The 288,358-nt window shown below is 39.8% G+C and overlaps 3 protein-coding genes across 5 annotated transcripts; 2 read left to right on the top strand and 1 right to left on the bottom strand.

The window, feature by feature from the left end:
- Positions 1 to 90,428: 90,428 nt before the first annotated feature.
- LOC309839358 (uncharacterized protein) lies at positions 90,429 to 90,620 on the top strand (the record flags this gene model as incomplete). Its single annotated transcript, XM_082681104.1, has 1 exon — positions 90,429 to 90,620. The coding sequence occupies one exon, from the start codon at positions 90,429 to 90,431 to the stop codon at positions 90,606 to 90,608; it is 180 nt and encodes a 59-aa protein (XP_082537230.1). The 3' UTR covers positions 90,609 to 90,620.
- Positions 90,621 to 90,703: 83 nt separating this feature from the next.
- On the top strand, positions 90,704 to 285,941 carry ARHGEF9 (Cdc42 guanine nucleotide exchange factor 9). 3 transcript variants are annotated; one of them, XM_082681102.1, is made up of 10 exons: positions 90,704 to 90,829; positions 119,409 to 119,588; positions 189,269 to 189,460; positions 204,567 to 204,746; positions 222,632 to 222,864; positions 227,992 to 228,121; positions 243,814 to 243,945; positions 261,451 to 261,694; positions 268,034 to 268,102; positions 285,693 to 285,941. In XM_082681102.1, the coding sequence occupies exons 2-10, from the start codon at positions 119,463 to 119,465 to the stop codon at positions 285,872 to 285,874; spliced, it is 1,488 nt and encodes a 495-aa protein (XP_082537228.1). In that variant the 5' UTR covers positions 90,704 to 90,829; positions 119,409 to 119,462; the 3' UTR covers positions 285,875 to 285,941. The 3 variants fall into 3 exon arrangements, with proteins under 3 accessions (XP_082537228.1, XP_082537227.1, XP_082537229.1); XM_082681101.1 differs by having other exon boundaries at positions 90,709 to 90,840; XM_082681103.1 differs by lacking the exons at positions 268,034 to 268,102; positions 285,693 to 285,941 and adding an exon at positions 244,377 to 244,411 and having other exon boundaries at positions 90,709 to 90,840; positions 261,451 to 261,484.
- Positions 165,526 to 167,083, bottom strand: LOC309839355 (transmembrane 7 superfamily member 3-like; the record flags this gene model as incomplete). The annotated part of the gene is given in 2 exon segments (XM_082681097.1): positions 165,526 to 166,993; positions 166,995 to 167,083. Coding segments are annotated over 2 exon segments (1,557 nt in total).
- Positions 285,942 to 288,358: the final 2,417 nt, after the last annotated feature.

Here is a 288,358-nt window from a genome sequence, read left to right as displayed (position 1 = left end):
ACTGGTGGAACTGGAAGGGTGAGCAGAGTGCCCTATCTCCTAGGCGGAACATCCTGGGCTCACTGCCAGTGGAGTCCAGAAGAAGAAGAGGGGAGAGGCAGGAGAAAGTATGGAGTGAGAATTCTGGGAAATCACCTTGAAGGAAGAGGTTGGCCTCTGGTGCTGCTGCTCTTTGTAGAAGGGAAGGAGAGCATTCTCAGCCTTGCTAAAAATCACACCCTTTCTGCCTGGAGATTACCTAGTGACTCACTGGTAAGTTCAGACTCTTAATGCAAAGATTGGTTTATCTATTTATTTCTGTCAATTTTAGATTGCCATTGTGTTTCAAGGACCAAAGTGGGCTACTAATTGAGCATAGGTGATCCAGAAAGTCTTTGACAGCCCTTAAGAGGTCATCTTCATCCCCCACCCTTCCTAGGAGACCCCTCCAATTTCCTCCCCTCCAGTTCTGTTTCCCTTTTTAACCAACCTTCACTACTGGGCAATCTTTCTTAGAGTTAACTCAAACCCTTCCTAATGAAGTATTAAACCCATTTTCTCTTTTCCTTTCCTTTGTGGAGAGGAAGAACACCTTCAAGCTATAATAAATAACCCAAAGACTTAGTATTCTAGTTCAGACATCACTTATGTCCCAGGTAAATGATTGTACCTATCTCTCTGCCTCATCTCTCATCCCTCACATCATCATCATCTAGTCCTTGGCCAGATTAACCTTCACAAGGCACAGCACTGCTCATGTTAGAGAAGCTGTAGAACATTATGGTCAGAGTGTGGACTCTGGAAGCCAGACTGCCTGCTTAAGCAACTATCCTGGTTTGGCTACTTCCTGCCTGTGTGACCTTAACTTCTCTCCCACTCAGTTTCCTCAGACGTAAAAGGATATATTATATTGTTGTGAGGGTTAAATGAATTGGTATATGTCAGACACTTAAAACAATATCTGGCACATAGTTTAGGCTTTGTTTAATGACATTTTTTCTGCCTGAACTAACCATTCCCTATAGTCTTCCATTTCTGTTTCTCGAAATTCTACCATGCTTCTAAGACCAGCTCAAATGCTACTTCTTCCCTGAACACTTTCTTGAGCTCCTCAATCAACTGCTTCCTTCTATATGTTCTAGAGAACTTTTGTTTGTATAGCTCTTATGACATCTCCACATGTTGTCATTGTTTACATGTGATATCTTAATGGTATGTCCTTAAGAGAAATTGCTTCACACACAACTGCCACTTAGTACAGTGCTCAATCAGTGGGGATGGTATTATTCTATATGCTTGGTGTTTAACCCAGTGGTTCAGTCCTGGCTGCACATTGGAATCAACTAAGAATCTTTATAAATTCCTGATGTCTGGTTCCCACAACTAGAGATTGGACGTCACTGGTCTGGGGTTGGGTCTGGGCATTTGGATTTTTAAAATCTTCTCAGGTGATACTGATGTAGAGCCTGGGCTGAGAATCCCTGGTTTAAATGGTTTAGCAACATGATTGATCTCATGTAAGCCTTACAACAACATTGGTGGGTTATACTGTAGACCGTAGACCATTGTTTTATTTTTTTAACATCTTTATTGGAGTATAATTGCATTACAATGTAGTGTTAATTTCTCCTATATAACAAAGTGAATGAGCTACATGTGTACATATATCCCCATATCCCCTCCCTCTTGCATCTCCCTCCCACCCTGCCTATCCCACCTCTCTAGGTGGTCAAAAAGCACTGAGCTGATCTCCCTGTGCTATGCGGCTGCCTCTCACTAGCTATCTGTTTTACATTTGGTAGTATATATATATCAATGCTACTCTATCACTTCTTACCACTTCTTACCAATGGTCACAGCTTACCATTCCCCCGTCCTGTGTGAGGACACAAGTCCATTATCTACGTCTGCATCTTTATTCCTGTCCTGCCCCTAAATTTCTCAGAGCCATTTTTTTTAGATTCCATGTATATGTGTTAGCATACAATATTTGCTTTTCTATTTCTGACTTACTTAGCTCTGTATGACAGACTCTAGGTCCATCCAACTCACTACAAATAACTCAATTTCGTTTCTTTTTATGGCTGAGAAATATTCCATTGTATATATGTGCCACATCTTCTTTATCTATTCATCTGTAGATGGACACTTAGGCTGCTTCCATGTCCTGGCTATTGTAAATAGTGCTGCAATGAACATTGTGGTACATGACCCTTTTTGAATTATGGTTTACTCAGAGTATATGCCCAGTAGTGGGATTACTGGGTATTATGGAAGTTCTATTTTTAGGTTTTTAAGGAACCTCCATACTGTTCTCCATAGTGGCTGCATCAATTTACATTCCCACCAACAGTGCAAGAGGGTTCCCTTTTCTCCTCAACCACTCCAGCATTTATTGCTTGTAGATTTCTGGATGATGGCCATTCCGACTGGTGTGAAGTGTTACCTCATTGTAGTTTTGATTTGCATTTCTCTAATAATTACTGATGTTGAGCATTCTTTCATGTGTTTGTTGGTATTCTGTATATCTTCTTTGGAGAAATGTCTATTTAGGTCTTCTGCCCAGTTTTGGATTGTGTTGTTTGTTTTGTTGATATTGAGTTAGATGAGGTGATTGTAAATTTTGGAGGTTAATCCTTTGTCAGTTGTTTCATTTGCAAATACTTTCTTTAATTCTGAGGGTTGTCTTTCCATCTTGTTTATGGTTTCCTTTCTTGTGCAAAAGCTTTTAAGTTTCATTAGGTCCCATTTGTTTATTTTTGTTTTTATTTCCATTTCTCAAGGAGGTAGATCAAAAAGGATCTTGCTGTGATTTATGTCATAGAGTGTTCTGCCTATGTTTTCCTCTAAGAGTTTTATAGTGTCTGCTCTTCCATTTAGGTCTTTAATCCACTTTGAGTTTATTCTTCTGTATGTTGTCAGGGAGTGTTCTAATTTCATTCTTTTACATGTAGCTGTCCAATTTTCCAAACACCACTTTTGAAGAGTCTGTGTTTTCTCCATTGTATATTCTTGCCTCCTTTGTAAAAAATAAGGTGACCATATGTGCATAGGTTTATCTCTGGGATTTCTATCCTGTTCCATTGATCTATATTTCTGTTTTTGTGCCAGTACCATACTGTCTTGATTACTGTAGCTTTGTAGTATAGTCTGAAGTCAGGGAGCCTGATTCCTCCAGCTCCATTTTTCTTTCTCAAGATTGCTTTGGCTATTCAGGGTTTTTTGTGTTTCCATACAAATTGTGAAATTTTTTGTTCTACTTCAGTGAAAAATGTCATTGGTAGTTTGATAGGGATTGCAATGAATCTCTAGAATCCTTTGGGTAGTATAGTCATTTTCCCAATGTTGATTCTTCCAATCCAAGAACATTGTATATCTCTCCATCTATTTGTATCATCTTTAATTTCTTTCATCAGTGTCTTATAGTTTTCTATCTACAGGTCTTTTGTCTCCCTAGGTAGGTTTATTCCTAGGTATTTTACTCTTTTTGTTGCAATGTTAAATGGGAGTGTTTCCTTAATTTATCTTTCAGATTTTTCATCATTAGTGTATAAGAATGCAAGAGATCTCTGTGCATTAATTTTGTATCCTGCAACTTTATCAAATTCATTGATTAGCTCTAGCAGTTTTCTGGTGGCATCTTTAGTATTCTCTATGTATAGTATCATGTCAGGTGTAAACAGTGACAACTTTACATCTTCTTTTCTGATTTGGATTCCTTTTATTTCTTTTTCTTCTCTGATTGCCATGGTTAAAACTTCCAAAAATATGTTGATTAATAGTGGTGAGAGTGGATAACCTTTTCTTCTTCCTGATCTTAGAGGAAATGCTTTAAGTTTTTCACCACTGAGAATGATGAAGGCTGCAGTTTTGTCATATATGGCCTTTATTATGTTGAGGTAAGTTCCCTCTATGCCTACTTTCTGGAGGGTTTTTTTTTTTTATCATAAATGGGTGTTGAATTTTGTTGAAAACTTTTTCTTCTTCTATTGAGATGATAAAGTTATGTGGGTTTTTTTTTTGTTGTTGTTTGTTTTTTTGTGGTACGCGGGCCTCTCACTGTGGTGGCCTCTCCCATTGCGGAGCACAGGCTCTGGACACACAGGCTCAGTGGCCAGGGCTCACGGGCCCAGCTGCTCTGCAGCATGTGGGATCTTCCCGGACCTGGGCACGAACCCGTGTCCCCTGCATGGGCAGGCAGACTCTCAACCACTGCACAACCAGGGAAGCCCAAAGTTTTTTATCCTTCAATTTGTTAATATGGTGTATCAAACTGATTGACCCATGTATATTGAAGAATCCTTGCATTCCTGGCATAAACCACACTTGATCATGGTGTGTGATCCTTTTAATGTGCTGTTGGATTCTGTTTGCTAGTATTTTTTTGAGGAGTTACATCTACTTTCTTCAGTGGTATTGGCCTGTAGTTTTCTTTTCTGTGACATTTTGTCTAGTTTTCATATCAGGGTGATGGTGGCCTCATAGAATGTGTTTGGGAGTGTTCCTCCCTCTGCTATATTTTGGAAGAGTTTGAAAAGCATAGGTGTTAGCTCTTCTCTAAATGTTTGATAGAATTCTTCTGTGAAGCCATCTAGTCCTGGCCTTTTGTTTGTTGGAATATTTTTAATCACAATCTCAATTTTAATACTTGTGATTGATCTGTTTATATTTCTATTTCTTCCTTGTTTAGTCTCAGAAGGTTGTGCTCTTCTAAGAATTTGTCCATTTCTTCCAGATAGTCCACTCTTTGGCCTATAGTTGCTTGTAGTAATCTCTCATGATTCTTTGTATTTCTGCAGTGTCAGTTGTTACTTCTTTTTCATTTCTAATTCTGCTGATTTGAGTCTTCTCCCTTGTTTTCTTGATGAATCTGACTAATGGTTTATCAATTTTGTTTATCTTCTCAAGGAACCAGCTTTTAGTTTTATTGATCTTTGTTATTGTTTCCATTATTTCTTTTTCATTTATTCCTGGTCTGATCTTTATGATTTCTTACCTTCTGCTAACTTTGAGTTCTTTTTGTTCTTCTTTCCCTAATTGCTTTAGGTGTAAGCTTAGGTTGTTTATTTGAGATGTTTCTTGTTTCTCAAGGTAGGATTGTATTGCTATAAAGTTCCCTCTTAGAACTGCTTTTGCTTCATCCCATAGGTTTTGGATTGTCATGTTTTCACTGTCATTTGTTTCTACGTATTTTTTGATTTTCTCTTTGATTTCCTCTGTGATCTCTTGGTTATTTAGTAGTGTATTTTTTAGCCTCCATGTGTTTGTATTTTTTCAGGTTTTTTCCTGTCATTGATATCTAGTCTCATAGCATTGTGGTCGGAAAAGATACTTGATAAGATTTCCAGTTTCTTAAACTTACCAAGGCTTGATTTGTGACCCAGTATATGATGTATCCTGGAGATTGTTCCCTGAGCAATTGAGAAGAAAGTGTGTTCTGTTGTTTTTGGATGGAATGTCCTATAAATATCAACTAAGTCCATCTGGTCTCATATTTCATTTAAAGGTTCTGTTTCCTTATTATTTTCATTTTTAATGATCTGTCCACTAGTGAAAGTGGGGCATTAAATTCCCCTGCTATGATTGTGTTACTGTCGATTTCCCCTTTTATGGCTGTTAGCATTTGCCTTAAGTATTGAGGTGCTCCTATGTTAGGTGCATAAGTATTTACAATTGTTATATTTTCTTCTTGGATTGATCCCTTGATCATTATGCAGTGTCCTTCTTTGTTTCTTGTAATAGTCTTTATTTTAAACTCTTTTTGTCTTTTATGAGAATTGCTACTCCAGCTTTCTTTTGATTTCCATTTGCATGGAATATCTTTTTCCATCCCCTCCTTTTCAGTCTGTATGTGTCCCTAGGTCTGAAGTGTGTCTCTTGTAGACAGCATATATATGAATATCACTTTTGTATCCATTCAGCCAGTCTATGTCTTTTGGTTGGAGCTTTTAATCCATTTACATTTAAGGTTATTATCGATATGTATGTTCTTATTATCATTTTCTTAATTGTTTTGGGTTTATTATTGTAGGTATTTTCCTTCTCTTGTGTGTACTTCCTAGAGAAGCTCCTTTAGCATTTGTTGTAAAGCTGGTTTGGTGGTGCTGAAGTGTCCTAAGTTTTGTTTGTCTGTAAAAGTTTTAATTTCTCCATCATATCTGAATGAGATCCTTGCTGGGTGGAGTAATCTTGGTTGTAGGTTTTACCCTTTCATCACTTTAAATATGTCCTGACACTCTTTTCTAGCTTTCAGAATTTCTGTTGAAATATCAGCTCTTAATCTTATGGGGATACCCTTGTATATTATTTGTTGCTTTTTCCTTGCTGCTTCTAATATTTTTTCTTTGTTTTTATTTTTTGATAGTTATATCAATATGTGTCTTGATGTGTTTCTCCTTGGATTTATCCTGTATAGGACTCTCAGTGCTTCCTGGACTTGATTGACTATTTCCTTTCCCATGTTAGGGAAGTTTTCAACTATAATCTCTTCGAATATTTTCTCAGTCCCTCTCTTTTTCTCTTCTTTTTCTGGGACCCCTATAATTCACGTGTTGGTGCATTTAATTTTGTCCCAGAGGTCTCTGAGACTGTCCTCAATTATTTTCATACTTTTTTTTTTATTCTGGTCTGCAGTAGTTATTTCCACTATTCTATCTTCCAGGTCACTTATCCGTTCTTCTGACTCAGTTATTCTGCTATTGATACCTTCTAGAGAATTTTTAATTTCATTTATTGTGTTGTTAATGATTGTTTGTTTGCTCTTTAGTTTTCTAGGTCCTTTTTAAACGTTTCTTGTAATTTCTTCATTCTATTTCCAAGATTTTATGTCATCTTTACTATCATTATTCTGATTTTTTTTCAGGTAGACTGCCTATTTCCTCTTCATTTGTTAGGTCTGGTGGGTTTTTAACCTTGCTCCTTTATCTGCTGCATATTTCTCTGTTTTCTCATTTTTTTTTTAACACTGTGTTTGGGGGTCACCTTTTGGCAGGCTGCAGGTTCGTAATTCCTGTTGTTTTTGGTATCTGCCCCCAGTGGATGAGGTTGATTCAGTGGCTTGTGTAGGCTTCCTTGTGGATGGGACTGGTACCTGTGTTCTGGTGGTTGGAGCTGGATCTTTTCTTTCTGGTGGGCAGTGCTGCATCTGTTGGTGTGGTTTGGTGTGTCTGTGAACTTAGTATGATTTTAGGCAGCCTCTCTGCTAATGGGTGTGGTTGTTTTCCTGTCTTGCTAGTTGTTTGTCATGGGACCTCCAGCACTGTGCTTGCTGGTTGTGGATGGAGCTGGGGTTTAGTGTTGAGATGGAGATCTCTGGTAGACCTCTCACCAGTTGATATTATGTGGGACCAGGAGGTCTTTGGTGGTCCAATGTCCTGAATTCAGCTCTCCCATATCAGAGGCTCCAGTCTGACACCAGGCCAGAGCACCAAGGCACTGTCAGCCACATGGCCCAGAAGAAAAGGGAGAAAAAAAGAAAGGAAAAAAATTAATAATAATTTTTAAAACTTATTAAAATAAAAAAAGCAAATAATAATAATAATATAAAAAGAAGAGAGCAACCAAACCAATATACAAATCCATCAATGATAACAAGTGCTGAAAACTATACTAAAATAAACATAAAAATCAGAAACAAGTCAGTCACAGACAGCAAACCCCTAGTCTACAGTTGCTCCCAAAAACTACCGCCAAAATTTTGTGATGATTCGTTTTCTATTCAGGTATTCCACAGATACAGGGTACATCAAGTTGATTGTGGGGATTTAATCTGCTGCTCCTGAGGCTGCATGGAGAAATTTCCCTTTCTCTTCTTTGTTTGTACAGCTCGTGGGGTTCAGCTTTGGTTTTGGCCCCACGTCTGCATGTAGGTTGCCCTCAGGTATCTGTTCCTGCCCAGACAGGATGGGGTTAAAGCAGCAGCTGATTAGGATCTCTTGCTCCTTCAGGCCAGGGGAGGGAGGGGAATGGTTGTTATAACTGGAATGCAGGTTGAGTCTGTGGTGGCAGATTCTGGTGTCCATTGCAACAGCCTGAGGCAAACTATGTGTTCTCCCAGGGAATTTGTCCCTGTGTCACAGGATCCTGGCAGTGGCTTGATGCACAGGCTCCTGGCGGCATGTGGATAGTGTCCTATGCTTTCACACCAGGTTCCTGGTGGCTGCTGCAGCAGCTTTAGCATTTCATGCCCATCCCTGGGGTCCAAGCTGATAGCTGCAGCTCATGCCTGTCTCTGCAGTTTGTTTAAGTGGTGCTCTGCCTTCTGTGTGCAGACAGGGAAGGAATCCCTTCTCCTCATACACCCTGAAACAATGGTCTCTTGCCTCTTAGGCAGGTCAAGACTTTTCCCCAAACTCCCTCCTGGCTAGTTGTGATGCACTAGCCCCCTTCAGGCTGTGTTCATGCAGCCAACCCCAGTCCTCTCCCTGGATGTGACCTCTGAAACCTGAGCCTCAGGTCCCAGCTGCCACACCCCCAGCAGGTGAGCAGACAAGTCTCTCAGGCTTGTGAGTGCTGGTCGACACCGATCTTCTGTACAGGAATCTCTCCACTTTGCCCTCTGCACCCCTGTTGCTGTGCTCTCTTCCGTGGATCCGAAGCTTCCCCCCAACCCAGCCCCTGTCTCCACCAGTGAAGGGGCATCCTAGTGTGTGGAAACTTTTCCTCCTTCACTGCTCCTTCCCAGAGGTGCAGGTCCCATCCCTATTCTTTTGTCTCTGACTTTTCTTTTTTCTTTTGCCCTACCCAGGTATTTGGGGAGTTTCTTGCCTTTTGGGAAGTCTGAGGTCTTCTGTCAGCGTTCAATAGATGTTCTGTAAGAGTTGTTCCACATGTAGATGTATTTCTGATGTATTTGTGGAGAGGAAGGTGATCTCCACGTCTTACTCCTCTGCCATCTTGAAGGTCCCCCTAGACCATTGTTAATGCTGTTTTCTAAATGAATAAACTGAGGCTCAAAGAAGTTAAAATGAGTAGTCAAAGGACGCAGAGACCTTAAGTGGCAGAGTGGAGAAGTGCAGACAAATTTTCTAACTCAAAGTCCAGTTCTGTGTCCTTCAGACCATATTGGTTGCTCCTCATGGTCAGGAACTGTGTCTTTAAGGTCATAAATATTTCTTCAAGGACAGAAGCATATCCTCAAGGTCATAGTTTGTGTTTTATTCTCCTGAGTACTCTAAGCATTGGTATGGATCATTACCTTGCATTGGGAAACATGAAGAATGAAATGTTCCAATCACTCATGTGACAAGAAAGAAAGGAGGAGTTAGGGTAGGTTGTCATATGTGAGGGATGCTGAGGCAGACATTTTAAAGAAAGGCAGGGAGGCAGGTATTAGCAGTCTTCTGGCTCCCAAGCCAGTACTCTTTATAAGAAGGAAAGAAAGAGAGAGAGGGAAAGAAAGGAAGGAAGAAAGATAGATTGATCTAATGCTTAAATGATGGAACTATAATATATTGATAAGGAAAACAAGGATATTTGACAATGTCCCGCACATTGGAGATTTCTGTCAAAAAGTCAGCCAGGCCTTACTTCAGCAGAGTCTTCTTTGAAGGAGATCTAGACTGGAGGGGCTGTGGGCCCTCTAGTACCTGGAAAAAATTGTGAGTATAAGCTAGGAAGTCATTGCAAGTTGAAATAACTTGCCTATATCCACACAAGACTCAAACTATAGATGGGGAATGAAAAAGGAAAAGAGGAAATGGTCAAGAGATGTTGGAACTGGAGATAAAGTGGAAGTCAGGGCACAGGAAGAGCATATGCTCTCTGTGTACAGCAAAGAGTGTATGTTATCATCCCAGGTTAGTAGGGCAAATGCATAGGAGAAATGAGAGAGTGAAGAGGAGAGGTGAGGCCAGGGAAAGAGGGGATGGGAGGGGAGGGGTGGGGGAGGGGCAAAAGACAAAAGTAGTCCTGGGAAGGGGATTGATACAGCAATCTTGGAATGCTTGATTCTTCTCACAGTATGAACAGAAACTTAACTGTACCAAAGCTTGATGAAGATGACCCTTACCACCATCCAATTTCTTTTCTTCCAAGTTCACCAAGAAGCCTCAATAAGATGGAAAGGGTAAGTATTCTTAGCCACTTTACAGGCACTGTGGGGTTAAGTGACTTCTGTGAAGTCATAAAGTGAGTTTGTTGCTCAGCGGGGACTAGAACTCCCATTTCCTGCTTCTCAATTCCGTTCCTTTTTTGTTAAACCACTAGACTCAAAGAGCCCTCCAACCCCCTCCATTTCACTTGATCTTAGAATCAACCATTATAGTTTCCTTTGGGGTGCCTTGAAGGCACTTTTTAGGTCTTTACTACCCTAAGAAAATGTAAATGATCCCTCAGAGAGATCAACCCTTAAATGTACCAGCAGAATAGGGAGAATGACAGAGACATTTTTCACATTTTTTCTAAGGAGCCATATCCCAAGCATCAGGCTTTTCTATACCCGGGCATATACTTTCATTCCCTGGGGTCAGTTTGAGAGAGTAACCATCCTTCGGAGAGATTCTAATAGTGGAATTTTGGACACCATAACAAGTTGTTGGTGGTGGTGCGGGTGAAATTTAGGAGAATCAGTTTCATCTATCACCCCTTGTAGGATGCTTTCTGCTCCAGCTCTGTACATGGTCAGCTTCAACTGAATACAGGGTGGTGATTATCAATTTGATTATTTTTGATTTTAGCCTAGTTCCTTTTAATTCCCAAGGCCTGACTGATTTGAACACCTGCATCACACACACACATACACATATATACATTGCCATCCTTTCATCCTTTGTATGTGAATTTCTCAACCATTGGCCTTCTTTCTGGATAGTTATTAAGATCCATCAGGCCTCCACATGGTGTAGAGAGACGGGAGGTAATGGCTTTCTACTTGAAAACCAATTTCAAGTTGCGTGCCATGAGCGTGTGTTGGTGAGTGTCCACCCATGGCAAGTTCCTAAAGCATGGAATGTTATGTACTAATTTCCTGTATCTAATTTTCTCAGAAGCGAAGTGACCATACCAAGAATGACAATGCCCATCTATATATAATACAAGGAACAGGACTCCCTTTTCCTATCTCCCTTACCCAACGGTGATTGTATGGTGGAGTACAGGGTTGGTAAATATGCCACCCATGCTCAGTCTATGCCCAAACCAGACAGCAGTAATCAGTTATGGCCCCTCTTTCCCAATGAGCCTTAATGCAGTCTTCCTCAGCAAGTTCTCCAGGCAGCTATCATCCAACTGATCAGAGACTGTATCAGACAAGAAACCCATTTGATATCCTCAAAGTGAGGGAAAGGGTAAGGCTTTAGAATCATAAAGGCCTGTGTTCTCCTTCCACTTCTGCCACTTATAAGCTCTGTAGTCTTTGGCAGGTCATTTCTCTTCTCAGAGCCTCAGTTTCCTTATCTGTGAAATAGGGAAATTAGGATGGTCATGAAAATTCACAGTGATAAAACACTTGGCACATAGTGGATGTCCAATACCTGTTATCACTGAGTTCCAGAATCTTACAATTAACATGTCTGTCTTTTGGGCTTCTATTTAAAAGATGGCAGGGGCACTTGAGGACTTCTCAGCAGCTAGTGGAGCAAATGTCCCAAAAAGGAGATGCAGATCCCTCAAAGAAAAACCTTACTGATCTTAGCATTTTTCTAGTCAGACCTTGGCAAGGAGATCTTGTTTCCCTTGACGCTGGGCATCCACACTCCTCATGTCCAATTTGTTCTTTCCTCAGAATTTCCTAGCTCACTATTTTGTTTCCTTGGAACCTAATAAAGGCTTCAAGAGATTTAATTGGAACCAAAAATCACTTCATTGAGAGCCACTCTCCTGCTTTCCTCCTACCTCTTGGAGTGCTCTATCATAGGTTCCTTTGCTGACTCTTCTCACTTTGTCTAGCCATTACCTATAGGGGTTCTTAAGGCTTCCATCCAGGGTTGGCTTCTCAGACCAAGTGCTCTCTTTGGTCATTCTCAGCCACTCCTAGGAATTTAACTCCTAGTTGCCTAGTTTTCTAGGGCTGCCATAAAAAAGCATCATGATTTGGTAGCTTAAACAACAGAAATTTGTCTTACTTTTCTGGAACCTAGAAGTCCGAAATCAAGGTGTCAACAGGGTTGGTTCCTTCTGAGAGCTATAGGGAAAATCTGTTTCATGCTGTTTTCCTAGCTTTTAGTTGTTTGCTATAAATATTTGGCATTCCTTGGGTTTTGCTACATTACCCCAATCTTAGCCTTCATCTATATATGGCATTCTCCCTGTGTGTGTGTAAGTCCAAGTTTTCCCTTTAATATAAGGACACCAGTCATATTGGTGTAGGGGCCTATCCTACTCCAGTATGACCTAATGTTAATTAATTAAATGTACAGTGACCCTGTTTCCAAATAAGTGTATATTCTTAGGCATTGTGGTTTAGGACTTTGATATATCAATTTTGGGGGGGCACAATTCAACCCATGACACCCATCATCTGATGAGTTCCTCCAAAGACCATCAGTACAACTGTGTCTACTGATATTCAGACCTGTATATCAGCTGCCTGATGTACTAGTCAATCTACATGTCCCTTGGGCATCTCCAACTCAATCATGACGCTTTCCCTGCTACCACCACTAGGATCTCACCTGAACTTGGCTCTCCTCCTGAGTGATTTCTGCTTTTAGCTCTACCATCCTCCCAGTCGTGTAGCTGTAAAATCTCAGTCTTCTCTGACTCCTCCCTCTTTCTTCCCCTCCCTCTGTAATCATTTGCCAGGTCTTGATTCTAGTTTTATAATATCTTAATTATGTCTTGCCCTGCTTCTTCTTTGTCCTATTTGAAAGCTAGTATTTCTTTTCACTTGGACAGCCTCCCAGCTGTTCTCCCTGCCTCCCATCTCACCTCCCTCTGGTCCATTCTCTCTGGCATACGAGTCACTGTCTTTAAGCACAGTTCTTCCAGTGGCTCCATTTATCATCAGCAGATGCTTTCCCATTTCTGAGCCTTTCCTCTACTGAACCTTCTCCATGAAATGCCCTTCCCTTACATTCGCCTATTTAGACTTTTGCCTGAAAGGCCACACACTTTCCACAAAGGCATCACATGTGACCCCTTTCCCTTGGGCTCTTAATTCTCCACAAGCACTTAACATATTCTACCCTACCCTGTCTCAGAGCTATATAGTTAATGTATTATCTCCATTATTACTCTCCCCCCATACACTAGTACAATGTAATTGTGTTAAGGCAAGATATGAGTCTTCCTCATCATGGTATTCTACATGTCTGGCTCACAGCAGGTGCGCAATTGGTTGAGTGATTTGAAAAACCTTGAAGCTTGCTGCCCTTGTCTCTTTGTGCACTGCTGTATATTGCAGCATAAAACCCAGCCCTCTCAGGTTAAGAAAAAACCTAAACTGGGTCAGTTTATAGACTAGGAATATCAGCTGCTTAGAGCTTACCAACCAACCTCTGCAGCAAGCACCTTCCAGTGAGCTGATAGGGAAGCAGGGACAAAGAGGGATTGGAGGGGCTCCCCCCACCTAGCAGCAGCTGCTCAGCAGTAGGTTGGGGGAGGCTCAGAGAGCAACAAGGCCAAATATACAGGTCAAAACCTGATTTATACAGGAAAAATAATGTGTGGTGACCTTAATGGCAAGGAGGCTTATCATCTGAAACCTACAGTGGCAAAGAGCCCAGAGGCTCTCCAGTGTTAATCTTGAATCTTCATTTGATGTTCCTTTGAAATGAAATATATATATAAATGACATAAATGAAATATATATACATAAATGAAATGTATGTATATATACATACATTTATGTATATATGTATATACATACATTTATGTATGTATACATACATAAATGAAATATATATATATATATATATTTATGCTCTAAGCTGTTACTTGGTATACAAAAGTAATCATTTTTACATCCTATGTTACTAAACCTGTACACAAAGACTTTTCTTCTGCCCACTTCCCAGCAGTAGAGCTGAAGACATCAGAAATGAGAACTGGCTTACACAAGGTCATGTGGCAAGGAGCAGCCCAGGCTTAAAATCAGAAGCTGTCTTTGCCATTTTTTCTCCTTGCAAGAGTCCAAGGATGGGGCGATGCACCACTGGAAATGAGCTCTCCAAAGGACTAGAGGGGGCAGATGCCCATAAGCAGAATCTGAGACCTAGACAACCTAAGAGTACCATTGCAGCAAATGCCAAGGGAAAGGAATTGCCCACAGCTTAAAAGCATGGGCCCTGGAGTATGCATGACACAAACAAGTGACCAAATACATGTTGTTAAGTAGTCTTAGGGACACAGAGACAGAAGTATTTTGTTGAATAAATGAATGATGTGATTATAAGAACTGCAATAGTTCTTCACTTCTTAGGTAATGGGTAAGAGTGTGGATGCCAGGCCAACTTGCTTTCATTCAAATCTTGATTCTACCACTTGATTTTACTACATATTAACCTTCTGACCATGGGCAAATCACTTAAGTTCTCCAAGCCAGAAAACTTAAACCTTAGTTTCTTTAGTTTCCTCACTTAGAAAATGGCATCCATTATTCACAAATGTTTATTGAACATATACTAGTCAGGTACTGTTTTAGGTGCTTGGGATACAGCAATGAATACAACAGATAGAAATCCCTGACCTTGTGGAGTTGACATTCTAGTTAGGGGGATAGTTACAAACGGTAGTCCTCACTTCCTAGGGTTGCAGGGAGGGGTAAATAAGAGAAGGCACAAAAAATGCTAGGCACAGAGCTTATACCTAACGAATGTCTCAAGTTAAACTATGTCTTGGCAAAATGGAGAGATTAGATGTATTAGAGTAATACAAATGTTGCCTACCTGCCTGACTGCCCCTCCACTTAGCTCCAGCCCTATTCAGAATGGAATACTGTCCTGACAGACATCCAAGATCAGAGGAAGGTAGAGGAGGTGGTATTTAAATTGACCTTTAAAATGAGTGGGAGAATAAAGAGGTGTAAAGGCCATCACAGGCCAGGCCAAGGTCTTTGGACTTTGGTAAAAGTGTGGAGATACTGACAGTTTAGGAGTAAAAATGACCACAGGCTAGGGAAACTTTGACTGAGTGAAGGGTAAGAGGTCTTTATCTTTAGCTCTCTGAGATTGGAGATGGGTGACAGAGCTTCAGTTCTATGATATGGTGGTGGTCTGTGTGCATTTGCATGTGTGTGTACAAATTAACCAGAATTTCAGCAAGTCCCTTTGAGGGGAAAAATACAGTGTTAATCTTGGCAAATTACACGAAAGGTGTTATTGTTCTGAGGTGGAGTTTACAGAGGCCTACTGAGGCTGCAGTCAAGCCAACAAAATATAGAGGCAGAGGAGCTCCAGGCAACTGGAAGGGCAACTGGACCAAGGACAATGCTGTCCAAGAGCGATGCTGGCTAAGGTGATTCAGTAACTTGAGTTCAAGTCCACTATCCCTCAACTCCATTCCCTCTGGACTTGTAGCACCTTCTTCCCCCCTGAAAGCCAGCAAGAGCCCTGACTGCGCCAGGTTCTCCAGCCCTTATTTCAGTGGAATAGAATCAGGCATGATTTCCAGATCTTTTGCCCCTCTGTGGAGGGTAGTTAAAGGACAGTACATTTGGTACCCTAAGCCTGGACTTATCATTTGCTATAGTATTGATATGGACCCCATATAAGACTGACTTTTTTTCTTTCTGTGACAAGATTGCTGGTTTTCACCCTGCTATGAAACATAACAGTAAAGTGTGTGGGATCTGGAATCAAACTGCTTTTGTTTGAAGCCTGTTTCTGTTACTTCCAAGCAGTGTGATCTTGGGCAATATAGTTAATTTCTCTGATCCTCAGTATCCCTTTTTGTAAATTGGGGATGATAATACTTACCTCACAGGTTTGCTGTGAGGATTCAATAACTTCCTTCAGGTAAAGCTACTAGAATTTTGCCTAGCTCATAGGAAGTGTTATTTAAGTTATAAGCTAATATCTTGCTGTAGTCATTGACCCTTGGGGGAGGCTCTGTTTCCTCATGTGTGCAATACAATAATGCTTGCCCTGTATAGATCCTGAAGTCATGGACAAAATGGATGAGAAAGCATTTTACTAAGAGAAGTAATACAGGATGCAGTGTACTGGCAAGAGGGTATATTATCTGGGGTATGTTTCAACAGAGTTCTGGCTGTAACTGTAATGCAAATTGTGGAAATTAATGTGTGGATATGATTGTGACCTTCATGTAGTAACTTAGATAGCTGAGATTATTTCTGGAGGGTGACACCAACCTGTATTCTGATTGACGTTAGGTGGTCTCTCTCATACACACACCTTTAATTTCCTAGACAGTGAAATATTTCACAGTTCCATGTTACTTTTGACTATTACAACTTAGCACTTATACTTAGTTAGATTATACCTAATATTTAAGAACATCAGAGATAATTTAATTCAGTCAGTCTTATTAAAGGAATGATACATAATTTACTGATTAAAAAAATAATATTGTGATAGTTAATCTTTAATCTTATGTTAGAGTTTTGGGATTTCCATGCAAAATCAAAAAATGGCCATGTAAAATATCAGGAATGTGAATAGAGCCCAGTCAGGTCAATTTCCTCATCTGAAACCTGGAATTGATAATCCCTTCCCTAGTTGGCTGGCAGGACAATGGTATAACTCAAATGTGATAATGAATGTCAGAGAGTAAAAATTATAAAGTAATATATACATGTGAGTTATAAAAACAGTAATATTAACGGTAATGATCATCTATTGATTATCTACCTTCGGCTAGGTGCTTTTAATAAAAATGGAGGGGGGGTCGGGGACCTTCAAGATGGCAGAGGAGTAAGACATGGAGATCACCTTCCTCTCCACAAATACATCAGAAATACATCTACATGTGGAACAACTCCTACAGAACATCTACTGAATGCTGGCAGAAGACCTCAGACTTCCCAAAAGGTAAGAAACTCCCCACGTACCTGTGTAGAGCAAAAGAAAAAAGAGACAAAAGAATAGGGATGGGACTTATACCTCTTGGAGGGAGCTGTGAAAGAGGAAAAGTTTCCACACACTAGGAAACCCCTTCACTGGCAGGGACTGGGGGTGGCCATGGGAGGGGGTAGCTTCAGACCTCGGAGGAGAGCACGGCAACAGGGGCTCAGAGGGCAAAGTGGAGAGATTCCAGCACAGAGAATCGGTGCCTACCAGCACTCACCAATCTGAGAGGTTTGTCTGCTCACCTGCCAGGACAGGTGAGGGCCGGGAGCTGAGGCTCAGGCTTCAGAGGTCAGATTCCAGGGAGAAGACTGGGGTTCGCTGTGTGAAAACATCCTGAAGGGGGCTAGTGTGCCACAGCTAGCCGGGAGGGAGCCTGGGAAAAGCCTGGAACTGCCTATGAGGCAAGAGACCATTGTCTCGGGGTGTGCAAAGAGAGGGGATACAGAGCACCGCCTAAACGAGCACCAGAGATGGGTGCGAGCCACGGCTATCAGCACGGGCACCAGAGATGGGCACGAAATGCTAAGGCTGCTGCTGCAGCCTTATCAAGGCCTGTGTGCAAACACAGGTCACTATCCACACCTCCCCTCCCAAGAGTCTATGCAGCCCGCCACTGCCAGGGTCTTGTGATCCAGGGACAACTTTCCCGGGAGAACACATGGTGCACCTCAGACTGTTGCAACATCACTCTGAGCTCTGCCACTGCAGGCTCGGCTCACATTCAGTATCCCTCCCTCCCCCTGGCCTGAGTGAGCCAGAGCACCCTAATCAGCTGCTACTTTAACCCCATCTTGTCTGGGGGAGGAAGAGACACCCTCAGGTGACCTACATGCAGAGGTGGGACAAAATCCAAAGCCGAACTGCATGAGCTGTGTGAACACAGAATAGAAAGGACAGTTTCTCCCAGCAGCCTCAGGAGCAGTGGATTAAATCTCCACAAAAATCTTGATGTACCCTGCACCTGTGGAATACCTGAAGAGACAACGAATCATCCCAAAATTGAGGTGGTGGACTTTGGAAACAACTGTAGGCTTGGGGTTTGCTTTCTGCATGTAATTTGTTTCTGGTTTTATGTTTATTTTAGTTTATTGTTTAGAGCTTATTGTCAGTGATAGATTTGTTTATTGATTTGGTTGTTCTCTTCCTTTATATATATATATATGTATATATATATGTATATATATATGTATATATGTATATATATGTATATATATATATATTTTTCCTTTTTCACTTTTTGTAATTGTGTATGTGTATGCTTCTTTGTCTGATTTGTCTGTATAGCTTCACTTTTACCATTTGTCCTAGGGTTCAGTCTGCCCATTTTTGTTTTTAATAGATTTTAGGGTTTGTTATCAATGGTGGATTTGTTTGTATGTTTAGCTGCTCTCTTCTTCCTTATTTTTTATTACTTTTAAATTTTTTATTTTTAATAATATTTTAATGTTTTATTTTAATAATTTTATTTACTTCATTTTACTGTTTTCTTTCTATGTATCTTTCTTTCCTTCTTTCTTTCTTTTTTCTCCCTTTCCTTCTGTGCTGTGTTGCTGACAGGGTCTTGGTGCTCTGGCTGGGAGTCAGGCCTGAGCCTCTAAGATGGGAGAGGTGACTTCAGGCCACTGGTCCACGAGAGACCTCCTGGCTCCATGTAACATCAAATGGCAAGAGATCTCGCAGAGACCTCCATCTCAAAATAAGACCCAGCTCCACTCAACAATGAGCAAGCTACAGTGATGGACAACCTAGGCCAAACACGTAGCTAGACAGGAACACAAGCCAAATGATTAGCAGAGAGGCTGCCTAAACATACTAAGTTCACAAACACACCAAAACACACCACCAGACACGGTCCCACCCACAAGAAAGATAAGATCAAGCCTCATCAACCAGAAAACGGGCAACAGTCCCAACCACCAGAAAGCCTACACAACCCACTGTAGAAACCTTACCCACTGGGGGCAGACACCAAAAAGAAACTAAAGAGCAAAGAAACAATGATGAACAGCACAATAAATGAAATTAAAATTTCTCTAAAAGGAATCAATAGGAGAATAACTGAGGCAGAACAGATAAGTGACCTGGAAGATAAAATAGTGGAAATAAACTTCCACAGAACAGAATAAAGAAAAAAGAATAAAAAGAATTGAGGACAGTCTCAAAGACCTCTGGGACAACTTTAAATGCACCAACATTCGAATTATAGGGATCCCAGAAGAAGAAGAGAAACAGAAAGGGACTGAGAAAATATTTGACGAGATTATAGTTGAGAACTACCCTAATATGGGAAAGGAAATAATCAAGTCCAGGAAGACCAGAGAGTCCATAAAAGGATAAATCCAAGAAGAACAACAGGTCAAGACATATATTAATCAAACTATCAAAAATTAAAAACAAAGAAAAATTATTAAAAGTAGCAGGGCAAAAACAACAAATACCACAAAAGGTAATCCCCATAAGGTTAAAGTGATTTTTTAAAGTGATGAAGGGGAAAAACCTACAACTAAGATTACTCTACCCAGCAAGGATCTCATTCACATTTAATGGAGAAATTAAAAACTTTACAGACCAGCAAAAGCTGAGAGAATTCAGCACCACCAAACCAGCTTTACAACAAACGCTAAAGGAACTCTTCTAGGCAGGAAAAACAAGAGAAGGAAAAGACCTACAATAACAAACACAAAACAATTAAGAAAATGGTAATAGGAACATAATATTGATTATTACCTTAAATGTAAATGGCTTAAATGCTCCAACCAAAAGACATAGAATGGCTGAGTGGAAACAGAAACAAGACCTGCAGATATGCTGTCGACAAGAGACCCACTTCAGCCCTAGGGACACATACAGACTAAAAGTGAGGGGATGGAAAAATATATTCCATGCAAATGGAAATAAGAAGAAAGCTGGAATAGCAATTCTCATATCAGACAAAATAAACTTAAAAACAAAGAGTATTACAAGAGACAAAGAAGAACACTACATAATGAGCAAGGGATCAAACCAAGAAGAAGATATAACAATTGTAAATATTTATGCACTCAACATAGCAGCACCACAATACATAAGGCAAATACAAACAGCCATAAAACGGGAAATCAACAGTAACACAACCATAGTAGGGGACTTTAACACCACACTTTCACCAATTGGACAGATCATTTAAAATGAAAATAAATAAGAAAACACAAGCTTTAAATGATACATTAAACAAGATGGACTTAATTGATATTTATAGGACATTCGATCCAAAAACAACAGAATACACTTTCTTCTCAAGTGCTCATGGAACATTCCCCAGGATAGATCATATCTTGGGTCACAAATCAAGACTTGGTAAATTTAAGAAAATTGAAATTGCATCAAGTACCTTTTCCAACAACAACACTGAGACTAGATATCAATTACAGGAAAAAAATCTGTAAAAAAAAAAAAAACACATGGAGGCTAAACAATACATTACTTAGTAAGCAAGAGATCATTGAAGAAATCAAAGAGGAAATCAACAAATACCTAGAAACAAATGACAATAAAAACACGATGACCCAAAACCTATGGGACGCAATGAAAGAAGTTCTAAGAGGGAACATTATAGCAATACAATCCTACCTCAAGAAACAAGAAACATCTCAAATAAACAACCTAAACGTACACCTACAACAATTAGAGAAAGAAGAACAAAATACCCCCAAAGCTAGCAGAAGGAAAGAAATCATAAAGATCAGATCAGAAAGTAATGAAAAAGAAATGAAGGAAATGATAGCAAAGATCAATAAAACTAAAAGCTGGTTTTCTGAGAAGATAAACAAAATTGATAAACCATTAGCCAGACTCATCAAGAAAAAAAGGGAGAAAACTCAAATCAGTAGAATAAGAAATGAAAAAGGAGAAGGTACAACAAACACTGCAGAAATACAAAGGATCATGAGAGATTACTACAAGCAACTATATGCCAATAAAATGGACAACGTGGAAGAAACAGACAAAGTCTTAGAAATGCACAACCTTCCAAGGCTCAACCAGGAAGAAATAGAAAATATAAACAGACCAATCACAAGCACTGAAATTGAAACTGTGATTAAAAATCTTCCAACAAACAAAAGCCGAGAACCAGATGGCTTCACCAGCGAATTCTATCAAATATCTAGAGAAGAGCTAAGACCTATCCCTCTCAAACTCTTCCAAAATATAACTGAGGGAGGAAAACTCCCAAACCCATTCTACAAGGCCAGCATCACCCTGATACCAAAACCAGACAAAGATGTCACAAAGAAAGAAAACTAAAGGCCAATATCACTCATGAACATAGATGCAAATATCCTCAACCAAATACTAACAAACAGAATCCAACAGCACATTGAAAGGATCACAAAACATGATCAAGTGGGGTTTATCCCAGGAATGCAAAGATTCTTCAATATATGCAAATCAATCAATGTGACACACCATATTAAAAAATTGAAGGAGAAAAACCATATGATCATCTCAATAGATGCACAGAAAGCTTTTGACAAAATTCAACACCCATTTATGATAAAAACCCTCCAGAAGGTAGGCATCGATGGAACTTACCTCAACATAAAAAAGGCCATATATGAAAAACCCACAGCCAACATTGTACCAATAGTGAAAAATAGAAACCGTTTCCACTAAGATCAGGAACAAGAAAGGTTGCTGACTCTCACCATTATTATTCAACATAGATTTGGGAGTTATAGTGACAGCAATCAGAGAAGGAAAACAAATAAAAGGAATCCAAATGAAAAAGATGAAGTAAAGCTGTCACTGTTTGCAGATGACATGATACTATACATAGAGAATCGTGAAGATGCTAGAAGAAAACTACTAGAGCTATTCAATGAATTGGGGAAAGTAGCAGGATACAAAATTAATGCACAGAAATCGCTTGCATTTCTATACACTAATGATGAAAAATCTGAAAGAACAATTAAGGAAACACTACCATTTACCATTGCAACAAAAAGAATAAAATATCTAGGAACAAACCTACCTAAAGAGACAAAAGAACTGTATGCAAAAATTATAAGACACTGATGAAAGAAATTAAAGATGATACAAATAGATGGACAGAAATACCATGTTCTTGGATTGGAAGAATCAACATTGGGAAAATGACTCTACTACCCAAAGCAATCTACAGATTCAATGCAATCCCTATTAAGCTACCAATGGCATTTTTCACAGAACTAGAACAAAATATTTCACAATTTGTATGCTAACACAAAAGACCCTAAATAACTAAAGCAATCTTGAGAACGAAAAATGGAGCTGGAGGAATCAGGCTCCCTGACTTCAGACTATACTACAAAGCTACAGTAATCAAGACAATATGGTACTGGCACAAAAACAGAAAAATAGATCAATGGAACAGGATAGAAAGCCCAGAGATAAACCCACACACATATGGTCACCTTATCTTTGATAAAGGAGGCAAGAATATACAGTGGAAAAAAGACAGCCTCTTCAATAAGTGATGCTGGGAAAACTGGACAGGTACATGTGAAAGTATGAAATTAGAACACTCCCTAACACCTTACAGAATAATAAACTCAAAATGGATGAAAGAGCTATATGTAAGGCCTGACACTATCAAACTCTTTAAGGAAAACAGGCAAAACACTCTATGACATAAATCACAGCAAGATCCTTTTTGACCCACCTTCTAGAGAAATGGAAATAAAAACAAAAATAAACAAATGGGACCTAATGAAAGTTTAAAGATTTGCACAACAAAGGAAACCATAACCAAGATCAAAAGACAACCCGCATGGGCTTCCGTGGAGGGGCAGTGGTTGAGAGTCCACCTGCTGATGCAAGGGACACAGGTTCGGGCCCCAGTCTAGGAAGATATCATATGCCGCGTAGCGGCTGGGCCCGTGAGCCATGGCCACTGAGCCTGCACGTCCGGAGCCTGTGCTCCGCAACGGGAGAGGCCACAACAGTTAGAGGCCCGCTTACCACAAAAAAAAAAAAAAAAAAAGACAACCTTCAGAATGGGAGAAAATATTTGCAAATGAGGCAACTGACAAAGGATTAATCTCCAAAATTTACAAGCTGCTCATGCAGCTCAATAACAAAAAAAACAAACAACACAATCCAAAAATGGGCAGAAGACCTAAAGAGACATTTCTCCAAAGAAGATATACAGATTGCCAACAAACACTTGAAAGAATGCTCAACATGGGCTTCCCTGGTGGTACAGTGGTTGAGAGTCCACCTGCCAATTCAGGGGACACGGGTTCGTGCCCCTGTCCAGGAAGATCCCACAGGCCACAGAGCATCTAGGCCCTTGAGCCATGGCCACTGAGCCTGCACGTCCGGAGCCTGTGCTCCACAACAGGAGAGGCCAAAACAGTGAGAAGCCTGTGTACCGTTTAAAAAAAAAAAAAAGAATGCTAAACATCATTAATCATTACAGAAATGCAAATTAAAACTACAATGAGATATCATCTCACACCGGTCAGAATGGCCATTAAAAAAAAATCTAGAAACACTAAGTGCTGGAGAGGGTGTGGAGAAAAGAGAACACTCTTGCACTGTTGGTGGGAATGTACATTGATACAGCCACTATGGAGAACAATATGGAGGTTTCTTAGAAAGCTAAAAAGAGAACTACCATACCACCCAGCAATCCTACTACTGGGCATATGTCCTGAGAAAACCGTAATTCAAAATTGTCATGTACTAAAATGTTCATTACAGCACTATTTACAATAGCCAGGACATGGAAGCAACCTAAGTGTCCATCAACACATGAATGGATAAAGAAGATGTGGCACATATATACAATGGAATATTACTCAGCCATAAAAGGAAACAAAATTGAGTTATTTGTAGTGAGGTGGATGGACCTAGAGTCTGTCATACACAGTGAAGTAAGTCAGAAAGAGAAAAACAAATACAGTTAACACATATATATGGAACCTAAAAAAATAAAAAAACTGGTAATGAAAAACCTAGGGGCAAGACGGGAATAACGACACAGAACTACTAGGGAATGGACTTGAGGATATGCGGAGGGGAAAATGTAAGCTGGGACAAAGTGAGACAGTGGCATAGACATATATAGTCTACCAAGCATAAAATAGATAGCTAGTGGGAAGCAGCTGCATAGCACAGGTAGATCAGCTCCGTGCTTTGTGACCACCTAGAGCGGTAGGACAGGGAGAGTGGGAGGGAGGGAGATGCAAGAGGGGAGAGATATGGGGAGATATATATATATACATATATATATATATATATATCTGATTCACTTTGTTATAAAGCAGAAACGAACACACCATTGTAAAGCAATTATACTCCAGTAAAGATGTTAAAAAAATTACAAAGAAAGAAAATATATGAAGAGCATCAAGGGAAAAGCAGCAAATAATATACAAGTGTATCCCTATAAGGTTAACAGCTGATCTTTCAGCAGAAACCTTGCAAACCAGAAGGGAGTGGCAGGACGTATTTAAAGTGATGAAGGGGTAAAATCTACAACCAAGATTACTCTACCCAGCAAGGATATCATTCAGATTTGATGGAGAAATTAAAATCTTTACAGACCAGCAAAAGCTAAGAGAATTCAGCACCACCAAACCCATTACAACAAATGGTAATGGAACTTCTGTAGGCAGGAAAGACAAGAGAAGGAAAAGAACTTCAATAACAAACCCAAAGCAATTAGGAAAATGGCACTGGGAACATACATATCTATATCTACCTTAAATATTACACATAGACTGTTTTACTGAATACAAAAACAAGATCTATATACATGCTGTCTAAAAGAGACCCACTTCAGACCTAGGAACACGTACTCACTGAAAGTGAGGGGATGGAAAAAGATATTCCAGGCAAATGGAAATCAAAAGAAAGCTGGAGTAGCAATTCTCATAAAAGACAACAGATTTTAAAATAAAGACTATTACAAGAAACAAAGAAGGACACTACAAAATGATAAAGGGATCAGACCTAGAAGAAGATATAACAATTGTAAAGATGTATGCACCCAACATAGGAGCACCTCAATACATAAGGCAAATGCTAACAGCCATAAAAGGGGAAATCAACAGTAATACAATCATAGTAGCGGACTTTAACACCACACTTTCACCAATGGATAGATCATCCAAAATGAAAATTAGTAAGGAAACACAAGCTATAAATGATACATTAAACGGGATGGATTTAATTGATATTTATAGGACATTCCATCCAAACACAACAGAATACACTTTCGTCTCAAGTGCTCATGGAACATTCTCCAGGATAGATAATACGTTGGGTCACAAATTAAGCCTTGGTTAATTTTGAAAAGTTGAATTTGTATCAAGTATGTTTTCTGACCATGCTATGAGACTAGATTCAATGTCAGGGGAAAAAAAAGTGTAAAAAATACAAACACATGGAGTCTAAATAATACACTACTAAATAACCAAGAGATCACTGAAGAAATCAAAGAGGAAATCAGAAAATACCTAGAAACAAATGACAATGGAAACACTACGACCCAAAACCTATGGGATGCAGCAAAAGCAGTTCAAAGACAGAAGTTTTTAGCAATAAAATTCTACCTCAAGAAACAAGAAACATCTCGAATAAAGAACCTAATCTTACACCTAAAGCAACAGAGAAAGAAGAAAAAAGAACACTCAAAGTTAGCGGAAGGAATCATAAAAATCAGATGAGAAATAAATGAAAAAGTAGTGAAAGAAATGATAGCAAAGATCAATAAAACTAAAAAATGGTTCTTTGAGAAGATAAAATTGATATACCATTAGCCAGACTCATCAAGAAACAAGGAAGAAGTCTCAAAGCAATAGAATTAGAAATGAAAAAGGAGAAGTAAGAACTGAAACTCCAGAAGTACAAAGGATCATGAGAGATTACTACAAGCAATTATATACCAATAAAATGGACAACCTGGAAGAAATGGACAAATTCTTAGAAAAGCACAACCTTCTGAGACTGAAACAGGAAGAAATAGAAAATATAAACAGACCAATCACAAGCACTGAAATTGAAACTGTGATTTAAAATCTTACAGCAAAAAAAGCCCAGGACCAGATGGCTTCACAGGAGAATTCTGTCAAACATTTAGAAAAGAGATAACACCTATCCTTCTCAAACTCTTCCAAAATATAGCAGACGGAGGACACGCCCAAACTGATTCTAAGAGGCTACCATCACCCTGATACCAAAACCAGACAAAGATGACACAAAGAAAGAAAACTACAGGCCAGTATCACTGATGAACATAGATGCAAAAATCCTCAACAAGATACTAGCAAACAGAATCCAACAGCATATTAAAAGGATCATACACCATGATCAAGTGGGGTTTATCCCAGGAATGCAAGGATTCTTCAGTATACACAAGTCAATCAGTTTGATACACCATATTAACAAATTGAAGGATAAAACCTTATCATCTCAATAGATGCAGAAAAAGCTTTTTGACAAAATTCAACACCCATTTATGATAAAAAGCCTCCAGAAAGTAAGCATAGAGGGAATTTACTGCAACATAATAAAGGCCATATATGACAGACCCACAGCCAACATCATTCTCAAAGGTGAAAAACTGAAATCATTTCACTATGATCAGGAGAAAACAAGGTTGCCCACTCTCACCAATATTATTCAACATAGTTTTGGAAGTTTTAGCCACAGCAATCAGAGAAGAAAGAGAAATAAAAGGAACCCACATTGGAAAAGAAGTAAAACCATCACTCTTTGCAGACGACATGATACTATACATAGAGAATCCTAAAGATGCTACCAGAAAACTATGAGAGCTAATCAGTGACTTTGGTAAAGTAGCAGGATACAAAATAAATACACACAAATCTCTTACATTCCCATACACTAATCATGAAAAATCTGAAAGAGAAATTAAGGAAACACTCCCAATTACCATTGCAACAAAACAATAAAATACCTAGTAATAAACCTACCTAAAGAGACCAAAGACCTGTATACAGAAAACTATAAGACACTGATGAAAGAAATTAAAAATTATACAAATAGATTGAGAGATATACTATGTCTTGGATTGGAAGAATCAACATTGTGAAAATGACTATACTACCCAAAGCAATCTACAGTTTCATTGCAATCCCTATCAACCTAACAATGGCATTTTTCACAGAACTAGAACAAAATATTGCACAATTTGTATGGAAACACAAAAGACCCGAAGAGCCAAAGCAATCTTGAGAAGGAAAAATGGAGCTTGAGTAATCAGGCTCCCTGACCTCAGACTATACTACAAAGCTACAGTAATCAAGACAGTATGGTACTGGCACAGAAACAGAAATATAGATCAATGGAACAGGATAGAAACCCAGAGATAAACCCATGAACATATGGTCTCCTTCTATTTGATAAAGGAGGCAAGAATATACAGTGGAGAAAAGACAGCCTCTTCAATAAGTGGTGCTTGGACAACTGGACAGCTACATGTAAAAGAATGAAATTGGAACATTTCCTAACACCATACACAAAAATAAACTCCAAATGTATTAGTGACCTAAATGTAAGGTGAGACACTTTAAATCTCTTAGAGGAAAACACAGGCAGAACACTCTATGACAAAAATCACAGCAAGATCCTTTTTGACCCACCTCCTAGAGAAATGGAAATAAAAACAAAAATAAACAAATGGGACCTAATGAAACTTCAGAGCTTTTGCACAGCAAAGGAAACCATAAACAAGACGAAAAGACAACCCTAAGAATGGGAGAAAATATTTGCAAATGGAGCAACTGGCAAAGGATTAATCTCCAAAATTTACAAGCAGCTCATGCAGCTCAATATCAAAAAAAACAAACAACCCAATCCAAAAATGGGCAGAAGACTTAAATAGGGATTTCTCCTAAGAAGATATACAGATTGCCAACAAATACATGAAAGGATGCTCAACATCACTAATCATTAGAGAAATGCAAATCAAAACTACAATTTGGTGTCAACTCACCCCGATCAGCATGGACATCATCGAAAAATCTAGAATCAATAAGTGCTGGATAGGTTGTGGAGAAAAAGGAACCCTCTTGCACTGTTGGTGGGAATATAAATTGATAAAGCCACTATGGAGAACCATATGGAGGTTCCTTAAAAAACTACAAATAGAACTACCATATGAGCCAGCCATCCCAATACTGGGCATATACCCTGAGAAAACCATAATTCAAAGAGTCATGGGGATATTGGCTCGGTGCTTTGTGACAGCCTGGAGGGGTGGGATAGGGAGGGTGGGAGGGAGGGAGACGCAAGAGGGAAGACATATGGGAACATATGTTTATGTATGACTGATTCACTTTGTTATAAAGCAGAAACTAACACATCATTGTCAAGCAATTATACCCCAATAAAGAAGTTAAAAAAAAAAAAAAAGAGTCATGAACCACAATGTTCATTGCAGCTCTATTTACAATAGCCAGGACATGGAAGCAACCTAAGTGTCCATCGACAAGTGAATAGATAAAGAAGATGTGGCACATATATACAATGGAATATTACTCAACCGTAAAATAAATGAACTTGAGTTATTTGTAGTGAGGTGGATGGACCTAGAGACTGTCATACAGAGTGTAGTAAGTCAGAAAGGGAAAACAAATACTGTATGCTAACACATATATACAGAATCTAAAAAAGAAAAATATGGTTCTGAAGAATCTAGGGGCAGGACAGGAATAAAGATGCAGACATAGAGAATGGACTTGAGGAAACGGGCAGTGGAAAGGGTAAGCTGGGACGAAGTGAGAGAGTGGCATGGACATATATACACTACCAAATGTAAAATAGATAGCTAGTGGGAAGCAGCTGCATAGCACAGGGAGATCAGCTCAGTGCTTTGTGTCCCCCTAGAGGGTTTGGAATCGGAGGGTTGGAGGGAGACTCAAGAGTGAGGAGATATTAGGATATATGTTTATGGACAGCTGATTCACTTTGTTATAAAGCAGAAAGTAGCACACCATTTTAAAGCAATTATAATCCAATAAAGATGTTTAGAAAAGTTAAAGATAATAACAATTGATAAAATAAATATTAGCACAACAGGAAAAGAGAGCTTTGGTTATAAAATGAAGTTAGCTAATATTTAATAAGCTCATGATTTCCTAAGGTGTGCCGGGCTCTTTATGAAAGTTATTAGATTTAATAAATGTGTTAAAACTAAAACCAAAAACAAACAGAAAATAATGTTAGACAATACTAATTGTAGTGTTACTCCATGCCAGTTGCTATTTTACAAAATTTACGTGAATTAATTTCCACAACAGCCCTTGTGAGTAATTACTGGCATCATCATCACCATCCTTGTGGTATAGGGATGACACTGATGTACAAATCGGTGAAATCATTTGTTCTAGGCCACATAGCTGATAAGTGGCAGATCTGGGATTTGAACCCAGGTAGTTTGTTTGTGGAATATATGCTTATAACCACTATACTACATGCCTTTAGAGTCTTTTCAGAGTTACATTGGGTAGTATTGTTTTTTGTTTTTTGCAGTACACGGGCCTCTCACTGTGGTGGCCTCTCCCATTGCAGAGCACAGGCTCCGGACGTGCAGGCTCAGCGGCCATGGTTCATGGGTCCAGCTGCTCCACGGCATGTGGGATCTCCCAGGACCAGAGCACGAAGCCGTGTCCCTTGCATCGGCAGGCGGACCCTCAACCACTGCACCACCAGGGAAGCCCGGGTAGTATTGTTTTTTAATGACAGTTAATCCAGCTTGAAAAGCTCTCCCACTTGCCAAGTAGTGACAAATTAAAAAAAAAAAAAGCAAAAACATATACACATAAACAAAGCATGATGGCTAAATGAAATGAGTTGAGTCCATAAGAGTCTTTAATCTATGAGCATGCTAAACAAGAGCAAATAAAATCACTGACTCAGTAGAATTGGGCATATATGCCTCAGACAGCAACAATAGTGATAATAGCTAACATTTATTGAGTTTAATGTTTATTGAATTTATTAGATCATTTACTGTGGACCAAGGACTCTTCTAGATAATTTATACATATTAACTCATTTAATCCTCACAACTACCCTATGAGGTAGATATAATCTTTATCATCCCCATTTTACACATGACATAAATTGAGGCATAAGGAGGTTACATATTATGTCCACGGTTCTAAGGCTAATAAATGGTAGAGCAAGGATTTACAACCCAGGTAGTCTAGCTCCAGAATCCTTTGCACTCATCCCTCATACATTGCTCCCTACATACATTCACTTATATTCTTTTCTGAGGCTAAATCCTGGGTTGTTAAGTATACTAATTAACATTTATTGAGTGCCGATTCTGTGTCAAGCACTGTGACAAGACCAATTACAAACAAATTTATTTAATTTATTTAATCTTCACAATAATCCTGAGAATCTATTTTTTAATCTATTTTTTTAAATCTAATTTAAAAATGGGGACTATTTTTTAATCTCCATTTGACAAAAGGAAACAATTAGAAAGGATTATATGAGTTACTATACAGACAAAACCCTTAGAACTCTGCCTGGCCCATAAGGAGTGTCAAGAGTAGTGACCCAAAGTCATAAAGCTAGTAAGTACTGGAGTTGGCATTTGAACTCCTGTCTTTCCCCTACCCAAGCCTATCGCAACAATACCTTCTCAATGTGTACACCTTCATAGTCCCTCTAGATCTGCTCGCTGCACTACAACCAGAGTAAATTTTTTGAAATGTAAATTCAAGCAAATTCCTTTAATTGCTCCCCTTTGGTTTTTGGATAAAGCCCCTCTAGGAGGCCCAAGTGGCTACATCTGGGGGGAGGGAAGAGTGGTAGGTGAATGGCTTCTGAGAGGGTGGTAATAACTCCTGTAGGACCTTGGAGGCCATGTTAAGGAGTTTGGATTTTGTTTTGTCAGAAGCCACTGGAAGGGTTTGAGCTGGGCAATGAACCATGATTTAATTAATCATGGCTCTCTGATTTCTAGAAGGAGAATAGTTTCTAGAAGGAGAATAGTTTCCAGGGCCCATGGGAGCTGGGAGCCCAGTGAGCAGACTGCTGCAATATCCAGGCGGGAGAGGGTGTTGGTTTTGGCCAAGTGGTAAGAGTCTGGATATATTTAGAAGGTAAAACTGACAGACTTTGCTGACGGACTGGATAGGGGTGTGAGGTAAAGTGAACAAATATCACTGCTAATTTTTTGGCCCCATCAACTAGGTGATTGGTGGCACTGCTGGTTAACGAAATGGGTAAAATGGGGGCAGGGGAAGGGAATCAATGAAAATTGAGAATTTTTTGCTGGCTATGTTTGAAATGCATATAAAAGAAAGAAGCTGTGGGAATTCAGAACAGGAGAAAAACATTTTCAGATGAGGAGATCAGAGGAGACTTTCTGACAAAGGTGGCATATATGTTATGCTGGGCTTGGAAGAAGAGGTAGGATTGGGTCTATCGAGTTAGTGGAGGGAGAGGCCCTGGGAAGAGGTTAGGGCAGTGTTTCTTAAACTTCAGAATTTTTGCCTTTTACAGTCACAATTTTACTTACTATTTTACCTTAAAGTGACCCATTTTTGGGAAGTTTGATACTAAAAAAAAAGAGCTTTATACTGGTGCTTTAAATTGATTTTAGTTATCTGTTCCTAAATACACATTTAAAATAAGCATCTATTAAAGATCTTGTTGGTGTAATAATAACTAGCATTTGTTGAGTACTTACTACATGCTAGAAGCAATCCTAAGTGATGCAAATCAATACTTCTGGTTTGCTCTAACACTAATTGCTTATAAATCCCGTTCTAATTGCTTTACATGTACTAACTCACTTAACACTTGCGACATTTTTATGCTATAAGGGTACTGTCTTCCCTGTTTCACAGATGCGGAAGCCATAGCGCAGAGACGTTAGGAAACTTGCCCAGAGCTACACAAATAATGAATAGCAGAGCTGGGCTTTGAGCTCCAAGTCCATATTCTGAACCACTACCCTATTGGTTCTCACCCTTGGCTAGCTATGAGAATCACATGGGGAGGTATTTTTTCTAAATACATTTAGACCCCACCTGGACCAATTCAATCAGAATCTCTGGAATGGGGCTTCAGCACCATGTCTTTGGAAAGCTCCTGGACAATTCTCATATATAGCCGGGGGTGAGAACATCTGCCCTATGCAATAAGGCCTCCACCATGCATAATCACCCCTTAACTACAACACTCTGGGAAACATGAACTTAGGGCATTTGAGGCAGAGAAAAGCACTCGGACAAAAGCCTGAAGATGTTCATTAGCAGTTCAAAGAAATGCTTATGGCCTCCTTTAGATTCACAGAGGTCCAGGAGTTCATGCATCTGGTGGGGAAGCAGCAACTCACACAGGGGTGTACTTGGTAGAAGGTCACACAGTCCTCCAAGATGAGCTTGGATCACCTGGTTCCCAATTAACATGATGTCTGACCTTTTCACCAAATTTAATTTGCTGGCAGATTATTAACTTCCAGTTGCTGAAGTGTGTTGTGGCCTGAGAGGGGGAAGGAAGCTTAGCAACCAATTGCATGGCTTAGCAGCTAATTTCCACACTTTAGTTACAGCAGATGTGGGAGTCTGTCTGCAAAACTGCCACTGCTGGAGCTGGCTAGACAAGTCACAAACTACTCACTCAGCAGCTGCCAGTAGCAAATAAGGGGAAAGCACCTTGCCACTAACTCACTGGTCACGTATTTTTCACTCAGTTTCCCAACTGTAAAATAGGGGTAGATTGCATGGATCAAATGAAAAATGTCTTTGCTTTTTTAGCAAATAAAAACTTGGATTAAGAGTTATTTAGTTTTGTATTTATCACTTATAGAGCACTTACCATGTGTATTCATTTCCTATTGCTGCTGGACAAATTACCACAAACTTGATGGCTTAACACAACAAACATTAATTTTCTTAAAAGCTGTGGAAATAATGGTGTCAGTGATACTGTATTCCTTTCTGGAGGACTTAGGGGAGAATACATTTCCTGCTTTTTCCAGCTTCCAGAGACTGCTGGCATTCCTTAGCTCAAGGCTACAGTCCACCTTCAAAGCCAGCAATGGCTGGTCAAGTCTTTTTCACATCACATAACTCTGACACCTGCTCTTGTGCATCCATCTTTCACATTTAAGGATAATCCAGGATAATCTCCATATTTTAAAGTCACTGATAAGTGTCAACTAAAAAAAAAAAGCACACAACCTGAAAGTTGTGAGTTTCAGTTTTATTTGGAGACTATAGCACAGGAGACAGCCTTTCAGATAGCTCTGAGGAACGGCTCAGAAGAGGTAAGTGGGGAGATCAGTATCTATGTGATTTTGGTGAAGGGGGTATTTGCAACCAAGCACACAACTCAGTAGAAGTTTGTTTCTAGTCATAAGATATTAATGGTGTTAGTGCTTTTCTAAGTATGGGAAGATGTAAGACTTTGGGATCATGAAATTTTTTCTCCTGAAAATACCTAACTATATGAAGGCCTATTTTGCCAGTTTCCCCAGAGCACAGAGTGCCTCATTCTGAAATCCACCACGGACTCCTTCAAGGGTGTGTTAAAGGTTAGCAACTTCAGTGGCTAGTGACTTATTTCTTGTACAACTAGATGGCAAGTGACATATTTTTGTTGTCAGTGCCCCCTCATAGTCATAAATGGTTAGTTTGGGAGGCATGTCATGACCATTTTGTCCTACTGTGCTAGGAATGCTTATTCCTAGATCAGGCTAGAATTTTGTTGACAGGCCACTCAATGTGATAATACTGGACTAGACCCTATTAACAGTAGCCAGAAGTCTCTGCACCACCCTGTCTTAGTAGTCTGTTATGGTCCAGGAAATGATTCCCTCTTGTAGCTTCTTCCATATTTAGAGTTACACTATGACAGTTATTGATCTTATATACAACTATATATTTGGTAAATCATTTCAGGTCATCTAGTCATCATTTTATCAGAGGCTCAGTCACACATTTGGTAATGCAAAAAAGAAGGCATAGGCAGAATACAAGTAATATAGCTAGTTGCATTAGTAAAGTCATAAGTAAGAATTTAAGCCAAGAACTGCCATTACCCATGACCCAGTATATCCCCAGGTCATCTGACTTAGTCTGTTCCATATCAATCCTTATCTTTAAGGGAAATGATATTTTGGTATTGTTCCTAGAGCACCCAGCCAAATTTCATAGTGTTATTAGTCTGCTTATCCTTATAATGGTTTAATTGTTCCCATCATAAGGGGGATCCTTAAACTTAAACAATAATAGCCTGATATTAGCCATATAAATCCACCTCATAACAGAGGGAGGGTATATTCTTTGACAGGAATTTTGCTCATTGCTGTGATTGAGCTTGAGTAACTTTAAAAGAAAATTCATATTTGTCACCGTGGTCAGAGCAAGTATGATTGATTGGCCAACTGAGGGAGTCCATTCTAGTAATAACAATTATGGCCCAAATAGAGTGATAACTCATTTCTTCTAGAATAAATTTCCTAAGGGCCATCCAATTATGGCCTTGGAGAAGTCCACTAAGGTAACTGGATATAAGTAACTAACCATAAACCCAAGAATTGGTTGATATAAAATCTCTGCATAAGGAGAGGGGGAAGATGGCGGAAGAGTAAGACACGGAGATCACCTTCCTCCCCACAGATACAACAGAGATATATCTACACGTGGAACAAATCCTACAGAACACCCACTGAATGCTGGCAGAAGACCTCAGACCTCCCGAAAGGCAAGAAACTCCCCATGCACCTGGGTAGGGCAAAAGAAAAAAGAATAAACAAAGACAAAAGAATAGGGATGGGACCTGCTCCAGCGGGAGGGAGCTGTGAAGGAGGAAAGGTTTCCACATACTAGAAGCCCCTTCATGGGCGGAGACTGCAGGTGGCGGAGGGGGGAAGCTTCAGAGCCGCGGAGGAGAGCACAGCAGCAGGGGTGCAGAGGGCAAAGCGGAGAGATTCCCGCACAGAGGATCAGTGCCGACCGGCACTCACCAGCCCGAGAGGCTTGTCTGCTCACCCGCCAGGGTGGGCAGGGCCGGGAGCTGAGGCTCGGGCTTCAGTGGATTGCAGGGAGAGGACTGGTGGCGTGAACACAGCCTGAAGGGGTTAGTGCACAATGGCTAGCTGGGAGGGAGTCCGGGGAAAAGTCTGAATCTGCTGAACAGGCAAGAGACTTTTTCTTCCCTCTTCGTTTCTTGGTGCGCGAGGAGAGGGGATTAAGAGCGCTGCTTAAATGGGCTCCAGAGACGGCCGCGAGCCGTGGCTAATAGCGCAGACCCCAGAGATGGGCATGAGAAGCTAAGGCTGCTGCTGCTGCCACCAAGAAGCCTGTGTGCAAGCACAGGTCACTATCCACACATCCTCTCCCAGAAGCCTGTGCAGTCCACCACTGCCAGGGTCCCGTGATCCAGGGACAACTTCCACAGGAGAATGCATGGCGCGCCTCAGGCTGGTGCAATGTCCTGCTGGCCTCTGCCGCTGCAGGCTTGCCCCACACTCCGTGCCACTCCCTCGCCCTGGCCTGAGTGAGCCAGAGCCACATAATCAGCTGCTTCTTTAACCCCGTCCTCTCTTGGAGGGAACAGACACCAAGAGGCCACCTAAATGCAGAGGTGGGGCCAAATCCAAAGCTGAACCCCGGGAGCTGTGCCAACAAAGAAGAGAAAGGGAAACCTTCTCCCAGCAGCTTCAGGAGCAGTGGATTAAATCTCTACAATCAACTTGATGTACACTGCATCAGTGGAATACCTGAATAGACAACGAATCATCCCAAATTGAGGAGGTGGACTTTGAGAGCAAGATTTATTATGTTTTCCCCTTTTACTCTTTTTGTGAGTGTGTATGTGTATGCTTCTGTGTGAGATTTTGTCTGTATAGCTTTGCTTTTACCATTTGTCCTAGGGTTCTGTCTGTCCGTTTTTTGGGTTTTATTGCTTACTTAAAAAAAATTTTTTTTTCTTAATAATTATTTTTTATTTTAATAACTTTATTTTATTTTATCTTACTTTATTTTATTTTATCCTCTTTCTTTCTTTATTTATTTCTACTTTTTCTCCCTTTTATTCTGAGCCATGTGCATGAAAGGCTCTAGGGGCTGCAGCCAGGAGTCAGTGCTGTGCTTCTAAGGTGGGAGAGCCAACTTCAGGACACTGGTCCACAAGAGAACTCCCAGCTCCATGTAATATCAAACGACGAAAATCTCCCAGAGATCTCCATCTCAACACCAACACCCAGCTTCACTCGACCAGCAAGCTACAGTGCTGGACACCCTATGCCAAACAACTAGCAAGAGAGGAACAAAATGCCACCCATTAGCAGAGAGGCTGCCTAAAATCATAATAAGGCCACAGACACCCCAAAACACACCACCAGATGTGGACCTGCCCACCAGAAAGAGAAGATCAAGCCTCATCCACCAGAACACAGGCACTAGTCCCCTCCACCAGGAAACCTACACAACCCACTGACCCAACTTTAGCCACTGGGGACAGACACCAAAAACAACGGGAACTACGAACCTGCAACTTACAAAAAGGAGAATGCAAACACAGTAAGATAAGCAAAATGAGAAGACAGAAAAACATACAGCAGGTGAAGGAGCAAGATAAAAATCCACAAGACCTAAGGAATGAAGAAGAAATAGGCAGTCTACCTGAAAAAGAATTCAGAATAATGATAGTAAAGATGATCCAAAACCCTGGAAATAGAATAGAGTAAATTCAAGAAACATTTAACAAGGACCTAGAAGAACTAAAGAAGAAACAAGCAATGATGAACAACATAATAAATGAAATGAAAAATACTCTAGAAGGAAAAAATAGCAGAATAACTTAGGCAGAAGAACGGATAAGTGACCTGGAATACAAAGTAGTGGACATAACTACTGCAGAGCAGAATAAAGAAAAAAGAATTAAAAGAACTGAGGACAGTCTCAGAGACTTCGGGGACAACATTAAAAGCACCAACATACGAATTATATGGGTCCCAGAAAAAGAAGAGAAAAAGAAAGGGACTGAGAAAATATTTGAAGAGATTACAGTTGAAAACTTCCCTAATATGGGAAAGGAAATAGTTAATCAAGTCCAGGAAGCATAGAGAGTCCCATACAGGATAAATCCAAGGAGAAACATGCCAAGATAAATGTTATTCAAACTGTCAAAAATTAAATACAAAGAAAATATATTAAAAGCAGCAAGAGAAAAACAACAAATAACACAAAGCGAATCCCCATAAGTTTAACAGCTGATCTTTCAGCAGAAACTTTGCAAGACAGAAGGGAGTGGCATGATATATTTAAAGTGATGAAGAAGAAAAACCTACAGCCAAGATTACTCTACCCAGTAAGGTTCTCATTCAGATTTGATGGAAAAATTGAAACCTTTACAGAGAAGCAAAAGTTGAGAGAGTTCAGCTCCACCAAACCAGCTTTACAACAAATGCCAAAGGAAATTATCTAGGCAACAAACACAAGAGAAGGAAAAGACCTACGATAACAAACCAAAAACGATTAAGAAATTGGGAAAAGGAACATACACATCGATAATTACCTTAACCGTACCTGGATTAAATGCTCCCACCGAAAGACACAGACTGGCTGAGCAGATACAAAAACAAGACCTACATACACGCTGCCTAAAAGAAACCCACTTCAGACCTAGGGACACATACAGACTGAAAGTAAGGGGATGGAAAAAGATATTCCATGCAAATGGAAACCAAAAGAAAGCTGGAGTAGCAATTCTCATATCAGAAAAAATAGACTTTAAAATAAAGATTATTAGAAGAGACAAAGAAGGACACTACATAATGATCAAGGGATCGATCCAAGAAGAAGATATAAAAATTGTAAATATTTATGCACCCAACATAGGAGCACCTCAATACATAAGGCAAACACTAACAGCCATAAAAGGGGAAATCAACAGTAAAACATTTGTAGTAGGGGAATTTAACACCCCAGTTTCTCAAAAGGACAGATCATCCAAAATGAAAACAAATTAGGAAACACAAGCTTTAAATGATACTTTAAACAAGATGGACTTAATTGATATTTATAGGACATTCCATCTGAAAACAACAGAATACACATTTTTCTCAATTGTTTATGGAACATTCTCCAGGATAGATCATATCTTGAGTCACAAATCAAGCCTTGGTAAATTTAAGAAAATTGAAATTTTATCAAGTATCTTTTCCGACCACAATGCTATGAGACTAGATATCAATTACAAGAAAAGATCTGTAAAAAATACAAACACATGGAGGCTAAACAATACACTATTTAATAACAAACTGATCACTGAAGAAATCAAAGAGGAAATCAAAAACTACCTAGAAACAAATGACAATGAAGACACAATGACCCAAAACCTATGGAATGCAGCAAAAGCAGTTCGAAGAGTAAAGTTTATAGCAATACAATCCTACCTTAAGAAAGAGGAAACATCTCGAATAAACAACCTAAACTTGCACCTAAAGCAATTAGAGAAAGAAGAACAAAAAAACCCAAAGTTAGCAGAAGGAAAGAAATCATAAAGATCAGATCAGAAAAAAATGGAAAAGAAATGAAGGAAATGATAGCAAAGATCAATAAAACTAAAGGCTTGTTCTTTGAGAAGATAAATACAATTGATAAACCATTAGCCAGACTCATCAAGAAAAAAAGGAAGAAGACTCAAATCTATAGAATTAGAAATGAAAAAGTAACAACTGACACTGCAGAAATACAAAAGATCATGAGAGATTACTACAAGCAACTATATGCCAATAAAATGGACAACCTGGAAGAAATGGACAAATTCTTAGAAATGCACAACCTGCCAAGACAGAGTCAGGAACAAATAGAAAATATGAACAGACCAATCACAAGCACTGAAATTGAAACTGTGATTTAAAAACTTCCAACAAACAAAAGCCCAGGACCAGATGGCTTCACAGGCGAATTCTATCAAACATTTAGAGAACAGCTAACACCTATCCTTCTCAAACTCTTCGAAAATATAGCAGAGGGAGGAACACTCTCAAACTCCTTCTACGAGGCCACCATCACCCTGATACCAAAAATAGACAAGGATGTCACAAAAAAAGAGAACTACAGGCCAATATCACTGATGAACATAGATGCAAAAATCCTCAAGAAAATACTAGCAAACAGAATCCAATGGCACATGAAAAGGATCATACAACATGATCAAGTGGGGTTTATTCCAGGAATGCAAGGATTCTTCAATATACGCAAATCTATCAATATGATGAACCATATTAACAAATTGAAGGAGAAAAACCATATGATCATCTCAATAGATGCAGGGAAAGTTTTCGACAGAATTCAACACCCATTTATTATAATAACCCTGCAGAAAGTAGGCACAGAGGGAACTTTCCTCAACATAATAAAGGCCATATATGACATACCCACAGCCAACATCATCCTCAATGGTAAAACTGAAACCATTTCCACTGAGATCAGGAACAAGACAAAGTTGCCCACTCTCACCACTCTTATTCAACATAGTACTGGAAGTTTTACCCACAGCAAGTAGAGAAGAAAAGGAAATAAAAGGAATCCAAATCAGAAAAGAAGAAGTAAAGTTATTACTGTTTGCAGATGACATGATACTATACATAGAAAATCCTACAGATGCTACAAGAAAACTACCAGAGCTAATCAATGAATTTGGTAAAGTAGCAGGATACAAAATTAATGCAAAGAAATCACTTGCATTCCTATACACGAATGATGAAAAATTTGAAAGTGAAATAAATAAAACACTCCCATTTACCATTGCAACAAAAAGAATAAAATATCTAGGAATAAAGCTACCTAAGGAGGCAAAAGACCTGTATGCAGAAAATTATAAGACACTGTTGAAATAAATTAAAGATGATACAAATAGATGGAGAGATATACCATGTTACTGGATTGGAAGAATCAACATTGTGAAAATGACTCTACTACCCAAGGCAATCTACAGTTTCAATGCAATCCCTATCAAACTACCACTGGCATTTTTCACAGAGGTAGAACAAAAAATTTCATAATTTGTATGGAAACACAAAAGACCCCGAATAGCCAAAGCAATGTTGAGAACGAAAAATGGAGCTGGAGGAATCAGGCTCCCTGACTTCAGACTATACTACAAAGCTACAGTAATCAAGACAGTATGGTACTGGCACAAAAACAGAACGATAGATCAGTGGAACAGGATAGAAAGCCCACGCACATATGGAGACCTTATCTTTGATAAAGGAGGCAGGAATGTACATTGGAGAAAGGACAGCTTCTTCAATAAGTGGTGCTAGGAAAACTGGACCAGTACATGTAAAAATATGAGATTAGAACACTCCCTAACACCATACACAAAAATAAACTCAAAATGGATTAAAGATCTAAATGTAAGGCCAGAAACTATGAAACTATTAGAGGAAAACATAGGCAGAACACTCTATGCCATAAATCACAGCAAGATCCTTTTTGACCCAAATCCTAGAGAAATGGAAATAAAAACAAAAATAAACAAATGGGACCTAATGAAATGTACAAACTTTTACACAGCAAAGGAAACCATAAACAAGACCAAAAGACAACCCTCAGAATGGGAGAAAATATTTGCAAATGAAGCAACTGACGAAGGATTAATATCCAAAATTTACAAGCAGCTCATGCAGCTCAATGACAAAAAGAGAAACAACCCAATCCAAAAATGGGCAGAAGACCTAAATAGACATGTCTCCAAAGAATATGTACAGATTGCCAACAAACACATGAAAGAACGCTCAGCATCATTAATCATTAGAGAAATGCAAATCAAAACTCCAATGAGATATCATCTCACACCGGTCAGAATGGCCATCATCAAAATTCTAGATACAATAAATGCTGGAGAGAGTGTGGAGAAAAGGGAACACTCTTGCACTCCTGGTGGGAATGTGAATTGTTACAGCCACTATGGAGAACATTATGGTGGTTCCTTAAAAAACTACAAAGAGAACTACCATATGACCCACCAATCCCAGTACTGGGCATATACCCTGAGAAAACCATAATTCTAAAAGAGTCATGTACCAAAATGTTCATTGCAGCTCTGTTTACAATAGCCAGGAGATGGAAGCAACCTATGTGTCCATCATCGGGTGAATGGATAAAGAAGATGTGGCACATATACACAATGGAATATTACTCAGCCATAAAAAGAAATGAAATGGAGTTATTTGTAGTGAGATGGATGGACCTAGAGTCTGTCATACAGAGTGAAGTAAATCAGAAAGAGAAAGAAAAATACCATATGCTAACACATATATATGGAATTTAAGAAAAAAAAAGAAAAAATGTCATGAAAAACCTGGGTGTAGGACGGGAATGGAGACGTGGGCCTGCTGGGGAATGGACTTGGGGATATGGGGAGGAGGAGGGCTAAGCTGTGACAGGGCGGGAGGGTGGCATGGACATGTATACACTACAAAGTGTGGAATGGATAGCTAGTCGGAAGCAGCTGCATAGCACAGGGAGATCAGCTCAGTGCTTTGTGACCACCTAGAGGTGTGGGATGGCAGGGTAGGGGGGAGGGAGACGCAAGAGGGTAGAGATATGGGAACATATGTATACGTATAAGTGATTCGCTTTGTTGTGAAGCAGAAACTGGCACACCATTGTAAAGCAATTATACTCCAATAAAGATGTAAAAAAAAAAAAGACTACTTTGTTTGCAAAATATGTCTGGTTTCAGTAAACTTGGCCTGATTATTTACATTCATATTGTTGATCATACAATTTTTTTTTTTTTTTTTTAGTGGTATGTGGACCTCTCACTGTTGTGGCCTCTCCCGTTGCAGAGCACAGGCTCTGGACACGCAGGCTCAGCAGCCATGGTTCACGGGCCCAGCTGCTCCATGGCATGTGGTATCTTCCCAGACCGGGGCATGAACTCATGTCCCCTGCATCGGCAGGTGGACTCTCAACCACTGCGCCACCAGGGAAGCCCCATACAAGGTTTTTTAAAATTGGCTTTGCTGGAACTTTTTATAAGGAATCTCAGATTGAATCTTTAGAAGAGTTCTCAAAGCCAGGAAAGACACACCAAGGGCTTGCCATCAGATTCCACATGCAATGTCTATAGATTTGGGTGAATTCCTCTCTTCTTTAGATTCCCCAAATATCTTGAGATTCCTGTACCTGTCAGGATATGGTCTTCTTTATTCACCTGATAAGCCTGCTGGGAACCTAAGAGTTTCCAGTCGCTGGAGGGATCAGGTAGAGACAATAGATAAATGTTTCAATTCTGCTTACCAGTGTATAATTTACAAAATTTCTGTAAGTCATAATTAGCTTGAAGGGAAGTATTTCCTTATATCTGGAAAATGTAGATTAAAAGCCAGCAATATTTCTCAATGTTTATAAATGAGATTAGTCTCCAGGGACAATCTTTTTCAGACTTTGGAATCCTTTTTTTGTGCGATCTTTTTCAGATTTTGTAGTCAATGTTGTACAGACTTGATTAAAATAATTTGGAAATTGCTTTTTCTATGCTCTGAATCAGTTTAAAGAGCATTATAACTATCTGTTCATTAAGGATTTGGTAGCTTTATTTCTGAAAGTGTCTGGGCTTGATGATTTTGTGGGAAACAGATGGTGATGGGTTTTGAGCACAGCAGTCAGGGTCCTTGGCCATAATATGCTCTTTAGAGTAGGGAACCTGAGAGGCACATATTCATGCGAAACACTGGGGAAGTAAACAATAGAATTTTAAAAGCTTGTTTACTCAAATGGTTAGATTCTTGTTTATTTATACTTATTAATTTCTAGTTTAATTGCAGTGTACTTAGTTGCTTTTCCTGCTTTTTGGAATAATTTGAGAGTTTCTTTGTAGTCAAATGTGTGCTTAGTTGTAAATCCTCAGTGGGCACTGGGAAAGAATGAGTATTTTCTGTTTGCAAGTTCAATTGTTTGGTATGTAAATCTATAAATAAACTATATTTTTCCTATTTTCTTATATACTTACTTATATTTTACTTATTTGACCAGGAAGTCAAGAGAAGTCATTAAAGATCTCTAATATATTGTCTCTGTTAGTTTATCCTTGTAATTCTACAACTGTTCAATATATAAGATAAAGTTTCAAAACTAAAAAAAATAAATAAAAGCCAGCAATATTTCAGACAGAAATGATACCAATTATGAAGATATTCACCAGTTAACTCACTGTTGATGTGTTGTTAACAGTTTTATGAAGACATCAGGGTATCCATTAGAATTCTTTAATTTTTTTTTACATCTTTATTGGAGTTTACTTGCTTTACAATGTTGTGTTAGTTTCTGCTGTATAACAAAGTGAATCAGCTATACGTATACATATATCCCCATATCCCCTCCCCCTTGAGCCTCCCTCCCACCCTCCCTATCCCACCCCTCTAGGTGGTCACAAAGCACTGAGCTGATCTCCCTGTGCTATGCGGCTGCTTCCCACTAGCTATCTATTTTACATTTGGTAGTGTATATATATCCATGCTACTCTCTCACTTCGTACCAACTTCCCCTTTCCCCCACCCCCATCCTCAAGTCCATTCTCTATGTCTGCATCATTTTATTTCTTTTAGCAAAATTGTATTTTATTGCTATCAGAATGTACAATACTCACATCTCAGGGCACATTCTACAAATGCTAGATAAAATACTTTACATATTAATGCATTTAATTGATATTTAACACTCTAGTTTTTGTTTTCTGATAAAAATCAATCACAGGAGTCTGTGGGTATTAAACTTTGTAAGTCCTTTCATGTACAAATATTATTTTGGCCACATGAAAGATTGATACTTTGGGTAGATCTTGAACTATGGCTACAAAATCATTGATGCTTCCAAGGTTCTGCAATGCTTCCCCAATCTTCTTGTGATGAATATTAATGATAGGATATCTGAAACTTTTTCCTTCACAGAGAATTTAATCTTCCTCACTTGGTTCTCTCTTTTTTCTTTAACATCTTTATTGGAATATAATTGCTTTACAATGGTGTGTTAGTTTCTGCTGTATAACAAAGTGAATAAACTATACATATACATACATCCCCATTTCTCCTCCCTCTTGCATTTCCCTCCCACCCTCCCTATCCCACCCCTCTAGCTGAACACAAAACACCGAGCTGATCTCCCTGTGCCATGCAGCTGCTTCCCACTAGCTACCTATTTTACATATGGTAGTGAATATATATATCCATGCCACTCTTTAACTTCGTCCCAGCTTACACTTCCCTCTCCCTGTGTCCTCAAGTCCATTCTCTACATCTGCATCTTTATTCCTGTCCTGACCTAGGTTCTTCAGAAATTTCTTTTTTAGACTCCATATATATGTTACAATACTGCTTCTGTTTTATGTTTTGGTTTTTTGGCCTGTAGGCAAGTAGGATCTTAGCTCCCCCACCAGGATCAAACCTGCACCCTCTGCATTGGAAGGCAAAGTCTTAACCACTGGACCACCAGGGAAGTCTAGATTCCATATATATGTGCTATCATATGGTATTTGGTTTTCTCTTTCTGACTTACTTCACTCTGTATGATAGACTCTAGGTACATCCACCTCACTACAAATAACTCAGTTTCATATTTTCTTGTGGCTGAGTAATATTCCATTGTATATGTGCCACATCTTCTTTATCCATTCCTCTGTCAATGGACACTTAGGTTACTTCCATGTTCTGGCTATCGTAAATAGTGCTGCAATGAGCATTGTGGTAGATGTCTGTTTTCTCAGGGTATACTCCCAGAAGTGGGGTTGCTGGGTCAGATGGTAGTTCTACTTTTAGATTTCTAAGGAACCTCCATACTGCTCTCCATAGTGGTTGTATCAATTTACATTCCCAGCAACAGTGCAAGAGGGTTCCCTTTTCTCCACACCCCTTCCAGGATTTATGGTTTGTAGATTTTTTGATGATAGACATTCTGACGGGTGTGAGGTAATACCTCACTGTGGTTTTGATTTGCATTTCTCTAATGATTAGTGATGTTGAGCATCGTTTCATGTGTTGTTGGCAATCTGTTTATCTTCTTTGGACAAATGTCTATTTAGGTCTTCTGCCCATTTTTGGATTGGGTTGTTTGGTTTTTTTTGAAAATGAGCTGCATGAGTTGCTTGTATATTTTGGAGGTTAATCTTTTGTCAGTTGCTTCATTTGCAAATATTTTCTCCCATTCTGAAGGTTGTTGTTTTGCCTTGTTTATGCTTTCCTTTGTTGTGTAAAAGATTTTAAGTTTCATTAGGACCCACTTGTTTAATTTTGTTTTTATTTCCATTACTCTAGGTGGTAGATCAAAAAGAATCTTGCTGTGATCTATGTTATATGTCTTCCTCTAAGAGCTTTATAGTGTCTGGCCTTACATTTAGGTCTTTAACCATTTTGAGTTTATTTTTGTGTATGGTGTTAGGAAGTGTTCTTTTTTTTTTTTTTTTTTTTTTTTTTTTTTGCAGTATGCGGGCCTCTCACTGTTGTGGCCTCTCCTGTTGCAGAGCACAGGCTTTGGATGCACAGCCTCAGTGGCCATGGCTCACGGGCCCAGCCGCTCCGCGGCATGTGGGATCTTCCCAGACCGGGGCACCAACCCATTTCCCCTGCATCGGCAGGTGGACTCTCAACCACTGCACCACCAAGGAAGCCCAGGAAGTGTTCTAATTTCACTCTTTTACATGTACCTGTCCAGTATTCCCAGTACCACATTTTTTTTCATTATTTTATTTTATTTATTTTTGGCTGCATTGGGACTTCGTTGCTGCCCATGGGCTTTCTCCAGTTGTAGCGAGTTGGGGTTACTTTTCATTGTGGTGCATGACCTTCTCATTGTGGAGGCTTCTCTTGCTGTGGAGCATGGGCTCTAGGTAAGCAGGCTTCAGTAGTTGTGGCTTGTGGGCTCAGTAACTGTAGCTCACGGTCTCTAGATCTCAAGCTCAGTAGTTGTGGCACATGGGCTTAGTTGCTCCACAGCATGTGGGATCCTCCCAGACCAGGGTTCGAATCCATGTCCCCTGAATTGGCAGGTGGATTCTTAACCACTGCACCACAAGGGAAGTCCACAGAACCACTTATTGAAGAGGCTATCTTTTCTCCAATGTATATTCTTGCCTCCTTTGTCAAACATAAGGTGACCATATGTGCGTGGGTTTATCTCTGGGCTTTCTAACCTGTTCCAGTGATCTATATTTCTGTTTTTCTGCCACTACCATACTGTCTTGATTACTGTAGCTTTGTAGTATAGTCTGAAGTCAGGGAGCCTGGATGCTCCAGCTCTGTTTTTCTTTCCCAAGATTGCTTTGGCTATTAAGGTCTTTCTGTTTCCATTCAAATTGTAAAAATTTTTATTCTAGTTCTGTGAAAAATGCCCTTGGCAGTTTGATGGGGATTGCAATGAATCTGTAGATTGCTTTGGGTAGTATAGTCACAATGGTAAATAGTCACATTTCACAATGTAGATTGCTTTGGGTAAATAGTCACATTTCACAATATTGATTCTTCCAACCCAAGAACATAGTATATTTCTCTATCTGTTTGTGTCATCTTTGATTTATTTCATCAGTGTCTTATAGTTTTCTGCATACAGGTCTTTTACCGCATTAGGTATGTTTATTCCTAGATATTTTATTCTTTTTGTTGCAATGGTAAATGGGAGTGTTTCCATAATTTCTCTTTCAGATTTTTCATTGTTAGTGTACAGGAAGGCAAGATTTGTGTGCATTAATTTTGTATCCTGCTACTTCACCAAATTCATTGATTAGCCCTAGTAGTTTTCTAGTAGCATGTTTAGGATTCTCTATGTATGGTATCATGTCATCTGCAAACAGTGACAGTTTTACTTATTCTATTCTGATCTGGATTCCTTTTATTTCTTTTTCTTCTCTAATGGCCATGGCTAAAACTTACAAAACTACATTGAATAATAGTGGTGAGACTGGGAACCCCATGTCTTGTTCCTGATCTTGGAGGAAATGCTTTCTGTTTTTCACCATTGCAAATGATGTTGGCTGTGGGTTTGTCATATATGGCCTTTATTATGTTGAGGTAGGTTGCCCACGTTCTGGAGAGTTTTATCATAAATGGGTGTTGAATTTTGTCAAAAGCTTTTTCTGTCTATTGAGATTATCATATGGTTTTTATCCTTCAATTTGTTAATATGGTGTATAACAGTGATTGATTAGCATATATTGAAAAATCATGAGTTAAGTCTGATTGATCATGGTGTCTGATCCTTTTAATGTATTGTTGGATTCAGTTTGCTAGTATTTTGTTGAGGATTTCTGCATCTATGTTCATCAGTGATATTGGCCTGTAGTTTTCTTGTGTTGTCACATCTTTGTCTGGTTTTGGTATCAGGGTGATGGTGGCCTTGTAGAATGAGTTTGGGAGTGTTCCTCCCTCTGCTATATTTTGGAAGAGTGTGAGAAGGATAGGTGTTAGCTCGTCTCTAAATGTTTGATAGAATTTGCCTGTGATGCCATCTTGTCCTGTGCTTTTCTTGTTGGGAGATTTTTAATCACAGTTTCAATTTCAGTGCTTGTGATTGGTCTGTTTATATTTTCTATTTCTTCCTGATTCAGCCTCAGAAGGTTGTGCTTTTCTAAGAACTTGTCCATTTCTTCCAGGTTGTCCATTTTATTGGCATATAGTTGCTTGTAGTAATCTCTCATGATGCTTTGTATTTCTGCAGTGTCAGTGGTTACTTCTCCTTTTTCATTTCTAATTCTGTTGATTTGAGTCTTCTCCTTTTTTTTCTTTTGAGCCTGGGTAATGGTTTATCAAGTTTGTTTATCTTGTCAAAGAACCAGCTTTTAGATTTATTGTTCTTTGCTATTATTTCCTTCATTTTTTTACATTTATTTCTGATCTGATCTTTATGATTTACTACCTTCTGCTAATTTTGTGGGTTTTGTTGTTGTTCTTCTTTCTCTAATTGCTTTGCTTGTAAGGTTAGGTTGTTTGAGATTTTTCTTGTTTAGAGAGGTAGGATTCTATTGCTATAAACTTCCCTCTTAGAACTTCTTTTGCTGCATCCCACAGGTTTTAGGTCGTCATGTTTTCATTGCCATTTATTTCTAGGTACTTTTTGATTTCTGCTTTGATTTCTTCAGTGATCTCTTGGTTATTTAGTAGTGTATTGTTTAGCCTCCATGTGTTTGTATTTTTTCAGGTTTTTTCTTGTAATTAATATCTAGTCTCATAGCCTTGTGGTCAGAAAAGATAGTTGATATGATTTCAATTTTCTTAAATTTACCAAGCCTTGATTTGTGACACAAGGTATGATCTATCCTGGAGAATGTTCCATGAGCACTTGAGAAGAAAGTGTATTCTGTTGGTTTTGGATGGAATATCCTATAAATATCAATTAAGTACATCTGGTCTAATGTGTCATTTAAAGCTTGTGTTTCCTTTTCAATTTTCATTTTGGATGATCTGTCCATTGGTAAAAGTGGGTGGTAAATTCCCCCACTATTATTGTGTTACTGTTGATTTCCCCTTTTATGGCTGTTAGCATTTGCCTTATGTATTGAGGTGCTCCTATGTTGGTGCATAAATGTTTACAGTTGTTTTATCTACTTCTTGGATTGATCCCTTGATCATTATGTAGTGTCCTTCTTTGTCTATTGTAATAGTCTTTATTTTCAAGTCTGTTTTGTCTTATATGAGTACTGGTACTCCAGCTTTATTTCGTTTTCCATTTGCATGGAATAGCTTTTTCCATCCCGTCACTTTCCATCTGTACATTTCCCTATGTCTGAAGTGGGTCTCTTGTAGACAACATATATGTGGGTCTTGGTTTTGTATCCATTCAGCCAGTCTGTGTGTTTTGGTTGGAGCATTTACTCCATTTACATTTGAGGTTATTATCGATATGTATGTTCCTTTTACCATTTTCTTAGTTGTTTTTGGTCTGTTTTCATAGATCTTTTCCTTCTCTTGTCTTTCCTGCCTAGAGAAGTTCCTTTAGCATTTGTTGTAAAGTTGGTTTGGTTGTACTGAATTCTCTTAACTTTTGTTTATCTGTAAAGTTTTTAATGTCTCCATCAAGTCTGAATGAGATTCTTGCTGGGTAATCTTAGTTGTAGATTTTTCCCTTTCATCACTTTAAATATGTTCTGCCACTCTCTTCTGGCTTGCAGAGTTTCTGCTGAAAGATCAGCTGTTAACCTTATGGGGATTCCTTTGATGATTATTTGTTGGTTTTCCCTGGCTGCTTTTAATATTTTTTCATTGTATTTAATTTTTGACAGTTTGATTAATATGTGTTGGCATGTTTCTCCTTGGATTTATCCTGTATGGGACTCTCTGTACTTCCTAGACTTGGTTGACTATTTCCTTTCCCATATTAGGGAAGTTTTTAACTAGAATCTCTTCAAATATTTTCTCAGTCCCTTTCTTTTTCTCTTCTTTTTCTGGGACCCCTGTAATCCAAATGTTGGTGCATTTAATATTGTCCCAGAAGTCTCTGAGACTGTCCTCAATTCTTTTCATTTTTTTTTCTTTATTCTGCTCTGCATTAGTTATTTCCACTATAGTATCCTCCAGGTCACTTAACTGTTCTTCTGCCTCAGTTATTCTGCTATTGATTCCTTCTAGAGAATTTTTAATTTCATTTTCTGTGTTGTTCATCATTGTTTCCTCTTTAGTTCTTCTAGGTGGTTGTTAAATTTTTCTTTTATTTTCTCCATTCTATTTCCAAGATTTTGGATCATCTTTACTATCATTACTCTGAATTCTTTTTAGGTAGACTGCCTGTTTCCTCTTCATTTGTTAGGTCTGGTGGGTTTTTATCTTGCTCCTTCATCTGCTGTGTGTTTCTCTGTCTTCTCATTTTACTTATCTTACTGTGTTTGGGGTCTCCTTTTTGCAGCCTGTAGGTTCTTTTTTCCCATTGTTTTTGGTGTCTGCCCCCAGTGGTGTTCCGTAGGCTACCTGGTGGAGGATACTGGTGCCTGTGTACTGGTGCATGAGTCTGGATCCTGTCTTTCTGTTGTCCATGACCATGTCCGGTGGTGTGTTTTGAGGTGTCTGTGACCTTACTATGATTTAGGCAGCCTCTCCTCTAATGGGTGGGGTTGTTTTACTGCCTTGCTAGTTGTTTGGCATAGGGTGTCCAACACTGTAGCTTGCTGGTCGTTGAGTGGAACTGGATCTTAGCTTTGAGATGGAGATCTCTGGGAGAGCTTTCACCATTTGATATTACGTGGATCCAGGAGGTCTCTGATGGATCAAAGTCTTGAACGTGGCTCTCTCACCTCAGAGGCACAGACCTGACACCTGCCTGGAGTTCAAGACACTTTCAGCCACATGGCTCAGAATAAATGGGAGAAAAGAAAGAATAAAATAAAATAAATTTATTAAAATAAAGAATAAAAAATTATTAAAAATAAAAAAATTTAAAAGTATTAAAGAAAAGTTGAAAAAAGTGAAAGAAAGAAGAGAGCAACCAAACCAGAAAAGAAATCCACCAATGATAGCAAGCACTACAAACTATACTAAAAAAAGTGAAAAACAAAAAAATAGACAGACACAACCCTAAGAAAAATGGTAAAAGCAAAGCTATACAGACAAAGTCACACAAAGAAGCATACACATACACACTCACATAAAGAGAAAAAGGAGATATATATATATATATATATATATATATATATATATATATATATGTAAAAACAGGAAGAGAGCAACCAAATCAATAAGGAAATCTACCAATGATAAGAAACTCTAAATACTAAACTAAGATAAACATAAAGCCAGAAACAAATTAGATACAGAAAGCAAACCCCAAGTCTGTAGTTGCTACTAAAATCCACGGCTTCAATTTTGGGATGATTCATTGTCTATTCAGGTATTCCACAGATGCAGGGTACATCAAGTTGATTGTGGAGATTTAGTCCATTGCTCCTGAGGCTGCTGGGAGAAATTTCCCTTTCTCTTCTCTGTTCTCACAGCTCCTGGGGTTTAGCTTTGGATTTCACCCCACCTCTGTGTGTAGGTCACCTGAGGGCGTTTTTTCTTTGCTCAGACAGGACGGGGTTAAAGTAGCAGCTGATTAGGGGGCTCTGGCTCACTCAGGCCAGGAGGAGGGAAGAGTATATAATGTGGGGCGAGCTTCAGCTGGCAGAGGCTGACATGATGTTGCAACAGCCTGAGGTGCAACGTGTTTTCTCTGGGGGAAGTTGTCCCTGGATCACGGGACCCTGGCAGTGACAGGCTACACATACTACTGGGAGGGGAGGTGTGTATAGTGACCTGTGTTTGCACACAGGCTTCTTGGTAGCTGCAGCAGTAGCCTTAGCATTTCATGCCTGCCTCTGGTTTTCACGCTGATTGCAGCGGCTCACACCCATCTCTGGCACTTGTTTAGGTGGTGTTCTGGATCCTCTCTCCTCGTGCACTCTGAAACAATGGTCTCTTGCCTCTTAGGCAGTTGCAGACTTTTTCCCAAACTCCCTCTTGGCTATCTGTGGCGTACTAGCCCCCTTCAGGCTGTGTTCACACAGCCAACCCCAGTCCTCTCCCTGGGATCTGACCTCCAAAGCTGGAGCCTCACCTCCCAGGCCCCACCTGACCTTGGTCAGGTGAGCAGACAAGCCTCTCAGGCTGGTGAGTGCTGGTCGGCACTAATTCTCTGTGCGGGAATCTCTCTGCTTTGCCTTCTGCACCCCTGTTGTTGCTCTCTCCTTTGTGACTCTGAAGCTTCCCCCCACCGCTCCCCATCTCAGCCAGTGAAGGGGCTTCCTAGTGTGTGGAAACTTTTCCTCCTTCACAGCTCCCTCCCAGAGGTGCAGGTCTCATCCCTATTCTTTTGTCTCTGGTGTTTCTCTTTTCTTTTGCCATACCCAGGTATGTGGGGAGTTTCTTACCTTTTCGGAAGTCTGAGGTCTTATGCCAGCATTCAGTATGCATTCTGTAGGAGTTGTTCCACATGTAGATGTATTTCTGATGTATTTGTGGGGACGAAGGTGGTCTTCACGTCTTACTCCTCTGCCATTTTGAAGGTCTCCCCCCTGCCAGTTTTTTAAGGAGCTTTCCTGGAAGCTCCCATCCAAGAGCTTCCACTGTCCTCTTATTTGACAAATCTTAGCAAAAGAAGCTAGACAAATTCATACTCAAAAATAAGGGAAAATGGGTTTTTGGTAGGTAACTTGTCTCTATACCACAACTGTTAAGAGTGAAAAACAAGCCTGTTACAGTAGTCCATGGCTCTGCCTCCTCAGCCCATCTTCCTTCTGGGAACCCTGGGAAGGGAGCTTCTATCACTTGTTTGGGAGAATGCAGTGAGGTTTAAGAAGGGAGAAGTAAATCACAGGTGCCTATAGGAGCTTGGTTGGTAAGCTACATGGCTAACTACTAGAGCTGCTCTGCCCTCTGTATTAAATGTCTCATATAACACACAAAACACACAGGATTGCTGGCCAATCCAACGCAGTTCCATGTGCCTGTTGGACCAGAAACCTAATGTCACACTGCGTCTACATAGATCACTCAGGGAGCTGTTAACTGGGGAGCAAACCTTTCCCCTTCCCTAAAAACATGTACCACCATTACATCAGCTTGCCATGGGGCTAGCCTCCTCATTAACCCCTAAAAGAACACCTCTCAGCAGCACTTGACAAAGTTGACTATTTTTTATCATGGAAACTCTGTCTTTCTTGATTTCCAGGACACCACCCTCTTCTGGTTTCACTCCTACCTCACTGACTGCTCCTTCTCAGACTTGTCTGCTCTTTACTCCTCATTTCCCAAGGCTCTAAATTTTGGAAGGCTCAGTCCTTTGACCTCTTCTCTTCTCCATTTGTATTCCCTTCTTTGGTGAATTCCTCATCCAGGCTCATGGATTTAAATAACATTTGTACATTAATAACTCCAATCTTATATGTCCATCCTGGCCTCCCTGGACGTATCTAACTGCCTATTCAACATTTCCACTTGGATATCTAATAGGCATTTCAAACTTAATATGTCCCAAATTGATCTCTTGATATAAAACCCCATATCTGCTTCTCTTGTACTCTTCTCCACCACAGTTAATAGTAACGCCTAACTACTTTCTTCTAGATGCTCAGACCAAAATCCTTGATGACTCATTTTCTCTCACATCCCACATCCAATTTGTCAGGAAATCCTGTTAGTTCTACCTTCAAAATTCATGTAGAATCGATTACTTCTCCCTATTTCCCATGTTACCATGCTAGTCTAAACCACCATCGTCTCTCACTATTACTACATTATTCTTCTTACTGTTCTCTCTGTTTCCTCCCTTAACCACCTACAGTCAATTCTCTACACAGCAGCCAGTGTGAGCTTGTTAAAACTTAAGTCAAATCATGTCACATGTCACTCCTCTGCTCAACATTCTTCATTTGTCTCCCATCTCACTTAGAGTAAAAGCCTAATTCTCACAATAATCTATTAGACCGTACATGATCAGGCCCCCATTACCCCCATGACCTCATTTCCCACCATAGGCTCCCATTGCTTTCTCCACTCCAGTTACACTGCCCTTCCCTCTCCTATTCAGAACCACCAGGCATACTCCAGTCTTAGGCCTTGCTTGATGTTCCTTTCACCTGGAACACTCTGACCTCAGATGTCTGCATTGCTTTCTCACTCCAATCAGGTCTGGTTCACATGTCTTCTTAGTGAGATTGTCACTGGATATCCTTTAAAAAGTACATACTTGCTACTCCCATCCTCCTCTTTGCTTTTTTACCCCAACAGCAGTTTTAACCATCTGACATACCATAAATTTTATTTATTTATTTATCCTTGTTATCTGTCTCTCCTGCTAGAATATAAATTCCATGAAAGCAAGGATTTTTGACTGCTTCATTGACCAAAATATCCCCAATGCCAGGAACAGGAAGTGCCTAGCACATAGAAGGTACCAAATAAATATTCTTTGAATAAATAAGTGATAAGAATTCCTCTCCCCCACTGCATCCTTATATTTCTTTCCCTCTCCCCAAGAATATAATCCAGACCTACACATCCTGAGAAGACAAAGTAGCAGACTCACAGAAGAATCACACCCCAAAAGGAGAGAAAGAGTGATGGAAAATAAGCAAGTGGTCTTATGCCTACCTGTATTTCATTTGTCTGGCTGCCAAGGTTTCATGAGGCTCTTTCAATGTATGCTCTGGGCTTTGGGGACTAGGATATTTTCATTGCTCCTAACACAACTTTCCCCCCATCCTAGGCCCCCTTTTCCTCCTGTCCATCCTGGATATTAGACCCCAAACACCTTGCTTTGTGACAGGCTCAGATTCCTCACAGGAGCAAAGTGACAGGCACACCTGGCTATTGGTAGAGACTAAAGTTTGTGTGGGGCTATTCAGTGTACAAGTGTGGGTGTGTATGTGTGTATGTGTGTGTGTGTGTGTGTGTGTGTGTGTGTGTATTTGTATGTGTCTGACTATATATAGTCTGCATCATATCTGTCCCCACTATGTATGAGTGTCAGTTCATGTGGTCTACAATGGATCTGTCGAGGTCTTTCACCATCCTTATAGATCCTTACTACAATCTTTTCAACCCTACCCTCTACTTGCACCCCACAGTTAATCACCATCTTCAGAGCTAACATGTGCCAGGATCTGTGCTAAAGACTTCATGTGTAATCACTAGTTTACTCCTCACAGCTACTTTCTGATATAGGTACTATTAGTATTCTTGTTCTCCAGATGAGCAAACTGAGATCCAAATAGATAAAGTAACTAGCTCAAGTGTGTATCTTGCTTCCAGCCAATGTTGGTTTAGGAAAACATATTTCAAACTGTTCTGACTGGGACCCACATTAAAAATATATATATTCAACATCACAACTAACATACAAAATTGAAACAAACTTTTCATAGAATAATACCCTTATTATTTGCCCTGTAGTCTGACTTTTCTCTTCAGTTAAAAAAAAAAAAAAGGCTATTTGGGACACTCCTAATTGATTTTATTACCCAAATCATCCACTTTAGTTCATTAAAGCCTTGCAATCTACCCTTTGAAAATCAGTGCTTTAGAGTGGGTGTCCCCTTTCAAGGCTATTTGCATTTCTCAGAGACCTCCAAAATGTCTCCAGTTCCAAAGGGGTGTCATTCTATTCATGGAGTGTGAAGAATCAAGAGAAGCATTTGTCAGTGGGATATGGAGACACCCCTAGTATGCCTTAGAGTGCCCAGTGAAAGTTGGACCCCACATGGGTTCAGAATCTGCCTTTCTCTGAACCCATGCACATTTTTTATCCCATATCTGAACATCAATTCATTCAGCAAACATTTTCTGAGCCCTCAACACAAAGTGCTCTGCCAGAGGCTGTGGGGAAGCAAAATTATGTGGAGGAGACAAGCTAATAAACATCTAACTACGTAAAACAAGCAGTAGCAAGTGACAGAAAAAGGGTGCCAGTAAAATGTCGTGAGCATGCAGAGAAAGAGAGATGGATTTCAACTTGGGTTTAAGCTTCATAGAAGAGATGGCTTTTGGACCAGGCCTGGAAAGATGGCTAAGAGTTAGACAAGCAGAAGTAGGGGAAAGATTTCTCAGATGATATATTTTTTTCAAAAGTATGTGAGCTGGAAAATGTAGATATGTAGAGAGACTAAAGAGTATTTAGAAGAAGATTTAGGGCCAAGTTATAGAGAATTGTTAATATCTTGCTAAATAGTTTGAACTTCATCTTAAAAATGTTTCATCAGAGGAGGATCAAGTAATGCTTTAGAGTTCTAACTCTGGCAGCAGTGTGAGAATGGTTTGGAGGGCAGCAAAAATGGAGATATGTTGGCACTTAGGCAGCTGATATGATGGTCAGGAGAGAAATAAATGAAGGCCTGACCTGAAGCAGCTGTTATAAGTATGGGAAGGAGGGGATACAGAGGAAGTGCCGTAAGGGTAGAGGCAACAGGACTTGGCAACTAATTATATGTATGTATGTAGAGGTGAGGCCTTCTATCTTCTTTCCTGAATTGCCCTTCACCCCAGGGCTTCCACAGAAGCCTGATGAACTCTGTGAATCCACCTGTACCAGAAAGAGGAAGCATGGGTATGGGTGGGTGGCTCCTGCTGGGCAACAGGTGAGGAAAAGAGACAGTTCATCATAGGCAAGCCAGGAGGCCAGGCTGGATGGAGTCACCTCATCGTGTTGCCATAGCATTTCAGAAGATCATAGAATCTTAGAGCCAGAAAGGGACCTTAGGATCCTGCTGTGAGGCTGTCCTGCTGTGAGGAGGAGCCAGATGAGGATGGAGTCTAGCAAGGAAGGAGACTTTAGGAAAAGTTTTAACCTTGATCTTTTAAGCTCACCTCTTTTCCCTTCCTCCTCATTTTCTTTCTCCCCCTCCTCCTCCCTCTTCTTCTTCCCCTTTTCTCCTTCCTCCTCATCCACTACTGCTTCCTCCTCTTCCTTCTTTACCCTTCTTGTTCTCCCTCCATCACTTCCTCCTTTTACCTCTCCTCTTCATTCTCTTCCTTTCCTACTTATCCTCTTCATCTTCCTCCTCTTCTTTTTCTCCCCCTACTTCTCCATCCGTTTCTTCTCCCTCTGACCCTCCTCAGCACCTTCACTAACAAAACAAGTTTCCCTTGGAGTTCAGGAGTCAGAACTTGGAACCTGAGAGGTGACTCAAGTCATCCAGGTTGATGGGGGTGGGGGAGCAGGTTCTATTGAAAGAAACCTTACCTTCCATTAAATGGATACCTTGCTGGCTTTCTTTGTAATGCTTTTCCTGGTGAAGCACTCCTCTGGCTGGAAGAGTCTCTTCTTGCCCTTTTATCACCCCCGTGGAGAATGGTTTAGCAGGCCTGTTGAAGAGAACGTTTAGTAGTTTCCTCAAAGAAGCTCTCAGTGGGAACTGGGGCTGGAGGCCATGGCTCTTGCTTCTTTGCTCTTTCTATTGGCCTCTAACTTCTATAAGTGTGGTCCATGGGCCAGCAGTATCTGTATCACCTAGTAGTCTGTTAGAAATGCAGAACCTCATGTCACACCCCAGACCTAACTAAAACAGAATATTCATTTAGACCATCCATGAATATTAAAATTTGAAAAGCACTGCTCTGCATGGACTACATCCCTCCACAGACACAGCCATTCCTACAGCATACCAATATGAATTTGTCTGGAACTATGGAACCCTATTTGTCTGGAACCCTACCTGTTCTCAACATTTCTGACTATTAATTATGCATCCAAATATAGATGAAAATGTTTCCTATCCTTTTTTAGCAAGGAAAATTACCTCAATGACTCCAACATAGTGACAGGAGTTTGGTCTAGAGTGGTCTTTCCACACTTTAATGTGCATGTGAATCACTAAGAATTTTGTAAAAATGCTGGTGCTAAGTCAGTAGGTCTGAGGTAGACATGGGATCCTGCATTTCTAATAAGCTCCTAGGTGATGTTGATGCCACTGGTCTGAGGTCCACACTTTGAGTAGTATCAAGGGTATAGACGAGGTTAAAAATTTATCCAGTTGGATTTTTCTTCTCAAAGTCTAGGCCAGATTATATTTAGGTATATACCTATATACACCTTTCCTATTGCACTAACATCTTGCTTTAAATTCTACCCTGTGTTAGCTTATTTGGCATGACATCTATCATGTTTATCATTTCTTCCTCTCCTGACTTCACAACTCTCAGCTCCTTGGAAGCACAAGCCATCTGCCTCTGCTACTGACTGTCCCTTCTTTTTTACTTTCATCTCTTGATATTCTGGCCCTGCCTGCTTCTCTGACATCATCTCTCACCACTGTCTTATGCTTCACTACAGTCTGCCATGCTGACCTTTTTCTGCCCCTCACATATATCAGTCTCATTTCCAATTCTGGGCCTTTGCTTTTGTTGTCCCTTCCTGTTTAGAATGCTCTTCCCCCAGATCTTTGCATGGCTGGTTTCTTCTCATCATTCTGGTGTCAACTCAGATGTCACCTCCTCAGAAAGGCCTTTCTTGGCCACCTAGCTAAAACAGTGTCCTCCTTCCTCAGTTATCTTCTATTATATCACCCTGTTTATTACTTTCATAATAACTATTCAGTACCTAATATTACTTTATTGTTTTGGGGGTTCAATGTCTAAATATCTCCATTATAATATAAACTTCTTGAGAATAGAGACCCAGTCTGTGTTGTTAACTGCTGCATCCCCAGTATCTAGAACAGAACTTGCCACATAGTATGTGCTTTAAGCATAATTCTTGGCTGACAGAGTGTCTTTCTGGACATTCCTCCTTACTCATTGAAGACTTTAGCTCCTGAAACATCACTTGTCTTCATCGTTCTCTGGTCTGTCTAACCTCAACATTCCTGTAGATGGCCTATTCAATCCTGGCCTCACTTTCACCCTACCTCAGTCAGAAAACTCCTGTGATAACATCCTGCATCTTGTTATAGCAAGTAACTAAATGAATTGCCTCCAGAATCTCAATTTCAGGCATCTCCCCTCTGATCACTGTCCTGTTATTCCAGCTCACTTACTCTGGGGCCTCTACTCCAGCAATTCTTCCCCATCATCAAGATCTCCAATTCACTGACCCCACCAACCCATTAAGCTAACCCAATACTCATCACCCCTTCTCATGTCCTCTTTTCCCCTTCTGTCCAGCTTAGATTCCCTGGTCCATTATTGTGACCACTCCCTTGAAAATACTTTCAACGTTATTTCCCATTTCTTTTCCCATTGTGTGTTCCTGGAAAATCTACCCCAGATTTCACCCAACCAGCTATCTTTTCTATACCTGTGCTTGAGCAGCAAAAGAGACTGAGGAAAAGTCCCACAGTTGAGCTGATTGACTTTTCTTTACCACAAGACTCAATTGGGCACTCAACACTTCCAGAAAACACTAATACATATCCCTAATATGTTTGCTTTTTCACTTTCTTGTCTTAGAGAGAGTGGCTTTCAACTTTAGTCGCATATTAGAATCATCTAGGGATCTTATAAAAATACTGATGCCCAGGATATACCTCATTTCAATTAAGTCATAATCCCTGAAGGTGAGATCTAGATAGCAGTGTTTTTTAAAGCTCCCCTTGTGATTCCAGTGTGTAGCCAATGTTGAGAACCATTGCTCTTAGAGGACTATTTCATAGTTGCTCCTGTCTCCTATAACTTCCAATGATTCCTCCTTCCATATCCCTCTCTCAGCTTCATATCTTCTCTTCATTCACCAAATATACAGGCCCAGCAGCGCCTGCGCCCTCGCCCATTTTCTTTGTCTTCCTTCTTGCTAGAGTACAGGAAGTGGCTCTGTTCCTATCAAGAGCAAGTATCATCTCTTATGCTCTGGATCCTTCCCTATCATCTTCTTGAAGACTTTACTCCTGCAAGTAACCCTTCTGCTGCACCTGTGCTTCTCAGACTTTAATGTACATGCAAATCACCTGGGGATCTAGTTAAATACAGATTATGATTCAGTAGCTCTGAGATGGGGCCTGAGGTTCTGTGTTTGTAATGTGTCCAGATGATGATAATGCTGTTGGTCTGTGGACCATGCTTCAAGTAGCAAGGTCCTATATTATCAGCCTTTCCTTCTCTTTCCCATCATAATATAAGCATGCTCTTAAACTCTTGTTTAAACTGAAAAACAAGGACAACTTCCTTGACTTCATATACCTGTCCAAATGTTACCCTATTTCTTATTCCCTTCAGAGCAAAATTTTTCAAAGAGTTATCTATACTCTTTTCCACTTCTTTACCTTCATTAACTCTTTTTTTCCTTCGTTCACTCCTCAACTCACTCCAGTATGACTTCTGTTACCCTCGTGTTAATGAAACTACTCTTGTCAAGGCCAATGACTGTGTTACCAATACAATGGTCATATCTCTATCATCATCCATTCAATTTAGTGTCATTTCTCAAAACTTTTTTCACCTGAATGAGATTTCTTCTGGTTTTCTTTCTACCTTACTGACCACTACTTCTCAGTCTCCATTTTTGACTCCTCCCTCTCTACTCAACTTTAGTCTAATTGTCGGAAAGCCTCAAGACTCGGTCCAGGACACTTTTCTACCTACACTCTCTCTCTAGATAATCTCATCCCATCTACATGAGGATGACTCCAAAATGTATATCTCCTGGCAGATCTTCACTCCTGAGCTCTAGCCTTGTGTATCCACTTGTCTTTCTGACATCTCCTCTAATAATATGACTAAACTACAGCTCACACTTACTACATCCAGAATAGAAGTCTTGATTTCCTTCCCTCCTCAAATCTGTGTTTCTTCCAGTCTTCTCACATCAGCAAATGGTACTACCATCTACCCAGTTGTTCCAAGCCAAAAAACTAGAGTCATCCTTAATTCCTCCTTTCTTTCCCTCACACTCTACATACAACCCATCACCAAGTTCTGTTGTTTCTACCTCTAAAATATATCTCAAATATTTTTACCTCTGTTCATCATCTTCACAGCCTTTCCATCCCAAGTTATATCATTTCTCTCCTGGATGACTACAACAGCTTCAACCTCTTGTCCCTCTTTCAATTTGTTTATCATATAACAACCTGAGTGCTCTTTTACAAATGTAAATCAGACCAACTCATTCTCCTGCTTAAAACCCCTCAACTCCCTCCACTCTCTCCCTGTTGTTCTCAAAATAAAATACAAACACTCTACTATAATTTTCAAGGCTTTATATGACATGTTTCTACCAAATATATCTCCTACAACTCTTCTACCTTCTCTCTACCATTTCAGCCTCACTGGGCTTCCAATTCCTGGGACACTCTAAGCCTATTCAATCCTTCGGACTTTTGGACTTTCTGTTTTCTGTGCCTGGAATACTTCCCCCCTACCTCTTTACATGGTTGGCTCACTTTAAGCCTATAGGCCTCAACTTAAATGTCTTCTTGAAGAGGTCTTCTTTATCTAAATTCTCCCTTCCCCCACAGTTACTCTCTATTCTTTCACTTTCTTTCATAGAATTTATCACCATCTGTATTAGCATATTTATTTACCTCATTTACTTGTTTATTGGATAGAAGTGAAGGCATGGATGGTATCTGTCTTGTTCGTTATTATATAATCAGTGCTTAACACACTACGCCTGGCACATAGTACACACACATGTTTATTGAATTTACAAATGAGTAAATAAGAATAGGTAGTGATATATGTACCTAATATCATTTTTTCAAGACAACACAGGTTATAATCTGGATATTAGCATTAGGCTGTCAATACTAGCATTATAGTAGTTGTATACTTTTAATTTTTATCCTTTTTCACTGCTGCATTCCACTCTTGAGAATCAAAGGTCTGAGCCTCATTCCAGCTTAGCCGCTAAATTACTCTGTGACTTTGGGAATCCCATTTACTCCTGGGGGCTGTATGTTATTGTCTACAAAATGAGAATGTTGGAGGAGATAATCTTGAAGATCTTTGCCAACTTTGATATCCATTGATAAGTGATTGTTTAACACTATTAGGTAAATGACAATTAGTGTATTCATTGAATAATTGGGAAACCTGAGATACAGAGAAGCTGGGCCCTTGCCCCAGGTTACCCAACTGTAGTGAATTCAGTTTTTACTCAACTCTGCCCAAAGCCACAGCCACAGCAGATGGAGACCAGCTTGGGCTGGTGCCTCTGCCCTCAGAAGCCTGCTTCTGGGCTCCTTGAATCACAATGGACTCAAATAAAGAGAATGTACTAGGCTGGAGACATACCTAAGAGTGTCTCTCTCCTCATGCTGCTCATGGCTGAAAAAAGGACAGCATTTGGCACTTGTCCACTGAGAGCTGATGCCAGGCTAAATACCAGTTAGGCTTCTGAGAGATCACAAACCTTCAAGGGAGAGGTCTGGGGCACAGAGATTGTGGAAACCCTTTTTCCATATTTCTATTAACCTGTTCTGAACGCTTACTGGTTGCTAGGCCTTGTGCTAAGTGCTTTCTTTCCATAGACAAATTTATCAAATCTTCAAAACAATCTTGTGAAGTAGAACAATATTACTACCCCTATTTCACAGATAAGAAAACTATCAGGATGCAGGGCATTAAATGCCTGCCTGAGTAAGTACCAAAGTCAATAAAATTCAAGCAGTTCTGGCCCCAGATCTTATACTCTTACCTTCTACATTATAACACCTCTAACTGCTCATATGTTTTAGGCAAATAGGTACTCCAGACATAATGGATTCAATAGTGTCTATGCCTATGGGATCAACATCTGTTCTTCTATAAGAGTCTCTAGGCATATACATTAACACTGGAATGTTTGCCCTCAGATCCATTCTCCATTCTTCTCCTGCAAACTGAATTTCTTATGCTCCCTTGTTGTCTCACTTATTTTGTCCAATGGGAGACACCTGTGGGAGATTAGTGGCCAGGAGGAGGGAAGAAGCCAGGGTGTTTCCTTCACCTCCGGCTTCAGAGAGGTATATTCTGGAAGTGGCTATTTCTCGTCAATGACTCTAGCTTCTGTTGGACAATTCCTCCAATCATGGCATCTGCACCATCAGACCACCCACTCCATGCTTTTAGCTTCAATTTAGCACCAGTTTCTGGGTTCTGGCAACATTACCTTTTCCCATAAACCATCTATCTCTAGGAGTGGTAGCAGTTTTCTGTGGTTGCTAAATGCTGGCTTGCCTCACCATCCCCTATTTGGTTTCTTTGTTTTGGCAGTGTGATATGTTCCCTGTATTAAATGTTCTCTCTAAAAGATCTAGAGTGGGGGCTTCCCTGGTGGCGCAGTGGTTGAGAGTCCACCTGCCAATGCAGGGGATACGGGTTCGTGCCCCGGTCCGGGAGGCCCACGTCCCAAGAAAAAAAAAAAAGACCTAGAGTGGCTTCTGTTTTCTTGACTGGATCATGATTGATATAGACAACTTCTATAATCCCAGTGCTTCTCACTACCACATAAATTGGTTTATATGCTTCAGAGCATATGTCACAACCTTTAATTATCTTGTTTGTATACTTATTTTTTGTTTATCTCTTTTCCAATTTAAGTACATTTTAAAGTCCGTGAGAAACTTTGTCTTGTATCTTGAGTAGCTATCCCAATGCCTGGCACATAGGAGCTCAATAATATTGTTGAATGAATGTATCTATTAAAAGACAATCCAGGTTTTATTGGATATCACCTATGTGCCAGTCACTGTTGTAGGAGATAGCAAGGCTAGTAATTCATTGCCCCCAGTTTAAAAAAAAACAACTTATATTTCCACTTAAGTGACAATAAAAAGAAAAGTATATACATGACCAGTGTGTTAATTTGTCAGGGCTGCCATAACAAAGTACCACAGACTGAGTGGCTTAAACAACATAAATTTATTTTCTCACAACTCTGAAGGCTAGAAAGTTCAAGATCAAGGTGGTCTCTTCCGAGGCCTCTTTCCTTGTCTTGTAAATGGCTGTCTTCTCCTTTGTCTTCACATGGTCTTCCCTCTATACCAACCTGTGTCCAAATTTTCTCTTCATATAAGGACACAAGACATATTGGATTAGAGCCTACCTTAATGACCTTATTTTTACTTAATTACCCCTTTAAAGACCATGTCTCCAAATATAGTCACATTCTGAGGCATTGGGGTTTGGACTTCAACATACAAATTTGGGAGGGGGCACAATTCAGCCTATAACAAGTAAAAGATCATTTTCAGTTGAGAAAGCTAAATGGTGGTGCTACAGAAGTTAGATGAAAGATGATAAAATCAGGTTTTAGGGTATTCCGGGAAAGCTTTCTAGAGGCTGTGTGCTTAGTGCCAGGTCTTAAAGAGATCTTAAAGAGTCATGACAGCTTGAATGGGCTGGTTGGCAGGGGCGGTGCATCCAAGAGGCTCAGCGTGAATGAAGGCCCCAAGGTGAGAAAGTGAGGAGACATTGCAGAATTTCTGATTACTGAACCATCAGACTTGGGAGGAAGTTGAAAGGTCACCCAGGCTAAGCTCCCATTTGATTCAGGAATCCCTTGCCAAAGGACAATTCAGCTTCTGCGTATACCCCTCCCAGGACAGGGTGCTCATTAAGGCAGCTGCTTCGATATTTGGCCAGCTGTTTGGCCAAAACAATGGCTTGGATGAAGAGGGGAGAGTTTGTTAGGAAGTAGAGGACAATAAGGTGGTGTGTGGGGCCAGTGATGTCTTCATACCATTCACCTTCAGGCACTTCTTTCTGATGTCATATTCTAATTCCTTCTTGCTGTAGCTGCAACCTCTTTCTGTAATCCCTTTCTTTCCTGAACTTCCCTGTGGGCCCGGAGCATTGGATTCTTGTCCTGTTTGGTTGTGCTACCATGGGCAAATATTTTTCAATCTCAGGGCTTCAGTGTTCATGTCTGTAATAGGGGACTAATTAATTAACACTCCCTGTCATGTCTTCCTCACAAGGTTATTTTAAGACTATATGCAATGATAATGGGTGTGAATGTGACCAACAGCATCAACTCCCAGCAGACGCAAAGAGGCCAGCCTGGGTTGAATTGCCCAGAGTTAGAGGCATCATGATGAGGTGGGTGGTTTCTCCGTTTGCCTGTTTTGCTGATGTTCGTTTGACTCATTCTCAGCAAAATAAGCAAATGGAAAATTCATTCATCAACAAGCTACCTTTTATATTCCTGAGGGTGTGAGGAAGAATCCTGAGGGTATGTGTGTGTGTGTGTGTGTGTGTGTGTGTGTGTGTGTGTGTGAATGATAGCAAAAAGAAGCCTGGAAAGCAGCAGAGGGTAAAGTTGAGACTTTACCTTTTTTATGTGACCTTAGATAGGTCTCCTCCATCATTTATTTATTTATTTATCTGTAAGATGGAGATACTAATGCCTGCCTCCACAAGGTTGCTCTGAGAAGTGAAAGTGATAATGAGGATGAAATCCCCAAGAGAGTAGCACTAGGAGAGAAGACCCCAGGGGACTACGTAGAGAGAGTCCTGGAGGTAGGGAAGCGGGAGAGTGCTGGCATAGCTCCATTCGGGCAGGATCTTATTATTTAAAAGGCTGGCCCAACACCTCTGGCAACTTTGGAAAGGACTTTTTGCTGACTCGACACAATTGGGGAACCCCCACAATAAACAGCATCTAACTCCAGCGCAGCCGGAGGCAAGCAGAGGTGGCAGCTGCCTTCTCCTGGGCGGAGGTTATTCACCCACATCCTCTCCGTGCACCCCACCTCCCAGATCTCAAGCCTCAGCAGGGGACAAAGGCAGTCGGTGGGGAGCCCCCCTCCCACGTTTCCCCAGGCCAAGCACCTCGGGAGCTGCGGGGCAGAAAGGCAGAGCCTGCCTGCAGGGATGGAACAACGTGAATGAAGGCGAGGTCCGCAGCGAAGGGGATTGGGCTGTAAGGCTGTGAAGGAGGCGAGGGGGAGGGGGCGCTGGGGCTTTCGCTTGCTCCAGCCCTGCCAGCCCAGCCAGCCCGAGACAACCCGCGCCAGCCACCGGGGCCTTGGAGAAGCCGGACTTCATTAGCACCATGCAGTGGATAAGGGGTGGATCGGGAATGGTGAGTGCACATAACCGCAGCTTCCCCAGCTTGAGCTTCAGTCCCCTAGCCCCACCCCCAGCTCCTTCACCAGCCGCCAGGCAGTGAGCCCCCTAGTCTCTGCCCACCGCCCTCTCCGCTGTCCTTGAGATACCAGCAAGCTTGCTGTGGCCATTTTAGGAGCCCTTGCTTGCCTGCCTGCGAGGAAAGCCCCCTCCCTTCTCCGTCCCCGTTCTTACCACCCCCGAGTGGGGGGGGTCACCTGGAAGACCAGAGAGGCAAGGCGGCTGGTAGAGGGGCTCTCTGGGAGCAGTTAGTCTCTCAGGAGGGTGGGGGGATTGGGGGGTATGGCACGGGGTTGGGAGGGAGGGGTAGTCACAAAGCCTGGGATTGTGGAGGGGGCAGTATGGGAGAGCTGCGTGTATCCCCTTCCTGGGACGAGCCAGAGAGCCATTCTCAGGGAAGCTGCTTGGGGGAGTCCTGAAGCCCTTCCTCGCCTGGGCTGGGGTCACCCTGTCCACACTTCGGGCTTTGTCAAGGAGAGACAGCTACAGAAACTGCCATCCTGGAAATGGATCTGGGCCCCATTCAGTTAGGGGAGCTCCCCCCCCCATCCAAGGAGTGTGTGCTTGTGTGTGTGTTTAGTATCATCCTCCAACAGTTCATTGTATGCCATCATGCTCCGTTCTCCACCTGGAGACCTTGGAATGACTTCCTTTGCAGAGAGGAAGTGGTGGCTGCATCTTGATGCCTCTCTGACTCAGCCAGGGGTAGCTCAAGTCTGATCAGGGACTCTGGGGCATGGGAGGCCACAATGCCTTTGTCCTCAGCTGGGAGGCATGGGCAAGAGGGTCTTGGAGGGCAGTTGGGTTGGGTCATCAGGCACTGATGGCAATGCCAGCCCACACTTCTGAACTGCCACCCATAACTTACAGCTGAAGGAAAGTAGCCTGAAGCTGTTGGGCAAAAATTGATCTTTAACTCCTTTTTTTGCTCCCATTCTGGAAAGGAGCAGGGAATCTGGTGTGGGCTATGACTGTATTCAGAGGAGCTGTCCTCTTCCCTTCCTTGCAGTTTCCTTAGACCTCTCTTTCAGTGTTTCTTGAAGTCATTTAGTTTGTATTTGCCAGGACTTCAAGAGACTCTTCTCATATCTCCCTCTTTCCCTGGAGTCCCATAAAGCTATTTCAAATGTTTGTAGAACCAGAAAACCATAGAGCAGGAAAAGACCTTTAAATCCTTGTTGTCCATCCAGGAAAGTTGAGACCCAGAGAGTGGGAGAGACTTGCCCAGGGCCACACAGCTCCATGAAGGCAAAACTGAGTCCAGCAAAGGAGTCTCCTGACTCTCTGTCATTGTCCCTCTCCAGTGCTACACAGAATCATCAAATAGTGCTGATAAAGGCAGAAAGGAACAAAGAGTCATGATCTTGGTAAAGGACTTCCTTCATGATGAACTAATGCCATGAATTTTGCCTGAATAAAACCCATGACAGTCCTAGTATTTCTAGCAGCAGGGTCTAGGTGAGACCTCCTTCCTCTCCTAAATATATTGTAGTATAGGGGTCCAGAGCCACCCATTGACAACAGATTAAGTTAATGGAGAAATCTGAAGTTTTGCCAATTGTGTGTGAGAAAGGAGAGAGTAACAGAAAACTTGTGGAGACTATCTAATTAAAGAGATTGATGGAGAAATCTCATAATATTTTTAGGAGACTGAAGTAGTGAATATTATATGATGAAAGCATTTATTTAACTATTTGCCAGAATTCAAGAGATAGGAGTAGTAAATTCTATTATAGCCTGGAAGGCAGGAAACTTCTAACCTTGGCACTGATGTTTAACAGGAGTGCTTTGAGCCTCAGTTTTCTCACCTATTAAATGGGGCTATTAATGATTACCAAAATTCCTTCCAGGTCTGAGATTCTCAGTGTCCTAGAAGTAAATGTTGGGTAAAATTTAACTAGTGGTTTGTTAGGAAAAAATAGGAGTATATATTTAGCCACAATTTTATAATATGGCTAGTCAAAAGGTCATTGCTCCTTGTTCTTTCATTTGCAAAGCCCTTGAAATCCAGATTGAGCTCTTCATAACAGTGAGTTTTTTTTGTTGAACATTTGACTATTGTAACTGATTGCAAGTGTCACATGTTACACAAAGGTCCTTGAACAGTAAAACATCAGTTGGCATTTTACAGAATAAACTCCATCTCAGTAGACAGTGTTAAAAAATACTGTGAGTTCACTTTTGATGGTAAATTGTTCGGTGTATTTATTCATAGCTTGTGTCTGCAATGGCAGTTTGTGCTGGGTTAGGCAGTATGCCTAGAGTGGAAAGCAAGCTGGTTTCAGAATCACAAGTCTGACATTGAGGGGCCTGGCTTTTACACTTCTCAGCTCTGAAACACTTGACAATTGTCAAACCTCTTCCATTCTCAGTATTCTCACCCATAAAATGGGGACAAGGTAACTTATCTCATAGGATCTATTGAGCTTATTAATTAATTCAACAAAAACCTAGAGTCTACTATGAATTGACACTGATCTAGGTGCTGGGGGCAGCAGTGAACAAAAAGAAATTCTCTGCTCTCATGGATCTTACATTCTGAGGGTCAAGGGAGCTCACTAAACAATTACACAAATGACTACACAATATGTCAGGAGATGCTAAGCTCTAAGAAGAAAAAGAAAATCTGGTAAGAGAATAGGGAGAGATAGGGCTGGGATGATATATTAGATAAATCAGTCAGAGCCTCTCTGACTAAGGAACATTTGAGCAGAGATGTGAAGTGAAGGAACAAGGTCTGTGGGGATGTTTAGGTGAGGAGAGTGCTAGCCATAAGAAACAGCAGAGAGAGAGAGAGCACAGCTGGTTTGTTTAAGAAACACAAGGAGGCCAATGTCCTGGGGACATTTAATCTGAGTGAGATGGGTAGTTTTGAACAGATAGGGAAATAATCTGACTTAAATTTTAAGAGGATAATAGATTGTAGTGGGGCAAAGGAAAGACCTGTGAGGAGGGTCTTAGAATAGTCCAGGCTAGAGGCGATGGTGGCTTAGACCAGGGTGATGATAATCTGTATGAAAGGGCTGTAGTCAGCATTGTAGATGGTCTGTGTCTTTCTCCTTTCTGACCACCCATCCAAATCTTGAATGACTGAGTGTGGAGCTAGAATGAACACAGAGTGGGTGGATGCGTACAAGGGAATTTTGTGTCTATGTCAATGATCCAATGATCTGCTTTTGGCTCCTGGCTTCTAGTGAGGCTAATTGAGGGTTGATTCTGTGTGGATTACCAATGAACCAATCTCTTGCTTTCTGGGATTCTGGAGAATATTAAGTATATTATTAGCACTTTGAAGATATGATACACTTAACATATGTGACATCTGGAATGGCTCATTTTTAATACTCTCTCCTCTATGTGACAAAATTATTTTCAGTAATAATCATGTACTAATCAGTACTAATAATTATTTTATTGATTTGTTTTTTAAATTTTCAAATAATTAACAATGAAAAAGAAGAATAAACTTCAATTTTAAAGATATTCAAATTCAGTAACGTCTCATATATGATCTAAAATGTGTACTTATTGAACAAAAATACTACACTTTACAGTTCATATTATCTTCTCTGTTTTATATTTTAAGCACAAATAAAAACTCCAATTGGTCACATAGATGACAGAATTGAAATAAATTACATTGTCTCTTTGACTTTACAATTGTAGTGCTATCATTGTTTACTTCAAATCTACTATTTAAATTCTGGAACATATAGTGCCAGAAGGATTTGCAGACATGAAATGCACCCAAAGCTACCTTGAATGGTCTTAAACCTTTCCAAAGTAAAATGAACTGAGGGAACACATGTAAAATCTGTGTGTATGTGGGAGGGTGGCAAATGTATAACTGGAATCAGCTGAATCGACTCTGAATCAACTTCCATGTAGAATACAATATTATTAAAGGATAAGTAATCAAATGTAATAATTTGAAACTTTATGTATTGAATATATTACTAAAACTCAGTAATAACAACAATTGTTTAGAGCTTTGACCAACAAAAGATTTTTTTCAAGGAGGAGTATTTTGTTACTGGCATTATTTAAAATTGCTGGCACATAGTGATAATAAAAGTACACTTTGACTTTTAGTCTTAAAAAAATTCTATAGCTAGTACACTATTTCATTGCCTGCACTAAGGGTTTCCTACTCCTATTGCTCCACCCTTGGTATGGCACCGCTTTGGAGAATATGGAATCTTGAACTAATTCCATGCCAAATTTCATGTTACCTATATAAAAGCCACAGCATTTGAGTTGGTGGAAATCTCTGCATAAGTAAGATACAATGACAACTGGTAAGTTTAATGGTTGATTTAATTCTGGTATAAATGACAGAAATCTATTCACACTGGCTGAAAACACACAGGTTTTATTCTTTCACATAAAATAAGTCAGAATATAGGCATATCGGAGCCAATATGGTACCTTCAGAAAGTCTTTAGGGACTTCTCTGCTCCACCATCCTTAGCATTTGGCTTTTATTCTTGAGGCTGCTCCATGATCCAAGATGGGTGTTGAAGCTCCAGAACATTAACATCCACATTCTAGGTAGCATGAAGGGAGGGTAAAAGAGGAGGAAAAGGGCTTAACCCTCCTTTTGAAAGAAGCCTTCCAGGAAGTCCTATTTAATACTTCTCCTTACATCTAATTGGTAGGAACTGAGTCACATGGATGCTCCCAGCTGCAAGGGAAACTTGGAAATGTAGTTATGTAAACTGGCTGGTTATGTGCACAGCTAACAATCAGGGGCAAGGTTTCTGATTCAAAGGAAGAAGGGGCCATTGGAAGACAACCTGCAGTTATTGTTACAGTTAATCCACATGTATGTGTGCCAGTGTAGAAATGCAGAAACTTAGGGCTTGAACTCAGCTTTGGACTATGAGCCACAGCCTGACAGATGTGGCCGATAGTAAAAATACTGTCATCAATCTGGTGAAGTATTAATCAAAACTTGATGTGCTCTAGTCTCCCTTAACTTCCCCCCAGTGACAGTCTTCTTGTGAGACCAAGTGGATGGTGATATCCTTCACAGAGATGGGGAATGTAAAATGAGGAGGAGCATTTATAGAGGGGAAATGACAAGTATAGTCTGAGCCAAGTTGAGTCTGAGATGTTTGAACAGCTTCAAATAGGAGATATCCAATAGGCCAGTTGGTGATCTACATATTGAGCTCAGAGGAAGATTGGGAGGCACTGGTCACAGTTGAAGTTCTGACTGTAGATGAACCACCAAGTAGTTTAAAATACAGATCAGCCTGGGGAAGTAAGGGGTTTAGATCTGTTAGAGCAGAATTTGAGCCTTCTCCTTTTTATGGTAGTCTCCTACCCTTGAGCAGACCCAGTCCACTCTGTTATCTACTTTCTGGAATTTCCATGGCAACAGTATAATTTCAGGCTTTACTTTCTACAGTGCTCATGTTGCTTCTGGGCTGCCTCAGCTTTAATGTTCAAGCTGGATGACGTTGGGTATAATTTAGCCTAACTCCTTAGATCAGGGGTCAGCAAACTATAGCCTGATGGCCAAATCCAGCCCACAAACTAAGAATGGTTTTTACATTTCTAAATAGTTGGGAAAAATTCAAAGAAGGACAATATTTTGTGATACACGTATATGAAATTACATGGAAATTTATATGAAATTCAAGTTTCAGTGTCCATAAATAAAGTTTTATTAGAACACAGCCATGCTCATTATGCCTTCATGATACAAAGGCAGATTTGAGTAGTTGTGACAGAGACCATATGACCTGCAAAGCCTAAAATACTTATTATTTAGCCCTTTACACAAAAGGTTTGCAGGTCCCCTGCCTCAGAGCCCTAGGGTTACCATAGCAGTGCCTCAAGGGAGGGGGGCAGGGGCAGGCAGAAATTTGGGTCTCCCACTTTTGATTTATCCAGAGCACCTGGGTTTTGGCTTCATATGTTAGGTTGTTGCTTACGACTTTGGAAAAGGGTTTTGCTTTCTCTGTGTTCTCCCTACCTCCCACACAAAATGTTTTAATACCACTCATTTTATAGATTGTGAAAACTGAGTCTCAGATAGGGAGGGTGCTTTACCCAAGACCACAAAGTGAGTATAACTGGGAAAAGAATCCCCATATCCAACTATACTTCAATTAAAAATAAAAAAGAAAAGAAACACCCAGAATAATTTTTGACCAAATGTATGGGCACCCTGTGGCCCAGTCAAGTTGATACATAAAATTAACCATCACATAGTCTCACTTATCTTCCCAGTTTGCTGTGAGAATCATATGTGTGAGTGTAGACAGAAAGGGGCTGTGTGAACTTTGTTGTTCTCTACCCATATGGGGAAGAATTATTATTCCTAACAGTACAGAGGGGATATACCCTTGGGTGGGTAGAATATGATCTTTTCTACTGCCCTGAATTCAGCCCTCAGAAGATGAGACCCAACTTTACTCTTCTCTGAGTGCCAAGAGATCCAACAGGAATTTCATTCACAAGGAAATATCACTCCCACCCCAGCCCAAGGCTTCCTGAATTCTCTGCTTGAGGAGGGACTGAAAAAGGCCCCCAAACAGCCCCATGACATGATGAGAGGAGCTTCTTCTTAGCCCGTTGTTTTGAGAAGTTTGCTCATTGTGCTGTTTTTGGTGTGGGGGGGCGTTTTATGTGTGTGTGTGTTAGAATATGACTAGTTCTGCAAGTGATTAAACTGTTCAGTAATGGAAACCAGGCAGTGGGGGGAAATAAATGCATTCAGCTAGCTCTAAGAAGTCCTATTGCCATGAGGAAACATTTTGTCAAAGGGCCCGTGTGACATACCAGGGTAGTGACATACCAGGGTAGTGACATACCAGGGTAGTGACATTGAAGTTGAGTCAGCTATGTAGGGGAAAAATCCTAACAAATTTGGATTATAATAAAAAATAAAGGATGAGATAGTGAAGTTCGTGGGGAGTTTGAGAGAGGCAACAGGAATTGCATGTGCAAAGTCCTTAAAGTTGAGATAGTTTGGTATGCTTGAGGGATAGAAAGAAGGCCTGTATGGCTGGAGCACAGGCAGAAAAGGAGGCAAGTGGCATGATAGGAAGGCAGAAAGTCAGACAGGGACCAGCTCACATGGGACCTTGTAGGCCCAGGGAGCTTGCAGGCCCAGGGAAGGTGTGTATCAGCTATACTCAAAGACAGTATAGCTCTGTGTTTAATAGCACACTCTCAACCAGACTGCCTAGATTCAAATTCTGACTCTTCCACTTATTAGTTTAGTGACCTTGGACATGTTACCTAACCTTTCTGTACCTCAGTTATGCCCTCTGAAAAATGGGGATAATAATGGTACTATCCATAGTGTTATTGTGAAGACTGATTTATGCTCGCTGTGTGTGTGATAGTGCTGGGCACTGACAAGTGCTATTTATTCTAAGTACAATAGGAAGCATTTGTAGCAGTAGAATGGTGCGATCTGCTTTATGATCTGAGAAGTTGACTTTTGCAGGCTATAGAGAATGGATTGAGGAGGGTGAAAATGGAGATGGCAAGCCCAGTTGAGATACTGCTGCAGAAATGAAGTCACTGGAGCTGAGGAGAGGAGGGCAGATTGGACAACAATTTTGGAGATAGAATCAATGGAAATTGATGCTGGATTGAGTGAGAGAGGTATAGAACAGGGAGGAAATATGGAAGATGGCCCCTAGGTTTCTGGCTCTGCCACTGACTAGCTGTGTGATTTGGGGCAAGGAATTTAACCATTCTAAGCTTTAGTTTCCTTATATATTAGTCAAGGTTCTCCAGAGAAACAGTATCAGCAGGATATGTGTGTGTGTGTGTGTGTGTGTGTGTGTGTGTGTACACACACAGTTGACCCTTGAACAATACAGATTTGAAATGTGTGTGTCCACTTATATGTGAATTTTTTTTTCTCCCAAAAATACGGACTGCAGTACTATATGATCCATGGATGTGGAACTGTGGATACAGAGGAGGGCTGTCTGTAAAGTTATAGGTGGATTTTCAATTGTGCTGTTGCTCAGCGCCCTTAACTCCTGCATTGTTCAAGAGTCAACTTTATAAATAAATAAACACACACACACACAGAGGGTGACAGAGAGACAGGGAGAGGGAGAGAAATTTATTTTAAATAATTGGCTCACGTGATTGTGGAGATGCAAATCCCAAATCTGTAAGGTAGGCCAGCAAGCTGGGAAGAGTTGCAGTCTGAGTCCAAAGGCAGTTTGCTGGCAGAATTCCTTCTTGCTAGAGGGAGGTCAGTCTCTGTGTTATTAAGGTTTTCAACTGATTAGAAGAGGCCCACCCACATTGTGAAGTATAATCTGCTTTACCCACAGTCCACTGATTTAAATGTTGATGTCACCCAAAATAATACCTTCACAGAAATATCCAGAATAATGTTGACCAAATATCTGGGCATTGTGGCCCAGACAAATTGACACATACAATTAACTATCACAACTTATCAGTGAAACTGAAACAATAGTAGTACCTGGTCATTGGTACTATTGTAAATATTAAACTAATCTATGTAAAGCACTTGGTACAGTGTATTTCACATAACAAGGGTTCAATTAATAATCATCTTTATTATTTTAATACAGTAATAATCCCTCACTTTTTTTGGTATTTTGCATTTTCAAAGCACCTTCACATATGTGAATTTATGTGGGCATCACAACACTCTTTATACTTAAAAGTTGGGGAAACTAAGACTGGGAGAGATGAAGTATCTTTTCCACACATCTATCTTCAAACAGAGCCAGGATGAGAAATAGATCTGTAATTCTACAGTAGTTCCTTGAGCGTTACTCTCCCCGCTTGCCAGGAGTGGATTTTTGCTTGGTCTCCTTCATTCCAGAGGTAAGGGGTATCAGCAATAAGATCACGAATGCAGTAGGGCTTAAGGATAATAGCTAACATTTACCAAGCCAGCGTTCACCTTGTGCCAAGCACTGCACTGCTCTAAGTCTTTTGCATGTGTATCTAGTTTAATCTTCCCAACAATCCTATGAGGTAGGCATGAAACTGCCAGGTAGGTTGTGGAAGAGAGCAGGACCCTCAGGCCACATGCTGAGAACTCAAATGACTTTTGCCCCTTCCTCCCTCACCATTATAAATACCAGAGATTGTGAAAACTCAGGGAAGCCATTTGAGTGTTTGTGAGACAAATGTATTTGGGTGTGTAAAGGTCAATGAAGCCTGGCAGAATGCCTTTTGTGTACATAGCAGGCACTCCTGTGAATATTTGTGGAATGGATGAGTGAACTGATGAAGGAGAAGAACCTCAGGCTGCCTGTAGCCAACCATGCCTGAAGCTGGTCATAGAAAAGGCAGAGGCATTTGCAGTAAATGTTCCTTTTTGCAGAGGTAAGATGTCCCTGAACCAGCCAGGCAGTTAGGTGAAGGGAACAGGCTGAAATGGGAAGCTTCAGAAGTCCTTCCTGGGACAATTGCTTAACTAATCCGGATATCAGGTTACTAATATGCAAAATGGGGCCCTTCTCTCTCTCTCTCTCTCTCTCTCTCTCTCTCTCTCCCCCTCTCCCTCTCTCGCTCCCTCCCTCCCTTCCTCCCTCTCTCTCTCTCCCCCACACACATGCACACAGCCACATAGATATTTCATTCACTTACTTAATAATATTTATTGAGCATCTGCTATGTACCAGGCACTGTCCTAGACACTGAATGGTGAACAAAACGGACAAAAATTCTGTCCTTGTGGAATGGATTTTCTACTAGGGCAGATACATGCTAAGCAAATGATTCCATAAAGCATATACTATGTTCTAAGTGCTAAGGAGAAAAAATACAGCAGGGAAGAGGGATAAGAAGTATGTGTAGGGGGGGTTAAAGTTTTAGTTTCCTATTTCTAGCTGCACTTCCCTCACAAGGTTGCAATGAGGTTGAAATGTGATAAAAGGCCTATTTAAGAAGCTGTGAAGTTCTATTTAAATGTAAGCTGCAGTTATTCTTGGGGGATAATTTTTCTTGATCCTTATTTGCTGTTCTCTTTTCCATCATCAGTTCAGTAAGAGTTCTGGTCTAGAGGACAAGAAACTCGGGTTATAGTCCTGGCCCTGGCCTGACAGTTTATTAAAAATCCCAAATATATAGAACATTAAAGATTCTAAAGTACTTTTCCAAGAACTGGGTTTTCTGGCTTTAAATTATTTGTTCTTTCCATTCTCCCACGAAGTGATGAGAGCTAAGTCACTTTCCTTCTGAGAAGTAGAGTATTCCCCTTATGTAAAGTGGGAACTATTACCCCTCACTCCTTGCCAGCCTTCTGGGGCTGTTGTGAGGTGCAAACCAGATAATATCATAAAATGAGGCTGTAAGTGCCGTTTGCTGTGATCTGGAGAATGGGTACTCCTGCTTAAGTGACTTATTTTGTACTTCATAAACTGGTTATATGTATGAAGGGGGGAGAGTGAGCCTTCAGGACTGAGTGCAACTTTCTTTCCTTTCACAGAAGCTGCTAAGGATAGCAGAGGAATCAATGAACCTCAGCACCTCCTAGAAATAAGAACACTTATACAGAAACATTTAGCATCTCATGATGGAGTGGCAACCACTGGTGTGCAGCCCCTTTTCGCCACTCTGCTTTAGAGAAGTGGGAACCAGGACTAATCTTCTGACATTTAATACAGAAGTGACTCATGACTTTTAAAGACCTCCACCTGCTGCTTAGATATGACCTCATTCAGAATGCTGGAGGTGAGGTGGGGAGCATTGAATAAGTAGAATCTTCATTTAGTATCCCCCTCACCTTTTTCTACTATAACAATTCTTCTTTTCTTAACCAAATGTTTTAATTCATAGAGCACTTTCAAATTCATGATTTCATCATCTTTTTGGTAGGCATTATTTGTTTCTTCTATTTATAGATGAGGAAACTGAGGCTCAGAAAATATAGTTTTTGCCTAAAGTTGGGGGCAAAGATAATATTCAAACTCTCGAATAATAGTAATTGTTATCATTTACTGAGCATTACTATGTGCCAGGCATTGTTCTAAGCACTTTACATGTATTCACTCATTAAATCCTCACCAAGAACCATAAGAATCTCCCTGTTTTTCATGTGAGAAAACTGCAGTACTGAGAGTCTGGGGCTTGCTTAAAGTGAAGGGCAGAATGAGTACCAGGGCATTATACCATTCTCCCCATTTTAAAGATGAGAAAAGTGAGACTCAAAAACATTAAGTAACGTGCTCAAGGTCATACAACCAGCAATTGTCAGAACTAAGGTTGAAACTCAGCAAGCTGACTCTAATCCCTGTGTTCTGAACTCTCAAGCTATACTGCTTCCTTCTAAGTGTAGGGCTCTTTGTAATCGGGTTAATTGAAGCAGAGAGAAAGAGAAAGGGGGAGGGAGCTTATTAAGGTCACAAAGCATATTTAACATTTTTAAAATTTAATTTTTAATGAATAGAACAGTCATATGGTTTAAAAAATCAAACTATTAATATGTATACAATGGATGACCCCTATCCACCCAGGTTCCCCCATTAGAGTTCACCAGAATTTCTTTATGCAGATATAAGCAGATACAAAAATATTTTCTTATTTTCTTTCTTTTTCACCCCCAAAATCACACATTTTATATACTATTCAGCATATTTCTTTTTACTTCCTTTATTGAAGTATAATCAACTTACAACATTTTGTTAGTTTCAGGTGTACAACATAGTGATCCAATATTCTTATACTTTACAAAGTGATCACAACAGTAAGTCTAGTTACCATCTGCCACCATACAATTTAATAATGTTACAATATTATTGACTATATTCACTATGCTGTACATTACATCACCATGACATTTATTTTATAACTGAAAGTTTGTGCCTCTTAATCTCCCTCACCTATTTCACTCATCCCCTCCCCCCTCCCCTCTCCACCCTCCGACAATCACCAGTTTTTTTCTCTGTATCTATGAGTCTGTTTCTGTTTTGTTATGTTTGCTCATTTGTTTGTTTTTTAGATTCCACATATAAGTGAAATCATACAGTATTTTTCTTTCTCTGTCTGACTTATTTCACTTAGCATAATACCCTCTAGGTCCAACCATGTTGTCACAAATGGCAAGATTCCATTTTTTCATGGCTGAGTAATATTCCCCATTTTCTTTATCAGTCCATCTATTGATGGACACTTTAGGTTGATTCCATATCTTGGCTCTTCTAAATAATGCTGCAATGAATATAGGGGTGCATATATCTCTTCAAATCAGTGCTTTTTTTTCTTTGGGTGTATACCCAGAAGTGAAATTGCTGGGCCACATAGAAGTTCTATTTTTAATTTTTTGAGGAACTTTTTCCTATAGTGGCTTTACCAATTTACATTCCCACCAACAGTGCACAAGGATTCCCTCTTCTCCACATCCTTGCCAACAGTGTCAGTTGTTGTCTTTTTGACTACAGTCATTCTGACAACTGTGAGGTGATATCTCACTGTGGGTTTGATTTGCATTTCCCTGATGATTAGTGATGTTGAGCATCTTTTCATGTATCTGTGAACCATCTGTATGTGTTCTTTGGAAAAATGTCCATTTAGGTCCTCTGCCCATTTTTCAATCAAGTTGGTTTTTTTTTTTTTGATATTGAGTCTTGTGAGTACTTTGTATATTTTTATATTAACCCCTTATCAGATATATAATTTACAAATATCTTCTCCCATTCAGTAGGCTGCCTTTTCGTTTTGTTGATAGTTCCTTCACTGCACAAAAGCTTTTCAGTTTCATGTAGCCTCATTTGTTTGTATTTGCATTTGTTTCCCTTGCCTGAGGAGACATCTCCAAGAAAATATAGCTGAGACTGATGCCAAAGAGCATACCACCTATGTTTTCTTCTAAAATTTTTATGGTTTTAGGTCTTACATTCAAGTCTTTAATCCATTTTGAGTTTATTTTGGTATATGGTGTGAGAAAGTAGTCCAGTTTGATTCTTTTACACGTAAATGTCTAGTTTTCCCAGAAACATTTTGAAGAGGCTGTTGTTTTCCCCATTGTATATTCTTACTTCCTTTGTTGTAGGTGAATTAACTATATAAACGTCGGCTTATTTCTGGGCTCTCCAATATATTCCATTGATGTATGTGTTTTTATGCCAGCACCATACTGTTTTGATGACTGTAGCTTTGTAGTATAGTTTTAAGTCAGGGAGTGTGATACCTCCAGCTTTGTTCTTTTTCTCTCAAGATTGTTTTGGGTATTTAGAGTCTTTTGTGTTTCCATACAAATTTTAGAATTATTTGTTCTAGTTCTGTGAAAAATGCCATCGGTTTTTTTGTTTGTTTGTTTGTTTTTGTGGTACACGGGCCTCTCACTGTGGTGGCCTTGCCTGTTGCGGAGCACAGGCTCCGGACGCACAGGCTCAGCAGCTATGGTCACGGGCCCAGCTGCTCCACGGCATGTGGGATCTTCCCGGACCGGGGCACGAACCTGTGTCCCCTGCATCGGCAGACGGACTCTCAACCACTGCGCCACCAGGGAAGCCCTAGCCATTGGTATTTTGATAGGGATTGAATTGAATCTGTAGATTGCCTTGGATAATAGTAACCATATTAATTCTGCATATTTCTTTTTTGCACATAATGTATCTTTGAGATCTCTCCATATCAGTCCACAGAGAGCTTCAGAAGTCTCATCTTGGCCCTCACAAATCTCTACAAGCCTCTATCCATCTGTGTATCCTGCACACATCTTTTCTTTACCAATCTTTGGTAGTGTCCAACTCTCTTTACATCTTCACTCAGAGCCTCACTTCTAGACTACCTTGGACTTCTACAGAAAATACAGTTCCTAAGTCAAATCCTTAGACTCCCTCTGACACATAATCTAGCATCTTACAAACTCCCTAGTTGAACTAACCCCCTCCTCTCCTACTGCAGTTTCAACTTATTCCTATCATCTACCTACCTACCTACCTACCTACCAATCTACCTGCTTATCTATGTAATGCTCGTCAGGCATCTAATCTGAGCAAAACTCCATGTTTAATTTGATGATGAATGCTTAGTGTCCTTACTGCTCAGCAGTTTTCAGTTTAAATGAAGCCTGTAAATAAATAAACTTGGACATAGGAGTCAGAAGGGTAGCTGGTTGAATGAGTCATGAGGCCCCAAAATGGAACTGTCCAGGAGATTAGGCTCCAAAACTAAACACTAGTCCTCAGGGAAGCATTCATTGCCCATCCCAACCTTGAATTGATGTATTATTGGGTTTGGCTTTCCCAGAAAGATACCGAGCCTGATATGAAAGCATTGTACTTCCTCTGAAGGGGCTTTTAGACTCGCTGCTCTTTTCCAACCAGTCTTTTCTAACCTGAGTAGAAGCAGGTTGTTTGACCCACTAGTTTGCTTGAAATAGAACTGCAATAAGCACCTCCCCCACCACCCCAAAAAGAGAGAAAGAAATAGGCCTGAAATAGATGCATGCAAAGGAACTGGAGGAGATTGCTGTTCCTGGTTATTTATTCAGAGATGTATTCAGTCTTTGGACACAGGAGGGTGGTATAGGCAATTTTTCTTGAGGGAAGGGCTTCCTTCTTAGTGGCGGTCTAGAATGGCTTCTGCCAACAAGGAACAGAAAACCAAAGAGGTCCTGAAATTCTCAGCCTGTATCTGGAACTTTCAGTCCCTTTTGGAGAAGTTCTGACTAACAAAGGCCCTTGGGGGAGGGGAGGCAGTGTAAAGGTTGGTATTCACAGGCCACAGCAGAGAATAATTCCATGATACATTTCCTCTATGTCCTACATTGTGAATCAGCAGGACTGTGCTTTGGTCTTCATTCATTCATTTAGCATTTAGTTATTTAATCATTTAAAAAATATTTATTGAATTCCAAGCACTGTTCTAGGTGCTAGAGATACAGCAATGAACAAAACAGTCTCTACCGTCATGGAGCTTACACTTTATAAAGGGAGAAAATAAACAAATAAACCAATAATTATATAAAATTTCAGGGCTAGAAAGAAAAGCAGGATAATGGAATAGAGAGTGATGGTGTGGTTCAGTTTTAGAGAGGGTGGTCAGGGATGGACTCCTTTTGAAGAGATGTAATTAGAGCTAAACTTCTAGATAGCTAGGAGAAAAGTCCTCAGGCAGAGTCAAATTCTTAGTCCTATGTCTTATTTTCCCCATAAAATGCCACCCCCACAACCACACAGTTATATGCAACTTTATTCTTTAACTTAAGCTAATCATTCATCACCCTTTCCTCAGAGTACCCCACTTGGGACCAACTCCAGGCCTGCCACAACTTGGGCAAGGCTGTTGAAATTTTAAAACAACCAATGCTTTATTTTAAGTTACAACTGAAAACAAGTCATAGACTTTTGAGTTTTAAGGAAGTTTAAGGACTTGTTTGAGGTCATACAATTACCAAGAAGCAGAGGCTGGATTTACATCCAAAAGTTTTAGCTTTTCTTCCACTGCTTATTTCACTTTGCCATGAGCTTCTCAAGGCATTGTGGGGGCACAGCAGCACATGCAAGTATCAGCCATTTTAGGTGAACATGAGTTCACAGGTAGCTCTTCCTAAGGTCCAGTGTTTAGAATAAGGGAGGTGACAGTTTCACCATACTCCCCATTGTCACTCCCACCTGGATATGTGTTCTTAGGGATGTGTGGACAAACTGACAAGCAACCAGCCTGGGGAGGGGACTGTAAACCATGCCATAAGTGGAAGAGCTTAAAGAAATGGTCATGTTTATCTTGGAAAACAAATGTGTGTGTGTGTGTGTGTGTGTGTGTGTGTAAGGTGGGCGTTCAGGAGGAATAAGAGTTTGAACCCATGATAGATGTCTTCAAACACTTAAGAAGACTATTGCTTAGAAGGATAGACCTTTTTTGCATTGCCCAGAGGATAGCACTCTAACAAATGGACAGAAACCATAGTATAGTGAATTTTAGCTCAAAATGAATAATGGCTTTGGAAGTTTCAGGGTGAGTTCTTTTTTGTTACTGAAAATATTCCAGTGGCTGCTGAACAAAACTCATCAGAGAGAGTGGAGAAAAAAAGGTGGGCTTTGGAAATAGATCTCAGTTTAAACCTTGCAATTGCTACATCCTACTTGTATGTCTATGAGCAAATGATGTAAACATTCTTAACCTTAGTTTTCTACTCTTTAAAATAACAATAACAATTACTTCTTTTCGGGCTTCTGGGAAGAATTAAATAAAATGACATGTTGAAAAACCTAGCACCATGCTCGCCCAAAGTAGATGGTTCCTCCTCCCCCTCCACTCCCCCTACCCCGTCACATATACTGTAGAGAGAATTCCTACAAAGGGAGGTTGGAAGGAAATAACCTTTTTTTCCCCATTTCAAGTATGAAATTCTATGATTTGTTCTATAATCATCAGCAACAACTTTATTCATTATCTGATTGTGCTTAGAATATTTTACTGTATGACATTGAAATTGTGTGTTTGTGACTCTTTTCCCTACTAGACTGTAAGTTTCCCGAGAGGCTCTCTGTACCCCTTAGCTGTCAAAATAACTGCTTATTGAATTTAACTGATTTGGGGGGTGTGGTGATCTCTGTGCTGAATAACTGAACTATCCAAGAGTTCCTGTCCTCAAGGAACTGATTCTCCTAAACAGAGCTGACATTCATGAATGTGCAAGAGCATCTAGTCATATAGGTAACCAAGAACATGAACAGACAGGATTCAATATCTTCAGGCTGCCTGTGGCAAATATCAGGGATTATCAGGTGGCTGAGGTGGGAGTTGGATGGCAAATAAGCGAGTAGCAGTAGGGGTCAGGACAAAATGTGGAGCATTCCTTGGATGTGCTTCCTGATAGAAGTGGGGCTTTGGGAGCTGTTTGAACCATGAGGGGCAAAGAACAACCAGGTATTGGCTTTTCCCTGAGAGAAGGCAAATATTTAAGACCTAGATATCTTATACCTGGGTGGCAGGCCACTGGGACTCCAGTCAGGACATTGAAACAGTTTATTCCTGTGACCCAGGAGACATCATGTCAGATGCTATTGGAAGGTGGAACATGTGTCACCTAGTGGCATTTATACAGCATAGTGTTGAAAAACATAGGCTCTAGAGCCAGACTGGGTTGGGTTTGCATCTGGGCGCTGCCACTGACTAGCCATGTGACCTTGGGCAAGTTATTTAAACACTATGCCTCAGTCCCCTCACCTGTAAAATAAGGAAGATAATAGTATCTTCCTCATAGGGTTGTTGTGAGAATTAAAATAATTAATATATGTAAAGGGCTTAGAACAGTGCTCAGAGTAAGCACTCTATAAGTGTTAACTATTATTATTATTATCTAATGAGGGCCCTTTGGATCCTGAGAAATATACTGGATGCTTATAGTAATTTCAATGTGAATTTGGGAACATTTATATTCCAGACTATCTCATGGAGTGATTAGCTCCTCAGCAGTGGCTGTGATAGAAATAGTGATAGCATCTGGCTCAAAGAGATGAAAGAACTTTCCACCAACTGAGATTGTCCCAAAGACTAACAGGTTGTCTTAGGAGAGAGGAACCTCACCATTGTTGTGTGTGTTGGACCTAAAACTGGATGAGGATGTTGCAGAAAAGATTGAAGGATGGAATTGGGGTTTTGCTATACCAAGAGATTCTGTGATTCCTTGATACTTAGCAAGCAGAAGGGCTGCCTTTGAGGTTGGGGCAGTGCTTTTTTATTTTTTAACTTTTTATTTTATATTGAAGTATAGTTGATTAACAATGTTGTGTTAGTTTCACGCGTACAGCAAAGTGATTCAGTCATACATATACGTGTATCTATTCTTTTTCGAATTATTTTCCCAATTAGGTTATTACAGAATATTGAGCAGAGTTCCCTGTGCTATACGGTAGATCCTTGTTGGTTATCCTTTTTTTTTAGACATCCAGAATAAATTTTAATAAAACTATTAAAGTGACTATTAATGTTATTCCAGTATATGCCAAACTGATCACTAAGATGTTGATAGCTTTTCTACATTAGTTTGCTAAGGCAGCCACAACAAAGTACTGCAGACTGGGTGATTAAACAACAGAAATGTATATTCTCACAGTTCTGAGCCTGAGTTCAAGGTGTTGGCAGGGTTGGTTTCTTTTGAGGCCTCTCTCCATGGCTTGCAGATGGCCGCCTTCTTGCTTTGTGTTCATATGGTCAGCTCTCTGTGGATACACCTGTTGGTGGGGCAGTGCTTCTTGAAATGTGGGAGCCTCATCTAATTTTTTGAAATTGTGAACAGAGTTGAATGGTCACCTTATGCAGAAAGCTAACTGCAAATAGGCTGGGATCAAATGTCATGTTCCAAAGTCTAAAATCTCTCAGAAGTACTTTTGAGATTCAAGAAATAAGAGTTTTGGTTTCTGCTCTGCCAGCAATTAGTTGTGTAATCTTGTGTAGCTTACTTTCATTCTCTGGGCTTCAGTTTCCTAACCTAGAACATGAGGGTTTAGAGTACATTTTCTCTGAGGTCTCATCATGTCTTGCCTTCTGTGGTTGGAAGATGTTTCTTCTCTGAGAAGAAACAAGTGGATGAAGGAGACGTTCGTGCATTCACAGATGTTTATGAAGCACCTGCTAAGTGTCAGGCAAAGGACACCAGATTGACAAAGCATTGTATACCATGCTGCAGAATTTCCCTTAAAGGCAGTGGGGAGCCATGGAAGGCCTTTGAGCAGAGGAGCTGTATAACCCAGGGTTCAGCTGCAGAAATTAAATTGGTCTAGTTTTTTCAGCAGAGTTTTAATATAGAAAGTTGGGTGCTTACAAAATTTGTTGAAGGGCTGAAGGGGCAAGGTTTAGACTGGGCCTCCAGGAATGACTCCCAGAACAACACCACAGGAGCTGTTTTTTCTGCCACGAGCAGGAAGGTGAGGCATCAGGAGTTTTGGGAACACTCCACCTGATTTGAAATCTAGGAATTAGGAATCTGCCACTGCCTTAACTATTTTTTTTTAACATCTTTATTGGGGTATAATTGCTTTACAATGGTGTGTTAGTTTCTGCTTTATAACAAAGTGAATCAGTTATACATATACATATGTTCCCATATCTCTTTCCTCTTGCGTCTCCCTCCCTCCCCCCTCCCTATCCCACCCCTCCAGGCTGTCACAAAGCACTGAGCTGATCTCCCTGTGCTATGTGGCTGCTTCCCACTAGCTATCTACCTTACGTTTGGTAGTGTATATATGTCCATGCCTCTCTCTCACTTTGTCACAGCTCACCCTTCCCCCTCCCCATATCCTCAAGTCTGTTCTCTAGTAGGTCTGTGGCTTTATTCCTGTCTTACCCCTAGGTTCTTCATGACATTTTTTCCCTTAAATTCCATATATATGTGTTAGCATACGGTATTTGTCTTTCTCTTTCTGACTTACTTCACTCTGTATGACAGACTCTAGGTCTATCCACCTCATTACAAATACCTCGATTTCATTTCTTTTTATGGCTGAGTAATATTCCATCATATATATGTGCCACATCTTCTTTATGCATTCATCTGAAGATGGGCAGTTAGGTTGTTTCCATCTCTGGGCTATTGTAAATAGAGCTGCAATGAACATTTTTGTACATGACTCTTTTTGAATTATGGTTTTCTCAGGGTATATGCCCAGTAGTGGGATTGCTGGGTCATATGGTAGTTCTATTTGTAGTTTTTTAAGGAACCTCCATACTGTTCTCCATAGTGGCTGTACCAATTCACATTCCCACCAGCAGTGCAAGAGTGTTCCCTTTTGTCCACACCCTCTCCAGCATTTATTGTTTGTAGATTTTTTGATGATGGCCATTCTGACTGGTGTGAGATGATATCTCATTGTAGTTTTGATTTGCATTTCTCTAATGCTTAATGATGTTGAGCATTCTTTCATGTGTTTGTTGGCAGTCTGTATATCTTCTTTGGAGAAATGTCTATTTAGGTCTTCTGCCCATTTTTTGGGTTGGTTTGTTTGTTTTTTTGTTATTGAGCTGCATGAGCTGCTTGTAAATTTTGGAAATTAATCCTTTGTCAGTTGCTTCATTTGCAAATATTTTCTCCCATTCTGAGGATTGTCTTTTGGTCTTGTTTATGGTTTCCTTTGCTGTGCTGCCTTAACTATTGACTAGAGTAACATTATGCCTTCCAAATCCTCAGTGGCAAAATAAGTAAATAAATAAATAATTTTAAAAGTCTCATTCCCTGCTTGTACAAAGACACAAAGCCAGTGTCCAGATACTGGGACCTATGGAAATGTAGCATGGCTGCAGAAAACCCTAAACCCCCACCACTCTACCTGCCATCAGAAACAGCAGAAGTATGGTTTCTGCATCATCACTTTTCTTCCAAATATTGTGCATATGCATATGATTGGCAGAAATAAATAACATCCAGAGCACTGGATGCAAAGGAGTCTGAGAAATGACAGGTTGTTGTTGTTGTTGTAGTTTTTGGTTTTTAGCTTTTCAGCAATATAGGGAGGCAGGCTAGAAGGGGGGTGCATGGATCCACAGCAACCAATATATAGTATCCACCATAGAATTGATAAGAGCAGAACTGCTTTTGAAATAGATAATTTGTTCAGGAGAGTAGAAGCTGAATTGGGGAGAGAGAGCTGCGCAAGAGACCACAGTGCTGGCAGCAGGGAGAGAGAGCGAGGATACATTCCTTAAGGAGAAAGAGAATCATCAAGACTTAGAGACTGGTTGGCTAGTAGCAAGGTGAGGGAGAAGCAAGACCTATGAATATCTCCTTGGTTTTAGGTTAGTTCTGTGTGTGACATTCCTAAGGGACAGGGATCTCAGGGGAAGGAGGAAGCTGGCAGGGGTGGGAGAAGATGACTTCACTTTTGGACTTATCAAGTCTGAGATTCTTGTGAGATATTCAGGAGGAGATGTCCAGAAGGAAGCTGGAGATTCATCTCTGGAGTTCAAGAGAGCTACCTAGGAGTTATCAGCAGAGAGTTGTAAGCTCCCTGCAGGCAAGGACTTATATCTGTTTTATTCCCCCACTGGTGTCCTGTAACTTTGTTGAAAGGAGGTATATCAGTGTGTAATGTAGGTGGTAGGTAGTTAAAGCCTTGGGAATGGATAGGTCCATCATTCAGTGCAAGTATGGAATGAGAAAAAAAGGGGGCTGAGATTAGAAGAACCTTGAGAAATCATGCCCTTAATGACTAAATGAAGAACCCAAGCAGGAAGTAAAGACAATATAACCAGACAGGTCATGTGGATGGTGTCCCCAAGGCAAATGAAGCATTTCAGGAAGGAGGAAGGCATCAATGGAGTCAAGAGGGAGAAAATTCAGGGAAGATAAAGATGGAAAATTGGCCATGAGATATAGCAACAAGTTGGTCATTTGTTTATGTTCACAAGAAGTTGCAGTTTCTTATGGGATGATGGGAGTGAAAGTCAGGCTGCAGTGGGTTGAAGGGTCAATAGATGGTGATGTGGAGAAAGGCTAAGATTGCACTTTCAAAGGCAAGGAGAAAGATTCTAATTGTTTACATTATGGTACTGTCCTGATTACCAGTATCTGTCTCAACATAATCTAGAAGAGTGGCTTTCAAACTATGTTGACCATTGCCTGCTGTAAGAAATATATTTTACATCACAACCTAGAACATTTATATTTATATGTAAATAAAACAAAAGCTTCAATAAACAGTATTTATCCTAACTATATGGGTATTTCATATAAATGAAATCATATAAAAGCCTTTTGTGTCTAGCTTCTTTCACTTAGCATATTTTTAAAGTTCACCTATGTTTTAGCATATAACAGTACTTCGGGTTTTTTATGGCTGAATAATATTCCATTGTGTGCATATACCATATTTTGTTTATCCATTCACCAGGTGATGGACATTTGAGTTCTTTCTATCTTTTGGCTATTGTGAACAATGCTGTTATTCATGTTCATGTACAAGTTTTTGTGTGGGCATGTTTTCATTTCCCTTAGGTATATACCTAAGGGTGGAATTGTTGGGTCAAATGGTAACTCCATGTTTAAGTTTTTGAGGAACTGCTAGCCAAAGTGGCTTCATCATTTTACATTCCCACAGCAGTGTTATGAAGGTTCCAATTTTTCCATATCCTTCCCAACACTTATTATCTAGCTTTTTGATTATAGCCATCCTAGCATGTGTAAAGTGGTGTCCCATTACAAATACGCTATAGTAAATATCCTTCATTTGCATTTCTTGCATTTGATTTGCATTTTCCTGATGACTAATATATTGAGCATCTTTCCATGTGCTTATTGACTATTTCTCTGGAGAAATGCTATTCAGATCCTTTGCCAATTTTTAAATTGAGTTATTTTTCTTTATATAATTGAGTTGTAAGAGCTCTTTATGTATTCTAGATACAAGCCCCCTTATCAGATATATAATTTGCAAGTATTTTCTTCCATTCTGTGGATTCTCTTTTCATACTCTTGATATTGTCCTTCAAAGCACAGAAGTTTTTTAATGTTGATCAAGTCCAATTTATCTATTTTTTTTTCTTTTGTTGCTTGTGCTTTTCATGTCATATCTAAGAAACCATTACCAAATCCAAGGTCACAAAGATATACCCCATTCTCCCCCTTTTGTTAAACTTAGCCACAATATCATTTACAATTAATAGTGATTCCTTAATATTATCAGGTGGTTCAAATTCCCATTTATCTCATAAATGTCACAAATATGTGTGTGTATGCACGCATACACAAGTTTCACCTCAATCAATCACACTTTTTTCTCCCTATTTACTTGCTAAAAAACCTCCTGTAGTTTTTTACAGTCTGTATCCCCGTATTCCAATTTAACATGTTTTTCTGTCTCCTGTGTGGCCTATAAATTGATAGCTGGATCTAGAAGCTTGATCTGATTCAGGATTTTTTGTTGTTTTGGCACAAATCATTCGTAGGTGATGTGATGAGTCAAAATTTTAAAGTGAACGTTTCTTTAGGTTTTATTCTCTCTTGTAAGGCTAGGGGCCATTTTGCTTATGACCTGCATTCACTCAGAATTTCCAGTCACGTAGTTAAAATGGGTGACTGCCCTAGACTCAAAGATTTCTAGAGAATAGAGAGCAATTCTCATTCCTCTTCGAGTCTATAGTATGCTAGAAATTCCAGAAATTAATTTGTTCTATCCCTGGATAATCTAGTTTCTTGCCCCTCTCCACCAATATCTATGTGTTCATGTTTACAGTCCTAGAATGTAAGAGTAAGATGGGCCCTTAGAGATCTTCTGTATAAGTTAGTCCTGGATTTTTGAGGGCCAAGGAGCCTGCTGTATTTTCTTTCTTTTTCTGAGGTGAGGGTTCAGAGGTTTCACTGAATTCTCAGATAGGTCTAAGTCCTCATGTGGCAGAAGGGAGATGGAGGCCCGTAGAGGGGAATGGAGTTGCCCAAAAGTCATACAGCAAGCTTGAGGTAGGGCTAGGAGTAAATCTGAAAACTTCCTTTCTCTAGTCCAGGGCTTTTCCCCAAGTTTCGGACACCAGGTCACCAACACAGAACAGGGAAGTGATTTCAAGCAGACTGCAAGTTTTGTAGAGGGTTTTCCACTGCAAAGCTGTCTTCTCTTCCTAGTACCCAGTATGCTGGAAGAGTGCAAGCGGTAATAGTGTAAAGAAACCATAAGTAAGAAAGGAAATCTGGGCTTCCCTGGTGGCGCAGTGGTTGAGAGTCCGCCTGCCGATGCAGGGGACACGGGTTCGTGCCCCGGTCCGGGAAGATCCCACATGCCGCGAAGCGGCTAGGCCCATAAGCCATGGCCGCTAAGCCAGCACGTCCGGAGCCTGTGCTCCGCAACGAGAGAGGCCACGACAGTGGGAGGCCCACATAACGCAAAAAAAAAAAAAAAAAAAAAAAAAGAAAGGAAATCTGACCTGCAAGTGCAGAGATATCAGAGAAAGACAAACATAATTGGATTTTGGATAATTTGTTGAGTGTCCTTGTGGTTCTGTACACAGCACTGATTTGCTGAACTTATATAGCTAATTGTGAGTAGCCTATAAATACTTAGACAGTGGCCTAAAGGCATCGTTGCTTCCTCCTTGGCCCAGGCTCCAAAGTGGCTGCAAAGGATTCCTTTTTCCCCCGTTCCTTTTCCCTCCTCCCCACCCTTTTTCCTTCCTTTCCTCCACCGTTCTCTTTCTTCATCGTCGTATCCCCCTATTTCTTCTTTCTCCTTCCCATCTTTCCTTTTCTCTTCCTCCTGCTTCTCATGGTCTTCTCCTCATTCCCTCCTCCCTCCCTGCCATGCCCTCTCCCCTTTGGCCCCTTATGTCCGATCCCTCCCTCTTTCCCAATCCTTTCCCTCCTCTCTCCCCTCATCTGCATCAACCCATCCACAACATGCTCCCCACCCCCACGCTAGAACTGGCAGCCAGGGCCTCCAGCTGGGCTGGATGAAGCGGGCCTGCTGGGGGAACCGTGGGTTCTCCGATTGGCTGCCGCGGGTAGCACGCCAGCTCAAGTACCGCCCCCCGGCGAGTAAACGCGCCTCTGCGGCACCTGCTATTGGCCGGCGGGCCTGTCAGCAGCCTGGGTTGTGCCTCACGCAGGCGCCGGCAGTCGCTCGGAGAATAAAAACGTAGTCTTCGCATTGGGGGGTGGGGAGAGGAGAGGAAGAGAGCCAGCGAGGCAGGGATCGAAAGAGTGGCTGGCAGCCGGGAGCTCCGCGAGCAGAGAGAGCGTAGGAAAGCGAGCGAATTAGGAGTAGGGGAGACCGAGACTGACCGGTAGCCAGCCAGGCAGGTGGACGGACGCACCCCCGGACAGACAGACTGAGCAGGCGCCGGAGAACCTCGCTCTGGTTCCCCCCGCCTTTCCCTTTGAAAGCCAGGATTTTGCCTTTTCCGTGGCGCCCGAGAGAGAATGCTGGACTCTGCCGACTTCAGCGCAAGCTAAGATTTCTCAGCTAGGGAAGAAGGATCAGCTCAGTTCTGAGAAGGGGGGAAGCAAGCACCCCTGTCCCCATTCCCCCTTCCCCCCCTCCCATATCAAACTCGGGCGCCAAACCCAGCCCTTCCCCAACCACCCGACTTCCTCCTCTCCTTTCTAGCATGGTGGCTGTATGGACAGTCTGACAGAACAGAGACTGACATCTCCCAATCTGCCGGCCCCCCATCTGGAACACTACAGTGTTCTGCATTGCACCATGACCCTGGATGTGCAAACTGTAGTCGTTTTTGCCGTGATTGTAGTCCTCCTGCTTGTAAATGTCATACTCATGTTTTTCCTGGGAACGCGCTGAATGGAGTCCAGCCACCTGAGCTGTTTCGAACTCTCGTTTTGATTTCATCCCGAGAACCTCCAAGGAAAAAAAAAAAAAAAAAAAAAAAAAAAAAAAAAAAAAAAGAGAGAGACAGAGACAGAGACAGAGACAGAGACAGGGAAAGAGAGGGAGAGAAAGAGCAAGCTTTCTTACTCAGGGGGGAAAGCGTTTTGAGCTTCAACATGGCCTCGCTGTGATATGTATGACGTTGGTATATTATCTCTCCCTAAATCTTTTGTTATGTCTTGTCTTTTAAGTATGCCTGTGAGTGTAGTTGCTTATTGCTTGAGTAAAACTGTTGATAAAGAAATGCTTTCTATTTATGTGTGCATGTGTGTGTGTGCATTCTCCACCTATGTGACGTTCATGAAGCAAGCTCTGTGTCCTTACACAATGGCTTTGCTGATTGTGGTGTCTTGTCAATTCGTTTTCTTTAAAACTACCTTTAAATTCCATCACAGAATTTCAGTCAAAATTTCTCTCTTGCCATCAGAAGCGCATTTGGGTTTGTTTGGGGCAAGGGGGGTTGTGGGAAGAGTATGATGAATTTCTGGCATCTTAGGGAAAACAGTATTGCACTAGATGTTTAGAGGGAAAAATTGATGCAAGGAATGAATTTAGGGAGAATGATTCTTCAGTCTCTAATGAGAAGCGAGAATTTGGGAAGTGATGTGGTGGGGTGCGTTGTGCTGGCAGTTGGTGACTGTGTTCTCTGAATCTTAATTTGCTGTACAGGGTTTACAATTTCCAATTTGGAAAGAAGCCACCTTTAAAACATTTTTTAAATCATTAAATGTCAATTTCTTTGGAATCATGGAATGGGGTATAAAAACGTTCTCTGATCTTTATGAATTAGCAAGAGAAGACATTGACAGTAACTGTTTGGTTCTTTTTCCCAAAGATTGTACCTGTGAATTTGAGTTTGGGGATTTTCTCTGTATGTCCTCCAAAAAACAACAAAAGCCAGCTCTCTACCTACCTTGGGAATAATGTATTTAGATATGCCTCTTTGGGGTAATCTCATTTGCAAAGATGTTCTTGAACTACATTTTAAATAGAACTTGCTAGTGCTAATGAGAAAGTGGTTTTGTTTGCTTCCTTGTTTGTTCTTTAAAATCAGAAGTCTTTCTAATTAGAAGGTTTCCATGACAAAATGAAAGTATGTATCATGCTAAATTGAGAGTTTTGAGCACCCCCCCAAAAAAAAGTCTGGATGGAATGGGATGAAAGCTCTGGAAAACATGAGCTAAAAGCAGCATTCCAATTTGACACTTATTTGCATGTCTGTATCTGGTGGTAGTGGTGGTGGTTGCTGTTAATATTGCTACTCTTATTATTTGTATATTTCTGTTTCCCCTAAGAAAGCTCTTGGCAAAGCCAGGAAAAAAACTGTCTCTGATGCCAGCGTGCATAATACCCCTCACCCCCCACCCACTGATGTAGGCAGGTGTTCTTCATTCTGTTTCTTACCTGACTTGAAAGAGTGCCAATTATGTCTCATGTAGCAATGAATCAGGGCACATACACATCCACACACATGTTCCCTCTATACCCATGTGGGCGGCTGTTCATGAGTGATGTGCAAATCTGCTGACATTGTGCTCTCAAGTTCCATGTACTGTTGTTCAGACTCTTTGGAAATGACTTTGAAGGCTGTGAAGGGGGCTCTTGAAATTGTCCTGACCTCAGGACCCAAAGAGTATTGTTTTATGGCTTTAGAAGAGGTTTTGAGCCTCAGGGTGTGCTCTCAATGGTTCTGTGTGGGTGAGCAACTGATTTTTTAATTCAGTTGGTACCATGGTGTAAGCATGATCTGGGAAGTCTGCTGGCATTCACTCTTATTATTTACTCTTTAGTCCCTTTGTGGGAGCCCCTGGGTTGAACTAAGAACTTGTTTTTTGCAAAGAGAATCTAGTGAGTCCCTTTCCCCATCCCTCCCTGCATTTGCTCTAACAGTATTGTCTAAAGTAAACTGATATTTTAGCTGGGCACTTTGTTCTGAGACAGTGTTGGAGAGTGAGGAAAGGCTCTAGGATGGGCAGCTGCAGACCTTGGTCCTCTCTGTTCAGTGACTGTTTGACATTGAGCAATTTTTTCCTCCTCAGTAAGTTTGGGATTCCCTATAACACTGGCATTTGGGGATGGTTGGACTATGTTCTTGCCTTCTGTGATTTTGGGTGTCCATAGGCAGTTGAAATCAGAGGCTGGTGAACTGGAAAGACAAGTGAAAGGCAAATGAAATGTTAATTAAGGGTTGATGGGAGTGGGGAGGGAGGAAATATCTGTTTGCTGGTATCTGGAGAAACTTAAGTTTTATCTAAGAGATTTTTTACCTAGTTACATGGGAAGAAAACTGGACTACAACAATAGAATGCTTTTTGATTTTTTCCCCCAAGGGGGAAAGGGTTCTCCAAGGCTGGTCTTTGAGCCAGGTTTATGACAAATTATGTGTCATGAAATGCCACAGCCTTCACCTCTGGGTGCCTGACAGACCCTTGGCAGAAAGCCTTTGGGAAGGTATGTGTGTAGGTTGTGTGACAGTATGTACGTGGTGGGTGTGTGTGCACACCCTACTCTGTGTGTGTATGTGGGGGGGGAGGGGTGCACACTCCTGAATGTGGATGGGGGTTGGTTGTGCTAGGAATGAGGAAAAACAGCAGTTTCACAGTTCTGAAAGGCCTCCTTGTGCTATGGCCTATAAGGATTTGACTGGTGCCAGGATGGATGAGTGTCCCCCATACCAGCTTTCCCCCTACCACACACAGCTTCAGAGTAAAGGGGTGGCTTGAAAGAGCCCTTTCATCAGTAATTTAGTTTGTGAAATGGGTAAATATTTTTCAAATTAACTTATTTCTAGGCAAATAAGGGGATGCTGCTAGCCAGATGGCAGGCCACCCTAGAGCAGCTAAAAGGGAGTTTAGGGAGTAGAGAGCAGGGTGACGTTTTACTTGTGTGAATCCTAAAGGTTTGGCATTTCTACTTCAGACTTCTGAGGGTATGCAAAAAGAGAAAAGAGTGGGAGAAAATGAAAAATGCAGCTGAGAGGAGTGGAACACTCTGCATTTTGACTTTTTTTTTCCTTTCCTGCCTCTTCATCTTCCCCCTTCTAAGACATTCCTACCTCCCTTGATATAGCCTCCTCTCTCTCCCCGACCATCCCTACTGTAAGTGGGTTAGAAGGAAGAGGGCTTTTCCTCTCTGATGTGACCCAACTATTCCTGACAAAGTTCCTTGTTCCCTTTCCTCCTCTCTGACTCCTTTGTAGAGGATAACTTTTTGCTACCAGCTCAAGAATTTTGGCTCCCAGCTCCCCACTAGGGGATTCAAGAAAATGTCCTCAACCAGTATCCTAGCAACTCCTGCATCATTCAGCTCCTGCTGAGCTCCAGAGCCCACACTTTAAATGTCCAGGCACCAACGCCTCTGGAGCAAGGGGGAAGCTGGCAAGCAGGACTTGAAGAGGTGCTTTTGGGGAGGGGACAAATAGAGAGCAAGATCCTCATTGCCTGCAAAGACCTAGAAAACATATCCACAGAAGGCCTACAGAGCTTAGCTGCATCCCAGCCATGGGACTGTTTATTGGAAGGCTCCTGGGTTCAAATCCCTCTGTAGTCACCGCCTTCTCCTTAAGATTAAATGAGCCATTTCACAGCCTAGCTTTAGTGCAAGGAGGTCTGCAGGCCCTGAAAAATATTTTTGTCTAACCATGCCTTTTGGCTGACACAGGGAGGCGGTGAAGGGATAGCGTGGTGGGAACAAACTGAGCAGTGCTTTACCCCCCACTGAGACAGGCTCTATCTGTCAGAACCTGTAACATCTGCCTCTGCACTGTGCCCCAGTTTTGTTTGTGGCTAGAGAACCCTGCCCAGCCCAGCTGCAGTGTGGAATTTGCTTTTTTTTGTTGTTTTATTTTTGTTATTGTTGTTTCTATGTTGCTGGTCTCTGAATAGTTTCCAGCTGAGATGGCTGGGCAAATTGGAGAGGCCAGTTTGATTACTGGTTTGGTGAACAGGGCTTGGGCCCTGACTCAGATTTTCTCATCCACTTGTATGTTTGTGTGTGTGTGTGTGTGTGTGAGTGTGTATGTGAGTGTGTGATTAAGTTGCTAGGGACCTGAGGGATCCCAGTGAGCCTTTGGGTGAGGTGCTCTTCTGCCCTATGGTGAGGCCCAGACTGAGAGTGCTTGGCTGTGATCAGAGGAAACACTCTGGCAGTTGCAGGGATGCTGCTAAAGCATGTCCTTCTTTTTGCCTCTGTTTGCCATCTTGGCCTCTGCTCTCCTTGGCCTGTGGAGTACTTGCTCTGGACAGAGACATGATTGGGAATTGAGCCTGTTCTCCAAAAATAACTGCCTCCTCAGAAGACCTCCCACAGACCATCTGGCTTCAGTCCCAGTGGCTTTGCCCCAAGAAGTGGGATGGAGGTGGGGAATCTTAGACTCTTGAGCTCTTATTTCTAGCTCTGCAACTTGTTTAGGCCAACTGAGTCTCTGGCTTTCCTGGAATCCTTGATCAAAGCTTAGCTCTTCTCATGTCTACCCAGAGTATTTCCTGTCATTAGGTGGGTATAGATACTCAAGAGTATTTGGTATGGTGCTTTGCCCTGGCACCAAAGTACTGAATGGAAAAACTAGAAGGGGGAAGGGTCTAGTGGAGAGAGAAGACTCAGGAAACAGTCCAGTAATGACAATACTAATAATCCCTTGTCAGTGCATGGGCCTATAGGGTTTACAGAGAAATTCCATATCTTTTCTAATTTTGAGCATCACATCAGCCTTGTGAAGTGGATAGGGATACTTGTTATTCCTGGTTTTACAGATGAGAGAAGTAAAAGAGAGATTGGTGGGATGGGACAGTGGGTCTGCCTTTCAAATGGAGAGTGGGAGAGAGTCAGAGTTGATCGTTCCCAGCTAGTGTGAAGCTGAATGGAGTCAGGTGGAAGGGGAAGAGTGTGAGTCACCCCTGAAGTCATACTAGCTTCCTCAGCTACTTGCTTTCATTTTTAGTGCTCTTTCATACCTTTCATTTATATAGCAATTTTGCACAGAATTCTTTATTCAATAAAATGTTGCCTTTTAATCTTGAATATACATCAAATAGTTCCCTTTAGTCTTATGAAAACTCACTATTTGGGATCTTCAAGGAGAAAGGCAGTGTGAATTGGTGAAGTCTAAAATACAGAATGTTTTGAAGGAACTACAGTTTTCATACAATTGTCCTTCCTTTTAAAGAACTCTAATTTTTCTATATATATATTTTAAATGTGCTGCCCAGAACTGATCATGCTACTCCAGGTGCCACCTGATCAGGATCAAGTACAAAAGGACTTTGATCTGTCTGTGAAATATTTAATATTGCAGTCTTCTACTGGTTCTCAATCCTCAGTGAACATACAGATCAGCTGGAGAGTTTTTAAGTACCCATGCCAAGTCTCCACTCTGGGAGATTCTGATTTAATTATCACGGGATTGGTCCCAGGCAGCTTTTTTTTAAAAATTATATTTAAGGCTCCCAAGATGATTCAAACATACAGCCAGGGTTAAGAGCCTTTTGGGCTGTAGGCACAAAGCCTTTGCTGTCTAGTCCAGTCCTCTGTGCTGTTGTGAAGTTGGCCTTTTGAACCAAACTTCAGGCTTTTTTGAACCAAACTCATTGAATTTTGTTTGGTTGATCCATTACCCTAGCCTTTTATGGTTTTTTTTAAAATTTTGCTTCATTGTGCCAAAACTTAGCAGTTCCTTCTAGCATTGCATCAGTTAAGCTTATTTTTTTGGTTGGTCTATTCTAGCGTTTGGCATTTTAAATTTCTTTCCCCTTAATGCCATGAAACAGATTAGCAGTCTCTTCTAGCATTGCATTATTTGAAAACTGAATAAGTATCATCCAAGTTGTTGATTCAAAGAAATGTTTAATATAATAGGGTTAATGCTAGCTCCTCTGGCAACTCATCAGAGCTGCCTCTTGGAGTTGGAGCTGGTTACGTTTTGTGTATATCTGGTCAGCCAGTGCAGAATCCACTGGGTGCTAACATCATCTATCCTGTCAACATGTTCATGAGGATAATGCGGCATGATGGATTTGTTGTATGTTTTGTGGACATCAGGATGTATGCTAGTTTCATAGCGATCATCTACCAAGGCAATGACCCTATCAAAAAAAGGAATATGAGTCACTTGGCATCTTACCCCTGGTAAATCCTGTTGCAGGCTCCAGGGTTCCCTAAGTTTTTCAGTACCCCCAAACCATATGTTTCCTAATTGAGTCCAGAATTTGCCTGAGGGTCAGTGCCACAACTGTAGGTTTTGTGTATCACTTTCTTTTCCCCTCTTTGGAAAAGCGGGGCATCATAGATTTAGCTTTAAAAGAAAATATTTGGTTATATGTATAGCTGATTCACTTTTTTATAAAGCAGAAACTAACACATCACTGTAAAGCAATTATACTCCAATAAAGATGTTTAAAAAAAAGAATATATTTGGTTTTCAAACAGTTTAGGAAACTCTTTGTGTGTGTTTCTCTTGGTTGGCTGAATTGTTTCCATTTACACTGTGGTTCTCAGCCTTGGTTGCACATTGGAATCACCTGGGGAGTTAACAAGACTAACAACAATTCCTAAAATCTCTGGGGGAGATCTGATTGAGTTGGTCATGGTGAGGCCCTGGCATCAATATTTTTTTAAAAGCTCCCTGAGGTGACAGGAATGTTCAGCCAGGGATGAGAATGACTGCTATGTTCAAAGGAAATGTCAGCTCAGCCTGAATCTGGCTTATCACACACGTGAATAGGCAGGCTTCACAGATGGTGAGATTTTATTCTAGGATTGTGGGGGCCTTGATGAATTCTAGGGGCTTGTGTCCACCTTAAAAAGGAGGACTCAACCCTAGAGAGTGAGTAGTCTGAGGACCTATTTGGATTTTAAATTATCAGCTGTGAGATGGTTTGAACCTTTCAGGAAAATAGTCCCTATGCATTTTCTATAGTAGTGCAGAAGATTCTGTTCATTTTCTGGGTGACCTTGGTCAAATTACCTCTCCCCTCTGAAATTTGGTTTCCTCATCTGTAAAATAAAGTCAGGTGGATTAGAGAGCTTCAAAGATTTCTTCCAGCTTTAATGATCTGTGCTTACTTTGTGATTAATACTAATGATCAAAATGATTAAACAGGGTTTCCCTGGTGGCGCAGTGGTTGAGAGTCCGCCTGCCGATGCAGGGGACACAGGTTCGTGCCCCGGTTCAGGAGGATCCCACGTGCCACGGAGCGGCTGGGCCAGTGAGCCATGGCCGCTGGGCCTGCGCGTCTGGAGCCTGTGCTCCGCAACGGGAGAGGCCACGACAGTGAGAGGCCTGCATACAGCGAAAAAAAAAAAGATTAAGCATATTATTCAAAACCAGTAGGTAATCCAAAGATCTCTTATAGCAGGTTTGGAGTGCACAGGGTGATTTTAGGGGGTAATAGACTTGCCTTCCTAGTTATATTTAGCTTAGGTTTCTTCTAGGACAACTGAACTGGAGGTTGTATTCATTGAGCACACACTGATTGCCCACAAGGAAGGGAGCCCTACAGTGAACTGAGTGTCAGGGGGATGCTACTATGGGATTTAGTATTTGTTGTTAAAGATACATGTTGCATGGATAATTGAGAATTGCCTCTTATAGATAAAATACCAGCCTCATAGTTCTGGGAAAGCCTAGGAGGCAAGGGGCAGGCTGCTTTGACACCCCAGAACCCCTTCCTGCAGAATTTTAAGTAGCCATTCATTTAATTAATACTACTACTACTGTTAATAAGAATTTAAATGAATAAAGTTTCCTAGTTATTTCATTGGCTTTTTCCTCAAATGTGGAAGTAGTTGAGGAAACTGATTCACAGTAAGATTAAGTGACTTACTCAAGGTCACACATTCAGAAAGTGGTAATTTCTGGCCTAGAACCCAGGCCTCTTGACAGCAGATCTTTGCAGTTCTTCCAGTGTAGGCTGCATAGTGGACTCTGTGGTCAGAATATGGTCATGACTCTGAGAATTGAAAAGCCACCACTGACATAGAGCAGAACTCAAGAGGAAACTTTGAAGAAAGGAACAAAGGGACAACCTGGTGGAAAAGGAGACATTAAGGGAGGGATTTGTCTGAGGCCAGTTCTTTCTTGTTCTTATCAGTCTTCTGTGCTAGTTTCAGGCCCCTGACAAGAACTGGGCATTTGGTCTTTGAGCATCAAGGTTGAGAGTTAGTAGTAGTGAAGAGAGGAAATTATGCATGCATGACAGAGAGACAGCATATGGAAGGCAGTTCTTTAGTAGGAGAAAAAAATGGCCTTGGGCCCCCTAAGAGCAAGCTGTGGCTCTGTACCTACCTTGCTCCCAGAACTTGATCAAAACCCTTCTCCACTAGGCCTCAGTTTCCATGTCACTAAAATGAGGAGTAGATTTAGTAGAAGAATCATGTTCTCAAATGAAATTGGAGCCAGTAGCTTCTCTATAAAACCTGAAAAAGCAGAACTTGTCTGGTTGAAATGGGCCTGGGACAGAAGTGGCAGACAGAGTCTAGAGTTCCAGACTTGCAAGTGCAGACCTTATTCATTAGGGGAATTAGAATTAGAAGAGTGGGGAAGGATCTGCCCAGCTCAGCCAGATTACTTGGAAGATAGGACAACCTTGGATGTAAGAGGCAGGTTGGGGTGTTGTCTTTCATTTATGTGGCCAGGATTCACATAGAGAATCACATAGGGGCAGAGATTAGAGTACCTTGGAGATCTGCATGCCTCTCCCCTTCCTGTTTTTTTTTTTTTCCCCTTCCTGTTTTACAAGTGAGAAAATTAAGGCACTGAAGGGAAAAGGGACTTATCCAAGGTTGCAGTGATGGGTCTGTGTTCCTGAGTCATCAAATCAGGCCCTTGCCCCCTATAACCTGCTACCTCTGCTATAGTGTTCTGGCTCTATGCTCTCTCAGGTTCGGTTGGAGAGAGAGAGCTGACAGAGAGGCTGAGAGAACAAGAGTATTATGTAACCTCCTAAAGGGGAACAGGCCTGTCAGAGCCCTTAGGGTGCCAGGCAGTCAGATGGGGTGGGGGGAGCACCGAATCTCCTGCAGACTACATCAGTTCTTCTGAGGCAGGGAGCCCTGGAAGCAGCACAGTGTTGCTCAGCCATCCACCCTCGGGGCCCAGAGGAGGCTAGCACTGTGCGTCCATAGTCAGCTCTGGGAATAGTTCTGGCAGCTCTGATCTCTTTGTCTGCCTGCCTTCATTAGAGGAGAGAAAGGATGCACCTCCGTGCCCAGCTGGCTGCAGGAAGGATGTGCTGAGCCCACCCCCACCCCCTCAGAGTGTGGTGCCTAAAGGCAGCATCTACTTTTAGCTGTACCTCCCACAGCCTCTCCTCTGCCCACTCTCTTCCTTCCTCCTCCCTCTGTGAACCATGCTGGTTGGCAGGAGGGCTGGGCAGTGGGTGCTTTGGCACTGGGAAAGAGGCATGGTGGAGCCAGGCATCCCTAGGAGAGGCTTTGCTAGAGCTGGCATGGTGGGAAGTCTCAGAACAGGCAAAATGATTAGACTCCTTCGTGTTTAGGGACTAAAGGGAGCGGAGGGATTTATTAATTTCCTTTGGACCTTGCAACCACCTGAGGTGCTTGTCTTGAGAATCCAGATTGAACTGCATAGGAGGGCTCAGGAAGATTTATTGGATAAAACATGCATAGACACTTTCTCTACTTGGATTTAGAGAAAAGCAACTGGGGCTAGTGGATGTTCGCTTGATTCTTGACTCTCTCTCTCTCTCTCTCTCTCTCTCTCTCTCTCTCTCTCTCACATTGTCTTAAACTTAAACTTTTCAGTGGGTTTTTCACATTGTCTCACTTGATCTTTTCTGTGGCCCTGTGAAGTAGGTAAAACTGGGATTACCTGCATTTTACAGATGAGAAAAATGAGGCTCAGGGATGTATCGTCATATATTGCCTGATCTGGGCTCAAGCTCTGGAAGTTACAGTGCCATTTAAAATCATTCCAGACAGCTGTATCTTCTAGAAAAGGGGTGTTACAGCTGTCTTGAGTCCAATTCCCTCATTTTGGAGGCTAGGTAACTAGGCTCAGAATGAGAAAGGGCTCACCCAAGGAAACACAGTATGTTTGAAGCAGTACTGGAGCTAGAGCATTGCCTTGCAAGGATGTGAGTTCCTGGACCCATGAGACTTGCAAGCTGCTCTTGTCTTTCAGGGATGGTAAGGGAAATCTATATGGTGTGATAGAAAGCAAAGGATCACTGAACTAGTTGTCTGTCGTTGTTTAGCTCTGTGACCTTGGGCAAGTCACTTAGCCTCTATGAGTTGGTTTTCTTTTCTGTTAATTGAGGCTGATAATCCCTGAGAACTTTCTGAGGCTGAAATCTCTGGGTGACTGCTGTAGTGGAGGGGCCTGACACTTGGTAGGCTCTCTGGAAAGGATTTGTTAGTGAAAGGCTTACACATGAATAAAGAGGAACCGCAAATATGAACTTAGTTGCTGGGTGACCTTGAACAAATCCCATTGTCTTTGTGCCTCATTTCTCTCTGTTACAACTTGGAGGCCTCTTTTACTTTCCTCCCTTGGAAGGATAGAATCCCTACGTCCCAGCCCATGTCGTGGGTCATTGGTGGGAAGCTGGGATTTTTTTTCTTTATAAGAAGCTTTCTTTTATTTACCCCCAGCTCCACCCACCTCGCAACCTGGCCACACATGGCGCTATGAATACCAGACTAGCTTTCTCTCTCCCTATCTCCTGAAAAGATAAAAGAGGAATGTGGAAGAAAGCCAAAGTTAATTGTGTTTTTATTTAGTGCCTTTTCAAGTCCATCAAGCCAGAATCACCTAGGCACTTGGAAATTAAAAAACAATTCTTTGCTCCCAGGTCCTTAGCTAGAATTTGTGATGAGCATTACTGGATTTCATGATATGATTAAGAGTTATGTTAGAAATTGAAGGCTGTGGACAAATGACCTAATTAGAACAAATCTGCACTTTTCACCTTTATCTGTATCATTTTGTTTGGGAAATTCTCATTGCCCCGGGGACAGGGCAAGAAGATAAAGACTACTGTATAGTTTTTTATTCCTGCCACATTTGTCTTTTCTCACAATTCTATGAGGTGAGCAAGGCCAGAATTCTTCCCATTTTATGGCTAAGTAAATTGAAACTATCAGTGTTTCCTCTTAAAAGCAGTGGTGTACTAGAAAGAGCATAGCATATATAGTTAGCTGTTATCAACCCACCCATACCAAATGGCCTTGGGCAAGGAGTTCATTCTAAAGATGCCTTCTGCACTTTGTTTCTATCTATGTCTTATTATAAAAGTTAATCAAGATAGCAGAGAAAACTAGGCAGATGTCACTATATAGCTCTGGCTAGGTTGGCACTGAACCACTAATAGGCAGCTCAGGTACATCTATTTGACCTATGATAAGTCCACCCACATATCATCCAGGGATGCATGAAAGGCCTTGCCAAATGCAGAAGAGTGGCCCTAGATCCTGTGGCCCTTCGTGCCCTCTTTGGAGGTTTTCTCTTTGTAGATTTATCTGGTCGTGCCTTGAGCCTAAAAGCTGGCTTAGTACCATCAGTAGTTCCCACAGTCATCCCAAAGGATGGGGAAGGAATGCTTTGGGTAAACCCCATCTCATTTTGCCTGAGCTTTAGTGAAGATTGTATGCCTTTAGGACTTTATCCCTTTTACTCCAGGTGGCTCAGGACACTGGAAAAATGAGTGTGGAATGACAAATGTAGGGAGCCAACCAGTAGCTTGTCCAGAGCTAGAGGGGACCTAGCTAGAACGAGACAGCTGTAGGTGCTAATCCATATGCACATATCTGTGCACTGTCTTTTTGTAGTGGTGGTAGTGGTGGTGGGAGGGACCAATGTTAGTCCATGATGCTTAAACTAAGAAAGTCACTGGATGAGAATGAGGAAGAACCCATAAGCCCACTCCCTTACAGTACTGCTTGGGAACCTGCTGTCTGGGGAGAGTCAAGGACTTGCCCAAAGTCTCATAGTTGGTCCTTGATCCTTGTCTTGTCTCTCTGTTCAATTCTTGGCTGCTAGACCTCATATTTTTGAGGCCTCTTGGATAAATGGAGTGGTGGCTAACCCTCTTGGGGAAAGCACCTATGAACACCATATTCAGAAAGTGACAGATGAAATTCAAACCCATGTCCTCTGACCTGCTTAGGAGCAGATTAATCCAAGTGTCTTAGAGGACACCTGTTAGAAACAAATTGTGCAGGAGGAAAATTAGTTCAGTCTTGCTGTCTATCCATGCCCTCTACCCATACCCACATGTACACACACACACTATAGGTCACATGTGATGCACACACTCAGACATATGTCCAGTATATTTGGGATACACATGGGATACACATGTGGGGTATGCTTTCACATTGACACACTTGGAGCACACACATTCAGTTAACCATAGGGCACACTCACTTGCACACACTTGGCACAGGTAGGGTACATATATACAGACACATGTGAGGCATGCTTATGCAAATTTGTTTGTGGACACACATGGATGCATATAAAACATAACTGTACACTCACATGTAGGGCACACTGAGATGCATACTCAGATATACTTCTACCCCCAAGCACACACTCCTAACGACTTACATGGACAAACAACTCTCCCACCTTGAGACACATTTGAACACACCTATGGGACACACTCACATGCCCCACACATCCCTATGGGACACTCTCTGATGCAGAACACATTCTAAGGCCAGCTGTCTCAGTCTTCCAAGTGGGCAAAACAGGGCACTGGCCCCATCTGGTGGGCCTCTATCACTTTGCTCTGCACCTTTATCCCTGAAATCAGGCTTCAGAGGGCAGTGAGCTCAGGAATAAAATGGATACTCAAGGTAGCATGTGTTATAGCAGGCTCCACCAGTCAAACAAAACTTAGAACTGAGCCCTGAGATGTTAACAGGCAGATGGAGAAGATAAATTGACACTGATCAATGCAGAAAGCTTGAGCCTGCTCCTCTATCCCCCAATGTAGTTACAGACCATTAGGGAATGATATGATTGTGAAGTAATATCCTAGAAAACCTAAAGTAACTGAATATTAAAGTTTGTTTTTCTTGGGAATGAAGTAACAACTTGGACCAGAGTAAGTATATCTAAATTGTGGGTGGGAGGGTGTGAGGGGAAGTAGTAGGATGCATAAAGGGGGGCAGAGGCTCAGCCTCTCCTTGGCCAGTGGTGGTAGGAGAGAATAGCCACATGCTTAATGACCACAGCCCTGCCCCTAGGCATACCAGCTTAGGCCATCTGGCCCCACTAATGAGGGCTATTTTTAGAGTTTCTCAAGCTAGAAACCAGGTCGGGGTGTCCTGGGGAGGCCTTTCTGGCCCTTAGTACCAAAGGCTGGAGCTGGAAGAGGGGGCCCTAGACTGGATCTGGGTGAAGGGTGGGAAGCAGTGAGACAGGTGGCTAGAATATGCCAGGTCTGCCCTGGAGCAGCAACCTCAGAGCCCCAGTGGATTACTGTTGACTGTGACAGCCTCATATCTGTTTTTGAACTTTGGACTTGAGATCAAGAAAAACAAATTTCAGTTGCTATTCTGCCACTTAGGGTATGTCTCAGGTTTCCTTCCTCTGTCTGAGTCTTATTTGTTCTATAGGTAAAATCGTCAGTATTGTCTCTCAGACGCTGGCAAGGCTCAGAATTGAGAAAATGCTTTGCAGATGTATTTGTTCTTCACCAACAGATCTGTACTTACCCTATCCCTAAGCTGGTCTCGATGCATGCCAGCTACTGAGCCTGACTTACAGAGTAGCAGTAGAAAAAAGGCCAAAAAGGGGGCCAGGGAGAGGCAACCTCATGATGTCAGGTTGGTCAGAGTCATTCTTGGATCACCCTCACTCATACAGATGCTTTTCAGTGCCAGGTCAATCCTTTCCCAGAACACAGGTTTGCAACATTTAGGTGGTCATATAGCTTTGGCTCCTCAGGAACTCTATGTAGGGAAAGTGGGGAGCATCAGAAATAGGGTCTCCTTCCTAAACTAGAAAAGGCAATCTCAGATGGCCTGTACCTGCCACCTGCCAGAGGAAGTAGCCTCGAGTGCCAGTACTGGCTCTGATAAAGTGTCTTATTCTAAGTTCTGTGCCCAGGGCCATTTCACCTGCTTTGTTGAAGGGGGTGGGTCGGGAACTAGACTATGTAGCACAAGTTCAGATTTCTCCTCATCCCATAAATTGTGGGCAAATTTCTTCTGAGTCTGTTTTCTGGTCTGTAAAATGGGCTTAACTGTTAAGTTTCAGGATTGTGGGGTGCAAGAATTCATGGTGACAAAGTATGTGAAAAGTGCCTTGTAAAATGTTGAACATGTTTTACTATTATTAAGAGTTCAACCAGGGTGTGATTACAGGTACTTTGGAGGTAATCTAGGAGCTTATCTTCAGTCTATTTCTCAACTCCTTACCCCTACCCTTTTTAAAGTAGTATTGTCTCCATTTTGCAGATGGGGATACTGAGTCTCAGAGAAGGAGGGACCAGCCTGAAGATACAGGATTAGGTAGTGGTGGATTCAGGTCTAGAAGCCATGCCTTCAGATTATATTCAGTGTTCTTTCTATGGCCCCAAGCTACCACCCAATGAATTATAGTGCTAAAAGGAAGCTGCTGGTGGCAACTTAACATATGTTAAAAATTTAGCTTTGTCTCTGACACGTAGCAAGGAATGGGGGCTCTCTGGGACCCAGCCTTGCCCAGAAGTGTCCTGCTTGCCCACGAGAGGCACACTGACTGACCTGTCATCCCTTCCACAGCAGCTCATGTCCTACTTGTCTCTTGCATATTGGAAGCAGTGAAGCGTTGGAGAAGATGCTAAGCTGTTGTGAGAGGGAATTGTGCTGCCCATTTAATTCACTTCAGGAGGATCCCTGAAGGCACTTGATCTACCTTGGCCACCCCCACCTCCTCACAGCTTCCTGGGTACAGAAGCCCTGTGTGACTGACCTGCCTAAGGGGTTGGGCCTAAAGGTATCTGAAGAAATAATGTTTAAGGGCATTGATCTGTGGAGTATTTTGCCAACTCTTGAGGGATGATAGTGGAAATCCAAAAACCAAAGCTGGGAGGGTCCTTTGAGACCATCTGGGCTGACTCTCACCTGGCCTTGATGTGGACATTTAAACCCAGCTAGGCTGACTTTTTCTCCCTTAGTGTGCTCTTCCTTGTACACCACAGACTCACAAGCTAGGCCATATTTCCTAGAGCCTTTCTAGCTTGTTTATTTTTGCTTTCTCAGCCCGGGAGAAGGGTGGGTAGGTACAATGAGACACAGTGGTGAGAGGAAGGAGATGGAAGAGTATGTGGAGCTCAGGCCTTGGGGAAGAAGGCCTTTTGTGTCTTTTATCATCTGTCCTGCCGCTAATACATTATTTTCCTGTAATTCACAGATTGGCTGTGGGAGCCTAACCCAAACTGTTGCTATTTTCACTTGTGCTGCTAAAATCTGTATAATGACTACAGTATTGGCCTTTCTGGGGGATTGGACAAGCAATGTCAAGGGTGAGGAAACTGGAAGAAGAAAGGAGAGAGACACCTTCTGTTCTTCAAGTTTGAGAAGCCAGAGAGGTGAATAGGGAACGGTTAGTCGCCAAAGCCCTGCCAAGAAGGAGCCACACAGTTTCTTCAGCTCTCTTGACCCTAGATACCTCATTTAAAAATGACTTTATTTTTGAAAAGGAAATACATTCATATGGTTCAAAAGGTACAAGAGGGTACACAATGAAAAGTCTCACTCTAGCCCTGCCCTCCAGCCACTTGGCTTCTTCTGCAGAGGCCATCAGTGAGTCCTTCCAGAGAAATGTTCTATGGATATATAAACATATATGAATATATTCTTTTTTCTCTTTTTTATGGTAATATACACACTGTTCTATACCTTGCTATACCTTGAAGGTTCTGTGATCCTGTAGGAGCATGAGGATATGCTGTGGAGAACAGAGGTTAAGAGCCCTGGTTCTAGAGCAAAACTACTTGGGTTTTGCTTCTGGCCCTGTATGACCTTCAGCAATCACTTCATCTTTCTGAACTATGGTTTTCTCATTTTTAAAATGGGGATCAAACAAGTTAGTATATGTAAAAACTTAGATTTGTCTCTGATACACACTAAGCACTCAGTAAATTATAGCCATTTTTTATTATTAGAAAAATATTGGACTGTGAGTCGGAAGATTTGGGTTCTCTTCTGGCCTCTGCTCCTGCGTTACCTGAGGGACCTCCTGTTTCTTCATCTTTAAAACGAGGTCTCATCCCTACTCTTCTTACCTCCCAGAGTTGCTGGGAGGATCTAGTGAGCTTATGAATGTGAATTGAATATGAAAACAACCTAGAACTATAATGTGTTTAGCACATGGTAGGGGTGCTGCTTACTCTTTTCTGGAAGCTGCTTTAGGTGGCTTGAACCCAGTGGCCTGAACTGTGTGGAGAAAGCAGTATTCTTCCTTCTGGCAGTGGAACCCAAAGGCCATTACTGTACTAGAGTTCTATTCTGGGTAGAGGTAGCCAATGACAAAAATTTGAAATAGTCAAGTTTTGTCTTCTGACCTTTCTTATCCCACCCCCTCCTTCTTCTGCCTTCCTTGTTTCCATGTCTCCTTCAACTCCCTTCTGTCTCTTGACAAAACCTGCTTTTAGAAGCAAGGCAGCAGCATCTGTCAAAGACAACCCTAACTTTCCATCTGAGATAACCTAGCCCAACTAGCTCAGGGAGGAGTTATATCTGCTTAAGTTCAATACTGCAAGTCAGCAATCAAGCCAAGCCTGGAGCCCATTCTTCCCATCCCACTTTTTTCACTAGCATTTCATTTTAGTATAAATTTGAAATTCAGATTCCTTAGCAAAGACATTTGGTGATAAAGGAGATACTGGAAGTGTCTCCACCTAGCCTTCATACTGAGGTGTTCTTACCCCTTCATTTCCAGGGAGGGTCAGATTTGTTTGGGGCCCTGAGAGGAGCGTGAGGCAGGTGCTGGATGTAGTATTCAAGGGGTGACATCTGTAGAGCAGAGGGAGGAAAGAGCACCAGAAAATGTCTAAAACTGATTTCCAAAATGAAGCTCATGGAGAAAATATTAGAAGTTCTTTATATATTAAATAGTTAATCTCATCATTTAATTTCTATTTTTTGTGGAGATTTTTTGTAAAACACATACTACTTTAGTAGCACTTAGATACTGGGGTAGGTGTTTATTTTTTTAACCAATTGACAATTTTTAATCAAAACAATTGACAACTGTCCTTCTAAAAGACTGTAGGCTTATTTTCTAATCTTGGCTCTGCTGCTGACTAACTTGACACATTAGGTAACTTCCTCTTACTAGAGCCTCAGTTTTCTTATCTGTAAAATGTTGGACTGAACTAGGTGTGCTAGCTCTTGGGAGTCTCCAATCCTGGCCTTCTCTGAGTATAATAATCTACTCTTTCAGGCTTTTGAGCCCGAGACAGAGTCAAGAAGAGTTGGTTCAAGCCCTAGCATCTTACTGGATGCTTTATCCCTCAGTCAGCTTCCCTGGATCCCTTCCCTTCTTCACCCCCACCTCCTCCACCTAGCCCAGACAAGCAGAGGATCTCTTATATAAGCCTGCCTGACCTACTTGAAGTTCTTTTGTTATAAGCACAATCACTTTTCCTGCAGACACAAACCGGATGCTATCCTTCCTGGGCCCTGAGGGTGGGTCTGATTGTGCTTCTCATGTGTCCTCTTTGGCAGCCTAGGTTTAGATGTTGCATCCCTCTTTCCGTAGTCTTTAAGGACACAGTGTGAAGGGGAGCCAGCTCAGCTAATTTGAGTCCCCTGTGGCCTGATTTAGTGAATGCTCACTGACCACTCCTGCTCATCCACCATTTTTCATGTCTGCTGGGAACCCAGGAATATGCTAGACTTTGTCAGGAGAAACATGACCCACCCCTGAACAGGAAATGCTCCTGATAAGGACCAGAAACACTGCTAAATGCCTTGGCCAATGTCTTTTCTCTTTCAGGGAGCAAAGGAGAAGAGGGAAATCAATAAGCTACTGGAAACCATCTTTCACTTTCTGATGGACTGTTTAAATGCAGATTTCTCTTTTGGGCCATAAGGACTCCCCAGGAGACAATTACATTCTCCTTGGAATGCCTGCCAAGGCTAGAGCCTTTGCAAGCCTGTGTCCTGGGTGGGCATGCTCAGTAGACTTCAAGGTGGTTTAAGTTGATTGAAATATGTTTATTTTTCCTCTCTCTTCTCCAGATATAGGAGCATGTCACAGTGCGCCTTACTAAATGCTGTTCCTGTTCTCATCACCTTAGACCAGATGGCCACATTTAATACAACATTAGAACTATTAGTTCCAACCTATCTCCTCCACTGCTCCTCCCCCCACCTACAGTCCTCCTTCCCCTACAAGATTTTAACACGACATCTGTCAAATGGATAAAAAATTACTTTCCCTTCTTCTCTCTGCCTTGCCCACCCACCCTCTGGCTGTGGTGTTGATGAGTATAGAACTATACATGTGGGAGGCACGGAGGACAGATTCTTCATGTAGTTCTAGCCCCCTCCTCCTACCCTTCTGTAAACCTAGAGGAGCCCCACCCCCACCCCTTGGAGGAACGCCAAGGCTGGCCTTCAAGTCACAGTCCAAAGAAATTTAAGGCTCCCAGGGCTGGTCCCCGTTGAATCACATAAAGAAATTCAAGAACCCAGGTGCAGGGCCCAAGATGGGTCTAGGTCACCTCAGGCATTTGGGGCTTTTTGAGCCCTCTTCCTATCCCCTAGGCTTGCCCTGGCCATCTTTCAAGGTATGAAGGCAACAAGAGACCCAAATGGGTGGCTGGAACTTAGTACCCACAGCAAGTCCAAGAAGGGCATGATGCCCAGAGCAGGAATATTTTGGAGATATGGCCTAGTCTGACTCAAGGCAGAGACAGACTGGGGTCAGAGTAACCTCCAGCTTGGGATGAATTGCTTCTGACTCAACTCATGGAGAGTACATTGCTGAGTCAATTTTTTTGCTAATAATTTGTCTCTTAAAATATTGGGAGCTGACTTGGGTAGATTGAACACAGCTCTAAGAAATTGTTTCTAGATTGTAGTGTAGAGAGATGCTGCAAGTATTTTCCATTAGGGCCATTGGGGGCCTCAGTGTTGAAGGTCAGGATGGGGGTGGGAGTGGGTGTGCAGGTGCAGATAGTCTCTTGAAGCAGACAGGGAAAATCCTCCTAGACAAACTGTTATAATTCCTTAGCCTGCCTGGAAGCTGACACAAGAAGGAGAAGCCAGGAGACAGAGTTTCAGAGATTCTGGTTTCTTCTGAATGGGCCAGTGCAGTAACAGGAAATTCTTGTACTTCAAACTCTGGCTCTAGAAAGTTTAAAAGACTCTTGGTCTCAGTATGATATATGATTTAGAATCACTTGGGCTCCTTGTTAAAAATGCTGGGGTGATTCTGAGCAGAGGGTCTGGGGACCACAAATCAAACTGGTGTAATGAATCAGAGGCACCTGAATAGTGCCAAAATAATCCAAAACAGCTTGACTAACTTTTATTCCCAAGATGCTTTGAAGGTGCAAGCTGATGCTTATCAGGTTGGGAACTATTCTGGTATGGGAGACTTCTCCAGCCAACAGTATCATGGTTGGTGGTCTGGAAACATTTCTTCTCTCTGATCTGTGCAATACTTGGCCCAGTTGGCTGCATTTTCTCTAAAGGACTTATTCCTTCAACAAGACCAAACTCTTAACGTCATGAACTTTGGGGCAGCAGCTGGGTCTTACTTCAGAAACTCCTGGGCCCATTAGGTTGAGCTAGTGGCTGAAGTTTCATACCAGAAAAGTCCATTGCTAAGGTCTACACCAAACAAGCAACTTCCCTTACCTCATATGTTTGGTCACCGTTACAGCTGAGATCACTTTGTAACTTCTCTTGGAAGAGGTTTAGAAAGAGGTGTTATCCTTTGTTATTAGTCTGTGATGAATGACAAAATGTCCTGGATGGCTTCATATCTTAAGATGCTTGCCTGGGTTTCCCAAGCTTTTAGTGGCTGACAGGTGTGAGTTGGCTTGTGACATATTGGCGTCTGGATGAGGTGGTCTGTCTTGCTCTTGCTGAGCGACCTGCATCTACGATCACCTTTCAAATCAAGCCAGCCTAGCTGGGGTTCATGTTTCCCAGGTGTGGCTAAAGCCAACCTTCATTTTATTAAAATGAAAAATGGATGGTACAATGAGATATTGAAGAAAGCCAACGCCTAATGACTCACAAATCACATGCCCAAACTAGGAAAAAGATGATCATATCATGAAAAGTGACAGTATTTGCATATTTCCTTTTAGTGCATTTAGAGCCATCATCACTTAAATGCATTAACTATTCTGCTCAGAAATGAAATTATTTAGTTATGGGTGATAGCAATACCCTGATTAAAGCTGAAACTAGCTAAGTGTGAACTATTAAGTCACAGGGGAAAAAAAAGCAATCCTTATGATTTTTTTTTTAAATTCATGTTGTTTTTTCTTACCTGACATCTCTTCTTCTTTCCCTGATGACCACTGAGCATCTGCGAAGATCTTCAGCAAAAACCAGCCCACCCCAGAAGCCGCCTGGTCATAAATCCTACCGGCAATGGATTGGCCTATAGGCCACCTGGTACATGTTATGCAAACAATTTCTTTGGCCCCATAGAATATTTTGCAACCTGAACAGAAATGCTCACTCTGTTGCTGTGTTCTTCCTCTGAGCTTGCCTGGTTTTAGGGCTCTGGTCATAGAACTTTAGAGGCTAAAAACAATGTTGTTCATTAAAGATTAAGCAGATGTTTTAGATTTACTGTTCACAAGTGTACAGTCTGGAGAATAACACCCTGGTTGATAACTTGAATAACTCCACATTGTCTAATATCTTCTTCTTATCCTAGGTAGAAATTAGTGAAAGAGTCAAGGGAGAGAAAATACAGGCTGGAGTCATCAGAGACAGGATTAAGGAGCAGGTGGGCCAAGATCCTACGGCAAGGAAGAGGCAGCATAGCTCCAGTGTCCCTACACTTAACCATGGCCAAGGGAATGGCTGAATCAGAGGCACAGAGGTAGGAGTTATCTGCCTGCAAGAGACTCAGTTTGACTAGAGTGGAAGGTCCCTGCCAGGTTCAAGACAAGAATTGGATCCATAGATGGGGCTAAATTAAGGAGAATTTTGAGAGATTGACAGTAGAGAGTTCTTGAGGCTTCTTGAGCATGGATAGTGGCACCAGCAAAGAAGTTTTGTGAAGTACAATTATTGAGTAGCTTGAGGAGGAAAGAGACCTGTGAGTAGCAGGAAGGCCAGTTGGGAGGCAACTTGAGGTGATAAGGGCCAGACCTAGGATAAGGCATTGAAATAGAAGATAAAGGGTTTTATCTGAGAGAGATACATGTAGAAGAAAGAAACAGCACACCCAGAAAAGTTATCAGAAATGGGAAAAATGAGGAAGGAGGGGAATGAGGCCTTATTATGAGTTTTACATATGTTTTATTGGAGGCAGTAGCAGGCCCCCAGGGAAATGTGGAACAGGTAGTGGGAAATATGGAACTGGAGGTACTAAGAGCCAATGTCATGAGAAAGATGATTTATCTGAGGAGCTACATGGAGAGAACAAAGAGTAAATGTCCCCATTGACTTTTGAATAGGGCAGTCAAGGGCTAAAGTGGGAAACCCATTCCTCAGTTTTCCCAGCCAGTCTGACTGGCCTGTGCTTTAATGTGTCACTAACAATGCCTGAGTGAGTTATATTCAAGAAGGGACTAGTCAGTGCCAAGTTCTCATTTTCCTGAGTGGAGAGCAAAGAAAGCATACTGGCAAGCACAAAGATGGGTGAGAAGAAATAAGCTGCAATAATGAAATTCCTGTCCTCTGCAAAGCTCAAGTGTTACCCTCAATAGAAAGCCAGGGCTGGAAAGGACTTCAGAAGTCATCTATTTGATTCAAGTCTGTAGCTTGATGGATAAAGAAACTGAGACAGGTAAATGGACCTATCCAAGATGATTCAATGAGTTACTGGCAGAACTTCCTCCAGTAGCCAGTCTTTTGGTACCTCCCCGCTGTTGTTGGAACAGTCTGCTTTACATCTTTCCAGAAGTGGGTGAGATTGTTGTCCTTGAACACTTTGGGCAAGATAACCAGAGTCTGTTTACAAGGCCATATGAAAAGGACATCTAGTTTATTCAGGAGAGAGAATAAAATCCCAGCCTATTTTAGATGTGCTTAAAGGGAACAAAGGAAGGAATCTTGCTCTTGTCCATGCCTAGCTGTTGAGGGAGGGGACCTTCTGAGAGGATGGGGGCAGGTACCAACTGAGAAAACCTTACAGAAAGGCAAAACTCCTTCATACTCCTCCTTGTCCCCTTGTGAAGCTTCTCAAAATGCAGGCCTGGCTCAGCTACTTTCATGGCAACTGGAACATATGCTATTCTGAACAACACTTTTTTTAACCTTTCCCTCTTCTATTTCTTGCCATTAAAATTCTAGTATTTCTGGCAGCCACCCAGGCTAATTAAACAACTATTTTGGGGGTGGTATTGCTCAGCTAGAGGGCAAGAATATGGAGGGGAAGGCAAGTGGTACAGCTCTGGAAAACTGGTGAGGGCTTTATTTCTGTGTTGGCAAGGCCTGGCGTTGGGAATCCTCCTTACATGACCCAAAATACCCATTCTCAGACATACCAACCACTGAGGAATGCCTCCTAGACAGGCAGGGAGCCCAACCTGTGGGGGTGGCATGGGGATCCTTGGGAGAATGAGGCATCAGGAGAGGCACGGCTAAAGCCTAGGCTAGAAAGATTCTCTAGGGCAGTGGTTCACCAAGTGTGATTCCTGAACCAGCATCGTAGGCATCCCCTGGGAACTTGTCTGAAATGCAAGTTCTCAAGCCCCATTTCAGACCTACTGAATAAGAGACTCATGGGGCCTAGCAATCTGTGTTTTAACAAGCTTTCTAGAGGATTGAGAACTACTGCTTTAGGTCATTTACAGGGTGGGCTGGTCTCCCTGGAGAGAGAAACCAGCTGGGAGACCTCTCTCCCTGCTATCTTGGCAGGTAGCGTTGGGGATGGGCAAAAGCAAAGCTATACAATAAGCTCAGCTAGAGATTCAAATATGCTCTACCACCTACTAACTGGGTAACTGTGGGCTACTTGGTAATATCACAGGTTATCTTCAGTAAAAATGGGGATGTTAATGCTTACCTTGGAGAGCCATAGAGACTAAGATCACAAAAGAAAGTCTCTTACCCAATGCCTGGCATATGTTTGCAACAAGTGTAAGTTTCTCTTTCTCCCTCCTTCCCTTTCTTTCTCCCTGTTTTACTTTCTTCCTCCCTTCTTCCTTGCCTTCTTTCCTTCCTCCTGAAAGGGCCCACTGGACACTCCAAGTTAGCTGTAGGCACATTCCTCATTGTTTATCAGAGACCAGCCTAAGAGATCAAACTCCCAATGCCTACAGGGTACAGTGATCATATTTCCAGGTTAAAAGTCAGGGCACATGGGTAGGACAATGGGATAGAATATTTGAAATTAGAATTCCTGGGAAATATAGATAAAAACGAATTGGATATCATTCCTTCTTCTTTTTTTTTTTTTTTTTTTTTTTGCGGTACGCGGGCCTCTCAACTGTTGTGGTCTCTCCCGTTGCGGAGCACAGGCTCCAGACGCACAGGCTCAGCGGCCATGGCTCACGGGCCTAGCTGCTCCGCGGCATGTGGGATCTTCCCGGACTGGGGCACGAACCCGTGTCCCCTGCATTGGCAGGCAGACTCTCAACCACTGCACCACCAGGGAAGCCCGATATCATTCCTTCTTTAAGAATTATATCAATATTATGACTCTTCCCCCCTTTATCTTCTTATTCATGTCCAAAAGTGTCTTTGGTTTGGGGATGCAGAACACTGTATGTCCCACTCACTGGTAAGTCTGAGCAAGAACCAACCTATATTTAGTCCTGTACTCGAAATGCCCTGAGGATTGGAAATTATTTTAGAAGTCACGTCAGCACTGTCCCAAGGCCAAGAGCTATTTGGGTACGTTGCTGGAGTAACCCAGTACCACCTTCTGGCTTTTTGTTGGGCTTGCAAGATGAAGAAGTTGGGATAGTTGGGAAATTAGGAATTTGGGGGGGGGTGAATAAACCAGTTATAAACAAGAAATAAAGAACTTAAGTCTTGATATAGCCACTCCCAAATGGACTTTTCTTGGCTTTCTTCCTCTTATAGGTAGCTCTGTACGATTTGATAATTTGATCAGCTCCTGCTACTCGAAACTCTTGTCCTTGATTTTTATGAGATTGCACCTCTTGGTATCCTAACTATGTTCTGACAGCTCCATTTTGGTTTGTTTCTCTGGCTCCTCTTCTCTTCCTTGCTTCCCATTATTGTTTTCCTACGTTTCTGGCCTTCTTTCTTAGCACTTTCTTCCAGGGCAAACTTCCTTGGTTTCTACAATTTCTTCTGGGCCATTGACTCCCAAACCTGTATAACTATCTCCCTTGATCTCTCTTGAACTTCAAATCTACCTGCATGTCCTGCTGGCCCCCAACATTCAGCATATCAAAGAGAAAACTTATCATCTCTTCTCACCTTCCAAAACCAACATTTCCTCATAACTTACCCTCATGCCTTAATGATCACACTTAGGATTGCACTCCCTCTGCCAAATCAACTTTGGCCTCCTCCTTTTACTCAAAGGAGATCTAAATACCTTCAAACAGGTCTCCAATCCATCTTTCTAGCTGCCGTTCAATCCCACTCTTCCCAGCCCTTTCCAACTCCACTACATATTTACCATCAAATTTCCCATAGCCTTCACCTTTGACACTTTACTCTGCCTCACATGCCTTTCTTGTTCCCTACTCTGTAACAATCCTACCCATTCTTTTTTTTATCATCTTTATTGGGGTATAACTGCTTTACAATGGTATGTTAGTTTCTGCTTTATAACAAAGTGAATCAGTTATACATATATATATGTTCCCTTATCTCTTCTTTAAGGCCTATTTCAGTGCCCCATAAAACTGTTTTAGAGTCCAATAGCCACACATGATCCTTCCTCTGAAGTCTTGTACTAGGCCAGAGTATACCAGGCACTGTATGAGGCACTATACATCCAGAACTCAGTTCACCTTCTCTACAATTCTGCCTGTGAGGCAGGTATTAATATCCCCATTTTGCACATGAAGAAACTGAAACCAAGGGTTGTATAGCTTGAAAGTCTCATCCATGGCTTTTGTGATATTGTACTCCTTACATGCTGACAGTTCCATTTTGGTTTATTTATGTGGCTCCTCTTGTACTCTTCACCTCCCATTGTCACTGTTACTTTCTAAAGTAGCAAAGCCCAGAATGGAAGCTAGATTTGCTTGCCCTTAACCACCTTTGCATACTGCTTGAAGGGCATTCACTGTTGGTACCCAAAGGGCCCTTGATCTTCAGGTAAGGACTGTGGCTGAATCACAGTAAGCAGATCCCTGCACACAGTGGGAATGCACTCAATGAGTGTTGGGTGGAAAATGGATGAGCAAAGTCATATTTATGAAAAATTGTAGCAAGTTAAAAGTCAATCCTGTATACAAAGGGGAGATTTAAAACCAATTTCCAGCAGCCCAAACTTAAAACATCTCAGAAGATAGGGAAGAACATTCCCTTATTCCTGCTTGCATTTGTGACTAGAGAACACAGGAGCCCTATACAGCTACGAGCCACTTCTGGATTGCCCTTCTCTCGTTATCTGCACACACATCTGTCAACTCTTGGTTCAGTGCCTTACAGCTTGTGAATCAGGTGGGGGTGTAGAATTATCCTCACTTAACAGATGAAGAAAGTGAGACTCAGAGGCAGCATAGTTTATAAGAGCAGAGGCTCTATAAGAGCCAGACTGTGCCTGCATTTGAATTATGACTTAAGTACTTATTGGCTGTTTGAATTTGGGCAAATTATTTAATCTCTCAGAGCTTCAGTTCCCTCGTCTGTAGGATAGGGATAATAATAGTGTTTCCTCAAAGGGTTGCTGTGAGGATTAAATGAGTTGATGTGTGTAAAGTGCTTAGAATAGTGCCTTACATATATTTAGTGCTCTATATTAGCTAATATTATCATCTTTATCATCCCTTCTTTAGCAAGGTTTTAAATCCAAGTGTTCTTTTTCCACCTTCTCTATCTATGGTGTTATGTTGGGGAAAAAATGGTTCACTAGGCTGGCCATCTTGTGACCTTAGGCAAGTCACTCCTGCTATATTATACCTGATCTATAAAATGAGGGATTAAGGGTGATGATCTTTGAAGTGCTGCCTAGTTCTGTCGTTGATTCCAAGTAGGCAGTGACAACAGGCTTGCCAGTTGGTTTGTGGCCACTGGGTCCTATCCAGGGATTGGCCTTGTCCAGGGCATAGCTGGACTTTGTGACCTGAGTGCCCAGGCATGTCAACTGGACTAAATGGGGACAAGAATGAGCCAAGTGCTGCTGGGAGAATCCAAGCATGGAGTCTCTCAAAAGAAGACTGCACTGTAGAAAAAATACAGGCAGTGGAATCAGCCAGAACTGGGACTAGGGTAATTCAAACAGCATCACAGATAGAGTCCTGAGCAGAGCATTGGTAAGTGATGCCAAGATCACTCTTTGACCCTTGATAAAAAGTCAATGATATATCTTTAGACTATAAGCCCTCATGGTGCTCTGAGTTGGGCCTGTATGTGCTTATCGAGCTCTAGCAGCACCCTGTTGGTACCCATCTTTGGCAGGACAGGGGAGACTTCTCTGTAAATACTTATTTTATTGAGGTCAGTGACCAGCAATTCTTCTTCTCCACTGAGGCCAGAACAAGAAGATATTGACTTTTAGTGTAATTGGAAGAAAGCAAATTCAACATATAAATAAATCTCCTCTTAGTCAGGGGCACCAGTAACTGAAGGTGGCTGTCCAAGTCTCTTTCTTTGGGGTTGAAGAATGGAGCCATCTTGTTTATGATATTATGAATGGAGTTCTGTGAGTTCATTTTAGCTTATTAGTAAACATTGGTAGTATGGCATGATAGGTATTAGTGCATATACAGTCAGAAGACTGAGCTCCATAATTTATTACATGTGTGATTGGCCAAAGGACCAGGCCACCACTCTGAGCCTCAGTTTCCTTATCTTTAAAATATGGGTAATAGATCCAGCTCATTCAGTAAGGATCAAGTGATGCAGTAGATGGGAAAACACTTTGTGAACAGTAAAGCATGAGGTACTTTAAATGTGTTATTACAAAAGGTCCTATTTGAAATCTCTTTTACATCCAAGCTGAGGAGCTCCCTCTATGCCTTCTATAGAAGGCACAATGGCTAGACCCCTGAGCAATGAAGGATGCCTCATGCAGAAGCTAACCAACAGAATGCCCTAACTAAGTCAAAAGATCAGTGTGTGTGTTTTCTCCTGTGTGTGATGTGTTATGCATTAATATCATGACCATAGGGGTATTCTCTGGCTGGTATGTTGGAAGGCAGACCTGTGTGAGAGGATGCATGTTCCATATTCTGTCTCTGTTATCTTTAAATTGTTTTGACTTCAGTCTTGTGGAGCCATAATTGCTTTGGGGTCCTTCCTCAAAGTAGGCTAATGGAAAAGATGACTTCTAGAGGACATGTTCAGCAATTCAGTTCTGGGGAGGGAATGTTTGAGTCCTTTGCCTGACAGGACATATGTTCTCTATTCTGGAAATTGTTCCTCCAAATGCCAGAAAGATTGATGACCCATACAGGCTGGAACCAGTTAGGGGAAAAAGAAGAATACATAACACAGTGGTCAGGATGGTAGCCAGAGAGAAACTAACTATTCCCCAACACCCATCCTCATCACTGTGCATAGACAAGTGTCATGAACATATGTGTGTGTATGTTTATGTGGCAGTGGCATAGATGTCTGCCTGGCGCTATGTGGAGCCAAGTCCTGCTGGCCACAAATTCTAAGGACCAAGGTTAGGCTCTGTGCATAGCCCCTGCCTTGCTGACTGAAACTGAGCTTACCCCTTAACTTGCTTATGGTTCAGTTTTGCCATCTATCAGATGTAGAAGTCGACCTAGATTCCCTGTGTATCTTACAGGGTGGTTGTTTAAATCACTGAGTGAATCTGTGACAATGTCGAGTTTCTTGGGAGCAAGGCATCACAGAACGCCATATTCTTTCATACCTATGAACACATGACCTCTCTGGATAGCATCATGTGTGGGTGAGAACAGGAGGCTGCAGGACTGGGGTCCATTATATGTGAGGAATGCTGTGGTCTGTAACTCCTGAGGGTGGGGTACAGTAGGATTAAATAATGTATCACCAACTCTCAATTGGACAGTTCCAAAGAAGAAGAAGAAAGGGGGAGGAGCACAGAGAATTTATAGCAAATATGCTCGAGCCTCATTTTAGCCATTGGTTTCAGACTCTCTGCCCATTCCAGCTCCAGGGCTGCCTCGAAGTACCAAGGAGAATGGATTGGAGCTTTTTCTTCTCTAGGGAAGGAGATCTTGAGTAGGGATAAAATCATGAGGTCTGTGTAGTCCATATACACATTCTGGGTCATTCTACCCACTGGCTAATGGAGAGTTGATAGTATTATTTGTCTTGTAGTCCAGTGGAGCTTGCTCTCCCAATGTCATCTCCATCACCCTACCCTTCATCACTAATATGTGAGTTTTTCCATAAGTAGTAGAGATTTGGGGAGGGGGGCAAGTAAGGTAGCTAGACGTGTGGACTGAACACATTCTTATTTTGTCTCCTAAGCTGATCACTGGAGATTCCATCGTTAGTGCTGAGGCAGTATGGGATCACGTCACCATGGCCAACCGGGAGTTGGCATTTAAGGCTGGCGACGTCATCAAAGTCTTGGATGCTTCCAACAAGGATTGGTGGTGGGGCCAGATCGACGATGAGGAGGGATGGTTTCCTGCCAGCTTTGTGAGGGTGAGTGTCAGCCTTCACTCTCCTCTCCTGTCTCCTTGGCTACTTGCCCCTGGCCTCCCCTTCACCAGCCCTTGTTCTCCTCCTTCCCCTTCTTGTGACTCCTCACATTTTTCCCCATGTGTTTGGTCACCTACCCAGGGCCCGGGCTTCCTTTAATCTTTGCCCTTCTAGTTTTGAGACTTTTTTATCTTGTTTATTTTAACAATCCCCACCTCCTGCCTCCCACCTTCTACCCACTGTGACTTTGCACAAATCACTTCCCTTTTTGCCTTGATGGTTTTGAAGATGCTTTTAACTCTATATTGCTGTGAAATTTTACCTTTCTTCTCTCTCTTTTCTGTTTTCTTTCTTTTCCTTGCCTCCTCTTTTTTTATCCTTTCTTTTTATAGATCTCTTCCCACCCTCTTTCTCCCCTCCCCACTCCTCTCTGCTTCCTTTGCCTCCTTTCTCTCATTTAGGGAAGTGTGAACACCCCTGCGTGTTGTCTTATGATTGTCTACAGCTGTGAATGTAAGCGTCTGGGCTCTCTACCCTCCCAGGGGTTGGAGTTTACTCATTGCAAATCTTACTTTTTGCAAGGTGGCTGGGAACTAAGATGTGTCCAGGGTGGGAAGCAGGCAGCTTGATAGTGCTGGCAAGGCCTTGGCCCCTTTGACATTGTACCATGAAAAACCTGGCCGTTAAAAGAAGGGGCTCTTGGGAAGGGGCTCCTTAGCAGTTTCCACTTCCTCTGGGTCACCCATTAGCAGGATGCTAATGGGGAAAGAACATTGGCCTGGTGTTCCAGCTCTTGGCCATCCTTGGAGTTATGAGCTAGAATCAGTTGTTTGGCAATTGTGAGCTCTGATTTTCCCCATATGCAAAATGGTGTTGGCAATTCTTTCATGACAGGGGATATCACAGTGAATTAAATAATGTACATTAAAACAGATTTGTGGCAATACAAGTACCAAAGCCACATCAGGATGTCTTATGACCATCCTTACCACAGCCTATCATCTTTTGTTAGTTTCTTTTGTAATATAAGACTGAAGTCCTGACCCCAAACAAAAGATCAGAGTGGCTTGGGCCCTTGGGCCCTTGGAGAAGGGTCTCAGGATAAGAAGGATAGAAGTGTGACATGAAGGAAGGAGCAGGGCATTTGGAATCAGATAATCTGAGATGCAGATGCAGTTTCGGCTTTACTACCTCCTAGCTCTGTGGCTTTTGGCAAGACTTTTATCTTTCCTGAGCCTTATTTCCTCATCTGAAAAATAGGAATAGGAGACTTTTTATGAGGATTAAATGAGATCACTATGTGAGTAAAGAATCCGACACAGTGCTTGGCACATAGTGGGTACTTAGCAAATGGTAACTTGCTTTATCATTATCATTATCCTCATCATTACCACCACCACCTCCACCTTATTAACTCCAATAAGGTCTATGTATGAAGGCTGGTCATAGTGGTTGAAAGAGGCCTCCTTCCTTGGAGGGCTGCAAATGTAGGAAGCACTGTTATCCAGTTAGAGCAATTTAGGTGAGGGCACTGCTCAGAAGCAAGGAAGTAGACAAAATAGCCTCTCATCCCCTCTATCCTGAGAATTTCTTAATGAAATATCCAGTCCTTTCTCCTCTACCTATATGGAGTCTTCCATCAGAGTTTCCACATGCTGTGTGTCCAAGCTCAGCTTTGTTGGTTGATGAACTGGTCCCAGGGGTAGTTAGAAAGAACACATCAATAACCATGGGCCTTTGGAACTAACAAGAGGCCCCGTACACAGACAGCTTGTGTGTCTTAGGCTGACGGCCCTCCCTTTAAAAGAAGGATTAAACTGCACCCAGTGACAAAATCACCCACATCTGCATGTATTTCACCTATAGTGAAATGTCATTTTTATAATAAACTGTAATTCAAGGGGTGGGACAAAATATTGAGCAAGGCAGAATGACCCCAGGAGGTGAATGACAGAATCAAGCTTCAGAATATCAATGAACTGGCATTGATTTTCCTACATCCAAGTCCAGGAGGAGTGTTTTTCCAAGCACACAGCCCAAGCAGCCTGTTGGATGGGCTGAAGCTGACCTTTGAGAAGACCACTGGCTGGGCCAGGCATGCATAGTATAGAGTCTAGCCTAGTGGTTCTCAATCCTGGCTTCACAATGAAATAATTCACTTGGAATCTTAAAAAAAAAACAAAAAACAACAAACACTAAAACCCAGGCTCTAGGCTAGTTAAATCACAGTCTTTGATGTTGAGAACGATTTGGCCTAGGCCAGTACAGTCCAATAGAAATATAATGTGAGGGACTTCCCTGGTGGTCCAGTGGTTAAGACTCTGTGCTACCAATTCAGGGGCCTGGGTTCGATCTCTGGTCATGGAATTAGATCCCACTTGCTGCAGCTAAGAGCCCTCATGCTGCAACTAAAGATCCCACATGCCACAATGAAGATCCTGCATGCCGCAACTAAGATCCACACAGCCAAATAAAATAAATAAATAAATAAATATTTTTTAAAAAAGAAATATAATGTGAGCTACAAATGCAAATCTCAAATATAATTTAAAAATTTCTAGTAGCCACACTAAAAAAAGTTAAAAAGATACAGTGAAATTAATTTAATGTATTTTACTTAACCTAATATATCTAAAATATTATGATAAAATATAATATATTATCACTATAAATTTTTTAATAATATATTTTACTAAGTCTTTGAAATCTGATGTGTTTCTATACACATCTCAATTCATACTGGTCACATTTCAAGTGTTCATTAGCCATATGTGGCTAGTTGCTCTATCAGATAACACATATCGAGACTGAGAACTGTGACAGTAGACCAGGAGCATTAATGACAGAGCCTAAATCATAAATTAGAGCTCCAATATTCTATTATACCAGCTCCAATATTCTATTCTATTCTATTCTATTTTACCAGTGTTTATTCTTTGAGGAACTAAGATAGCATTCCATGTTGCCTCAGATTGTATTCAGAACGAGCATTTGATCATTGCAAACCTTTTTTTTTTTTTAAGTAATAGTTGAATGGTCTTCAGATCTCTAAAGGAGAGTACCATGCAACCTTAGTGGCCAGCTGTTGTGGTGTCACCAGTAAAAAGAAATGGGGTTAAACTGTTGCATGAATGATGTGAAAATTGACTCCAAGTTAGACCTTTCAATTCTCATGAATGAGCATTTATGTGTAGGTTTACATTTCTGGTAAGATTGTGTGTTCCTCAAGGAACTGAATGATGGAAGTTATGTAGGCTTTTCTAGTAGATATTTAAAAGTAGAATTGCTATTTCCATTCTTCTACACTGATTTTGGTTGAGGATAGAATGGTATTGTGCAGGCAGTGCTAGATATATTAGAAAATGAGAGACCTGAGTTCTAATTTGGCTCTCTAAAACATTTGACATATGATAATTTGCTTTTAGTTTCTCCTTCACCTCTGAAGCATTCTCTAGAATCTATTCAAGCTCTGACAATGTCTAGGTAAGACATAGCGATGAGTCACACTGAACTGTTGAATCTTCATTAGTACTGATGTTATTGGTAGGTAGATAGGTGGTTTCCTGAGAGGCTGTACCTATATGTTGTATAGTTCCCTTGTTTATCCAGACTCATCCTGAGCTAAGATTCAGTAGCTCCTTGAGAATATCATCCTTAGGTTATTTGACATATAACATGAAAGTATAATGGCAAAGAAAAGACTTTCCTCCTAACTCTATACCAACCGGACACCTTTGTGTATCACTGGACCAAATTGGTCGCTGACATAGTGGAGCATCTCCACTTCCTGTCTGGAAGACTCATTGCTGTGTGAACATCCCAGCCCTAGGATGGATAATCCAGGGTGCTTAATGCGTTCTATCCAAGCTAGCCATACCTGTTGTTAATCAGGTTTAAAACCAATGTGGAATCTGAGAAACCCAGATTCTTGCCTCAGTCTGCTGAGTATGCAGCTTGAGCAGCTTCCTGTACATCTTTGAAGCCCAGTTTTCCTCCTTGTAAAATGGGGATAATTAAGTCTTTTAAAAATCCTTTGTAACCTGAGGTATGCTGGATACCTGTAAATAGGAAGTGTGATACCACTTTGGTTACTGTACAAGAAATTGCTGGGTTTATGTATCTTCTATTCAGTCAAATATCTGCCTCTCCTGTTGTTCAGAATTTCATTCTGTATGTATATACATGTATTGTGTGTGTTCTGAAAGTCTCTTTCTTCTGTACTGGGAATATGACTTCACAGGAGCAATACAGGAGTTGATTTACCTTCCCAGCAAATGGTCAGGTTAAGTGAATTACAGCTTGCTGAATATTAGTCCTCACATCTAACTGTTGACATCTTCAGCTGCTTTCCTGGGCCAGTTTCCCCTTTGGGAGCTGAGAGCAGACTGCTGGGATATGATTGTGTCTCTAAGTAGAAAATCCCATTCCTGTGGTGGCCCTCCTTTCGCATGCTGGCCCTAACTCCAAATCATTCAGGTCCATTTCTTTTTTTTTTTTGCGGTATGCGGGCCTCTCACTGTTGTGGCCTCTCCCGCTGTGGAGCACAGGCTCCGGACAAGCAGGCTCAGTGGCCATGGCTCACGGGCCCAGCCGCTCCGCTGCATGTAGGATCTTCCCAGACTGGGGCACGAACCTGTGTCCCCTGCATTGGCAGGCGGACTCTCAACCACTGCACCACCAGGGAAGCCCCAGGTCCATTTCTTTTATCACCATGTAAAAATTGGCCTTTGCTCTGACTTTGGGCCATGGCCTGGGGACAGCTTACTACCCACTTGAGGGCAGGCTCTGTACAGAATACATGACAACCTGCTATTGTCAGTGGTAGGTGAGGCCTGAGGGACAAGATATGGGTTTGTTCAGAAAATAAAGAGCCTACTCAGATGCCATCAGAACATATTGTCCTTGTTTCTTCAAATTCTAGATTTCCCTGGTTTCTGGACTACGTGGATGCAGGAGATGAAAGGATGAGCTAATCAGGTCACTACCATCATTCCTTACAGTTGTACAGATTAGATGTAACAGAAATTAAACCTCTACTGTTCATAGAGAAACCCACTGCTCCAGAGTGTTACTTGGCTTTTAATTATATAGTGTCTATTTTTGTTTGCACTTGGGGAAAGTTTTTCACCTGTATGAAACCCTACTCACAATAGATTTACAGCTGGAAAGACCCATCTTGGCCAGGAGTAGCTGACTTAGATGTTTACAGGGCCAGGCAGGTAACTTACATGAGTAAAGCAGTCTGGTACCAGGGTTAAGTGGGAGCCTGTATCCAGCTGGGAAATCTATGCCCTATATAAAGGGAGCAAAAGTGACTTGGATGGTTCTCATTGGTGGGATAGGTTATAGGAAGTAGGGAAGTCCAGTGAACTCAGATCTTCCAGATTTTTCAAGAAAAGCCAGGAATTGGATTTTATTCATATTTTTGAAATGTTGACCAGTAATTCACATTTTTAAAAGAAACACTGTGAAGAATAAACTGAACATATCAGCAGGCTAAATTGTAACCCCAGCTTGTGACCACTGCTCATCCTAATTTCTTCATTTTATAAATCCTGAGGAAACATGGGCTCAGAGAATGCAATTGACTTTCTCACTCATGTAGGGAATTAGTGACAAAGCTAGTACTTGAACCCAGGCCTCCTGAATCTTACTTTAGACAGGTGATTTAAAGTCTTTGTCTAGTAAGTACAATGTCTAGACTTCTTCAGGTATGGTTTCTGTCAGTTTACTGTTTTCCTATGAATGGGCCATAATGTCCTGTTTCTTTGTATGCCTTGTAATTTTGTGTTGAAAACTGGGCATTTTGAATATTATAGTGTGATAACTCTGGAAATAAGATTCTCCTCCTTCCCCAGAGTTTTTTGCTGTTGTTTGTTGAGGGATACAGTTGTCCATTTGTTTAGTGACTTTTCCAAATCTTTTTTTTTTTTTTTTTTGCAAAGACTGCCTTCTTTGTCATGTGTGGTAATGGAAATCTCTATTCCATTATGTCATTGGTCAGCCAGTGACCTGACAGGGATTGCTTTTAGATACTTGGAGCCAAAACAAACAAACTACTATCCTGGTCTTTGCAACTTGGCTCAGAGCTGGGGCATTCCTTCAACACTAATCCAGACTGCCCACAGCTCTGCCTTAGTCTTCTTCTCCTACTCTCCTGATTTCATGGAACCTGCAGATTCTCCAGAAGTGCAAGCCTACAATCTGCTCAGCCTTTTTCTGAGCATGCATCTGGTCTGGGGCATGTGTGTTTCACTCTGACTTCCTCCGTATGCACAGTGGCCCTTCTAAGTCTTTATTCTCCCAAGAAACTTTTTCCTCAGTCTCTTCCTTCCTGTGGTATTGGATTCATTTGCTGCTTGCCCCTTCTACTATCCCTTGCCCTGGGTGGACAGGGGCAGTGTATGTCTTTAAGTCTTTCAACAGAGGCAGTCACAACCTCTAAAGCCAATTTAGCCTTAGGGGGTGGGGGGTACAAGACAAAGGCCAGTCTCTGTGCCTAGCCCTCAAGGACCAAACAGATCAAAACACACAGCCACAACATTTTAAAAACAAGGTCTTTAGTCCCTTGGCATCAGCAACCTGCAGGAGGAATGTGGGCCACCTTTCTCTTAGCTGCTGGGGAATCAGGAACGGTAGACAAATTAGCAAAAATGCTTCAAAATTCTCTTACCAAATTTTAGCCATTCTTTTCTGCATCAAGAGGGATAAATTGGAAGATTGGGATTGACATATAAACACTGCTATATATAAAATAGGTAACTAGTAAGGACCTACTATATAGCACAGGGAACTCTACTCAATACTCTGTATTGACCTATATGGGAAAAGAATCTAAAACAAAGTGGATGCATGTATATGTATAACTGATGAACTTTGCTGTACACCTGAAACTAACACAACATTGTAAATCAACTATACTCCAATAAAATTTTTTTATAAAAGGGTTCCTTGGTTCCTGTAAGTTTTGAATTAGATTCCAGAATTCTGAAAAAGTTGGTCTGTCAGTCTTTGCCAGCTAAAGGTTGTTTCAGTAGAGGGCCTGATTCTTTGTGCATCCTAATCTGCCACTTTTAGTGATGTTACCCCCTCTTGAATCTTAATCCTGTGCTTTCTGGGCTACAGAACAGTCAGGAAAAGGTATGCATGGGCTGCTAACAAGACTGTTAACACTTGAGGACCTACCTCCCATTTCAGGCTAATGGCAACTGTGTTTTGATTTCTTGAGATGAGTTCAGACATGCCAGCCCTTGTTTTATCCATTCAAGCTTCAGGTGGACAAAGACCTCTAGCCTTAACCATCTATGCAGAAAGTCTTATTTGTGATGCTAGAGTTGACTCATTACAGGATCTGTGAATTGAGGATGACATTAGCAGGGAGGACATTTCTCCCTGGATTACAGAAATTTCTCTCCTTCATACTAGAGTTTAAAACGGTATTATTAGCACTCATTTGCATTCACATGATCCATCTTAATGGCTTCTCACTATGTACACACTTTGGATGACATTATCCAGTACATCCTTTATCTAATTGGTGGGGAATTTTCTTTTTTTTTTTTAATATGGAGTCACCCAGCTCAGAGATAACCTTAAATATGGCTGGTGCCTGACCCAGGTGATTTCCTCCATATTCAAGTAGGTCACCCTGTAGGTCTCTCTCAGAATCTCCAAATTGAAAACAACCATGAGGGTCATACAGTCTATCCCCCAGCCTCCAGGCAGGATTATAATTAAATTATCCTGGACTTTGGCGAACCTGGCGGGCATCTGTCAGCAAAGCCTAGACTACTTCCTTGATTAAGGCTGTTAGCCCTTATGTTGTAGTCTAAGCCAATTTCTTTAAGCATGTGGCTTTTTGCACTAGGCAGATGATATTTAAGAGCTGGCACCAGTAGAAGTCACTCTGAATTGTTCCCTTCATGATGGAGCTTTCCTTCCAAGGCCTTGCTCTTGATCCATAACATGAATTGGAAATTTGGTTGGCTGCCTGAGTTTAAGACTATGATCTGAGGCCTAGGGTCTGTTTTTCTCTGTGTAGCTAACCCCTAGGTTCATTTAGGGATCAGTTTGGGCCTCCCTGGTACCATGTCTACACTATCTTGGTGATCTTGATGACTTGAGGAGAGAAAGACCATGACTGATTGAGTGCTTGGAGATAAGGTCTGTTTCTGAGGCTCTTTGGGAAGTATGACATTTTGGAAAATCATGATAATTGTGTATATATATATTTGTATATGCATATATTTCATTTTCTGTCATTATTGATGTAATTATGAGTCAGGGTAAACCTCTTATCTTTTTCTTCTTATTATTACTACTGCTGTTACTATCTCCTTACCAGTATTTACTAATCTTTGAACAAAAGTGACTGTCCAGCACTTAGCAAAGCTACAACCTTGAGCCAGGTAGACAAGGGCTGAGGATGTCTGGCATCTTGAGAGGCCTCCTCCCAGGAACCTTGTCCTGCTTATTAGAGAGTCACCATAAAAACCATACTCAGATGCCCATGGGTTTCTTTTTTGGTTTTCAGAAGTGAGTCTTCTCTGAAGAACTTGATTTGGGAATGCCTTAGTGCTGAATGAGAGAATTGACATTTTTTTCTTTAATTCTGTTCCCAGAATGGGTTTGATCCCTTAGATTAACTCAGGGTGATCATTTCTGGAGGACATGAAGACTGGTTGCCAATCTCTAGGATATGAGCCACAGGCAAAGGGTCTGAGGGCTCAGGCCTTGTGTGTACCATTCCTGTTAGAGATCCAGCCAGCAATGGAGTCTGATACCTCCTGGCCTAAATACAAATAGGTACCATTGCCTTTCAGAGACATTTTCTCTTCTACAATAGGACAGGGACAAAGCAAAGTAGGCCAGGGCCTTAAGCAAGAAACCAGACTCCCTCACTGAGAATGGTATTCTCTGAGTATGGTGGACTGGACTGATCAGTTGAGCATGTCAGTACTTAGGTTAAGGGACCTAAAACTATCCTTCCCTTGCCTTGACTAGGATTAGAACTCAGATCCAGTGAGATCTGAGTTGCAAGGTGACCTTTGTTGAGGCTTTTGCCTTAGAGGAGTGAAAGAGTAGGTGAATGATGCTAAGAGGGCAGGAGAGGCATATGAATAGGGAGCTTTGGCCAGAAATTTTTCTAGCCTTTTAAGATTGGGTGGCCCTTCTCTACTGGAAATGTGCTATGTAGGTGTATCAAAGATCAGTTTGTGTGTGTTGAACAGGAGGACTTCTCTGTGGAGGAATAGGGAATGATAAAGCTCCTTGGGGATAGAGAGAGGAAACACTTTAGAGATTTCCACACAAGAAGAACACAGTGAAGGTAGCAGGAGCATTGGGCTGGGAAGTCAGAGATCTGAGTTTAAGGGCCAACTCTGCTGCTTATTCTCTCGGGGATGTCAGGCAGGGACCTTTCTTTTCTGGGCCTCAGTCTCAACTAACAGTTCAGAGAATTGGACCAGGTGGTTTCTAAAGACCCTGTCTGCACCAGTTTGAGCTTCTTCCATGATTGTATAACCAAGATCATCTGTTAAGTGCCTGCATCCAGTTAGAATAGTATATCAGATTGGTTTGATGGAGCTTTCCAGTGGAGAAGAAAGGATTTGGCTTTGCACTACAGCTATTGAGTAGAGGGTGGTAACACCCCATCCCCAGGTGGTAAGGCTGTTTCTGTGAGGCACCAGCCAGTGGGTACCACGAGGAAGATGACACAAGGTTGTGTAAAGAAGCAGTTCAGCTCAGAAGCTGTGTCCTCCTGTCCTTTGAGCAGCTACACTCTAAATTAAGAGACAGTTTGTTTTTGATCTCTACAGAGCTACCTGTGTCAATTGAGTAGGGAGATTCCTGAGGTATAAATATCCAGGCCCCAGGCTCATCTCCTTAAATATATCTCTCCCACTATTTCTCTAAAGCCAGGATGCTCTTTATTAGGAATCAGAGCCTTTCATTTTATTTTAGTTTTTTAAATTTTTAAAATTTTATTGGAGTATAGTTGATTTATGATGTTGTGTTAGTTTCAGGTGTACAGCAAAATGAATCAGTTATACATATATTTACTCTTTTTGTTTAGATTCTTTTCCCATATAGGCCATTACAGAGTATTGAATAGAGTTCCCTGTGCTATACAGCAGGTCCTTCTATTTTATATATAGTAGTGAGTATATGTCAATCCCAATCTCCCAATTTATCCCTCTCCCCTCATCCCCTGGTAACCATAAGTTTTCTACATCTATGACTCTACTTCTGTTTTGTAAATAAGTTCATTTGTACCCCTTTTTTTAGATTCTACATATAAGCAATATCATATATTTGTCTTTTTCTGTTTGACTTCACTCAGTATGAGAATCTCTAGGTCATTCCATGTGGCTGCCAATGGCATTATTTTGTTCTTTTTTTATGGCTGAGCAGTATTGCACTGTATATATGTACCACATCTTCTTTATCCATTCGTCTGTTGATGGACATTTAGGTTGTTTCCATATCTTGTCTAGTGTAAATAGTGCTGCAATGAACACTGGGGTGCATGAATCTTTTTGAATTATGGTATATGCCCAGGAGTGGGATTTCTGGGTCATATGGTAGTTCTATTTTTAGTTTTTTAAGGAACCTCCATACTGTTCTCCATAGTGGCTGTATTAATTTACATTCCCACCAACAGTGCAAGAAGGTTCCCTTTTCTCCATACCCTCTCCAGCATTTTTTGTTTGTAGATTTTTGGATGATGGCCATTCTTACTCGTGTGAGGTAGTACCCCATTGTAGTTTTGATTTGCATTTCTCTAATAATTAGCGTGAGCATCTTTTCATATGCTTTTTGGCCATCTGTATGTCTTCTTTAGAGAAATGTCTATTTGGATCTTCCACCCATTTTTTTTTTTTTTTTTTTGCGGTACACGGGCCTCTCACTGCCGCGGCCTCTCCAGTTGTGGAGCACAGGCTCCGGACGCGCAGGCCCAGCGGCCGTGGCTCACGGGCCCAGCCGCTCCGCGGCACGTGAGATCCTCCCGGACCGGGTCACAAACCCGTGTCCCCTGCGTCGGCAAGCGGACTCTCAACCACTGCGCCCCCAGGGAAGCCCGCCCCCCATTTTTTGACTGGGTTATTTGTTTTTTGATATTGAGCTGCATGAGCTGTTTGCATATTTTGGAGATTAATCCAATATCAAAAAACAAATAACCCAATTAATCGCCTTTCATTTTATAATTACAACTTTGCTTTAGGATCCAGACTCCAGAGAAGAGAGGAAAAGGCTTCAGCCTATTCATACTGAAGTGTTAATTATTGATATCAAACTTTTGCCTGAGAATGATTTGGAGGAGAGAAGGGACCATGAAGGAAGCAAGGAAATGAAGTAAGCGAAACCAAAACCCAAAAACAAACAAACAAAAAAAAAAAAACGGTAGATGAGGGAAAAAGGTGGAAAGAAACACAAAATACCATGGAAAGGGAGAGCTGCAAACATACGTACTTAGCACCTCCATTTGCTTGGAGCTAGCTGGTCCTCCACAGGGACTTCATGCCCCTTAGGAACTATTTTGAATTCTGGGGCACTGGTCTGAGAATCAGATAGAACTGACTTCACATCTTATATTCAAATACTTGTGAGCAGTGTGATCTTTAAAATAATTTCTTCATATCTTCAAACGTTTTATTTTTCTCACCTGTAAAACGGGGCAGTGAGCCCTGATATTCCTTAAATATCAGACCCTAATATTTGAATAGCATGCTACAGTTTGATATGGCGCAATTTGCCCTCTCTCATATAGAGAGTTCTAAGGCTAGTAGAGCAGGGCAGAGGTTATAGCTGAAAACCAGAGCAAAGAGAAACTATTTTCTTCAGAGACCCAGGCCACTCAGAGTAGTACCTAAAGCCTAAGCTTCTTGGGGGCTCACAATCCAGTGCCTTCTGCATTCCCCATGACCATTGTGGGGCTCAAAAGTTCATGTGAAAGGACTTTAGCAACTCTGAAGTCTATGCCCCCATGAGAGATTAGACTTGCTTTTACCCTGAGGGAAGCTTGAAGATTGGGTTGGCTTTCTTGAAGGGGAGAGACCACAAGTAAGGCAGAGGGTCAGATCAGTGAAGAAGGAAGCTACCGAGCAAAGGAATGTCCCTGGTACTGTCAAGGCCACCTGCTCATGATAGCTTGGCCCTGGCAGTTCTCTTTTGGCTCTTATTTGTCCTCCAGTTCCAGTTCCAAGATGAAAGGATTCTTAGATCCTACTTACTGATGGCAAGTTTCCGGACTAGCCTAGGGCCAAAGTAACCCCGGCTAAGAACCAGGTTTGTTGGCAATATTATCTAGGCTGCTAGTCTCCAGACCTCTTTATGACTCTGCAAGGGCCAGCCTTTCCCTTACTTGACCTCCTCAGAGTGATCTGGAAACATCTTAGAGTAGCTGTGAAATCTCCAAGTATACGAAGTTTGGCTTTAGAGTGTACGTGTTTCTCTCTTATCTTCCCTTCTCTTACTTGGTCTTACCAATCTTCAGTTATTGAAACAACTTGTTCTCCAGAGCAGTGCATCTGGTCAGGTGAGCTGCTGTCCCAAGTAAGTACCAAACTCAGGTGCAGGCTGGGTTGGGACCACAATATGCCAGGACTAGGATGAGTACTGAATCTCTGCCAGCCTCAAAGAGCTAGAATTCGAACCCCTGGGCAGCACTTACTGGTTCAAGATGGGGCTGCCTCCCTTAGGTTCTTGCATTGACTGACTGAACTCAGAACACTCAATAGTCATGAGATGCCATCCAATGGAGTTATATAACATAGGGACAACTGACCAAACCATTCTCTTCCCTTTGGACTTTATTATTTTTCCAAGAGCTTTACTTCTAGCCTCCATTTCTCTTTCTTGATTGGGGCAGATTGGAGACTATTCCCTGCCTCATTCCCCTACCCCATCCACAAATACAACCCTCCAGCTTTGGAATAGAAACAACTAGAGCTGACAGGCATATTCACTTAGATTAATTTCTGTTTCCTCACATAAGACATTGGACTGACATGGCTGTCTTTGGATGAGGTATTAAGGCATTGAGAGGAAAGCTGAAGGTAGGATTTTTTATATAACAGAACATCTAAAGTGGCACATCTAAGGTGCTTTCCCCTTGATCCTTCTGTAGGGATGGTGCTGGAGAAGGCAAAACCAAAGCCTATCATAATTTCAGGTGACTTCCTTAAAGGTGAAAGGAAGGCCTTTTCTACTTCATAAATGACCAGTTTTCTTGTTTCACTTTGCTTTTTTCCCCTTTGCTTGTAGAAGACGCAATTATACAAGGAGAAATCCATTTGAGGTGGTGGGGGCCTGGAGTTCTTTGTTAATAATAGTTGAAGAAGACATTTGGGGTAACTAACTTTCCTACCTCTCCTTTCCTTCCACCATCACCACTTCACAACCACCCATCCCACCACCCACCCACTGCCCCCCGCCCAGGAGCAGAAGACCTAGAAGATGAAATTGCCTCTGAACAGTAAAATAACTTCATCAGCTTTCTTGGCTTTGCTAAATACAAGATAGGAACTGAATCATGACAGGGACAGAGGGTGGGGGATGAAGGAGTAGAGTGAGCCCACGGGGGAGGGAAGAGGAGGGAAGGAGAGGGAAGGGATGGAAAGGGAAAGAGGGAAAGAAAGTCTGGAAGTATTTTCATCACTCTCAGCATTACTGCTATTACAACCGAGTGTTTTTTGAGCCCCTCCTTACTACCAGACTCTCCACAGTTCTAGCAAAGCTCAATTAAAAAGAATACTTCCCCAGCCTGGAATCACATCCTCTCATTACTTTTACTAGCTAAACAGATGTCATAATGAAGAAACCTGTTTTTTATGATAATTCCTTTCATTAGTTAAGGACTTTCTTTAAACCTTTATGAGATCACTTGACATATCCTGTCTCACAAAAGCCTCTCATCATTAGCCCTTCTCATCCCCATTGCAGACAGGAGATGAGGGAACTGAGGCTCCAAGATGGGACATGACCTATCTAAGGTTCTGTAGCAAGTTAAAGTCGCAAAGCAGAACCAGATCTGTAAATTAGCCCTTCAGGTTGTTAGCTCAGTGTTGTTTCTGTGACACCACATTGCCTACTAGGAGTTTTTGCTCTGTTTGAAGATGCTTGTAAACAGGATTTTCTTTTAAACAGCATAAATATTCTCCCTGAATCTCACTTGTACTAATAATATGTCTTATGAGCCTTTTATTTGCTAACATGGATCATCAATGAAAAGCCTTCAGCATCAGTATGTTATCAGTGTATTGTTCTTATTAAGGCTCTAAGAGTCATTCTCTGTGACCCTTGGTCCATGGGCCCTGGGCCCTGCATAAGGAAGGTCATTTTGGCTTAAGTTTGTGTTTGATTGGACTTTGTTGGATTGGATCCAGCCAAAAGGCCTGGATTTGTTGATTCTTCTTAAAATGGCCTGTGAGCAGTTGTTGTTGACTCACATAGCCAGGAAATTTTAGGTCTTGGGGAGATTTTAAAAGTCATCTAGTTCAGCCTCCTTGCTGATGTTTGAATGCGCCTAAAATATCCCTGCTTCCCAAGTGGTCATTCAGTCTCTGCTTTTATACCTCCACTGTTAGGTGGCTTCCTACATCTTCAGACCACTGGTTGTAGTTCAGGACAGTTCTGAGAGAGTTTGTCCTTAGGTTGAACTGAAATCTGTCTTGCTAGAACTCCTACTCATGAGAAGGTATAAGTGGCTAAGAGCACTAGCTCTGCAGATAATCTTTCTGGATTAAAATCATAGCCTTCCCATTTATTAACAATAATGTAGTTATGGGCAAGTCACATGTACTTTCTGTGTTTCAGTGACCTCATCTGTAATTTGATGATATAATAGTACCTACCTCATTAAGTTGTTGTGAGAACTAAACAGAATTATGCAAGAAAAGTACTGATAATAGGTTCTGACACATTAGGAAGTACTCAATAATAATATTCATGATATTAGTAGCAAACTTTCAGAATTAATAGTAGAAGTAGTGTCCTTGTTATACGCCCCCATCCCCTGGGAATACACTGACCCTCTACCTATCTGCGGCCTTTCAGAGTTCTGAAGCGTGAGATGAGGTCTGCTAAGCCTCTATTGTTCTCCAGGCCTCTGGGCTTTTGTCCTGTCCCCTGCATCAGCTTCCTGCTACTCCTAAGTGTATCTAGCTATGCCGAGACCATTTGGGCACTCAAGACTCTGTTCCACCCCATTCAGCCACTTGTGTGAGGACATGGGCCACATGGAAGCCTGGACATGCTGATATTGCCAGACTCTCAAAGCTAACTAATGAGCCTTCCAAATATGTAACTATACATTCTTGGCTGCTCTGGCTTCTACCAATAGGCATAATAATGTTACTGGGGCTGTACATCAGCAGTTAGTCCTCATTTATTAGAGAATAAATAGTGGAACACTTTGCTATTCATCTTTTGTACGATGTATTACAGAAAAGAACCATAATATTAGACCTGTAAATTCTGCCCATTAGTCCAGCTCTTTAGTTGTTTTGATAAGCTTATTAAGGTAGTGGAGCTTGGGCCTGAGGCCCATGTGTGAAGTAGAATCATGCCCATATTCAGTTACATATTAGGTAAGCATAGCTTACTGTTATGAGCACAGTTAATAATGGTGTTACACATGAGACAGGGCCAGCAGTACCCCTGAAGTTGCAGTACAGTCAGGTAAACTTAAACTGAGGCCAGGTCCTAGAAGTTCACCTTCCCATGTGTGTTGGGATTGGCTGAGGGTGTGAGATGAGTGAGGACCCTTCCAACTGTACACACTGGGGGAAAGTACAGCCCAGTAGGGAGAGTGCAGTGTCAGTAGGCTGCAGACAGAGGGTGGCCTTGTTGCCATGGCAAGTGGTTGGTATTAGTGGGTCCAGCATAGAGTTGTTGGCTGTGCTCCAATAAGGTGACTGGGAATCCAGAGGCAGGCAGTGTGCAATGAACTAATAATGGTTTTCTCATCTGTAGAATGAAGTGCTTAGTTATAAATTAATTCCTCCAACAGATGATCATCAAGTGGTACTGAGGAGGTACAGAAGTACTTTAGACCTGGAGCCCATCCTACAAGAGTGTGATAGTAGATATGAAAACTTATACAGGAGGAAAATGACTTGCTTAAGTTCTGTGACCTTAGTCAAGTCCTTTCTCTTTCCCAGGTCTCAGTTTTCTCCCTTAGAAGATGGAGAGGTTAGACTAGATAAACTCCAAGAACCCTTTAATCAATACTCTATACTTTTAAATATTGACGTAAAATACACATAACCATTTTAAAATGTATATAAAATACCATTTTAAAGTGTACAGCTCAGTACATTTAGAATGCTGTAAAACCATCACCACTATCTAGTTCCAGAAATTTTTCATCACCCCCAAAAGAAACCCATACTCATTAGCAGTCATTCCCCATTTCTCCCTTGCCACAGCCCCTGGACTCTATAACATTTGTACACAGGTCAGCCGGTAATAGGCAGAGGATTGTTAAGGAAGGGATGTGGTTCAGTAGTTCAGTAGTAGGAAGGAAGAGGCATATGAGTAGCCACAGGAGAATACTTCAGCCTGGATAGGAACTAGAAGAGGTTAGAAATACAAGGCAGATATTGCAGGAGAACCCTAAACAAGGAGCAGGCCAGATTTGGGGCACTGGTACAGTTTTACAGGATCAGATAGTGAGTGAGACCCTACCGGTAGAGTAGCAAGTGGTATAGCCTAGACAACATAACACGTCTGACTCCAAAGCTAGTATTTTGCCAGGTCACCACCCTGAAATAGCTTTTCTGAATGTCTATCAAATATTGTGACCTTTCTGGGGAGATGAGTAGATTTCAGAGAAAAGTGAACTTCTAAAGGTTCTGGCAGAGTCAGTTAATATCTATACATCTACACATTACTTGTTGGTTATTCATCTGCCTCCCTCCCCATCCCCAGGGCACAGGGCCCTGCACACAACAGTTTAGAAGTAAATTCTGGGTGGTTTGGTTTAACTGATCCAAGTATTCCTTTTGTGGCTATTTGACTAATACAAACCTAAATTCTATCAAGGTCTAAGCAGGTGATGAGCCCATGAAAATAAACACAAGGAGAAGACTTAGGGGTAGAGTGGAAGTATAGTTGGTGTCAGAGGCATCTAGGTTTTTCTGGTAACAGTTATACTATTAAATACAGATTTGAATATATACATATTGAATATTATACTATTTAAATTATTTAAAACATTTAAGAATACTTAATTTGACTTGAAAAATTTTAAACATTCTTTTAAAAATTATTTTTGACAAATAAAAATTGTATATATTTAATGTGTACAACATGATGTATTGATATATGTAGACATTGTGAAGTGACTATTACATATAGTTAACTCTTTTTTTTCTGGTAAGAACACTTGAGATCTACTCTCAGCAAATCTGTGAGAGTATATATATATCACATTTTCTTTATCCATTCATCTATCGACTGACATTTATATTGTTTCCATATCTTGGTTACTTTGACTAAAGCTGTATTGAACATGAAACTGCAGATTTCTCTTTGAGACAGGGATTTTGTATCCCTTGGAAATATACCCAGAAGTTACATTCTTAGTTTTCTGAGTTACTGCGAATCCGTTTTCCATAATGACTGTGCCAATTTACATTCCCACCAAAAGGGCTCCCTTTTCTCCACATCCTTACCAACACTTGTTATCTTTTGACTTTTTGGTAATAGCTTTCCTAACATGTGTGAGGTGATATCTTGTCGTGGTATTGATTTTCACTTCCCTGACCTGATGATTAGTGATGTTGAGCATCTTTTCTTATACCTGTTGACCATTTGTATGTTTTCTTTGGAAAAATATCTATTCACGTTCTATGCCCATTTTAAAATCAGGCTATTTGTGGTTTTGCCTTTGAGTTGTATTGAGTTACTTATATATGTTGGATATTAACCCATTATGAGATATATTTTCTCCCATTACATAGGTTACCTTTTATTTTATTGATTGTTTCCTTTGTTGTATAGAAAGTTTTTAGTTTGATGTAGTCCCACTTGTTTATTTTTGCTTTTGTTACCTGTGGTTTTAGTGTCAATTCCAAGCTGGGATGAAGTGAGAGAGTGGCATGGACATATATACACTACCAAATGTAAAATAGATAGCTAGTGGGAAGCAGCCACATAGCACAGGGAGATCAGCTCAAAGCACCTGACACTAAAAACACAGTTGCTTTGTGACCACCTGGAGGGGTGGGATAGGGAGGGTGGGAGGGAGAAGCAAGAGGGAGGAGATATTGGGGATATATGTATATGTATAGCTGATTCACTTTGTTATAAAGCAGAAACTAACACACCACTGTAAAACAATTATACTCCAATAAAGATGTTTAAAAAATAATAAAATAAAATAATTAGAAAAAATATTCCAAAATATCATTGCCAAGACCAGTGTCAAGGAGATGTTCCCCTATGTTTTCACCTAGGAGTTTCATGGTTTAGGTCTTATGTTTAATTCTTTAATCTATTTTGAGATGATTTTTGTATACAATGTAAGATAAGAGTCCAGTTTCTTTCTTTCACATTGCGTATTCAGTTTTCCCAGCACCTTTTATTTAAGAGACTATCCTTTCCCTGTTGTGTATTCTTGGTACCTTTGTTGAAAATTAGTTGACAATATATGCATGGTTGATCTCTGAACCTTCCTGTTCCATTAATCCATGTGTCTGTTCTTTTTTGCCAACACTATACTGTTTTGATTAATATAGCTTTGTATTATAGTTCAAAGTCAGGGAGTGTGATGCCTCCAGCATTATTTTTCCTACTCAAGATTACTTTAGCTATGTGGGGTCTTTTGTGGTCATATGCAAATTTTAGGATTGTTTTTCTACTTCTGTAAAAAAAGTCATTAGAATTTTTATAGGAATTTCATTGAATCTGTAGATTGCTTTGGGTAAACTGGACATTTTAACAATATTAATTCCTGTAACCCATGAGGGAGCATGAGGTATCTTACCATTTATTTGTGTCTTCTTTGATTTCTTTCATCCATGTTTTATAGTTTTCAGTGTACAGATCTTTAACTTCAGTTACATTTTTTCCTGAGCATTTTATTCTTACTGATGCTATTGTAAATGGAATTGTTTTCTTAATGTCTTTTTTAGCTAGGTTACTGTTAGTGTATAGAAGTACATATAATTTTTGTTTGTTGATTTTGTATCCTCCATCTTTACTGAATTCCTTTATTAGTTTTAACAGTATTTTTGATAGTGTCTTTAGGGTTTTCTATATATAAGATCATGTCATCTGCAAACAGAGACTGGTTTACTTCTTTTTTTAACATTTTTATTAGAGTATAATTGCTTTACACTGGTGTGTCAGTTTCTGCTTTATAACAAAGTGAATCAGTTATACATATACATATGTCCCCATATCTCTTCCCTCTTGCATTTCCCTCCCTCCCACCCTCCCTATCCCACCCCTCTAGGTTTACTTCTTCCTTTCCAATTTGGATGCCTTTAATTTCATTTTCTTGCCTAATTGCCCTGGCTAGAGCTTCCAGTACTATACTGAATAAAAGTGGTTAGAGTGGACACCTTTATCTTCTTTCTGATCACAGAATAAAAGCTTTCAGTTTTTCACCACTGAGTATTAGGTTAGCTATGGATTTGCCATGTATAACTTTTATTTGTCAAATGCTTGTTTCTGCATCTATTGAAATGATTCATTTTTTATCCTTCATTTTGTTAATGTAGTAAATCACATGTATTGATTTGGGTATATTGAATCACCCTTGCATCTCAGGGGTAAATATGACTTTTTCATGGTGTATAATCCTTTTAATGTACCGTGGAATTCTTTTTTTTTTTTTAGTATTTTGTTGAGGATTTTTCCATCTGTGTTCATTGTGGATATTGGCCTGTAAGTTTCATTTGTTATAGTGTCCTTGTCTGATTTTGGTAGCAGAGTAATGCTGGCTTTGTAAAATGTGTTTGGAAGTGTTCCCTCTTCTTCATTTTTTGGGGAAGATTTTCAGAAGAGTTGGTATTTATTCTTTAAATGTTTGGTAGAATTCACCAGAGAAGCTATCTCGTCCTTGATTTTTCTTTGTTCTTTTCTTTTCTTTGTTCTTTGAGAAATATTCTATTTCTCCATGATTCAGTCTTGGTAGATTTTATGTTTCTAGGAATTTATCCATTTTCTCTAGGTTGTCCAGTTTGTTGGTTTATAATTGTCCACAGTGTACTCAGTGATCCTTTGTGTTTCTGTGGTATCTGTTGTAATGTCCCCTGTTTCATTTCTGATTTTATTTATATGAGTTTTCTCTTTTTTTCTTTAGCTAGAGCTAAAGGTTTGTCAATTTTATTTATCTTTTAGGAAACCAATTCTTAGTTTTATTGATCTTTTCTTTTTTCTTTCTAGTTTCTATTTCACTTATTTCTACTCTGATTTTTGTTATTTTCTTCCTTCTACTAACTTTGGGCTGAGATTGTTCTTCTTTTCCTAGTTCCTTGTGGTGTAAGTAAGATTATTAATTTGAGATCTTTCTTTTTTCTTAATGTAGACATTTATTTCTATAAACTTCTTTCTTGGAACTGCTTTTGCTGCATCCCATATGTTTTAGTATGTTGTATGCCAATTTTTGTTTGTTTCAAGTTTTTAAAAAATTATTTCTCTTTTGACTTCTTCTTTGCTCCATTGATTATTCAGTAGCATGATGTTCACTCTTCACATACTTGTGAATTTTCCAGGTTTCCCTGCTACTGATTTCTAGTTTCTTACCATTGTGGTTGGAAAAGATAGTTTATATGACTTCAGTCTACTTAAATTGGTTAAGACTTCTTTTGTGGCCTAACATATGGTCTATCCTGGAGAATGTTCCATGAGCACTTGAGAAGTATGTGTTTTCTGCTGCTGTTGGATAGAATGTTCTGTATATGTCTGTTAGATACATTTGGTCCAAAGTGTCATTCAGGTCCAATGTTTTCTTATTGGTTTTGTGCCCAGATGATCTATAAATTGTTGAAACTTGGATATTAAAGTCCCTAACTATTATTGTATTGCTATTGCTTCCTTCAGATTTGTTAATGTTTGCTTCATATATTTAGGTGCTCTGATGTGGGTGCATATATATTTACCATTGTTATTCCTCTTCATGAATTAACCCCTTTATGATTATATGATGACCTTCTTTATCTCTTATTACAGTTTGACTTAATATCAATTTGTTTGATATAGGTATATCTACTCCTTCTCTCTTTGATTTCCATTTGCATGGAATATCTTTTTCCATATCTTCACTTTTGGCTTTTGTATATCCTTAAAGCTGAATTGAACCTCTTGTAGGCAGCATACAGTCAGGTATTGTATTGTATTCATGCAGCCACTCTATGCCTTTCAATTTGAGATTTTAGTCCATTTTCATTTAAAGTAGTTATTGATAGTACTTACTATTGGCAACTTGTTAATTGTTTTCTTCATGTTTTATAGATTTTTTCCCTTTCTTCCTCTCTTGCTCTCTTCCTTAATGGTTTGATGATTTTCTATACTGATACGCTTAGATTCCTTTCTCTTTATATTTTGTATATCTACTATAGGTGTTGCTTTGTGTTTATCATAAGACTTAAACAAAACATCTTATTGTTATAACAGTCTATTTTAAGCTGATATCAACTTAAATTTGTCCACATACAATAGCTTAACATATACCTTTTATGTTTTTGATATCATGCTTTACATCTTCTTATACTGTGAATCCATTAACAAAATATTGTAGCTATAGGTACTTATAATTATTTTGTTGTTTAGCCTTTATACTAAAGTTAAATGATTTACACAGCACTATATTACAATATTTGAATACTTAGTTTAACGATATATTTACCTTTACCTGTGAGTTTTATACTTTCACATGATTTCATGTTACTAGTCAGCGTTCTCTCTTTTTGCCTTGAATAACTCCCTTTAGCATTTCTTATAAGACAGGTGTGGTGATGAACTCCTTCCACTTTTGTTTGTCTGGGAATGTCTTTATCTCTCCTTCAAATGTTTTTGATAGCTTTGCCAGGTAAAGTATTCTTGGTTGGCAATATTTTTCTTTCAGTGTTTTGAGAACATCATCTTACCTTCCTCATCTGCAAAGTTTCTGCTGAGAAATCCACTTATCCTTAAACTTATTGTTTTTCTTTTTTTTTTGTATGTGATGGGCTTCTTTTGCACTTTCAAGATTATTTCTTTGTCTTTGATTTTTGACATTTTTATTATAATGTGTCTCAGTGACGTCTTCCTTTGGTTCAACCTGTTTGGGGACCTTTGAACTTTCATGTGCCTGGATGTCCATACCTTTCCCCAGATTTGGAAAGTTTTCAGCTATTTATTTAAATAAGATTTCTGTCATAGACATCTAGTTTTCTTTTCCTCCCCCACATCTTTCACACTCTTATTGTCAAATTTTTAATGAATGCAAATCTGATGGCTGTAAAATATCATCTCATATCTCATTTTTCCTATTTCTAAACAGATGGAGCATATTTTCATATGTTTGTGAGCCATTCATAATTCCTCATTAGTGACATGTGTGTTAAGATTTTTCTACTTTTTTCTTTTGGGTTGTTGGTCTTTCTTTAATTATTTTTAAAGGCCTTTTTTGCACATTTTGGAGAATAATCATTTGTGTAAACATCTCCCAGTTTATAGCTTGTCTTTTCACTTTATTTATGATAACCTTTTGGAGAGAAGTTCTTACTAAAAGTGGTCAAATTAATTAATTTCTTTCTTGTTTATGTTTTTTTTCTTATTTAAGAAATTTTTTCTACTCCAAGTCTATAAAGCCATTCCTCTAAATTGTTTTCTGAAAGTTTTTATAGTTTTGTTTTTAATTATAAATATTTAATCCCGTGGGAATTTATTATATATGGTGTGAAGAAAAGATCTGATTTTATTTTATTCCTTTTGTTGGACATATCTTTATTTTCTCAATAATTCAAAAAGCCAGATCTTTCATGAGTCATGTTCTCATATATATTTGAGCTTTTGGTACTTTCTAGTTAGCTTATCTATATTACTATAGTTTTATTATATGTTTGTAATTCATCTCACCTTGATTTTTTCAGGTGTGTATTAGCTATTCTTCTTCCTTTATTTATTTATACATTTTATAATGAGCTTCTTAGTGTTCCAAAATCCCTATTGAGATTTTTGTATGGATAAATTTAGTCACTAGGTCAAGATAAGGGGAATTGACATTTTTACAATATTGAGACTATCTAAAAACATGGTTTTACTCTCTATTTCAGCTGTAATATCTTTCAAAAAAGCTTAATAGTCTTCATCATAAAGGGCCTATGTATATTTTCTTAGATTTACTTTTAGGAATTATATGTTGTTTAAGATTATAAATGATATTTTTGTAAAATCATCTTTTCTTCCTATATGATATTTGCTAATTTACAGAAATGCAGTTAACTTTTATATATTGATTTGGCATCTACCAACTTTGCCAAAGGCATCTGGTTTTCTTGACTGGCAGGGAAACTATGTCATCTATAAAGGGCTTCCCTCCACCCTACCCCACCCCCATTCTGGCTTGAGCTCTCACCTTAGGAAGCAAGGGACATCAACATTTTCAACCCAGATTTAATCTCCCTTTGGTGAGGACTGTTTAGTGTCTGGCTGTCAAGGAACTGGCATTTGGAATGTGAGAGACTTGTGGAATTTATGAGGGTAATTACAAAAGCACCTCTGATATCCCTTTCCTCACTAGAGAGAAAAATTTTTCTCAGATGCCGTGTTGCCTTGTGTTTCTAGGAGAAAATGGTACCAACTTAGAGGATAATAATAATAACATCTAATATTTGACACCTTGCCAGGAGCTGTTCTAAGGGTTTTACGTGCATTACCTTATTTAATCTTCACAACAGCCCCCATGAGGTAGATTGATATTATTCTCTGTATTTTATAGATGAGGAAACAGAGGATCAGAGAGGTTTAAGTAACTTATTCTACAATTACTCATCAAGGCAGTTGTAGAGCCAGAACTTCAACCCAGATTCCCACATCTGTACCCTTCAGTACTGTCATAGATTGTCTCTCCTAACTTTGGCCCAAGAGTCTTGAGACCTTGCTTCAGTCCTGACTGCCACCTGTTCACTGTGAGGCATCACCTTCTCTGGCCTTGCATTTCTTTTTTTTCCTTTTAATTTTTATTGGAGTATAGTAGATTTACAGTGTTGTATTAGTTTCAGGTGTACACCAAAGTCAAGCATATATATATATATATATATGGATATATATATCGATTCCTTTTTCAGAATCTTTTCCCATATAGGTTATTACAGAGTATTGAGTAGAGTTCCCTGTGTTATACAGTATGGCCTTGGATTTCTGAAGTACAGTGTGGGAATAATAAAGGCTGCTTTGTCTGCCTTACAGGGCTGTTTTGAAGCCTAAATAAGAGAGTTTGTGGGAAGGCACTGTTCTTTCAGGGAAGCCAGGGACAAGAGAGGAATGATAGAAAAGAGTAGGGGAAGGCTTCTTGTACAGATGGTAGAGGGCAGCCATTAGAAGGATACAGAGGTAGAGGTGAGAATAAGTAGGATGTGTTGGAATGACTGGAAAGAGTGGCCTGACTGATATGATGGTTCTTTGTTGGGGAGGAATGGAACTCAGAGGGCCAGGCCCATTCTAACATGCTGATAGTTGGCCTTGAATGCTGATACAGGATATCTACACAGGTCTTGTCTCATATCTTTTCCTTTCCTTTCTCCTTCTCTCCCCCTCCTCCTCCTTCCTTCTTTTTGTCTGATGTGTAGCCAAAATCTTCATTGCTTTGGTTTAAGCTCATTATTGCTCAATGTGTCTATGCTGGGAAAGGAAAACAATGTGTTAGCAGCCTTCTTATAATGATCTTTCATGTAATTAGTGACAGTTATTAAATCTCTTTCCCCTGAGAGGCAAAGGAATGCTTTCTGTGCTTGACTGTACCCGCCATGCTGACTGGCTTTGTGCCAGGTAGGAGTGCTAAATGCTTCTTGGCATGCATGTTCAGGAATCTCTAAGCATACTTGATTTTCCTGGAAGCTGGGTCTGAGAGTTAAGAACAGAAATGGGAATGTGTGTGCAAAAAGTGGGAGCTGTGCCTGCAGCAAACCAGGTTTCTTTTAGATCTCTACATCCACCTTTGCAACCACACATTGCTATTGCTTAACTATAGTGGTAGAGAAGGACGTTTTGTTATTATAGGAGGACTTTGTTATTATAGGAGACTTTATTTCCTCCAATCTAATTCCCTTGTCTATGTTTTGCCTTTTTTGCAGTGTTTGCTGGGCTATTTGACTGATGCCTTCATAAAATAGGAGCAGATTAGAGGGTTCTGCTCATGATTAGTTATCTGGAAAAGGAAAGGGCTGCCTTGGGAGATAGTGATCTCCTCATCACTGGTTGTGTTTAAGCAGATGGGCTGGGAAATTGCCGGCAGCAGATGTTGTCAAGGGAGTTTATGTATTGATTAGGGGTCAGGTGGTGGTATGGACTGGCCAACCTTCCACTTCCTTTGTAACTCCTCTGATTCAACTGCTCTGAGATTCTATTATTTAATGTGACTGGCAGTAACCCTTCACTTTCTCAGAGGATGGCTCACTTTTCATTCCTCTCTAGCTGGCTAGATTTGGACTTTGGAAATATTGAAGTGACATTTAGACAATATCGCTTACCCATTTTCTTCTCAGAAATATCATACTGCTAGATCCAGGGGTAGGCTGGCTTCCTATGACACTGCTCGAGCCTTTATAGAACTATTCACAGGTGCTAAGACATCATGACAGGAACTGAGAGAACTATGGAATGGATGTGATAGCACTTCTTCTTTAAGAACTTCTAATCAATTTTGAGGGAAGGGCTACTAAAAATGCTGAAGAATGTGTACCAAGGGATGAGTGAACATCAGTTTAACATATGGAACAGTGATGAATCCACTGTAGCGTGTAAATATTTATATAAAGGCATTAAAAAAGATCAGCAAGGATTACACCCAAAAACCATAACCATGGTTTCCTCAGGAAAGGTGGAAAATAACTAGGATGGAGAGTAGTCAAAGGGGAAATTTCACCTTATCTAGACTGTCTTAACTTTTTATTTATTTTATAAAGATGTAATGTACATGCAAAAAGTTAGCATTTTAAAGTGTACAATTTAATATATATACACATAAATATGTATATATACGTATGTATATATATATATATATATGTACACCATGTTTTGGCTTATCCATTTATCAGTTAATGAACATTTAGATTGTTTTCACTTTTTGGCTATTATGAATAATGCTATTATGAACATTTGCATATAAGTTTTTGTGTGAACATATGTCTGCAGTTCTCTTGAGTATGTACCTAGAAATAGAATTGCTAGATTATATGGTAACTATGTGTTTAACTTTTTGAGGAACTGCCAAAATGTTTTCCACAGTGGCTATACCATTTTATATTCCTACCAGCAGTATATGAGGGTTCCAGTTTCTCCACATTCCCATCAATACATATTATTGTCCTTTCTTTTTTATTACAGCCATCCGAGTGGGTGTGAATTGGTATCTCATTGAGATTTTGATTTGTATTTCCCTGATGGCTAATGGTGTTGAGTATCTTTTTATGTGTTTATTGCTATTTATATATCTTCGTTGGAGAAATGTCTATTCAGATGCTTTGCCCATTTTAAGTGGGTTATTTGCCTTTTTATTGTTGAGTTCTAGATATTCTGGTTACTAGATCCTTATCAGATATAAGATATGCAAATATTTTCTCCTATTCTGTGGGTTGTTTAACTTTCTTTTTTTAAAAAAAATTTTATTTATTTATTCTTGGCTGCATTGGGTCCTCATTGCTGCACGCAAGCTTTCTCGAGTTGTGGCGAGTGGGGGCTACTTTTCCTTGTGGTGCGCAGGCTTCTCATTGCAGTGGCTTCTCTTGTTGTGGAGCATGGGCTCTGGGCACACGGGCTTCAGTAGTTGTGGCACATGGGCTCAGTAGTTGTAGCTCACAGGCTCTAGAGTGCAGGCTCAGTAGTTGTGGCACATGGGCTTAGTTGCTCCGCAGCATGTGGGATCTTCCCGGACCAGGGCTCGAACCTGTGTCCCCTGTGTTGACAGGCAGGTTCTTAACCACTGTGCCACCAGGGAAGCACCTGTTTCACTTTCTTGATGTTCTTATTTATAATACAAAAGTTTTTAATTTTGATGAAGCCTAATTTATATTTTTTCCCTTTGGTTACTTGTGCTTTAAGTGTCACGTATAAGAAACTAGTCTAATCCAAGGTCATGAAAATTTGCTTCTGAGTTTCCTTTGAAGTGTTTTATAATTTTACCTCTGATATTTAGTTCTTTGATCCATTTTGCATTAATTTTTATATATAGTGTGAGGTATAAGTACAAATTTATTGTTTTGCATGTAGCTATACCATTTTCCCAGCACCATTTGTTGAAAAGATTATACTCTCCCCCTTGAATTGTCTTGACAACTTTGAAAAAATCTTAATTCAGTATAAATGTATGGTATATTTCTGAACTTTCAGCTATTCCATTAATCTTTATGTCTATTCTTGTGACAGTACCACACTCTTTGGTTATTAAGGGTTTGTGGTAAATTTTGAAACCAGGAAGTATGAGTCTTCCAACTTTGTTCTTCTTTTTCAAAATGTTTTGGTTACTTTGGATCTCCTGAATTTCCATATGAAATTTGGAATCAGCTTGTCAATTTCTGCAAAGAAGCAAGCTGAGACTTTTGATAGGGATTGTATTGAATCTAAATCATTTTGCAGAGTATTACCACCTTAACAATGTGAAATCTCTCAGTCCATGAATATGAAGTATCTTTCTATTTAGTTAGGTCTCCTTTACTTTCTTTCAACAATGTTTTGCAGTTTTCAGTGTACAAGTCCTGCTGTTCTTTTGTTAAATGTATTCCTGAGTATTTTGTTCTTTCTGATGCTACTTAAATGTGATTGTTTTCTTAATTTCATTTTCAGATGGTTTATCACCAGTGTATAGAAATACAATTGACTTTTGTATATTGATCTTGTATCCTGTAACACTGTGAACTCATTTATTAGTTATAAAAGGGGTTGTTTTGTGTGTGGATTCCTTAAGAATTTTTATATACCAACATGTCATGTGTGAATAGTTTTATTTTGCTTTCTAATCTGAATGCCTTTTTGTTTCTTTTTTCCCAATTACTCTAGTCAGAATCTTCAGTACAAATGTTACATAGAAGTGATGTTCGTTCTTGATTGTAAGATGAAAGCATTCAGTCTTTCACCATTAAGTATATTAACTATGTTTTTTTTATACATATCCATCATCAGTTTGAGGAAGTTCTTTTCTATTCCTAATTTGTTGAGTGTTTTGTGTGTTTTTTTACCATGAAAGTGTGTTGGATTTTGCCAAATGCTTTTTCTATGTCTATTGAGATGATCATGTGTTTTTTTTTAACATTTATTTCATTAATATGTTATAGTGTAGTGACTGATTTTTATGTTGAACCAACCTTGCATTTCTGGGATCAATCCCATCTGGTAAGGTGAAGGATTTTTTTCAAGTGCTAATGGATTTGATTTGCAAAGTATTTTCTTGAAAATTTCTACATTTCTATTTTTTGGAAGGGCTTGTGAAAGTTTGATGTTAATTCTTCTATAAATGTCTGGTAAAATTCACTAGTGATGCCATCTGGTCCTGAGTTTTTCCCATGTGGGAAGTTTTTGATTACTAATGCAACCTCTTCACTTGTCGTAGGTCTATTCAGATTTTCTATTTCTTCTTGAGTCAGTTTCTGTAGTTTGTGTCGTTTGTGTCTTTCTAGGAATTTGTCCATTTTATCAGGTTATCTAATTTGTTGGTATGTTCATAGTATTTCCTTGAATATTTTTTATTTCTGCTAGATTGGTATTAATATTTCCTCTTTTATTCCTGATTTTAATAATTGGAGTCTTCTCCCCTTTTTCTATTTTAACTTTTTACAAAACAAATGTATTCCTCTACCAACTGTATAACTTAAAAAACCAGAAAAAATGGAAGATACATAAAAAATAAAAAGACATATAAAAATGGCAATCTAGGTATCTTGCTAACTCCCTGGTAGTCATTTCTTCTCTATGGGCTCCAGTTTCTTTATTAAGAAGTTGAGATGTTGGTCTATAGTTGCTGAAGCAGTTGAAAGCCTCTGGACTATATTATTTCCATGTTCAAGTATGGGATTAAAATCATAGTTGGGAATATTTCTGGACAGAAAGAACAGTTTGAGAAGAGCCCAGTAGTTCTGAAGGGGCATAGTAGAAGGTAAGGACGGAAATGTAGACTGAAGCCAGATTATTGTAATGTTTGAATTCCAGGGTGAGAGATTTGGACTTGGCAATTGGGAGCTATTGAGAATTTGGGGGTGTGAGAGTAGCCAATCAAAGTGTTGGTCAAGGAATCTGGCCTGATAGTGGTGTGTGGGGAGGGATTAGAGCTAGGTGATCACCCAGGGAAATCACCCAGGAAGTGAGGGCCAAATCAGTGGAAATGGAAAAGGAAGTGATGAGGATCAGAGATCTTTTCTGATTTGGAAAACACTCTCTAGAACTGAGGGAAGAGGGAAGAGTCAGTTATCTTTCTTACCCCATGTCACTCATAGTGGTTAGGCACAGAATAAGTTCAAAATAGATATTTGTTAAATTGAATTACATTCACACAGGCTTGCTTAGAGTTCAATGAAGGCTGAAGGAAACAGGCTTCAAGTACTCTGAAAGGACTTCCAAGAAAGCCTTCCAATTTACCAGGTTCAGGGCATTGTCTATCTTCTTTTACTTACTATCTTCTTAGTTGTCACCCAGGAGCCCATGTGTGCTCATTGCAGTGTTGATGAATAGTGTATTGATGTCACACTTGTGAACACCCTGCACAAGTTGTTGAGCAGCGAATTGATATGATACTCTGGGTACTCATCACACCCAGAGAAGATGAGCTCATGGGCTGACCTTCATCAATGGACTTTGATGTGCAAGCAGAAAAGGGCCTTTATCTACATAGAACAGGGATGCTTTCAAGAGCAGAGGACTTAGAGGTTAGACCAGAAAGCCATAGCCTCCCACTCAGGGGATCTTTGATGAGACCCTGGTCCTGGTAGGGGGCACAATAATTGGGTCTTACCTGACACATTTTTCCAGGCTAAGAAACATCTACCCTCGAATGTCAGCTCCATAAAAGGCAGAGATGTTTTTCTGTTGCTGCTGTATCTCCAGTATCTGGTACACAGTAAGCACTTAACAGATTTAATGAATGAATGAATCTGCCAGTTGTCCTTTTAGATTAAGGCAGCAACTTAACCCAAGTATTGGGCTTCTGGGGTTGTTGCAATGTAGTAAATAAAGGTTTTGTCTTCTGAGAAGATTGTTATGAATGATCTAGCCAGAATGGATTCCTCCACCAAGTTCTGTGTGAGGAATCTGCATCTACTGGGTTGCAGTTGCCTTCCTGCCCTCTCATTGTTATTTGGAGTATGGCTTGAAGCTAAATATGATTTTTATCTTGCCTTGACTTCCCCTCATGCCCTCCCCTGCTAATATCCTCTGCTCCTTCCCACTTGAACTGTTCCAAAGAGTCACTTCATTCAAACCATCCAAAAGCCAACATTTTTATGTGACTTTTCTTAAACTTCTGAGAAGAAAAGAAATGATTCTTATCTCTTAAAGGCCTACCCATGGTGCCCTTTTCATAGCACGACTTAGCTTGCTTTGTGAGAAGCTGGGAAAAGCTAATGGATTATTAGAGGATGAGGCTTTTATTGTCATAAGTAGGTAGCATGATGTATATAATGTGTTTGTTTCAATGCCAAAAAAGGATCACTTTTGAACAGACCTGTTCCTTAAGTAATCCTCCCACATTACTGACTATTGATTTTATTAAATGGAAGCTATTAGCATCTCAAAGATATAAAGCTGACCTTTGGAAGCTGGAAAGATTTTCAATAGAGCATTTGCAGAAGTTGATAGGTTCTGGGTGTAGATACAGTTTTGAACACTTAGCTGTGTATGCAAAATGTATTTTAAAGTTGAGTGAGCCCTACTTGCTGTGGCCTGTGGAAAATAAGTAGACTATATGCTAGTGACATCCCTAGGTTACTAGGTGGTAACCATGCTCCCTACTCTGAGGCAGAGGGAGAGGGGAGAATACACAGAGTAGGGAAGTAACTGCTGTCCCTCTAGCTTCATCCAATGCCTCTGTCCCCTAAGACCACCCACTAACAGGCTTTTCTAGTGGCAGAAATAGGGATGCATCTAAATTGCTTAATCTCAGTTTCTTGAGGCAGGAGTGTGGGAAAAGCTGGGGGGGTATGGAGGGGATAGATGGATTGTTGATTAAGGATATTGACACAACTGACAAGCTCTTTGGCTAATTCCCCTGGCAGATTTTAACCATTCTTCCTAGGGTCCCACCCTTCCTTTTCTCCCTGCATCTGGTTTTCCTCCTTCCTAAGCCTGGGATGAAATGAGCCATCTCCCAGATTTAAGCGAAGTCATCATCATAAACCCAGAGAAATCTCAACCACCCTTGCCAAAGATTTTTCCTGCATCCCTTTACCTTCATGATTTGGAATGAACAATCTCAATCTCTATCAACTATACCCATTTCTGGTAATTCTAACAATTCTCAGTTCACTTTGGGCCGAATTCTCTCTCCCTTAGAACCAGAAGTACAAAGGCACTAGCACAGTGGTTAAGAATACAGGCTCTGGAGTCAGACTGCCTGGCCCCTATTCCAGGTCCTCTGCTTCCTAACTGTGTGGCTTGGGACAAATTCTGTCACTTTTCTGAGGCTCAGTCTCCTCTTCTGTGAAATGGTGGTACTAACGTACCTGCCTGCAGGACTAAATCATATAGTTCATTGAAAGCTCTTAGCATAGTGACTGATATATAGTAAGTGCTCAGTCAAAAGCTGTTGCTAGGGCTTCCCTGGTGGTGCAATGGTTGAGAGTCCGCCTGCCGATGCAGGGGACACGGGTTTGTGCCCCAGTCCGGGAAGATCCCACATGCCGTGGAGCGGCTGGGCCCGTGAGCCATGGCCGCTGAGCCTGCGCATCCGGAGCCTGTGCTCCACAACGGGAGAGGCCACAACAGTGATAGGCCCGCGTACCACACACACACAAAAAAGCTGTTGCTATTATGTAGTGTGGGAACATTCTGCCATCTCCACTGCAACTTTCAGGAAGTAAAGATCGTTACATAACCAAGGAGTTTTACGGTCAAAATGTAAAGATTATTTTTACATTTGATGGAAATCTACACTGAAGGCCCTGTATTGAGATGCCCACTCTAGTATCTAACTTTGGTCTCCAAGCATATAGGTGTGTTTGACAATAATCCAGATGTGGAACCCAAGATGTATAGCTTTTCAAAAATTGAATTATAATTAGTATACATTATTAAGTTTCAGGTGTACAGTATAGTGATTCTATATTTTTATACATTATGAAATGATCCCTGCATTAAGACCAGTTACAGTCCATCACCATACAAAGTTGTTACATTATTATTGACTATATTCCCTATGTGTACATTATATCCCCATGACTTATTTACTTTATAGTTGGAAGTTTGTACTTCTTAATACTATTTATTAATTTTGTCTGTCCCCCCCACCTATCTCCCCTCTGCCAACCACCAATATGTTCTCTGTATTTATTAGTCAATTTCTGTTTTGTTTTGTCTGTTCATTTGTTTTTTAGATTCCACATATAAGTAAAATCATATAGTATTTGTTTATCTCTGTCTGACTTATTTCACATAGCATAATAACTTCTAGGTTCATCAATGTTGTTGCAAATGGCAAGACTTGAAAAAAAGTTTTTATTGGGGTATAATTGATTTACAACCTTGTGTTAGTTTCAGGTGTACAGTTAAGTGAATCCGTTATACATATACATATATCCACTCTTTTTCAGCTGCTTTTCCCATATAGGCCATTACAGAGTATTGAGTAGAGTTCCCTGTGCTATACAGTAGGTCTTTATTAGTTATCTATTCTATATATAGTAGTGTATATATGTCAATCCCAATCTTCCAATTTATCCCTCCCCCACTTACCCCCCAGTAACCATAAGTTTACTTTTTACATCAGTAACTCTATTTCTGTTTTGCAGATAACTTCATTTGTACCCCATTTTTATATTCCACATATAAGTGATATCATATGATATTTGTCTTTCTCTGTCTGACTTACTTCACTCAGTATGAGAATCTCTAGGTCCATGCATGTGACTACAAATGGCATTATTTTGCTCTTTTTTATGGCTGAGTAATATTCCATTGTATATATGTACAACATCTTCTTTATCCATTCTTCTGTTATTGGACATTTAGGATGCTTCCATGTCCTGGCTATTGTAAACAGTGCTGCAATGAGCATTGAGGTGCATGTATCTTTTTGAATTATGGTTTCCTTCAGATATATGCCCAGGAGTGGGATTGGTGGATCATATGGTAGCTCTATTTTCAGGTTTTTTTTTTTTTTTTTTTTTTTTTTTGCAGTACGTGGGCCACTCACTGTTGTGGCCTCTCCCGTTGCGGAGCACAGGCTCCGGACACGCAGGCTCAGCGGCCATGGCTCACGGGCCCAGCCGCTCCGCGGCATATGGGATCTTCCAGGACCAGGGCACAAACCCGCGACTCCTGCATCGGCAGGCGGACTCTCAACCACTGTGCCACCAGGGAAGCCCATATTTTCAGTTTTTGAAGAAATCTTCATACTGTTCTCCACAGTGGCTGCACCAGTTTGCATTCCCACCAATAGAGTAGGAGGGTTCCCTTTTCTCCACACCCTCTCCAGCATTTATTGTTTGTAGGTTCTTTGATGATGGCCATTCTGACCAGTGTGAGGTGATACTCATTGTAGTTTTGATTTGCATTTCTCTAATGATTAATGATGTTGAGCATCCTTTCATGTGTTTGTTGGCAATCTGTATATCTTCTTTGGAGAAATGTTTATTTAGGTCTTCTGCCCATTTTGGGATTGGCTTGTTTGTTTTTTTGATATTGAGCTGCATGAGCTGTTTGTATATTTTGGAGATTAATCCCTTGTCCAGTTGATTCATTTGCAAATATTTTTTCTCATTCTGAGAGTTGTTTTTTCATTTTGTTTATGATTTTCTTTTCTGTGAGGAAGGTTTTAAGTTTACTTATGTCCCTTTTGTTTATTTTTGTTTTTATTTTCATTACTGTAGGAGCTGGATCAAAAATGATCTTGCTGTGATTTATGTCAGAGACTGTTCTGCCTAGGCTTTCCTCTAAGAGATTTATGGTTTCCAGTCTTTAATCCATTTTGAGTTTATTTTGTGTATGGTGTTAGAGAATGTGCTAATTTCATTCCTTTACAGGGAGCTGTCCAGTTTTCCCATCACCACTTATTGAAGATATTGTCTTTTCTCCATCATATATATTTGTCCCCTTTGTCATAGATAAATTGACCATAGGAGCATGGGTTTGTTTCTATCCTGTTCCATTGATCTATAAGCCTATCTTTGTGCCAGTACCAGACTGTTTTGATGACTGTAGTTTTCTACTATAGTCCAAAGTAAGGAAGCCTCATTACTCCTACTCTGTTCTTCTTTCTCAAGATTGCTTTGGCTATTCAGGGTCTTCTGTGATTCCATACAAATTTTAAAATATTTTGTTCCAGTTCTGTGAAAAATGTCTTTGATAATTTGAGAGGGATGGCATTGCATCTATATATTGCCTTGGGTAGTAGGGTAATTTTGACAATATTGATTCTTCCAATACAAGAACATGGTATATCTTTCCATCTGTTTGTGTTATCTTTGATTTCTTTCACCAGTGTCTTATAGTTTTCAGAGTACAGGTATTTTGCTTCCTTAGGTAAGTTTATTCCGAGGTATATATTTTTTTTTTGATAGGATGGTAAATGGGATTGTTTCATTAATTTCTCTTTCTGATCTTTCATTGTTAGTGTATAGGAATGCAAGAGATTTCTGTGTATTAATTTTGTATACTACAACTTTACTGAATTCATTGATGTGCTCTAGTAGTTTTCTGGTGGCACCTTTAGGATTTTCTCTGAATAGTACCGTGTCATCTGAAAGCAGTGACAGTTTTGCTTCTTTTCCAATTTGGATTACTTTTATTTCTTTTCTTCTCTGATTGCCATGGCTAGGACTTCCAAAACTACATTGACTAAAAGTGGTGAAACTAGACATCCTTCTCTTGTTCCTGATCTTAGAAGGAATGGTTTCAGCTTTTCACAGTTGAGTATGATGTTACCTGTGGTTTTGTCATATATGGCCTTTATTATGTTGAGATATGTTCCCTCTATGCCCACTTTCTGGAGAGGTTTTTATTAGAACTGAGTGTTGAACTTTGTCAGAAGCTTTTTCTGCATCTACTGAGATGATCATATGGTTTGAATTTTTCAATTTGATAATGTGGTGTATCACATTGAATGATTTATGAATATTGAAGAATCCTTCCATCCCTGGGATAAATCCCACTTGATAAGGGTGTATGATCCTTTCAATGTGTTGTTCAATTTTGTTTGCTAGTATTTTGTTGAGGATTTTTCCATCTATGTTCATCAGTGATATTGGCCTGTAATTTTGCATTTTTGTAATATCTTTTTCTGGTTTTGGTATCAGGGTGATGGTGGCCTCATAGAACGAGCTTAGGAGTGTTCCTTCCTCTGCAATTTTTGGAAGAGTTTCAGAAGGGTGGGTGTTAACTCTTCTCTAAAATGTTTGATAGAATTCTCCTGTGAACCCATCTGGTCCTGGACTTTTGTTTGTTGGGAGTTTTTAAATCACAGGTTCAATTTCAGTACTCGTGGTTGGTCTGTTCATATTTTCTATTCCTTCCTAGTTCAGTCTTGGAAGGTTGTACTTTTCTAAGAATTTGTCCATTTCTTCCAGGTTGTCCAATTATTAGCATATAGTTGCTTGTAGTAATCTTTTATGATCCTTTGTATTTCTGTGGTGTCCATTGTAACTTCTACTTTTTCAGTTCTAATTTTATTGATTTGAATCCTCTCCCTTTTTTTCTTGATGACTCTGGCTAAAGTTTTATCAATTTTGTTTATCTTCTCAAAGAACGAGCTTTTAGTTTCATTGATCTTTGCTATTGTTTTCTTCATCTCTATTTCATTTATTTCTGCTCTAATCTTTATGATTTCTTTCCTTCTTCTAACTCTGGGGTTTGCTTGTTCTTCTTTCTCTAGTTTCTTTAGGTGTAAGGATAGGTTGTTTATTTGAGATTTTATTTATTTTTATTGGGTTATAGTTGTTTTATAATGTTGTGTTAGTTTCTACTGTACAGCGAAGTGAAATAAAGTTCCCTGTGATATACAGCAGATACTCTTTAGTTATCTATTTTATGTGTATTAGTGTATATATGTCAATCCCAATCTCCCAAAACTTCCAGGCCCCCTTTTCCCCCCTTGGTGTCCATACATTTGTTCTCTACATCTGTCTCGCTTTCTGCCTTGCAAACTGGTTCATCTGTACCATTTTTCTAGATTCCACATATATGCATTAATATACAATATTTGTTTTTCTCTTTCTCTAGGTGTTTTTTTCCTTTTTGATTTCTTCAGTGATCCATTGATTATTTTGTAACATATTGTGCAGCCTCCATGTGTTTGTTACATTTTTTTTTCCTATAATCTCATAGTGTTCTGGTCAGAAAAGATGCTTGATATGATGTTTTTTTCTTTTTATTTCTTTTTTTTTTTTTTTTTTTTTTTGCGGTGTGCGGGCCTCTCACTGTTGTGGCCTCTCCCATTGTGGAGCACAGGCTCTGTACGCACAGGCTCAGCAGCCATGGCTCACAGGCCTAGCCGCTTCATGGCATGAGCGGTCTACCCGGACCGGGGCACGAACCCGTGTCCCCTGCTATGGCAGGTGGACTCTCAACCACTATACCACCAGGGAAGCCCTTGATATGATTTTAATTTTCTTAAATTTACCAAGGCTTAATTTGTGACCCAAGATATGATTTATCCTGGTGAATGTTTTGTGTGCACTTGAGAAGAAAGTGCATTCTGCTGCTTTCGGATGGAATTTCCTATAAATATCAGTTAAGTCTGTGTGGTCTAATGTGTCATTTAAGGCTTGTGTTTCCTTATTAATTTTCTCTCTGGATGATCTATCCATTGGTGTAAGTAGGACATTAACGTCCCCCACTATTGTTGTGTTACTGTCAATTTTCCCTTTTATGGCTGTTAGCATTTGCTTTATATATCGAAGTGCACCTATTTTGGGTGAATATATATTTACAATTGTTATGTCTTCTTCTTGGATTGATCACTTGATCATTATGTAGTGTCCTTCCTTGTCTCTTGTAACAGTCTTTATTTTAAAGTCTATTTTTGTCTGATATTGCTACTCCAGCTTTTTTTTTTTTTTTGCGGTATGCGGGCCTCTCACTGTTGTGGCCTCTCCCATTGCAGAGAACAGGCTCCGGATGCGCAGGCTCAGCAGCCATGGCTCACAGGCCCAGCCGCTCCATGGCATGTGGGATCTTCCTGGACCAGGGCACAAACCCATGTCCCCTGCATTGGCAGGTGGACTCTCAACCACTGCGCCACCAGGGAAGCCCTTTCTTTTGATTTCTATTTGCATGGAATAAATTTTTCCATCCCTTCACCTTCAGTCTGTATGTGTCCCTAGGTCTGAAGTGGGTCTTTTGTAGACCGTATATATACAGGTCATGTTTTTGTATCCATTTGGCCAGTCTGTGTCTTTTGGTTGGAGCATTTAATCCATTTACATTTAAGGTAATTATTGATATATATGTTCCTACTGCCATTTTCTTAATTGTTTTGGGTTTCTTTCTGTAGCTCTTTTTCTTCTCTTGTATTTCCCACCTAGACAAGTTCCCTTAGCATTTGTTGCAAAGCTGATTTGGTGTTGCTGAATTCTCTTGGCTTTACCTGCCTGTAAAGTTTTTGATTTCTCTATCGAATCTGAATGAGAACCTTGTTGGGGAGAGTATTCTTTGTTGTTGGTTTCTCCCATTCATCACTTTAAATATTTCATGCCACTCCCTTCTGATATGCAGTTTCTGCTGATAAATCAGCTGTTAACTTATGGGGATTCCCTTATATGTTATTTGTTGCTTTTCCCTTTTTGCTTTTAATATTTTTTCTTTGTATGTAATTTTTGGTAGTTTGATTAATATGTATGTTGGTGTGTTTCTCCTTGGGTTTATCCTGTATGGGACTCTGCACTTCCTGGACTTGGGTGACTATTTCCTTTTCTACATTAGGGAAGTTTTCAACTGTAATCTCTTCAGATATTTTCTCAGACCCTTTCTCTTTCTCTTCTTCTTTGGGGACCCCTATAATTCGAATGTTGATGCTTTAATGTCCTAGAAGTCTCTGATACTGTCCTCATTTCTTTTCATTCTTTTTTTCTGTTCTGTAGTAGTGATTTCCACATCACTTATCTGTTCTTCTGCCTCAATTATTCTGCTATTGATTCCTTCTAGTGTGTTTTTCATTTCAGTTATTTTATTATTCATCACTTTGTTTTTTCTTTAGTTCTTCTAGGTCCTTATTAAGCATTTCTTGTATCTTCTTGATCCATGCCTCCATTCTATTTCTAAGATCTTAGATCATCTTTACTATCATTATTCTGAACTCTTTTTCAGGTAGGTTGCCTATATCCTCTTTATTTATTTGGTCTTATAGGTTTTTACCTTGCTCCTTCATCTGCAACATATTTATCTGTTGTCCCATTTTGTCTAACTTACTGTTTATGGTCTCCTTTCTGCAGGCTGCATGGTCGTAGTTCCTCTTGCTTCTGGTGTCTGCCCCTTGGTGGGTGAGGTTGGTCCAGGGGCTTATGTAGGCTTCCTGGTGGGAGGGATTGGTGCCTGTGCTCTGGTGGGTGGAGCTGGGTCTTGTCCCTCCAGCAGTCAGGGCCATGTCACGGAGTGTGTTTTGGGTGTCTGTAAGCTTAGTACAACTTTAGACAACCTGTCTGCTGATGGGTGGGGTTGTGTTTCTATCTTGCTGGTTGTTTGGGCCGAGGCATCCAGCACTGGAGCTTGCAGGCTGTGGGTGGAGCCGGGTCTTGGTGCCAAGATGGGTACCTCCAGGAGAGCTCATGCAGATTAATATTCCCTGGAGTGGGAATTCTCTGGTGGTCCAGCAGCCTGGACTTGGTGCTCCCATGACGGGGACCCAGGCTTGACCCCCAGCTGGGGAACCAAGACCCTGCAAGCTGTGTGACATGGCCAATAAAGAAAAGAAAACAAAACAAACAAGCAGAAAAACAAAGACAAATAATAAAAACAAAGACAATCAAAGAAAAAATGAAAACCCAAAATCAAGAAAACAATCAAACAAAAAATCCAAAAACCAAAACAAACAGTAAAAACAAAACTAACTAAAACAAAAGGCAAAAAATAAAACAAAAACAAACTAAAAGAAGCAATGAAAACGGAAAGCAAACACACAAAAATGACACAAAACATAAAAAAGAGAAAAACAAAATAGAAAAAAATTTAAAAAGCTAAAAAACAACAAAAACAAAAATAACAATACAAAATAAAATAAAAATTAAAGAATAAAAATTATATTTAAAACTTAAAAAATAAATTAAAAAACAAAACTTCCCTGAGGCCTCCGCTATCAGCATCCTTGCCCATACATTGAGACACAGCCATCCCCAGCCTCCCTAGGAGGTCCTCCAAGACGTCTTGTTAGGTCTCTGGACTCAGTGAGCACTGTGGAGTACCTGAGACTCTGACCTGACCTAACTCCCACATGTACGTGCCCCCAAAGTCCACAGTTGCTAAAACTAGAGTGGTCTCACTTGTGGGAACATTAATTGTCCATTCAGATGTTCTGCAGAGGCTGGTTTACCCAGCCATTTAGGTTGCTTCCAAATCTTGGCTATTGTAAATAATGCTGCAGTGAACATAGGGATGCATATATCTTTTTGAACTAGTGTTTTTGTTTTCTTCCAATAAATACCCAGAAGCACAGTTGCTGAATTGTATGGTAGTTCTAGTTTTAATTGTTTGAGGAAACTTCATGCTGGAAAACTGTCTTCCATTAAAGACTCATACGATTATGTCAGGCCCAACTGGATAATCTTACTTTCTTAGAGCCAACCATGTAATATAACATAACCTAATCATGGTTATGATTGGTTATTATGGTTATGACAAAATCTGTTCTATTCAGAGTCACATGGATTATTCAGGGCATGTACACCATGGATGTGGGAAACCTTGAAGGGCAGACATCTTTGAATTCTGCTTATTTATATGAGTTCTTTTTATATTTTGGAAATTGGCCCTTTATCAGGTGTACTGTTTGCAGACATCTTCTCCTTTTTCATTTTTTTGGTAGAGTCCTTTGCTGTGAAAAAGCTTTATAGTTTGATGTAGTCTGATTTGTTTATTTTTGGTTTTGTTTCCCTTGCCTGAGGAGACATATCCAAAAAAATCTTTCTAAGTCCAATGCAAGGAATGTACTGCCTATTTTCTTCTAGAAGTTTTATGGGTTTAGGTCTAATGTTTAAGGCTTTAATCAATTTTGAGTTTATTTTTGTATATGCTATAAGAAGGTGGTCCAGTTTCATTCTTTTGCATGAAGCCATCCAGTTTACCAAACACCATTTATTGAAAAGATTGTCTTTTCCTTATTATATATTCTTGACTTTGTGTCATAGATTAGTGGACCATATGAGCATGGGTTTATTTCTGGACTCTCACTTCTGTTCTATTGATTTTTGTGTCTGTTTTCATGCCTGTATCATAGTGTTTTGTTTACTATAGCTTTGTTGTATAGTTTCAAGTCTGGGAGCTTGACACATTGAGCTTTGTTCTTCTTTCTCAAGATTGCTTTGGCTATTTGGGGTCTTTTGTGGTTACATACAATATTTAGGATTATTTGTTCTAGTTCTGTGAAAAATGTCATTGGTATGTGATAAGGATTGCATTGAATCTGTAGATTGCTTAGGATAGTATGGCATTTTAATGATAATGATTCTTTCAATGCATGAGCATAGTATATATTTCCAGTTATTTGTGTTGTCTTCAGTTTCCTCAATGGCTTATAGTGTTTAGAGTACAGGCGGTCTTTCATCTCCTTTGATAAATTTATTCCTAGGTATTTTATTCTTTTAGATGGAATTGTTAATGGGATTGTTTCCTTCATTTCACTTTCTTAAAATTTGTTATTAGTTTATAGAAATGCAACAGATTTCTGTGTGTTAATTTTGTATCTTGCAACTTTACTGAATTCATTTATTGATTCTAAGAGATTTTTACTGAAGTCTTTGGGGTTTTCTATATATAGTATCATGTCATCTGCAAATAATGATATTTTTACTTCTTTGTTTCCAGTTTGGATACTTTTCATTTCTTTCTCTTGCTTAACTGCTGTAGCTAGGACTTCCAATACTATGTTGAGTAAAACATCAAGTGTTGCTTTTTTTGGTTGTGTTCCTGATCTTAGAGGGAAAGTTTTCAGCTTTTAACCATTGAATATTTTGTGAGCTGTAGGTTTGTCATATATTGCCTTTATTATGTTGAGGTATGTTCCCTCTATACCCACATTGTTGAGAGTTTTTATGTTAAAATGATAATGAATTTTGTCAACATCAAAACCAAATTTTTTTGTCATTTTTATTTTATGTTGAAATATAGTGGATTAACAATGTTGTAGTAGTTTCAGGTGTACCCCAAATGATTTTCTGCATCCACTGAAATGATCATATAATTTTTCTTTTTCTTTTTGTTTATATGATGTATCACATTGATTTACAAATTTCAAAACCTTTTTGCATCCCTGGAATGAATTCCACTTAATCATGGTGTATAATCCTTCTAATGTAAAGTTGAATTCAGTTTGTAATATTTTGTAGAGGATTTTTACATCTACGTTCACCAGGGATTGGGGCAAGTAATTTGTGTGTGGATGTGGGTGCTCACATGCACACGTGTGTCTGTGTGGTATCTTTGTCTGGTTTTACTATCAGGGTAAAGCTGGCCACATAAAATGAGTTTGGATGTGATCCTTCCTCTTTAATTTTTTGGAATAATTTGAGAAGGATAGTGATTAACTCTTCCTTAAATGTTTTATAGAAATCACCTGTGAAGCCATCTGGATTTGGAGTTGCTTTTTGGGAGTTTTGAAAATTACTGAATCAATTTTGTTACTAGTAATCAGTCTATTCAGATTCTCTATTTCTTTATGATTCTGTCTTGAAAGGTAATACGTTTCTAGAAATTTATCCATTTCTTCTAGGTTGTCTAATTTGTTGGTATATAATTGATCATAGTATTCTCATATGATTCTTTGCATTTCTGTGATGTCAGTTGTATTTTCTCTTCTTTTATTTATGATTTTATTTATTTGTGCCTTCTTTTTTTTTCTTGATCACTCTGGCTAAAGATTTGTCTATTTTGTTTATTTTTTCAAAAAAACAGCTTTTAGTTCCATTGATGTTTTCTATTTTTTAAATCTCTATTTCATTTATTTCTGCTTGATCTTTATTATTTTCTTCCATCTGCTGACTTTGGGATTTGTTCTTATTTTTCTAATTCCTTTAGCTGGTAGGTTAGGTTGTTTATTTGAGAATTTATTGCTTGGATCAGTATGAACTTCACTCTTAGAACACTTTTTTGCTTCATCCCATATATTTTGTACAGTTGTGTTTCCATTTTTATTTGTTTCAAGGTATTTTTATAATTTTCTTATTGTATTATTTTTCTTGTGGTACATGGGCCTCTCATTGTTGTGGCCTCTCCCATTGTGGAGCACAGGCTCCAGACGTGCAGGCTCAGTGGCCATGGCTCACAGGCCTAGCTGCTCTGCAGCATGTGGGATCGTCCCAGACCCGGGCACGAAACCATGTCCCCTGCATCGGCAGGCAGACTCTCAACCACTGTGCCACCAGGGAAGCCCTCAAGGTATTTTTAAATTTTCATCTTTGATTTTTACATTGGCCCATTGGTTCTTTTTTCTTAATTAATTTTTATTGGAGTATGGTTGCTTTAAAATGTTGAGTTAGTTTCTACTGTACAGAAAAATGAATCAGCTATACATATACATATAGCTGCTCTTTTTTGGATTCCCTTTCCATTTATGTCACCACTGTACATAAAATAGAGTTCTCTGTTCCATACAGTATGTTCTCACTAGTTATCAATTATTTTTTTTTACATCTTTATTGGAGTATAATTGCTTTACAATGGTGTGTTAGTTTCTGCTTTATAACAAAGTGAATCAGTTATACATATACATATGTTCCCATATCTCTTCCCTCTTGCATCTCCCTCCCTCCCACCCTCCCTATCCCTCCAGACGGTCACAAAGCACCGAGCTGATCTCCCTGTGCTATGTGACTGCTTCCCACTAGCTAACTACTTTATGTTTGGTAGTGTATATATATCCATGCCTCTCTCTCACTTTGTCATAGCTCACCCTTCCCGCTCCACATATCCTCAAGTCCATTCTCTAGTAGGTCTGTGTCATTATTCCTGTCTTACCCCTAGGTTCTTCATGCCTTTTTTTTTTCTTAAATTCCATATATATGTGTTAGCATACAGAATTTGTCTTTCTCTTTCTGACTTACTTCACTCTGAATGACAGACTCTAGGTCTATGCACCTCAATTTCATTTCTTTTTATGGCTGAGTAATATTCCATTGTATATATGTGCCCCATCTTCTTTATCCATTCATCCAGTGAGGGACACTTAGGTTGTTTCCATCTCCAGGCTATTGTAAATAGAGCTGCAATGAACATTTTGGTACATGACTCTTTTTGAATTATGGTTTTCTCAGGGTATATGCCCAGTAGTGGGATTGCTGGGTCATATGGTAGTTCTATTTGTAGTTTTTTAAGGAAACTCCATACTGTTCTCCATAGTGGCTGTATCAATTCACCTTCCCACCAGTAGTGCAAGAGTGTTCCCTTTTCTCCACACCCTTTCCAGTATTTATTGTTTCTAGATTTTTTGATGATGGCCATTCTGACTGGTGTGAGATGATATCTCATTGTAGTTTTGAGTTGCATTTCTCTAACGACTAATGATGTTGAGCATTCTTTTTTTTTTTCAAAATAGGTATTTATTATTAAAAAATTATACGAACTGACTTATTACTCACAAAAAAAAATTATCATGAAAAATTTTAAACAATATGTCTCCCCCCTCCAAGAAAGTGTGTTTTGTCTTTATACTCTTTACTGTCAGTGCATTTTGATGGTATAGGGAAAAATTCACACATATTCCATATAACTTTGTTAGAATTTACAACAATACAGCAGAATCCAGAATCCCTACAGCGAATTATTAAGAAAACACATTTTTCTTCAAGTTTAAGTGTTTTTGAAGTTATATAAACAGTGAAGATTACAAAATAAATAGTAAACAAACACCTGTGTATAATTTTTCAATGCAAGAAATGATTAGCATACATTTTTTCATTTTGTTTCAACCTTACCAGAACACTTTTAAGAGCGAAAGTTGAAAATTTTCCAGTTACCCGAAACTTCAGAAACCTACTGTCCATTGAAAACCTCTGAAAAGCAGCATCATTTAAACAGCGGTTAACTTACAAATGGGAATGCAACAACCACAACCGACCTCAAGGCCACTCAGGCACGTCAGAGTCCCCAGCTCTCAATGCAAGACAGAACCTCCTCAGCAGAGGCTCTGACAGTTAAAAGGCCGTGAGGAGAAGGGATGCAGCCCAGGGCATCGGGCGCTTTCTCGTGGTGGAACAAAGTCAAAACTGAAGGGACTCTCCTTACAGAGTCCAAGTCACTGAAAGCAGCTCTATTAAACACCTGAGTCCTTTCTGACGCCCTCCTCAGCGCTTTACAACACAGACAGGACAAACAAAGGCTTCATGCACAGATTTTCTGAAACTGTGCCAATGCTCTAACAACTAATTTAGCAGAAAGAACTACAAAATGCAAATTTTTTAAAGGTTTCCCTATTAATGGGATTATGGATGAAGCTAGGAGCCAATCTGTCTCCTAAAAATAAAACAATTCATACGTCATCGAATGCCGTTTCAATTAGAGATCAGCTGTCAACACTATTTTAAAAGGTCTTGAAAGAAAAAAAAAGGCCATTTTTTAATCTGGAATATAAATAAATCATCCATATAAAAGCTCTGTTATCTATATAAATGGAGCTACTTTCAAATAATTGGAATAATTTAGCTATTTAAAGTACCATTTTAAGCAATAAAAGGCAAAGACGAGGGGTACCTACTGAACTATATACTTAAAAAATGATCGATACAGTAAATATGTATTTTACCATAAACAAAAGAAGGGTACTTTTTGATAATATATAATACTAAGAAAGATGCAACTAAGTAATCAGACTGCTATTAGTAAGAAAATAAGTTAGTTTTCCCTGTTTTGTACTCCGAAGTTCAAAGGCCCAGTTTCAAATTCCCAAAGCTCCAAACACAGTGACAAATAAAAGTTCAATCCAACCCTTAAATTAAACCACTCTCCATGCCCTGGCCCCCGAGTTTGGACAGACTCAGGTGACAGAATTGTTCAAGGTGTTATTAAAAAAAACAAAAAAACACCAGGGCTTTACAAGAGAACCACTGTTTTCAAGTTCCTTTTTTTTTTTAAGTGTATCTATTTAATGGAATAAGTTGACATATATTTGTAAACCAAAAGGTAACTCCTTACGTATTTTATAATAAGGAAGAACCTCCCTACCACCAACTTTTTGGCCATCTTTCTCCCTCTCACTTAGAATTACTGTCATCTCCCTGGTATACCCTGTATCAGTAAGGAGACCACAATACTGTACAAAGCACGGACACAGAAGCTGGTTTCTTAGCAGACTTGCCCCAGAGACTGCTGAAGCAACAAGGCAGCAACACCCAATCTGAGGCGGTACCTGGGTTGTACTTCAAGATTGCACTGACCAAGCCCTCCGCATCTACAGAAGCAGGGGCGTTCTTTCACCGGCTGGCTGTTCCTTCTGAAAGAGCTCTTTGATCTGGGCTAATCGGCTGTAGAGCCTCTCTCTCAGCGGAGGGATGTGGTAGCTGGGGTCCAGGATGTTCGTCACTCTGCGCTCACGCTCTCGCTTCCATAACTTGTATGGGTGGGGAGGGAAAAACGGTTGCCCTCTTTCTCTTCGAATCTGTAACGTAATTCCACTTACAGCCAGCATGCCCCATACTGCCAGGATAATAAAGTCATTCGTTTGAAAAGGCACATTTATGAAAGCTCTGCGGAAATCCACGTGGAGCACTCTCTTCAGTACGTTCAAAGTGATGTAGGAAAGGCTTGTGTACAAGTAACTGTCAACGGCCAAGACCACCGAATAGGAGCCAATGAATCCACAACTCAGTATGTTCAGTATTCTTAGGCAGCCCATGAAAACCACTGGAATGAGAATAGCTATACAAGAGAAGGTCACCCAGAACACTGAGTCATCACGGAAAATCTTTAGGTTTCCCAGTGGAGTGAAGAAAGTCACTGATGAGACAAGGAACCCCAGCACCAGTCCAACACACAGCATGCAGAGCACGAGGATTCCAAATCGCCACCAAGCAGCGACCAAGAAAATCCCACCGACACTTCCGGCAACGGCTGTCAGAACCAGGCGGACATCATACTTAATAGGTGTCAGTCTTGTAATCAGTATATAAAAGAAGAATCCCATGAAGATAAAGCCTATAAAGAATAGTTCTGTTTTCCAGAATCTGTGTCCAAAGAAACAGATGAAGAGACCAAGCAGGGCAAAAAGAGTGAAGAACACTTTGGTAGATACTCTTCCAAGGGAAGAACAATTATCCTCCCCTGCCTCAAAGCTGCAAGCGTACGTGTGAGCAGGGACGTAAGCTGCAGACGTATTTAGAAATGGATCCCTAACGATGACGTTGTAAATGACACCTTGTCCACGGAGGGAGGAGAAAGAAACACTTGTCTTATCATCAGCTGTTAGGGTAACCACCTTGAGAGCATTGGCCTGCACCTGAGGCACCTCGGCCATCCTCTGCAGGTGCCTTAGCAATGCCTCTTCAGTGAGGTCGTTCTCCGGCAAAAAATACTGATAGACGTCATACTGTAACCTCCACCTGGAGTCCTGGCCTATCTTGACGTCACACGGCGGAGCATCTGTGCCTCTCGCATGACCTAGGTTTGCTGGAGCAAATTTGATAGTTGTTTCAAAGAAATTATACTCCAGGTAAATGTTGGAATCGATATCTAAATCAAACTCCAAATTACAACCACCAGGGATAGGATCGCTTTCCGAGTAGGAGAGTGGAATGGCCACATTTTGGACAGGCTCAGGGTCTGAAGTCTCCAAGTGCCAAGTGCATATACTCTGCTCTGGTTTAAGAATGAAAACCAGTCCTTTGTCAGTGCCTGTTCCCGAGGCATTGGGAAGGAGAGTCCTCGCTGGAGTTCCCGACGGTCTCGGCTCCGGCGGCCGCCGCCGGTTCCGACGCCAACACAGCCAGGAGCAGCAGCCGAAGGAGCTCCATTGCTGCCCCAGCCGGGCGCCGCCACCTAGCCCGCGCTATCCCGGGGCGCCCGCATCCGGCGCCATCGCTCGCCAGGTGCACGCCATGTTGAGCATTCTTTCATGTGTTTGTTGGCAGTCTGTATATCTTCTTTGGAGAAATGTCTATTTAAGTCTTTTGCCCATTTTTGGATTGGATTGTTTGTTTTTTTGTTATTGAGCTGCATGAGCTGCTTATAAATTTTGGAGGTTAACCCTTTGTCAGTTGCTTCATTTGCAAATATTTTCTCCCATTCTGAGGGTTGTCTTTTGGTCTTGTTTATGGTTTCCTTTGCTGTGCAAAAGCTTTGAAGTTTCATTAGGTCCAATTTGTTTATTTTTGTTTTTATTTCCATTTCTCTAGGAAGTGAGTCAAAAAGGATCTTGCTGTGATTTATGTCATAGAGTGTTCTGCCTATGTTTTCCTCTAAGAGTTTGATAGTTTCTGGCCTTACATTTAGGTCTTTAATCCATTTTGAGCTTATTTTTGTGTATGGTGTTATGGAGTGATCTAATCTCATACTTTTACTTGTACCTGTCCAGTTTTCCCAGCACCACTTATTGAAGAGGCTGTCCTTTCTCCACTGTACATTGCTGCTTCCTTTATCAAAGATAAGGTGACCATATGTGTGTGGGTTTATCTCTGGGCTTTCTATCCTGTTCCATTGATCTATCTTTCTGTTTTAGTGCCACTACCATACTGTCTTGATTACTGTAGCTTTGTAGTATAGTCTGAAGTCAGGGAGCCTGATTCCTCCAGCTCCACTTTTCATTTTCAAGATTGCTTTGGCTATTCGGGGTCTTTTGTGTTTCCATACAAATTGTGAAATTTTTTGTTCTAGTTCTGTGAAAAATGCCAGTGGTAGTTTGATAGGGATTGCATTGAATCTGTAGACTGCTTTGGGTAGTATAGTCACTTTCACAATGTTGATTCTTCCAATCCAGGAACCTGGTATATCTCTCCATCTATTTGTATCATCTTTAATTTCTTTCATCCATGTCTTATAATTTTCTGCATGCAGGTCTTTTGTCTCCTTAGGTTGGTTTATTCCTAGATATTTTATTCTTTTTGTTGCAGTGGTAAATGGGAGTGTTTTCTTGATTTCACTTTCAGATTTTTCATCATTAGTGTATAGGAATGCCAGAGATTTCTGTGCATTAATTTTGTATCCTGCTACTTTACCAAATTCATTGATTAGCTCTAGTAGTTTTCTGGTAGCATTTTTAGGATTCTCTATGTATAGTATCATGTCATCTGCAAACAGTGACAGCTTTACTTCTTCTTTTCTGATTTGAATTCCTTTTATTTCCTTTTCTTTTCTGATTGCTGTGGCTGAAACTTCCAAAACTATGTTGAATAAGAGTGGTGAGAGTGGGCAACCTTGTCTTGTTCCTGATCTTAGTGGAAATGCTTTCAGTTTTTCACCATTGAGGACGATATTGGCTGTAATTATCAATTCTACACATAATATCAATAGTGTATACGTGTCAATCTCAATTTCTCAATTCCTCCCATCCCCCTTTCCACCTCGGTGTCCATACATTTGCTCTCTACCTCTGTGTCTCTGTTTCTACTTTGCAAAGAGGGTCATCTATGCCATTTTTCTAGATTCCACATATATGCATTAATATACAATATTTGTTTTTCTCTTTCTGAATTACTTCACTCTGTATGACCCTCTCTAGGTCCATCCATGTCTCTACAAATGACCAAATTTTGTTCCTTTTTATGGCTGAGTAATATTCCATTGTATAGATGTACCACATCTTCTTTATTGATTCCTCTGTTGATGGACATTTAGGTTGCTTCCATGTCCTGGTTATTGTAAATAGAGTTGCAGTGAACTTTGGCATGCATGTGTCTTTTTGAATTGTGGTTTTCGCAGTGTGTATTCCCAGTAGTGGGATTGCTGGGTCATATGGTAGTTCTATTTTTAGTTTTTTTTGGAACCTCCATACTCTTTTCCACTGTGGCTCTCTCAGTCTACATTCCCATCAATAGTGCATGAGCGTTCCCATTTCTCCATACCCTCTCCAACATTTATTGTTTGTAGATTTTTTGGTAATGGCTGTTCTGACCAGTGGGAAGTGGCACCTCATTGTAGTTTTGATTTGCATTTCTATAATAATGAGTGATGTTGAGCATATTTTCATGTGTTTTATGGCCATCTGCATGTTGTGTTTTTTTTCTTTTTTCTTTTTTTTCGCCGTACACGGGCATCTCACTGTTGTGGCCTCTCCCATTGCGGAGCACAGGCTCTGGACGTGCAGGCTCAGTGGCCATGGCTCACAGGCCCAGCCACTCTGTGGCATGTGGGATCTTCCCTGACTGGGGCACAAACCCGTGTCCCCTCCATCGGCAGGCAGACTGTCAACCACTGTGTCACCAGGGAAGCCCCTGCCCATTTTTTGATAGGGTTGTATTTGTTTTTTTGATATTGAACTGCATGAGCCACTGGTATATTTTGGAGATTAATCCTTTGTTAGTTGCTTCATTTGCAACTGTTTTCTCCCATTCTGAGGCTTGTCTTTTCATCTTGTTTATGGTTTTCTTTGCTGTGCAAAAGCTTTTAAGTTGAATTCGGTTGCATTTGTTTATTTATTATTTTTATTTTCATTACTCTAGGAAGTAGGTCAAAAAGATCTTGCTGCAATTTATGTCATAAAGTGTTCTGCCAATGTTTTCCTCTAAGAGTTTAATACTGTCAGGTGTTACATATAGGTCTTTAACCCATTTTTGTTTTCATTTTTTTGTATCACGTTATGGAGTGTTCTAATTTCATTCTTTTACATGTAACTGTCCAGAGTTCCCAGCACCACTTATTAAAGAGACTGTCTGTTCTCCATTGTATATTCTTGACTCCTTTGTCAAAGATTAGTAGGTGTGTATATTTATCTGGGGGCTTTCTATCCTGTTCCATTGATCTATATTTCTGTTTTTGTGCTAGCACCATACTGTCTTGATTACTTTGGCTTTGTAATATAGTCTGAAGGCACATAGCCTAGTTCCTCCAGCTCCACTTTTCTCAAGAATCCTTTGTCTATTCGGGTTGTTGTGTGTTACCATACAAAATGTAATTTTTTGCTCTAGTTCTGTGAAAAATTCCATTGGTAATTTCATAGGGTTTGCATTGAATCTGTAGACTGCTTTGGGTAGTATAGTCATTTTCACAGTATCGATTCTTCCAGTTCAAGAACATGGTATATCTCTCCATCTGTTTGTACTGTCTTTCATTTCTTTCATCAGTATCTTATAGTTTTCTGCATACAGGTCTTTTGCCTCCTTACGTGGGTTTATTCCTTGATATTTTACAATTTTTGTTGCAATGGTAAATGGGAGTGTTTTCTTGATTTCATTTTCAGATTTTTCATCATTAGTATATAGGAATGTCACATATTTCTGTGCATTAATTTTGTATCCTGCTACTTTACCAAATTCATTGATTAACTCTAGTAGTTTTCTGGTGGCATCTTTAGGATTCTCTATGTATAGTATCATGTCATCTGCAAACAGTGACAGTTTTACTTCGTTTTTTCCAATTTGGATTCCTTTTATTTCTTTTCCTTTTCTGATTGCCATGGATAGAACTTCCAAAACTATGTTGAATAATAGTGGTGAGAATGGACACCCTTGTCTTTTTCCTGATCTTAGAGGAAGTGCTTTCAGTTTTTCACCTATAAGAATGATATGTCCTCTGGACTCACTTTCTGGAGAGTTTTTATCATAAATGTGTATTGAATTTTATCAAAATCTTTCTCTCCATCTATTGAGGTGATCATATGGTTTTTATTTGTCAATTTGTTAATATGGTGTATCACATTGATTGATTTGCATATATTGAAGAATTCTTGCATTCCTGGGATAAATCCCACTTGGTCATGGTGTATGACCCTTATAATATGTTGTTGGATTTGGTTTGGTAGTGTTTTGTTAAGGATTTTTCCATCTATGTTCATCAGTGATATTGGCCTGTAATTTTCTCTTTTTGTTATATCCTTGTCTGGTTTTGGTATCAGGGTGATGGTGGACTCATAGAATGAATTGGGGGTGTTCTGTCCACTGCAGATTTTTGAAATAGTTTGAAAAGGCTCTGTGTTAGCTCTTATCTAAATGTTTGATAGAATTCTCCTGTGAAGCCATCTGGGCCTGGACTTTTGTTTGTTTGAAGATTTTTAATCACAGTTTCAATTTCAATATTTGTGATTGGTCTCTTCATATATTCTATTTCTTCCTGGCTCAGCCTTGGAAGGTTGTACTTTTCTAAGACTGTCCATTTCTTCCAGGTTGTCCATTTTACTGCCATATAATTTCTTGTAGTAGTCTCTTATGATCCTTTGCATTTCTGTGGTGTCAATTGTAGCTTCTCCTTTTGCATTTCTAATTTTATTGATTTGAGTCCTCTCCATTTTTTTTTCCTGATGAGTCTGTCTGGCTAAATGTTTATCAGTTTCATTTATCATCTCAAAAAACCAGCTTTTAGTTTCATTGATCTTTGCTATTGTTTTCTTCATTTCTATTTCATTTGTTTCTGCTCTAATATTAATGATTTCTTTCCTTCTACTAACTTTGGGTTTTGTTTGTTCTTCTTTCTCTCATTGCTTTAGGTGTAAGGTTAGGTTGTTTATTTGAGATTTTTCTTGTTTCTTGAGGTAGGATTGTATTGCTGTAAACTTCCCTATTAGAACTGCTTTTGCTGCATCCTGTACATTTTAGGTCATCATGTATTCATTGTCATTTGTCTCTATGTATGTTTTCATTTCCTCTCTGATTTCATCAGTGATCTCTTGGTTATTTCATAGCATATTGTTTAGCCTCCATATGGTTGTATTTTTAACAGTTCTTTTTTTCCTGTAATTGATTTATAATCTCATAGGATTGTGGTAGGAAAAGATGATTTATACAATTTCAATTTTCTTAAATTTACTGAGGCTTGATTTGTGACCCAGGATGTGATCTATCCTGGAGAATGGTCTGTGAGCACTTGAGAATAAAGTGTGTTCTGCCACTTTTGGTTCGAATGTCCCATAAATATAAATTACGTCTATTTGGTCTCTTGTGTCATTTAAAGCTTGGGTTTCCTTATTCATTTTCTGTCTTGACGATCTGTCCATCGGTGTAAGTGGGGTGTTAATGCCCCCCACTATTATTGTGTTACTGTTGATTTCCCCTTTATAAGTGTTAGCATTTGCTTCATTTATAGAGGTGCTCCTAGTTTGGGTGCATAAATATTTACAATGGTTATATCTTCTTCTTGGCTTGATCCCATGATCATTATGTAGTGTCCTTCCTTGTCTCTTTTAATAGTCTTTATTTTAAAGTCTATCTTGTCTGATATGTGTATTGCTCCTCCAACTTTCTTTTGATTCCCATTTGCATGGAATATCTTTTTCCATCCCCTTACTCTCAGTCTGTATGTGTCCCTAGGTCTGAAGTGGGTTTCTTGTAGATAGCATATATATGGGTCTTGTTTTTGTATCCATTCATCCAGTCTGTATCTTTTGGTTTGAGCATTTAATCCAATTACATTTATGGTACTTATTGATTTGTATGTTCCTATTGTCATTTTCTTAATTGTGGCTTCATTTTTGTAGATCTTTTTATTCTTTTGCGTTTCCCTCCTGGAGAAGTTCCTTTGGCTCTTGGAGAGCTAAAGGAATTTCCTTTAACAGTTGTTGTAAAGCTGGTATGATGGTGCTGAATTCTCTTAGCTTTTGCTTTTCTGTATATCGTGTGATTTCTCTGTCAAATCTGAATTAAATCCTTGCTGGGTAGATTAATCTTGGTTGTAGGTTTTTCCCTTTCATCAGTTTAAGTATATTATGTAACTTTCTTCTGCCCTACAAAGGTTCTGCTGAAAAACGTGCTGATAACCTTATGGGGATTCCCTTGTATGTATGTCATTTGTTGCTTTTCCCTTGCTGCTTTTTATGTTTTTTCTTTGTATTTAATTTTTTGTTAGTTTGATTAATATGTGTCTTGGTATGTTTCTCCTTAAGTTTATCCTGTATGGGACTCTCTGTTCTTTCTGGACTTGATTATTTCCTTTCCCATGTTAGGGAAGTTTTCAACTATAATCTATTCAAATATTTTCTCAGATCCTGTTTTTCTCTTCTTCTTCTGGGACCCCGATAATTCGAATGTTGGTGCATTTAATGTTGTCCCAGAGGTCTCTGAGACTGTCCCCAATTCTTTTCATTCTTTTTTCTTTGTTCTGTGGGAGTGATTTCCACCATTCTATCTTCTAACACACTTATCCATTCTTCTACCTCAGTTTTTCTGCTATTGATTCCTTCTATTTTATTTTTCATTTCAGTTATTGTGCTATTCACCACTGATTGTTTGTCCTTTAGTTCTTCTAGGCACTTGTTAAACATTTCTTGTATCTTCTCAACCCGAACCTCCATTCTATTTCTGAGATCTTGGATCATCTTTCCTATCATTACCCTAATTCTTTTTCAGGTAGATTGCCTGTTTCTTCTTTATTTATTTCGTCTTGTGGGATTTTACCTTGCCCCTTCATTTGCAACATATTTCTCTGTTATCTAATCTTGTCTAAGCTACTGTGTTTATTGTCTCCTTTCATCAGGCTGCAGGGTCATAGCTCTTCTTGCTTCTGGTATCTGCCCCTTTGTGGGTGAGGTTGGTCCAGGGGCTTGTTTAGGCTTCTTGGTGGGAGGGATTGTTACCTGTGCTCTGGTGGGTGGTGCTGAGTCTTTTCCCTCTGAAGGCCAGGGCCACATCAGGTGAACTGTTTTGGGGTGTCTATGAGCTTAATACCACTTCATGCAGCCTGTCTGCTGATGCATGGGTCTGTGTTCCTGTCTTGCTGGTTGTTTGGCATTAGGTGTCCAACACTGGAACCTGCAAGCAGCTGTGTGGGGACAGGTCTTGGTGATGATATGGATACCTCTGGGAGCATGCACACTGATTAATATTCTCTGTGCCCATGAATTCTTTGGTGGTCCACTGTCCTGGATTCAGTGCTCCCACCATGGAGGCTCAGGCCTGATCCCAGGCTCTACAACCAAGAGCCCATAAGCTGCACAGTGCGGCCAGAGAAAAAAGAAAAAAAATGAAATTAAAAAAAATGAAAACAAACAAATGAAACCCAAGACAAATAGCAAAAACAGAGAGGACCTTCAAGATGGTGGAGGGTTAAGACATGGAGATCATCTTCCTCTCCACAAATACATCTACATGTGGAACAACTCCTACAGAACACCTACTGAAAGCTGGCAGAAGATCTTAGACTTCCAAAAAGAGGAAAATCCCCACATACCTGGGCAGGGCAAAAGAAAAAAGAAATAAACAGAGAAAAAAGAACAGGGACGGGACCTGAACATCTGGGAAGGAGCTGTGAAAGAGGAGAAGTTTCCACACACTAGGGAGCCCCTTCAGTGGCGGGGATGAAGAGTGGCCAGGGGGGAAGCTTTGGAGCCATGGAGGAGGGTGCAGCAACAGGGGTGCAGAGGGCAAAGCAGAGAGATTCCCTCACAGAGGATCGGTGCTAACTAGCACTCACAAACCTGAGATGATTATCTCTGACCAACCACCACAGGTGGAGGCTGGGACCTGAGGTTCAAGTTTTGCAGGTCAAACCCCAGGGAGAGGACTAGGGTTAGTTGCATGAAGATGGCCTGAAGGGGGCTAGTGTGCTAGAGCTAGCCAGCAGGGAGTCCGGGAAAAAGTCTGGACCTGCTGGAGAGGCAAGAGACCATTGTTTAGCGGTGAGCAAGGAGAGAGTATTCCCACTGTGTGCCCACAGAAGGCAGAGTACCACCTAAGCAAGCTCCAGAGATGGGTGCAAGATGTGGCTAACATCTCGGACTGCAAAGATGAGCATAGATGGCTAACACCACCCCTGCTGCCACCAAGAATCCTGTGTGAAAGCACAGGTCACTACCCACATCACCCTGGTAACCTGTGCAGCATGCCACTGCCAGGGTCCCGTGATCCAGGGAAACTTCCCCTTGGAGAACATACTGCGTGCCTCAGGCTGTGACGAAGTTATGCTGGCTTCTCCCACCACAGGTTCTCCCTGCATTCTAATTATAACTACCGTACCCCCTCCCTCAATACAGCCTGAGTGAGCAATAGAGCCCTAATCAGCTGCTGCTTTAATCCCTCCAGTCTGTGAGGGGAATAGATGCCTGAGGGCAGCCTAAATGCAGAGGCAGGGCCAAAACGAAAGCTGAAACCCAGGAGCTGTGCAAAGAAAAGAAGGGGGAATTACTTCCTACAGCCTGAGGACAAGCAGATTAAATCCCCACAATCAACTTGAAAAATGCTGCATTTGAACAATACCTGAATAGACAAAGAATGTTCCCAAAATTGAGGCGGTTGACTTTGGGAGCAACTTTAGCCTTTGGGTTTGCTTTCTGCGTCTGATTGGTTTATGGTTTTACATTTATCACAGTTTAGATTTTAGTGCTTGTTATAATTTGTGGATTTATTTATTGGTTTGGTTGCTATCTTCCTTTTTTTAAATTTAATTTTACTTTTTAAATTTATTATCTTTTAAATATATTTTTATTTTTTACCTTTATTCTCTTTTTGTGAGTGTGTATGTTTATGTCTCTTTGTGTGATCTTCTCTGTTTAGGTTTGCTTTTACCATTTATCCTAGGGTTCTGTCTGTTAGTTATTTTTTAATTTTTAGTTGTTTGTTTTTTTTAGCTTTATGAGTGTGTGTATATTTCTTTTTTAAAATCTTTATTGGAGTATAATTGCTTAACAATGGTGTGTTAGTTTCTTCTTTATAACAAAGTGAATCAGCTATACATAAACATATATCCCCATATTTCCTCCCTCTTGCATCTCCAACCCACCCTCCCTATCCCATCCTTCTAGGGGGTCACAAAGCACTGAGCTGATCTCCCTGTGCTATGCAGCTGCTTCTCACTAGCTATCTATTTTACATTTGGTAGTATATATAAGTCCATGCCACTCTCTCACTTCGTCCATCTTACACTTCCCCCTCCTTATGTAATCAAGTTCATTCTCTATGTCTGCGTCTTTATTCCTGTCCTGCTCCTAGGTTCTTCAAAACCACTTTTTTTTTGTTTTTTAAACTCCATATATATGTGTTAGCATATGGTATTTGTCTTTCTGTTTCTGACTTACTTCACTCTGTATGACAGAGTCTAGGTCCATACACCTCACTGCAAATAACTCAATTTCATTTATTTTTATGGCTGAGAAATATTCCATTGTATATATGTGCCACATCTTGTTTTTCCATTCATCTGTCAATGGCCACATAGGTTGCTTCCATATCCTGGTTATTGTAAATAGAGCTGCAATGAACATTGTGGTACATGACTCTTTTGAATTATGATTTTCTCGGTGTATATGCTCAGTAGTTGAATTGCTGGGTCATATGGTAGTTCTATTTTTAGTTTTTTAAGGAACCTCCCTACTGTTCTCCATAGTGGCTGTATCAATTTACATTCCCACCAACAGTGCAAGAGGGTTCCCTTTTCTCCACACCCTCTCCAGCATTTATTGTTTGTAGATTTATTGATGATGGCCATTCTGACTAGTGTGAGGTGATAGCTCATTATAATTTTGATCTGCATTTCTCTAATGATTAGGGATGTTGAGCATCCTTTCATGTGTTTGTTGGCAATCTGTATGTCTTCTTTGGAGAAATGTCTATTTGGGTCTTCTGCCCATTTTGGATTGGGTTGTTTGTTTTTTTCATATTGAGCTGCCTGAGCTGCTTGTAAAATTTGGAGATTAATCCTTTGTCAGTTGCTTCATTTGCAAATATTTTCTCCCATTCAGAGGGCTGTCCTTTCATCTTCTTTATGGTTTCCTTTGCTGTGCAGAAGCTTTTAAGTTTCATTAGGTCCAATTTGTTTATCTTTGTTTTTATTTCCACTTCTCTAGGAGGTGGATCAAAAAGGATCTTGCTGTGATTTGTGTCATAGAGTGTCCTGCCTATGTTTTCCTCTAAGAGTTTTATAGTTTCTCACCTTACATTTATGTCTTTAATGCATCTTGACTTTATTTTTCTGTATGGTGTTAGGGAGTGTACTATTTTCATTCTTTTACATGTAGCTATCCATAGTCCAAGCACATTATTGAAGAGGCTGTCTTTTCTCTGTTGTATATTCTTCCCTCTTTTATCAAAGATAAGTGACCGTATGTACATGGGTTTATCTCTGGGATTTCTATTCTGTTCCATTGCTCTATATATCTGCTTTTGTGTCAGAACCATACTGTATTGATTACTGTAGATTTGTAGTATAGTCTGAAGTCAGGGAGCCTGATTCTTCCAGCTCCATATTTCTTTCACAAGATTGCTTCAGCTATTCTGTGTCTTCGGTGTTTCCATAGAAATTGTGAAAATTTTTGTTCTAGTTCTGTGAAAACTGTCATTGGTAATTTGATATGGATTGCATTGAATCTGTAGAGTGTTTTGGGTAGTATGGTCATTTTCACAATGTTGATTTTTCCAATGCAAGAACATGGTATATCTTTCCATCTGTTTGTATCATATTTAATTTCATTCATCAGTGTCTTATAGTTTTCTGTATAAAGATCTGTTGTATTCATAGGTAGGTTTATTCCTAGGTATTTTATTCTTTTTGTTGAGATGGTAAATGGGAGTGTTTCTTTAATTTCTCTTTCATATTTTTCATCATTAGTGTATAGGAATGCAAGAGATTTCTGTGTATTAATTTTGTATCCTGATACTTTACCAAAATCATTGAGTAGCTCTACTGGTTTTCTGGTAGCATCTTTAGGACTCTCTATTTATAATATCATGTCATCTGCAAATAGTGATAGATTTACTTCTTCTTTTGCAATTTGGATTCTTTTATTTCTTTTTCTTCTCTGATGGCTGTGGCTAAAACTTCCCAAACTATGCTGAATAATAGTAGTAAGAATAGGCAACCTTGTCTTATTCCTGATCTTAGTGGAAATGGTTTCACTTTTTCACCATTGAGAATGATGCTGGCTGTGGGTTTGGCATACATGGTCTTTATTATGTTGAGGTAAGTTCCCACTATGCCTACTTTATGGAGGATTTTTATCATAAATGGGTGTTGAATTTTGTCGAAAGCTTTTTCTATATCTATTGGGATGATCATATGGTTTTTGTCCTTCAATTTGTTTAAAGTGCCTTATAACATCGATTGAGTTGTGTATACTGAAGACTCCTTTTATTCCTGGGATAAACCCCACTTGATCATGGTGTATGATACTTTTAATGTGCTGTTGGATGCTGTTTGCTACGGTTTTGTTGACAATTTTTGCATCTATGTTCATCAGTGATACTGGTCTGTAGTTTTCTTTCTTTGTGACATCTTTGTCTGGTTTTGGCATCAGGGTGATTGTAGCCTCGTAGAATGTGTTTGGGAGTGTTCCTCCCTCTGCTATATTTTGGAAGATTTTGAGAAGTATAGGTGTTAGCTCTTCTCTAAATGTTTGATAGAATTCGCTTGTGAAGCCGTCTGGTCATGGACTTTTGTTTGCTGCAAGATTTTTAATCAAAGTCTCAATTGCAGTGCTTGTGATTGGTCTGTTTATATTTTCTATTTCTTCCTGATTCAGTCTCAGAAGTTTGTGCTTTTCTAAGAAATTGTCCATTTCTTCCAGCTTTTCCATTTTATTGGCATATAGTTGCTTGTTGTAAACTCTCATGATCCTTTGTATTTCTGCAGTGTTCGTTGTTCCTTCTCCTTTTTCATTTGTAAATCTGTTGATTTGAGTCTTCTACCTTTTTTCTTGATGAGTCTGGGTAATATTTTATTAAGTTTGTTTATCTTCTCAAAGAACAAGCTTTTTGTTTTATTGATCTTAGCTATTGTTTCCTTCATTTCTTTCTCATTTATTTCTCATCTGATCTTTATGATTTCTTTCCTTCTGCTAACTTTGAGTTTTTCTTGTTCTACTTTCTCTAATTGCGTGAGGTGAAGGTTAGGTTGTTCATTTGAGATGTTTCTTGTTTTCTGAGGTAGGATTGTATTTCTATAAACATCCCTCTTAGAACTTCTTTTGCTTCGTCCCATCAGTTTTGGGTCATTGTGTTTTCATTGTCATTTGTTTCTAGGTATTTTTTGATTTCCTCTTTGATTTCTTGTGATCTCTTGTGTATTAAGTAGTGTATTGTTTAGCCTCCATGTATTTGTATTTTTTACAATTTTTTTCCTGTAATTGATATCGAGTCTCATAGTGCTGTGGTCAGAAAAGATACAGGATAAGATTTCAGTATTTTTAAAATTTACCTAGGCTTGTTTTGTGACCCAAGATATGATCTATCCTGCAGAATGTTCCATGAGCACTTGAGGAGAAAGTGTATTCAGTTGTTTTTGGATGGAATGTCCTATAAATATCACTTAATTTCAGCATGTTTAATGTAACATTTAAAGCTTGTATTTCCTTATTTATTTTCATTATGGATGATCTGTTCATTAGTGAAAGTGGGGTGTTAAAGTCCCCTACAATTATTGTGTTACTGTTCATTTCCCCCTTTTGGTTGTTAGCATTTGCCTTATGTATTCAGGTGCTCCTATATTGGGTGCATGTGTATTTACAATTGGTGTATCTTCTTCTTGGATTGATCCCTTGATCATTATGTACTGTCCTTCTTTGTCTCTTGAAGTAGACTTTATTTTAAAGTCTATTGTGTCTGATGTGAGAATTGCTACACCTGCTTTCTTTTGATTTCCCTTTGTATGGAATATCTTTTTCCATCCCCTCAGTTTCAGTATGTATGTGTCCCTAGGTCGGAAGTGTGTCTCTTATAGACAGTATATATACAGGTGTTGTTCTTGTATCCATTTAGCCAGTCTATGTCTTTTTGTTGGAGCATTTCATCTATTTACATTTAAGGTAGTTATCAATATGAATGTTCCTATTACCATTTTCTTAATTGTTTTGGGTTTGTTATTGTAGGTCTTTTCCTTTTCTTGCATTTCCTGCCTACAGAAGTTCCTTTAGTATTTGTTGTAAAGCTGGTTTGGTGGTGCTGAATTCTCTTAGCTTTGCTTCTTTGTAAATATTTTAATTTCTCCATTGAATCTGAATGAGATCCTTGGTGGGGAGAGTAATCTTGGTTGTAGGTTTTTCCATTTCATCACTTTAAATATGTCCTGCCACTCCCTTCTGGCTTGCAGAGCTTTTGCTGAAAGATCAGCTGTTAACCTTATGGGGATTCCGTTGTATGTTATTATTGTTTTTCCCTTGCTGCTTTTCATATTTTTTCTTCGTATTTAATTTTTGATACTTTGAGTATTATGTGTCTTGACGTGTTTCTTCTTGAATTTATCCTGTATGGGACTCTTTGTGCTTCCTGGACATGATTAATTATTTCCTTCCCATATTAGGGAAGTTTTCAACTATAATCTCTTCCAATATTTTCTTAGTCCCCTTCTTTTCCTCTGGCACCCCTATAATTCGCTAGTTGGTGCATTTCGTGTTGTCCCAGGGGTCACTGAGACTGTCCTCAATTCTTTTTTCTTTATTCTGTTCTGCAGTATATATTTCTACTATTTTATCTTCAATGTCACTTATCCATTCTTCTGCCACAGTTATTCTGCTATTGATTCCTTCTAGTGGATTTTTAATTTCTTTTATTGTGTTGTTCATCTTTGTTTGTTTGGTCCTTATTTTTTCTAGATTCTCGTTAAACATTTCTTATATTTTCACCATTCTATTTCCAAGATTTTGAACCATTTTTACTATGATTACCATGAATTCTTTTTCAGGTAGACTGACTACTTTCCCTTCATTTGTTTGGTCTGGTGGGATTTTACCTTGGTTCTTCATCTGCTGTGTGTTCCTCTGGCTTCTATTTTCCTTAACTTACTGTGTTTGTGGTCTCCTTTTTTCAGGCTTCAGGTTCATAATCATTGTTGTTTTTGGTGTCTGCCCCCAGTGGCCAATGTTGCTTCAGTGTGTTATGTAGGCTTCCTATTGGAGGGGCCTGGTGCCTGTGTTCTGGTGGATGAGGCTGGATCTTGTCTTTCTCGTGGGTAGGACCACATCCGGTTTTGTGTGTTCGTGTCTCTGATCTTATTATGATTTTAGGTAGCTTCTCTGCTAATGGGTGGGGTTGTGTTCCTGCTTCCTAGTTGTTTGGCATAGGGTGTCCAACCCTGTAGCTTGCTGGTTATTGAGTGGAGTGGGGTCTTAGCGTTGAGGTGGATATCTCTGGGAGAGCTTTCGCTGTTTGATATTATGTGGTGATGGGAGGTCTCTGGTGGACCAATGTCCTGAACTCGGCTGTCCCACCTCAGAGGCACAGGCCTGATACCCGGCCAGACCACCAATACCCTGTCAGCCGCATGGCTCAGAAGTAAAGTGAGATAAAAGGAAAGAAAGAAAAGAAAAGAAAGAAAGAAAGAAGTAAAATAAAAAATATTAAAAAAAGAAAGAAGAAAACAAACAAACGATAAAACAAATCCACCAATGATAACAAGTGCTAAAATATTTTTTTTTAAAAAAGAAAGGGGCTTCCCTGGTGGCGCAGTGGTTGAGAGTCCACCTGCCGATGCAGGGGAAGTGGGTTTGTGCCCCGGTCCAGGAGGATCCCACATGCCGCAGAGCAGCTGGGCCTGTGAGCCATGGCCGGTGAGCCTGTGCGTCCGGGGCCTGTGCTCTGCAATGGGAGAGGCCACAGCAGTGAGAGGCCCACGTACAGAAAAAAAAAAAAAAAAAAAAAAAAGAAAGAAAACACACTTCAGACAGAAACTAGGACAAATTGTAAAAGCAAAGCTATACAGACAAAATCACATGAAGAAGCATGCACCTACACACTCCCAAAAATAGAAAAAAGAAAAAATATATATATTTTAAAAAAAGGAAGAGAGCAACGAGATCAATAAACCAGTCTATCAATGATAATAAACTCTAAATACTAAACTAAAATAAACATAAAGCCAGAAACAAATTAGATGGAGAAAGCAAACTCCAGGTCTACAGTTGCTTCCAATGTCCACCGCCTCAATTTTGGGATGATTCATCATCTGTTCAGCTATTTCACAGATGCAGGGTACATCAAGGTGATTGTGGAGTTTTAATCCACTGCTCCAAAGGCTACTGGGGTAGGTTTCCCTTTTTCTTCTTTGTTAGCACAGCTCCTGGGGTTCAGCTTTGGATTTGGTCCTGCCTCTGCATGCAGGTCGCCTGAGGCATCTGTTCCCCACACAGATAGGACGGGGTTAAAATAGTAGCTGATTAGGGGGTCTGGCTCACTCAGGCCATGGGAGGGAGGGGTACGAAATTGGGTGTAAGTCTGTGGCATCAGAGGCTAGCATGACAATTCACACTCTGTGCTTTTCTGGAGAAATCATCTCTGGATCACGGGACTCTGGCAGTGGTGGGCTGCACAGGCTCCTGGAAGGGGAACTATGGATAGTGACCAGTGCTTGCACACAGGCTTCTTGGTGGCTGCAGCAGCAGCCTTATCATTTCATGCCAATCTCTGGTGTCCACACTGATAGCCATGGCATGTGCCTGACTCTGTAGCTGGTTTAGGTGGTGCTCTGAATCCTCTCTCCTCGCGCCTGGCAAAACAATGATCCCTTGCCTCTTTGGCAGTTCCATACTTTTCCCCGGACTCCCTCCTGGCCTACTGTGGAGCACCAGCCCCCTTCCGGCTGTATTCATGCAGCCAACCCCAGTCCTCTCCCTGGGGTCCTACCTCCAAAGCCTGAGCCTCAGCTCCCAGCCCCCACCTACCCTGGCGGGTGAGCAGAAAAGCCTCTTAGGCTTGTGAGTGCAGGTCACCAGGGATCATTTGCGCAGGAATCTCTCCAATTTGTCCTCTTCACCCCTGTTGCTGAGCTCTCCTCCCTGGCTCCAAAGTTCCCCTCCCCCCACCCAGCCCCATTCTCAGTCAGTGAAGGAGCTTCCTAGTGTGTGGAAACTTTTCCTCCTTCAACCTCCTTCCCAGAGGTGCTGGTCCTGTCCGTATTATTTTGTCTCTGTTTTTTTTCATTTTTCTTTTCCCCTACCCAGGTATGTGAGGAGTTTCTTGCATTTTGAAAAGTCTGAGGACTTCTGCCAGTGTTCAGTAGGTGTTCTGTAGGAGTTATTCCACATGGAGATTTATTTCTGATGTATTTGTGGGGAGGAAGGTTATTTCCATGTCTTAGTCTTCCACCATCTTGAAGCTATTCCATGTGTGTATGTTTCTTTGTGTGATTTTGTCTGTTTAGTATTGCTATTACTATGTAGTTTGGGGTTATATCTGTTTGTTTGTTTTTCTTCCTTTTCTTCTGAGCCATGTGGCTGGCAGGGTCTTGGTGCTCCAGCTGGGTGTTGGGCCTGAACCTGCGAGGTGGGGAGCCGAGTCCAGGTCATTGGACCACCACTAATCTCCTGGCCCCATGTAATACCACTCGGCGAGGGGATAGAAAAAGATATTCCATGCAAATGGAAATCAAAAGAAAGCTGGAGTAGCAATTCTCATATCAGACAAAATAGACTTTAAAATAAAGACTATTAAATAGACAAAGAAGGACACTACATAATGATCAAGGGATCAATCCAAGAAGAAGTTATAACCATTGTAAATATTTATGCACTCAACATAGGAGTACTTCAATACATAGGCAAATGCTAACAGTCAAAAAGGGGAAATCAACAGTAACACAAAAATAGTGGGGCACTTTAACCCCACTTTCAACAGTGGACAGATCATCCAAAATGAAAATAAATAAGGAAACACAAGCTTTAAATGACACATTAGACCAGATGGACTTAATTGATATTTATAAGACATGCCATACAAAAATTACAGAATACACTTTCTTGTCAAGTGGTCATGGAATATTGTCCAGAATAGATCATATCTTGGATCACAAATCAAGCCTTGGTTAATTTAAGAAAATTTGAATTTGTATCAAGTATGCTTACAGCCCACGACACTATGAGACTAGATATTAACTGCAAGAAAAAAACTGTAAAAATTACAAACACATGGAGGCTAAAAATACACTACTAAATAACCAAGAGATCACTGAAGAAATCAAAGAGGAAATCAACAAATACCCAGAAACAAATAACAGTGAAGCACGATGACCCAAAACCTGCGGGATGTAGCAAAAGAGTTCTATAGGGAAGTTTATAGCAATAAAATCTCAGCTCAAGAAACAAGAAAAATCTCAAATAAACAGCCTAACCTTACACCTAAAGCAATTAGAGAAAGAAGAACAAAAATTAAAAAAAAACAAAGTTTGCAGAAGGAAAGAAATCATAAAGATCAGATCAGAAATGAAAAGAAATGAAGGGAAAAATAGCAAAAATCAGTAAACATAAAGCTGATTCTTTGGGAAAAAAAGAATTCATAAACGTATAGCCAGACTCATCACACACAGAAAAGAAGACTCAAATCAACAGAATTAGAAATGAAAATGAAGGAACAACTGACACTGCAGAAATATAAAGGATCATGAGATTACTACAAGCAACTATATGCCAATAAAATGAAAAACCTGGCAGAAATGGAAAAATTCTTAGAAAAGTAATACCTTCCGAGACTGAACCAGGAAAAATAGAAAATATGAACACACCGATCACAAGCGCTGAAATCGAAACTGTGAGCAAAAATCTTCCAACAAACAAAAGCCCAAGGCCAGATGGCTTCACAGGTGAATTCTATCGAATATTTAGAGAAGAGCTAACACGTATCCTTCTCAAACTCTTGTAAAATATAGCAGAGGGAGGAACCCTCCCAAATTCATTCTATGAGGCCACCATCACCCTGATACCAAAACCAGACAAAGATGTCACAAAAAAAGAAAACTATAGGCCAATATCACTGATGAACATAGATTCAGAAATCCTCAACACAATACTAGCAAACAGAATCCAACAGCACATTAGAAGGATCACACAGCAGGATCAAGTGACATTTATACCAGGAATGCAAGGATTCTTCAATATAAGCAAATCAATCATTGTGATTCAGCATATTAACACATTGAAAGATAAATCCATGTGATAATCTCAATAAATGTAGAAATAGCTTTCGACAATATTCAACACCCACTTATGATAAAAACTCTCCAGAATGTGGGCATAGAGGGAACCTCCTCAACATAATAAAGGCTATATATGACAAACACACAGCAAACAGCTTTCTCAATGGTGAAAAACTGAAACAATTTCCCCTGAGATCAGGAACAAGACAAGGTTGCCCACTCTCACCACTATTATTCACCATAGTTTATGAAGTTTTAGGCACTGCCATCAGAGAAGAAAAAGGAATAAAAGGATTCCAAATCGTAAAAGAAGTAAAACCGTCACTGTTTGCAGATGACATGATACTATACCTAGAGAATATTAAGGATGCTACCAGAAAACTACTAGAACTAATCAATGAATTTGGTATAGTAGAAGAATATGAAATTAATGCACAGAAGTCTCTTGCATTCCTATACAGTAATGACAAAAAATCTGAAAGAGAAATTAAGAAAACACTCCAATTTACCACTGCAACAAAAAGAATAAAATACCTAGGAATAAACCTACCTAAGGAGACAAATGACCTATACAAAGAAACTGTAAGAAACTGATGAAAGAAATTAAAGATAATACAAACAGATGGAGAGATATACCATATTCTTGCACTGGAAGAATCAACATTGTGAAAATGACTGTACTACCTAAAGCAATCTACAGATTCAATGCAATCCCTATCAAAATACGAATAACATTTTTCACAGAACTAGGATGGAAAATTTTACAACTTGTATGGAAACAAAAAGACCCTGAATAGCCAAAGCAATCTTGAGAAAGAAAAATGGAGCTGGAGGAATCAGGCTCCCTGACTTCAGACTATCCTACAAAGCTATGGTAATCAAGACAGTATGGTACTGGCACAAAAAATAGAAATATAGTTAAATGGAACAGTATAGAAAGCCCAGAGATAAACCCACACACATATGGTCACCTTATCTTTGATAAAGGAGGCAAGAATATACAATGTAAAAAAGACAGCCTCTTCCTTAAGTGGCCCTGGGAAAACTCGAGAACTACATGTAAAAGAATGAAATTAGAACACTTCCTAACACCATACACAAAAATAAACTCAAAATGGATTAAAGACCTAAATGTAATGCCAGACACTCTCAAACTCTTAGAGGAAAACATAGGCAGAACACTCTATGACATAAATCACAGCAAGAGACTCTTTGACCCACCCCACCTCCTAGAGAAATGGAAATTGAAACAAAAATAAACAAATTGGACCTAATGAAACTTAAAAGCTTTTGCACAGCAGAGGAAACCATGAACAAGACAAAAAGACAACCCTTAGAATGGGAGAAAATTGTTGCAAACCAAACAACTGACAAAGGGTTAATCTCTGAAATATACAAGCAGCTCATCCCACTCAATATCAATAAAACAACCCCATCCAAAAATGGGCAGAAGACCTTAATAGACGTTTCTCCAAAGAAGATATACAGATTACCAACAAACATATGAAAGAATGCTCAACATCACTAATCATTAGAGAAATACAAATCAAAACTACAATGAGGTATCACCTCACACCAATCAGAATGGCCATCATCAAAAAATCCACAAACAATAAATGCTGGAGAGGGTGTGGAGAAAAGAGAAGCCTCTTGCACTGTTGGTGGGAATGTAAATTGATACATGACTGTGGAGAACAGTATGGAGGTTCCTTAAAAAACTAAAAATAGAACTACCATATGACCCAGCAATCCCACTACTGGGCATACACTGTGAGAATACCATAATTCAAAAAGAGTCATGTACCACAATGTTCATTGCAGCTCTATTTACAATAGCCAGGACATGGAAGCAACCTAAATGTCCATCAACAGATGAATGGATAAAGAAGATGTGGCACATATATACAATAGAATATTACTCAGCCATAAAAGGAAATGAAATTGAGTTATTTGCAGTGAGGTGGGTGGACCTAGAGTCTGTCATACAGAGTGAAGTAAGTCAGAAAGAGAAAAACAAGTACCGTATGCTAACACGTATATATGGATTTAAAAAAAACAATTCTGATGAACCTAGGGGCAGGACAGGAATAAAGATGCAGACACAGGACTTGAGGACACAGGGAGTGGGAAAGGTAAGCTGGGACGAAGTGAGAGGGTAGCATTGACATATATATGCTACCAAATGTAAAATTGATAGTTATTGGGAAGCCACCGCATAGCACAGGGAGATCTGCTCTGTGATTTGTGACCACCTACAGTGGTGGGATAGGGAATGACAGAGGGAGACGCAAGAGGGAGGGGATATGGGGATATATGTATGCATATAGCTGATTCCCTTTGTTATACAGTAGAAACTAATACAACATTGTAAGGCAATTATACTCCAATAAAGATGTTAAAAATAATAGCAAAAACTACCTCGAACCTACAGCAGAGCAACAACAATACAACACACACACACAAATAAAGAAAAAAATAAATAAAAATACCAATAGAACAAAGAAACAAAAGAATTTAAAAATGAGAACAGTTAGGACTAAACTAACATAAACAAAAAATTAAAAATAAAAATATAGAGCAAACAAATAATGCAAAAAAACATAAAATATACACATAAAACAATCAAAAAAATAAAAATAAATAAAAAACAAAGAACACAAGAAAAAAACTCTAACACAACAAAAAAGTAAATTAAAAATAGAAAAATTAACATATATCTTTAAAACTTTTTAATTAAAAATAAAAGAAAAAATAATAAATGCAACACCACCAACAACTGAATAAAATGAAACAAACAAAAATGAATAATAGTAATAATCATATTTTCCTGGGGCCTCCTCTGTTAGCGTCCTTGCTCCCCCAGTGAGCCAGAGCCAATCTCCACCTCCCCTGGAAGCCCTCCAATACCTATAGGTGGGTCTCTGGACCTGCTGTGGGCACTGTGGGGCCAGCTCACACTCTGACCTGGCCCGACTCCCACGTTTACTTACCTCCCATAGTCCACTCCTAGGAAGCCTAGACCAGTCTCTGTTGTGGGACCACTCGTCCATTCAGGTATTCCACAGACACAGGATTTACCAAGCTGATCTCGGGGATTTAATCTGCGGCTTGTGCAGCTGCACAGAAAGATTTCTGTTTGTGTTCCTTAGTTGCACTGCCTCTGGGGGTTCCAGCAGTTATTTGCCCATTTGGCAGAAGTTCTAGTGTTAGTAAATGAATTTTCATTACTATACAGTCTAGGTGCTCTTTATTTTATTTTTATTTTTTTAATTTTTATTTTATGTTGGAGTATATTTGATTAACAGTGTTGCATTAGTTTCAGGTATATAGCAAAGTGATTGAGTTATACATAAACATGTATCTATTCTTTTCCAAATTCTTTTCCCATTTAAGTTATTACAGAATATTGAGCAGAGTTCCCTGTGCTATACAGTAGGTCCTTGTTGGTTATCTATTTTAAATACAGCATTGTGTACATGTCAATCCCAAACTCCCAATCTATCCCTCTCCCCAACGCTTCCCCCCAGTAACCATAAGTTTGTTTTCTAAGTCTGTGAGTCTGCTCTTTAACCTGCTGGGTTTTATGTTTTTCCTGTTTCCCAAGGTAGGTGAGTCTGTGCCTATGCCCCCCAGCAATACCTATCCCTACTGCAAATTGCTACTACAGAGGTGTGGTTCCCACATATACCATGTCTCCACCTTTACCTCTCATTTCTATCTGGTCATTTTATGTGCAATGGCTGTTCAATCAGCCCTCAAGAATTGCTCTCTATATAGGTGTAGATTTGGTGTGTCTATGGTAGGAGGTGAGCTAAGGGTATTCCTATGTCACTATCTTGGACACCTCTCCTCCCAAGATGTGTAATTTAATACATATTTTTTGACACAGCTGTGTTGCCTAGATATGCTCCAGCATGAATGAGTTCTGCTTGCCATAACTCTTTTCTCCTCTGAAACCTTCCTAGCCAGGAAGACACTTATAGATGGTTTAGTCCTACTCTTCTCCACCCTCCATTTTATGGATAGGTCACCATAGGCCTAGAGAGGAATAGACTCATGCCTAGGACCAGCAAGTCACCCTAGACCCAGGCCAGGCATTCAGTTTAATAGGGCTCTGATTGAAGGTTCTCTGAATACCTGAATAATTTAGTTTGTCCTTTTTCTTCTTGTCTGAAAACTTCTCAAAGAAGGAAGCTGACCTGTTATTCTTCTTCTGCCTGCCTCTACAGCTCTGGGTGAACCAGGAGGATGGGGTGGAGGAAGGGCCCAGTGACGTTCAGAATGGGCACCTGGACCCCAACTCAGACTGCCTTTGTCTGGGCCGGCCACTCCAAAACCGGGACCAGATGCGAGCCAACGTAATCAATGAGATCATGAGCACCGAGCGTCATTACATCAAGCACCTAAAGGACATTTGTGAGGTAGGCCCAGCTATGATGGTGCATGTGAGGGCACTCAGGGTGGGGTAGAGGGCACTTCCATGAAGAAATGACAAGCTTCCTGGGCCGTACCTGTGAAAATCCCAAGATATTAGGAAACACAGCTTGACTAACCTTGTAGATTCTGTTCTGTGGGTGAGACTCCTCCCTTGGGGTTTCTCAGTCTCTCTGTTTATTTCTCCCCTTTTTGCTATCTACCTGTCTGTCTAACTTTCATATTCATATTCCCTCTCCCCACCCTCTCTCTCTGCCTCCCTCTGTCCCCTCTGCCGGAAACTCTATCCCTATCCTCTTGTTTTCTGATCCAGTTGTTGCCACCCCATGTAAGGGCCTGACTTCATTACAGCAAAACACATTTCCTGCCAAGCCAGTGGTTTACAAACTTGAGTGTGCACCGAAGTCCCTGGGCTAGCTTGTTAAGCATGCAGATTCCAGCCCTCTTTGACCCCACCCCCCACGCAAAGTTGTGAATTCTCAGCCTGGGATAAAACACGGAAATCTCTATGTTTTGCAAGTATCCCTGGTAATACTTGTCTTCCACTATGCCACTCTGCCCTCCAGGGACTGTGGCTCCACATTGTCTAACTCCATCCCTTCCATCTTTCTGACCTGAGTGAGGATGAGAACCTTTTTTTTCTCACACTGCCTTGAGTCCAGCAGAGACAAGTTGGCATTTTCGAAGGACCTTTTACTAAACGGTATGAGAAAACCAATGAGAGATAGAGAAAATAATGTTTTAGAAGGATTTCTCTCCCCCCCTCCCTCTCTCTCACACACACACACTATAGCGTTATGCTTGACCCAGTGAAAAACTCTACCTTGAATATTTTCATCCCCTTTATTCCAGATAAGAGATCAGGTCCTACTTTCTGTCCTCCAGCCCTACTGATTAGGTCCAGGACCCACTCTGTAATCAATGGTATAGCTCTGACATTTTTCAAAGTTCTTGTTTCTTTAGAGCAGTGCTGCCTAATAGGAAGCAGTGCTTCCTGCAGTGATGAAAATGTTCTGTATCTGCAGTCTCCATTACAGTAGCCACTGATCAGATATCTGTGGCTGTTGAGCACTTGAGATGTGGCTAGTATGACTGAGAAATGGAATTTTAAATTTTATTTCATTTTAATTTAAATAGCCACACGTGACTAATAGCAACCACATCGGACAGTGCAGCTCTGAAAAGATCAAGACCATGGACTTTGGGCCTTAACTTTCTTCACCTAAATTCATTTTTTCACCCCTTCCAGACAGGTTAAAGGTTATCTCCTCCCCCTTCCCCAAGGCAGTAAGGTAGGGTAGAAAGAACAAGGGCTCTGTGGACATGGAGTGCTGGCTTTCACATCTTAACTTAGTCACTAATTAACCCTGTGGCCTTGAAGGTGCCTCTTAACTCCTCTAACCTTTGATTTTATGACTTGTCCAGTAGGCTTCATTTTACCAACCTCTTAACTTTATTGAGGAAATGAAGTAAATCTAATATTGTAAGTATTTGGGAAAAGGTAGTTTTCCTTTTCTTCCTTCCCTTTTCATCTATTCACCTATCCATCATTGTCTCTCTTTTATCTTTTTCTGTTCCTCCTACCTCCATACAAATGGTTGATATATTTTTTAATTACCCTCTCGAATATGTTACGTGGCATTGGGCATCAAACCGCTGATATGTCATTCATTCCACAAACATTTAGTGGAGTTCTGCTCCATGCTAGGCCTTGGACATAGCTCCTACACTCAAACTGTTCTGCCTTAGACCAATAGCATCTGAATCACCTGGGAGCTGGTTAGAAATGCAGAATCTTTAATTCCACTCCAGACCTGAATTCAACTCTACATTTTAACAAGGTTCACATTTGACTTACAATACATATTAAAGTTTGAGGAGCACTGCTGTAAAATGATAGCTATCTTACACTATTTATAATAGCAGGACATGGAAGCAACCTAAATGTCCATCAACAGAGGAATGGATAAAGAAGATGTGGTACATATATAAATGGAATATTACTCAGCCATAGGAAAGAAATAATGCCATTCACAGCAACATGGATGGACCTAGAGATTGTCATACTGAGTGAAGTAAGTCAGACAGAGAAAGAGAAACAACATATGATATCACTTGTATGTAGAATCTTAAAAAAGGCTACAAATGAACTTATCTACAAAACAGAAATAGAGTTACAGGTGTACAAAATACATTTATGGTTACTGCAGGGTAAGGCAGGGGATGGATAAATTGGAAGATTGGGATTGACACATACACACTACTAATAGAATAGATAACTAATAAGGACCTACTGTATAGCACAGGGAACTCTACTCAATATTCTGTAATGGCCTATATGGGAAAAGAAGCTGAAAAAGAGTGGATATATGTATATGTATAACAGATTCACTTTGCTGTACACCTGAAACTAACACAACATTGTAAATCAACTATACCTCAATAAAAAACTTTTTTAAATGATAGCTATCTTATAATGTCATAAGGTCTATAATACAAGTTAGTACAGTCTGGTCTTTACCCAGCAGCCAAGGGATGGTATCAATACCTAAGTCCTTCATATCACTCCTCTGCTTAAAACTTTCCAATGGCTCACATTTCCTTCCTGAGTAAAAGCCAAAATTCCCATTATTACTTACAAAGCCCTGTGTGATCAACCCTTCCTTACCTCTGTGACTTCATCTCTTGCTCTTTTCCCACATGCTCTCACTACTTTAGCCACATGGCCTAATTGCTGTTCCTTAAAAAGGCCTGACACACTCCCCCCTCATAGCCTTTCCACTGGCTTTCCCTTCTGCCTAAATCACTATTCCCTCAAATGTCTATGTGGCTCCATTTCTCACCTCCTTCAAGGCTTCACTCAAATATCATCGCCTTGAGACCTTCCCTGACTATTCTATCTAAAATTGTAACCATGTACTATCTTGTTTTATTTTTCTCCATTGCACTTACTGCTTTCTGACTTATTATATATTTTGCTTTTATGTTTTGTTTATTTCCTTTCTCCCCTACTAGAAAGTAAATTCCATGAGGGAAAGGTTTTTTTTTTTATTGATTTACTGATACATCCTCAACATCTAGCACAGTGCTTGGCAGATGGTAGATGCTCAATAACTACTTTTGGAAGTTGGAATTAAATATAAGTGCTCACATGCATGTACTATTTTGGCAAAGTACATTCACATCTTATGCCATTTGATTTTCAGACAGGAAATAGGTTGTTATTGTTATTCCTATTTTCTAGATCAACAGTCTGAGTCTCTAATAGGCAAAATTACTTTCCCAGAGTTCTCAGGCACTGACCCAGTGGGAGTCTTAGTCTTAGAAGGATTTTGTTCCCAACTACCAAACATCTTGGCCTCTTCCTACAGGGCATGGGCTCAGAACAGCAATGCAAGTATTTATCCTTCCAAAAGAGAGAGTGCTATGACCCTGTTTTGAGGACTTGCCTAAGCTAGCCAACCTAAGCAAAGCTTTTGTTGGTGTTCTGCAAGTTTCATATCTCTTTATTATTCTTGATGCTGAAGCTAAGAGTTTAAATGGGAATGGGAAGTATCTCTTTGTCCCATCCTTCAACCACAGACGTCAAAGGAACGTTTAGCTAGAGCAAAAGAAGGGTAGAGAAAGCTGTGTCTTGATGGGCCAGAAGGCAGTATTTTAGCTCAGGGTTGTGTTACCTAAACCAAAATCTATGAGGAACAATATGATTTATAAGAAGAATATCAAAACCAGAATTGGGAGTTCCAGGTTCAGGTCCCACCTTAGTCACAAACTGACTGAGGAATGTCAGGTGAATCTTTTCCATCCTGGACCTTGTTCCCCAACTCTAAAATTAGCAGGTTGGTAGAGTTGCTCTTTAAGTGTTGTCTGACTCTTACTTTCTCTGATTCTGTGAGATCTAGGTATGCTTTCACTAAAGAACGCTGTGGTAGTGATCCATGATTCTGCATGTTTTGCCATTTCCTCCTTGATACCCATGGAGGAATGTCTTACTCAGGCATGAATGTGTTAACAAGGCATAATCTACTCTTTCTGTAGGTTAAGGGAGATCACTTAATACTGCATTCAGTATAGGAAAAAGTCACTATCTATTAGAAAATATTTATTAATTTATTTATTTATTCATTCATTCATTTATTAATTACTCCTGGGAACAGAAAATGCCTCACAAACATTTAAGTTACAATACCTTCATTTTACAAATGAGGAAGTAGGAAATAGAGTTATTTTTATCAAAGTTATTCAGTGAAGCCAGTAAAAGAAAATATATTTTTTAATGAGTTCTCTGAAAAGATGACATTCTTCTTTCTAAATCCAGACAGTGGGATAAAAGAGTACTGGCTTAATTCTAGGTCACCTTGACCAATGATTGGTGATATTACCTCTTGTAATCTTAGAAATAATATTATGATCAGGGAGACTGAGACACAGGGCAAGCAAAGTTAAATATGCCTTATAAAGTTGCCTCATCTGCCTCTCTGAGGAAGATCATCTCAGTCATCTGATATCTATGAAATAAATTCTGTCCTCAAATGCGTCCAGAAAAGCTGGAACTAGCTTTCCTCAGTCATTCGTATTACTGTCTTATACCCTTCACCATCAAGAAATTCTTCCTAGGTCTAATAGAGTTTATCATACTATAGCTTCAAGACATTTGCATTTGATATGTTTAAGCCTGGAGTTTTCAAACTTACTGTTTTTTTTTCTTTCTGTTAATTGCCTATTCTGATGATTTCCAATGGTCTTTACATCTTGGTGTATACATCGAAAATAATACATTGTATAAAACAGTAATATTTGTATAGCATACTAAAGTAAAAGGATGAGGCAGCTCATTGGCCTGAAGTGACCAGCCCAGGGATTTCTGGCTGCTCTAGGCCCTACCTATCTATACCACCTGGACATTCAAGGCCCTGTTCCCATCCTTTGCCCATTTTCCCATTGTTTCTCATATTTTTCTTGCTGATTTATAGGAGTTCCTTGTATATTCCAGATATTAATCCCTTGTCAGTTTTCCAAGTTGCAAATAGTCTTCTTCCTGTCATCCTCTTATTTTTTAATGGTTTTGTTTAATTTGAAAAAAAGACATCCTGAATAAAAGAAGAAAAGAAAACTAACAATTTAAGAATTCTGCTGCTAACTTACCTTTTGTCATCATTAGCATGAGAAGAGCTAGTCATTTTGCAGTTATTCAACATATATCTATTGAGCAGCAACTATATGCCAGGTACTATATTAAACTCTAGAGATACAGCTGTGAACAGAACAACCATGGTCATCATTCCCTAGTTTTATTAAAATTATTTTCAAGACGTTTATCAGGTCCCCTGTCAGGTCTTAGGCTTCCAGGCAAAACAGTACATGATATCTCTAGAGAGTCAAGAGCTGAATGGGGCCCTGGAAATCTTTTCTGATATATGCATTTTAGAGATGGGGACACTGAAGTCCAGACTTGCAAGAGCCTTTCCCTAAAGGGTTTTTCAAACCCTAGGTGATCCAGAGGTTCTTTGATCCACCTTATTTCCCTGCGATCTTTGGAATCTTCCCTGGAGGTCATGGGGTCAATTTGTATCCCATATCAAGGCATTAATTCTATTGGTTTGGGCAAAAGGTTCGTTCGTTTTATCCATAAGATGGCTCTAGTAGCACTTAGTTGTCTTTAACATAATTTGAAACAATTTTGTTAGAATGTATGTGATAGCTGTCATATCAGTGTACATTTTAAAAAAGACATCAAAATTGGTGAATTTTTGTGTGGCCATTTTAATATTGAAGATGGAAGAAAAAAAGCAACATTTTTGGCATATTATGCTTTATTATTCCAAGAAAGGTAAAAACGCAACTGAAACACGCAAAGATTTTTGCAGTGTATGGAAAAGTTGCTGTGACTGATTGAACGTGTCAAAAATGGTTTGTGAAATTTTGTGCTGGTGATTTCTTGCTGGATGAAGCTCCATGGTCAGGTGGACCAGTTGAAGTTAATAGCGATCAAATCGAGACATTAATTGAGAATAATCAACATTATACCACGTGGGAGATAGCCGACATACTCAAAATATACAAATCAAGCATTGAAAATCATTTGCACCAGCTTGGTTATGTTATAATCGCTTTGATGTTTGGGTTCCACATAAGTTAAGTGAAAAAAACCTTCTTGACCATATTTCTGCTTGTGATTCTCTACTTAACATAATGAAAATGTTCCATTTTTAAAACAAATTGTGACAGGCAATGAAAAGTGGATACTGTACAATAATGTGGAATGGAAGAGATCGTGGGGCAAGTGAAATGAAACACCACCAACCACACCAAAGGCTGGTCTTCATCCAAAGAAGGTGACGTTGTGTATATGGTGGGATTAAAAGGGAGTCCTCTATTATGAGCTCCTTCCAGAAAGCCAAACGATTAATTCCAAGTACTGCTCCTAGTTAGACCAACTGAAAGCAGCGCTCGACAAAAAAAGCATCCAGAATTAGTCAACAGAAAATGCATAATCGTCTATCAGGATAATGCAAGACCTCTTGTTTCTTTGATGACCAGGCAAAACCTGTTACAGCTTGGCTGGGAAGTTCTGATTCATCTGCCAAATTCACCAGACATTACACCTTTGGATTTGCATTTGTTTTTGTCTTTACAAAATTCTCTTAATGGATAAAATTTCAATTCCCTGGAAGACTGTAAGAGGCACCTGGAACAGTTCTTTGCTCAAAAAGATAAAAAGATTTGGGAAGATAGAATTACGAAGTTGTCTGAAAAATGGCAGGTGGTAGTGGAACAAAAGGGTGAATACATTGTTCAGTAGTTCTTGGGGAAAATGAAAAATGTGTCTTTTATTTTTACTTAAAAACCGAAGGCACATTTTGGCCAATCCAATAGCTCAATGCATTAGATCTAGACTTAAATCAACCCTCATGGGTTTTGAAACAGAGTGAAATAAATAGTCAACCTTCCTTGCCTATTACCATGGCAGTCCCAGGGCTAATTCATGCCTTTTGTGATTGATTTGATAACGCCTACTGTAATGCCTTCATACTCATGCCCACTTTACTCCTAGGACAGGTGAGGCTCTCAAAAACTACCTCTGTTCAATCAGTTTACACCCACTGCCATATCACCCTATTCTCTTTTACCGTGCAGATGTAGTTAGAGGGCATTTGAAGCATGCTTAACAGTAATATCTATAGACCCCTTCTGCTCCCTATGCCCTGTAATAGGCCTTCAGAGGTCTTCTGAGTCTTCTCTTCTCCAGGACAAACAGCCCTGGTTCCTTCTACCATTCTTCATGGTGTTGCTTTTCAGGGATCTCTCTACCCTGCTGACTTCCCACTGTCTCTGTATCCTTTACTCCATGTTCCTCTGAAAATAGGGCTCAGAATTGAATGCTGCTCCCCTGCAGGGGTGTGATTACCTTCCTATGACTTCTCATTCCACCCTCTCAATCTGTTTCTTCTTCATCCCTAACTGAAAATGACATTAGTTTTTTTTTTTTTTTTTTTTGGCAGTCATATTCCACTGCCAACTCATCTTAACTTATATGCCCTTGGGGGGAGACCTTCAGATGGTGGAGGAGTAACACATGGAGATCACCTTCCTCCCCACAAATACATCAGAAATACATCTACATGTGGAACAACTCCTACAGAACACCTACTGAACGCTGGCAGAAGACATCAGACTTCCCAAAAGGCAAGAAACTCCCCACGTACCTGGGTAGAGCAAAAGAAAAAAGAAAAAACAGAGACAAAAGAATAGGGACAGGACCTGCACCTGTTGGAGGGAGCTGTGAAGGAGGAACAGTTTCCACACACTAGGAAGCACCTTCACTGATGGGGACAGGGCGTGCCGGGGGGTAAGTTTCGGAGCCACAGAGGAGAGTGCAGCAACAGGGGTGCAGAGGGCCAAGTGGAGAGATTCCAGAAAAGAAGATGGGTGCTGACCAGCACTCACCAGCCCAAGAGGCTTGTCTGCTCACCCGCTGGAGCTGGTGGGGGATGGGAGCTGAGGCTCGGGCTTCGGAGGTCAGATCCCAGGGAGAGGACTGGGGTTGGCTGCATGAACACAGCCTGAAGGGGGCTAGTGCACCACAGCTAGACTGATTGGAGTACAGGAAAAAGTCTGGAACTGCCTGAGAGGCAAGAGAACATTGTTTCGGGGAGCACGAGGAGAGGGGATTCAGAGCACCGCCTAAATGAACTCCAGAGACGGGCGCAAGCCACGGCTATCAGTGCAGACACCAGAGATGGGCATGAAATTCTAAGCCTGCTACTGCAGCCACCAAGAAGCCTGTGTGCAAGCAAAGGTCACTATCCACAACTCCTCTCCCAGGAACCTTTGCAGCCCACTGCTGCCAGGGTCCCATGATCCAGGGACGACTTCCCAGGGAGAACACACGGCACACCTCAGGCTGGTGCAACGTCACACAGGCCTCTGCTGCTGCAGGCTAGCCCCGCATTACGTACCCCTCCCTCCCCCCAGCTTGAGTGAGCCAGAGCCCCCTAATAAGCTACTACTTTAACCCCATCCAGTCTGAGCAAAGAACAGATATCCTCAGGCGACCTACATGCAGAGGCGGAGCCAAATCCAAAGCTGCACCCCAGGAGCTGTGTGAACAAAGAAGAGAAAGGGTTATTTCTCCCAGCAGCCTCAGGACCAGTGCTTTAAATCTCCACAGTCAACTTGATGTACCCTGCATCTCTGGAATACCTGAATAGACAATGAATAATCCCAAAAGTGAGGCGGTGGACTTTGGGAGCGACTGTAGACTTGGGGTTTGCTTTCTGCATCTAATTTGTTCCTGACTTTAGGTTTATCTTAGTTTAGTATTTAGAGTTTATTATCATTGATAGATTTCTTTATTGATTTGGTTGTTCTCTTCCACCTTTTATATATATATATATATATATATATATATATATATATATACACACATATATAATTTGTTCCTTTTTCACTTTTTGTGAGTGTGTATGTATATGCTTCTTTATGTGATTTTGTCTGTATAGCTTTGCTTTTAACCTTTGTCCTAGGGTTCTGCCTGTCTGCTTTTTTTTTAGTATAGTTTTTAGCACTTGTTATCATTGGTGGATGTGATTTTTGGTTTGGTTGCTCTCTTCCTTCTTTTTTTAATTACTTTTTATTTTTATTGTGATAACTTTATTTCATTTTATTTTCTTTTTTTCCTTTCTTTCTCTTTTCTCCCTTTTCTTCTGAGCTGTGTGGTTGACAGGGTCTTAGTGCTCTGGCTGGGTGTCAGGCCTGTACCTCTGAGGTGGGAGAGCTGAGCTCAGGACATTGGTCCACCAGAGACCTCCTAGCTCCATGTAATATCAAATGGCGAAAGTTCTTCCAGAGATATCCATCTCAATGCTAAGACACAGCTCCATGCAATGACCAGCAAGCTACATTGCTGGGCACCCTATACCACACAACTAGCAAGACAGGAACACAACCCCACCCATTAGCATAGAGGCTGCCTAAAATCATAAAAGGTGACAGATACCCCAAAACACACCACCAGAAGTGGATCTGCCCACCAGAAAGACAAGATCCAGCCTCATCCACCACAACACAGGCACTAGGCCCCTCCACCAGTAAGCCTACACTACCCACTGAACCAACCATAGCCACTGGGGGCAGACACCAAAAACAACAGGAACTACAAACCTGCAGCCTGTGAAAAGGAGACACCAAACACAGTAAGATAAGCAAAATGAGAAGACAGAGAAACACACAGCAGATGAAGGAACAAGGTAAAAACACATCAGACCAAACAAATGAAGAGGAAATAGACAGTATGCCTGAAAAAGAATTCAGGATAGTGACAGTAAAGATATCCAAAATCTTGGAAATAGAATAGAAAAAATACAAGAAATGTTTAACAAGGACCTAGAAGAACTAAACAGCAAACAAACAATGGTGAACAACACAATAAATGAAATTAAAAATTCTCTAGAAGGAAGCAATAGCAGAATAACTGAGGCAGAAGAACGGATAAGTGACATGGAAGATAAAATAGTGGAAATAACTACTGCAGAGCAGAATAAAGAAAAAAGAATGAAATGAATTGAAGACAGTCACAGAGACCTCCAGGACAACTTTAAATGCAACAACATTCAAATTACAGGGGTCACAGAAGAAGAGAAAAAGAAAGGGACTGAGAAAATATATGAAAAGATTATAGTTGAAAACTTCCCTAATATGGGAAAGGAAATAGTCAGTCAAGTCCCGGAAGCACAGAGAGTCCCATACAGGATAAATCCAAGGAGCAACATGCCAAAAAACATATTAGTCAAACTGTCAAAAATTAAATACAAAGAAAAAACATTAAAAGGGAAAAACAGCAAATAACATACAAGGGAATCCCCATAAGGTTAACAGCTGACCTTTCAGCAGAAACTCTGTAAGCCAGAAGGGAGTGGCAGGACATATTTAAAATGATGAAATGGAAAGACCTACAACCAAGATTACTCTACCCACCAAGGATCTCATTCAGATTCGACAAAAAAATTAAAACCTTTAAAGACAAGCAAAAGCTAAGAGAATTCAACACCACCAAACCAGTTTACAACAAATGCTAAAGGAACTTCTCTAGGCAGGAAACACAAGAGAAAGAAAAGGCCTACAATAACAAACCCAAAGCAATTAAGAAAATGGTAATAGGAGCATACATACCAACAGCTACCTTAAATGTAAATGGATTAAATTATCCAACCAAAAGGCATAGACTGGCTGAATGGATACAAAAACAAGAGCCATATATATACTGTCTACAAGAGAGCCACTTCAGACCTAGGGACACACACATACTGAAAGTGAGGGGATGGAAAAAGATATTCCATGCAAATGCAAATCAAAAGAAAGCTGGTATAGCAATTCTCATGTCAGACAAAATAGGCTTTAAAATAAATACTATTACAAGAGACTAAGAAGAACACTACATAATTATCAAGGGATCAATCCAAGAGGAAGATATAACAACTGTAAATATTGATGAACCCAACATAGGAGCACATCAATATGTAAGGCAAATGCTAACAGCCATAAAAGGGGAAATCAACAGTAATGCAATCATAGTAGGGGACTGTAACACCACACTTACACCAATGGACAGATCATCCAAAATGAAAACAAATAAGGAAACACAAACTTTAAATGATACATTAAACAAGATGGACTTAATTGATATTTATAGGACATTCCATCCAACAACAACAGAATAAACTTTCTTCTCATGTGCTCATGGAACAGTCTGCAGGATAGAGCATATCTTGGGTCACAAATCAAGCATTGGTACATTTACAAAAATTGAAATTGTATCAAGTATCTTTTCTGACCACAATGCTATGAGACTAGATATCAATTACAGGAAAAAAGTTTGTTAATACATGGAGGCTAAACAATACACTACTAAATAACCAAGAGATCAGTGAAGAAATTAAAGAGGAAATCAAAAAATACCTAGAAACAAATGACAATGAAAACATGACAACCCAAAACCTATGGGATGCAGCAAAAGAAGTTCTAAAAGGGGAGTTTATAGCCATACAATCCTACCTCAAGAAACAAGAAACATCTCAAATAAACAAGCTACCCTTATACCTAAAGCAATCAGAGAAAGAAGAACAAAAACCCCCAAAGTTAGCAGAAGGAAAGAAATCATAAAGATCAGATCAGAAATAAATGAAAAAGAAATGAAGGAAACAGTAGCAAAGATCAATAAAACCCAAAGCTGGTTCTTTGAGAAGATAAGCAAAATTGATAAACCATTAGCCAGAGTCATCAAGGGAAAAAGGGAAAAGATGCAAAGCAATAGAATTAGAAATGAAAACGGAGAAGTAACAACTGACACTGTGGAAATACAAAGGATTATGAGAGACTACTACAAGCAACTATATGCCAATAAAATGGACAGCCTGGAAGAAATGGACAATTTCTTAGAAAAGCACAACCTTCTAAGACTGAACCTGGAAGAAATAGAAAATATAAACACATATCACAAGCACTGAAATGGAGACTGTGATTTAAAATCTTCCGAAAAACAAAAGCCCAGGACCAGATGGCTTCACAGGCAGAATCTATTCAAACATTTAGAGAAGAGCTAATACGTATCCTTCTCAAACTCTTCCAAAGTATAACAGAGAGAGGAACACTCCCAAGCTATGAGGCCAGCATCACCCTGATATTGAAACCAGAGAAAGATGTCACAAGGAAAGAAAACTACAGGCCAATATCACTGATGAACATAGATGCAAAAATCCACAACAAAATACTAGCAAACAGAATCTAACAGCCTATTAAAAGGATCATACACCATAATCAAGTGGGGTTTATCCCAGGCATGGAAAGATTCTTCAATATACGCAAATCAATCAGTGTGACAAACCATATTAAAAAACTGAAGGAGAAAAACCATGTGATTATCTTAATAGATGCAGGAAACGATTTCAACAAACTTCAACACCCATTTATGATAAAAATTCTCCAGAAAGTAGGCATAGAGGTAACTTATCTCAACCTAATAAGGGCTGTATATGACAAACCCACAGCCAACTTCATTCTCAATGGTGAAAACTGAAACCATTTCCATTAAGATGAGGAAGAAGACAAGGTTTTCCACTCTCACCACTATTGTTCAACATAGCTTTGGAAGTCTTACCCACAGCAGTTAGAGAAGAAAAAGAAATAAAAGGAATCCAAATCGGAAAAGAAGAAGTAAAGCTGTCACTCTTTGCAGATGACATGATACTATATAGAGAGAATCCTAAAGATGCTACCAGAAAACTACTAGAGTTAATCAATGAATTTGGTAATGTAGCAGGATACAAAATTAATGCACAGAAATCTCTTGCATTCCTTTACACTAATGATGAAAAATCTGAAAGAGAAGTTAAGGAAACAATCCCATATATCATTGCAATGAAAATTAAAAAATAGCTAGGAATGAACCTACCTAAGGAGACAAAAGACCTGTATGCAGAAAAATATAAGACACTGATGAAAGAAATTAAAGATGATACCAACAGATGGAGAGATATACCATGTTCTTGGATTGGAAGAATCAACATTGTGAAAATGACTATACTACCCAAAGCAATCTACAGATTCAGTGCAATCTCTATCAAAGTACCAATGGCATTTTTCACAAAACTAGAACAAAAAATTTCACAATTTATGTGGAAACACAAAAACTCCACATAGTCAAAGCAATCTTGAGAACGAAAAACATACCTGGAGGAATCAGGCTCCCTGACTTCAGACAATACTACAAAGCTACAGTAAACAAGACAGTATGGTGCTGGCAGTAAAACAGCTATATAGATCAGTAGAACAGGATAGAAAGCCCAGAGATTAACCCACGCACCTATGGTCACCTTATTTTTGATAAAGGATTCAAGAATATACAGTGGAGAAAAGACAGCCTCTTCAGTAATTGGTGCTTAGAAAACTGGACAGCTACATGTAACAGAATGAAATTAGAACACTCCCTAACACCATACAGAAAAATAAACTAAAAATGTATTAAAGACCTAAATGTAAGGCCAGACAGTATAAAACTCTTAGAGCAAAGCATAGGCGGAACACTTTATGACATAAATCACAGAAAGAACCTTTTTGACCCACCTGCTAGAGAAACGGAAATAAAAACAAAAATAAACAAATGGGACCTAATGAAACTTAAAAGATTTGCACAACAAAGGAAACCAGAAACAAGATGAAAAGACAACCCTCAGAATGGGAGAAGATATTTGCAAATGAAGCAACTGACAATGGATTAACCTCCAAAATTTATAGGCAGCTCATGCAACTCAATATCAAAAAAAAAAAAAATCCAAAAATGGGCAGAAGTCCTAAATAGACATTTCTCAAAAGAAGATGTACAGATTGCCAACAAACCCATGAATGAATGCTCAACATCACTAATCATTAGAGAAATGCGAATCAAAACAACAATAAATAGTAGTATAAATAAATGTCAACACATTATTGGCACAAATTATTAATTTGCAAACTGTTTTAAAGACACTCATTGATGGCTGAATTGGAGGGTAAGAAGAGCTAAGGTAAGTGAGATTTTGGTAGGGGTTGGTAAAGGGCATTGAAGCCAGGGATGAGGATCTTCCTGGAGTATGCCTAAATGACTTCATTGCAAGCTGTGTTAGAGGAGACAAAATGGAGTTAGGACCAGAAGTGATAAGTCATTCACCATAAATGCTCCTCATTAGGGGCCCAACAAGTGTTATAATAGTCACATTTAGCTTTTGGATGAAAGCAATTGACCATAATTCATTCTCACCGGAACATTTTCACATGCTAATGATTTCTAATGAGGACAGTGGCCATTAGTTAAAAATCTACACCAGTAGTTTTAGAACGGAACACTGTGTTTGGTTTCTTTTGCCCTGACTTACAATGTGTCCTGAGTCTGATTGTGTTATCTCGGTGCTCTCTTATCAGACCAAGAATCTCTTTCATTGATTCTTCCTTCATCAGTGGCTAGCTGTATTAATTCATCCATTTATTCACAAATGTGTCCTAAATACTTACCCTGTTAAAAACAACATGCCTGGCCACTTGTGAACTTGCTGGCTAAGCTCATCCAAACTCTCTCTCCTAGCCAGCTACCTTAGATGGCTAAGACACCCACTTTAAAGAATGGTTTGGTTTTGTCAATTCCTGTTCCCTTTTGGGAAGTTTTCCTACCTGACCTTTTGGATTGGTCCTATAAGAAATAAAACATTAGAGTTGTGAATCAATCCAGCTAAACCAGTAACTCACTACTAAAGCAAGTGAAAATGTTTGTGTTTAACCAGATTCTGATAAAGGGTCCTATGACTTTTGGGGGTCCTTGTCATAAAAGGCTCTATGCTCTGGAGTCTGCAGTCTGAAGACCTTTGCTTGAGATCCATCTTTCCTAATTATTCACTGGTGGAGTGACTTCCTTCTTTAAACCCCAATCTTCTTGTATGAAAAGTGTAAATGGTTATTCCCTGTCTACTTCATGATACTGAAATAAGGCTCCCAAATGCTCAGGAAGTGGTAAAGCCCCCAGGGAGTGAAGGGCATCCTCAACCTGGGCTTTTGCTTTGTCTGCAGGGCTACCTGAAGCAATGCCGGAAGAGAAGGGACATGTTCAGTGATGAGCAACTGAAGGTGATCTTTGGGAACATTGAAGACATCTACAGGTTTCAGATGGGCTTCGTAAGAGACCTGGAGAAACAGTACAACAATGATGACCCCCACCTCAGCGAGATAGGACCCTGCTTCCTGGAGCACGTAAGCATCTTCCCCTTTGGGGAGGGTTTTGAGAGATGTTTGGAAGCCATGGAAGGAGTCTCTGAGCTATTTGGTTCTGCTCAGTTGCTTTGCCCCATGGTAGGGGATGGATTCCTCTCTGACCCTGATGTTCATCCCCTTGCTAGAGTATGAGGACTTAGGAAGGTACTGTGATTTGTCCAAGGACTCTTCTTCTTTACTGTTCTCCATGCCTTTTTTTTCTCCTTCCAGATAATTATCAGTAGGATTTTTCTTCAACTTCTCTTCTCTGCTCCTATGGGGCTCAGTTTCCATGGGACCCAGTGCTTTGGGAGGGACTCTGAACATATTCATATATTCCAGGAATCTGAGAAAGGAGAGACCATGGTCAGCATGAAACTAGACCCCTGCAAGGCATTTAAGGGAGAACACTAGGGTAGGGGAAGTGACAAGTGTAGGAAAAGGGGCTACATGATTTAGAGGAAGGAACACTAGGAAACAGGGAAGTGAGGATGTGAGTCCTGTCTATAATGATTGTCTGGGTAACTTTGGGTAAGTTCCTTACCGTCTTTGGGCTTCCTCACATGGATTTAAGAAGGTTTCACTTTATACCTCTGTGGTTCTCTAATATCTTTTGTGTCTTATTCACAGGTGACCTAGTTGTTTTGACAACTCTTCTCCCCCGTTTTATAAAGTATTTATTTTTAAAGAGATAATACATGCACATGGTATAAAATTCAAATGACACATGAAAGTGTGCAACTAAGAGTAAGTTTTCTTGCAAATTCTCCTGCTTTTACTATGGGAATGTGTAGTGGGGGGATAACCCTAAGGCCACCCATATGTTCAGTGATTTGCTACAAGTCCCGGGACTCAGCATATAGTCATACTCATGGTTGTGATTTAATACAACTAAAGGATACAAAGCAAAATCAGCAAAAGGAAAAGGCACATGGGGCAAAGTGTGAAGGAAACCAAGTGTAAGTTTCCAAGAGTCCTCTCCCAGTGGAGTCATACAGGATGCACTTAATTCCCCTTGCAATGAGTTGTGACAACACTTTTGAAATGTTGTCCACCAGGGAAAATTATTAGGGACTCAGTGCCCAAGATTTCTATGGGTGGCTGGTCATGTAGGCACCCTCTGCCTAGCATGTACCAAAATTCCAGACTCCCAGAAGGAAAGCAAGTATTCTGCATAAACCACATTGTTCATACAAATAGTTTAGGCACAGTGAGCCACTCTCGTCAGGGAATGGTGAAAAATCTCTTGAGATCCAAGTTCCAAGATGCCAGCCAAGGGCCAACCTTTCAAGCAGGCCTTTTTAGGGATAGCAGTCTCAGGCCTGATATATTAACTCTTTTTTGCACAGTATTAAACTGGTTCAGCCATTCCAGAAAGCACCTGGGTAGTATTTATCAAAGTTAAGCATGTGTATGATCTTGGGTTCCATTCATGAATATATATCACAGAGAAATTCTCATAGAGGTCCACGAGGGAACATTTACAAGGCTGTTGATTGCATGGCAGTGTTGTGTGTGGTGGAGTGCAGTTAGAAACAACTTAGGTATTTATCACCAGGGTATGGATGAGAAACATAATGGGGGATGCTTACTGTAAGGTATTATATAGCAAGGAACAAGAGACTAGTTGTATGTACCCAATAGCAATGTGTGTAAATATAAATATAGTCTTGAGCTGGGAAAGTAGAATATGGAATAGTGATTCTCAATTGGAGTCTACCCTGTGCATTGTAGGGTGTTTAACAGCATTCCTGGTCTCTATCTACTGGAGGCCAGTAGCAACCTCCTAGTTGTGACAACCCAAAATGTCTCCAGACATTGTCAACTTTACCGAGGGACAAAAAAGAACCACTAATCTATTAAAATGATCATATACTTTTACACTGTAATCTGTTAATGTGGTGAATTTGGTTTGAATAATTTTCGTATGTTAAATGAACATTGTATTGCTGGGATAAACCCCACCTAATCATGGTGTATTATCCTTCTTTATGTATTAGTTTGCTTTTTAAAAAATATTAGATTGTTTACCCTCTTTTAATTCAGTTCTAGGATTTATTTTTTTTTAGGATTTCATTCTTTATCATCTTGGTTTAGGTATAATTTACAAACAATAAAATTCACCAAATGTCTACTTCGATGGGTTTTGACAGGTGCATATAGTTGTGTAACTACCACCGTAATCAAGATATGGAACATCTCTATCACTTCATCAAGTTCTAATGTTCTCCCCTTGTTGTCAGTCTTTGCTCTCACCCTTGCCCTTGGCAAACACTGATCTGCATTCTGTCACCATAATTTTGTTTTTTTAGAATGTCATATAATTGGAATAATGCAATAGTGATATTTTGTTTAGCTTCTTTCACTTAATTTCTTTGATATCCATCCATATTTTTGCATGTATTAGTAGTTGGTTATTTTTCTTTTTATTGCTTAGCGATAATTCCATTGTGTGGATATACCACTCATTCACCAGTTCATTCCAGGACATCTGGGTTGTTTACTAGGTTGTTTCCATCTGTGGGATTACTGGGTTGCATTATAGGTATTTGTTTAATTTTATAAGATACTGCCAAACTGTTTTCCAAAGTTACTGTATCATTTTGCATTCTCACTTCTAATATATAAGGGTTGCAGTTGTTCCACATGGTTGTCAGCACTTGGTATTATCAGTATTTTTAATTTTAGGCATTCTAATAGGTGCATAGTGGCATTTCATTGTGGGTTTAGTTTGCATTTCCCTAATGGCTAATGGTATTGAGCATTTTTTTCATGTGCTTATTTGCCATCTGTATAAAACCTTTGGTGAAGTGTCCTTGTCTTTTGCCCATGTGGGTTGTCTGTTTTCTTACTATTTAGTTCCAAGCGTTATTTCTGTATTCTGTTTGCAAGTCCTTGGTCATATATGTGATTTTCAAAGGTTTTCTCAGTCGTGGCTTAGTCTTTCATTTTTTCTTAACATTGTCTTTGAAAAGCATAAACTTTTAATTTTGTTGAAATTCAATTTATTACTTTTTCATGATTCATGTTTTTTTGTTTCTTATTTAAGAAATCTTTGCCTAACCCAAAGTCACAAAGCTTTTCTACTGTTTTCTTATAGAAATTATGTAGTTTTATTTCTTATATTTAGGCTATGATCATTTTTGAGGTACTTTTTATATATGGTGCAAAATAAGGTTCAAGGTTAATTTGCTTCCATGTGGATATTCAGTCATTCCAGCACCTTTGTTGAAAAAACTATTAATTTCTCCATTGAATTACCTGGGCATCTTTGTCAAAAATCAATTGATCATATATGTGTAGTTCTATTCTTAGGAACACTATTCTGTTCCAGTGATCTATGTGACTATTTATATAGTAATACCACACTGTGTTTTCTTCTTGTTTTAATTGAGATATAATTGTCATATAGCATTATATCAGTTTCAGGTGTACAACATAATAATTTAATATTTATATATATTGTGAAATGATCACCACAGTAAGTCTAGTTAACATCTATTACCATACATAGTTACAATTTTTTTGTCTCACTGTCTTGAATAATGTAGCTTCATAGCAAGTCTTGAAAGCAGGTAAAGTCCTTCAAATTCATACTTTTTCAAAACAATTTTGGCTATTTTAGGTGATTTCTATTTCTATATAAATTTATCTTATCACAAGGAGAATTTTGTTCTCTTCTTTTTATTTTATCTATATGAGATGATGGAAGTTAAATAAACATTGTGGTAATCATTTCACAATATATGTAAAGCAAGCCATCTTGCTGTACACCTTAAACTTATACAGTGATGTTTGTGAATTATTTCTGGATAAAACTGGGGGGGTGGTGGGAAGAATCAGCTTGCTTAGTTCTACCAAAAAGCAAGGATAACAACAACAAAAAAGAATTCTTCCAGCATTTTGATTAGGATTACATTAAATTTCCCAGCATTGTTTCTAGTTTTCACTTGTATAGGTCTTGATCTTATTTTTTAAAATTGATTTCTAAGTAATTAATTTTTTGCTGCTTTATAAATTGTATTTTTATTTCAATTTCCTATAGTTTGTTGCTATGATATAGAAATGCAACTCATTTTTTTTTTACAGCTGTCCCTCAGTATCTGCAGGAGATGTGTTCCAGGACACCCTGCAGATACCAAAATCCACAGATGCTCAAGACCCTTATATAAAATGGTATAATATTTGCATATAACCTATGCACATACTCCCATATACTTTAAATCATCTCTAGATTACTTATTATACTTAATGCAATGTAAATATTATGTAAATGGTTGTAAATAAAATGTAAATGCTATATAAATTTTTACTGGCATGCAAAACAAAGTTTTGCTTTTTGGAACTTTCTAGATTTATTTTCTGAATATTTTCCATCTGCAGTGGTTGAATCCACAGATGCAGAACCTGCCAATATGGAGGGCCAACTGTATTGACTTTGAATCCTGGCACATTATTGAATTCAATAATTGGGTCTATTTTTTTTTTTTTAGATTCCTTAGGATTGTATACATATACAATCATGTCATTTCTAAATAAAGGCAGTTTTATTTATTCTTTTTCAATCTGTATGACTCCTATTTCCTTTGCTTCTCTTATTGGACTAGCCAAGACCTTCACTACAGTGTTAACTAGAAGTGGTAAGAGCAGGCATCTTTTGTTTTGTACCTGATTTTTAGGGACAAAAATTCAGCATTTACTATTAAGAATGATATTAACTTTAAGTTTTTCACGATCACCCTTTATCACATTGGGGAAGTTTCTTTCTAATCCTGGTTTGCTGATGGCTTTTATCATAAATGTATTTTATCAAATGCTTATTGAAATTATTGAAATAATCATATGTTTTTTCTCCTTTAATCTGTTAACATGGTGAATTGGATTGGGATAAGTCCCTCCTAATCATGGTGTATCATCCTTTTACTGTACTATTTTGCCTGATTTTTAAAATTAGGTTACTTGTCTTTTTATTATTAAGTTCTAGTATTTTTTTATACATTGATGCAGGTTCTTTATTAGGTATGTGTTTTTCTGATTTCTTTTGATATGTATGGCTTGCCTATTTAGTTTTCTTTAATAATAGTTTTTTTAAGTCCATGTGTAATAATTCCATCTTGATATTTTTGGTCTACCAATTTCTATTTTCTATTATTTCTCTTAGGTTTTGCTCATGTCTTATATTCTCATGCACCAGGTTATTTTTTTTTTATTATTTTTTTTTTGGTGGTACGTGGGCCTCTCCCGTTGTGGAGCACAGGCTCCAGACGCACAGGCTCAGCGGCCATGGCTCATGGCCCCAGCCGCTCCACGGCACGCGGGATCTTCCCAGACCAGGGCACAAACCTGTGTCCCCTGCATCGGCAGGTGGACTCTCAACTGCTGCGCCACCAGGGAAGCCCACACCACATTATTTTTGAATGAGTACTGAACAATGTATATAAAAAATTGTAGAGATTTTTGTAAAACTTGGAAATAATTTCAAACTTACAGAAAAGCTAAAAAAATAAGAACAGTATAAAGGGTACCCATACAGGCATACCTCAGAGATGTAGGTTTGGTTCCAGACCACCACAATAAAGTGAACCACACAAATTTTTTGGTTTCCCAGTGCATATAAAAGTTATGTTTACATTATGCTGTTGTCTATTAAGTGTGCAAGGCATTATGTCTCAAAAACAATATATATGCCTTACTTAAAAATACTTTGTTGCTGAAAAATGCTAACCACCATCTGAGCCTTCAGCAAGTCATAATCTTTTTGCTGGTGGAGGATCTTGCCTTGACATTGATAGCTGCTGATCAGGGTGTTAGTTGCTGAAGGTTGGGGTAACTGTGGCAATTTCTTAAAATAAAACAATGAAGTTTGCTGTCAATTGATTTTTCCTTTCATGAATGATTTCTCTGTAGCATGCACCGCTGTTTGACAGTACTTTACCCACAGCAGAATTTCTTTCAAAATGGAAATTCTCTCAAACTCTGCCACTGTTTTAGAAACTGAGTTTATTTAATATTCTAAACCTTTTGTTGTCATTTCAACTATCTTCACAGCATCTTCACCAGAAGTTGATTCCATCTTCAGAAACCTCTTTCTTTGCTCATCTGTAATAAGCAACTTCTCATCCATTAAAGTTTTACCATGAGATTGCAGCAATTCAGTCACATCTTCAGCCTCCACTCCTAATTCTACTTCTCTTGCTATTTCCACTACATCTGCAATTACTTCCTCCACTGAAATCTTGAACTTTTCAAAGTCATCCATGAGGGTTGGAATCAACTTCTTCTGAACTCCTGTTAACGTTGGTATTTTGACCTCTTCCCATGAATCACGAATGTTCTTAATGGCACCTAGAATGGTGAATCCTTCCCAGAAGGTTTTCAATTTGCTTTGTCTAGATCCATCAGAGGAATCACTGTCTATGGGAGCTATAGCCTTAAAAATGTATTTCTTAATCATAAGACTTAAAAGTCAAAATTACTCTTTGATCCATGGGCTGTGTTAGCAGGCATGATAACATTAATCTCATTGTACATCTCCATCAGAGCTCTTGGGTGACCAGGTGAATTGTCAATGAGCAGTAATATTTTGCAAAGAATTTTTTTCTAAGCAGTAAGTCTCAACAGGGGACCTAAAATTTTCAGTAAATCATGTTGTTGTAAACAGATTTGCTGTCATCCAGGCTTTGTTGTTCCATCTATAGAGCACAGGCAGAGTAGATTTAACATAATTCTTAAAGGCCTCAGGATTTTCGGAATGGTAAATTAGCACTAGCTTCAATTTAAAATCAACCAGCTGCATTAGCTCCTAACAAAATAGTCAGCCTGCCTTTTTTTTTTTTTTTTTTTTTTTTTTTTTTTTTTGTGGTACGCGGGCCTCTCACTGTTGTGGCCTCTCCCATTGCGGAGCACAGGCTCCGGACGCACAGGCTCAGCGGCCACGGCTCACGGGCCCAGCCGCTCCGCGGCATGTGGGATCTTCCTGAACTGGGGCACAAACCCGTGTCCCCTGCATCAGCAGGCGGACTCTAAACCACTGCGCCACCAGAGAAGCCCCAGCCTGCCCTTTTAAGCTTTGAAGCCAGTCACTGACTTCCTCTCTAGCTGTGAACATCTTAGAGGGCATCTTCTTTTTATGGAAGGCTGTTTTGCCTACACTGAAAATCTGTTGTTTAGTGTAGCCACCTTCCTTTATTATCTTAGCTAGATCTTCTAGATAACTTGCTGCAGCTTCTACATTAGCACTTGCTGCTTCACCTTGCACTTTTATGTTATGGAGATGGCTTCTTTCCTTAGACCTCATGAACCAACCTCTGCTAGCTTCACTCTTTTCTCTGCAGCTTCCTCACCTCTTTCAGCCTTTGTAGAATTGAAGAGAGTTAGATTCTTGTTCTGGATTAGGCTTTGACTTAGGGGAATATTGTGGCTGGTTTGATCTTCTATCCAGACAACTAAAACTTTCTCCATATCAGCAATAAGGCTGTTTCAATTTCTTATCATTTGTGTGTTAACTGGAGTAGCACTTTTAATTTCCTTCAAGAACTTTTCCCTTGCCTTCACAGCTTGGCTGTTTGGCACAAGAGGCCTAACTTTTAGCCTATCTCGGCTTTTATCATACCTTCCTCACTAAGTTTAATTATTCTAGCTTTTGATTTAAAGTGCGAGACATGTGTCGCTTCCTCTCACTTGAACACTAGAGGCCATTGTAATGTTATTAATTGGCTTAACTTCAATATTGTGTCTCAAGTAATAGTGAGCCCCAAGGAGTGGGAGAGAGATGGAGGAACAGTGGAGCAGTCAGAATACACAACATTTATACACTGAATTCACCTTCTTACCTGGGTGAGGTTTGTATCACCCTCAAGCAATTACAACATTAACATCAAAGATCACTGATCACAGATTACCATAACAAATATAGTAATAGTGAAAAAGCTTGAAACATTCCAAGAATTGCCAAAATGTGGCATAGAGACATGACGTGAGCAAATGCTGTTGGAAGAATGGCGCCAATAGACTTGCTCAACCAGGATTGTCCCAAACTTCAACTTGTAAAAACAATGTGAAGTGCAGTAAAGTGAAGTGCAATGAAATGAAGGATGCCTGTATACCATTTACCCAGATTCACCTAATATTAACATTCTATTTTTTAGTTTTCTAAGGAACCTCCATACTGTTCTCCATAGTGGCTGTATCAATTTACATTCCCACCAACAGTGCAAGAGGATTCCCTTTTCTCCATACACTCTCCAGCATTTATTGTAGATTTTCTGATGATGCCCATTCTAAACGGTGTGAGGTGATACCTTATTGTAATTTTGATTTGCATTTCTCTAATAATTAGTGATGTTGAGCATCTTTTCATGTGCCTTTTGGCCATCTGTATATCTTCTTTGGAGTAATATCTACTTAGGTCTTCTGCCCATCTTTTGATTGGGTTGTTTGTTTTTTTGATACCATATGACCCAGCAATCCCACAACTGGGCATATACCCTGAGAAAATAACTCAAAAAGACACATGCACCCCAATGTTCCTTGCAGCACTATTTACAATAACCAGATCATGGAAGCAACATAAATGCCCATCAACAGACGAATGGATAAAGAAGATATGGTACATATATACAACGGAATATTACTCGCGATAAAAAGGAAGGAAATTGGGTCATTTGTAGAGACGTGGATGGACCTAGAGACTGTCATACAGAGTGAAGTTAGTCAGAAACGGAAAAACAAATACTGTATATTAACACATATATGTGGAATCTAGAAAAATGGTACAGATGAACCGGTTTGCAAGGCAGAAATAGAGACACAGATGTAGAGAACTAACATATGGACACCAAGGGGAGAAAGCAGGGGGAAGATGGTGGTGGGATGAATTGGGGAATTGGGATTGACATATATACACTAATATGTATAAAATAGATAACTAATGAGAACTTGCTGTATATCACAGGAAACTCCACTTCACTGTGCAGTAGAAACTAACAGAACATTGTGAAACAACTATATCCCAATTAAAAAAAAAAAGCATTCTACTGATTTTGATGAATCACTTGAATGTGCTCACCCTCTCCTAACCCCTCCTCCCCTCTCTCTACATTTACACACATACACACACACACACAAACAAACACACGTACACATATATACACGTATATGTTTTTTCTTCAGTCATTTGTGTTTAACTTGCATACATCAGTAATCTTTACCCCTGAATAGTCCAAAGTGTATTTCCTAAGGAACATTCTATGGAGACAATTTGAGGCTCTGGATGATGTGATTCTTTCAAACAGAAATTTATTATATTTTTCAATCTTTTCTAACTATTCTCAGTGGTAAGATTTTCTAAAACTATTTAGTCTGCCGCTACCAGAAATAGAACCTCTGACTATCACTTTTTATGATCCAGTGCCATAATTTTTTGCCACTTGTGTTTTACTATTTTCAGGGCCAGTCATCTCTCATTACCCTTCCTTTAGAGAATTTACCAGCTTTTCCTACTTATATATTTATTTTTTTAAACATCTTTATTGGAGTATAATTGCTTTACAATGGTGTGTTAGTTTCTGCTGTATAACAAAGTGAATCAGCTACATGTATACATATATCACCATATCACCTCCTTCTTGAGCCTCCCTGCCACCCTCCCTATCCCACCCCTCTAGGTGGTCACAAAGCACGGAGCTGATCTCCCTGTGCTATGCAGCTGCTTCCCACTAGCTACCTATTTTGCTTTTGGTAGTGTATATATGTCAATGCTACACTCTCACTTCGTCCCAGCTGAACCTTCCCCACCACGTATCATCAAGTCCATTCTCTATGTCTGCATCTTTATTCCTGTCCTGCCCCTAGGTTCATTAGAACCTTTTTTTTCCTTTAGATTCCATATATATGTGTTAGAATACAGTATTTGTTTTTCACTTTCTGACATACTTCACTCTGTATGACAGACCATAGGTCCATCTACCTCACTACAAATAATTCAATTTTGTTTCTTCTTATGGCTGATTAATATTCCATTGTATATATGTGCCACATCTTCTTTACCCATTCATCTCCCAATGGACACTTAGGTTGCTTCCATGTCCTGGCTATTGTAAATAGAGCTGCAATCAACATTGTGGTACATGAGTCTTTGAATTATGGTTTTCTCAGGGTATATGCCCAGTAGTAGGATTGCTGGGTCATATGGTAGTTCTATTTTAAGTTTCTTAAGGAACCTCCTTACTGTTTTCCATAGTAGCTATATAAATTTACATTCCCACCAATAGTTCAAGAGGGTTTCCTTTTCTCCACACCCTCTCCAGCATTTATGGTTTATATAATTTTTTTAAAAACATCTTTATTGGTGTATAATTGCTTTACAATGGTGTGTTAGTTTCTGCTATATAACAAAGTGAATCAGCTATACAAATACATATAACCCCATATCTCTTCCCTCTTGTGTCTCCCTCCCTCCCACCCTCACTATCCCACCCCTCTAGGTGATCACAAAGCACCGAGCAGATCTCCCTGTGCTATGCGGCTGCGTCCCACTACCTATTGGTTTTACATTTGGTAGTGTATATATGTCCATGCCACTCCCTCACTTTGTCCCAGCTTACCCGTCCCCTACCTGTATCCTCAAGTCCATTCTCTAGTAGGTCTGCATCTTTATTCCCGTTCTGCCCCTATGTTCTTCATGACTCTTTTTTTTTTTTTTAGATTCCAAATATGTGTTAGCATATGGTATTTGTTTTTCTCTTTCTGACTTACTTCACTCTGTATGACAGACTCTAGGTCCATCCACCTCCCTACAAATAACTCAATTTCGCTTCTTTTTATGGCTGAGTAATGTTCCATTGTATATTTGTGCCACATCTTTATCCATCCATCTGTTGATGGACATTTAGGTTGCTTCCATGTCCAGGCTATTGTAAATAGAGCTGCAATGAACATTGTGCTGCATGACTCTTTTTGAATTATGGTTTTCTCAGGGTATATGCCCAGTAGTGGGACTGCTGGGTCATATGGTAGTTCTCTTTTTAGTTTCTTAAGGAACCTCCATACTGTTCTCCATACTGGCTGTATCAATTCACACTCCCACCAACAGTGCAAGAGGATTCTCTTTTCTCCACACCCTCTCCAGCATTTATTGTTTGTAGATTTTTTGATAATGGCCATTCTGACTGGTGTGAGGTGATACCTCATTGTAGTTTTGATTTACATTTCTGTGATGATTAGTGATGTTGAGCATTCTTTCACGTGTTTGTTGGCAATCTGTATATCTTCTTTGGAGAAATGTCTATTTAGCTCTTCTGCCCATTTTGGAATTGGGTTTTTTGTTTCTTTGCTATTGAGCTTCATGAGCTGCTTGTAAATTTTGGAGATTAATCCTTTGTCAGTTGCTTCATTTGCAAATATTTTCTCCCATTCTTAGGGATGTCTTTTCGTCTTGTTTATGTTTTCCTTTGCTGTGCAAATGCTTCTAAATTTCATTAGGCCCCATTTCTTTATTTTTGTTGTTATTTACATTTCTCTAGGAGGTGGGTCAAAAAGGATCTTGCTGTGATTTGTGTCATAGAGTGTTCTGCCTATGTTTTCCTCTAAGAGTTTTATAGTGTCTGGCCTTACATATAGGTCTTTAATACATTTTGAGTTTATTGTTGTGTCTGGTGTTGGGGAGTGCTCTAATTTCATTCTTTTACATGTAGCTGTCCAGTTTTCCCAGCAACACTTACTGAAGAGGCTATCTTTTCTGCACTGTATATTCTTGCCTTCTTTATCAAAAATAAGGTGACCATAGATGCATGGGTTTATCTCTGGATTTCTATCCTGTTCCTTTGATCTATATTTCTGTTTTTGTGCCAGTACTATACTGTCTTGATTACTATAGCTTTGTAGTATAGTCTGAAGTAGGAGAGCCTGATTCCTCCAGCTCCATTTTTCTTTCTCAAGATTCCTTTGGCTATTCAGGGTCTTTTGTGTTTCCATTCAAATTGAGAATTTTTTTTGTTCTACTTCTGTGAAAAATGCCATTGGTAGTTTAAGGATTGCATTGAATCTGTAGATTGCTTTGAGTTGTGCAGTCATTTTCACAATGTGGATTCTTCCAATCCAAGAACACGGTATATCTCTCCATCTGTTTGTATCATCTTTAATTTCTTTTATCAGTGTCTTATAGTTTTCTGCATACAGGTATTTTGTCTCCTTAGGTAGGTTTATTCCTAGGTATTTTATTCTTTTTGATGCAATGGTAAATGGGAGTGTTTCCTCAATTTCTCTTTTTCAATTTTTTCATCATAGTGTATAGGAATACAAGAGACTTCTGGGCATTAATTTTGTATCATGCCACTTTACCAAATTCATTGATTAGCTCTAGTAGTTTTCTAGTAGCATCTTTAGGATGCTCTATGTATAGTATCATGGCATCTGCAAACAGTGACTGTTTTACTTCTTTTCCATTTTGGATTCCTTTTATTTCTTTCTCTTCTCTGATTGCCATGCATAAAATTTCCAAACCTATGTTGAATAGTGGTGAGAGTGGGCAACCTTGTCTTCTTCCAGATCTTAGAAGAAATGGTTTCAGTTTTTCACCATTGAGAACGATGTTGGCTGTGGGCTTGTCATATATGGCTTTATTATGTTGAGGTAGGTTCGCTCTATGCTTACTTTCTGGAGAATTTTTATCATAAATGGGTGTTGATATTTGTCAAAAGCCTTTTCTACATCTACTGAGATTATTACATGGTTTTTATTCTTCAATTTGTTAATATGGTGCATAACATTGATTCATTTGCATATATTGAAGAATCCATGCATTCCAGGGATAAACCCTACTTGATCATGGTGTATGATCCTTTCAATGTGCTGTTGGATTCTGTTTGCTAGTATTTTATGGTGGATTTTTGCATCTATGTTGTTCAGTGATATTGCCCTGTAGTTTTCTTTTTTTGTGACATCTTTGTCTGTTTTTGGTGTCAGAGTGATGGTGCCCTATTGAATGAGTGTGGGAGTGTTCCTCCCTCTGCTATATTTTGGGAGAGTTTGAGAAGAATATGTGTTAACTCTTCTCTAAGCATTTGATAGAATTCACCTGTGAAGCCTTTTGGCCCTATGCTTTTGTTTGTTGGAAGATTTTTAATCACAATTTCAATTATAGTGCTTGTGATTTGTCTCTTCATGTTTTTTATTTCTTCCTAGTTCAGTCTTGGAAGCTTGTACTTTTCTAAGAATTTTACCATTTCTTCCAGGCTGTGTATTTTATTTGCATATAGTTGCTTGTAGTAGTATCTCATGATCCCTTTTATTTCCACAGTGTCAGTTGTTACTTCTTTTTCATTTCTAATTTGGTTGCTTTGAGTCTTGTCCTTTCTTTTTTTCTTGATGAGTCTGGCTACTGGTATGTCAATTTTACCTTCTCAAAGAATCAGCTTTTAGTTTTATTGATATTTGATTTTTATCCTTTAATTTGTTAATATGGTGTATCACGTTGATTGACTTGCATATATTGAAACAGTAGTTTCCTTCATTTCCTTTTCATTTATTTCTCATGTGATCTATATGATTTCTTTCCTTCTGCTAACGTTTTTTTGTTGTTCTTCTTTCTCTCATTGCTTTAGGTGTAAAGTTAGGTTGTTTATTTGAGATTTTCTTTTTTCTTGAGTTAAGATTGTATTGCTGTAAACTTCCTTCTTAAAAACTGCTTTTGTGGCATCCCATAGGTTTTGGGTCAATGTGTTTTCATTGTCACTTGTTTCTAGGTATTTTTTGATTTCCTCTTTGATTTCTTCTGTGATCTCTTGGTTATTTAGTAGTGTATTGTTTAGCCTTCCTGTGTTTGTATTTTTTACAGTGTTTTCACTGTAATTGATATCTAGTCTCATAGCACTGTGGTTGGAAAAGATACTTGATACGATTTCAATTTTCTGAAATTTACCAAGGCTTGATTTGTGTCCCAAGATATGATCTATCCTGGAGAATGTTCCATGAGCACTTGAAAAGAAAGTGTATTCTGTTGTTTTGGGGTGGAATGTTCTATAAATATCAATTAATTCCATCTTGTTAAGTGTATCATTTAAAGCTTGTGTTTCCTTATTTATTTTCAGTTTGGATTATCTGTCCATTTGTGAAAGTGGGGTGTTAAAGTCCCCAGTATGATTGTGTTACTTTCAGTTTCCCCTTTTATGGCTGTTAGCATTTGCCTTATTTATTGAGGTGCTCCTATGTTGGGTGCATAAATATTTACACTTGTTATATCTTCTCTTGGATTGATCCCTTGATCATTATGTAGTGTCCTTTTTTGTCTCTTGTAATAGTCTTTATTTTAAAGTCTATTTTGTCTGTTATGAGTATTGGTATGCCAGATTTCCTTTGATTTCTATTTGCATGGAATATCTTTTTCCATCCCATCACTTTCAGTCTGTATGTGTCCCTAGGTCTGAAGTGGGTTGCTTGTAGACAGCATTTACACACGTCTTGTTCTTGTATCCATTCAGCCATTTTGTGTCCTTTGGTTGGAGAATTTAATCCACTTACATTTAAGGTAATTATCGATATATATGTTCCTATTACCATTTTCTTAATTATTTTTTTGTAAGTCTTTTCCTTCTCTTGTGTTTCCTGCCTAGAGAAGTTGCTTTAGCATTTTTTGTACAGCTGGTTTGATTGTGCTGAATTCTCTTAAGTTTTGCTAGTCTGTAAAAGTTTTAATTTTGCCATCAAATCTGAATGAGATCCTTGCTGGGTAGAATAATCTTGGTTGTAGGTTTTTCCCTTTCATCACTTTTAATATGTCCTGCCACTCCCTTCTGGCTTGCAGAATTTCTGCTGAAAGATCAGTTGTTAAGCTTATGGGGATTCCCTTGTATGTTATTTTTTGCTTTTCCCTTGCTGCTTCTAATATTTTTGGTTTGTATTTAATTTTTGATTGTTTCCTTAATATGTGTCTTGCCATGTTTCTTGGATTTATCCTGTATGGGACTCTCTGCTCTTCCAGGACTTGATTGACTATTTCCTTTCCCATGTTAGGGAAGTTTTCGACTATAGTCTCTTCAGATATTTTCTCAGACACTTTCTTTTTGTGTTCTTCTTCTGGGACCCCTATAATTTGAATTTTGTTGCATTTAATGTTGCCCCAGAAGTGTCTGTTCATTCTTTTTTCTTTATTCTGCTCTGCCACAGGTATTTGCAGTATTCTATCTTCCAGCTCACCTATCCATTCTTCTGCCTCAGTTATTCTGCTATTGATTCCTTCTAGAGTATTTTTCCTTTCTTTGTTTGTGTTCTTCATCACTGTTTGTTTGCTCTTGAGTTCTTCTAGGTCCTTGTTAAACACTTCTTGTATTTTCTCTATTCTATTTCTGAGATTTTGGATCATCTTTACTATCATTACTCTTAATTGTTTTTCAGGTAGACTGCCTATTTCCTCTTCATTTGTTTGTTCTGCTGGGTTTTTGCCTTGCTCCTTCATCTGCTTCATATTTCTCTGTCTTCTCATTTTGTTTAACTTAGTGTGTTTTGGCTCTCCTTTTCCTCAGCTTTGTAGTTCCCATTATTTTTGTTTTGCCCCCAGTGGGTGAGATTGGTTTATTTGCTTATGTAGGCTTCCTGGTGGATGGGACTGGTGCATTTCTTCTGGTTGGTGGAGATGGATCTTGTTTCTCTGGTGTGCAGGGCCACATCCAGTGTGGTGTTTTGTGGTGTCTGTCAACTTAGCATGACTTTAGGCAGCCTCTCTGCTAATTGGTGGGTTTTTGTTCCTGTCTTGCAAGTTGTTTGCTGTGAGGCATCCAGCACCAGAGCTTGCTGGCCATTGGGTGGAATGGGTCTTAGTGTTGATGAAGTCTCTGGGAGAGCTCTTGCTTATTGATATTACATGGGGCTGGGAGGTCTCTGGTGGTCCAATATCCTGGACTTGGCTCTCCCACCTCAGAGGCTCATGCCCGTCATCCAGCTGGAGCACCAAAATCGTGCCAGCCACACAGCTTGGAAGTAAAGGAAGGAAAAAAAAGAACGAACAGATAGAACCCCAAACCAAATGGTAAAAACAAAACTAAACAGACAAAATCAGACAAAGAAACGTACCCATGTGTGCACGCAAACACACACACACACACACACACACACACACACACTCATAAAAAACAGACAAACAACCAAAAAACAACAAGAGCAGAAAAAGAAAACAAAACAAAACTACCAGACAGAACCCTAGGACAAATGATATCAAACCTAAAGAGACCAAATCATACAAAGATACATACATACATGCATTTACAAAAAGAGAAAAAGGGGGAAAAATTAAAAATAAAAATATTTTAAAAATTTAAAATAAAGGAAGGTAACAACCAAACCAATAAACAAATCCACCAGTGATAACAAGCACTTAAAACTAAACTAAGAGAAACATAAAACCAAAAACAAATCAGACTTAGAAAGCAAACCCCAAGTCTACAGTTTCTCCCAAAGTCTACCACCTCAATTTTGGGAACATTTGTTGTCTATTCAGCTACTCCACAGATGCAGGGTTTTATCAAGTTGATTGTGGGGATATAATCCACTGCTCCTGAGGATGCATGGAGAAATTTCCCTTTCTCTTCTTTGTTCGCACAGCTCCTGGGATTCAGCTTTGGTTTTGGCCCTGCCTCTGCATGTAGGCCACCCTCAGGTGTCTGTTCCCCACCCAGACAGGAGTGAGTTCAAGCAGCAGCTGATTAGGGCTCTGTTGCTCACTCCAGCCAGGGAGAGGGAAAAGTATGGTAGTCAGAATTAGAATGTGGGGGTGAGCCTGCAGCACCAGAGGCTGACATGACATTGCAACAGCCTGTGGTGCACCATGTGTTCTACCAGGGAAGTTGTCCCTGGATCATGGGACCCTGGCCATGGTTTGCTGCATGGGTATCCATGGAAGTGTGGGTAGTGACCTGCACTTACACAAAGGATTCTTGGTGGCAGTGGTGGCAGTGTTAACGGTCCATGCCCATCTCTGTGGTCCAATCTGATAGCTGTGGCTCACTCCTGTCTCTGGAGCTCATTTAGGTGGTGCTCTGCCCTCTGTGGGCACAAGGAGCAGGAATCCCCTCTCCTCGCACACCCCAAAACAGTGGTCTCTTGCCTCTCCATCTGATCCAGACATTTTCCCAGACTCCTTCCTGGCTAGCTGTGGTACACTAGTCCACTTCAGGCTGTCTTCACACAGCCAACCCCAGTCCTTTCCCTGAGGTCTGACCTCCGAAGCCTGAACCTCAGCTCTCAGCTCCCACCCACCCCAATGAGTGAGCAGACAAGCATCTTAGGCTGGTGAGTGCTGGTTGGCACTGATCCTCTGTGCGGGAATCTCTCCACTTTCCCTTCTGCACCCCTGTTTCTGCACTCTCCTCCATGGCTCTGAAGCTTTTCCCCAACCTGTTCCCACCAGTGAAGGGGCTTCCTAGTGTGTGCAAACTTTTCCTCATTCACAGCTCCCTCCCAGTGGTGCAGGTCCCATCCCTATTCTTTTGTCTCTGTTTTTTCTTTTTTCTTTTGCCCTGCCCAAGAACATGGGGAATTTTTTGCATTTTGGGAAGTCTGAGCTCTTCTGCCAGCATTCAGTAGGTGTTCTGTAGGAGTTGTTTCACATGTAGATGTATTTTTGATGTATTTGTGTGGAGGAAGATGATCTCCATGTCTCACTCCTCCACCATCTTGAAGGTCTCTTTTATTTATTTTTATATATGAATTTTTACAGGTTGTCTAATTCCCAAATAATTTCTTTATTATTAAATTATGAATCAATGTAGGAAAGATTGACATTATCATTTTTATATTTCTACATAAGTAGAGGGTCTGTTTTCCCATTTCTCCAGAACTTCTTTTGGAGTTCTCAGTAGCCTTTCCCTTTCTCTCTATCTTTCCTCTGCTCACAGCAAGATGGATTCTGGATATACTCTGAGTACTGTAACAACCACCTGGACGCCTGTATGGAGCTCTCCAAACTGATGAAGGACAGCCGCTACCAGCACTTTTTTGAGGCCTGTCGCCTCTTGCAGCAGATGATTGACATTGCCATTGATGGTTTCCTTTTGACGCCAGTGCAGAAGATCTGCAAGTATCCCTTACAGTTGGCTGAGCTCCTCAAGTATACCGCCCAGGACCATAGGTAAGGGATTGAGGGAGGCAGGAGTGAAGGAGAGAGCCTCCTCTACATGTTAATCCTTATTGAGAATGTATGTCCTCTTGCCTTTTCTGAATTTCTGTTAGCTTATATACACAATGGGATGATGACATATTCTTGCTTACCTCTGAAGACTGTTGTGTATATAAAGTGAGACAATGCTTATCAGTGGCTTATAAACTTATAAATCAATATATACACAAAATCAGTGTTCATCATTATTGTACCACTTAGACACTACCTTCAGGGAGCTTATAGCCTGGTCCTTAGTCCTGAGTTCAGCCAAGTGAATCAACTGTTTATTCTACTCTGCTCAATAGAGTCAAATATCCTGGTAACAGACTGCCCTACTTGTACTGACCTTAGATTTCTTCTGAAAGGCTACACCCCTGGTCTTCTTTAGTCTTTTACACCCTCCTCTGCCTCATCCCAACTGTACCTTCCCCTTAGACACACAGCATGACTGGGGGAAAATAGACTTGAGACTTCCCCTGAAGTTTTCTCAAAGTTTTTCAGTATTTTCAAGAAAACCAACCCAAAAAGGATGAAGGAGCTTATCTTTCTCTGAATGGAAATGACACTCCTAACCCTCTATTAGTAAGGTATATGCTGGGAGTCATCTCCAACAATGGGAATGGTCTACAGTGAACCATCCCCTATTTTTTCATGTGCTTTGCTTCATAACCTAGAGCCCCCAGCCTATTTATAGCCTGCTTTTAATTGGTATTAAATCCGTGACCTTAGGTTTATTGCCCCAGCTCTCAGCTCTCTTCCTGATTGATCACTATAAGAATAAAGAAGGCCTTTGCTCAATTTCCCTTAGTTTCTGCTTGCTTCTCATCAGGCCTGCTTCGTACTTTCATTTGGCTCCACTGCCTGGTTTCCTTGGATCTGACTTCCAGACCTAGTTGCATAAGGCCATCGGTATGCGTCGGTTGGTTTTTTTTATGTCAAGCTTCTAGGCCAATCCCTAGGTTCATTTTTAAGTTGATGTTGTTCTTTAGCATATCATGGGTTATGTGCTTCAGTGGTCTGAAGCCCTGGACAGATTTCAGATTTGAAACCAAATGTAGTAGCAGTGGACTCTCCCTTTGTATGAGTAACACCACCAGTGGTAACTCTGCCTTCCTTGTTCTGTTGGCTGTGAGCGAGGCAGGTGTAGAAGGACCTTGCAAAGGAGGACTCTGTTCCCTTCTCCCTGAGTCTGTTTACTAGCTGGGGAATAGTGGGAGTACTAATTAGACATGAAATTTGGAGGTGACTAAATCTCACTTAAAATATTTAATACAGCCCATTGCCAAAACTGAGTCCCAAGTTTTCTAAGGAGAAAACCTGTGAGAGCTAATAGGATGTTAAAGAACCCCAACTAAAATATCTTAATATTTTAAAAATAAAAATGGAAAACATTTATGGCACCTAAAATGGAAAGGGCCTTAGAGGAAGGTCTTCTAGTCAGACTTATTCATTCTATGGCTAGACAGACTGAGTCCCAGAAAGGGAAAATGACAAAGAGCAAGTCTGTGGCAAAGCAGGGACACAAAGTATGGACAGTGGTCTGGGAACCTAACTTTTTAAAGAGCGCTCCACGTGATTTTCATGCCAAGGAAGATTTGTGAGCCATTGTACTAGCCAGTCTGGAAGGCCTTTTCTAGTTCTGCCATCCCATGTTGTAATGAATCTAAATGACCTCCACAGGAATACTTCAAGGTGCTAAGTGGCCAGAAGCAGCCACTATTGCACCTAAATCTCAGTGGAGCTGCTTTCAGACCAGTGGTTTTAAAACCAGTATATTTAAAGAGTGATTCTCAAATGTTTTTATATCACAGCTCATCTCCCACCAACTCCTGAGTGTCTGCTCTAAAAATTATACTTGTGGACTGATGATATTAACTAGGTAAATTATGTATTTACATAAATGTTTTTAAGAGCCCCCCAAGGACCAATTTTAAAGCACAGCCAAAAATTATGTTTGTCTTTTAGACCAAAGCAACCCCAGGGCCTTTTGGGTTTAGTGGGAGCCAACAAGATAGCATATCTCCCTGGGATTTCCCATTCCTGTGCACCTTCACCTTGTGAGTGGAACCCCTGCATCAAGGCCTTCTTATCCTCTGGGTCTCTGGTCCCCTCTCCTTCTACCCCTAGGCTCAGGGGTGCTGAGAGAATGGCTCAGGCAGTCGCAGGCTACATCAATCCCTGTCCTCATTTGGGGTGACCCATTGGGCCTAGCACTATCCCCAGGCCATGGGCCACTCCTTCTTGCAGGCCTCAGAAAGCTTTATCAAGGTGATAGCTCCTGTGATGCATGCCAAAGTAGCTTGGGTTTGAAGGCAATTAGAGGCTAATGCCAGGTTGAAGACTTAGGTTGATAGGTGTTCAGATAGGTAGGTCTGAAATGCAAGCAGGCAGAGTAGTCCCTGAGGGAGAAGATTAGGTGGATAGAGAGTGGTAAATGGAGAATAATACTACCATTGTTTACAGAAGGGTGACATGTCCCCACCCCCCCACCCAACCTTGCTTAAGCTGCTAAGAAGAAAGACTACGAGAGGGAGGTTAGCTGACCTGCCTGGAACAAGACAATCTTGGTTCAGTCAGTCTCCTCACTAGGGTGCTGGGCTCAGACCTCATCTGGAAGCCTGAGGGCTCTGAGCAGGGTTCAGGCTAGACCACAGCTATTTACTTTTTTCTCTCACCCACTCCTAAAGCTAGTGGGGAAGGTTAGAGATGGTGACATACCCCCCTCTAACCATCATGAGAAAGGCAGCCAGCTAAAAATGGCAAAGGTTGACTGACAGTATGGCACAGTGGCAGTGATAAATTCATGGCTAAGTAGTACATGGGGTCAGGCAGAGGTAATAAGCATTCTCATGCCAGCACTGTCCAATAGGACTTTGTACAGTGATGTAAATGTTCCATATCTCTGTGGTTTAATATAGTAGACACTGGCCACATATGGCTATTGAGTACTGAGAAATGTAGCTGATGCAACTAAAGAACTAAATTTTTATTTAATTCTAATTAAATGTGGCTAGTGGATACCATATTTGACAGTGTAACTCTATGCTTTACCTCCTAGAAAGTGGCTTAAGGCATTTTCCTGATGCTCTCAAATCAGGGAGGAATAGCATGGGAGACAGAAAAAGGACCTAAAGAACAGGGGTGCTTATTTACGTCAGCAACTTCTGCATTGCAACCACCCCTTCTGTCATTACCCTACCTTGCTTCTAAATGGCAAGCTCAGATAGTCTTGCCAGGGAAAAACTTTGACAGTTTTACAGAGCACAATAACTCCCCCACAGGTTGGAGCAAGTAACTGTAAAAGAATGAAATGTAACAGAAACAAATGTAATATTCTGTAGTTTGGTCTAAGAAATCAACAATTCAAGGACAGACTGAGAGACATACAGCTTCTAGACAGCATATTTTAAAGAAATTTAAGAAGTATTGGTTGATCATAAGTTCAGTATGAGTCAGAAGTGAGATCCACAAGAAAAACTGGTAACAGCTAACATTCATTAAGGCTCAGGATAAAGAGGTTTTGGGGTGTGTGTGTGTGTGTGTGTGTGTGTGTGTGTGTGTGTGTGTGTTAACAGAGTTGTCTTGAGACAGAATAGACTGGTTAGGATTTGTACTGAGTATCCTGTCACTGTAGGTGATAAAATGTAGTAACGTTTGAAGACTATGGTCTGGCAGGTGTGCAGAGAACAGACTGGAGCCAGGGAGGCCAGCTAAGAGGAGGTGCTGTGTCTCATCTGCCCTAGCAGTTAGAACTCCCTTTCTTCTGTTCCTATGATTGGTCCACCACCCCACACCTCAATGTATTAGGGAAGAAAAAGACAGTTGCTCTGCTCTTCTTTTTCTCTTCTCTTCTTTCAAATTGGTGCAGGGACAGTGAGCATGTTAGTGACCACAAAGCATGTTCAGCTTCTCTAAGGAAAAGTTTGTTAAGACTGAACTGTAACTCATCCTCCTGCCTTCTCAACTAATTATTCCACCAAATGTCTGGGATCTAACTTTCAATCTTCTTTTCACAGGAGCCATTTGACTGGAAATTAGATCAGACAAACAGAGAAAACTGGGCAGGATGGTATAAACTTCAACAAGTGGGCCATCCAAAGTCCCAGGAAAATGGGGCCTAGGATTGTACTTCTGGAGTTAGAGGTTTTGAGAGACAACCCATATAATGTCTATACTAGAGAAATGTTTGTTTTATATTAATAATACTGCAGACATTTGCTGTGAGCCAAGAGTAAAACAGTTTTCATGGATTATTAAAACTTCAGCAAATTCTACTATAATTCTCCCCATTTTACAGATGAGGAAACTGAGTCACTGAGAAGGAGAATGAGACTTGTCAAAGGCCACACCACTAGTCAGTGACTAAACTAGGGTTTGTGTTCAAGGAGTCTGGCTCCAGTCTCTGTTCTTAACCACAATGCTACATCCTATCTCTATATTGTATAGGAGGAAAGGTTTGGATGTTATTTTACAGTGACTTTGGGCAGAGTTCCCTAGAAATAGGTGCTAGAACAGATGGTAAAGTTCTCTGGACCATGCCATGTGTGAGGCTCCCTTCCTCATCCTTGGCTGGTTGTATCAGATAGGTACAAAAATAATGGCATAGCAAAGATGAGTCTGTTTCTCTTTCATAGAGAAAACGCCTGCAGGTAGGCAGTTTATGGCTGCCTTGCTGGCTCCATGATTATCAGAGACTCCTTCCAGTTTTCTCTTATCCTATCCTTAGGAGTATGGACCTTGTCCTTATGGTCTAAGATGGTTGCTAGAACTTCAGCCATCACATCTAAATATTCTTAAGCGTCAGGTTTAAGTAAGGACCAAAGAAGGGCATGCTGTTTTCCTTAAAGGTAGTTTTTCAAAAGTTCTACCCAACATTTCTATTTACATATCACTGGACAGAACTTGATCATATAAGTCACCTCTTACTGTAAAGAAGGATAGAAAATGTAGTCTTTTGTACCATGTGGCATGGATTCTATCTAAAATCCGGGCTCTCTTGCTAAGTAGGAAGAGGAGAATGGATGTTAGTGTTGGCACCCAGCACATTGGTTCAATGGCACATTGACTCATCCAACTTGTAATTTTGTGTCTTCACAGTGACTACAGGTATGTGGCAGCTGCTCTGGCTGTCATGAGAAATGTGACTCAGCAGATCAATGAACGCAAGCGGCGCTTGGAGAATATTGACAAGATTGCCCAGTGGCAGGCCTCTGTCCTAGACTGGGAGGTAGGACCCTTACTAACAGGGACATTGGAGAGTCTGAATACCTTAGCCAGAACCTCACATCTTAGCCAAAGATGAGCAAAGAGTAATTATATTTGAAGAGCATCAGAAAGGATTTAGATTAGAGCCAAGGCAAAACTTCCTGCTAATAAGAGGTGTTGTGTACTTGAATAGCTTTCTAAGAAGGTTGGAGAAATCTCGGTTGCAATATTTCATTAGGAAAGGAAAGATTCATCTATTTGGGTGTTTCTAAGAAATAATTGGGTTGACTCAGTAGCCTTTCAAAGCTCTTTCAAGTCCTGGAATTTTATCACCACCAGATGAACACTTGGATGAGGAGTAATAGGTACTAATTCACTCCCAGACACAGAGTGCAAGGTTGGTTCTCTGATGCAGGCCAGCCAACATACTTCTTCTTTTCCTCTTGGTGAGATCACCTCACCCTGACATATCTACTAGTTCTATCCAAGCCTGCACACTTCAGGCCACAACCATCATCCCTGCCCAACTGACAGGCCAAATTCTATTTTTTAATTATCTGCTTATAAAAATAATCCCTGAGCCTTCCATTCTATTGGAATTGGCCACGACTTCTCTGAACTCAGAAAACCTTCACTAAAGCATTGTCTTCTGAGATGCTAACTTTCAGAGGATATACACAGCCTAACAAATAAATGGAGCTTTTGCCTCTTATGCCACTGCTCTGTTGAAGTTCCTGAGGTGTCTGTTAAACAGAAAAAAGAGCTGTGAACTTTAAGGCCTCACAGGTACCTGTGTGTTAAGTACACTATTTATTGTTTCTCTCTTGTGCCCATCAAGAGAACCAGGAGTAATGACATTTCACATTTATCTCTCAGACCCAAGTTATGAAATCTGACAGTCCACAGCTAATATAACCAAGATAGGAGAGGCAGGACATGCTACCAGGGAGGAGGTGGCAATCTTAAGCTTCATGATCATAGTGTAGAAGTTGAGTCAGCTCCCCATTCCTCTGGCCTCCACACAGGTATAATTTCTTGTAATTTGAGAGCTAGTAGCTCTCTAACTTGTCATATAGTTTAGCACATTCCAAGGGAATGAAACAGCCTTACAGTTACTTAACCAATGTCCAGAAAAAGTCATCTTTCCTTTATTCTGCTACTTCTGTTCCTCTTTAATGTACATGGCTGGAAATGTCCACAGTTCTGAGCAGCTGGCATATTTTTGAGTCTTATTTGAAGGATAATGTCCCCATACAGAGTAGAAAACAGCAGTGATTCTTTGAGATGCAAGGAGAGGAAGGAATCTATATAAAGAGATCTTCTTGCTCATAAGAAGAAAACAGCACTGGCACAGACTTATTAGGAAATCATGGATTCTCCTTCCCCTGTGTCTGGTTTGCTTTGGATAGTTTCCTGATAAGAGGGCTGGATCAAATGACCTCTAGAAAGATCACTAATTCTCAGGCACTCTGAAACTGTGGCTGATTAGCAGGCCTCTTTTTCTCTACCCCTGTGGGGATTCTCTGTAATAGGATGTTCCCAGCAGCAGTTGTCTTTCTATTCCCTGAAACAATTTTCCCCTTCCCAATACCTGGAAGACCTTCTAATTCCTCCATGGGCTCTTGGCCTCCAGTCCCTGCAGCTGGGGCCATGGGAGACCAAGAATAGCTTAAAATTCTTTGGCCTGTTCAGGGAGCTTCACTAACACCTAACATGAAAGCACTGAACTATGATTTAAAGACTCAGCATCTCAGAAGGAATTTTATTTGTGTTTGTCTATAGTTGGGGGTTGGGAAACAAAGGAAAGTCTTTCGAATAGGAGGCAGTTACTTTCTGCCTCCTTTGTTAGCATGATTGACTGGTCCTCTAATCTCATCCAAGCCCACACAACCCTGCTTGACAAAGTCCTTCTTTATTTAAGTTAGTAAGAAGAAAAATTCCTTGTGGTTAACTTTTCAGACTCTGAGGTCACTGTGCAACTGACCAGCTTCAGAAGGTTTGCCCTCTATGAAGCATTTTCTTTAGCAAGGCCTGATGGGTACATTTCAGAGGCCAGGACCAAAGTTTCGATCAAGTGTGCCATATCTAGTCTTAAATATTTCTAAAATGTCAGAGTCAGTAGGTCTTTTAGGGAACTCCCCAAAGAACATCTCTGGCCATGTTTATGCACATGTGTGTGCGCACACACACGTGCACACATGCAAACCTTGTAATGATGGTGGAAGTCTGAGAAGCCTATTCCTGACTGAGGCCAAACAGCAAGTCAATGACAAAACTAAAACTTGAATCTAGTCTCCAGATTCCCTGGGGGATGTTCTTTACACTGCTGCACCACATACTCTTCCAGCCTTCTGCTTCCTACAGCCCAGTTGCTTCCCTTTATGATATTGCAGGGACTTGTTTCTGCAGTAAAGTGTCCATATCTAAGCAAGAGAGTAAGACTGCCTTGGGGGGAAGTCCAACTCCCGGTAAGGCTAAAGGTAGATGAGTGCTGGGGAGCCTCCCACAGAAAGCAATAGGATATGTCCATTCCATGGCTGGTTGGCTATTGGCTTGGGTGGCTCAACCTCACTGATTCCCTGGTATAGGTTTTTTCTATGTTCCACCTACCCAAGCAGTTGGACATTCAGAAAGAAGTCCTGCCAGCTTGGTGGGTGCAGCTGTGGACAAGCCTTGCAAATCAAGAAAATGAAGCAGTGCTTTGCTCTCTCTGCCACTCACTTGCCTCCTCCACATGTTTGAATAAACAGGGTGGGTATCAAAAGCATCTACATAATAATTTCAGTTTGATTTGTCAAATGAAAAAGAAGAGTCAGGAGACCTTCAAGATGGCGGAGGAGTAAGACATGGAGATCACCTTCCTCCCCACAAATACATTTGAAATACATCTACATGTGAAACAACTCCTACTGAATGTTAGCAGAAGACCTCAGACTTCCCAAAAGTAAAGAAATTCCCCACGTACCTGGGTAGGGCAGAAGAAAACAGAAAAAAACAGAGACAAAAGAATAGGGATGGGACCGACACCTCTGGGAGGGAGGAGTGAAGGAGGAAAAGTTTTCACATACTAGGAAACTCCTTTACTGGTGGAGATGGGGTGTGGCGGGGGAAGCTTTGGAGCCATGGAGGAGAGCACAGCAGCAAGGGTGCAGAGAGCAAAGTGAAGAGATTCCCACACAGAGGATAAGTGCCAACCAGCACGCACCAGCCTGAGAGGCTTGTCTGCTCACCAGCCAGGGCGGGTGGGGGCTGGGAGCTGAGGCTATGGATTCGGAGGTCGGATCCCAGGGAGAGGACTGGTGTTGGCTGCATGAACACAGCCTGAAGGGGGCTAGTGCGGCACAGCTAGCCAGGAGGGAGTCCAGGAAAATGTCTGGAACTGCCTAAGAGGCTAGAGACCATTGTTTCAGGGTGCACGAGGAGAGAGGATTCAGAGCACTGCCTAAACAAACTCCAGCGCTGCGTGCGAGCCACGCCTATCAGCATGGACACCAGAGATGAGCATGAAATGCTAAGGCTGCTGATGCAGCCACCAAGAAGCCTGTGTGCAAGCACCAGTCACTATCCACACAATCCCTCCCAGGAGACTGTGCAGCCCACCACTGCCAGGGTCCCGTGATCCAGGGACAACATCCACGGGAGAAAACATGGCATGCCTCAGGCTGTTGCAATGTCACACCAGCCTCTGCCGCTGCAGACTCGCGCTGCATTTCATACCCCTCCCTCTCCCGCTGGGCTGAGTGAGCCAGAGCCTTCTAATCAACTGCTACTTTAGCCCCTTCCTGTCTGAGCAAAGAACAGATGCCCTCAGGCGACATACACGCAGAGGCAGGGCCAAATTAAAAGCTGAACCCCAGGAGCTGTGCAAACAAAGAAGAGAAAGGGAATTTTCTCCCAGCGGCCTCAGGAGCAGTGGATTAAATCTCGACAATCATCTTAATGTACCCTGCATACACGGAATACCTGAATAGACAACGAATCAGCCCGAAATTGAAGTGCCGGACTTTGGGAGCAACTGCAAACTTGGGGTTCACTTTCTACATCTAATTTGTGTCTGGTTTTACGTTTATCTTAGTTTAGTATTAAAAGTTTATTATCAGTGGTAGATTCATTTATTGATTTGGTTTCTCTCTTCTTTTTTTTATATATATAAATATCTATATTTTTTTTCTTTTTCTCCTTTTCTGAGTGTGTATGTGTATGCTTCTTTGGGTGATTTTGTGTGTATAGCTTTGCTTTTACCATTTTCCCCAGGGTTTGGTCTCTCCATTTTTTAAATAATTTTTATATTATTTTAATTTTAATAATTTTTAAATTTTTATAATTTTTAAATTTTTTATTTTAGTAACTTTATTTTATTTTTCCCTTTTTTCTTTTTTATTTCCTTCTTCTTCCCTTCCTTCCTTCCTTCCTTCCTTCCTTCCTTCCTTCCTTTCTTTCTTTCTTTCTTTCTTTCTTTCTTTCTTTCTTTCTTTCTTTCTTTCTTTCTTTCTTTCTTTCTTTCTTTCTTTCTTTCTTTCTTTCTTTCTTTCTTTCTTTCTACCTTTTCTTCTAGATGTGTGGCTGAAACAGTCTAGGTACTCCAGCCACATATCAGTCCTGTACCTCCGAGTACAGAGAGCTGAGTTTAGGACATTGGTCCACCAGAGACCTCCTAGCTCCACATAATATCAAACAGCAAAAGCTCTCCCATAGATCTCCATCTCAATGCTAAGACCCAGCTCCACTCAATGACCAGCAAGCTACAGTGCTGGACAACCTATGCCAAAAAACTAGCAAGACAGGAACACAACCCCACCCAATAGCAAAGAGGCTGCCTAATATCATGCAAATGTCAAAACACCGCAAAACCCACCACTGGACATGGTCCCGCCCACCAAAAGACAAGATCCAGTCTCATCCACCAGAACACAGGTGCCAGACCCTTACCAGGAAGCCGAAACAACCCACTGAACCAACCTTAACCACTGGGCACAGACAACAAAAACAGTGGGAACTACGAACCTCCAGCCTGCAAAAATGAGACCCCAAACACAGTAAGTTAAGCAAAATGAAAACACAGGGAAAAACACAGCAAACAAAGGAGCAAGGTAAAAACCCACCACACCAAACAAATGAAGAGGAAATAGGCAACCTAGCTGAAAAAGAATTCATCATAATGATAGTAAAGATGATCCAAAATCTTGAAAAAGGAATGGAGAAAATACAAGAAACATTTAACAAGAACCTAGAAGAACTGAAGAGCAAACAATGATGAGAAACACAATAAACGAAATAAAAATATTCTCTAGAAGGAATCAGTAGCAGAATAACTGAGGCAGAAGAATGGATAAATGATGTGGAAGGTGAAAGAGTGGAAATAACTACTGCAGAGCAGAATAAAGAAAAAAGAATGAAAAGAACTGAGGACAGTCTCAGAGACCTCTGGGACAACATTACCGCACCAACATTCAAATTATAGGGGTCACAGAAGAAGAAGAGAGAAAGAACAGGACTAAGAAAATTTTTGAAGAGATTATAGTTGAAAACTTCCCTAATATGGGAAAGGAAATAGTCAATCAAGTCCAGGAAGCACATAGAGTCCAATACAGGATAAATTCAAGGAAAAACATGTCAACACACATATTAATCAAACTATCAAAAATTAAATACAGGGAAAAATATTAAAAGCAGCAAGGCAAAAGCAACAAATAACATACAAGGGAATCCCCATAAAGTTAACAGCTGATCTTTCAGCAGAAACTCTGCAAGCCAGAAGGGAGTGGCAGGACATATTTAAAGTGATGAAAGGGAAAAACCTACAACCAAGATTACACAGCAAGGATATCACTCAGATTTGAAGGAGAAATTAAAAACTTTACAGACAAGCAAAACTTAAGAGAATTCAGAACCAGCAAACTGGATTTACAACAAATGCTGAAGGAAATTCTCTATGCAGGAAACACAGGAGAAGGGAAAAATATACAATAACGAACCCCAAACAATTAGGAAAATGTTATTAGGAACATACATATCGATAACTACCTTAAATGTAAATGCATTAAATGTTCCAAACACAACACATAGACTGGCTGAATGGATACAAAAATAAGACCCGTATATACGCTGTCTACAAGAGACCCACATCAGACCTAGGGACTCATACAGACAATAAGTGAGGGGATGGAAAAAAATATTCCATGTAAATGGAAATCAAAAGAAAGCTGGAGTAGTAATTCTCATATCAGACAAAATAGACTTTAAAATAAAGACTATTACAAGAGACAAAGAAGGACACTACATAATGATCATTGGATCATTCCAAAAAGAAGGTATAACAACTGTAAATATTGATGCACCCAACATAGGAGCACCTCAATACATAAGGCAAATGCTAACAGCCATAAAACCGGAAATCGACAGTAACACAATCATAGTAGGGGACTTTAACACCCCACTTTCACCAACGGACATATCATCCAAAATGAAAATTAATAGGGAAACACAAACTTTAAATGATATTCTAAACAAGACGGACTTAACTGATATTTATAGGACATTCCAATGAAAAACAACAGAATACAGTTTCTTATCAAGAGCTCATGGAACATTCTCCAGGATAGATCATATCTTGGGTCACAAATCAACCCTTGATAAGTTAAGAAAATTGAAATTGCATCAAGTATCTTTTCCAACCACAATGCTATGAGATTAGATATCAATTACAGGGAAAAAAACCTATAAAAACTACAAACACATGGAGGCTAAACAATACACTACTAAATAACCAAGAGATCACTGAAGAAATCAAAGACAATATCAAAAAATACCTAGAAACAGATGACAATGAAAACACAATGACCCAAAACTCTTGGGATGCAGCAAAAGCAGTTCTAAGAGGGAAGCTTATAGCAATACAATCCTACCTCAAGAAACAAGAATCATCTCAAATAAACAACCTAACCTTACACAAAAAGCAATTAGAGAAAGAAAAACAAAAAAATAACCCAAAGATAGCAGAAGTAAAGAAATCATAAAGATTAGGTCAGAAATAAATGAAGAAGAAATGAAGGAAATGATAGCAAATATCAGTAAAACTAAAAGCTTGTTCTTTCAGAAGATAAACGAAATTGATAATCAATTAGCCAGACTCATCAAGAAGAAAAGGTAGAAGACTCAAATCAACAGAATTACAAATGAAAAAGGAGAAGTAACAGCTGGCATTGCAGAAATGCAAAGGATCATGAGAGATTACTGCAGGCCACTAAATGCCAATAAAATGGACAACCAGGAAGATATGGAAAATTCCTTAGACAAGTGCAACCTTCTGAGGCTGAACCAGGAAGAAATTGAAAATATAAGCAGACCAATCACGAGCACTAAAATTGAGATGGTGAATAAAAATCTTCCAACAAACAAAAGCCCAGGAACAGATGGCTTCACAGGCAAATTTGATCAAACATTTAGAGAACAGCTAAAACCTATCCTTTTCAAATTCTTCCAAAGTATAGAAGATGGAGGAACACTCCCAAAGTCACCCTGATACCAAAACCAGACAAAGATGTCACAAAGAATAAAAATTCAGGCCAATATCACTGATGAATATATATGCAAAAATTCTCAACAAAATACTAGCAAGCAGAATCCAACAGCACATTAAAAAGTTCATACACCATGATCAAGTGGGCATTATCCCAGGAATGCAAGGATTCTTCAATATACACAAATCAATCAATGTGATAAACTGTATTAACAATTTGAAGGAGAAAAACCATATGATCATCTCAATAGATGCAGAAAAAGCTTTTCACAAAATTCAACACCCATTTATGATAAAAAACCTTCCAGAAAGTAGGCATATAGGGAAGTTACCTCAACATAATAAAGGCCATATATGACAAACCCACAGCCAACATAGTTCTCAATGGTGAAACACTGAAACCATTTCCTGTAAGATCAGGAACAAGAGAAAGTTTTCCACTCTCACCACTGTTATTCAACATAGTTTTGGAAGTTTTAGCCACAGCAATCAGAAGAAAAACAAATAAAAGGAATTCAAATCGGAAAAGAAGAAGTAAAACTGTCACTGTTTGCAGATGACATGATACTATACATAGAGAATCCTAAAGATGCTACCAGAAAACTACTAGAGCTAATCAATGAACTTGGTAAAGTAGCAGGATACAAAATTAATGCACAGAAATCTCTTGCATTCCTATACACTATGATGAAAAATCTGAAAGATAAATTGAGGAAACACTCCCACTTACCATAGTACCAAAAATAATAAATACCTGGGAATAAACCTACCTAAGGAGACAGAAGACATGTATGCAGAAAACTGTAAGACACTGATGAAAGAAATTAAAGATGATACAAACAGTTGGAGAGATGTACAATGTTCTTGGATTGGAAGAATCAATACTGTGAAAATGACTACTACCCAAAGCAATCTACAGATTCAATGCAATCCCTATGAAACTACCAGTGGCACTTTTCACAGAAGTAGGACAAAAAAAATCTCACTTTGTATGGAAACACAAAAGACCCTGAATAGCCAAAGCAATCTTGAGAAAGAAAAACGAAGCTGGAGGAATCAGGCTCCTTGACTTCAGACAATACTACAAAGGTACACTAATCAAGACAGCACAGTACTGGCACAGAAACAGAAATATAGTTCAATAGAACAGGATAGAAAGCCAGAGGTAAACCCATGCACCTATGGTCACCTTATTTTTGATAAAGGAGGCAGGAATATACAATGGAGAAAAGACAGCCTCTTCAATAAGTGGTGCTGGGAAAACTGGACAGCTACATGTAAAAGAATGAAATTACAGCACTCCCTAACACCATACACAAAAATAAACTCAAAATGGATTAAAGACCTAAATATAAGAGCAGACACTATAAAATTCTTAGAGGAAAACATAGGCAGAACACTCTATGACATAAATCACAGCAAGATCCTTTTTGAGCCACCTCCTACAGAAATGGAAATAAAAAAATAAATAAACAAATGGGACCTAGTGAAACTTAAAAGCTTTTGCACATCAAAGGACACCATAAACAAGAGGAAAAGACAACCCTCAGAATGGGAGAAAATATTTGCAAATGAAGCAACTGACAAAGAATTAACCTCCAAAATTTACAAGCAGCACATGCAGCTCAACATCAAAAAAACAAACAACCCTATCCAAGAATAGGCAGAAGACCTAAATAGACATTTCTGCAAAGAAGATATACAGATTGCCAACAAACATATGAAAGAATGCTCAACATCACTAATCATTACAGAAATGCAAATCAAAACTACAATGAGGTATCACCTCACACCAGTCAGAATGGCCATCATCAAAAAATCTACAAACAATAAATGCTGGAGAGGGTGTGGAGAAAAGGGAACCCTCTTGCACTGTTGGTGGGAATGTAAATTGATACAGCCACTATGGATAACAGTATGGAGGTTCCTTAAAAAACTAAGAAGAGAACTGCCTTATGATACAGCAATCCCACTACTGGGCATGTACCCTAAGAAAACCATAATTCCAAAAGAGTCATGTACCACAATGTTCATTGCAGCTCTATTTACAATAGCCAGGACATGGAAGCAACCTAAGTGTCCATCAACAGATGAATGGATAAAGAAGATGTGGTACATATATACAATGGAATATTACTCAGCCATAAAAAGAAATGAAATTGAGTTATTTGTAGTGAGGTGGATGGACCTAGAGTCTGTCATACAGAGTGAAGTAACTCAGAAAGAGAAAAACAAATACTGTATGCTAGCACATATGTATGGAAACCAAAAATAAGAAGAAAAGTTGTTCTGACGAACCTAGGGACAGGTCAGAAATAAAGACGCAGATGTAGAAAATGGACTGAGGACACGGGAAGGGGGATGGGTAAGCTGGGACGAAGTGAGAGAGTGGCATTTACATATATACACTACCAAATATAAAGTAGATTGTTAGTGGGAAGTGGCCACATGGCACAGGGAGATCAGCTCGGTGCTTTGTGACCACCTAGAGGGGTCGGATAGGGAGAGTGGGAGCCAGACGCAAGAGGGAGGAGATATGGGGATATATATATATATATATATATATATATATATGTATTGCTAATTCACTTTGTTATACAGCAGAAACTAACACACCATTGTAAAGGAATTATACTCCAATAAAGATGTTTAAAAACATAAATTAATTTAAAGAAAAAACAAGAATCATAGAAGAAACCTTCACAACTTAATCTCCCTTGAAAAGGAATTACGAAAGAGGGTGGAGAGTTAGTACCACACCGGCAATTGGTGCCTGCTCAGTAAATCAGAGCATTTTGCTAGAGAGCAGGAGACCTTGTACTGTAACCACACGTTACCGGCCCTCAGCTTATTCAATGAACATTTTGGATTTATTTGCCCACCTCCAGTTTCCATCCTTGCTCCCTGCCAGCCTATGTGTACTAGAGTTCATGGAGTCCCCCATGCTCTGCCCTACCCCCTAGGGCTTCTAAAAAATCAGTGGATGAGTGAAAGTACCACCTATACCTCTAAATAATAATAAGTACCTTCAATCAGCTTAGGGGAGCATCAGGAAGAAGAACATGTTCTCACGAATTGCAGTTTCTAGGAAATTTCTATCTCTGATGCTGATGTTTGTTTATGCTCTCACATTGCTACCCTTCACATGCATTAGATCCACTTGAAGGTAAGGGGAAGGAACATATCCCTGACAGCTTATTTTGTTTTTTTCCATTCTTTAATTGTTCTTTATTTTTTATTTTTGCAAGATTTTTTAAAACAAATTTATTGGAGTATAATTGCTTTACAATGGTGTGTTAGTTTCTGTGTATAACAAAGTGAATCGGCTCTATGAATACGTATATCCACATATCCCCACCCTCTTTTGCCTCCCTACCGCCCTCTCTATCCCTCGCTTCAAGGTGGTCACAAAGCACCGAGCTGATCTCCCTGTACGATGCAGCTGCTTTCCACTAGCTATCTATTTTACATTTGGGAGTGTATATATGTTAGTGCTACTGTCTCACTTTGTCCCAGCTTACTCTTCCCCCTCCCTATGTCCTCAAGTCCATTCTCTACATCTGCTTCTGTATTCCTGTCCTGCCCGTAGGTTCATCAGAACCATTTTGAGTTTTTTTAGATTCCATATATATGTGTTAGCATATGGAATTTATTTTTCTCTTTCTGACTTACTTCACTCTGTATGACAGACTCTAGGTCCATCCACCTCACTACAAATAATTCAATTTCATTTCTTCTTATAGCTGAGTAATATTGCATTGTATATATGTGCCACATCTTCTTCATCCATTCTTCATCTGTTGATGGACACTTAGGTTGCTTCCATTTCTTGGCTATTGTAAATATTGCTGCAATGAACATTGTGGTACATGACTCTTTTGGAATTATGGTTTTCTCAGGGTATATGCCCAGTAGGGGGATTGCTGTGTCATATGGTAGTTCTATTTTTAGTTTTATAAGGAACCGGCATACTGTTCTCCATAGTGGCTATATCAATTTACATTCCCACCAACAGTGCAAGAGGGTTCCCTTTTCTCCACACCCTCTCCAGCATTTATTGTTTGTAGATTTTTTGATGATGGCCATTCTGACTGGTGTGAGGTGATACCTTATTGTAGTTTTGATTTGCATTTCTGTAATGATTAGTGATGTTGAGTATTCTTTCATGTGTTTGTTGGCAATCTGTATATCTTCTTTGGAGAAATGTCTCTTTAGGTCTTCTGCCCATTTTTGAATTGGGTTGTTTGTTTTTTTGTTATTGAGTTACATGAGCTGCTTGTAAGTTTTGGAGAGTGATCCTTTGTCAGTTGCTTCATTTGCAAATATTTTCTCCCATTCTGAGGGTTGTCTTTTCCTCTTGTTTATGGTATCCTTTGATGTGCAAAAGCTTTTAAGTTTCATTAGGTCCCATTTGTTTATTTTTATTTCCATTTCTGTAGGAGGTGGTTCAAAAAGGATCTTGCTGTGATTTATGTCATAGAGTGTTCTGCCTATGTTTTCCTCTAAGAGTTTGATAGTGTCTGGCCTTACATTTAGGTCTTTAATCCATTTTGAGTTTATTGTTGTGTATGGTGTTAGGAAGTGTTCTAATTTCATTCTTTTACATGTAGCTGTAACCCTGACAGCTTCTTTTATATCTTTTTTTTTTTCTGGAGATTTTTACCAGGATCCCAAGTTTGCAGCTCATATTTGAGAACTTGATTGTGTGTTGTTGTGATTTCCTCCTCATAGCACCCTTCCCCCATAGCCTGGTTGTATAATACTCAATAGCATGTTCCAGTTTACCATTGGACGTTTGAATCCAAAGAAGTTGGAGAAAACACAAAAGCCCAACGTGATGACAGCAGCAAAAACATCTTTTTAAAGCTAAATGGCTTGATGAGGCATACTCTTTGGACCAGGAGATCAAATGTGGAGGGATAGATTTGTTATTTCCCTGCTTTCCTCCTAGCAGGCAGAATTGAATATAAACTCTGAGAAGGGTAGCATTTCCTTTGTCCTCTCCCTTGATGTGCTCAGGGCACAACCCTACATCAGATAATCAGCCTATAATTAGAATGAGGTGCTGGGCATTGGGATATTGAAATGAATGAGATGTAGCCTTGACTATCCAGTGAGGGCAAGTATGTTCCAGGCAGAGAAAACAGTGTGAGCAAAATTCTGGAAGAATGGAAGAGAACAGAAGGCATGTGGAGGAGTGGGAGGTGGGAAGAGATTGCACTTGAGGGGTCAAGGCAAAGAACTGTGTAGTGCAGTGGGGCAGAGAGGGCAAAGTCTGATTGCTCTAAACTCTGAGAGGTCCCTCTACCTTACATGAGCTTATTTCATGTTCTCAAGCAGCCATGTGATTTGAGTCAAACAGGAACCTTTGAATTAGCCCCATTGTCTAAATGAGGAAACAGATTGTGATTAAGCTACTTCTGAAGGAAATGAGTTGATGGCAGCACTGGGCCCAGAACTGAAGTCTTTGAGGTTCTTACCTTAGAAATTTCCAAAGCAGCTGCTTTTTCCATTAAGGGATCATTATTTTGCTGTGGTTTGATGGTTTAGAACATGGACTTTTGAGCGACTCTCTCTTGGATTCTGCCACTTTCGGCATATTACTTCCAATTTCTCTGACACTGGTTTGGGGACAAATAGCACTACATCCCTTATTGGGTTGTGAGTATTAATAGGAATATGTGGCACAGGATTTAGGGTACACAGTAATAATCAAGGTAATAACTATCACTATATGGAGCTTACAGTGTGATGTGTACTTTTGTAAACACTTTATATATGTTAACTTATATAATCCTTACCACAGCCAAATGAGGTTGGTAATGTTATCATCATTTTAAAGATGAGGAAACTGAGGAACAGAGAAGATGAGTTAACTGACAACAATCACCTTGGTGAGCATAGAGGTGTATTTTTTCAAGTTTTTTTTTTTCTTGGTAGAGTGGCATCAAGTGGCATTTTATGGCAAGTACTTAAAACAGAATTGATAGAATTGGGTTGCTCCTAGCTGGTGCTGTGTGTAGACCAGATGCCACTGAGTAGTCCTCCTGGTCTGATCATTCTCAGCTTAGCAAGTTGTGCCTTTAAAAGTCATACTGGCCATCTTTGTATAGCATTGGCCCCTTTTATAGCGTTCTTTCACTTCATACATATTCAAAATGGACTATAGTACATCTTCCTGGCCTGCCTCAAGGTGGGGCATGGCCGACTGGTACCATGTTCAGCTTCCCATCCCTCCAACAGGAAAACCTTGCATGACCCCCACACTCTGAGGGATTCTTCTCCTAGCACTGGGCCTCCAGAAGTTCTGTGCTAGTATGTGGGCCCCTCAAGGAGGAGTGTTTACCAAAGTTCCAGGGAACCCTTGAGGTGTAGTCTGGAGTCACACTAGTATCTCTGAGCTTTCTTTTTTTTTTTTTTAACATCTTTATTGGAGTATAATTGCTTTACAGTGGTGTGTTAGTTTCTGCTTTATAACAAAGTGAATCAGCTATACATATACATATGTCCCCATATCTCCTCCCTCTTGCATCTCCCTCCCACCCTCCCTATCCCACCCCTCTAGGTGGTCATAAAGCACCAAGCTGATCTCCCTGTGCTATGTGACTGCTTCCCACTAGCTATTTTACATTTGGTAGAGTATATATGTCCATGCCACTCTCTCACTTCATCCCAGCTTACCCTTCCCCCTCCCTGTGTCCTCAAGTTGAGCTTTCTTTTTGAGGTTGTATTATTAGAAAATATTTCCATTGAGCTCCCCTTTTTCTTTCCATCCCTTAGACTGAAAAAAAAGTGATATGCTCAAGAATACAATTTCCTGATACCCTTCTCTTTGGGCCACTGCCCTGCCTAGACTGTTTACCTCTGATTGTTTCTGGGGAGATGCGGGAACCCCCATCTCTAAAGTTGACTTGAAGCTTTTCAGTACAAGGCTGAGACCTTAGCATTAGAGTATCAGTGCTAAGACCTTAGAGATCATCCTCACATACCTCATTTAACAGCTGGAAAACTGAGACCCAGAGAGAGGAAGGGACTGACTCTCCAGTGACTTTTTGGCGTAGAGACAGTATAACATAGTGGCAAAAGTGAGCACACTCTCTGGAGCTGCAGACTTGTGGTTGGATTGTGGATCTTTGGCTAACTAGCTGGGTGACTGTGGCTGATCACTTGACTTCTTTGTACCTCAGACTATAAAGATGACAGCAAGACTATCTACCTCCCAGGGCTACTGTGATGCTCAGAAGAGACAGAGTGAAAGTATGTAGCACAATGTCTGATCCCTGTAGGTGCTCAATAAGTATTAATTCTCCTGAGTCAGGGGGCCACTTCTTTTTGTCCCCATGGTTTGCCTTGCATTCCATGAGTTCTGAGCATACCTATATTAGACTCCTTTGCTGACATGTAAGCTCCTCGATAACAGGGCCAAGTCTGGCTTGGCATCTGACATAGACCCCCACATATCAGAGTTCCCATAAATAAGAGGCCCTTGGAAACTCTGTAGAATAGAATTAGCTAGATGTTCGGTGTTTTTGGTGTGTGTGTCTGATTCTACATAGCAAGAAATATAAGCAAGTTATTCAGGCTTTCTGGATAACAGACCAAGGTGATGAAATTTCCTGTTTAATCAGTGATTTTAATGAACTGAGAAAGGAAGGAAAAACAATTTTGAGAGGGTGAATGGATTCTCTTTCTCTCCTTCAAACATCATCTCCTTCTTGTCCTTCCCTGTCTTGTTTTACTTGTCTGGGAAGCAGAGAGACTTCTAGCACCTGCTCAGGCTTTACTCTTCAGGTACAAGAAAGAGACTAAAAGTCTAGAACTAGGATGAAAGATTGGGGCAGAAAGAGAGATTTAGAGAAAAAGAGAGAGGGAGAATAAGAGAGAGAGAGACAGATAGACAGACACCTCATGGCAGCTGGTGCCTCTAGGGCCAGAGAGCAACTGGCAAAGAAGGACTATAGCAGTCCTGGGTAGTGGGGCTCATTTGGCCTCAGGGTAAACAAGAGTATGGGTCTTTATAGCTCATGGAGCCTTTCAGAGATTCCCAGAGGTTCCTCCCTCCATCCTTTCTTCCTCACCGGGCCCTTTCTGTCCTCCTCCTGTCCCAGCCTATGCCGAGCTCTAGGTGCCTCCAGGCAAGTGAAGGGGCCATCCCTCCTGCCTGGCTGCCTCTCACTATCACATGTCCTTCCCAGGGCGAGGACATCCTAGACAGGAGCTCGGAGCTGATCTACACTGGGGAGATGGCGTGGATCTACCAGCCCTACGGCCGCAACCAGCAACGGGTCTTCTTCCTGTTTGACCACCAGATGGTCCTCTGCAAGAAGGTAACCCCACCCCTTTCTTCCCTGAGGGATATGGGCACCCCAGGGGGCACCACACCCTTCCTCTCCATCATCCCCAGTTCCCAACAAAGTGGGCTAACCCTGCTGGGCAAAAACAAGACAATATATTGGCAGCAATTCCATATCAGGATCACTGGTATGGCATGAATATCACAAGCAGGACTGGCTTATGGGCAGTGAAATTCTGAAATTGGTAAAGTTTGTGTTGGTATCTTTTATACACTTTTCCCTCCTGCCCTTCATGGCGATCTTTCTCACTCTTTTCGACCCAGAGCTGATAGCCTGCTGATTTGCACCAGTTGTGAAAAATATTGAAATATTTCTATCCCAGTTGGTGAATAAGTGGCTTCCCTGAGCACCTCCCCTCATTTCTACTCTAATGGCTTTGACCATCTGGCCCCTTACTGCCCTAGGAACCAACAAGGGACCTCCTACTTTACTCTTACAGGTAAGGTGCCTTACCTTTGTGATACAGGAATTTTCCCTGTTCCCCTACCCATTTCCTATACAAGTTGTGTCACATCCCTATAACTCTCAGCTGTGCTCTTCTTTACCCTCCCTTCTCTGTAATCCATTTGAGAAAAGGTCTTGCTCTTGTGATTAACTCAGCATGAGTGTTTGTTTCTTGGTATCTTCTCCTTGGCAGGCAGGAGGATGGCATATGTTCTCAGCCTGATTCCTCCTGATGGGATACTGTTTCCTCCACCTCCTCCCTTAGGATAGGGAGTTCAGATCACTTTTAGTTCCAGGGACTGGCTGGGGAGAATTTGGGACCAGGGAAAGTAAAAGAGGAGGGGAAAACCAAAGAATGCTTAAAGTGACTTTTTATTTATTTATTTATTTTGCGGTATGCGGGCCTCTCACTGTCGTGGCCTCTCCTGTTGTGGAGCACAGGCTCCGGACGCGCAGGCTCAGCGGCCATGGATCACAGGCCCAGCCGCTCCGCAGCATGTGGGATCTTCCCGGACCAGGGCACGAATGTGCGTCCCCGCATCTGCAGGCGGACTCCCAACCACTGCGCCACCAGGGAAGCACTAAAGTGACTTTTTAAATTCACCATCCTACCCTTGGCTCTTTCTCCATAAGCCATTCCCTTTGTTCTCTTCCTCACTAAGTAGCAAATACCTCTGAAAGGGAATACTAAATCATGAAGCACCAGGTTAAACACTGTCATCTTTTCCAGCGTGGAACAGGAACCACACATTTGTTTTTAAGCCCCCTGTTCTCTGTGTATACCACATCTTGCATTAAATCTCTGGCTATTTGCCTTTGACAGTGGATTGAGGGAACAAATTGAGTTTCAAGTCAAACTGCCTCAATATTTGAGAATAAGCTTTAAGTGCCAGCTCTAGAACTGATAGCTCACTAGTTAATGGAGAAAATTACTGCCTTGGTCTGGACCTGGCCCTGGAAGAGAGAACTTTTATGAATCTGGAAATTGGCCAAACACCCAGCCTTCTTATTATCTACCCCCAACTCTTCCTTAGACGTCCATCAAATCAGGAGGCAGGATTTTTGAGGGTTAACTTATGTAGCCAAGGAAATTCTCAGCATATCAGTCATGTCACCAATAGGCATGTGCTCATTCTTCCCACTGAGCCATGCTTACACTCAGAACAACCAGTTGTAGAGAGACACAGAAAAGAGATTAGGAAGCTGGTTTATTTTAGCGTTGCCCACCACTCACACCCTGTTAATTTAAGCATCTGTCAGCTAAGGCTGAGATTACTTTAAGGAAAATGTGAAACTCAGCTCTGCAAAGTAGTAGCTATAGGAGACACGGCCAGGAGCCAGAACACAAAATAGTGAGGCAAAGGCTAGAAATAAAGGGAAGAAACAACATGGACAGTGAGCTAATTTTAGGAGCCAGGGGACAGCAGAAAACTAAAATGGAATGAGAGTCAGCTCCAGGCCAGCTAGTAGAAGCCAGTGATTAAGGAGAAACCAGAAGCCAAGCCAGCCAAGCGGGCAGGGTGTAGCAGGCAAAAAGGATGACAAAAACAAGAGAAACCTTGAAGCTAGCATAGCTTTCTTCCAATGGGAGCCTTCTTGTTCTAGCAAGAACCATGACCTCCCCTTCCAGAAAAAAGCTATCCATATACCTGGGCCTTCTTGACTCTGGTTTCTCAGAGCATGAGAAGCTACAGTTTGATTTTTCAAAGCCTATTAAAACTAAATCTGATGTTTGTGTTGAGGCTATGGTTGAGGATTTCTATTTGGTACCTGCAATAGGCCTTTCTATTCAGCAATAGGGAGTAATTTTTTTTTTTTTCGGTACGCGGGCCTCCCACTGTTGTGACCTCTCCCGTTGCAGAGCACAGGCTCTGACGCGCAGGCTCAGCGGCCATTGCTCACGGTCCTAGCCGCTCCGCGGCATGTGGGATTTTCCTGGACCGGGGCACGAACCCGTGTCCCCTGCATCGACAGGTGGACTCTCAACCACCAGGGAAGCCCTGGGAGTAAACGTTTGAGAAATGACCATGGCACCAAAATAAGGTATAGAAAGAGACAAGGTCTTTGGTCTGCTGGATGGTTGAGGGACCTCTTGCCATTGCTATGAAAGCCTTTCCTCTTGAGGTAGAGCTGGAAGAAATGGATAAATCTTCCTGGATATGAAGAATCCTTTGGCAAAGGAAATCTACAGAGGAAAAGGGCCAGGACTAGAGCTGGGCGAGTAAGACACTCACCTCAGGCACAGAGTTAAAAAGGAGGCTCCAAAGCACAGTAATCCTTTTTACAGGGAAGAAAGGGGACAAGAAAGCTACGTAATCAAATGTGGCTGCATAAAGCTTTCTGATGAGTTCATATATAAAAAGGAGGACAAAACATGGGCCTGTAGCAAGTGGATATTCATATGTAATATTTTATATGTATAGGATATTTAATAGGAGTGACAAAGATTAGTTTCATGAATCTTACAATGAGTCAAAGTTAGTTTTTAAAGATTCTAAGACAATATCAATGATTTAAAAATATCTTTTCAAAAAAAAAGAAGAAAAAAGAAGTGATAGTCTGTAGTCTGGCAACTCTCTTCAAGGGACAAATAATTTACTATTAACACAGGAACTTAAAACCTCTCTGTCAAGGGAAAAAGAGACTGTAGTCTGGCAACTCCCTTCTAGGGACAAATAATTTACTATTAACACAGGAACTTAAAACCTCTGTCAAGGGAAAAAGAGCATAAACCTGTTGAGGGGGAATTTAAACCTAAGGTATCTGAGGTTGTAAGAAAGCACTTCAGTGCTCTGAATTCATTCTTTCATGCTATAATTATTGAACCCCTGCTCTGTGCCAGTCAGCTCTGCCTTCTTAGAGCTTGTAGACTAATGGAATTTAAGTGTAATGTAATTTAAAAATACATACATCACTGGGCAATGAAATAATACTCAGATGTCCTCAGCAGAATTGCTGTAGGTAAACTCAACGGAGTAATGAGTTACAGGAGATCTATGACAACACTATAGATGGGAAAATGTACCAGTTTTCAAAATATAAAAGATTCTAGGAAATACAGATTGACAATAAAATAATAATGAATCAACATTTACTGTGCACCTCTATGATTCTGTTCTAAGGCCTTTACATTCATTAACTCAATTTAATCCTTACAACAAACCCATGACGTAGGTACTATTATTTTTCCCATTTTAAATATATGTAAAGTGAGGTACAGAGAAGTTATATAATTTGCCCAAGGTGATATTATGTCTAGTGAGCAATGGAGTCAGGAATTGCATCCAGGCAAGCTGACTCCAAATTCTTCATTAGTAACCTCTATGTCATTATTGTCATTGAGCTTGTCAGAATTCTATAATAGATACTTTTTAACATCTTTATTGGAGTATAAATGCTTTACAATGGTGTGTCAGTTTCTGCTGTATAACAAAGTGAATCAGCTATATGTATACATATATCCCCATATGGCCTCCCTCTTGTGTCTGCCTCCCACCCTCCCTATCCCACCCTTCTAGGGGGACACAAAACACCAAGCTGATCTCCCTGTGCAATGCACCTGCTTCCCACTAGCTATCTATTTTACATTTGGTAATGTATATATGTCAATGCTACTCCCTCACTTCGTCCCAACTTACCTTTCCCACTCCCCGTGTCCTTAATTCCATTCTCTATGTCTGCGTCTTTATTCCTGTCCTGCCCCTAAGTTCTTCAGAACCGAATTTTTTTTTTATTCCACATATATGTGTTAGCCTACGGTATTTGTTTGCCTCTTTCTGACTTACTTCACTCTGTATGACAGTCTCTAAGTCCATCCACCTCACCGCAAATAACTCGATTTTGTTTCTTTCTATTGCTGAGTAATATGCCATTGTATATATGTGCCACATCTTCTTTATCCATTCATCTGTCGATGGACACTTACGTTGCTTCCATGTCCGGGCTATTGTAAATAGTGCGGCAATGAGAATTGTACTACATGACCCTTTTTGAATTATGGTTTTCTCAGAGTATATGCCCAGTAGTGGGATAGCTGGGTCATATGGTAGTAATATTTTCAGTTTTTTAAGGAACCTCCATACTGTTCTCCATAGTGGTTGTATCAATTTACATTGCCACAAACAGTGCAAGAGGATTGCCTTTTCTCCACACCCTCTCTAGCATTTATTGTTTGTAGATTTTTTGATGATGGCCATTCTGACTGGTGTGAGGTGATATCTCACTGTACTTTTGATTTGCATTTCTCTAACGATTAGTGATGTTGAGCATCCTTTCATATGTTTGTTGGCAATCTGTATATCTTCTTTGGAGAAATGTCTAGTTAGGTCTTCTGCCCATTTTTGGATTGGGTTGTTTTTTGATATTGAGATGCATGAGTAGCTTGTATATTTTGGAGGTTAATCCTTTGTCAGTTGCTTCATTTGCAAATATTTTCTCCCATTCTGAGGGTTGTCTTTTCATGTTGTTTATGGTTTCCTTTGCTGTGCAAAGCTTTTAAGATTCATTAGGTCCCACTTGTTTATTTTTATTTCTATTTCTCAAGGAGGTGGGTCAAAAAGGATGTTGCTGTGATTTATGTCATAGAGTGTTCTGCCTATGTTTTCCTCTAAGTGTTTTATAGTGTCTGCTCTTACATTTAGGTCTTTAATCCATTTAGTGTTTATTTTTGTGCATGGTGTTAGGGAGTGTTCGAATATCATTATTTTATATGTAGCTGTCCAGTTTTCCCAGCACGACTTATTGAAGAGGCTGTCTTTTCTCCATTGTATATTCTTGCCTCCTTTATCAAATGTGAGGTGACCATATGTGCGTGGGTTTATCTCTGGGATTTCTATCCTGTTTCATTGATCTATCTTTCTGTTTTTGTGCCAGTACCATACTGTCTTGATTACTGTAGCTTTGTAGTATAGTCTGAAGCCAGGGAGCCTGATTCTTCCAGCACTGTTTTTCTTTCTCAAGATTGCTTTGGCTATTCGGGGTCTTTTGTGTTTCCATACAAATTGAGAAATTTTTTGTTCCAGTTCTGTGAAAAATGCCATAGGTCGTTTGATAAGGATTGCATTGAATCTGTAGATTGCTTTGGGTAGTATAGTCGTTTTCACAATTTTGATTCTTCCAATCCAAGAACACGGTATATCTCTCCATCTGTTTGTATCATCTTTAATTTATTTCATCAGTGTCTTATAGTTTTCTTCATACATGTCTTTTGTCTCCTTAGTTAGGCTTATTCCTAGGTATTTTATTCGTTTTGTTGCAGTGGGAAATGAGAGTGTTTCCTTATTTTCTCTTTCAGATTTTTCATCATTAGTGTCTAGGAATGCAAGTGATTACTGTGCATATATATTGTATCCTGCTACTTTACTAAATTCATTGACTAGCTCTAGTAGTTTTCTGGTAGCATCTTTAGGATTCTCTATGTATAGTATCATGTCATGTGCAAACAGTGACAGTTTTAGTTCTTCTTTTTCCGATTTGGATTCCTTTTATTTCTTTTTTTTCACTGATTGCTGTGGCTAAAACTTCCAATACTGTGTTGCATAATAGTGGTGAGAGTGGGCAACCTTGTCTTGTTCCTGATCTTAGTGGAAATGGTTTCAGTTTTTTACCATTGAGAACGATGCTGGCTGTAGGTTTTTCATATATGGCCTTTATATGTTGAGGTAAGTTCCCTTTATGCCTACTTTCTGGAGTGTTTTTATCATAAATGGGTGTTGAAATTTCTGAAAAGCTTTTTCTGCATGTATTGAGATGATCATATGGTTTTTATCCTTCAGTTCTTTAATATTGTGTATCACATTGATTGATCTGCATATATTGAAGAATCCTTGCATTCCTGAGATGAACCCCATTGATCATGGTGTATGGTCCCTTTAATGTGCTCTTGGATTCTGTTTGCTTGTGTTTTGTTGAGGATTTTTTTCTTGTTTCTTGAGGTAGGATTATATTGCTATAAACTTCCCTCTTCAGACTGCTTTTGCTGCATCCCAAAGGTTTTGGGTCATCATGTTTTCATTGTCATTTTTTTCTAAGTATTTTTTGATTTCCTCTTTGATTTCTTCAGTGATCTCTTGGTTATTTAGTAGTGTATTGTTTAGCCTCCATGTGTTTATATTTTTTACAGATTTTTTCCTGTAATTAATATCTAGTCTCATAGCATTGTGGTTGGAAAAGATACTTGATACAGTTTCAATATTCTGAAATTTATCAAGGCTTGATTTGTGACCCACGGTATGATCTATCCTGGAGAATATTCCACGAGCACTTGAGAAGAAAGTGTGTTTTGTTGTTTTTGGATGGAATGTCCTATAAATATAATTTAAGTCCATCTTGTTTAATGTATCATTTAAAGCTGTGTTTCCTTATTTATTTTCATTTTGCATGATCTGACCATTGGTGAAAGTGGGGTGTTAAAGTCCCCCACTATAACTGTGTTACTGTCGGTTTCCATTTTTAAGGCTGTTAGCATTTGCCTTATGTATTGAGGTGCTCCTATATTTGCTGCATATGTATTTACAATTGCTATATCTTCTTCTTGGATTAATACCTTGATCATTATGTAGTGTCCTTGTTTCTTGTAATAGTCTTTATTTTAAAGTCTATTTTGTCTTATATGAGAATTGCTACTTCAGCTTTGTTTTGATTTGCATTTGCATGGAATATCTTTTTCCATCCCCTCACTTTCAGTGTGTATGTGTCCCTAGGTCTGAAGTGGGTGTCTTGTAGACAGCATATATACGGGTCTTGTTTTTGTATCCATTCATCCACTCTATGTCTTTTCCTTGGAGCATTTAATCCTTGTACATTTAAGGTAGTTATCTATATGTATCCTCCTATTACCATTTTCTTAATTGTTTTGGCTTTGTTATTGTAGGTGTTTTCCTTCTTTTGTGTTTCCTGCCTAGAGAAGTTCCTTTAGCATTTTTGTAAAGCTGGTTTAGTGAAGAATTCTCTTCACTTTTGCCTCTCTGTAAAGTTTTTAATTTCTCCATTGAATCTGAATGAGATCCTTGGTGGGTAGAGTAATCTTGATTGTAGGTTTTCCTCTTTCATCAATTTATTAAATATGTCCTGCAACTCCCTTCTGGCTTGCAGAGTTTCTGCTGAATGATCAGCTGTTAACGTTATGGGGGTTTCCTTGTATGTTATTTGTTGTTTTTCCCTTGCTGATCTTAATATATTTTCTTTGTATTTAATTTTCGTTAGTTTGATTAATATGTGTCTTGCTGTGTTTCTTCTTGAATTTACCCTGTATGGGACTCTATGCATTTCCTGGACTTGACTGACTATTTCCTTTTCCATATTAGGGAAGTTTTCAACTATAATCTCTTCACATATTTTCTCAGTCCCGTTCTTTTTCTCTTCTTCTGAGACCCCTGTAATACAAAAGTTGGTGTGATAATGTTGTCTCAGAGGTCTCTGAGACTGTCCTCAATTCTTTTTTTTTTTTACATCTTTATTGGAGTATATTTGCTTTACAGTGGTGTGTTAGTTTCTGCTTTATAACAAAGTGAATCAGCTATACATATACATATGTTCCCTGTCCTCAATTCTTTTCATTCTTTTTTCTTTATTCTGCTCTGCAGTAGTTATTTCCACTCTTTTATCTTCCAGGTCACTTATCCGTTCTTCTACCTCAATTATTCTGCTATTCATTCCTTCTAGAGGATTTTTAATTTCATTTATTGTGTTGTTCATCATTGTTTGTTAGCTCTTTAGTTCTTCTAGGTCCTTGGTAAATATTTCTTGTATTTTTTCCATTTTATTTTCAAGCTTTTGGATCATCTTTACTATCATTACTCTGAATTCTTTTTCAGGTAAACTGCCTATTTCCTCTTCATTTTTTGGTCTGGTGAGGTTTTACTTTGCTCCTTCATCTGCTGTGTATTTCTCTGTCTTCTCATTTTGCTTAACTTAGTGTGTTTGGGGTCTCTTTTTTGCATGCTGCAGTTTCGTAGTTCCTGTTGTTTTTGGTGTCTGCCCTCAGTGAGTAAGTTTGCTTGAGTGGGTTGTGTAGGATTCCTGGTGTAGGGGACTGGTGCATGTCTTGTGGTGGGTGAGACTGTATCTTGTCTTTCTGGTGGGCAAGACCACGTCCAATGGTGTGATTTTTGGTGTCTGTGACCTTACTATGATTTTAGGCAGCCTCTCTGCTAGTGAGTGGGGTTGTGTTCCTGTCTTACTAGTTGTTTGGCATAGAGTGTCCAGCACTGTAACTTGCTGGTTGTTGAGTGGATCTGGGTCTTAGTGTTGAGATGGAGATCTCTGTGAAAACTTTCGCTTTTTTATATTACGTGGGGCTGGAAGTTCTCTGGTGGGCCAGTGTGCTGAACTCAGCTCTCCCACCTCAGAGGCTCAGGCCTGACACCCAGCCCGAGCACCAAGACCCTGTCAGCCACTTGGCTCAGAAGGAAAGGGAGAAAAAGGAAGAAAGAAAAAAATATATTGTTATTAAAATAAAAAAATATTATTTTAAAAAAGTAATATAAAAGAAGAAAGAAAGAAGAGAACAAGCAAACCAAAAAACAAATCCATCAATGATAACAAGTGCTAAAATTTATGCAAAAAAAGAAAATATCCCAACAGACAGAACCCTAGGACAAATGGTAAAAGCAAGTCTATACAGACAAAATCACACAATGAAGCATGCACATACATAGTCACAAAAAGAGAAAAAGGAAAAAATATATATGCAAAAAAATGAAGAGAACAACCAAATCAATAAACAAATCTACCAATGATAATTAGCTCTAAATACTAACCTAAAATAAACATAAAACCAGAAACAAATTAGATGCAGAAAGCAAACCCCAAGTCTACAGTTGTTCCCAAAGTCCACCACCTCAATTTTTGGATGATTTGTTGTCTATTCAGGTGTTCCACAGATGCAGGGTACATGAGGGTGATTGTGGAGATTTAATCTGCTGCTCCTGAGGCTGCTGGGAGAGATTTCCCTTTCTCTTCTTTGTTTGCACAGCTCCTGTGGTTCAGCTTTGTATTTGGCCCCGCCTCTGCGCATAGGTTACCTGAGGGTGTCTGTTCCCCACCCAGCCAGGATGGGGTTAAAGTAGCAGCTTATTAGGGAGCTCTGGCTCACTCAGGCCAAGGGAGGGAGGGGTACAGAATGCAGCACAAGCCTGTGGCATCAGAGGCTTGTGGGACATGGCAACAGCCTGATGCATGCTGTGTGTTCCCCCAGGGAAGTTTTCTCTGGATCCCAGAACCCTGGCAGTGGCAGGCTGCCCAGGCTCCCTGAGGGGAAGTGTGGATAGTGACCTGTGCTTGCACATAGGTTTCTTGGTGGCTACAGCAGCAGCCTTAGCATTTCATGCCCATCTCTGGTGTCCGAGCTGATAGCCGTGGCTTGCGCCAATCTCTGGAGCTGGTTTAGGTGGTGCTCTGAATCCCTTCTCCTTGCTCATCCTGAAACAATGTTCCCTTGCATCTTAGGCAGTTCCAGACTTTTTCCCAGACACCCTCCTGGCTAGTTGTGGAGCACCAGCCCCCTTCACGTTGTGTTCACGCAGCCAACCCCAGTTCTCTCTCTGGGTTCTGATGTCCAAAGCCCAAGCCTCAGCTCCCAGCCCCACCCACCCTGGCTGGTGAGCAGACAAGCCTCTCAGGCTGGTGAGTGCTGGTCGGCACCGATCCTCTGTGTGGGACTCTCTCTGCCTTGCCCTCCGCACCCCTGTTGCTGTGTTCTCCTCCATGGCTCTGAAGCTTCCCCCCCACCCACCTCCCATCTCAGCTAGTGAAGGGACTTCCTAGTGTGTGGAAACTTTTCCTCCTTCAAGCTCCTTCACAGAGGTGCAGGTCCCATCCCTATTCTTTTGTATCTGCTTTTTCTTTTGCCCTACCCAGGTACCTTGGGAGTTCCTTGCCTTTTGGGAAGTCTGAGGTCTTTTGCCAGCATTCAATTGGTGTTCTGTAGGAGTTGTTCCACAATGTAGATGTATTTTGATGTATTTGTGGGAAGGAAGGTGATCGCCACATCTTACTCCTCTGCCATCTTTACAGTCCCTCCTATAATAGATTATTAAAGAGTTGTGAACATTTAAAAGGAGGTACAGTGACAGGGACTCTCCATTGGTTTCCTAAGAGCAGGTCATGTCACATAAAATCCAGCTTCTATCTTGCCAGTAACTAGACTAGTTGATGAGAGGGTTGCACTAGACAGAAGATATCAGGATTTCACCCTGGCACTTCAGATTTTCTTCAGTTTCCTTGCAGATAGAAGCAATGTGGAGTGGTAGAAAAGCGTAAAATTTATGTTCAGACAATTTTGGGCTCATTAGTTCCAGTGCTCACTAACTACATGACTTCAAGCAAATGACTTCACTTTCTCCACCTTCACTTTATCATCTGTAAAATGAAGATAATAACTACTCTACAGGATTGTTGTGAAGACTAAATGAAGTCAATGCATGTAAAATGCCTGATAGAGGGCCTGACACCTAGTGGGTATTTGTTAATCTTAGTCTTCTCCCACCCCAATAAATAACTAAGCAGCCTTGTAAGATAGTGAGGTCTCTGTCACTAGATGTAACCCCAAATGTGCTAGATGATTTCCTGCCAGAAATAGTATGAGAGATTGATAGACCCATCTGATCCCTGAGATCATTTGGCCCAGTTACTAAATTCTCATCCAGTCTTAAGATTCTCTTAATTCCCAATAAGTTAAGCCAAAACTTCCCCATTTTGCACATTGGAAGTTGGGATTGCATGTACCACTTAGAACAGCTTGAAGAAATTGTAGCTTGTTTCAGAGTGTGCATGTATGTGTGTGAATATATATATGAAGATACTTTTTAAGTGACCATTATAGTAGGTGTGAAATGACACCAGTGGCTTCTAAGTATGTGATCCTTTCTTTAATTTTTGCCGCTTCCCTCTTTGTTTGTCACTTTTCTTTTGTAAAACCTGATAAGACTCTTTTTTCTCTTTCTTCTTGTCCTTTATGGTGTCCTTAATGTCTCTGCTCCCCTGAATCTTATTGCCCTGCTATTTTGGTTAATAATGTATTTTGTTATTTTCCTCCTGAGATGATTATATTGAACATTACTTTGTTGCTTTGGGGAATTTATCTCTTTTTTCATTTCTTCCCTTTCACTTTTTACTGAGGAAGAGAGGAGAGCCCCTTTTACCTCTCTTCAATCAATCATCCGCCAATATTCCTACAACACTGCAGTTGCCTCTAACAGCCTTTTCCCCATTTATCATCAATTGTGCCAGTCTGGACATGCTCTGTTGTCCCCTGTGTCATAGCTGCTCAGTATTTATGTCACTTTCACCATATACTGGGAGAATCAGAACTAAACAGAGTATAAAGATGCTGGAGAGAGGATTTCTTCTATTCATGGAACTTTCTGCATTTGGACCATTTCTTTGTGCACTAAAGGGCCAGACTTGGAGAATGAGCCATTCAGGACAACTCAGGAATGCAACAGTAGCATCAGTGACGGAATAGAGCAGAAAGAAGATTTCTGCTTTAAAACCAGGGGTTGTAAAACCAGGACACCTGAGTCCTAGACTTTGTCTCTTACTAATTTGTCTAACTTTGGGCCAGTTCTTTAACTCCTTATTTTTATCAGTGTCAAATCAGGCTGATGACAGAATTCATCTCAGGAGGCTTTGAGGAGAATCACCTGAAGTATTGGGAAGTAGTAAAGTATAATGTCAAGAGCATGGGTTCTAGGGCCAGACAAGAGGCCACCAATTTCCTTTTTCCCATCAGTTGTGTGACCTTGGACAAATTCTCTGTGCCTTTTATTATCCCCTCATTTGCAAAATGGGAACCATAATAGTATCTACATGGAAGGGAGATTGTGAGGGGTAAATGAGACAGTACAGTTGCAGTGCCTGGCACATAGTAAACTTAATAAATATTAGCCATTGATTACTGTATATGCAGTGTTACTAATCATTCATTCAGCACATTTTTATCGGGAGGCAGTATACACAATGGTTAAAACAAGCACAGATTTTTAGAGCCAGATAGCCTAGTCTCAAAGCCCAGCAGTGCCATAAATGGTAGCTTTTATTCCTCAGCAGGTTTCTTAACTGCTCTATGTCCACAGTTCCTCATAAAATCGGGTTATACCAGAACCTAACTTGTAGGATTGTTGTGAGAATGATTTAAGTTAATAAATGCAAAGTGTAGCTGCCAATGGATGAACACATAAAGAAAACGTCATACACACACACACACACACACACACACACACACACACACACACAATGTAATATTATTCAGCATTAAAAACTAAGGAAATTCTGCCATATCCAACAACATGGATGAACCTGGAGGACACTATGCTAAATAAAATAAGACAGAGAAAGACAAATACCGTATTATCTCACTTATATATGGAATCTGAAACAGGCCAACTCATAAAGGTAGAGAGTAGAATGGTGGTTGCCATGGACTCATGGGGGTGGCAGAAATAGGGATATGTTGGGTAAAAAGGGTAAAAACTTTCGGTTATGTAGGACAAATAACTTCTGGAGAGCTAATGTACAAATGGTGACTATAGTTAGCAACACTGTATTGTATAATTGAAATTTGCTAAGAAAATAGATCTGAAGTGTTCTCATCACAAAAAAAAAAAGGTAACTATGTGAGATGATGGATATGTTAATTAGCTTGATTGTGGTGATCATTTCATAATGCATACATATATCAAAACATCACATATTACTCCTTAAATATATACAGTTTTGTCAATTATACCTCAGTAAAGCTGGGGGGAAATGCAAAGCATTTAGAATAATGTCTGGCACATAATATATGTTGGTTAAGTGTTCACTGTTGCCATTGTTGTTGTTATTATTTTGTTATTATTAAGTATGTACTGTAGATGCTGGAATACAATAATGATAAAGACAAATCCAGTCCCAGCACCATGTGCCTTCCCTAGTATCTGAGATAAAACCAGGTTGTCAGGCTAGGGGTGAGTAGCCAGGGCCCCCTCTAAAGAGCTAGGGAGAACCTTACTGACAAGCAAGTGAGGCAGTCTGCAGTCCTGAAGAGTTGCATTCTCCAGATTGTAGCATCTGTCATTTGTATAAAATGTCCTGCAGTGTTTTATTAAACCCCATGAATACCCAGTGAGGCCAAATTCAAACAGCTCCCAGCTGTTTCAGTCATGTAATGTGAGGGACAGGGGTGGACTCCTTGTTGGGGCTATGGCTAGAGCCAGGGCCAGGGCCAGAGTGCTTTGGCTGCAGACTGCCAGGGCCCTACTAGAGAAGCACTAGCTCCCTTAATCTCCTCCAACTTGGATGAGTGGAAAGGAAATGGAGGAAGGCTGCCATCCTATTAGAAACAATCCCATTTAGGCAGATAACTTGTGATGACCCAAATAGCATCTGTGATGAGCACCTATTCACCATGTCCCTTTGAAAGCACTCAGGCCACAATTAACAATTGGCATTTGGGCATTCTGGTCCCAGTAGTACCACAGGTAACTAGGGCTCAGGAGGGCTTTGCCCCCTTGTTATGTGTAGAAGCTGAGCAGAAAAACCTCTGAAACTTTATCAGCTGTCCTTCCCTGGATAACTCCTAAGTGAGGAAAGACCAAGGAAGGCTCAGTGCTGGGCACAGCCTGAATGGACAGAAAAAATTAAAAGCTGTAAAACAGAACTAATGCAAATTCACTAGTGTGGTAACTGAGTGCCAATTGTATAAGGGTCTTCATAGTCAGTGCTAGCATTCAAAAAAGGAAAACCATAGTAACTTGAGCTGGATGGTGCAATCAGGGAAGGCTGCTTTGAGGAAGAAGAATGTATGACTTTGATCTTGAAGGCTGGAAGGATTGAAATAGGAGGCTTCTTTGGGGGCAGAGAGGGGATGTTAGTGTGAACCTAAGTATAGATCTGTGATTTTGGTGAGTGAGTGGCAAACAGTATTTGCCATCCACCACTACCACCACCCCTACACTGAAAGGGTATATGGAATTTCCAGAGACAGTGGGGTAGCTATGTAAATTTTAAAATATTCAGAATTACTTTTGCTGTTTTTTTTTCAGTCACAATATTTAACTTATTTTGAAAGTTTAAATGAATTAAAGGAGGCAGTGGGATTTTTAGATTTATCAAAAGGAGTTTTAAAGAGCTATGAAACACTGATCTAGAAGAAAGAAAGCTCAGCACCATGTTTATCAGACAAGGCTGGCCTCATGACCTGGAAACTGAATGTTTAGATTTGAGCTTTACAATTTTACAAGGTGAGAATGACTCTCCTAGTTTTATAGTTGAGGAAATCGAGGCTCAGTGAGGTTAATTCATTTGCCCAGTACAACACAGCTAGTTGGTTAAGCAGCTAGGATTCAAACTCAGAACTTCAGGCTCTAACTCATGTTATTTCCACCATTCCATGCTGCTTGGTGGCCTTAGCTACCCTTTCTGGTTGGATTTTCTGAACAGTGGATCATTCTTAATCATTCCTATCACATTTCTACACTTGGCTTTATGACTAATCTGATGCCTGAAAACTCACATTCAACGCTGGGGAGCCAGAAAGGGCAGGCAAAGGGAGAATTTTAATGATACATCCCTCTAGCCCTGCTCCCGTGCCACAAACATTGAATTCTTTCTCTTTCCTTATTATCGTTAAATACCTAAAGAAACAATAGGAGGTTCAGTTGATGCTTTAAATTTACCTCCAAGATCGTATACATTCTTTCCATTTTTGGAAACTAGTAAAGATTTTTAAGGCTAACAATGATTATGATGTTCCAACTCAGAGGGAAAGGAAGCTGCAGGCTGAAGTTAGGAATAGAGGGAGGTTGAGCCTGCCCATGTTCTAGCCAGGTGGACACCCACCTATTAGCTGTGTGGTCCAGGTCTGTGTGTATTTGTATTATGTATTGTAAGGCAGGTTTCAAGACTTTACAAGATCAAAGTAGTTTACATTGATCCATTCTCCTCAGCTTGTTCTGCTTTTGTAGTTATATTAGCCTGACAGGGCCTACTTTTTATGCATATGTTTCACAAAGTGTTCCTGGGGATTATGGAAGTCAGCGCATGGGCGCCACCACATCCTTTTGGCAGGACTGAGCTTGTCCACTTTGAGCATGGTGAAAGGAATCCAGGCTCTGAAACAAGCTTGGAGCTACATTGTCCCACTCCATACAGCAGACCTCTCTCTCCTATAAACTTGATGCCAAGGTTACCCAACAGATCAGAACCCATCTGTACTCAAAAGCCTATTTATATGCATAATCACTATGAAAGGAAGAAGAACACCATGATTGTTATTTTTTGCAAAGCAATTTATCAACACCTGTATTTCCCAGCCTGGGGCTTTGAGATTGATAGAGCTATGCTGGGAATCCTTAAAGACAGCCTTCCCCAGCCCTACAGAAAAGTGGAGTTTACCATGCAGTGTGAAGAGTTAGGACTGGGAATGTGAGTGGCCAAAGGCAAATTCTTTGCAGGTAACCTGCAGCTGCGGACTGTGAGGCATGTCAGACAATTCAGTAAAATGGGAATAGTTTAACCAGACCATGTAATGGTAATAAAAATTAATGAACATTTCTGACTCTATCAGATAGTCTAGAAGGCCAAATATAAGCAGAGAGGAGGGAGAGTTGGCCAGAAAGGCCCCCTGCTACTAGTAGAAGACATCTGTCAGAGCAGGGCTCACTGGGGCCCTCCTTGGACAGACTCAGCCACATCACATGCAGCAGTAGGTGTGTTTTCAAGGGAAGCTGAGGGCAGTGCTGAGAGGAGGAGGGGCTGAAAGACCATTGTGAGACAGTTACTTATCAGACCTTACATTCCACAGACCCACAGGTCATTTCATCCACCTCTCTGTTTTTCTTTTTTTAACTTATGAAATTCTTGATATTCAAAAAGATATAAAAACAATATAATGAGCACTTACTATCCAACTTAAGAAATAAATCATTACAAATACAGTCTTTATCCTCTCCCTCTTTTCTTCCCTTCCTTTTCCTTCTTTCTCACTTGTCCCCATTCTCCTCTCTGTACTCTCTTGAATTTGGCATGTATCATTGTTGTATATTTTTACATAATTATTGTACATATGTATGTATGCCTAAACATTAGATGGCATTGTTTTGTATGTTTTTAAACCTTATATAAATGGAATAGATATAGATGAGATAAAGCTATATAGAAAAGAAACCAGGGGAATGATGAGCATGTGATTCAATATGGAGGTTGCCTTGGCGTCGTAGCTTTTGGAATGAGCAGTGGGTTCACCAAAAGTTAATACATCATTAAAAGTAAGTAAGTAAGTAAATAAATAGAGAAATCAGAGCACTATGCATTGAGTAATGATGAGTGTCTCATGGACTGAGAATTGGGATTACTTCTGCGTACCCAAGAACAAAACAAAAATCATAACAGATAGGAAATATACTATTTGTATCCAACTACAACTTTTATTTTTCTCACAGAATAAGATTTGTGAGATTCATCCATGCCAATATATGAAGCTTTATATTCACTTTCCCCCCATTTCTCCTGCTAGACTAGGCCTTCTCCAAAACTCCCCAGAGTGCTAAATGTTCAACCTTCCCTAAGTAATCTTTCCTGGCCAGCAGCCTGTGGCCACCTAGCTACTATTATCACTCATCTCCCCTCTGATATGTAAGTCTCATTGGCTTGCTTGGATTCCTGAGTATACTGCACGCAACCAACCAATTCATTTCATACTTCTGGAAGGCTTGCAAATATTGTGAAAGAGGAAAAGCCCTTGCTAACTGTGCTTGTGTGACTTACTGCTTCCTACTTCCCATCAGCAGTCTTGCAAACACATACATGGATTGAGGCTGAGGTCTGAGACAAACCCTATGGATGTAAGCCAGAGGCTTTCTCTAAGAGCATCTAGTTAACCAACTATTAGTGTCATACACTAAGCTAACCTGCCCAAATTTAGACCAAACCACCCCTCATTGATACTCCAGAACAATGGCAACGTTAGCATCCTGCTACACCCATGTGCCGAGTCTCCTGGTACCCACTCTCCACATACCTTCAACAAAAAGCCTTCTCTTTCTTGCTACCTAGGACCTGATCCGGAGAGACATCCTGTACTACAAAGGCCGCATTGATATGGATAAATATGAGGTAGTTGACATTGAAGATGGCAGAGATGATGACTTCAATGTCAGCATGAAAAATGCCTTCAAGCTTCATAACAAGGAAACTGAGGAGATTCACCTATTCTTTGCCAAGAAGTTGGAGGAGAAGATACGCTGGCTCAGGGCTTTCAGAGAAGAGAGGAAAATGGTGCAGGAAGATGAAAAAATCGGTAAGTGACCTGAGAGGAGAAAGAAGAATATGGCTATGAAGAACATAGTGAGTTAAATTAGTTTTCATTTTTTCAGAGGCAGAGAAGATTTTTGTTGCAAACTAACCTAATCCACTTTGGTGGTCCCCTATTATTAGGTTATTTTTGGTAGATACCAATAGTTTCTATTAGTCAAGGTTAAGTGATAGAGGTTGGTCTCCCCTACATTCTCATTACTAGATAAGATTATTACACTGAAATAAAACCTCAGGCTCTATTCTCCCAAACATACAAAAATTTATTAGCAAACAAACACAAAAGCAGTCATAGAGCCTGTTCTGCATTTTCAGTGAAGTCCCAACTCTGTCCTTAGATACATAACAAACAGCATCTTCTGTAAAAAGGTTAGGTTAGTCGAGGCAGATTTGGTAACATATAGGATTCAGCTAAGTTCCTAGTCAGAGTCTAGTGACAAAATCCTCTGACAAGGGCCAAAATATAGTACCCATTTTCAATCTTAAACTTCAGGCTTCCTTCTGAAGTGTATGTATAGGCTGTAGGGTTCACTGAATTCTTATACCTAGTTCTTGTGAGGGCTAAAGTGCCTGTAAGACTTTTGTGGCCAGGGCACATCTTGCACAGCATTCTTTTTTTATCAGTGAAAATTCATTTTTAACATGTATTAGGCTAATTAGGCCTCCTGCATTAAGGTGACTGAACTGCTCCTCTTGAGTGTATATTCCAGATTAGGGCATTTTAGATGTTAACTAAATGCCCCTAGAGTATAGATTAAAATTAATGTGCATGTGTATATCATGCACTCTTTATGAAAGTCTTTTAAAGTAAATTATAGAAAATATAACAGGGTCTAAAACCATGACCACTTGCATGATTTAGAATCATACTAAACTATACTCTTTGGCTTGAAATAAGTTGTTTTCCTTTCCAAAGGGAATATAGCTGGTAGAGATACTTTTTATGCTGCTTTCCAACTGTGGGATTTAGGCTTTAGCTTTGTGGTTTACAAAGCACTATCTGGTCTCTTACTCATGGTCCTGCCTTTCTGGCATAAAAATACCAAACAGCCAGGCATTGAAAGTTCATGAGAAGACACTAGAATTTCTGGTTTTGACTCACTTATAAGGGAGGAGAATTATACCTTAAAACACCTGTATGTTCAAGTTGGTAGAAACTGCCTCTAGAAAAATGGGCCTACCATTTGAGCCCTGGTGCAAATGTATTCTCCTATCTGAAGTGTTAACGATTGAAATGGTCCAGAGGCAAGGAAGGATAATCAGAAAGACACTGCTTAGTCTTATCCTAGTCTTCTCAGGTTTAGGGTAGAGTGCATATTGATAATTCACTTTAAGTCCCATTGGAGTCAATTTGCTTTCAGTCTATGGGCACTGCTTTGGGACATAATGTGGAATCATTACAGAAATGCTACTGGCTGCTTCTCCCAATGGCAGGCGCCAGCAACTTCTGACCCTGTCTAGGTTGTTAGTGCTATTAGAGGAATTGCCTTAGTGTGCTTTTTGCAAACCCTAGATCAATTTGAAGATTCATACCATTCCCTCTGGTTCCCACACAATATAAAAGCTTCCAGAAATTACTTCCTGACAGCTTATGTTCATCTTTTTAAAAATATTAAGGTTTTTGGTCTGATTATAACAGTAAATCATTTTCATTGTAAGCAATTTTGGGGAAAGAAACACAAAAAATACAAGAAAAAAACTAAAAATCACACATGAACATACTACCCAGAGATAACTTTTGTAAACATTTTGATATATTTCCTTCCCATCTTTTTTTTTCTATGTGTCTAAAAACAACAACAACAAAAAAAAACTAGGGTGGCTGAATCTTTATATCTGTCTCCTTCAACTTCTGCCACTTCTTGATGGATAGATATAATTTTATGTCCTTATTTTTCACTAAAAAATTATATCATTATCATTTCTCTAAATCATTTACTATTTTAATTATTATGTTTTATGGTTGTCATATGGGTTTACCATAATTTTTTATGTTTTTTATTTTTTAATTATAAAATAAATACATGGTCATAATAAATGTTTAAACACATATGGAAATATAATAAAGTTTAGCACTCTTTTTCCTTCTCTGTTGCTCCTAAGCTGTGTGAGATAATCAGTATTAATTAGGTGTGCCTCTTTCTGTACTAATCTTAAGCTCATATAAACATATATACACATAAGACTTTATTTTTATTTAGAAAAATTATATTATACTATACATTATATTATACATATTACTCTGTAACTTGCTTTTTCTTTAACTTGCTTTTTCAACTTGCTTATCTTTATACATATTACTCTGTAACTTGCTTTTTCAAACATAATTTATCATAAGTAACTCTCCAGTTGAAGAATACAGAATCTAATATAACTCATTGTATCAGTCAGGGTTCAACAAGAGAAGCATAACCAATAGGAGATGTATTATTATTAAGAGATTTATTATAAGGAATTGCCTTATGTGATTGTGAAGCCTGGCTAAGCAACTCCAGGCAGTCAGGAATCAAAGATCATGGGCAGGCTTGAACTCATGAGCATAGGCCAAAGCTGTCATCTATAGGGCTTGTAAGTCTGAAGCTGTGTGGCAAAATTTCTTCTCTTGGGGGAGACCTCAGCCTTTCTTGTTTTTTTTTTTTAAGTGGCAAAAACACTTACCATGAGCTCTATACTTTTCACAAATTTTTAAGGGCACAATATAGTAATGTTAGCCATAGGCTCATTGTTGTACAACAAGTCTCTAGGACTTATTCATATCTTGTGTAAATGGAACTTTATAGCTATAGAAAAGCAGCTTCCCATTTTCCCCTCCTTCCAGCCTCTAGAATCACCATTCTGCTCTCTGTATCTATGAGTTTGACTAGTTTAGATGCTTCATATTCATACAAATACAGGATTTGTCCTTCTGTGACGGCATTATTTTAATTAGCAAATGTCCTCCAGATTCATCCATGTTGTCACATATGGCAGAATTCCCTTCCTTTTTAGGGCTGAATAATATTCCTGTATGTGTGTGTGTGTGTGTGTGTGTGTGTGTGTGTGTGTGTATGTATACAAAAATACATACCACATTTTCTTTATCCCTTTATCCATCCTCAGACATTTAGATTGTTTCCATATCATGGCTATTGGGAATAATGCTGCAATGAAGCTAAGAGTACTGATATCTCTTCAAGATCCTGATTTCAGTTATTTTGGATATATACCAAGAAGTGGGTTATTGGATCATATGTTAGTTCTATTTTTAATTTTATGAGGAACCTCCATAATGTTTTCCATAATGACTAAATCATTTTGATTCCCGACAGTTTACTGTGGTTCCAGTTTCTCCACATTCCTGCCAATACTTATTATCTTTTGTTTCTTTGATAATAGCTCTCTAAACAGGAGTGAGGTGATATTTTATTATGGTTTAGATTTGCATTTCCCTGATGATTAGTGATGTCCTTTTTTATATACCTGTTGGCCATTTATATGACTTATTTGAGTACATGTCTATGCAAGTCCTTTGCCCATTATTTTTAATCAAGTTATTTGTTTTTTTGCTATTGAGTATAGAAGTATCTTATATATTTTGGAAATTAACCCCTTATCGGATATATAGTTTGCAAATATTTTCTCCCATTGCATAGATTGCATTTTTAATCTGTTGTTTCTTTCCTTTGCTGTGCTGAAACATTTTAGTTTGATGTAGTCCTATTTTTCTACTTTTGCTTTGTTGCCTATGCTTTTGGTATCATATCCAAGACATCATTGTCAAGATTTTTCCCTCTTTTCTTCTAGGAGTTTTACAGTTTCAAGTCATACATTTAAGTCTTCAGTGCACTTTGCATTGATTTTCATGTATGGTGTAAGGTAGAAGTTCAATTTCGTTCCTTTTCATGTGGATATCCACTTTTCACAGAACCATTTGTTGAGTAAACTATATTTTCCCCATTGTGTACTCTTGGCAGCCTTGTCAAAGATATGTTGACTGTATATGTGTGGGTTTCTTCTGGGCTCTCCCTCATGTTCAATTGGTCTATATGTCTGTCTTTATGCCAGCACCATACTGTTTTAATTACTGTAGCTTCATAGTATATTTTGAAACAGGAATTGTGATGCCTCCAGCTTTGTTCTTCTCCCTCAAGATTGCTTTAGCTATTATGGGTCTTTTGTGTTTCCACATGAATTCTAGGATTGATTTTTTTGTTTCTTTAAAAAATGCCATTGGGGTTTGGATTGGATTGCATTGAATCTGTAGATGACTTTGGGTGTGAATGGGCATTTAACAACATTAAGCCTTCCACTACAAGAAAAGTAAACTGCAGACCAATATCCCTAACAAAATACATGGGAAAATCCTCAATAAAACACTAGTAAACAAAATTCAACAGTACAATAAAAGGATCATACACCATGACCAAGTGGGATTTATCCCTGGGATACAAGGATTGTTCAATATATATAAATCAATTAATGTGATACACCACACTAACAAAATGAAGGAAAAAAATCACACGATCATCTTTATAGAGGCAGAAAAATCATTTGACACAATTCAACACCCTTTTATGATAAAAACTATCAAGGTATAGAAGGAAATTACCTCAACATAATAAAGGCCATGTATGGAAGGCTCACAGCTAACATCATAGTTAATGGGGAGAAGCTGAAAGCTTTTTCTCTAAGATCAGGTACAAGAAGGATGCCCACTTTCAACACTTCTAGTCAAAATAGTAGTGGAAGTCCTAGCTAGAGCAATTAGGCTTAATTAATTAATTAATGCCTCCAAATCAGGAAGGAAGAAGTAAAATTATTCCTGTTTCCAGATAACATCATCTCATGTATAGAAAACCCTAAAGACTCCACCAAAAGCTCTTACATCTAATAAATGAATTCAGTAAATTAGTAGGATACAAAGTCAACACAAAAAAGAAGTTGTGTTTCTATACACTAACAACAACCTCTCTGAAAAAGAAATTAAGCAAACAATCCCATTTACAGTTGCATCAGAAAGAATATAATACTTAGGAATAAACTTAACCAAGGAGGTGAAAGACTGGTACATGGAAAACTACAAAATATTGCTGAAAGAAATTAAAGAAGACACAAATAAATAGGCATTCTGTGTTCATGGAACAGAAGACAATGTTGATAAAATATCCATTTTACTGAAAGCCATCTGTAGACTCAATATGATCCTATTAAAACTCCAATGACATTTTTTACAGAAATTGAAAAAAAGGACAATCCTAAAATTCATGAGGATCCACAATACACCCATGAGAGAGAAGAACAAAGCTGGAGGCATCACAATTCCTGATTCTAAATATATTACAAAGCTACAGTAATTAAAACAGTATGGTGCTGGCATAAAGACAGACATATAGACTAATGGAATAGGATAGGGAGCTCAGAAATAAACCTACATGTATATATTCAACATATCTTCAACAAGGGTCCCAAGAATACACAATTGGGAAAGGATAGTTTTTCAATGAATGGTGTTGTGAAAACTGGATATCCACATGCAAAAGAATGAAATTGAACTCCTACCTTATACCATACATGAAAATCAGTTCAAAGTGAACTGAAGGCTTAAACATATGATTGGAGACTGTAAAAATACTAGAAGAAAACATTGGAGAAATACTTCTTGACATTGTTCTTTGGCAATGATTTCTTGAATATGACACCAAAAACATGGACAGCAAAGCAAAAATAGACAAGTGGGACTACATACAACGAAAAAGCTTATGCACAGCAAAGGAAAGAAACAACAGAACAAAGACAACCTATTAAATGGGAGAAAATATTTGCAAACCATATATCTGATAATTTCCAAAATATATAAGGATCTCCTACAACTCAATTAGCCAAAAACCAAGTAACTCAATTAAAAAATTCACAAAGAACTTGCACAGACATCTTGGTTATTTCATTAATTACTTACTTTTTGCCATTCAATTTTTTTTTCTTCTGAAAGTTTCGTTAAGTCTATATACATTTTCTGTTGTAATCACTTATCTTTGACTCATTTTTTTCTTTTCTTTGTGTTTTTGCTTTTGGTTGTGAAATATCTTTCCACTTTATACTATATTTTATTCAACCATTCTCCATTTAACAGCCTCTTAACTCATGATCTCACTTTTTTGCCCCTCTATACATTGAAATGCATTGTTGTAAGTCTTTGTCCAAGTTTCTGACCACTTTCCTTTTTTTGCTTTTCAAAACTTTTGATATATCTTGGCAAAATTACTCTTCCAGAAAATTTGTACTAATTTATACATTTAAGAAAGGTCTATGTTTCTCATAACAAAGTCATGTATTTTTTATGTTATAGGCTTTGAAATTTCTGAAAATCAGAAGAGGCAGGCTGCAATGACTGTGAGAAAAGTCCCGAAACAAAAAGGTAAAACTGCCTTTAACTACAAACTCCCTGACCTCACCCACTCTCGTTGTGAGACTGAGAAGCCATAGGCTATGTGCTTGCATATTCCTAGGCTTGTTTCCATGCTAAAGTTCACTTGGGGTGGTGGGAAATGACCAGATACCCAGGTGTCCCTGATGACAGTTGGCAAATGGTCTTAAAAGACTTAAGGTTTAGGAGTGAATAATTTAAGGCAGTCATGTCCAAAGATAGTGCATTGGGTACAGGTAAAAATAGAACCTCTGTTTCCTTTATTTTCACTTAAATAAAAGAGAGAAACTAAACTTTACTAACAATTTTGAAACAGTTGGACAATAGTAAATTTGTAGAATTTATTAATATGTATAAATATATTAGGGTTATGTGCATAACAATTCTTTCATTGGTTTGGGAGCATTTGTGAAATCAGGAACCCCAAATCAGAATGGACAACTTCAAACTGAACCTAGACAGAAGATTCAGATAGTTATTCTCTTTTTGAACCATAAAGTATTTAAAAAAGAAAAATACCTTGGGGATCAATCTGAATATGAAATGAAGCTTTATTTTCTCATTTTCCTGAACTAGAAAAAATTAAAATGCTTAATTAAACAAAAGCTAGGAACTATCCCTTCTTTTTTTCGAGAACCTATTCAGTACCAGTCATTCTATATAAGTTCCTTCATTTCATTTTTATGGTACCCCTGAAAAGGCAGGCATTATTAGCCCCATTTTCCAGATGAAGAAACTGAGGATCTTTGGGATAAAGTGACTCTGAACTTAAGTCAGCTTGACTCCAAGTCCTCTGATCTCTCCTCTCCATCTCAGGGTTCTGATGATCCTCCATGATGGGAAAGCACAGCTCACTTTTTTGTCTTGCCTCAATTACTGACAGCTCTTTCTATTACTGACAGCCACTATCATTGTCCCCAGGGTAGGCAATCTTTTTTTTTAACATCTTTATTGGGGTATAATTGCTTTACAATGGTGTGTTAGTTTCTGCTTTATAACAAAGTGAATCAGTTATACATATACATATGTTCCCATATCTCTTCCCTCTTGCACCTCCCTCCCTCCCACCCTCCCTATCCCTCCAGACAGTCACAAAGCACCGAGCTGATCTCCCTGTGCTATGTGGCTGCTTCCCACTAGCTATCTACCTTACGTTTGGTAGTGTATATATGTCCATGCCTCTTTCTCGCTTTGTCACAGCTCACCCTTCCCCCTCCCTATATCCTCAAGTCCGTTCTCCAGGAAGTCTGTGTCTTTATTCCTGTCTTACCCCTAGGTTCTTCATGACATTTTTTTTCTTAAATTCCATATATATGTGTTAGCATATGGTATTTGTCTTTCTCTTTCTGACTTACTTCACTCTGTATGACAGACTCTAGCTCTATGCACCTCATTACAAATAGCTCAATTTCATTTCTTTTTATGGCTGAGTAATATTCCATTGTATATATGTGCCACATCTTTATCCATTCATCTGATGATGGGCACTTAGGTTGTTTCCATCTCTGGGCTATTGTAAAGAGAGCTGCAATGAACATTTTGGTACATGACTCTTAATGAGACTTCACTTTCCCTAGGTCCTCCCTTGTGCTCTTTTAAAGGGCTGTTTGGTTCAGAATGAGTCACCATATAAAATGATCAGATTCAAGTTGCCTGAAATTCTAGTAGCCACATAAAGCACCCTTAATTATTCCTAATGAGGTTCCTTTTCATTGAGGAGGCTGAGTGCCTGTGAAGATCTGATTTCCAGTTGAGGAGTGCACCTGGCTTGGGCCTCTGGCTAGACATGGCCTTCCTTCCAACTGTTTGTTGCTTCTTACTCTTGGGAGGCCCTCACTGGCACTTTCCCTCATCATGGAAATATGATTCACTTTAGATAGGGAATTAAAGGCAACCACTTCTAACTTCTTAGGCGTGAAAACATGATAATTTAGAAAGTAATCTGGAGTTCATAACAGTAAGTCTATGATCTGTATGAATAGTAGAATCCTTTGAGAGAATGTGCTTCTTCCTTAGAGATATGAGCCCCAGCCACCTGGACAGTCCTCAGGTTACAAAGTGGTTACTGTCCTACTGGCCCACCTCTGTCTCCTGGAGGCTCTCACCTCCTGAGCTTCTCTCACTCTGAATTCCTCCACTGTCTCTACCACACTAACCTTCATGATGGGATGGTGTTCCTTTACTTCAGCCCAAGTTCCCTCAAGTCTATCTGAGACTGGCTTATCTTTTCACTGAGAAACCATAAAGCAGAGGAACATGCACAAAGCAACGAACTAGAAAACAATCCTACTCGCTCATACCAAACCTTTGTGTCAGGTTCCTTCTCTGCCTTGTCTCAAGGCTATCCCTTGCATGTCTTCTCTTGTCTCCCAATATTTAAACAATGGTTCACCTAAACAGCTTTCCATGTTTAATAGCAATCCTGAAGTCTTCAAAGAAACTTATCTAGTCTCAAACTTCACAGAATTCCTAAAAATTGATTCCCTTATTTCTATTTCGAGTTTTCAAGGCTCTCCTAGTCCAGGGCTGTGGTAACTGATATATTTTGAGACTCAAGGGCACTACACATGTAGAAGTGATTGTACAGCTTAGTAGTACAATAGTTTTATCATATACATAGGAAGAGCAAGAAGGGAGTTCTCTCAGATACCTGAGAAAGCCAGCTTTCTTAATCCTGCCAATAACTCCTTCCTGGAAGTGATGGGGAGCATTGTTGTTAGGATTTCTCTAGTTCAGATTTAATACAGATTCCAACACAATCTGTAATGCCATGGGACCTTATTAACTCAGTCTACTCTTCTAGAGAAGGGGAAGCCTGGCTGGAAGAAAAGCAGAGAGGACAGAGCCTAGCTCCAAGGGAGGCCTTTTCACTTTACATTTGCCTTTTTACACTGCATTGTTTTTAAGAATTGATATATAACTTCTTGAGAGTTGGTTGCTAATTCCTGGTTCATCAACCCCTTTCAGTTTGTCATCATGGAGCTCCCTAGGGCCATGAGTACAGTCCCAATCTCCAGAGGCTTTAGGGCCAGCTCAAAATCAAATGAGTACCCCAGAATAACTAAAATAAACTTGAAATAGAATAAAGTTTGAATAATAAGTCTACCCTGATTTGAAAACTAATTATATAGCTACAATAACCAAGACAGTTTGGTGTTTGTAGAGGGATAGACATGTTAGATCAATGGAACAGAATAGAGAAACCAAAAACAGACCTACACAAATATGCCCAACTGATTTTTCACAAAGGTACAAAAGCAATTCAGTGGAGGAAGGATGCCTTTTAAACAAATGGCACTGAAGCAATTGGGCTTCCACAGGCCGAAAGTAAAAATAATCTCAACCTAATTTCACACCCTATAAAAATTAACTCAAAATAGATAATGAACTTAAATTTAAAGCTACAAAACTTTTAGAAAACAGTAGGAGAAGATCATCAGGATTTAGGTCTAGGCAAAGAAGTTCTTAGAACTGACACCAAAAGCTTGAACTATAAAATAAAAAATTGATAAAATTAACCTCATCAAAATAGAAAATTTTGCCCCATGAAAGACCATGTAAAGAGGATGAAAAAACAAGCTACAGGCTAGGGAATATATTTGCGAACCACGTATCTGACAAAACATTGGTATCTAGAATATATAAAGAACTCTCAAACCTCAATAGTAAGGACTTCCCTGGTGGCACAGTCGTTGAGAATCTGCATGCCAATACAAGGGACACGGGTTTGAGCCCTGGTCTGGGAAGATCCCACATGTCGCGGAGCAACTAGGCCCATGAGCCACAACTACTGATCCTGTGCATCTGGAGCTTGTGCTCCACAAGAGAGGCCACGACAGTGAGAGGCCCATGCACCGTGATGAAGAGTGGCCCCCACTCGCCGCAACTAGAGAAAGCCCTTGCACAGAAACTAAGACCCAACACAGCCATAAATAAATAAATAAAATTTTAAAAACTCAATAGTAAAAACAAACAAACAAAACTACACACTTCAATTAGAAAATGGGCAAGACAGATAATTCACTGAAGAGGATATATGGATATCAGTTACACACATGAAAAGATGTTCAACATTATTAATCATTGGAAATATGTAAATTAAAACCACAATGAGATGTCATTACATATCTATTACAAAGGCTAAAATAGAAAAAAATTGTGAAAACACCAAATGTTGGCAAGGGTGCATGGAAACAGAATCATTCATACCTTGCTTGTGAGAATGTAAAACAGTACAGCCACTATTTTATGTAATAGTTTGGTAGTTTCTTAAGACATAAAACATACAACTACCAAATGACCCAGCAATGACACATCTGGGCATTTATCCCAGAGAAACAAAAACTTATTGTCGCTTAAAAACTTCTAAACAAATACCCATAGCAACTTTTTCATAATAGCCCAAACTAGAAACAACGTAGATGTCTTTCAATGGGTGTAATTAAGCAGATTCTGGTACATCTATACCATGGAATATAACACATCAATAAAAAGGAGCCAACTATTGGTACATAAACCAACTTGGGAGAATTTCTAAGGATTCATGCTGATTGAGAAAAGCCAACATCCAAAGGTTACATATGGTATAACTCCATTTATATAACATTCTTCAGATGATATAATTTGGAAATAGGGAACATATTAGTGCTTGCCAGGGGTTAAGGAGGGAGTAGGGAAAGGAAAGAAGTGAGTGTGGTTATAAAAGAATAACACGAGTAATCCTTGTGATGATAGAAATGTTATGACTCTTGACTGTATCCTGTAACAATGTTAATATCCTAGCTGTAATATTGTAATATAGTTTTGCAAAATGCTATCATTGGAGAAATTGAGTAAAGGGTGCAAGGTATATCTCTATATTTTCTCTTACAACTGCATGTGAATCTACAATGATCTCAAAATAAAAAGCTTAATTTAAAAAATAAAATGAGCACTCCCCAAATTCCCTCCCTAATATCTACATATAATTGTTTGGCCTCTGGAACACTTGTATTTTTGACACTTACCACCTTTGAAAACTGACAACATCCTCAAAATGACAAAATAGTTTTCTACTGTCATCTCCCTAAAGAACACAGATTTTCACCAACAGATGAGAGTTTTTTTGTAAAAGTCTGGGAGTCCAGTGGAGAAGTTCCAGACCAAATAATCTATGATTGGATGTATAGATGAGGCCAGTCAATAAAAACTGGAGGAGGTGACAGCAACACAAGACTAGAAGGAATATGAAAAATCAAGGAAACAAGACATCATCAATGGAATGCAATAATTTCCAGAAGCTGACACACAAAGACCAGGAGATCTGTGATTTGCATGATAAACAATTCAAAATCGTTGTTTTAAGGAAGCTCAATGAGCTACAATAGAAACAATTCAACAACATCAGGAAAACATCATGAACAAAATAAGAAATTTAACAGAGTAGAAATCATAAAAAGAACCAAACAAGTTATAGAGCTGAAGAATACAATGTATGAAATGAAAAATACAGTAGACAGCATCAATAGCAGACCTGATGAGCCAGCAGAAAGTATCTGTGAAGTCAAAGAAAGATCATTTGAAATTGACTAGTCAGAGTAGGAAAAAAAAAAAATTTAAAAGAGTGAAGTATGCCTGTGTGACTTATAGGATAAAATTAAGATTAACAATCTACAAAATATTGGAGTCCCAGAAGAAGAGAGGGAGAAAGGGGAAGAAAGATCATTTAAATAAATAATGACTAGGACTTCCCAATTCTGGGTAGATATTTGAATATCTAAGTTCATGTGGCTCACTGGTCTCCAAACAATTCAACCCAAAATGGTCTTCTCTAAGATACATTATAATAAAGCTCTCTAAAATCAAAGACAAAAAGAGAAGGTTAAGAGCAGCAAGAGAAAAAAACGAATCTCATATGCATGGGAACCTGCATAAGGCTATCAGCAGATTTCTCAACAGAAACCTAGCAGGCAAGGAGAGAGTGGAATGATATATTCAAAGTACTGAAAGAAAATAACACCCAACCAAGAATGCTGTACCCAGAAAAGTTGTCTTCAGAAATAAAGGAGAGAAAAAGAATTTTCCAGACCAAAAAAAAAAAAAAAAAAAGCTGAAAGAGTTAATCACCACTAGATTTGTCTTACAATAAATGCTGAAGGTTCTTCAAGCTGAAATGAAAGTATGCTAATTAGTAACACGAAAACGTGAAGAAGAAAATATGACAGGGGCAGGAGACAAGATGGCAGAGTAGAAGGACTTGAGCTTATCTCCTCTCACAAAAACAACAAAATCAAAATTAACTGCTGAATAACCATCGACAAAAAAGACCCCAACCTACCAAAATATGCACTCTACACCCAAAGACAAAGAGGAAGCCACAACGAGATGGTAGGAGGGGTGCTTCTGCAATATAATCAAATCCTATACCCACCAACTGGGCAACCCACAAACTGGAAAATTAATATATCACAGAGGTTCTCCTACAGGAGTGAGAGTTCTGAGCCCCACATCAGTCTCCCCAGCCTGGGGGTCTGGCAATGGGAAGAGGAGCACACAAAACATTTGGCTTTGAAGGCCAGTGGGCTTGAGTCTAGGAGTTCCACAGGACTGGTGGAAACAGACTACACCCTTGGAGGGAGCACACAAGGTTTCACATGCACTGGTACCCAGGGCAAAGCAGTGACTCCATAGGATCCTGGGTCAGACCTACCTGCGGGCCTTGGAGAGTATCCTAGGGAGGCAGGGGTCGGCTGTGGGTCACTGTGGGGACAAGGACACTGGTGGTGGGGTCTCCAAGGAATATTGATCATCATGAGCTCTCCCAGAGGTCATCATATTGACACCAAGACCTGGACAACAGCCTGTAGGATCCAGCACTTGAATGCCTCAGACCAAACAATGAACATGGTGAGAACACAGCCCCACCCATCAGCAGACAGGCTGCCTAAAGTTGTCCTGAGCCAACAACCACCTATAAACACACCATTTGCCATGGCCTTACCCCCAGAGGGATAAGATCTAGCTCCACCCACCAGTGGGCAGACACCAGTCTCTCCCACCAGGAAGCCTGTATAAGCCACTGGTCCCACCTCACCCAGCAAGGTGCAGACACCAGAAGCAAGAAAAGCTACAATCCTGCAGTGTGAGGAACGGAGACCACAAAGACAGAAATCTAAACAAAATGAGATGGCAGAGAAATATGTTCCAGAGGAAAGAACAAGATAAAACCCCAGAAGAACAGCTAAGTGAAGTGGAGATAGGCAACCTATCTGGAAAAGAATCCAGAGTAATGAGAGTAAAGATGATTTTAGATGTCAGAAAAAAAAATGGAGCACAGACCAATAGGATACAAGAAATGTTTAATAAAGTGCTAGAAGCTTAAAAGAACAAAGATTAAACAATACAATAACTGCAATGAAAAATGCACTAGAAGGAATCAATAGAAAAAGTGAGGCAGAAGAACAAATAAGTGAGCTGGAAGACAGATTGGGGGAAATTGCTGCTGCAAAACAGAATAAAGAAAAAAAGAATGAAAAGAAATGAGGACAGACTCAGAGACATCTGGGACAACATTAAATGCAAAAACATTTGCATTATAGGGGTCCCAGAAGGAGAAGAGAGAGAGAAAGGTCCTGAGAAAATATTTAAAGAGATAATAGCCAAAAACTTCCCTTACATGGGAAAGGAAACACCCACTCAAGACCAGGAAATGCAGAGAGTCCCATACAGGATAAACCCAAGGAGGGACATACTGAGGCACATATTAATAAAATTGACAAAAAAGACAGAGAAAATATTAAAAGCGACAAAGGAAAAGCAACAAATAACACACAAGGGAATTTCCATAAAGTTATCAGCTGATTGTTCAACAATAGCTCTGCAGCCCCAAAGGGAGTGGCACGATATATCTAAAGCCATGAAAGGGAAAAAACACAACCAAGAATACTCTACCAAGCAAAGCTCTCATACAGATTCCATGGTAAAACAAATGCTTTACAAAAAAAAGCTAAGAAAATTCACCACCACCAAACCAGCTGTACAACAAATGCTAAGAGGAATTCTCTAGATGGAAAAGAAAAGACCACAACTAGAAACAAGAAAATTATGAATGGGAAAGTGCAACAGTAAAGGCAAACATACAGTAAAGGTAGGCAAGCATCCACACAAAATATGATAACAAAAACAGCAATAGTGAGAAGAGGAGCATACAAATGCAGGATATTGGAAATCCATTTAAAATTAAGAGACCAGCAACTTTAAAAAACCTTGTATATATGTAGTCTGCTATATCAAAACCTCATGGTAAGCGGAAAGCAAAAATCTAGAACAGATACAAACACACAAAAAAAGAAAAAGCAATCCAAACACAACAATAAACATAGTCATCAAATCACAAGAGAAGAGAACAAAAAGGGAAGGGAAGAAAAAAGGACTACAGAAACTAATCCAAAACAATTAACAAAATAGCAATAAGAACATACAGATCAGTAATTATCTTAAATGTAAATGGATTAAATCCTCAAACAAAAAGCCATAGACTGGCATAATTGATTTAAAAAAGAAAAAGAAGACGTGGTATATATATGCAATGGAATATTACTCAGCCATAAAAAGGAACAAAATTGGGTCATTTGTAGAGACATGGATGGACCTAGAGACTGTCATACAGAGTGAAGTATGTCAGAAAGAGAAAAACAAATATCATATATTAACACATATATGTGGAATCTAGAAAAATAGTACAGATGAACCAGTTTGCAAGGCAGAAATAGAGACATAGGTGTAGAGAACAAATGTATGGACACCAAGGGGGAATGGGGGTTGCATGAATTGGGAGAATGGGATTGACATATATACACTAATATGTATAAAATAGAAAACTATCAAGAACCTGTTGTATAACAAAGGGAACTCCACTTCGCTGTGCAGTAGAAACTAACATGACATTGTAAAACAACTATATCCAAATTAAAAAAAAAAAAGACACATATATGCTGTCTGCAAGAGACCCACATGAAATCTAGAGACACATACAGACTGAAAATGAGGGGATGGAAAAAGGTATTCCATGCAAATGGAAATCAAAAGAAAGCTGGAGTAGTGATACTCATATCAGACAAAATAGACTTTAAAATAAAGACTGTTACAAGAGACAAAAAGGATACCACATAATGAGCAAAGCATCAATCCAAGAAGAATATATAACAATTGTAAATATTTATGCACCCAACATAGGAGCACCTCAATATATAAGGCAAATTCTTACAGCCATAAAATGAGAAATTGACAGTAACACAATAATATCGGGGCAATTTAACACCCCATTTTCATCAATGGACAGATCATTCAGACAGAAAATCAATAAGGAAACAAAAGCTTAAATGACACATTAGACAAATGGACTTAATTGATATTTATAGAATATTCCATTTAAAAGGAGAAGATGCACATTCTTCTCAAGTGCACATAGAACATTTTCCAGGACAGATAACATGGTGTACCATACAGTAAGCCTCATTATATTTAAGAAAATTGAAATTATATCAAGCCAGCACTCCAACTGCAATGTTGAGATTAGGAATCAACTACATGAAAAAAAAACTGCAAAAAGCAGAAACATGTGGAGGCTAACTATATGTTACTGAACAACAAATGGATCACTGAAGAAATCAAAGAGGAAATTCAAAACTACCTAGAGACAGACGAAAATGAAAACACGATGATCCAAAACGTATGGGATGCAGCAAAAGCAGTTCTAAGAGTGAAGTTTGTAGCAATGCAGTCTTACCTTAGGAACCAAGAAAAATCACAAATAAACAACAAAAATTTACACCGTAAGCAACTAGAGAAATAAGAACAAACAAAACCCAAAGTTAGTACAAGGAAAGAAATCATAAACATCAGAACAGAAACAAATGCAATGGAGATGATGAAAACAAGAGAAAAGACAGTGAAACTAAAAGCTGGTTCTTTGAAAAGATAAACAACATTGATAAACTTTAAGCCAGCCCCATCAAGAAAAAAAGGGATAGGGCTCAGATCACTAAAATTAGATATGAAAAAGAAGTTACTTTGGACAACACAGAAATACAAAGGATCATAAGAGACTACTACAGGCAACTATATGCCAATAAAATGGACAACCTAGAAGAAATGGACAAATCCTTAGAAAGGTAAAACCTCCCAAGACTGAACCAGGAAGAAATAGAAAATATGAATAGAGCAATCACAAGTACTGAAATTGAAACTTATTTTTAAAAATTCAGGGCTTCCCTGGTGGCACAGTGGTTGAGAGTCCGCCTGCCAATGCAGGGAAACGAGTTCGTGCCCTGGTCCGGGAGGATCCCACATGCTGCGGAGCGGCTGGGCCTGTGAGCCATGGCCGCTGAACCTGTGCATCTGGAGCCTGTGCGCTGCAACAGGAGAGGCCACAACAGTGAGAGGCCCGCGTACTGAAAAAAAAAAAAAACTTCACACAAAAGTCCAACATCAGATGGCTTCACAGGCAAATTCTGTCAAACATTTAGAGAAGAGTTAACACCTATCCTTCTCAAACTCTTCCAAAATATAGCAAGGGGGGGACACTCCCTAACTCATTCTACGAGGCCACCATCACCCTAATACCAAAACCAGATGCAGATACCACAAAAAAATAAAATTATACGCCAATATCACTGAAGAACATAGATGGAAAAATCCTCAACAAAATACTAGCAAAACAAATCCAACAATATGTTAAAAGGATCAACCACTACAATCAAGTGGGATTTATCCCAGGGATACAAGGATTTTTCATTATCCCCAAATTAGTCACTGTGATATACCACATTAACAAATTAAAAAGTATAAAAAAATATGATTATCTCAATAGATGCAGAAAGGCTTTTTACAGTTCCAACACCCATTTATGATAAAAGCTGTCCAGAAAGTGGTCATAAATGGAACCTACCTCAACATAATAAAGGCCATATACAACAAACCCACAGCTAACATCACACTCAATGGTAAAAGCTGAAAGCATTTCCTCTAAGATCAGGAACAAGAAAAGGATGTCCACTCTCACCACTTTTATTCAAGTTCTGGGAGTCCTAGCCACAGCAACCAGAGAAGAAAAAGAAATGAGCAGGATCTAAACTGGAAAAGAAGTAAAACTGTCACTGTTTTCAGATGACGTGGTACTATACATTGATGATTCTGAAGACATTACCAGAAAACTACTAGAGCATATCAATGAATTTAATAAAGTTGCAGGATACAAAATTAACACTCAGAAATCACTTGTATTTGTGTACACTAACAGCAAAAATCAGAAAGAAAATAAGGAAACAATCCCATTTACCATCTCATCAAAAAGAATAAAATACCTAGGAATAAACCTACCTAACGAGACAAAAGACCTGTACTCTGAAAACTATAAGACTCTGATGAAAGAAATTGAAGGTGACACAGATGGAAAGATATACCATGTTCTTGGTTTGGAAGAATCAATATTGTCAAAATGACTATACTACCCAAGGCAATCTACAGATTCAATGCAATCCCTATTAATTTACCAATAACATTTTTCACAGAACTAGAACAATTTTTTTTAATTTATATGGAAACAAAAGGCTCTGTATAGCCAAAGTAATCCTGAGAAAGAAAAATGGAGCTGGAGGTATCAGGCTCCCTGACTTCAGACTATACTACAAAACTAAAGTTATCAAAAAGACCTACTGTATAGCTCAGGGAAATCTGATCAATACTCTGTAATAATCTAAATGGGAATGAATCTGCAAAAGGATAGATACATCTGTGTGTATAACTGAATCACTCTGCTGTACACCGGAAACTAACACAAAATTGTTAATCAACTCCGATATAAAACAAAAATTTAAAAAATCATTTCCAAAAATGTATGGTAGTGGCACAAAAACAGAAATATAGATCAGTGGAACAGAATAGAAAGCCCAGAAATAAACCCATGCACCTATGGTCAATTAATCTACGACAAAGGAGGCAAGGAAATATAGTGGACAAAAGACAGTCTCTTCAATGAATGGTGCTGGGGAAACTGGACAGCTACATGTACAAGAATAAAACTAGAACATTCTCTAACACCACACATAAAAATAAACTCAAAGTGGATTAATGACCTAAATGTAAGACCAGATACTATAAAACTCTTTGAGGAAAACATAGGCACAACATTCTTTGACATAAGTTTCAGCAATATCTTTTTGGATCCACCTCCTAGAGTACTGAAAATAAAAACAAAAATAAACAAATGGGACCTAATTAAACTTACAAGCTTTTGCACAGCAAGGAAAACCATAAAAAAAAAGACAACCCACAGAATGGTAGAAAATATTTGCAAATGAAGCAACTGACAAGGGAATAAACTCCAAATATACAAACAGCTCATGCAGCTCACTATCAAAAAAAATAAACAAACAACCCAATCAAAAAGTGGGCAGAAGATCTAATAGACATCCCTCCAAAGAAGACATATAGATGGCCAAAATCACATGAAAAGATGCTCAACATTGCTAATTATTAGAGAAATGCAAATCAAAACTACAATGAGGTATTACCACAGACCGGTCAGAATGGCCATCATCATAAAGTCTGCAAACAAATGCTGGAGAGGGTGTGGAGTAAAGGGAACCCTCCCACACTGTTGGTGGGAATGTAAATTGGTACAGCCACTATGGAGAACAGTATGGAAGTTCTTTAAAAAACTAAAAATAGAGCTACCATATGATCCAGCAATCCTTCTCCTAGGCATATATCCAGAGAAAACCATAAATCAAAAAGATACATGAAGCACCGAGCTGATCTCCCTGTGCTATTCAGCTGCTTCCCACTAGCTATCTATTTTACATTTGTTAGTAGAGAGGTGGGGGGGGAGATGCAAGAGGGAGGAGAGATGGGAATATATGTTTACGTATAGCTGATTCACTTTGTTATAAAGCTGAAATTAACACACCATTGTAAAGTAATTATACTCCAATAAATATGTTAAAAAAATAAAAAAGAAACATTCACCCCAATGTTCATCGCAGTGCTATTTACAATAGCCAGGACATGGAAGGAACCTAAATGTTCATCAATGGATGAATGGATAAAGATGTGGTACATATATACAATGGGATATTACTCAGCCATAAAAAAGAACAAAATAATGCTATTTGAAGCTACATGGATGGACCTAGTGATTGTCATACTGAGTGAAGTAAGTCAGACAGAGTAAGTCATATATCATATGGTATTGATTATATGTGTAATCTAAAAAATGGTACAAATGAACTTATTTACAAAACAAAAATAGAGTCACAGATATAGAAAACAAACTTATGGTTACCAAAGTGGAAAGGGAGAGAGAGATAAATTGGGAGATTGGGACTGACATATACACACTACTATATATAAAATAAATAACTAATAAGAACCTACTGTATAGTACAGGGAACTCTGCTCAATACTCTGTAATGACCTTTATGGGAAAAGAATCTAAAAAAGAGCAGATATATGTATATGTTTAACTGATTCACTTTGCTATACAACAGAAACTAACACAATATTGTAAATCAACTATATTCCAATAAAAGTGAAGTAAGTCAGAAAGAGAAAGACAAATACCGTATGCTAACACATATATATGGAATTTAAGGGAAAAAAAAATGTGAAGAACCTAGGGGTAAGACAGGAATAAAGACACAGACCTACTAGAGAATGGACTTGAGGATATGGGGAGGGGGAAGGGTAAGCTGTGACAAAGTGAGAGAGTGGCATGGACATAGATACACTACCAAATGTAAAATAGCTAGTGGGAAGCAGCTGCATAGCACAGGGAGATCAGCTTGGTGCTTTGTGACCACCTAGAGGGGTGGAATAGGGAGGATGGGAGGGAGGGAGACACAAGAGGAGAGATATGGGAACATATGTGTATGTATAACTGATTCACTTTGTTATTAAAGCAGAAACTAACACACCATTGTAAAGCGATTATACTCCAATAAAGATGTAAAAAAAAAAAATAAGCCAAAGACCTAAGTAGACATTTTTCAAAGAAAATATTCCAACAGCCAACAGGTACACGAAAAGTACCTCAGCATCATTCATCATCAGGAAATGCAAATCAAAACCACTATGAGATATTACCTCACACCTTTCAGAAAGGCTGTTATCAAAAGACAAGTGCTGGGAAGGATGTAGAGAAAGGAGACCCTTTTATACTGTTGGTGGGAGTGTAAGTTGGTACAGCTGCTATGGAAAACAGTATGGAGGTTCATTAAAAAATTAAAAATAGAGCTACCGTATAATTCAATTCCAGTTCTGGGTATATATCTAAAGAAAAGAAATAACTATCTTGAAGAGCTATCTGTACCCCATATTTGTTACTGCATTATTCATAATAGCCAAGACATAGAAACAACCTAAGTGTCCTTTGACAGATAAATAGATAAAATAAATATATACAAACACACACAATGGAATATTATTCAGCTGTAGAAAGAGGGAAATCTTGTCTTTTCCACATTGTGGACTAACCTGGAAGGTGTTATGCTAAATGAAATAATTCAGACAAAGAAAGACAAATACTGTATGATATCACTCATATGGGGAATCTAATAAAACTGAATTTGTAGAAACAGAGAAGAGATTGATGTTTGCCACATGCAAGGGGTTTTGGGTTGGGGAAATAGGTGAATGTGGTCAAAAGGTAGAGTTTCAGTTATAAAATAAATGAGGTTGAGGAAGTAACATACGGCATGAAGACTAAAGTTAGCAAAACTGTATTGTATATTTGAAAGTTGCTAAGAGAGTAGATTGTAAAAGTTCTCATCAAAAGAAAAAACGTGTAACTATGTGAAGTGATGGATGTTAAGTGACCTTAATGTGCTTATCTTTTTGCAGTATATACATATATCAAATCATTATGTTGTACACCTTAATCTTATACAATGTAATATGTCTACTATTGTCTCAAATTAGGGAAAAATACAAAATCTGAGCAGACAAATAACAAGTGAGAAGGTTGAATCAGTAGTCAAACCTCCCAACAAAGGAAAGCCCAGGAACAGATATATGGTTTCACTGGTGAATTACATGAAACATTTTAAAAAGAATTAACAACAGTCCTTCTCAAACTAGTCAAAAACCTAAAAGGAACACTCTCAAACTCATTTTATGAAGCTAGCATTTCCCCAATACCAAAGCTGGATAAAGATATTACTAGATATCCTTGATGAATATAGATGTAAAAATTCTCAACAAAATACTAGCAAACCAAATTCAACAGCACATGAAAGGATCATGCATCATCATCAAGTGGGATTCATCTCTAGGATGCAGGCATGGTCTACATATGCAAATCAATAAATGTGACACACCACATTTATAGAATGAAAGATAAAAATCACATGATCACCTAAATAGATGCAGAAAAAGCATTTTACAAAATTCAACATCTTTCGTGATAAAAATTCTCAATAAATTGGGTATACAAAGAACATATCTCAATATAATCAATGCCTTTTATGACAAGCTCACCGCTAATAACAATACTCAGAGGTGAAAGTTTGAAAGCTTTTCCTCTAAGTTCAGGAATAAGACAAGGATTCCAAACCTCACCACTCCTATTCAGCATAGCTCTTGAAGTCCTAGCCAGAGCAGTCAGGCAATAAAAAGCAATTAAAGTCAGAAAGTGAGAAGTCAAATTGTCTCTGTTTACAGATGATATGATTTCATACATAGAAAACTCTAAAGACTATCCCAAGAAATAATAATATTAGAATAATAAAGGAATTCAGTAATGTTTCAGGATACAAAATCAGTGTACAGAAATCAGTTGTGTTTCACTAACAACAAACATCCAAAGGAGAAATTAAGGACATGGTCCCCTTTGCAATAGCACAAAATAGTAAAGTACTTAGGAATAGGTTTAACCAAGAAGGTTAAAGATCTGCACATTGAAATCTAGTAGACATTTATGAAAGAAATTGAAGAAGACACAAATAAATGGAAAGATATTCCATATTCATGGATGATAAGAATTAATATTGTGAAAATGTCCTTACTATATAAAGCCACCTGTATACTTGCTGTAATCCTTATCTCAAATTCCATGGCATTTTTCATAGAAGGAGACAAAACACTCCTAAAATTCATATGGAACCACAAAAGACCCCAATTTACCAAAGCAGTTCTGTTAAAGAAGAACAAAGCTGGGGCAATCATGCATCCCAATTTCAAACTATATTACAAAGCTATAATAATCAAAAAAGTATGGTACTAGCATAAAAAACAGCATATAGATCAATGGAACAGAATCAAGAGCCCAATTATAAACCCACACTTATGGTCAACTAATATTTGTCAGGAGGCCAAGAATATTTAGTGGGGGAAAGATAGTCTCTTTTATTAATAGTATTGGGAAAATTGAATATTTACATGCAAAGGACTGTATTGGACTCCTAAATAACACCACTCACAAAAATTAACTCAAAACTGATTAAAGACTTAAGTGTAAGACCCACATCTATAAAATTCCTAGAAGAAAACAGGGTTTTCCCTGTTTTCCCTGTACTCCTCAACATTGATCTTGGCAATGAGTTTTTGAATATGACACCTAAATCAAAAATGAGCAAGTGGGACTACATCAAACTAGAAAGCTTCTGCATAGCAAAAGACAATCAACAAAATGAAAAGGCTACCTATGCAATGGGAGAAACTTTTTTATAAACCATACACCCAAAAAAGACACACACACACGCACACACACACATACACACTGTGGAATACTATTCAACCATAAAAAGAAGGAAATCCTGCCATTTATGGAAATATGGATGGTCTTTAGGGAGTTATGCTGTGTGAAATGTCAGACAGAAAAATACAAATACAATATGTCATTTATATAAGCAATCTGAAAAAGGCAAAATTATAGAAACAGAAAGTAGGTTGCCAGGGGTTGGGGTTGGGGAAAGTGGGGTGATGTTGGTCAAAGGGCACAAGCTTCTAGTTATATGATGAATTAGTTTTGGAGATATAATGTACAGTATGGTTAATGTAGTTAACAATACGCTATTGTATACTTAAGGTAATTGTGTGAGGTGATGGATGTGCTAACTAACCTTATTGTGGTAATTATTTCACAATATATATGTATAATGAATTATCACATTGCATACCTTAAACTTACACAACATTGTATGTCAGTTACATCTCAATAAAGCTGGAAAACAATAACAAGAACAAAAACAAAACAACAAAATACTGGCTTTTAGAAAAGAAGTGGTTCCTTCCCACTGAAGTGTGAATGTCTTAATATGTTATATGATGGCTTAATATGATACTACTTCCAGGGTAATGGGATCAAGTCATCAAACAAAGGCAAACAGAGAAACTATAATGTTGAAATTTCAGACACTGACCAGCAGATGAGAAAGGTATTTGGGAGCAGCAGAGAGATCACCCTTGCATTCTGAATCATATGCTGTGTTCCTCAGCCTATTCTGTTCTGAATAGAGATAAGGATTAAAAGTGGGCACTAGGTGCTTTGAGAATCCCCTTACTACTTAATTTATACCATTTCCCTTTGATCTCCCGTCTACTCTAGGTGTCACCTCTGCTCGCTCAGTTCCTCCTTCCTACCCACCACCGCAGGACCCGTTAAACCAGGGCCAGTACCTGGTCCCTGATGGCATCGCTCAGTCGCAGGTCTTTGAGTTCACCGAACCCAAGCGCAGCCAGTCACCATTCTGGCAAAACTTCAGCAGGTTAACCCCCTTCAAAAAATAATACCAACAGGGAGGCAGATAATTTTAAAATAAAGTAAATAAAATTATATTTATAGATGGACCTTTTTTCGGAGAAGCACTGTTGAAATTTATATATATATATATATATATATATATATACACACACACACACACACACACACATACACACACACGCATACACAGACGCACACAGGACCTTGAGTGTACACACACACACACACACACACACACACACACACACACACGCACACACACACGCAGAAGGACCAAAAATGTTTTCTGTTGTTTTGGGGAAGTAAAATCTGTAGTTGGTAGGAAGAAGTACCAATGAATTCCAAACACATGATCCCTTCTTAAAATGTTTTCCATTCTTACCCTGTCCCCCTCCCCTTTACTTTCAGAAAATGACATTTCTATTTGTTCCTTTTCTTGTTGAGATAATCTTTTTGCTCTCCTGTGAGTGATTCATTGACTTGTCATTATTAACATAGATGTGTTTGTATTGTTTTTTAGTTACCTGATGATACTGATGCTGATGACTTTTGAATTTAATTTGATGTGGTGGAGTTTGGGAGTTTTGACTTTCTTTTTTTCCTTTTCCTTTTCACTGGGTAAAGGGAGGATCCCCTTCCTCCACTCCCTCAACTGATCATCTGCGAATTATTTCTGCAGCCCTGCAGTTGCCCCAAATAGCCTTTTCCCTGCATCTTCTGTCCTCAGTCATGCCAGTCTGGACATGCTCTGTTGTGCCCTGTGACATAAGTGCTCAATATTTCTATTGCTTTCACTGTGTTTTAGGTGTTGTAGAGGGATCGAAACTAAACAGAAGCAAGGGAATGTCAGAGTAATGATGCTGGAGAAGACTTCTGTTCAGGGAGCATTCTGCATTTGGGCTATTTCTTCTGCTAGCACTGGGGATTCCCATGTTGCAGCACTGCTGGGTCATGCCAGTTTTGTATCTGGGGTTTTTGGGTCAGTTTTTCTCTTCTTCATGCCACTTTGGTTATGGTGTTTCTTCTAGGCTTGTCCCTCCCCTAAACTAAAAAATCTGAACTAGAAGTAAAGAGGCTGAGACTCTGCCTCCTGGAGGAGGGATTCAACTGCCTCCAGTACCAAGCAGGTTTAGAGTAGGACTCCCCACTGCAATCGGGGACCTGGTTGTACCTGCTCCCCATTGGCAGATTGTTTAGGCAGCATTGCTGGAATCTGTGAGAGGTCAAGACAGAGCCCACCTCACCAAGATCATCAACTGTATTCAAATTATTGACCTGGACAGAATCAAAGGCTGATAGTAACCTCTTATAAGAAAGAACAAAGATGGGCATGAAAGAGACAACCTCAGCCCAAGATATGTACTTACAGTTCCTAACTTATGTGAAACTTCCCCCATTGTTAGCCGATTGCATGGATAATCTTCCATGGCTCCTTCCTTCCCCTCTTCCTGTCTTCCTTCTTTCTCCTGCTCTCCCCTGCACAGGAGGGTTGCTGGTATGGGCATAGTTAAAGCACTTCTAGCACTCAAAGACTGCCCTGTTTCCAACATTCTCCCATCCCACAACATTTGAAGTAAGCAAGCGAGGAGCCTAGGGGACTTTTCCCTGTGGAGAAAGGATCTGAGGCAGAGATGCTACCCTCAGGCTCATTTTTGGTAGGCTTTACACTTAGGAAAAACTAACTTTCCACACAAAGAGACAGACTCCCTATGAGTACTCCCTATTCCTCCTCTCCACATAGCCCCTCAGATAGATAGACCTTGAACAGCAAGGAGAATGGAGTACAAAGGAGTAAGAATGGGCCCTACTATGGAGAGCCATTCTAGTGAGGAATCTGGAGATTTTGAGTCTATCCTGGACCCTGTGGGAGAAGACTTAATCATGAAAGGACTCATGGCTGCATGGGACACAGCATAGCTGGCTTGATTGCTGCTCTTACGCCTCCTGACCCAGACCAGGCCCTGCCCAGCCTGGGAATTTTTCTTCTATGGGAATCAAATTACAAGCTGTTTAAGCTCCCATTCCACCACACCCAAATGAGACTTGAGGAGTTAGCCAAGGATAAGTGTGAGCTGGGCAGAAGGCCAGGGCTCGGGACTGGCCACAACTGCTCAGCACCTGACCCAGCTACTTAAGCCCACTTGACAAGGAGCCTGGTACCCAGTGCCTAAGCTAAAGTGGCTTCCCTGGCAAACAGAATGTCTGGCTGTGTAGGCCTCCCTTGAGTGAACATTATTTTCCTACTTTCAATTCCTTCTCACTAGGCTTGGCCTTGACTTGTTTCTCCAGGGCCTGGGGGCACACCAAGTGGGGATGCATGGGCAGGTCCCTGGACCTACAACTTCTCTTGGCCAAGCTCACTCACACTCCCACTTCCTGCTCCCCTGGGGCTGTGCCCAGAGCTCCAGAATCAGGGATTATCACCTCTTTCCACCCACCTCTCATCCACCCAACCCACTGGCCTCATCAGATGCCAATAATTTATGAAAACAACAAGAAATCTGTTCACC

This window comes from Grampus griseus, assembly GCF_964374135.1.
Source record: "Grampus griseus genome assembly, chromosome: X".
Taxonomy (NCBI): domain Eukaryota; kingdom Metazoa; phylum Chordata; class Mammalia; order Artiodactyla; family Delphinidae; genus Grampus; species Grampus griseus.
This window is presented reverse-complemented; position numbering and strand designations above follow the sequence as displayed.

Coding starts and splice junctions, on each gene's coding strand:
- ARHGEF9 (XM_082681101.1), top strand. Junction 189,461..204,566: donor ACCTAAAGGACATTTGTGAG/GTAGGCCCAGCT, acceptor CTTTGTCTGCAG/GGCTACCTGAAGCAATGCCG. Junction 243,946..261,450: donor AGATGGTCCTCTGCAAGAAG/GTAACCCCACCC, acceptor CTTGCTACCTAG/GACCTGATCCGGAGAGACAT.